The following is a 286,178-nucleotide window of genomic DNA, read 5'->3' on the forward strand; positions in this document are numbered from 1 at the left end:
CTCAGTCCTACATGCACTCATGGGGGATGCCAAAATCACTTCTCTTTAGAAGGACCTCCTGTGTGACAGGTTACAGCCAGTGCAGGATGAAGTAAAGGAGGCTAAAAACAGCCCAGGTGTTTGCTGAGGGTCAGGCACCAAACAATTACGTTCATATGAAGTTGCACTTGTCCTAATAAACCCTGATAGGACTTACACTGGCTCTGAGAAGTGACTTAGGATGCAACTTCACTCCTCTGGTGAAAGGCACAGGCTTCTCAGCTTTGCTGTTCATGTAGGCTCTGGTTCTTTTCCAGAGACTGAGAATAAGCAATGGAAGTAAGAGAACAAGACATTTCTCATTCTTCTAAAATAAAGAAATAAAGAATTTTATTCTAAAGTAAAATAAAAGCCTTCTAGCAGAGCAGAAGGCTTTGGAAAGCAGAAAACAAGTGTGCCCAGACGTAATTAATGGCTATCCCCATGTTCTAGTGTTTCATAAACAGTAAATAAAGGGAGAGACAAACTACAACAGGTCAGCAAGGGGACAAGTGGCAACTGTTAGAACATACTGGAAAAACTGAGAGCATGTAACAAGAGACTAAAATGACAAGATAGTACTTTTGATAGAGAAACAAAATCATGATTACAACATATGGAACTAGCAGTGAGCTGTCGTTCTCTAATAGAGAAAAATACATTACCCTGGAATCCCACTCTTGTCAGTTTTCCAAGAATTCAAAGCATTTGGGAAAATATTCTTGTGTTTGTGGATATCAAAGGCCTGCAGAATATAGAGGAGTTTAAATTCACGTGGAGAACAGGATTGAGAGTTACAGCTAAAGGGTCTTGGCAGTGGACTCCACATGGTAAAGTATTCAACTTTTCTAAAAATATCCCATAGGATAAATGGTCAGAGGAGCCAGACACAGAAAATGTGACTTTAAAAATTTCCAGAATCATGATTACAACATATGGAACTAGCAGCGAGCTGTCGTTCTGTAATAGAGAAAAGGTGTTTCAGATGAATACATACATTAGCCTGGAATCCCACTCTTGTCAGTTTTCCAGGAATTCAAAGCATTTGGGAAAATATTCTTGTGTTTGTGGATATCAAAGGCCTGCAGAATATAGAGGAGTTTAAATTCACGTGGAGAACAGGATTGAGAGTTACAGCTAAAGGGTCTTGGCAGTGGACTCCACATGGTAAAGTATTCAACTTTTCTAAAAATATCCCATAGGATAAATGGTCAGAGGAGCCAGACACAGAAAATGTGACTTTAAAAATTTCCAGAATGGGATTCCCAGATGGGAGTAAGAGCATTTGCCTCCTATTTCTGCTGCTAGGTCTAGAAGTGATGAATGATGTCTGGAGACAAAAAAGGTCTGGGCTACCTGCACCCACATGAAAGGAAGGAGACATCCAGGCAGGACAAAGGCATTCACTGTCCTATGGGCATGCTACAAAACCCACAAGGGATGTTGTGCACATACTCATGTTTACAGCACTGATGTGCCTGCTCTAGGCTCTGTGTCTGGCAGTTAAAACGTCTGCTACAAGAAATGCTGGTTATGTTGAGCCAAGGCACTCAACCTTGGTGGAGGTGCCCCTTGTAGACAGACCCTGGACTGGGGTTGCAGCACTCTTCTCCCAGGGATTTGTTGGAGTGGCTGTGTCCACACCACACTCCCATGTGCCTGGTGCTCTGCTTGGTCACTGCTGTTCAGGAGTGACCTGCTATTCCTCTGAAATGTTAGTGGTGCAGAGAACTCCTCAGAGTAAAGACTGTGCCAGCTCTTGTTAGGCAGCTGTCTGCCCTTTTGGTTTTAACCAAAGTGGAAAGTGAGTTACTGTAAAATAAGGGGCGTCACTGCAGTAGCAGTTACTTGTCTCCCTGGTGTTTTAGATTGGCAGGTCTTGGTTTTGTTTGGCAATTCCTAGGAGGTGTCAGTGCTGGTAGGCTGTAAAAAGCAAAGCACATGCACAGTTTGGGTGGGGTGGAGAGAGATGACATGAGTTTGGGATTAGACCCTCCACCCCCTGCCACTCCTTCAGTGAAGAACTGGGGAAAATGTTCTGCATGTGTGATAGCTTTACACTTCTAATCTAGTGGCATAAGACTATTACTTCTAACCTTTAAACATAAAAAAAGAAAGGCATTTTCTTTTGAATTCTAGGAGGAGCAACTTTGCCATAGAAGTTTATTATCTCTCCTTGAGAGTTTTTATTGGTGGAAACTGGGAAGAGCTGTAGTGTCCTGCCCTGAGAGGCTGGTTGCTCTTCTCAGTGCAGAAGGTAATTCTTCCCACATGTTTCAAACTACAGGAGAGATTTGTGGTCTGATTACCTTCTTTGTTAGCTTTTACTAACACACTTTGATTACACATGGCTGATTACGAAGGTTCCAGGAAACTGTAGATGGATATAAACCGTCTCTGTTCATAGTGAAAATCACAGTAAATTACACAAATAAAGGCCACAGGTTTTATTTATTTCAAATAATACAACTCAGGTGAGTTTTCTTGGTGCAAGGTATTGAGGAAGTAATTACAAATTAGCAATTGGCTAAAGGTTTCCATTCCCTTGAAGTTGCTTATCTGTAAACTGCCTAAATCTGGGGTGTTGTGAGGAAAGGATTTAAAGCAGAAGTAGATTCACTCCAGTGACACTGCACCTGGGAATACCAAGACCTGGAGAATATTAGTGTGGGAAACCATATAATTCTCTGTCTGTTCTGTGAAGTAGAATTTCTGTGTAGAGTGTTTCCTACAGGTGTTTACAGAGACTTGGAGGTGCTCTCACAGACATGCTTGAGCTTCTGCCGTTTTGAGTTCCTGCAGAGGAGCCCAGCTCAGGCAGATTGCGTGAGATCGTAGAAATCATCTGGTTTCTGAAGACGGGCCTGTCTTCTGCTGTCAGTCCCTAATAACCACCTTCTGTTCTGCCACTTAAACATCCAAATGGTGTACAGACTGGCTCCAAATCTCCCCTGGGTGCTGAGGAGCCCATCTCTGGTACACCACATGTGCCACACAAGGCAGAGCAGAAGAGCCCTTGTGAAAGGAGCTTCTGTGGCTTTGTTGCTGCCGTAACCTTCTTCCCTGTGTTCCTCTGGGAACACAGATTATCTCTTTCTCTGCAGATGAGCTGGTTTTCACCAGGGGTTGGGTTAAGGGGAAGGTGGGAGGAAGGTGTTAAAAATCAGTCTTTCATATTAATTTCTAATATAAAGAGTTAGAAACAGCACATGGCTGATCTCTTACAGCCGAATGCAGTCAGTGCTCATTTACATCTCATTTTGACTGTGTCTTTGCTAATACATTTCCCAGTTTTTAATAAAGCTGAAAAATTGTGATTTTAATCCTCCACGTTTGAATTTCTTATGTGCATTGACAGTCTAATCTCTCAAGGTGGAAGAAGCTGATGCTTCTCTCTAATGCCTTCTTCAGTCACGTCTGTCTTGCTTCCTTGGAAGTTGTCACATGGTTCTCATTGATTGCAGAGGAGAGGGAAAAGTATAATTATGCCCCAGGTGCATTTGGTTACATCACTTTTTTTTTTTTCCCCCCCCTGAAACAGACCTTGATTTACTGGTGAATTTAGCTATAAATGGTATTAAAACTAGTACATGCTAAATCTTACATAAACTGGTCTGTAGAATAAGGCACAACTGGTGTTTGTGGGAAGCAGTGGTGTGCAGCTTTGGAAAATGCCACAAACCATTGTTAGGTTTTTCAATAATTTGGCTTCAGAGAGTGTTTTAGAGTATTTAATTTCTCATCATTATATTTAACACTTAGGATATTTATTTCCTCTTTGCAGATATTTGTTTTAGCTGATGATGGTTTTAAAAATCTTGTTTGAAGTTTCCTTAAGCTTCTTTTTTTGTTGTTGTTAATTGCCAACAGTAAGAAAATGGGCAACATTAAAGCCTTGTGTTCACTATCCACTTAAAGTTGTGAATGTGTGAAAGTACAACAGGCTTATGCTAATTTCATATCCTTCCTAAACGCATGAAAGCTTAATTATTTTCTTTCAAAGGTGTTTTTGAAACAAAGACATCTTCTATTCTGACTTTATTGGATATACAGCTGGGAAGTAGCTTAGCAGCTAGCAAATGGAATTGTAAAAGGGAAGGAGCTTTTATTATTCTATCTGCAAAGCAGTGAAAATATACACACACACCCCACAAAGATGTGCTGCCAGAGCTGCTGCTGCCAGCTAAAGCAGTGCCAGAGGCTGTGCTGTCTTAGATGCTTAGGGAGGCTACATTGTTGGGGTTTGGGGGGGTTAAGAAAATTAAATTGGGAGCCAGCAAGCAGCAGGAAGGAAGGAAGGAAGTGGGGCAGATCCCAGTCCACCTCTGCACGCAGCTTCTACAGCCACTTTTAGGGAACTTCTTTGCCCTTTGTTCCAGTGAATAATTGCTGTGCTTTGCACAGGGGTGTTCTCTGACCCTGGACAGCCGTGCTTGCACCAGGACAAGGTTTCAGTTTTGAGGCTGTATGATTCCTTTTGGCTTAAAGATCAGCAAACCAGGTTCAGGACACAGGGCAGTGCGTAGGCAGAGTAGTTCATACTCCTGCCTCTGCCCAGTCCTCTCCTATATAGGTGAGAAGAGTTGCTCAGGTACAGTTAAAAACTGCAGCTGCTACTGATAACACCTCCCTTGTGTGTGAAAGGAAGTAAAAACTCCCTGAATATAATTTTATGGAAAACAAAGGAGGGGGGAAAAAAAAGCTAATTTAGGTATTTGAAATAGTGAATACCTTGTCATTTCTAGGCACAGTTATTTGATGTTGTAAATCTTTGTGCTAACAGGAAGCTTGATGAGATAGTGACTTGCTACAATAATCTTTTGGAGTCAAAATCCTGGCTTTAATTATAGCTTGGCTCACATAGGAAAGACTTCATTGCCTTCTAAACTCTGCCAGGCATCTGTCTGTGTCACCAGTCAGCCACTGGCTTTGGCACAACTGGCTGTGCTTGATCAAGAGGCAGGAGTGATATCAGAACATGAGCAAGACCACGTGGGCAGTCCCTGCTCTGCTTTACTGCCATAGTTTTGTTATCTCTTCATCATCTCTTCTTGTTCTAAATGGGGTGGGGGGAAGAGATCTGCCCCCTTGCCATGTCTGGCTTGGATTAGCACCTCTCTGGTGCCAATCAAATCAGTAGATAGCAGCAGTCCTGACACTGCTTCACTGAGCTGAAAGTTTTAGGGCCCCGTCTGTACAAAAAAAGCGGATATGTTTTGATTCACAAGAAAGAAGCTGGAAAAGGGGGAGGAAAAACCTCCTTATAATTTCACCTTGCCCAGATCTTTTGGGAGGGTAATAGTGAGAATGAAATACAGGGAGCAGGGACAGCCCACTCTAGTACCAGATCATATTTTCCTGCAGCAATCGCATTCCGTTCCTCAAGGAATTGGTAATGCTGTCTGGACATTCCCCTGGTTTGCAGCAGTGGAGCTTGGAAGGAACCAGATTTAAGTGTGGGCAGAAAAAGGTCACTTTTGATATAACCAGACTTGGCTTTTCACCTCAAATGTCACGAGTGTGTGTGAAAGCTGGAGGGAAACCTCACAGCCCTCAGGCCTCCCAGGAATCTTCAGCCTGCGCCTCCTTCCCACTCCTAAGGGAAGAAAACACCTCTCTAATCCTCTGGAGCAGCAGGGCACAGGGGCACCAGGTGCTTTGAGCTGTTCAGTTTTGTGGCCGTGCCCTCCTTCTGGAGGTGGTGCTGCCCTCCCTCAGAGAGGACTGTTATGCCCCTTTTAGACTTCTCAGGGCTATTTCAGTCTGTGCTCCTCTCTAGAGCTTAAATGGGTTTGTGGGACAAGATCTGGCCCTGAGTCTGCTTCTGCTGCCTGGGGTGGAGGGGTTGGTTGTGCCCTGTCAGTCCATCTGGCAGGTGCTGGCCTTACAGCAAGTTAAGGGTCCCTGGGTTTGTTTTCTTCAAAAGAAAAACCCCTCACACAGTGGTTTTCCTCTGGGCTGCACAGTGTGGGATAGGCTGTGAGAACTCCAGAGCAGGGTGAGGGGACAGATTCCTGTGCATATGGGGGTCCCAAACTCACCAAAACCTCTTGGTCTCTGAAGTTGCAGCACAGTTATAGTTCATGCAGTTTTATATGGATATTTCTAGGCTACTGGTTAATCTCCACGTGTATTCAAAAATAAAATTCTAGGGGTTTTTTCTTTTTCCTTTTTCTCTTCCCAAGCAAATATATTTAGGAATATAGGCCTAATCCTGCTATTTAAAGTCAGGGGAGAGCAGAATTAGAGGCTTGACAGTATGAGCACAGCTGATGAATCTGCATATCAATGCAGGTTTTTTTCATAGTGGTTTTTTTTTTTCAGTCTACTTTATGTTACTTAATGACAATAAATATCCCTTAAAGTCAAGGGCTCTTCCATTTCAATATTAAAAGGAACTTCTCCGCTGATACTTTTGTTTTTATGAAGAAGTTGTAAAGGGCCATTGTAAATTCCAGCTGGTACCTATGAATATTTATTTCTCTACCCATATGCATAACTGCCTCTGTGCAGTAAATATGCATCTACACAAAAGGACATTAATTTTTTAAGTTTTTCGTGGTGCAAGCTAAGCAGCTTCCAGGCTCAGTGACAATGACTGTAGATAGAACAGCTTGAGGCATTCATATAGCTTCACCACAGCCTTGCCAGTAACACTCAGTTCCTTTAATTGTTTTAAAATAGGTTTCAGTGGCAAAAACAATTATATAAAGACCACTTGTTATTGAGAAAACATCCACTATTTGTAGAATTCTTACATTAGGAATCAGAGTGGGTTAAAGTAGAATTTTTAAAGAGGCTTATTTTTAACAGTTGCTGTTCAGTCACCACTGGAGATCTGTTATGTGGACTCTGTGTAAAGTAAGGAATGGCAAAGGTCAGGTGCTCATCAGCTGGTGTTAGTGGCCATTTTAGCACTGGCCATTTCACAGCATTCCTGCTGCTCCCTTCAGACCCTTTACAGACCCTTAGAACCACTGTGATCTCTGTAAAGCAGAGACAAAAGTGACGTGACTGCGTGGGTTGTACTCGCTGTGAGAGGACATCTCACTGCCCTTCAGACACATCAAACTCCACACTTCCCTCCTCCAGGGAGGCTCCTAATTACCCTCCATCCTGAAAGCACACGGAGCGCTGAGCGCGGGATTTTAAGAACCCTATGAAAATGTGGTTTCCTACAGGTTCGATGAAGTTCCTCTTTAAGGGTGTGTGTGCAAGTGGCTGCATTGCTGGTACAGGCCGGACAGCAGGGGTTTGTGGCTTCCAGAGGGGCCGGGGTTGCTAAAGGCTGCTGTGTGTCGTTGCAGATGTGACGAGTACGTCACGCAGCTGGATGAAATGCAGCGGCAGCTCGCGGCGGCCGAGGATGAGAAGAAGACTCTGAACTCCTTGCTCCGGATGGCTATCCAGCAGAAACTGGCCTTGACCCAGCGCCTGGAACACTTGGAGCTGGACCACGAGCAGTCCAAAAGGGTGCGCACAAAATCCGCCTCCAAAGCCAAGGGCAGTAACCCCAGCGTAAGTCACGTTCGGTCCTGCGCAGACAGGCCTGAAGGGTCTGTCCTGAACAACCAGGTGTTCTATAGTGAGAAATATAAAATCTATTGTGACTAGGGCAGGTGTCTAGGGAAAAAAAAAATCGTATTCTGCATCTTATTTTATGCTGTAACTGTCAGCATAAATCCCCACTATCTAACGTCGCAGTGAGTTGACTTGTACTAGTATGTTGTGGAACCAGGTAATACTGATTGTATTATGGTGTTCTTAACTGTAACTAATGCATAAGTATGGGGATGCTATTAACAGGTTAATAGTGGAAAGGAACTAGCTTTTTCCACAATTAACATGTCTGGGTTTTGCTGTTTATGGTAAGTGTTAAGAGTACACCTGATAGAGTATATCTGGTGTTACTAATTGTAGTTTGTATAGCACAAATGTGATCCTTTCTCCAGGGTTGCAGCATACTTCAGTAAACGCTTTCAAGGCAGAAACAAACAGAAAACCTTCCTTGTTATTGTGGCTTATGAAGTGGTGAAAAGCAAACATCAAAATTAGAGAATATTTGGAAACTGGAATCAAACAATTTGCCTGTTGTGAGAGATGTTAAAAACTTGCTGTTGTATCACCACTGACCAAAGTCCTAAAGCTTTTATAGGCTATAAAAGCTAGAAAAACACTTGGTAGGGTACATTATTTATGCCCTGTTTCCCTCTCTTCAGAGGGATAACCAGAAGAAAATTGCACATTTATATTAAAAATATGCAATATTTTCCCCATCTGATATAAAACTTAAAAGGTTTAAGATTTGGGATCCTACCTGGTACACAGTTCCACTTGAAGAAATTATGTCTTGAAAGGACCTTTGTGGTTTCATGTTGCTCTTCACAAGCATAACACTTTGGAAAGAACCTGTTAGAGGTGTCACTGTAGCCACGCAACATGTATGTGTAGAATTGATGTGACTATGGTCTAGCGTTGTTGGTCACAGACAGCTTTCAGTATTAACCTAAATAGGTAACATTGCAGAGCTCTGATCATTTTTTTAAGGTACACAGAAGATATTGCATTCTGTATGCAAGCACGTGTTTCACAGGGCTCTACATTAGAGGCACGGGAAATTGAACCAGATCATCCTGCTAATAATGATTTATGAAGTAGCTTAGTATACATATTAATCTTTAAAAACAAATAAACCTTTGTCTGCTTTTGAACTGCTAAGGGGCCTTTTTAGCCACTTAATTACAATAAGTTGGATAGTCTAAAAGTGTACTTCGTAATTGGTGCCTACGTAAGAGAAAAAAAGATTGAAAACGTTGCTTCTAAAATTGTGGAAAAATTGTGGAGCGCCCTGCAAGGCACAGATCTTTGTTCAACCCAGAGTTTCAAAGTGCCTAGCCTCAGACTTTATTTTAATGTAAAGCCCTGTTCATTTTGTACTCTGTTTCAAAGACTTTTGTACGCCTGTAGTGTTACTAAAAAGCGGTCCCTGAAGCCATTCTAACCCTCTGCTGTGGTTCTGCTCCTCTCCCCCGGCCCTGTAGATGCTCAGCCCTTGCTCCCGCGCTGCCTCTGCCTAGTCAGGAGACATCCCAGTGCTAACAGAAGGTAATAAACAGCACAGCTGCTTTTCCCACTCGAGGGAAAACCACCTGAGATTTTGGCTTCCCAGATATTTCAGGGTACTGGGGGGAGGGGGGGAGAAGTCTTCTGGAAATTCATACAGTGAGACTTCAAACAAATGGAACTTTGCTACAAAGCTGGGAACCGTGGGAATGCCACCACCCAGAGCCAGAATTGTATTTATTGATACGGAGAGGAGGATAAAAACCCCAAGTGATGCAGTTCTGATATGTTGCTCAAACATCACTGCTTGGGAAGTTTAAACAAACTGCAATTCTGGGTTTAGAAACTGGGCCCTGTGTGTCTGTTATTACTTTTTTTAGAAAACACTGAATTCTCCTGAATTTGAGCTTTAATATTGCTAAATAGCAGGTTTGATATTTTAGAAGAGGCATCTTTTACAATTTTCAATCCTGCTTTTCTCTTCTTTGCTGCACAATCTTCCAAAAGGCCTTTATTCTTCTCATTCCTGCATTAAGTACATTTTAAAAATACTTGGTGAGAGCAGGTGTTTGAGTGCTAACCTTCTCTGCTTCTCTGCTTCAGTAGACACAGTTACAATTCTGCTTCCGCTATGGTAGGGAGCTTTAAAACAGTTTTCACTGCTTCCATGTCTCTAATGACAGTATTTTTGCAAAATAATGATGGCAAAAAGATAAACTGGAGAATGCATTGTTATGTTGCATAATTGAATGCATTGTTAGGGTGTTTTTTTTTTCCAAATTATCTGGAATTTTCTGTAAAGATTTCGGTGTTACCAGATAGGTGACTATTGCTGTCAGACTTGGCTCATTCTTTCAGTTCCAAGTATGAACAATTCTGCTATTAGCCCAGTAATCTTAGTGGTCCTTTCCACCTTCAGTCATTTCTGTGAGTCTTTTAAAACCCACAAAAGCCAGCCTGGCTGCTCTTCGAGCCTGTCACCGTTATGGTTCATCCTGTTAGGAAAAGAACTGAGGGACAGTGTAAAGTGACTCCATCCTGCTGTTTGTGTTTTTAGAGAATATTTAAGACTGAGTCTTTTAATTCTTGATTTATTTTTTTTTTTGAGACATTCATTTGCTGTGTAAGTCTTTCCTGTCAGTCTTAATGGGTTGGGATAAAGCATGGAAAATTCCTTAAGCCATCACCTACCTCTGCGAGCAGGCTCTTCTGGATGGTTCTCTGCATAGGCCTGCATGACACACTGACCTGCATGTTTCTGGAGAACCTAAAGCTTCACTGAAAACATTTCCTGTGCACCCATGGCTGTTAACTCGTGCTTGAACAGCAAAGCTTTATTCAGTACTTGTAAGAATCCTTCTTTCTGCAAAGCTGTTGCTTCCAGGCTGAGCCCCTTGTTCACCCAGCTGGGAAGGTGGCCTGGCTGCTGCTCCCCCAGCCAGCTAACAGACCCCCAACCAACTAACCTGCACATAGGTTTGTGTTTTCAGCTCTTTTAATTGAGAAATAAACACTGATATTTTTTTTTTCTAATGCTATTTTATTTTTCCATTTTTCAGCTGTAGAGTAGTCCCTGGAGAAGGCCTTTCCAACAGTGCAACAGCATTTCTTAGCCTTCCTCACTCTGGTTCAAAGTGGTGGCCCATTGCAGAGTGGAAACCACTGACCTGATCCTAACTTTTGAAAACACCTTTTCCTATATACTACCTGAAACCTTCCCTTTCTGCCTGAAGCTATGAAAAAACAAGCTTTACTTATAAGTGCTGCTGCAGTAAGAAACCTTACAAGTGCTGAAGAAACCTACTTCAAATGTAACCATGTTAGTGTGTGCTCTCCTAGAAATGTCGGATGGGGGAATTTATTTCATTGCAGATGCTCTTTTTTTTTTTACCTGATTGTTAAACCTGTGCACTTTTGATATTTTTCTTTAGCTTCTTTAATTCCTTATGTAGAAGAGTTTATATAAATGCAGTGGTTTGTGCTCATAGTCTCTCTCCAATTTGGAACTTGTGATTTATGAATTATATATCAGCATGTGGCAGAGATTTTGGGGGGGCTCTAGATTGTGATTAGAAAAGAGTTTCAACAAAAAAACAGGAGCTCTGCTAAACTATGTGCTGTGCTTCAGCATTTTTTTTATTATTATAAAATGTTAAGCTTTATATGTTTAAATTACTGATTTTCTTTTTAACTGCCATGTTCATTAAGAAATCCAGGGTATTCAAATTCTGGGGTTTTTTTCATATTGTATTATTATTCTTAGGAATAGTTCAATGTAACAAGAAGAAAACTTGACTTTGTTCTGGTTAAAACAGTAATAGGCACTTGAAAAATATTAAATAAGTAGTATTACCTATAAATTCCAGAATTCCTGGGTTTTAGGAAGTTGAAGTATTATTGATTAACAGAATTTTATACAACTATACCAGTGAAATTCCAAATTGGAATTGTTGTGTTACTTTTTCATTTTATTGTGCCAAATTGTGGTACATTTAGAAAGAAAAATTCTAAAGTGGTCAATGATAGGGTGTTATCTATCAGCGCCTTTCTGTCACTCGTTATTGCCAGTAGTGCCTTTGATCATTTGAAGGGAGACTCTTAGAGTAGCGTTGGGCCAAGTCCTGTCACTTAGGAGGAGTGGGATGGCTGGGTTTGGGAATTTATTGAAGACGTGGAGCAATAAGTGCAAAGTGAACTCCCCTTTCGCACATTTTTAACGGTAGTCTTACTTAGAGAGATTATATATTCGAGGGATTGTAAAAAATTCTGTTAGTCAATGATATTTCACCGTGCAAATTCAGGGGTAGAGAGGAACAAGCAAACAAAACAAACAAACGAAACCACAAAGCTAAAGGAGCCCGACTGCAGGTGGGGAACCAACTGGCCTCCCGTTGGATCCTCGCGGTCCCGGGCGCCGTGGGCGCGGCACATCCACATCTCCTCTTGCATGTTGTACCCAGGTGTGATTTCAGCAAACAGAAAGCGCATCAACCAGCCCCGCTGGGCTTGTTGAGGCTCCTGGGAATGATTAAATTGGTACTTGGGCTGGAGTGGGGAGGGAGTTCTCCCGCTCCTCAAAAACAAAAATAAAATAAAAAAGGACAAATCGAACCAATATCGATGGAAGAGATTTCTGTTTGCTGGAAAAAGCATTATTATTCCTAGATGTGGGGACTTATATTTCCATCTTCTGTTACAGTATTGATTCATAAGAAATATTGTTGCATTTAAAATTACTACATTTGTATGTGGGTATTTATTTGAAATGATGTCAAAGTACTGTATTATGTTCTATGTGCATTACCTTTTAGTGGTGGGTTGGTCTCCATTTAACGTCGTATGCATGTAATCTTGCCAAGTAACCTTTACACAGACCTGAGGGAAAAAAAAAAGAGAAAATGTGAGAACTTCTTCAAAGGATAACTGCGTGTTAATTGGATAACCTTAGGAGGGGGTAGAGGGCAAAAAACGTTGCTTCCAGATTAATCAAACAGTGTTTAATGTAGGAAGGCAATGTGCCTGCGTAAAGGTGGTCACATTGGCAGGAGCAATAAAAGAGAAAAGGAATTGTGTGTTCTGCCTCTTGGTTTTGTGGTTTAAGTCGTCTGCCAAAGTGATTTTCAGCGTGAGGCCAAATACACAGCGATTTTTGTCTGGGAGAAACTGGATACTTTGCATGAAGTGTGCTGCAGAGCTAGAAAATTAATTCTTTGTGCTCATATTCAGGGAGAACCATCCCTTATTGTTCCATGAGGATTATTTTTGGCCTGGATCAGGCTGTTTTAATGTGTGTCACTGAATAGCTTTGCAAACACTCGTACCTGGTACATGTTAAAGAAGGGTAGGACTTAATGCTTTGGTGGCAGCGGTGACAAGTCAGCCTGAAATTACATCTTCATTTCTCATCTGCTCTCCAAAATACTCGTGTACTCCAAGGGCTCCACCCAGCCTGGTCTGGAACACTTCCCTGGCAGTGTTCCAGGCCAGGCTGGACAGGGCCCTGAGCACCCTGGTCTAGTGAAAGATGTCTCTGCCCATGGCCCAGGGGTGGAATGAATGGTCTTTGAGGTCCCTTCCGACCAGTCAGGGATTCTATGAAAAAGCACTAAGTTGACGTTTGTCCAGTAGATTCAACAAAACAAACTCACAAAAAGCCCCTGAAGGAGAATGCCCCAAGTCTGAGGGCAAGGCTGAGGTTTGCCCCATCCATACAAAGATGTCCCCAGAATCATAGAATCAGCCAGGTTGGAAAGGACCTCTGAGATGACTTGATATTGGCCCCTAGAAATATTAAATCTGGTTTTATACTCTAGTTTAATGGCTCTTCTGTCCCCAGGTAGGGTTCCTACCTACCTGGTAGCAGTCCAGCTGCATGACACCAGCTCTTCAACACAATTTATACCTGGAGAGCAAGATGCCAGTTCTTCCTTGGACATTGAAAACACTTGTTCAGTGGTGTGCAGTGAACTAACAGAGCCCTGCTTGTAGAGTTCTGCATTTCTAAAACAGGAGCTTTACCTGCAGGATGATCTAGGGAAGAAACATGGTGTAAATCCATCTGCATTGAGACCAGGCCTGTTAAATAGTTGAACAGTGTGATTCAAGAATGCCTTAGTAAGAAAGAAAATGAGAGAACTAAAGGAGAATATTTAGATTAAAAGCCTGTCTAGTGAATGCCTATTAATTGAAACATCCATTTCTTTGACTCTTTTCTGTGTAGAAAATTCCCTTTCCATGCCTGGGGGGAGTGTTGCCTGTGCAGACATGGAGGGTGGGTCACCAGCTGCATTCCAGCTGCAGATGTGGCTGGAGTCAGTCTCCAGGAAAGGAATCTACCAGTGAATGTCACACTCCTGCTTGCAGTGGAGTCAGCAATCCAGCAGCAGCCCTTTGTTTCTTGCAAGTAAGGCTTGAAAAGAAGCTGCACTTCCCAGATTTCTGGATGTACTGAGATGCCTGAAGACAAGAGGAGACCTGGAAGTCCCCGTGGACCTGCTTTTGTGGGATGAAGGCAAGGAAAATTAAGAGATAGGTGCTTTTTTGGAGATCCCACTAGGTAAGATGGTAAAACTCAGCTACACAAATACTTACAGGAGTTATAGTTTCAAAAATGTATTCACATTCTTGTGATGAAGTACATTGCCCTGCAGGACCAAGAAAAGGTATTTTGCCACCCAAGAACTTAGAAAAGACAATTAAAAAATGTGAAGATCACCTCTGTGAGCTCAAACCCAAGCACAGTAGCTAGTTAATATCATTGATTATATTATTATTATTATTGAGTGTTATTTTGAGTGTTTATCTATAAAAGCTTCAAGCAAACATTCATTAGTGGTTGTTGGGAAAACCACTCATGTACAAACCACTCAAGAGATGACTTCATCCTAGTCCTTTCTTTTCTTCTACAAGCATTGCAGTCCTTTCCCAGGAAAGGAGGGGGGGATGCAAATGCAAATTTCCCCAAGAAATACCAGGGTAACCTGAGACCTGCTCTGCCCCTTACCTTGCCCAGCCCTGTGACTTCAGGACATGCTGCTCCTGAACTAAGCTGCCAGGTTTCATAATTATCAAGTGAGGGGGTTGTAAAATGTCTTAGGTCCAGTAATTGTGTTAAAAAAACCCTCCAAAAAACACAGCTTTGCCTCTGAAATACTCTTAACATCTGGAACATCTGGATACAGCTTCTTTGTTGGCTTCTAATACACCGAGTGGGAGCACTCTAATGAAAGCTGATTTTTGGGATTATGCTGGAAAAAACCTGAGAGGAAATTTAAAATTTACTTAAAACCCGGTCTATACTGAAGTTTAACTAGGACAATGTTTGTAGTGTGCTACTTGCTGATTAAGGCTACCTCCACGAGGCAGGAAAAAATTGCAAACTGATTATTTATTTATTATGGTTTTAAAGAGATCATAAGAGCCAAAAAAAAATATTAAAAGAACAGAACTTTTTAAAATAAACGCTAGCACTTGAATGATCCATTATTCTCAATAACAGTGTTTTCAGATCTTTATTGAAATAGATCATTTCTGTTTTCAAACAGTAATCTATTTGAGGAGCTACAATTCTTCATAATTAATTTTAAGGAGAGAAGAAAAAACAACAGTTCATTTAAGTATGCACTGTTTTGTATTGCTTGACACTAAAAAGATAGTTTCTCCTTTATCTTCTCCATGAAACCTTACTCATGGTTTTATACAGAAATTTTAGGGTAAACAGTCTCCCAGCATTCAGGTCTATGCGACCTCAAATTTAGGGAAAACACTCAATTTGGCATTTTCCTAATAACAAACATTTTTCCCTTAATTTCCATTGATGAGACTGTTCCTAACTAAGACAGTTTCTATCCTTATTCCTAATTATTTTGACTAAATATTCAGGCGGCTTCTACTGATCTCAAATGTTCCTTAGCTTATTTTCCTCTGTGCCTTCTACCCTGGAATTCAAAATAATGCAGCTCAAAGCTTTACCAAGGGATAAAGAGTGAAGTATTTGATCCAGCAGTGGAACATCAGCTTCCTGCTGTCACAGAATCCCAGAATGTGCTGGGTTGGAGGGAACCCACAAGGATCATCCAGTCCAACCCTGGCCCTGCACAGGCCCATCCCCAAGAGTCACCCCCTGTGCCCCAGAGGATCATCCCAACCCTCCTGGAGCTCTGGCAGCCTTGGGGCTGTGCCCACTGCCCTGGGGAGCCTGGGCAGTGCCCAACCAGCCTCTGGGGGAAGAACCTTTGCCTGAGATCCAACCTGAGCCTGCCCTGACACAGCTCCAGCCATTCCCTGGCTGCTGTCCCTGGTCCCCCAGAGCAGAGCTCAGTCCCTGCCCCTCCTCTGCCCCTGCCCAGGAATTGGAACTGCACTGAGGTCTCCCCTCAGTCTCCTCTGCTCCAGCTGAACACACCAAGTGCCCTCAGTGTCCTCCCACGGCTTCAAATCAAGGCCCTTCCCCATCTCTGTTGCCTCCTTTGGACACTCTCCAGTGGCTTCATATATTTCTTATATTGTGCCAGAGGTTTGCTGTGCTTCACAGCTGCTGGCAAAAAGCTTGAGGTTCACACTTTCCTGACTCCAGATGCTCTACCCTGAATAACAGGAGGGGTAATTGGGCAACCTGAGAACAGTGTGAACGAATCCGATTTTTGGCCACCGTGTAATTTGTTTTTGAGCTGCAGGAACAAAACCACCTTAGTGGGTGAGGCCTGCTGGCTGTGTGCTGGGGCAGGTCACGGTGGCTGGCACCTTCTGCCATGCTGCTGGCAGTCCATCAGTGATGGTGGCACCTTCTAGATGTCTCTGAGTTGCACCTTCCTATAGGCTGCCAGTGAAACTCCATGCCTGACACTGCATCACTGCTGGTGGCGTTTAGGGCTTGTGGTTTTCTTAAGTTCCTGCTTTTAGTTCTGATATTAAAAAGGGAGGGAAGAGGAAAAGTTTCCATCTGTGACTTTTTGTGCTATATGGATGAAAGCCCCGGGTGGTTTTTTTTTTTCTTTAAATAACATAAGAAAATATACATATATCTTTGCCGATTCAATGTTTGCCTTCTGCAAGAAAATACTTGCTAAAAGCTTGTTCAGCCTTTAATTGGAACACAGGAGCATGGAATAGCTGAGAACACTTCTAGGAGCCGTGGTGCAGAGGCTGCAGCCTCTTTCATTGCCTCAGTACAATATGCAGTTGGGCTCCCAGGGGTGTGCACAGTCCCTCTGAGTCACCAACAGTCCACAGCAGAACTGGAATTGCAGCCCAGGGAAGGGATGAGAGCTAAAGGGGGTGTTTGTGTTCTGCCTTTCTGATCTGGCTGCAGAAGCTGCTTGGGTAGTGGGAAGCAAGGTAAGAATCCAGGCCTTTCCTCCCCTGTGTTGCTTATCCCCCTTAGAGCCACTGTTATCATGAGCTTTTCTCATCCCTTCTCTGACTTGGGTTGACTCTTCATTGTCTTCTGGACAGCTCTTCCCAGAGGTGTAAAATGAGACTCTCTTTGCTGCTGTGTCATATCTGCAGAGCCACTTTGTTAAGAACCCTGACAGAACATCTGCTGGCAAGGGGGCACCACATAAATCCTCTTCCATTCCTGTGCCATTTGTAGGGAACAAAATTTTCATTGCTGCTTCTTCCACTCCTCTGAGGGACAGTTTCCACCAGTGTCCTGTTTCAGAAGGGATGTTACTTTCACAGAGGCAGAAGGAAAAAACTAAAAAAGCCCATCCCAAATACCTATTCATAGAAAAATGGATGTGTTCCTGGGGGGGTGAGGAGAAAGGGAAGTTGCAGAAGGGGAAACAAGAAAGTAGAGGGAAAGGGTGTGATCTGCACGAGGCAGTTAAAAAAAAAAGAGAGGAAGGTATGCAACAGTATGAAAGGGGCAGGAAGGAAAAAATGGCAGCAATGGATGAGGCTGGACTCTTGAGCAGCTTGAAGCAGCTGGATCTTCCATGGGCACGGATTGTTTGGCATAAAGCCTAGGAAAAACTCAATTCCAAAAAAGCAGCTGGCAATTTAGTGTAGTCTGGTGGTACAGACTGCATAGTGTGCATTTCCCCATGTTAAAGGGATCAGCCACCACGTTCATCAGCTGCCAGGGGGCGGGAGGAGGCCCAAGAACATGAGGCCACAGAAGGAAGGAGCAGTGTGAGAAAACGAGAACGTGTGAGGGAAAAATATGTTCTCTGACATATTTGAATGTGTTTGTGTGTGGCTTCAGAATGTCTCACACAAGTCTCCTGGGTTCCAGTAACACTTGTTTTTAAGCTTCAGTTCACAGGATGATTTCCTGTTGGAAGTATGAGCCCAGGTGTGCCCAGGTGGGCAGGAAGGCCAAGGGCACCTGGGCTGTACCAGCCATGGTGTGGCCTCAGCCTAGGGCAGGGACTGTCCCCGGTGCTGGGCACTGGTGGGGTCACACCTCAAATCCTGGGGGCAGTTTTGGGCCCCTCATGACAACAAAGACCTTGAGGAGCTTGAGTGTGTCCAGAGAAGGGAAGGGAGTTGGGGAAGGGTCTGGAGCACAGGTCTGATCAGGAGCAGCAGAGGGAGTTGGGGGGGCTCAGCCTGGAGAAAAGGAGGCTCAGGGGGGACCTTCTCACTCTCTGCAACTCCCTGACAGGAGGGGGGAGCTGGGGGGGGTCGAGCTCTGCTCCCAGGGAACAAGGGACAGGATGAGAGGAAACGGCCTCAAGTTGCACCAGGGGAGGTTTAGATTGGATATCAGGGAAAATTTCTTCACTGAGAGGGTGGTCAGGCACTGTCACAGCTGCCCAGGGCAATGGTGGAGTCACCATCCCTGGAGGGATTTAAAAGACATGTAGATGTGGCACCTGGGGACGTGATTTAGTGGTTGGCTTGGCAGTGCTGGGGAATGGTTGGACTTGATGATCTTTGAAGTCTTTTCCAACCTTAGCAATTCTGTGATTCTGTAATATTTCTTCTAATTAATGTCTGAGTCAATCTAAACACAGCTATGAATGTCCACACACCTGAATGTCCATATCAAGTGTAACCAAATACATCTGACCGGCCTCAGCTTAGGGTGCTTTTAAACATTTTTTAAACTAAATTAGTTTCTGTGTTGTTACATTAAGAGAACTAAGTTTGGTGCCTACAGAATGTTCACAAAAACAGGCTGCAGGGTTTGTGTAAATACAGACTCCTGGAGCTCCTGACACAAAATACAAACACTCTCCTGTCGAGCTGCTCATACTGGGCAATGTAAGACTGGCTGAAGAAGTGTGAAGAAAACTCATCCACACGGGCTTCAGGAGACAGGAGTGCCCACCAGATTTGTGAATGTCTGACATTACTGGCTGTGGTTTTTACACTTAGTGCCCAGGCAAATCAAGACATGAATTTTGGAGAGATGAGTTAGAATCTGTCCTAGCAGATTAGTTTATGCAGCGTGGCTGGAGAATCTGGCCAGCACAAAGGTGTCTATTAATCCTGTTCTTTACAAGTCTGGCCACCACTGAAGGCCAGAACTGCTTTTTGTTCTACACGACACTTGTGCTGAAAGCACCAAACTTCCAGCTTAAGATCCCTCGTGCTCTTTAATTACCCAACTGCTCAGTGTCCGGAGCAGCTCCCTTTGGAAGTCAGCTCTAGGAAAGAAGGATTGACTGTGGTCTACGAGAAGGGAGGAGGCTCCATAGCGGGGGATAAAAAACGCTAAGAAACGTAGAAGGGGTGTGTCCGTTCTGCCTGGACATGCAGGGCCATCGCCTGCAGTGATCGGGGAGCAGTTCTGGCAGGCGACACGAGGTGGCAGCGCCATCCACACATCCCGCACGTGGGACCCTCGGCTGCTGCGGGGAAAGCGGGAGCTGGGAGTAGAGCAAAGCTGGCCACGCTAAAAGATTTGACTTTTGTCTCAAGAATTCTTCCCTCCCACTCGCTCCTTTTCTCCTCTGTTCAGCTTCGCCGTGGTTCCCCGTGGCTTTGCACAGCTCACCTCGGATGTATTTCTTGCTCTTCCAACAAGTTGCTGGCTTGGCATCTCGCGGATATGAAGCTTTATGAATGGAATTTTATAGGAGCTGTCACACTTTGGCTCTCTTTCCTGTCATTCCCATCACTGTTTGGGATCTCACACTGTATTTAGGAGCCAGAGAACCAGGGATCTGCTCTTGCTTTGCAACTGAACGGGATGGGAGAGGTACACTGGGCTGAGCTACTTCCCACTGAGGAGCAATGGTGAATTCCTGTGTCTCTGTTCTGCTTCTGGGTCCTTCCTTGCTGTTTCTGTTTATCTCATTTCAACATACATTTTGGGAAAGGTGCACCTGTCAGCTCAGAGCACTGCCGTGTGTGGAACCATTTGGAGACAGGATAGCTTTGCTCGTGGAATGTTATGTGCTTTGCTGCCTTGGTTTTGGTTGTGTCCTACTCATTGTGCCTTCCCTGGCCATTTTCTTACTCACAAATCTCTTTTTAACCCCTTTTCAATGACTGCAGGAAAACCTAGTCTCTGTTCACAACATGATCAACCAGTCTTGAGAAGTTCTGAACAAACATGTGTCTGGCTGGTTGCTCTCTGTTGCACTGGACCTGAGCTCATGGGGTACCTTTCTGGTTACTTATTAGTCTTCACAAAAAGAAGTAATGCCATAGAGGCTTTTACCATCAGGTGAAAAACCTTCCCCAGTGCCAAACACCCTGGGCTCTGTGATAGGGCTGGATGAAAACCTCAGTGGGGAGCACTGAGGTATGAAAGGCAAGAAAAAGTGGATGGAACTTTGCTACTGAGCCCTGGTAAGCTGCAGATGTGGGTGAAAATTGGCCATGTTTTAAGGGAATTCCATAAGCACACAGAAAGGACCGACATGGTTCGCTTCTTTAATGATTCAGCCTTCACAGAGGTGGAGTCTTCCTCTCCTCTGCAGAAGGGATTTGCACACAAACGTGTTTTGTTCCTTTCTGGACGCTGCTGGAGAAAAGTCTGAGACAGGTTGTTCGATTATTAATAATAATAATGGGAAGGAAAACAAAGCTGAACAAATTAAATGGACCAAATTCTACGTACTAAAACGAAAAGCCTGGTTTCATTGGTTTAGGAAGTTTTGGGGCCTAGTGCTAATGTAGAACTACAGTAATTAATCCCAGCAGCATACCTGGTAAAACTGGAGTAATTTCTCCATAGGAGATGGACCTGCTACATTAGAAGTAGTAAATAATTCTATTATTTAATCAACAATTAGCGCTCCAGGAAGGACTTGGATTTCTCTCAGAGATTTAAACTCCACCAGAAACTCCACTCTTGGATCTGCAGTTCATCTCCAACTCTATTTTTTTCCTCATGAGGAAAGTCATGTGGTAGAACAGTTGCTGTATTTAAGCCTCACAAATGGATTCCTAGTTAAGGCCACACTACTTAAAGCCTGCCTTTGCTCATTACAGTGACAACTAAGAAAATACAGGTATGAAGACAAACAGATGGTCTAACAACTCCTGTCTGTTAAGTACATCCAAAATGCCTGCACAAGGTAAAATTTAAATCTATTATATAATTTGGTAGATAAATACCTAAAAATAACAGTGCTTCAGCTAAAAAGCCACTCACAGATTCTGACTTGGAGGAAGTTCAGGGTTTATATAAGTGTATGTATATATGTATATACACAGAAATATATATGTAGGGGCTGGAACTAGATGATCTTTAAGGTCCCTTCCAGCCCAAACCATTCTGTGATTCTATGATTCTGTTTTTAAAGGACATGTTTGTGTTCTGGGTGATTTAGTAACAGATTACAAAAATATTGTACTAACCATTTTGTTTTGTTTTTCAGAGTAAAGCAGTTCTACTAAATATTTTGGCTTCAACTGATTTGCAGAGTCATCCCTAAGTCACGGAATAATTACATAACTCATGGAATGCATGTAGAATAAAATTGACACAAAAAAAATAGATGAGAACTCCTTTATCAGAATTCAAAATGAGTCAGTGTCTGTTTCTGAACCCAGATTAACAGTGATAGGGTGATAAAAATCAAGTGCTGTAATTCCTTCTTGCTATTTAAAAGCTATGCCTTACGTCTGCCAGACCACTGCAGCATGTCTTAAAAGTCAGCATTTCTGGAGTAAATTTCTAATCTAATGGTGCCCAGAAAAAAACTGTATTTTCCTCTTCTGTTTGACAGAGATTTGGTTTTAATACCTCTGTGATCAAAGCAGCAATCTGACAGGATCTCAGTTTGGCTGATTTCAGGTTACTGCAAACCTTGGGTAAAATCTACAATGCCCTTTAGGTTATTTAATTTGTGAAAAGACTTAACTCTAATCCTGCTCAATGCTAAGGGCACTTTGGTACCTCTGTGCTTTTGCCTTTGAATAATGGGGTTTATGCTCCTGAAAGACATAGGCTGTGAAGCACGTAACCCTGGATGCATCTGTGCCATATCTGATGATCCAATTTATAAAGCACATCTTGTTTTTGAGGGTAGTGTGAAAGTCAGTGTTGCTTGGAAGTGTTTAATCGAATGGTGACAAGCTACAGCTCCTCATTTACTGTATAAAGTGATGCAGAATAAATGATGAACGAGGGAGTTGAAAGGACCTCCTGGGTCACTGAGTTCACCCCCGGTTCTGCAGATGAATGTGCACGTCTGACAAGCCTGCAGCCTTCAGTAACCTAAAAATATCAATGCAAAGCCACAGTAAACAGACCCCAATCTGTGCACAGAGGTTCCTGTAACACCGCTGTGCTCTGTCCTGAGTTCAGTCCTGGCATCCTGGCTGCAGCCAGCACACAGACAGACACTCACTGAGAGGTGAGGACCCTGCTGGCAGCCACACATGTTGGCTGTTAGTGGTCAGCAACACCTCCTCACCCTCATCATCCCCTCTGCTGAGTGTGGACAGTCACACATTAAGTGCAGCTTTTCTGGTGGACAAATTAGGAATCCCTGAATAATGCAGGGAACCATCCTCATTTCACCCCAGAGGCAGCAGACAGGGAACGGATCCACCGCTCCTGGAGCTTGCTGTTTGTCAGTCGATGGCAACAGGAGAACTGTTTGCCCCAGCCCAGCACTGAAAAGATGAAGAATGGCTCTGGTGCCCCCCTTGAGGACATTTTCAGTTGTGAAGATCAGATTCTGGAAACAGGTGACCCACTCTGATCACTCATGACCTGTTGCATGAATCTAATCCTGCTTTCAGAGAGTCCCAATAACAGTTCTGAGCTATATCACCTTAATAAGATCTGCATCAATTTAAATGAAAAGAACCTGTTAAACCAGTGTGTAAAGCTTACCAGTGAAATTAGAAAGTCCAGGATTGGAAATGCCTATTGTTGAAGAGAATTAACATTCAAGCCCCCATGAATATTTAAGTTCAACTCCTTTATGAAGTGGGGCTAAAATACAGACTATTCCACTCTGCTATAAAAATCACATGCCAGGGCATAAAAGCTGCCACAGGATGTGTATCCCAAATGGAGAACTGCTTTACTCCTATCTGCAGTTCCTTATTTCTATCTGTCTGTTGTTCTGTGCTTTTTTTCTGTTGGATTCCTGGCTGCTCTGGTAACTGGTGTTCATGAATATGCAGTAAATTTGCTTTTGCCTAAGGTATAATTAAAAAAGCCCTCATACCCTACCCCAGTAGGGTTTTGGCTTAAAAATATTTTTTTCTGACCTTTTTTTTTTTTTTTTTCAAATTTAAAGTGAAAGCAACAGAATCAGCTTCAGTGCTGCCATAAATTTAATTTTTTTTATTGCAATTGCTGGTTTAATCTCTTTGTAAATGAGAAAGAAAGCAGTGCTGCTTTCTCTGCAAGTGCAGAAGGCTCAGTTCCAAATTCATGGGAATGATATTGCATACTTCTCACGTGAGAAGTAGTGCCTTCAGGAAGGGAAAAAAAAAAAAAAGCTCTGATCAAAATTCCAAGAGTTATAAATAAGGACTCTGTACACAAAGGAACTTTGTGTTTGCAGTGGAGTGTCATATGATGGCAAAAGCACATGAGGGTCACCCTGAGAATTACATCATCCGGAAGGAAACACAACATGCATCTCCTACATGAAAAGCATGTCAGACAGACCCCATGTATTTGCAAAGCCTTGGCTCTTTGGTCTCCAATGTCTCATTAAACCCAGAAGAGGTTATTTTTACCCTCACTAGATTTATCTTTCCTGGACATGCAATGGTAATCCTCATTGAACTGCAAAGCCTACCACGAAGGAGAATCACTTTGTGTTGAGACAGCCATTCTTGTACGAGAATTTTAATGTGATATGACAGGCAACTTTTTTTTCTTTTTGGAGAGAAAGAGTATTTGTATGAACTTTGCTAACTGCTCACACTGCATTTACTGGCCCTTTTCTCCCTTGCACACATGTGCATCGCTGGTCAAAAGCAATGGCAATTTAAGCAACTTGCTTAAATTGTAAACTGTCTCCTGAATTACTTAAGTGATTCTGGTCAGAGATACAAATTCAATACTGCACATACCCAGACTGTAGATGATGAAAGCACCTACAATGAAAAATGCTCTAATTCTCTAGGAAAAAAAAAAACCCAACCCAAAACCCAAATCAAACCAAAATGCTGGCTAGGGTGGGGAAAGAATTGGGCAGGAAATAAATAGATAACTTTAAAGGACAGTGGTTATTTGGTGTTCTGGTGATATATTAAACACATTTAAATGCTTAAAATAAAGTCTACCTCCGCTTTGCAATTAATAGCGTGGACCTTGTTTTCATGAGAGCAAAGAAGGTGGGTAATTTTCAACAACTTGTAAGTTTGTTTCTGCTGAACTCCCATTATACCTGATAAGGTGCAGCAGTGGTTGGTGACTCGGATCTGCTCTGCTCAAAGTACCACAGAGAAAACCTGCCTCGTTGTGTTAAAGAACAGGACTAATCTCAGGTAGCCATTTCAGAGCATTAGTTGCATATTAACAGGTAGGATTTCCAGAGTAACAAGAAACTCAGACTGGTTCATTACTGAAAAATCTGCTTTCTTACGCTAGTTGAACGAGACCCTACCCACAGAGTTACCCTGGAATTATCCTGGAATAATTAGTCCAAGGAAATTAATTTTATGACTGCCATTATAAAACTATTTTTCTCTTACACCACGCTAGTGAAGTACTCAAATGTGTATTTCCATAGTGGTGCCTACATCAGTGCTGGATATTTCAGGGGGGAAGTAAGGAGCAATGACCAACTTCTGGGTAATAGAAAATAGACTAAAGCTCAACATACATAACTTCTCATTGTACTGTTTTGCATTTTTTTTCCTGGAGGTAAATGCCTTTGTGAAGACCATTTTACATGACTTTGTGCTTTCAGAGATGGACTGATAGGTGCTTTTAAGCTTAATATATTTAGTTGTTTGTTTTTTTTTTTCTCAGTATTATTTTTTTCTTGTGACGAGAAGCTGGAGATCTTAACTCTCACAAACGCTCTCCTTTAAAGATGTGCCTCACCTGAGGACGCAGGGCTTTACCTGGCTGCAGAAGGAGCACTTCACCGGCGCCGTGAAGGAGAGCATCCCCCTCCACCTCAGCTGCTCCTGTCCAGGCACACAGCAGCGAGTCGGGCGCCCCCGGTTTTCAAGAAGAAAAACCTTGTTTCAAAAAGAAAGACCTTGTTGCTTGGGATGGTTCTGGCGAGTGGGAAAGAGGCTAGTTGCCTGAGGGGGAGAGAACAACAGGGTTTGGTGTCCCCCCCCGACAAAATTCGTGTCTGAATCGCTCTCTGACACGAACACGGAGGGCAGGAGGTCGGGCAGGGCGGGCACCCGCAGCCCCGGGTCTCAGCCGGGCTCCCCCCGAGCCCCACCAGCCGCACTGCGGAGCTTTTGGCTCCCAGGGCAGCAGCTGGCGCGGAGCCTGCAGCCCTTCCGTTTCCCTTTCTGCCGCCCGTGACGTGATTTCGAGGTTCGCCCTCCTCTTTCTCGCCCGAGGGACCCCACGATCCCCGTCCCCGCGGCGCGGGAGCGGCCTCGCTGCCGCCCGGAGCTCGCTGTGGGGAGCGCGGTGTGGGGAGCGCGGCGGAGCCCCCGCCCGGCCCGGCCCCGCTCCGGCTCCTCGCAGCGCTGCTCCCCCAGGGCAGGGAGGGGTGTCCTCCCCCTCCTCTCGGCCCCCACCCCTCACGAGGGGCGGGCGAGGGCGACCCTTCGCCGCCGGCAGCAGCAGCAGCACCTGGTCCCGCGGCCTCCTGCGCCGGGCCGGGCCGGGCCGGGGGCTCCTCCCGCCTCCGCCGCCTTCGGGGGCGCCGCGTCCCGCTGGCGGCGCCTCATGGCGCGATGCAGCTGCAGTGGGAGGGAGAGGAAACCCACCCCCCTCGCCCGGCGGCCGCCTTTGTAAGCGCCCGGCCCAGCTCGGCGCGTAGCGGCTCGGGGAGCGCCGGAGCGCGGCGGCGGGACCAGATGGAGCCGGAGGGTAAGGGCGGCCGCGGTTCCGAGCGAGCCCCGCGTTCGCCCGCCCGCCAAGTTCTCGGCTGGGCGGAGGCGGTGGGGCCGCGGGGAGCCGGGCCGGGAGCGGGGCGGGGCGGGCGAGGGTCCCGGCGGAGTGCGGGGGCTCTGCGGGGCTCCCGGTGTGCGGGGCCCCCCCCGCCAGGGCCCCGCTCCGCCCGTGCCGTCCGCGGGGAGCCCCGCGGTGCGGGGGGAGCGGGGCAGCCGGCACCGACCCGCGGCACTGCGCTCAACTTTCTTTCTTCCTTCCTTCCTTCCTTTATTTTTTTTTTTAAATTTTTCAAAGATTTTTTTTCGTTCCATGCTCTCCCCCCCCCCCCCCCGAGCGTTCTGAGACAAACCCGTGTCCAGCGGGGCCGCCCCGCCCTCCCCGGGCTCGCCCCGCTCCGCTCCCGCACCCCCGGTGGGTGTCCCGCGTCCCTGCCCCTCACAATGCCCAGGGACTCCGCGTTTCACTAAAACACAGCACCGAGCTGCGTAAAAAATATGGTTTTAGTTATCTTAAAGCCACATAAAGCCATTTTCTCCTAAACGCTTCTTTTGGTAAGACTGGTTATTAACTGCATAGATTAAATTTATTTCCTTGCCAGTCCATATTTAGGGCGCTTATGAAATGCTGGTGGTTTTGTTTTTTTTTTTCTCCCCCACTCTTCTTTTTAAATACCTTTTGGAACTGTTAGTTTTCGTAATGTAAACCATTTCTAGCTGCAAATTGGAAACCTCTGGGCCATAATGGTCTGTTGCATTTAGCTGGCTGTCTCTGTAAGCCCTGCATTCTCCTGGGAAAAAAATAGAAAGAAGGGGGAAAAAAAAGGCCCTAAAAAACCTTATGAGATTCATGTTTAGAAAATTGGCCACATGCAACGTAGCTGTTTTTTAAACCTCAGTACCTAAGTCACATTTTCCATTCCAAATATTAAGGGTGGTTAAACTATGTTAAAGGGATATACTCTACCTTAGTTCCCTTGCAAGCTTTAGGGAATTTTAACACAAAGGAAAATGGCTCTGCAATATAAAAGAATCTTGCAGTGCCTGATACGCAGCAGCACCAAGGAGTAGAAGAGACTGTTGGCAATTGTTAATGACCAGAACTGGTTTTGTTGTCCAAGCAGAGAAGTGTGCAGAATGGAAATGGGTTACGTATGGTGGTCGGTACATTGATCATAGTATTCTTGTATTCTTTATAAAAAGTTTATTTTTCATGGAAAGCTAGTTTTCACAATGCTAGGAGGATGTTTTATAAACTCATCCCCTGTGTTTATAAAATCGTCCCCTGAAATAATCAAGCTGGGTTGTTCCTGATTTATCTCATTTGTGACCCAGTTCTTTGTATTGTACGTCTCCTTACCTTAATAAAGCTAGAAAAAAGGTAATAACAATGAGTTTGAGTTTGAAGGAACTCCTTCTTTTGAAGAATTAAGTTCTCGTGTTTAAAAAGTGGAAGTTCTCTGTCCTGTTTCTTGGTTAGTTAAAGTCTGGATCAACCCAGGAAGGGTTATGGTGAGCTGCTGAGGTTCCCCATCTCCCCTGGATCCAGGAGTATTCAGACAATCTGACTTCTGGCACTTCCCAAACTCCTTGGGTACCGACCTTCCATATGTTGAGTTTGGAGGCTGGTCCTCCTGCATGGATTGGAGCCTGCAGTAGCTGGAATGCCTGTGTTAGCAGCCTCCCTCCCTGTCAGTGAAGGAGCCAGGGTTCTCAGGTTAGTTGCTTGTGGATTGGTGCGATACATATCCCACTGCATGTGTGCCTTTGTGATTTTGTTGGCTGCGGTTGATGCTCTTCAGGGAGTGTTATTTCAGTTTTCAGAGTCAGGGCACCCAGAGTGAGGTGATCTAAGGAAAGCCTGTAGAGCTTGCTTGTTCTTGTGGCTTTGATCAGATGTGCTGGAATTGCTGTTGGCCAGTCCCCTTTGGTGCAGCTTCTTGCATTTAAATGTATGTCAGAGGCTCTTGCTGGAAGTGAAGCTAGGGCTTTCTCTTTCCAGAGGAGCGCTGCCTCTTTCCCAGTGTGCAGATGCAAGGCCTGTCAGGTATCTTCCACAGAGGCAGGGAAGCCTGGGGGGTTGATACTAGGTTCCTTAAGGAGGTCCAGTGTGGTGGTGTGATGCCACAGAAATACTGACCCCCAGAATTCTTGTGGGTGTCCCCCAAACTCCAGACTTTAGCTGAGGTGATAATGTGTGAGGAGGCCGGGACTTCAGAGCGTATTTGATCTTGGAATGTCTCAGAGATGCAAGAGAAGATGTTATATTCAAACTGGTAAAAAGGGTGGAATCATAGCAGTGATGATCCTCGTGGCTTTTTGTGTGGGATGAACTTCTGTAGCGTGATCCCGAACAAGGAAGACTATCTTAGGTCAGTAGTGGTGGAAGTGGGTTTTTGAAACCCTGGGACACTAGACTTGGGAATTAAGAATCCCAGGTGATGATTTTTCACTCATGCATTGTTTGCACTGCAGTGTTTTCAAGGCAGGCTTTGTGGCTGGGTTTTCCAAAGCATCCCAATGGTTTTATACTCCAAGCTCCCCGATCAGGTTCGATGTGTTTGGTTTTGGGAAGGCCTTGTTCTCAAACAAGCTGTGTGAGATGGAGTGCTGTGGGCATGTATTTCCTAGTGCTTTTCAATAAAAAACGGACAGCTAACTTCTGTAGGAGGTTCTGAGAACAGCTTTGTCTTCCCATGTGGCTGGAAGCTCAAAGAACACTTAATGTTCCTCACTGACACTTGTCCTTGCTGACCCAGCTCAATAATAATGCATGTATGGGGTTTTTTTTTTTCCAAATCATACCTTTTTTTTTTTTTTTTTTTAGAGATCTTGCTAAGATTGTTGGGGATCAGTAATATTGGTGCAAATGATCCTGCTTTGGTCAGTGAGTGTGACCCAGTGGTTTGTGTGAGAATTGAAAGGGCAGGGAGTGTAAATGCAGCAGTGATGTGATAAATGCTTTGATTCCTCTCTGAATGTACACCCGTTTCTAGTGAAGCTGTAAACTTGTGAAATGCTTTTGAGTAAGATTAATTTTCTTCTTTAAGGTGTTTTGAAAACTAATTTAAATTTTTATTTTGAAATTTAAATTTTTCGTTTACCGAAAGCTCAGTTTGAAACTTAAAAGAGGTGACCGGTAAAGCCTAAGTAATAAATACTTCTAGCTCCCAGGATACAGATACTGTGTTAGAGATTGGAGCTATTAATTATGTAGATGCTAACTTGTCTGAGTGGAGTGAACAGTGGCACATTAAAAGCAGTAATAACTACTGTGGTATCCGTTTGTGTCAGCATTATCAAATTTTAATGTGAAATGTAATGTTTAACTTGAGAGACCTCCCGTGACTTGCAATTCTTACATAATGATGGATATCGATACTGTTTTGAAAATACGTCTCTTGATCCAAATTCTGTGAACTGGTTGAAAGTTCCTCTTAAGTAAAAAAAATAACTTCATATATTTTTCAGATACAGGAACAGAGAATATGAGGAAAGCCTGAGCTAAGGTGGACTAAGGCACGAGTGAGAGAGAGGGAAAATAGGAGGGGAGTATTGTTGAAGTTCTTTCCATGATGTGGCAGCTCTCTGCTGTGTGCCCACCACCAGCTCTCAGGTCTCTCCTTTTCTTGTCCTCTGCCAAGCCCTTTGAAGTCCCCACTGAGCCTGGCTCCCCTGAGCACAGGACCCCGAACCTCCGCTGTGAAAATCCATGTGAAATTGGAAAGAGATGTCTGCAGCTCAGCGTTGTGCTCTCTGGAGTATTTGGGAGGCAGTCAGTCACAGCGTGGAACTCTGGCTGGTTTGGAGTTATGAGTGGTGAAATTTGAGAAGCCTTTGTTGGTGGAACAATAGTGGAGGTACACTGGAAAGTGCTTCCAGGGGAACTTTGTGCCCCTCCCTCTCCTCTCCCCGCTCCCGTTCCCAGCCAGCTCCTAAAAGCAACGTTTAGTATAACTAGATTTGCATTTTACACTTTAAATTTTATGGGTCTTTGCGTTTCATCTCACAGTTGGTGGCTGTTCACTGTGTCAGTGCTGGCTGTTGTTGGGAGTTGCTGGGTGTTTGTTTTGTTGCTGGGTGCCAGGCAGGTGCTGTGCCAGCCCACGGAGAGATGTGCTGGTGCCTGGTGTTCTCTCCCTGGTGCTGCATGGAGCCTGATGTTCATCTCCACTCCCTTGGTGGTCCACCTCTTGCTTTTTCTGGCAGTAGTCACTACGTGTGAGAAACACCCAGGTCTGCAGTCCTGGCCTGGCTTCTCAGGGTTAACTTTATTTAACTTTTATTTACTGTGCATAGCCTCTGTGGTCCCTGACCGCTACCTCTCGAAGTGCTGTCCTCCCAGCTTGTTCTGCTGGTTGTCACTGGTTTTCATTGCTATTTTTGTCTTTCTGTGAAGTGCAGTTGAATTTCAGAGTTTATTGGTATTACCTGCTTCCTTGTTTTCTGAGTTGCACTTTTCTTGTTAAGACCCTGGTGTCGGACAGAAAGCCATTTAACTGCTGTGGGAAGGTGAAGTGGAGAATTGAGGTGGAAGGCTGGGGAGAGGAGGTTGTTGACATAGCATAACCTCAGCCATCTCATGCAGGACTCCCTGCAGGGTCCTTAGGGGGCTCAGCAAAGTGATTTTATCAATTCCTCACCCAGAGTTGCTCCATTAACAGAGGGCCAAAATTCCTACCTTGGAGCCAGGCTGTTTGAATAACCCTTCAGATATGGGCAGGATACTTTTCTCCCTCAGTCATTCTTCTCTCCCTCTTAGCATGATTAGTGTTATGGTTATGAACTCTAAAACTCATGGCTCTTTGGCAGTCAACCATCAGCATAAAAAAGTTGCAGAATGATGTGATGTGTGTTGGTGGTGGGCAGCCCCGAGAGGCTGGTCAGAATGACCATTGTGGGTCCCACTCTGTACTCGTGTTGGGCACCAACAACCTGGTTTTGTGAAGAAATATGTGAAGTGCTACCAACTTTAGTGTCTTAAATGCTGGTGATTTTTGAGAGAGCTCAGTGTTACTAAAAGCAAGAATAACAATTTCTAAGTTTTTAAATTGCACAGGCCTCTACAGTATGTTTAAATGTGTTGGAAGTGTTGATTGCAGTTTTGAAGGTGCTCCTGAGGTTGGGTCAGAAGCAGTCACTGGGCAGTGAATAGAGTCATGGTCTTCAAATCTGTTGTTAGTCATAGTAAAAAGCATCTTTTGGGATGACAGAATCTTTTAGGTATTAGCAGAGAGAGACAGAGCAGACCAGTGAGCATTGCTGTGAGAGGTGAGGAGCTGTGAATCACTGTAGGTCCTCATGCATTTCACCATGGCCATGAGTAATTACATCCCTGAAATTGTATCTTAAAATGCTGAAGCATCCCCTTTTGAAAGATAGTTCTAGTTCTTTATTTCTTCAGAGGCTGATTTGATGCTGCTTCTTAGACATTCTTCTGTTTAATGGATATTCAAGGAGAGAGCATTTTTATGCCGGACTATCGAATGAATCAATTACGTGTTATATTTGTCATTTTTCTCTCTTCAGGCATTTTGAATAAGCTCTTGCTGGAGTGTACAGAGCCACTGCGCTAAGAATAGCTACCTTTACTCTTAATTTCTGATGTGCATCGAGCTGGTTAATTAATGTGAATGGCTAAAAAACTAACACAGGGTCCAAAGTTGACACTGGTTAGATGTCAGCCCAACCTTGATCCTTGGGACAGAGCATGTGGGTCCAGCATATGCATGTAGCTTACACATCTGTACATGGCATCCTGGCAATCTGGATGGAGATTTTTGGAGGATAACAACCTCCATATTAAAGAATCTAACTTCTAAAAGTCCAAACAACTCAGTAGTCCCAGTATTTTTTTGGAAGGCAGGGCACCGTCTAAATATCGCTTGGATGTCAGAGGTTTCTCCTGTTTATTTTAGACTTCTGAAAAGCAGGCAGGTGTCTGACTATAATGAAGGAATTTAACACTGGCCTCTAGTTTTCTTAAACTCTTGGCCTCTTTTTATTCTTTCTTTTTGAGCTTGCAGGCTCTGAGCAGAAATTCTCTCTTGGTAACTTAACCCTGAGCAAATATTTACATTCATGAGATTCTTGCTACTTCAGCAATCATTTTGGACCTTGAGGTTGGAACAGGGTAAAAGTTACTGAACCAAACATTGGGGATGGGCAAGGAGCTGGGAAAGGAAGACCGAAGAAGCCTCCAAATATGGGCTTACCATGTTTGGTAGGAATCACCTGTTCAGTGTGATTATCACCCCACAGCCACTGCTGTATTCCAGGATGAGATTTACAGAGGTACTGTGTTTCCTGCCACTGACCCTATGCATCTTGTGATTTGAATTTCACCTGCAGCTTCAAAATGCTGAATAAAAACGTTTGTGTAAAAACTGAAGTGAACAAAGTAGTAGAAGGGAAGACTAAAACAGAAAAGAAGGAAAAAGTAGTGAATACAATGCAAAAAACCTGACAGAGACATAGGAAGAGATTTTGAAGAAGGAGGTTTTTTTAAAAGTCAAAATTTGTAAGAAATTTGAAATTTGTAAAAGAGGAAACCTGTAGAAAACACTTGTGGGGATTAAACTGAGATTACAGAAGAAGTAAGGGAAAGGTTCTCCAGGGTAATGAGCAAGGATATAAGTAAGGTAAAGGAAGGAGTGATCTCCCTGCAAACCAATGGATGAAAATACCACCAGATCTCAACTCCCTGTGGGTTTGTTTTTTTCCCTAGGTTTTGCTGTTACAATCCAGCAGCATGCCCTGTGCTGGCTGCACTCTTTCTGGGAAAGACGGGATGACAGTGAACTCTTTTCCCACACCTTTTGGGGCAGAAATAGGCAGGTTTCTCACGGCAGCTCTCAGCAGAGGCCGTGGACACTGATGGAGCTTCCTCTCCCCAGCCCTCCTGTGCTGCATGTTTGGAGATATGTTTGGAGCCCCAGGGATTTGGTGGTGGTCTGGCCCTTGGGCTGACCACTGCAGCTCCACGGTGCTGCCGGTGAGCTGCCAGGAGCACTGGGAGGAGAGCTGAGCGCATAACCCAGTGCAAACTGGGCATTGTGCTCCCTCTTACATTTCACAGAAGAAGGGATTGTGCCCCCACAGGTAAAGTTGGGACGTTGGTTGACATGGTTGCACTGGAGCTGTGGCTGAACCTACAAAAAAGGTGATTAAGGTCCAGCCCCCAGGCCATAGCAATGCACGGCTGCGTGTTGGAGCTCTTAAGGGTTTGTGTTGGAGTATATGGTTTTTCTATTTAATTTTTTCTCCCCTTTTTTCTCCCTGTTCGTTGAATATCTGCAAAGCCCTGGTCTGGGGGTGGATGAAGTTTGTCCAGAGGAAAATCTCAGCCACTCCAATTTCCTGTTGGAGCCAGGTGTGCCACCTCTGTGCATCGCTCCCACTGGCTGCTGGAGTTATTCACGCAAAGTGAAGTTTCCCATGGAGGAACAAACAGTGCTGCCTGCTGAGCTTTTCTAGGTCTGCTTTATTAATTGCAATTGGAATTCTTACAGGCTGTTTCTTGGCTGTAAAAATCCAGAGCCAAATAGCAAAGTTGGGGGGAGCAGTCCCCCCATAGTTATTAGTATGCAGTTGAGAAATAAATTTCTTAAAACTTTTTTTCATCTTTAGCAAATACATGTCTTGCCCTGCCATTCTTAGTTTACTGATGGAGGTGCAGATGTTCACAGCTAGGGGAGAGCAAGATTTCCTCAAAATAGTAAAATTAAAAAAAAATCCTGTTTCATCCATAATGTCTGGAGTTTTTGGAATTGGGTCTGTGATTGGAGTTATGGCTGCTTGATTTTGATGGTTGTGCAGTCAAGAAAAGCATCTGTTCTGCATTCCAAGAAGCAACTTTTTTATTTACTTGAAAGGATACTCTGGGTTTTTTTGGTATTTCCCAGACCATACAAGTCCCAAAAGTTATTTTAAAAACTGCTAATCCTCTTCTTAGGACAAAGAAACTGCCGAAGCGAATTTTGAGGGTAGGGGGCTGTTGTGTTACTCATCCATCTAGTCCAGGGCTCTGGCCACAGATAGTGAAAACCTTTGCAGCAAATGGTTATGGAATAGCTGGCACCAAGAGGTGGGTTTATTATTTCTTTTCTTCCCCTGCACCCAATTGTTTAAAAATTGGATTGTGTCTTAAAGCAGGAGAGTTCATCAACCCACAGAACTCATGACCTCCATGGAAACAGAAGTTTTCTTATGGCTGGTAACAGGTTCAGGGTTGTTAGTACATGTTATTAAAAAAAAATAAATTTCTAGTTGTTCAGAAACTGTGTACAGAGTGGTGCCACTGTTTTACTTGTATGTTTGAAGTGATAAAACATATTATGATAATACACCTGGGGGGGATGTTCCACCCCACTGCTCTGTGCCCGGGCAAAGTGTTGCATTTTGGATTTAAGCTGATTCTCCCAGAGCTGTGAGGAATTTGCAGGTGAGTTTTGCTGCTCCCTTTGCTCTCCTCCCTCCTTGCTAGAATAGGTTTCAAGCAGAACCAGTGTTGAGAAGGGAGTGGAATCTCACTGAATGATTTTTGATCATTCAGAGCAGAGCCTCCAAAGGGTGGAGCTTTGTTCTCTGATTGATGGAGGGTCAGAAACCCAGGAGCAGGAGGTGGTGCCTGTAATTTGGGAGTTTGGTCAAACACTCTTAAAGATCTTAAACCTTGAGAGCACAGGTTTTGAACTTTTGTCATAGGTTTACTTGTTCTAAAAAAACCAAGGGGGAATAGTTCTTTTTTTTTTCTTTCACCTGGATTGTTTTAAAAGAAAGATGTTGAACGGGGGAGGGTGGTTTGCCTTGGGTGATTGACCCCCACAAAAGAACTAACCAGCAGATCTACATTCTAAGCTGATGGCCCTCCAAAGGCTGTGGGGAGGGCTGTTATTTATCCTTTCTTTCTCCACACTTCCTCGATTGGAGCCTCAGTTTCGGATTTACAGTTGCTTAGAGGGAGGGGTTTGGTCTTCCTCATAACTCATCCTCCTTAGCAAAACACTTCAGTCTCATTAAAATGAGACAACTTGGGTGTTTGATTTCTTCTGCATCTGCTTTTGCACCTCCCTTGCTTAGGTTTCCCAACCGAAAAGGTATCGGCTGCTGAGAGAGATTCCAAATTGGCCAAACACGTTAGATTATCCTGTCTCCTGTTTCCAGCTTCACTGGATGAACATCAAACTCCTTTTGAGTCCTGGTCACCTGTTTGTCCCACTGCAGGGTGACTGAGGAACCCTCATGTACTCTCTTTATGGCTCAGCATCAACCTACCACTTACTTCTCCCCTTTCTCACTGTCCTCGGTCTCTCCTGTCTGCTGACGTCTTCCAGTTTTGTGAAGCTTCCAGGATATTACTGATGACATCTCTTTCCAAGATGTGTTTCTGCTGTGATATCTGCTTGGCTGACAATCTGTAATAAAAGTTAATGAACCCCGGGTTACTGCAGCTCCAGCTGAACTTAGCCTTGATCTTGAGATCCTTCTGGGGACCAGATTGCAAAAATGCACATTTGTGCTTTCAGGCCTCTGAAACTTTTATGTTTCAAATTCAAACCCCTGAGATTTAGATAGGTGGTGTGTGTGGAGTTATGATAACTCTGTAATTGTGCTGCTGTTTCCCCGATTTTTTTAAATTTAATTTAATGTAATACCCCTGAAATTTATGTTCCTTTACCTTGCGATGGAAGAAGTGATCTTCTGTATTAAAACAGACTTTTGAGCCTGTAGGCTCTGGGTGTAGCTTGCAGAATTCTGTGTGTGTGGTGCTATGATAAATAACAAAATCCATCATCGTTGTCATTCCTTAGAACATCCCTGCATCCCACAGGTAGTCCCACTGGCACCTACTGAGGAGGCACTTGGCACTAAAAACTGAATTTTTTTTTATTTCACCATGTAGTGGGGAAAAAAAGATAAGGCTTCATTTAATATCCGTTTGATTAATAAATCAAATATATTGATCTGTTGAAATGCATTAAATGTGTACAAATGTCATGTGCCTTATTTTCTAAAACTACGTCAAAATCATCATTTGCACCGCAGGCCTTAAAATACTTTTTCTGTGGAATATAATTGTTTTTCCTTTTTAAAACGTTGGTTAGGGTTTTCAAATGGGACTCAGTTATAAAAGGGAAGCAGTTCAAATGTGGTTCTGTAACTTCTGTTTCGATTTGTTTATTTAAGACTTGAAAATCAAGTGGTGATTTTAAGGTTTTCTTAAGTTGATGCTGGTGACTGCAGTGGTGTGCCCTTGCTGAAAAGGCTTTAAAATCCAAATCCTTATTTTTCAGTCTGCTTTAGTGATGATGACTGCCATTTATTTCACTTAGAAGCAGAGTATGCAGAATGCTCTGGTTTTAGTTTTTCAAGAACTTTTCCCTGCACTCAGCTGGCCTGTTCAGAATGCTATGTAGAGTCTTCATTTCAGCTTTCTGGGATTGATTAAACTGTAGTGTCCAATTTTTTTTCTCCTCCTTTTGAAATACATCTCACAACTGCAAGATTTGAGCCAGTTTGTTTAAACAAAAAAAAAAAAGCCACAAAAACTGGAAGTCTGCACTTTTTCTACATTGTTATTTTTACGTTTATTTAATGCCAGTCGTGATAAAGGCTGATTTATGTAGGATTTGTAGCATAGCTCAGCTGTGCTACAGCAGCTTACAGATAGCTTTGAAGTGTTTATAGAAGTTAGATAATGGCAGCATTTGGTGCTGTTCCTCGGCTGAAATATGCAGCATATTCAGTAAAGATACTGACATCTCTGGTCTCTTATTTGGGGTTGATTTAGGTGGGCCAGCATTGCTGCTCTCTCATCAGGCCCACTTATTCCATCTCTTCTCTGTGTAGTGCAAATACAAGGGCTAAAATCGAGCTAAATGCCTTTTCAGGTTTTGTTGACCACCGATATTAAATCTAACATGGTTTTTGGTTTGGGTTTTGCCTTGTAGGTTTGGATTTTTTTTTTTAAATGAATTGCTTTTTGAGAGAAATCAGGAGTATGACTTCCTTCCTTCCAGCCTGTTTTTCAGTGCAACAGTTGTATTCTAAATATTTGCTCCAGACTGGCAGATCCACACTCCATCAGGCAGACTAACTATTCCAGAAGGTTAATGCAAGCACAGTTTCTTCCTTCCCTCAACTTCTGTCGCACTGACCATGTAAAAAAAACAACTATTGGTGTTTAAATAGTTTCCCTTTGCTACTCTCCAAATTAGGAGCACTCCTTGAGCTCTTTGCTGCTAAGCCAACTTGCAGGTAAGTCAGCACCTGTGTCTTTGGGACTGGCTTTGTAAACTAGGCTGAGGTCTGGCCAGGATGGCTGAGGGTCTGCTGCCTGGGAAGATACAAAAATCTTCGTTACAAGTACTGTTTTGGGGGTGGATGTTTTGCTTTTTTTTTCAGGTGTGTTTGGTTTTTAAGAAGACCTTCCAAAGTAACATATGCGTTGTATACATGCTGCAATGGCTTCATCCCAGTGGAGGCAAACAGCAGATCCTTGGCAGCATGAGCTCAGCTTCAGTTTGCAGTATATATTGGTGGATCCTTGGATGGGTTTTCCAATAGTTCAGTTGGGCTCACCCACTATTAAAAGTGGTCTTGCAATGTTTGTAAGCTTGGGTACACCATAGTTTCATGTCATGTAGCCAGGGTTACTGTAAAGTGACGTGTTTTCTGTTCTTTGTACACTCATGCTTAGTTTTGTGGTGTCGTGGGCTGGACAATTGCCCAATTTAAGGTGCCTGCTGAAACACTGCAGCACTAAGCAGACCCAGCATTGCAGAAGATAAAATACCTATCAGTGGCTTGTAAGGGAAAAAACACTCTTCTGAGTCCATTGGGGTTCAGTATAGATGCACTTAGATCCAGCTTTGTAAGAAAATAGATATTTATTTTATTTTCCTCAGATTTAGGTCATAAGTATGCTCAGAGATCTGAAACAAATGTAAAGTTTCTACAAATCATGTAATTAGTGTTCTCCAAATTCAAATGTCGGGTAATCCACAGATTATTTTTAAAAGTGTTTGAGGGTGCAGGTTGTAAAGTAATCTTAGTTTGAGATTTGGAGTGCCTAACAGTTAAGGACTGTCTTCAGTATGTCAATATTTTTAGGAAAAAGCCCAGACTGTAATAAATCAGTTTTCTATTGTTGTTTCCACACTCTAATTGCAGGCTTGATAGGAGATTTAATCTTTAGATAGCATGAAAGATTTTGATCCATAAGAGCAGGAAACGACAGGAAAAAATATTTATCGCCTATTACACCCGTCTGTTCCAAAGCAAAAATAAAAGTAGGAACAAAGCTTTTTAAATTTTTTTCCCTTCATTTTCTCCCTTGTTAGATGGGGATGTGTTCATTACAGTGGAAGTTGGCTGAAGAGGTTCCTTTAGTGGTTCAGCTTGTGAAGAATATGGGTCCATCTAGAAAGAGTAGGTTTCTTTCAGTTTGGGAGATGAGGAAAAATTGCAGCAGCCAAAGGTAACTGTCTTTCTTGTGGCAAATATAAGATGTTTTATGATCAGTGACTCGGGTGGTTACATGAGAAGGGCAGTGGGAAAAGTGGGATACTGGATGCTGAAAAGTGGGGGAATTTGGGTTCTGCCAAAGAAAGGGGCTTTGTAATGGTCCTGTTCTGTGGGGAATAGTCTAAACTGTTCTAAGCTGTTCTGGGGGTCCTGCAGGAAGTCACAGTGGTAACAGGGGTTGTCTTGGCATCTTATAATGGTTGATCAAGTCTGAGAGAAGAAAAGCATTCTCTGCAGTTTCTGCAGCTGCTCACCAGTACTCCACTGGTGTTGCAGGAAACTCCTAATTGTTAATATTGTCAGGAATGCTTCCCCTGCCCCCTTCCAGCATTGCAAGCCTGAGTTAATACTGTGCTGGCAGCCTGCAGTCTTGGCACCAACACTAAAGGCCAAACTAGAAAGATGTATGTTTAAGGAATCTGTAAGATGTATGTCAGGAGAAGATTCCTTCAGCTGGGAGCTGGTGCCGTGGTGGAGCTACAGCTTTTTGTACTGAATAAACTGGCATTTGACTGAGTCCTCAGAAGACCACGGATCTCCTCCACTGGAAAAAGTGGGTGTTGTAGGAAACTCTAGATACAGCCCTGCTAATTCTTGTAAATCTCTCAGCTTCTTTCCATGCCCCTAAACACAGGGTTTGCAATCCCTAATGGGGGGTGAGGACACCACATTGAAGTGGCTTTCCTTGGCACTGTGGGAAGACATTCCTTTGCCTTGAGCCATAACCCTGCAGTTCGTAGGGGAGGGCTCCTCTTATCATATATGCAGAGTTTGGAGCTTTTTATCCTTCTAGGACTAATAGCAAGACCATCTCTTTCTTCACTTTGGAGCACCAGGGGTAAATCCATGGGTGTTTATTTACTCATGGTGTACTGATGGTATGCCCAGTGGTACACTGGTTTTTATTTTTTTTTTTTGGCAACTGTTTTAACCTCTTTAGTTACTTAAATTATTTTTAGATTTCACCCAAAACAACTAGGCATGGAACTAGGAGGTTACTGGGAGGTAAGGTGCTGCTCTGTTGTTTTGGCTTTCTCTGCAGTTAAGCAGACCACCTTTTGCACTTTCAGGAGAATCAGAAACTTGTCCTGTTTCAAGTACTGACTTTCACTGTATAATTGAAGCAACCTTTAGATGTCAGTATCCAGTGCTTGCACTTTAATCTGACTGGGAATCAGCTACCTCTGAATTGAGCTTTGAGGTAATGCTTTTCTGGTCTTTGTCAGCTCCGTTGGACCTCTGATCTACTGAAACTTTCTGTATCTTCTATACCTCAAGTGGGGCAGTTGAGAACTTTATTTGGAGTCTGTAAAAAAGAGGATTAGCTTATCTGAACTAACTGGAAAACCCTGCTGGACTTGGGACGTTCAGCTTTAGGGCTGTGACTTGGGATGCAGAGGCGAGCACCCTTACACACCTTTTTTCCAGTGGGTACTACCTGCTGGAAATCCCTGCTGAGAAGCTTGTTCTTCCCTCCTGCTGGATAACCTGGACTTCGTGGTTGCCTTCTCTCTGGTGTCAGGTTTGAGGGGAGACTGGCTTTGGCTTGTAAGGGAGGAGTATAAGCAGTTCTCGGCGTAATTTTGTTTCTGATTCAGGAGTGGGAAGCAGTTCTAGTTGGTATTGTCCTGGTTAGGATGTATCCTTAGTTTTAATGCTTAGCAGTAGGTTTTGCTTAGCTAAAACATTTACTTGGAGGTTAAAAATACCAAAGAAAGGAAAAATAGCTTATGTTGGCTTTGTCTACATCAGCAATAGCTGCAGCCTATAGAAGTGGATCTATGGAAGGAAGGTGGTGCTGAGGACCACCATCTGCCCAGGGAGTGTGTCTGAAGGGCTTTTACATGAGGCCAGCTCTAGGAAGGCACTGCAGACCACATGCCTGTCAGCTGCTGTTGTGAGCTTGATGCACTCCCTCAATGCCTCTCCTCATTGCATTTCCTCTGAAGGGAGCACAGGTCATGCTTCAAGACTGTGCTGAGCCACAAACCAAAACCCAGTAGCTGAGGCGAGTTGGGACACAGCTTTATAAGAGCTCTCTGGTCAGAGCTGAAACGGGGATGGTGACACATCCACTGTCAGCCCCTGGAAAGCCTGCTCAGTGGGCTTTGATAGGGCCGTGCCCCAGGGCTCAAACTGAGTCTTGGCCACTCTTCTCTGTCCACACCTTTGATCTCACACAGGAAAGACAGCAAATTGATTCTGTATCTTTAAGGGGTACTTTGCTCATCAAGTTGCCTTTGGATTAATGATAGAGTTGATGGAGTCTGACTTCATAACCCAGAATGGCTCAGTCTGACTGACACACAGTGCAGCCACGGGGCCCCGGGGTGTGACCGCCTGCATGGGCTGAGCACCATCCTGCTTAGCCCTCAGGGCAGGATGGGGGGCACTCCTCTGAGAGCAGAGGCTGCAGTGGGAGGATCTGCACCGTCTACCCCAGCTGTGGCTGATGCCTCCTCACAGAGGGAGCTTTGAAGGGACAGGATGTGGTGTGGACCTCAGGCTACAGGCAGTGCCTGGACCCTCCTCCTCGGGCAGGGATGGGCAGCAGAGATGCCTGCAAAGAGTGTGTCCAGGTGGAGAACGACCTGCAGCAGGTGGCTTAGCTGCAGGAGGCTCTGAGGAGGTAGTGTAACACTAGGGAGGCCGAGGTTCAGCAGCTGGTTCCAAGTGCAGTTTTCAATGGACATGCAGCTCTCAGCCAAACAGCCAAAATCTGCCCCCCACAGAACGCACCAGGGCAATAATGCAGAAGGATGGCAGCTTCAACAGCAAGGACCTGCAGGAGGAAGAGCCTTCCCCCAGAGCCTGAGGGGCCCTTGCAGAACCACTTTACCACTCTGCAGACTGGAGAGGAAAGACCCATCCATCAGTAGAGATGCTGGAGCTGAGCGAGGCAGTCCTGTCTACTCCCCGTGTCACTGACTGTTAGTCTCTGCTGGCCTTCCATGTGGGCACCACTGACATAGCCAGGAGCAGTCTGAGGAGTATCAAGAAGGATTGCAGAGCCCTGGGAGTGGTGGTAGGGGACTCTGAAGCACAGGTAGCTTTTTCATCATTCCTCCCAGTCAAAGGCAAGAGGTTTGAAAGGACCATTTGAATCTGGCGATTCAACAGATGGTCATGAGACTGGTTCCCTTCCAGCCAGGGGTTCAGCTGCTTAGACCATGGACCTTGCTTTGGAAACCTGGTCTGCTGGGGGCAGGTGGGGTCCAGCTGTCAGGGAAGGGGAAGAGCATCTTTGCTCATAGTCTTGCCAAGCTGGTGAAGAGAGCTTTGAACTAAGGCAGGGGAACATCAATCCATCCCAGTTCTACTGGTTTGATGCCAGTACCAGCAAGAGAAGCCCAGAGCCTGCAGAGGGATCACAGCTCAGCGGGAGAGCACCTGAAGGACAGCACAAAGGAATTGCAGCCACTCCAACCAGTACATTGACTTCACTGGGAGCCAGTTTAAATTCCTCTATGCAAATGAACACAGCGTGGGGAATGAACAAGAGGAGTGAAGAGCGTGCACACACCTGCAGTTCTGTGACCTTACTGGCTGGGGCACCTCTGCTCTGGAGACAGGCTGAGACAGTTCAACCTAGAGAAGAGAAGATTCTGGGGAGACCTCAGAGCCCCTTCCAGGGCCTAAAGGGGCTCCAAGAGAGCTGGAGAGGGACTTTGGACAAGGGCCTGGAGGGACAGGACAAGGGGGAATGGCTTCCCACTGCCAGAGGGCAGGGTGAGATGGGATATTGGGAAGGAATTCTTGGCTGTGAAGGTGGTAAGGCCCTGGCACAGGTTGCTCAGAGAAGCTGTGGTTGCCCCATCCCTGCAAGTGTTCAAGGCCAGGCTGGACAAGGCTTGGAGCAACCTGGGCTAGTGGAAGGTCTCGCTGTCCCCGTTGGGAACATCTCACTGAAATGGGATGATCTGTGAGGTCCCTTCCAGCCAAAACCACTCTAGGACCTTAACAAACAGAGCCATGCTGTGGGGGCTGAGCTGCCTTCTCTGGCAATTGGCTTTTGCTGTGGTTTCAAACAGCTAAAACTCAGTGCCATCAGTGGCCATGACCCTTCACAATAAGGGATGAAATCACTTGACAGGCCAGGAAGATGCTGATGATTTTTCTACTTTGTAAGTTGATTAACACTCTTCTTCCTAAAAAACTGGAGTGTTTCCCAAAGGTATGTGCCCCATGGTTTACTTATTAAGATTGCTAATAATGTATTTCAAAATTAATGTCTTTAAAGGAATACATTTTTGGAGGGGGAGTAGTTACTTTTAGAATTGAAGCATTAAAACTGATAGAAATCAATCTTCTTCTTGTGATCCTGGCAAAGTCTTCTCTTTTATTTATTTAATTTTTATTTTCTCTGCAGCTTTGTTAGGAGTTTGTTGTAACCTCTCTTCTTGGCTCGGTCTCTTACTTCTCTTTAGTGATAAGAAAAGAGATGTGTGTTCTTTAAAATCATGATGTCAGAGCTGATTAATGTTGGTTGAGAGAGGAGCCTGGGATGTGTGTTGCAAACGCACAGTAAGAAATAGGAAGTTTGGTTTCTAGTTAAACATTTGCTCTTTTATTTAAAGCTTTGTTGTGTTTTTACTGGCCTTGATTAAGGCATCTGATTATTCTGTTATTTATCATTTTTTTCATCAGGGAAAACAGCTTGACATGTCACCCAGGATGATTGTTTTCCTTTAAAGCTTCAGTTCCAGATTCAGGAAGTTACTTATGGATCTCAGATTAAATTAACAGAAAAAAGATAAGAATTGACTGAGGGTTTTTGATGTCTTTGCTGGAGACATACAGCTTTTTAGTAGCTTTCATAATGCTTTCTTGTAGCTTTTGGACAGAAAGTCATAAAAAGCTTGTGTTTCCCAAATTTCAGTGAGGTAAGTCCATCAAATCCCTGGATGTGTTGTGAGATGAGAGTCTTACGGCTGATCCTCTTCTAAACACCTGCGTCTGAAAGAGGTTTGTGCTTCTATTGTTTGCATCTCCGAGGCTGTAGGTAAATATTGTCTCTACTTAGTTTGTTTATTTCTCCTTCCCTAGTGAAATTTGCTCTGAGAGGTTCTTCGGTGCAGTTCTCTGTCAATCCACCAGATGACACTTGATGCTTAAGGATAAAAAGATGAGTGGTCCTGCATGAAAAAAATCTCTATTCTGGTGTTGATTTAGAAAAAAATTCAGAACACCTTGTTTCCAAAATGTTTTCATATTGTACTTGTAAAACTGAGGGGGCGTGTATGGGAAATGTTTATATCCTCTACTCGGGCTTTTCACATGTCCCGTAAGCAAAAACTAAATGAGGGAAGACTTTTTTTCTAAAGGCTTTGAAGAAAACTGTGCAACAGGTTAAATCACAGTCGTTCTCACAACTCTGATGAATTGTTGTTAGAAATGATACTCCCCATCCCTGGAAGTGTCCAAGGCCAGGTTGGAGCAGTCTGGTCTAGTGGAAGGTGTCCCTGCCCGTGACAGAGGGTTGGAACAAGATGAGCTTCGAGGTCCTGTCCATGATTCTGTATTGCTATTGAATGAGAGGTTAGTGGTGAGAGCAGAGACCTCTCAGAAGGGTGTGTTCTTACCCTGTTAAATTCCCCAGAAGGGGCGTGGTTTTGTGATCCATTTGTGTGGTGGAGCCCCGGTGCCTTCGCAGGTTTTACCACAGTATTGACTGCAATTACAAATATGTCAATGGTTTGGACACAGATTTGTCAAAGCAAAATCCATGATGGAAAGCCAAATGAAGGTGATTCTGTTTTGTCTCAGTGTGGAGCTGAACTCGCTGTACAGCCGTGGTGTGATAAGGTAGAGGGTTAATATTCAGTGTTAGCACACATCTTCTGTGTGTGTTTTGGTGAGCAGAGGAGACAAAAAAAAAGAGCCAGAAATTTTTGCTGTAGCAGTATTTCTCAAGGCAGCAAAATAATATGTTGCAAAGGGTTCTGGGTGATATTTTTATTAACCTGGACTCAGGCCATCAGACACCAAACTTGGAGTGAGCACCAGGAGGCTCACAAGCGATGAGAGAAATGGGACTCAGATCGTGGAGGCACAGACCTCCTCAGGTCCGTGCCTGTACCTGGACCCACTTCAGCAATACCTTTGTGCACCTGCATGAGTTTTTTACTGCTATTGATCCTAAGAAGCAACTCCTAATTAGAGAGCAGGAACTAGAGATAGGTTGTGTTTAGCTGTTCTAGTTCAAACTGTGTGGTATTTAGGAGGTTTATAGATGTGTGAAAAGGGTTGGTGGCTGGTCTGTGAGTAAAAGGCATAATTTTATGTGAAATAATCCACCTCCTGATAAATAACTTAATTTGTTGCAGCTTTTGCTCTCTTCATGTCTTTTTCTTTACTCTCTGCTGAGCCTATAGCTAAAGTGCTGTGTTTTTTGAATGGTTGGGAAATACCAAAACGTGGCACCTGACATAATTCCCCAAAACTCAGCGTGCAAGGTGCAGGCAAGGGGGTGGTGGCAGCACCCATGGAGGTCTCTGCAGACCCACCAGGCACTCACTGCTGTGTCCTGCTCTTTGAAATGACCTTTTCTGATGAGCAGTAAAGTCTGAAGAAACTAGACTGTTATGGGAAAATTTTGAAATCTCAAATTCAATGCTAGTATTTTTGCTTGTTTTATTTTTAGTAGAAATTATTAAAAAAAACCCACAACCTGATAAATCTAGTTTACTGTGTCTGTGGTAATGCAATATAACCTACTACTCTGGGTGACAAGTAATACACAGAAAAATCTGCAGAACAGGAATAAAGGGGAGTGATATTTCTTGGCTGGGAATCATCTGCTTAGAGATGTGTGTGTGTATCTCACAGATCTATAATGATATAGAGTTCCCCTGATAAAACACTGACATGATCAGCCAGCGACATTGTAGTTTATTTGTTGGCAAGTCCACCTGTGTTTCAAATCTGTCTTAACATTGGGAAAATTGTGGATGGGTCAAGATGTGCTACAAGAGAGACTGTCAGGGTACCTTCCTTTAGATGAGAGGTGGACAGTCCTGAAGGCAGCATGGAAAGCTGTTAAAACATCTGGAGGAACATCAAACTTTGTGTTTGGAGGGCTAACAAACTGGAAATCAATAGCTGGTACCTTTAGAGTTTAAAATCTGAGCTTCCCTTTGTCTTTTATCTTGTGCCCAGACTAGAAACACATCCTCACCTCTCTTTGACTTAGCCCATGTCTCACACCTGGGTGATGCATTAAGAGAGGAATTCTACATCTGATGGCACAAAAGCCAAGCTGGGATGAAATAGTTTACAGGCCATGGTATGCATTTGTTATGTTCCTTGCTGCTCTCCATCTTTCCTTTCCATCTGTTCCTCAAATACTTTATTTTTCACTTTCACTCTTCCCCCTCCCCCTCCTTTTCTGATAATGTTCATGGCCAACTCCTTTGTTCCTCTTCAGTTTTGTCTCAAAACCCCATAAAAGAATTATACTGAAAACACAAAGCAGTAATTCTGAGACAAATGGAGCTTTTAAACTGTGCGTTCAAAAGAGGTTTGAAATTAAACGAGGGGAGTTTATGCATCCCTAATTAGAGGCAAAGCTAAGCGAGCATGACAAGATTTATTGATGATAAACCTCAGTCCTGTTTAAACATCTGTTGAAGCTCAACTTAATAAATGACAGGAGATTATTGCTGCCTCACATGCAGTTCCTGGGTGTCTGTGGGGCTCTGGAGGAGCTGCACTGTAGTGTTTTTGTGGGACCAGCCCCAGCAGTCCTGGGGCTCTGTCTGCTGTCTGAGGTTTGCTGCAGGAGTCCAGATAGTCCCTCGTTCTCCTTAAAATCAACTTGTTTCATTACCAAAAAAAAAAAAAAAAGATTCAAAATCTTCTCAAGGTGTACTACTGAAGGGGGCAAAAGTTGCATAAAACTTAATTGTTTTCTGTTGGATTCAAGAGGGTGCAAACAGGTCCTGAAGGCAGGCAGAAGGCTGCAGCATTCCAAGAGCAGCAAAGTGCTTCCCTGAACGTGAACTTGAAATTACTTGTGCAGAAAATCACGTTTTACAGGTTGAGGGAGAGAGGAGCAGGACACCAGTCACGAGGGGGTTCCGTGCAGTTCTGGTTTAGTGCTGTTGGCATTAACCCGAGGGCATGGGTGCTTTGTTTGACTCTACAGCACACTCACTGGGGGGAAACCTGGGGCTTCTGCCTTTTCTAGCTTCACTTGTGCCCTGCTTTTTTGCCCCTAGTCCAACAGGCCCAAGTTTTGCTTTGTTTTGTAACCAGTACTGTAGTTTTCCACCTTGTCCATACAGACATCCTCTTTTTTTTTTCATATTCATTTAATAATATGGAAAGATACTTCCTTGAGAAAATGTTGTGGTTTTTTTAAGCCAAGACTGCACTGCCAAATATTTGTCTAAAGGATGTCATTAGTATGGACAGAACAAACGATAACCAGCCCAAATCCAAACCTCTTGGCAGCAAACTACAACAAAGAGCTCTTTGGACTGTCTTGTGCTAAACATTTAAACCCGTGTGCTTAAAAGAACAACACTCAGAACAGAAGTCCTGGGTGCCATAAAACAGGCAAATTCGTGCAAGACAAGCGCCTTGTAACCTCGTTCCTCAAGCCAGGATGTAGTTTTGTGGCTATTTGAAAAATAAAAGAACAAAAAGAACAAAAGTAAATCCTTCTCCTGCAAGTTTTGAGCTTGTTCTGTGTCCAGAGCAGCTCAGGCCAGGCTCTAGTCACAGAGAATTGTTGTGCTCAGTGCCCAGAACAGCAGCTGGCAAAAATCAGAGAATTCAGTCTCTTGATTTGTATTTCTTTGTGTGGGTCCCTTCAGCAAAAACTTGCGAAATCTCAGCTGGAAGGAGTTTGAATTTCTGTAATTGATATATTATTTCATGTCAATGAAAATGTTACTTCATGAAATGCTTCGGGATTTTTTTGGCGTTTCTTTTTAAACACCTTTTGTATAATAAGATTATTATTAAGCCCGATTAATTATGATTGAACACATTACAGAATCCAGGATGAAGGCTTTAAAAACTACAGGCTTGACTTGATTTTAATTTTGCAGATCTTTGTACAGGTACTGATTTTTGATCAATGCAATATGGAAATTAATAGGATTTTGTTAATTATTTTTTTTTAATTTGTGTCTATGCAGTTTTAACATTTCTCTTGGTGTGGAGCAAGATTTGCCGTGCCAGGCAAGTGTGCTGCTGCTAGTTCCTGGCAAGGAAACTGGAGCATTTTTACCTCTTAATCCTGGTAGAGAAATGAGCAATTGAGTGAATTATAACCTTTCTCTTTACAGCAAAGGATAAATTGAAGGGGAAAAGTAAAAGAAAAGACTTCTGCTTTGTTTTTCAGGAGAGCATACATACGTATGCTCTTTTTTTGAAATTCAAATTTTGAATTTGAAAACAGAGCAAGAGAAAGCAGAAGACCACTGGGTCCACTTGGGTGTTTAAGTAGAGGAGAGCAGTGTAGTGTTCTGCCTGCCCCAGTGGGAGATGCTGAACTGAGCCCAGCCCCAGCCTCCTTTTGTCCCCCAGTGCTGGGCACTGGTGAGGCTGCACCTCAAATCCTGGGCTCAGTTTTGGGCCCCTTTACAACAAGAAAGACCTTGAGGTGCTGGCACATGTCCAGAGAAGGGAATGGAGCTGGGAAGGGTCTGGAGCACCAGGAGCAGCTGAGGGAGCTGGGGGGGCTCAGCCTGGGGAAAAGGAGGCTCAGGGGGACAGGAGTGTGGAGCCAGGGGGGGGGAGTCAAGCTCTACTCCCAGGGAACAAGGGACTGGAGCAGAGGAAACAGCCTCAAGTTGCCCCAGGGAAGGTTTAGATTGGATATCAGGGAAGTTTTCTTCACTGAAAGGGTGGTCAGGCGTTGGAAGGGGCTGCCCAGGGTAGTGGTGGAATCCCCACCCCTGGAAGTGTTCAAAAAATATTGATGTGGCACTTGAGGACATGGTTTAGAGGTGCTGGGTTGATGGTTTGGACTTGATCTTAGATGTCTTTTCCAACCTTAACAATTCTGTGATTCTATTGCAGGGTTCTGTCACCTTTAGTCATGAAGAATAGGCGTTAATTCAATGAAACCTTCCAATTTTTTTGGCTAAGACTGCTGTATTATGGGATTTGGATGGGAATTGGCCCTTTTTAAGGGTATCCCATATTTACACGTAGATCCTTATAAATGTATGGTTTCTGTTCTGGATAATATTACTTTGATAAAAATCTCTGTATGAGCCCACCTGCCTCTTTCTATGTGCCAGTGGATACCTTTAAAAGCAATTTTTAATGGAGTTGTGAAAGTGAGTCCAAGGCTCTTCTACTTGTGGAAGACAAGACCCTTCAGCTGTTAAACCTGGTGTAGCAGCAGTGGGATGACCCTGTTTCAGCATGGCACGAAGAGGAGCACGTTCTTTGAAAGACTTGAAGTTTTGCTTGGAAGCACCAATTTAAATCTGATTTCTTTGCAAGTACACTTACTGCTCAGTGCAGCTGAACCCAAAAGGGATAATACTGTGTTCTTTTTACTACTTCTTGCATGAAATGCTATTGTGGTAGTAACTTCTCTGCACGGCGTCTGTCTCTGTGTGCTCCTTCACTTTTGTTTTTTTTTCCTGCAGAATTGCATATTCTGTTTGTGTTGGGCTGTGACTAATGTAGCCAGTGATGTTCTGCCAGTGTTCTAGCAGGGGATTCCCACAAGAATTCCCCTGCCTCTCCTGTGTGCCAGCAAGGAGTTGTGTGCACCAAGAACACCTGCACTTCAGTTATGTATTTTATGGAGTGGGATAACAAAGGCTCATATTTGCTTCTTTTTGTCTGAAAGGATGCTGCCAGCTCACTAACTGGTGCTGGAAGGGGGTTAACCCTGTCCCAGGAGCTGGGAAGGACTGGACAGGAGTCCCTGCTACAGTTCTGTTCCCGCTGTGAAACCTTGGCAACACTGTCCTCCCCCCCCCTTCTTTCATTTTCAAGCATACTTTGTTTGAACTGTGAACAAAACCTGTTTTTAGTAAGTATTTGTACAGTGCCTATCTCTCTGAGCCCTGCTTTCCTTTGGGATCGTTGGGTGCTTTTGTAGGAATAATAAAATTAAAATTGGACACCACTCCAACAAGCTGCTATCAAAGTGCTCTCACCAAGAGCAGGCGCTGCTGTTCCACGTCCCAGAGCTTCCAAAACACATGTGAGATCCACAGAAATGTAGATGGCCAGTTAGCTACATCATAGGTATACAGATATCCAGCTAATAGCAGAGATTCCTTTTCCTCACTGATGATTTCAGAACGTTCCAGAGCCGAGGACAATGTGCTGCCCCTGTGCACTGTCTGCTGTGGCAGCAGTGACAGGAGTTTTGGGAAGAAAATTGTTCATTCATATGTTATTTGTGAGTACATTTTTATTCCTACTGCTCTGAAAGAGATGGTGCATAAAATTAACCGTGAACAATTACTATAACAGCAGCAAACTGCCTCTTTGTAAGTTTGAAGTTATTAAAGGGAGTGATTGTCAAGGTGTACATATATACATGCATGTATATGTGTAATGTATGGATCCATGTATATATGTATTAAAAAATTAAGGGTTACATATAAAAATTTAAAAAGAATTGGCCTGGCTCATGCTCTTGCTAAAGCTGTGCTGTGTTATGCACCATTCAGAGCACACAACTGTGGTTCCCCTCACACAAAGGCTATCTTTGTTTTTTGGGTGAAGTCATGGTCTATTTTAAAACTCTGTGTTTTAATAATGAAGTTCCCTGGAAACCGGAGGAAATGAGACCACGAGGTTTTGTCCTGATAAAAACCAAACTGGAAATCGCAAAGTCAACTGTGAATAAATGTGCGTGTCACAGTTTATGGTTTCAGCTTTCCAGTTTTATTCCTCTTTTCTAAATGTTTCAGAAGAAATTACAAAGCTCCCGTCCGTGACCTCACAGAAATACGTTCTGCTTGCTTTCAAAGCGTTTTCTGACAGTGGAGATAAAATGAGAGTGGGGAAAAGGCACTTCACACCTTTCATATTTGTGTCTGATAGATGTCACTGAATTGAACTTCCCGAGCTCCTCGTGCTCCCCTCTGTTCCTCACTGTGTGCCGGCTCTGTTCTGGATTTTCTCCTGCTGTGGTTCCAGAGCAGAGCACTCTGGGGACACTCAGCCTGAGGCTGAGAGCCTCTCACAAGTGTTTGTGCTTAAAGGATGGTCAGCACTGCCTGTCTGTTGTTGGGGATGGTAATAGTAATAATAACCTATTATTAGTACAGTAAAATTTATACACCTACTGGAAATGTGGGATGAAATGGCTGGATCAAAGATCTCTAAAGACCCATTCATCTGGCTTTATTGAGGAATATTTTATTTTGTTTTAGTAGAAAAACTACCCAACTAAACTAGATGAAGTTAGTTGGGTGTTTAATCTTCTTCTGACACCAGTGATTTAAACCTCTCTTTTTTTACTGCAGGATCTTAAGGGGGAGATTATCAAATAAGTTGCAGAAATTTGTATGACCAGGGCAAATTTTTCTGTTTAGTGTGTTTAAGCTTAAAAAAGCAAAGATGCTGAGCTCTGAAAGGAATGTATTTTGGCAGCAGAGGTGACTGACAGCAAAGTTATTTCCATTTTCTCAACAGTTACTTGGTTCTCATAAGTTTCTCTTGCAACTGAACAGTGATAAAACCCCCTTTGCTGGCTTAATGCCACCAAGGAAACACTATGTGGATTGAAAAGATCGTGTTTTAAAGGTGAAATGCCTCTGTAGTCATTAGAGATGCAGGAGGAAATAACAATTGAGAAATACTTTTTTAACTGCCATTCTAAAGCAGCAGTAGGGTAGCACCTTTAAGCCTTGTCAGTGTACATGAGGAATTCTCCTGCTGCTACAGGAGAAGGAAATGCTGGACATTGGCAGATATGGGGCTTAAAATGTTGAAAACTTAAGGAGAATTGCGAAAAGTCATCTTTTAAAAAACCACTCTGGTTTCCTTTTCAGGTGGCTTGGATTTAGGTTGAAATATGTGGAAAACCCGTGTGGCTCACAAAAGCACCCTGAGTTTTCTGTCTGTCCACACAGCCAGCTCTGCATGAGAGAAAATGGTAAAAATACACATTGCAAACCACAGAGTGTCCCCAGATGTACCAGGTTCCTCTATAAATCTCCATTTCCAAAGGCTAGTGTGCCATTCCACCTTTAGTGGTGTTATTTGGGGACCAGATAACATGGTGTGCTTGTGCAGTTTTCACACAGATTAGCAGTTGTAGGGGTTTTTTTTTTGGTTGGTTATTTAAAGTTATTACACAATTCAAAAAAACAAGGCTCTTTTGCTTGTGCCTTTATGGCTTGAGTGATTTATTGCATCTTCTGAGGGTTTGGGTTTGTTTTTTTTTTATTTTTGGTGCATGCAGCTACTGATAGTATGAAAATACAGCAGTGCAAGTGTCTGCATCAGATATCAGTGTTGCAGGTGGGCAAGCTGACTTCTTTCCTTTGTTTCATTGGCAGCTTAATGTAGTTGTCACAGCATTAAAGGGTAAACAAATAACAGGTTCCCTGTTTTCTGGGTACGTGATTTGAAGTGTTAGTTTATCCTTAACAGTGGCCTCTTTTTTTTTTTTTTTAAATTATATCTCTGTTCTTCCAATGAGAGGTTATCAGTCATCAAAAAGATACCAGCAAGCACGGGATTAACTCTTCATTTCTTTGCATGTGCACAATTCTGATAAAAAGCTTCAAGAAGAGATTACAGGAGGATCACACAGTAAGAAATAGCTAGTCACTTGTCAGTTTGTTCCATTTATTATTTTGCAATGAAAGACTAAAGTCTGTTTTTCCCCCTCAGCTCTGCACATGTGATACCTTGCCTTGTTACTAGGAGACGAGGTATGATGTGTATCGTGTGTATATTCCTCTCCTGGAGGAGTTTTAGCCACGTAATCACAGGAATGTTGGCTGGTCAGTCTATTGCTATTTAGCTTTTAGAAAGTCTAAAATCAGTGATGCTTTTTTGTTTGTCCAGGGAGGCTTTGAAGAAATCTCCTGGCTGCCCTTCCCAGCCATGCATGTATATGTGTGATTTTTGCATACATATAAAAATAAATGTATTTTTTGACTTTTGATAATCAATATATGTTCTCCCTGAAATTTCTTGGCCTTCTGCTCTGCCTCAGTGTTTACCTTTGTCTCTCCCTGGCAGCTGCCTTTTCAAGAAAAGAATAATCCATCTGAGCTGCTCCCATGTGAGTTCTCCTGGTCTCGTTGAGCTTCCTTGCTAGTTGATGGTGTGGCTTTTAATCTGGTTTCCTGAGGAAGTGGGGTTTATGCATTGTGCTCTGTCCCTCCTTGCTCCTCAGGGTCATTTCAGAACAGGTTGAGAAAAGGGATAAAGAGCTCCAGAATAATTTTCTTTTCTTCTTTTTCCTTCCTGTTTTCCCAAAAAAGCATCAGGATGGCAGCTGCCAGCTGGACAGTGGACACTGGTCAGTGCTTGCTGCTGCTGGGAGAGGGGGCACAGTGGAAAGCTGGCATGGTGTGAGGGGATATGGCCAGAAATATGTAAGACCAGGTCAGTTGAGCCCTGCAGAGCTGCTCCGTGGCTTTTGGCTGCAGCAGGATTGAGCTGCTCCAGTTTCTGGCTGTTGGGATTTTTAAGCCCTTTCAGCCCTTCCCCGGTGCTTGTTTGTAGCAGTTGCTGCTTTGTGGTGCTTTGCTGTCTTTGCACTGGAAGATTTAATTCTGCTCTTCCTTGAGATTGTGTAGGAATTGAGATTTTGCCGTGAGTGAAACTTTCTGTGGGTGGTTATAAAGACGTGATGGTGAGGGCACCTGGAGGAGCCTGGGAAAGCAAGGAGAATCCCTCTGTGTGATCTGGGTTCCTTGTGATCAGCAAAACCAATTTTTACTGTGGTATCATAAGATCAGACTTGTGTTTTATTTGTATTAGAGTTTTTGATTTGTGGGCTAGTAAAGAAATGTTGAAATTGTATTTGGCTGGGGAGGAAAACAGGTAGAAGGGTATGGGTTGGGCTGTTAGCTTTCTGCATTGCAGGGAGATGGACCTTCCCTCTGGGGTTTTTCCACTCATGGACCAGCAGTGTGTTTTCCATATGTGTAACTGCAATATTACTTCATCTTCCTGCTGTGAGATGATGATGTAAAAAACGCGTTTTCATAATTTTGTCAGCTCAGATTAGAGCAGAAGTTGCTGCAGTGAGAGAGAAGTGAGGAGGGGGACCTGGTTTAGGATATTTCTCCCACCAGTTCTCCCCTGGCCCCACATGGGTAGGAGATATCAGCCACTTCTGTCGGGGCACTGGGATTGGTTTAACAACAGGCTGATGCTCCTTATGAAGCCTTCCTGAAACTAGTCAGCCTTGCAACAGGTTCCACTTTGTCAACCAAGTTTTAATTGCAACTGAGCAGTAATTCCCATCTGTGCGAATCCCAGTATGTAAATAAAGTTTCTTCGGCTCCTCTTTGGAGGGCTCTTACACCGTGATTATTTCAAACAGCGTCCCCCCAACATCTGGGGGAAGTTTCACGCATTTCAACTCAGTGAAATTTGGTGAAAATGAAAGTAAGTGCAGGTGAAATTAGAGTAGTAATAGTAAAGCACATTTCGTTCTCCTGGAGCAGAGTCCCACGCAGCCTGGCTTTAGAGAATCTCCACCGAGCAGCAGCAGTTGCCATCAGAGAAGCCCCCTCCCCTTCCCACATTTATTTCCATGGTAACCCGGGAAAGGCATTCTGCAGCCTCAAAACTACTTTTGCTCTTTCATCATGCAAGCTGGCATTGTCAAGGGCTGAGCGTATTCCTACAGCTTTGAATGAATATGAAAAAAAAAAGGGGGGGGAGGCCGAAAAGCCTGGATTTCGCTGGGCACTTTTGATTTGGGAGGCCCCCGCAGCGGGACAGAACGGGCAATCTTCAAGTGACCTGGTGTCCGTACGTTGCTTAGTAAGGACAAAACAGCCTCGCCTCACGGATTGCTGCCGGGGGAGGCTGGGGGTGATGGGGATGCCGTGTCTGGGAGGCGGGCGGGGGGCAGATGGCGGGGCTGGCGAGGCGCCGGTCAGGAGCATGGTGTGCAGGCTGTGCTCGCTGTGCTCTGCTCCGGTGCCGCTCGCTCATGGAGCCCTTCATGCTTTTTTCAGGTATCCTTCAGAAAATGGTGTCTTATTACACAGCTGTGCTGTGTGTGCATCAGCCTTTCCCTGCCGTGCGAGCGGGGGATGTTCGGTGGTGGTGGGCAGTGCTCGCTCGGTGCCAGCGATTTAGTGGTGGCAGAGCGTTCGCTGCCTTTCCAGGCAGCTCCACAATGAGCTGTATTGATTTTACGCTTTTTAAAACCCGTATTTATGCGGCATTTGCGTGTCGATGTTGAGAGGATTTTATTCTGTTTGAGCTGGCTGGGGTCGTCTGCTCTCTGTGATAAACATGTGGAACTGGTAGTACTTGGTAAAAGAAAACCAATTGCTTTGCAAACAGTGTCTGCAAATGGGAAGGAATGAAATGATGTTGTAAGTAATTATTTTTAAATATTCTGAAGCTGGTCCAAGCGTGGTCAGAAACATTTCAGATAGCATCCTCGTCTTGTATGATAAATGGACTGGACAAATTAATAATTTGAATTTTCTGCCGATGCCTGTTTCCATGTTGTCTGAGTACCTGATTCACAGTGCAGGGAAGGTATTGATTAAAATATATCGGGGGTGCTGCCTGATCAAAGGACTAGGTTGCCGTTTGAGTGGCGTGGGACAAGCTGGCAGGATTTTTTTTCCTTCTTTGCATTATTTGGTTGGGGAGGGGTGAAAATGTAGCTTTTTTTCTAAATGTATCTGAAGTACGTAATGACTGGGGAGTCACCATGACAACATGGGGACCTGGATCAGGCTTTCCCTCCATGCCTTTTCTGTGGTGTTGTTTTTAAAATATTTGTTATTTAGGCATTCTCTGAGGTATGTTTGAGGGAGTATCTTACAGCTCCTGTTGCTGTGGGACTTTTAATGATACCCAGCTCTTAAAGTAAATGATGTTTGCAGGATTTTCTCTGATTCAGCCCAGTCCAAAGTATATAATTTGCTGTACAATTAAGGTGGGATCTAAGAAAGGACATAAGCACCTCCAGAATGAGTTAAGGGTCTGCCTTTCCCACAGTTTCAGCATTGCAAATCTGAAAACTTCTGCTGAGCTCTTCCATGGTCTTGGGGCTTCCTGTGTTCTTCTGGTGTTCCCATGTGGGACAGGGAGCCTGGAGACTTCTGAAAGGTAATATTTTGGGGTGATCCAGCTCAGGAATCTTGTAGATGACTATTTACTTTGGAGAGTAGCCATCTTACCTGGAGATCTCTCCCTTAGTGCTGTCTTCTGCCTCCTCTTGGCAGGGTTTCCGGGGTTGGAGAGCCAGTGCTTGTTTTATACTTGTAACAGCAGCTTGTGTAATCGATAGTGAATTTAGTGGAATTACAAGTAGTAGGAGATGTTCTGTGGAGGTGACATTTCAGTGTCAGCAGAGGAGGGTAATTATATACTTCTACATTATCATCATACTTCTTGATGGGGAAAAAACCTCCTCTGTAATTTGGGTCAATGGAAGTAAAAATCATAGCAGTTGTCACTTGTGCCTATGTAAACTTGGAAGGAAAGTATGGTTTCTGTGACATTTTCTGAGAACATTTGGATTACTTGCCCTTATGGCAGAGCTGTGAGATGTTTCAGTGTTGAGGCCATTGAAAAGTAAGTCCAGTGTGACAGTGACTTTGTCTTATTATGCTGTATCCTGACATGAGAACGTGAAGAACCACGTTTTCTTCTTCACACCCGTTAACCTAATGTTTTGTTTGCTGCTACATGAATAATGTGATGACTTCTTTCAATTTGGAAAAATGTTGAGTTCTGTCTAATGCTGGGGCTAAATTTTCAAGCCATGTTTAACAGAAATTATCTGCAGCTGGGCAGGATTGTCTCCTTTGAAGAACCGCATGCCTACGTGACATGGCCTATTTCCCCTTTTCCTCAGTGTTACCTGATGTTATCATTTCAAATATAGCAAATGTGCAGAAAATCCAGTCCTTTGGAAATTCAGCTCAAGTATCTTGAGAAAAGATTTCATTTGAGCCGGAAGCTCAAACAATGAGATAAATCTATGATGAGAAGAACAAGGTTAGGTTATACAGATTTTTGTGTTTACATACCTTGCTTTCAAGATTGTTACAGTTAGGAAACATAATGCTAGAGGCAAAAACTTGGAAGTCGTGAATTTAGGAGCAGTTAAAAAACAAAATAAACCTAAATTCACCCTTCCCCTACCCCCTCAAAAAACCCAATGACAAACAACAAAACAAACCCCCTCTTATTCCCAAGGTGGGAGTCGAGCTTGGTAAGGAAATCCAAACCTCTAATGTATGAAAATCCAAACCTCTAATGTATGAAAATCCAATGGGGATAGGGCAGATTGACACTGGTGATGCCATTACAGCATTCTTGGTACTTAAGGGCCCTGGTGGTGGAAATGAGGCTTTTTACTCCCCCCACTCTCAGCAGTAGCACTCCCAGAGCTCAGTGACAGTCACCTGAAATCAAGGCATTTGTGTTTTGGTTTTTCCTATTGCCAATTTCTAGGTGGGGAAAGGAAAGAAAAGAACGTGTGTTTCACTCCTAGAAAACAGGATTAAATTAATTTGTGGTATTTTATTAGGAACAGCCTGGTTTTGCCGTGTGTCAGAGACTGGCACTAACTTGCAGTGTAATCCTGCTTCTTGGCCCTTCCCAGTAGGTGGGGAGTGTTGGTGTACAGGCTGCCATGAAGGACTGCACCCAAGACTAAAAAACTCTTTCCAACTTACAGGGTCCCACTCATCACCCCTTAAAAAAAGTGAAGACTCCATCATACTGGATAAACTCACAATTCAATGTTAAAATTGAATTCTGTTTTTATAGAGCTGTTGTTCTTTGCCTCACTCCCCCTCAAAAGAAGTTTCTGCCTTTGCAAGTTCCAACAGGAAACCAAAACTGAACCTTTTCACTTAAGCCTGGGATCAGTTGAAGTTTAATTTCCCCTATAAATGCAGATGTGGCAATAAAAAACCCTTGCCACAAAAATGGTAGAGGTCTGGAAAAAACACTTCACTGAAAAAAGCTCAAGGTCTTGACCCCTTTGGTTATCAAAGACAAGCTGGTTTAACTTGGGTTGTATTTAGTGAATGAGTGGTAAGAATGGCACGGTTTCAGAAGGTGGGAAGATCAAACTAGTTATTTTCCTTGTCATTGCTGTTAAGAGGAACAAACAGTTTTTGAATATTTCTCTCAATACTGCTGATTCCCAGTGACAGTATTTTGGTGCAGAACAAGAGGGTTTGATATTTTTTTCCATGCCATGAGGCAATAATAATGGAGACAAAGTGTTTCTGCTTGCTGGCCAGTTGAGCTGCAGTAAACCATGTCATTCCCAGAGTTTGGCAGAGCGCAGGACCTGTCAGAAGAGCAGCCCTGCCTGTGGTGCCACCCACCCCAGGAGGTGTCTCCGAGCCCAGTTCCACACCCTGCTCCCTGTGGTCTCCCTGGCTCCCACCCCAAGTGCAGCTTTCCCACCCTGTGCGTGGGATCAGCTGAATCGACTTGGAGTTGGGTCAATTTATTGACCTGACAGAAACCTTCTGACTAAGAATAATTTAGTTTGTGTGATTGAGGGAGCAGGGAAGGACGACTCTTTCAGTGGCAGAATGTTAAAGTGGGGTATAAAACAGCACCATTAGTCCCACCACCTGTACCTTGCAGCTGTGCTGAACTCCGTCCTTTGGCACAGGATTTACCACTTCTTTCTGCTCTAGGGTGTTTAGTCTGGTTTGTTAAAATCTCCTTTTTTGGAAATACTCCTATGAGAATCAGAATGAGTGGCAATAGGTACAGCACAGAGAAGACTGATGGAGCTCCCGTGCTGGTCCTGCCAGGTGTTGAGTTTCCCTTCCAAAGGAGCTGCCCAGTGCTCTCGTGTTCCTTCTGAGCAGCCTGGATGGAAGAATATGAAGGGCTTCAGGACTGGGCCCTTAAAGAGTTAAATGCACAGAAGGACTAATCACTGAATATTTAGGTCATGGAGGACTGAGACAGGAGAAAGATGGAACATTATACTGACAGCCAGGGGGTTTATGTTGGTAATGAACTGGAGAATATCTTCTATCTAGTAGTAACACCAGCTTTTGACTTTGTAGTGGTACTTTTTGTTGTGTTTGTGTTCTTAGTTGCACCGCTGTTGCTTTGCAAGAGGTGAGGTGTGCAATGAGTCTCCAGATGGGCTTTCTAGAACCATTACTCGTGTCCTTCATCATGTCCTGCAGCACTAGCTGGAGGTGACTTCCTTATAATAGCAGATATTTTGAAGAGTAAATGTGGGTAATTTGTTGCCTTTTCTGAGGCAATGCTTACAAAATTCATCATCTTACTTTCTGCAGAGCTCTGACCCATAAACCACTTCTCAGCCATGTGAGTAGTCCCAGTTTGAAAACTGTGGGTCAGTGTTTATGTGGTAGCATAATATGTGTTGCAACTGCGAGCAGTGCCCCTGAAATCCATGGGATTACTCATGCTTCTGGCCATGTCCACAGTCAGGCTTGAAAAACTTTAATTTAGCACCCTGAGTAAGGTCTGCAAGAATCAGGTCTGGCCTGTTGTGTCCCAGAAGCTTGGTCTGACTGTGCTTGGCTGCAACTGTACCTGGTTGAAACAGTTCTTGTGAGGGAGACTTTCCCTTCACACAGAGCCAGGGTAATATGCCTGGAAAAGAAGAAGATTAGCACAGGATTTTAAAGTGTGTTGTGAGAAGGGCTGGGTGTCAGTGGTTTGGAGAAGAATCCACTGAGCAGAGCTTACTGAAAATGCTACATTAGTGGGACCTCTTTTGTTTTATGCTTAGTGTCTGTATTTACATGGGAAAAGCAGGGTGGGAGTGAGTAAGGGACACTGAAACAGTGCTGTAGCAAAAATGGGACTGTATATCCAAAGGGCAAACATTTAGGTTTGGAAATAGGTTTATTTCATGTTTTTGGTCGTGGTGTTAGAATCTGTAACTTGTCATTCAGTGAAAATAACTATCAGTAATACACTTTTCTTTCCCCCTTCTCACTGGGCTTGGCATTTCTGCTTGGTTTCTTGTCTGCCTCAGTAGAGAATTATCTGTATTTTGGAATGAATTGAGTCTTTTTCTTGGTAGTGTTGAGAATTGCACAGACTATACTATTACCATCAATGTTCAAAGGAAATGAAGAGCAATTTTAGTATAGGTATAAATGCTGAGTAGCTCCCACACCCCCTGAACTGATGATTAGAAAGGGAACTTAAAATGTCAAGGAAATACAGGCAATTCCATTAATTCACATTAATATGCTAATATTGCCATTAATATGGTAGTTTCTTTTAGTTTCTTATACTCCCAGGGAAGTGGAATTACATGCTTTTTTAAGCTTTAAGGTAAAACCAGATAACATACACTTTTCTGTGTGCAACAGGAACTTGCATGTCTTCTTACTTTCAGAATGTTTTTTTGCATGAGTTTTAGCATGGGTCTATCAAGGAAGAGGAATTGCTGGTTAGACTAAATGGTGGAATCTTTGCACTTGAGAGAGACAAATTGTTCTCAAAATTCAAATGCGGCTGTAGGCTGTTGAAGCAAAGAGCTTTGAGAGAACCTTGAGGAGACCTTTGAATCTGTAACCTTGATTTGAAAGATTGTTCTGTCTCTTCCATGAAAATAAGTAATTTCTACTGTATGTATGGATTTTCTTAGCAGCAGTCTCTTGTGCCTGTTCTGAGCAGGGTATTCTGATATTCTGAGGCAGTGTTTCATTCACTTTTTTTCTATTATTCTTTTTTAAAAAAAGAGAAATAGAATCTGACAATCTGGAGCCCTGAAATATTCAGTTGACAGCTAAATTAGCTAATGCATCCTACTTGGGGAAAGAAAAAAAAGGACCTGAGGGTGTTGGTTGATGAGAAGTTTGACATGAGCCAGCCATGGGCACTGGCAGCCCAGAACCCCCCCTGTCCTGGGCTGCATCCCCACAGCGTGGGAGCAGGTGAGGGGGGGAGATTCTGCCCCTCTGCCCTGCTCAGGTGAGACCCCAGCTTAGTGAGACTTCCCTGTGTCCAGCTCTGGGATTTCCAACAGCACGAGGACGTGGAGCTGCTGGAGCGAGTCCAGAGGATGCCATGGAGATGGGCCAAGGGCTGGAGCCCCTCTGCTCTGGAGCCAGGCTGGGAGAGCTGGGGGGGTTCACCTGGAGAAGGGGAGGCTCCAGGGAGAGCTGAGAGCCCCTTCCAGTGCCTAAAGGGGCTCCAGGAGAGCTGGAGAGGGACTTGGGACAAGGGAAGAGAGAAGACTATTTCAAAGTAGGGAAAATCCTGGGTTTTTTTTTCCTTCATCCTTATGTACTTGGAAACTCTCTCAAATAGTATGTGAATCTGTTTCTTAAATTAATGTGAAATGGGTTTTATTTCTAAGCCACTTAATTAAATCTAGGGGGACATTCAAGTCTTTCAGACTGTGTGTCTGCTGCCACTTCGAAATGTGCCCAGGGAGAAGGTCTGAACGCTGCAGGGCCAGGCAGCAGTGGGGTCTGCTGGGTGGGGTGGGGCAGATGAGTGGTGGGGGAAAAGGTGTCTTTACTTTAAAGAAAAAGTAGTGGTGGAAAAGTAAATGGTTTAAGAAAATGAAGCTGTGCATATTGGGAACTTCCTGCAGACACATTTTCTGCTTCAAGCAGTGGTGTCCAGCATTGGCTTACCTTTGACTCAGATACTAAATGGAGCAACCAGAGGAAAAAGGAAGGTGGGAGGAGGTGTCAAAGGGATCCTTACCATGGCAGGGGCTTGGGACTAGATGATTTTTAAGGTCCCTTCCAACCCAAACCATTCTGTGATGATTCTGTGATACATCACATTGTGTCTGTGGTGTTGCTCGTGGTTTTAAGAAATTCTTCAGAATAGCTGATCGAGAGCCTGCGTTTAAAATGGGTAGGGTTTCCATCCTTATGTAATTTGTGTTGTGTTTATGGGTCAAAAATCACAGTTCAGTGGATAAAAAGATAGCTATATTGTGCCAATTAGGAGTTGTCCTGCTGAAACACATGCCAGCTGCCCTCCTGGATTTTGTGCTCGTAAGGTGTGTTTGGAGGTCATCTCAGGAAAGCAAAGAAAAGGAAAGTGAGGACCAAGAACACAAGTTTAAGATGCCACCAACTTAACCAACATATTTTCAGCAGTAAGGGAGGCAGAAAGAAGACATTGCATCTACTGGTAGGTGAATAATTCCTCTGATGGGTACAGACAGGTCCCTTGCTACATGTGAAGTAGTTCCCTATAACACTGAAAATCATAATTAGGGGGGAAAATGGAAGCATATTGAACATGTGAAGTGCAGCAGGTGTGACCATCAATCCTCTTTAATGTAAAGGAAGTTTCCCTTCAACAAAAAGGAGTATCTTTAACAGGACCTGCAGTAGTTGAAGTGTTTTTCCAGCAGCAGGGCTAGCAAGAAGTTACTACAGGATAGTGGCTGCAAATGGCATGATTGAGTTAGCCCAAAACAGGTTTGTGCTGCCAGATCCACCCGAGTTTATGGATTAAAATTTTGATGAATGAAGTCAAAACATACGAAGAATTCCAATATATTGTTTGCAGAGATGAGGTAACGATACCTTTGCCATAAGTTTACTTTTAATAATGCTTTTCTTATGTGACAGGAAGGCAGTGCAAGGTGTGCTTGGTGAGCAGATCTCTTCTCCCTCAATGATTCCTGGATCTCTTTGTTGTTTTTGTCAAACCAGTCCTTGTTCTTCTTGAAGGAGAACCCTAAGGATTCTTCAGAGGACTGCTGGATGCTGTTTTTAATATGGTGCCAAAGTGCTTCAGGAGAGGGATCTATAGAATCTATGCAATGGTTTTCGAGCCTAGTTTGAAGATTTGCCTGGAATCTGTCTCTCACTGTGGCTGATTGGAGATTGTTAACTTGGAGTCTCCTCCTTGGGATACTGCCCCTTTTGGGTTTCAACTTAGGTTTAAAGTTAAGTTTACAGCGCACCAGCCGATGGTCTGTTTGGCATTCTGCACTGGGCATCACGCGGGTGTGGTGGACATCACAGACATCTCTCTGTCACACCAAGACATAATCAATGAGGTGCCAATGCTTAGATCTGGGGTGCATCCAGGTTGTCTTCAGACTGTTTTTCTGCTGAAAGATAGTATTAGTGATGGTGAACTGTTGCTCCACACAGAATTCTAGCAGAAGGCGACCATTATTGTTGCAGTTTCCAACACCATGCTTGCCTAATACTTCTTTCCAGGCTTCTAAGTTCTTTCCTACTCTGGCGTTGAAATCACCAAGGATAATGATCTTATCCTCTGCAGGAACCTTTTAGGTAAGGTGGCGCAGGTCAGTGTAAAATTTATCTTTTTCGGCAGGGTCAGCTTGGAGAGTTGGGGCATATATACTAAAGAGGACAACGTTTTGATTGTTGTGTAGTGGAAGGTGTAGGGAGATAATGCTGTAAGAGTGACCTGTCGGCAGATTTTCGAGTTTAGGGACAATGGAGTTTTTGATCATGAAGCCAACTCCTGAGAGATGCCTTTTGGTTCTGGGTTTACCTGACCAGACGAGTGTGTAACCGGCACCATGTTCTCTGAGGCTGCCTCATGGAGATGAACTTCACTGAGAGCAGCAATGTCGATGTTGAGACGTGACAGTTCATGGGCGATTAGGGCAGAGCGACGCTCAGGACGTCCACTATCCGCAGATATCGCACTGATGGAAGCCTTTTCAACCCAAGGTGACTGAAGGCCCACACCAAGACCTTAAACCATCTTGTCCAGGAGCTGCTTTATGCTGATGACACCGCCCTTGTTGCCCACACAGAAGCAGCTCTGCAGCGTTTAACATCCTGCTTTGCAGACACTGCTGAGCTCTTTGGGCTGGAAGTCAGTCTAAAGAAGACAGAAGTTCTCTATCAACCTGCACCTCAGGAAGTCTTCCTTCATCCCCATATCACCATTGGTCAATCAGAGCTCAAATCAGTCCAGCAGTTTAATTACCTGGGCAGCCTCATCTCCTCGGATGGTGAGATTGACGGGGAGACAGACAACAGGTTAGCAAAGGCATACAGTGCTTTCGGAAAACTCCATAAAAGAGTTTGGCAAAATAAACACTTGAAGAAAAGTACCAAGATCAGTGTTTACAGAGCCATTGTGCTGTCTACTCTCTTATGTAATGGGTCATCTACAGCCACCACCTGCGACTCCTGGAACGCTTCCATCAACGCTGCCTCCGAACAATCCTAAACATCCACTGGTCAGATGATGTGACCAATCCATCTGTTCTACAACAAGCAGCAATCACAAGTATTGAGGCCACGTTGCTGAGAACACAGCTGTGCTGGGCAGGGCACGTCTCCAGGATGAAGGACCAACCACCCCCTCCCTAAGATCTTGCTTTATGGGGAACTTGCCACTGGCTGCCGCAAGAGAGGAGCCCCGAAGAGAAGATACAAGGACTCCCTGAAACAACATCTCAGCCTTGGCCATATTGATCACCATAACTGGTCTACTCTGGCCTCCAGTCAGGAGGTCTGGAGACACACCATCTATAACGCAGCTGTCTCCTTTGAGAACACACGCAGGATCACCCTTGAGGAGAAAAGACAACACAGAAAGAATCATGCCCTGCAGAATTTACCACCTAAGGAGTCTTTCTGCTGTGCCTTTTGCAACCAGACGTGCCTGTCTTGAATTGGCCTCTTTAGCCACCAGCGTGTTTGTAACAAACGTGGGTAGAGCCCTCCCCAAATCTTCGTTCACGAAGCCCAGCCATGATGACTTGTAATAATAATAATAACGAAAATTAGACTGACCTGAGTGAGTGGACTAGTGATGCCACTTGAGGATACCAGAGTTCTCGTGGTTTTATTAAGCTCTGGATGACCCAGCTGCCTTCATGAGTTTTCCACTCAAGTACTTAACTGTTTCTCAACACAGCTAGGCAATTAGATCTTGCAAGAGTACTGTTTTTTCATGCAATGATAAAATACTGCTTTCTTGTTTATCCTTCACTGCTCATCCCACTATTAATACTTTCTTTGGGGGTGTACATTACATCCCTTCCAAGCTTGGTAATTACATTGTCTGCAATGTCTGCCCGGTGAGGGCTGTCTGCTGATGAATAGCTGCATTCTCTGGGACTCAAACTCACTTCAGTTCAGCTGTGAAAAATTGGATTTTGGATGTTAATTATCCAAACAAATCAGCAATTGGTTTAAAGCATTGTTAGGGACAAAGCAAAGAATAAATAGCTTCTGCAAAATATGGCATTGTGAATGGTACTGATCCTATCTGCTGTAATTTGCCTGTCTCCCTTTGAAAGCATTATGCAGGAAGAGGAGCTCAGCCTTTGGAGATAATTACCCATAGTGAATATGAGTACTAGCCTGTTTCTTCCTTGATATTAAAAGACAAAAGAAAAATTCATCATGTTGTTCTGTAAAAATAAACAAACAAAAACAAGCTAATTAAAACTCAGCCTGAGTCCTGCAGTCCTCAAGAGTTTTACCAATTTCAGTGTCTCTGTTCATCATTTTGTGCTGCACAAGTGTTGGCAAGGTGGGAAATCAGTGATGGGACTGTGCTGAAGTAAACTATGTGCTGGGACGAGTTTGGGAGTTGATTTATGTCAGACTGGGGCAATGTGTATGTATCAAATAAGTGTATAGATGCACATGCACACGCAGTATTTAAACCACACTAACAGCAGCAATGAACCCAGCACACAGATTTATTCTGGTGGTGACAAATGAGGTGAATGCTCATATAAAATGGGGTTTTGGTTTTATAACTAATGAGCATAGCCAGACATGTTTTCTGATATAAACAACTTCAGCAGTTTGTTCATCTAAGAAATGCATGTAAATGGTTGCGTGACAGGTGCAAAATCATTAAACCAATTTTACCATTACCCTTTATGGTTTAATAGCCAAAGATTAGGGCCTGAATTATTTATGAATACCTTTCTGCCAAGCCATCTTGTTTTGTTGTCTTGCCTAATCGGATCTGCTCCCTTATCCCTTGCCTGCAAAGTAAATCTGGTTTAGGAATAGTGAAGTGTTAATTCTTATTTGATTCTGGATGAGTGCTGCTTGTGGGAGTTTTATTTTTGCTTAATGAGACTTCGCTGTGTTAAGTCCTTTAAAAGAAATTTCCGTTTTTATTGGAAAGCTGAACATTTGAAAAATCTCTCAGAGTTATTTGCACCACCACCACCATCCCCCGCAATTTAAACCTCTGAGTCAAGTGAGAAAAGAGAATTAAATGCAGCTTCTGCAGTGCAAGATACAGAATCCATTTGTGCTCTTAGAGCCTGGACCTGTTCTCAGGTAGCCTGAAAATGTTAATTGACTTGGGAGTAGTGAAGGAACCAGTACTGGCCTTTGATATGTTTCTATTGAAGTTGTGGGGGGAATAGGGGTGTTTAATTTTTTTTTCTCTTTTTTTTTTTCATTTGTCCTAAATTAAGGGGTGCACTAAACCAAAATAAGAATTTTAACCTAGTAAGAATGCAGGAATGCAACTCTTTGCAGTCAAAATGTGCCAGAACAGTAAGTCACCGTAGCTCAGCTCAGATCCTCAGTCGTTAAAATGCGAGCGTTCAACCTGCCCCAGTTTTGAGATAAAATGTGTCAGTTTGAGGTTTCTTCTTGTCTCTGATCACAAAGGCAGTGCTGGTAGGTCTGAGGAGGAGGCAGTCATTTGCTCAGCTGCAGTAACAGGGGGTGCCCAGTTAAGCACAATTCTTGGTGCTGCCAGCCATCCCTCCTGCCTGCAGTTGGCATCAGAGGGAGAAGCAAGACTGTTTTTTTTCTTGGTGTTAAATGTTTACAGGCATTTCTTCCCATTGCTTGCTGACCTCTGGAACGCTTGTTGCTGATACCCATCTTATGGTGCAATGTCAGGTGGAATATGGATTCGTATCTAATGAAAATGCAATGAAAAAAATTATATTTAGTGCTCACTAGCTGGTGCCACCCTGGGGTGACTGCAGCTCTGAAAGGGTGCAAAGTGCCACCCATAGGCAAAATCAGGTACTAATTTCTGCAGCCATTTTGCAAGGGAAAATAAAGATCATCAAAGAAGGTTAAACAGGAGCAGAGTATTTCATGTTGTTGTTGGTTCTTACCTACTAATGCTCCTATGTGAGTCACAGCTTGGCCTTCCCTTTCCTCAGTTCAATATCCTGTTATAACTCACAGTTATTAACTTTTTGTACTGTTTCCAAGCATCATCTGCTTGTTCTAGAGAGTTCCCTACTTACTGGTCTCCTTCTTTCATTGAACAAGGAAAAATTAGACATAGGGAAAAAAATTCAAGCTGGAATAAATTTCTAGATCCCTCACTCCCTGCTTTTCCTGCCACACCCCAGGGAGGCCCAGCGCTATCCTTGTGGATCTGTGCTTCCCTCCCAGGACAGCCCAGGCTCTTTGTGTGGCAGAAATTAGTGTCCTGACTGTGTCCTCGGTGCTGGCTGCAGCCCCTTTGCCGAGGGGATGGGGTGCAGTGTGTTTGGGGTATGTTTGGGATCTCTCAGAAAGGCTGGTTCAAGTTCTGCTTGCGCGGCTTTGCTGTGTCCTCTTGGGCTGTGATTCCGGAGGGCAGGGCTTTCTAGTGTTTTATCTGTCTCTAAAATGTCATGGTGTGATCTAAGTGATAATGGGTTTGCAGCGTGGTGTCTGTCCCTGGGGAGAGCAGCAGCTCCTGCCCCACTGTGCCTGGTCCCTGATGCCCAGATGGTGGTGTCTCTTAATAGATTCGTTTGCATTCTCTTTGAACACCAAAACTGCTTGATTTCACAACCTTTGCCACTTCAGATGCAGTCATTATGAACCCTACAATCTGCTTTTCAGGTGATTTTTGTTTGGTTAGTTGTTTTTTCTTGTCGTTGTTTAAAAATTTATTTTTTTTCAAATGCCACAACCCAGCAATTTAATTTAACGTTATCATCTGTATTTCCAGCAGATCTCTGAGTGGGTTGGAATTTTATGTTGCTTTCCCATAACTTGGCAGGGAAAGAGTAAAACTTTCACAGGTGGCCAGGCCAAACACAGACCAAAAGTATCAGCATAATTAACCCCTGATACAGTTGTTAAATGTAATTACAGTTTAAATTCTACGTACACAAAAAGGCAATGTGCCATGTAGCAGGTTTATGTTGAGAAAGGCATAGAGCACAAGATGCCCAGCTAAAGACTACTACGTTCCATTAAGTAACTACTACTTCCATTAATCTTCCACAAGGAGTTGCATTTGATACAAAGAATGTGTGACTGGCTTAGGGTAACAAACATTGCATGTCAATCCTCGGCTCTTTTTGCATTGACAAGTTTAATTTGGTGACTACCCAGTACACGTTTTAGTAATCTTACAGTTCTGTACACGTCATTTAAAAACATCTGAGAATCCCAAACTGGCTGCTCTGTGAGGAGGAAGAGGGATCTCTTCAGGTAAAGAATGTTTTTTTGTAGATACTGGGTTGGGAAAATAGGGCTGTAGGAGTTGCACTCACATATCTGGGCAGGCAGAGAAGAGGAAATACTCTGTGAAGAAGAAATAATCTGTGACCAGAAACCTGGACAGATTAGCTTGAATTTTCCATTTGTTTCTAGTTTTAGTCTGGTAGTTTTGTCACAAGGCCAGGTTGGGGGGGGCTTGGGGCAGCCTGGTCTGGTGGAAGGTGACCCTGCCCATGGCAGGGGGTTGGAACGAGATAGTCTTCGTGGTCCCTTCCAACTCAAGCCATCCTGTGATTCTGTAACTGTGCATCTTGCAGTGAACAAACCACAAGATTCTTCCTGACCATTAGAACAAACGAGCTTTTCAGTTAAAAACCACCGCTGAACAATTATTTTGCTCGACAGGTGTGGTTTTTCCTCTGCCACCGTCCGTGATAAAACCCGACCAGAGCATGGCCATTCTGAGAGCCCAGCTTCAGCCAAGGGAAGCTGGAGATCAGGGCTGGTCCCTCTGAGTGTGTCTCTGTGGGTTGTGTGCAGGAAGGCCGAGGATTGAGGCGGGATGGTCCCACAGCTCGTGGTGGGAGGGACAGCTGGGCTGTGGGCACTGGGCCGTGTGCTTGGCTTAACCTAGAAATTACCAGCAGCTTCAGCCTCCCTGTTTGGGTTTTCTGAGGAGAACTATCACTCCTGAGCGGGGCAGGTGAGGAGACATTGCTGGGTGCAGGCTTTGCATATATTTATGAATGCCAGATTTGGATATGGGGGGATGACACCTCGGCTTTCAGCATCTCCTAAGTAGCCTTTGTTTGTCTATGAGCAGGATTAACGTGGTTTAAGGTACCTTTGGAGCTGTAACTTCGTGTGATGACAATTGCCATGTGTTTTGAGGGGTTGCTCATCATGTGCAGAAGGCAACCTCAGTGCCACAGGTGGGCATGGGTGGGGACTGTGTGGCCAGCTGGTGTCACAATGGATGGGCACCGATGAGTTGGTGTCCACTGGTCACTCACAGAGTGGAGCACGCTGGGCTGGAGCATCAAGGCATGATCAGACTTTACTGCAATTCAGGTGTGCACGCGCTTGGGGTTTTTTTGTTTGTTACTTTTCTTTTTTGAGAGGGCTCGTGGTATCTGCTGACACTGAGCAGTGTGCTGCCAAGGAAGCACCGAGTATCCCAGGGAATCTGGAGATGTACTAGTGTTCCTATTTTATTGTTTATTGATTGATGCTAACTCAGGTTCTCACTTTACCTGTAAAAGGCTCTGAAAAGGTGTCTTGTTCATCTCCTTGTGACCTGACCTTGGCAGCAGTTAAAGCTCACTGAAGCCAATATATCGTAATATATCTGAAAAAACTCAAACCAAACAAAAATTATTTATCCACAACCCGTGATTGATTGGATTGCAATGATATAACTAAAATATGCTTTCATTGCATATGGTGATTTTGATACTCTTATGATTGTAAGAGCTCAGAATTCTAAATTCATTACAAGAGTCATTTATTATCTGAAATAATCTTGTAATGATATTTTCTTTTAGTTTTTTTTTCTACAGTGAAAATTCTTTGCATTTTTCTTAATAGCGTGTAAATTTCTGTAGTGGCTTTTTTTATATAATCCCTCCAGTCATCCTTTCTCAATAATACAGCTTTACCAGCAAGCATGCATTGTATGCACCGAGATTTCTCCATCAATAAAAGAATAATATGGACTAATGATTCAGAAATTTCATGGAAACCAGTAATTATTGAGACAGTGGCTATCATATGTGCTGTTTTATGCAATAACATTTTAAACACAAATATTCAGACATCTCCTGTGCAAGTAACATGGTTTATAATTATTCCTCCTAGCTATACATTTATATTTGAAAGTGCTAGTTGCCAGTTGCATTTCATGTAATGATAGACCCAATTCTCTCTTAGTTTGCTTCAGAATTGAAAGCTGTCACCTAAGGGAGGGAAAATGTTTATTTTCACAGCATCAATCTGAATGCATATTTGAGGTTAATGGTCTGATTCTGAAAAGGTTACCTGTTTTATGTTCAGCTTGAGCTTCCAATTCCTTAAAAATTTCTTTAAAATCATTGCTGGCAGAGCAATGCAATTATGAAGTGTGATATGTTTTCTCTTCAGAATGAAGATTGAGCAGTCAGTCACAAGGATTGTGTTGTGATTTATAACTGTTGTCCCAAATAATAACCTGAGTGCTTGCAAAACGTCCTTGTTTTCACATCTAGTGATGATGGATTGGATGAAAGTACAATTACAGATAACAGGAGAGATGAAACGGCTGCTACAGATACAAGGAATTAACTGAAGGTTTGTTGGAAAACTAATATTAGTTCCTTTTACTGCAGCTTTCCTTTGTACTCTATTTGCAGGCATTTGAGCTGGTGTTACTTTCTTTGGAGCTTGCCAGACTGAAATAAATATAAAGGATGCTTTATCCTATTCTTTGTCAGCTCTGGGGTCTGAAATAGTGGAGCCAGTTCAGTGCTTTTCTGTCTCTTCCACTTCATTTATCTGCGTGTCGTTCTCATGGACACCTTTAACCTTTTCCAGGTTCTTTTTCTTGCTCTCACTTTGGACCTTGGAGGCTGTGGATCCTAGAGTGAGGAAGCATTGATTTAGGCTAAGGAGATGGTCGTGCAGGGGAAATCATGCTTTGCTCTCAGCTGCTCCATCTGCAAAGCACAGACTGTGCTTATGTGTCCCCTCAGAGTTGGAGGTGACGTGGAGTTTGACCTCAGGAGCAGCTGTGGGATAACCTGGGTGTGTGGGTCTCTGGTGGAGCAGGTGCAGAGACTGGGGCTGCAGACATGGGGTAAAGACTGTGTTCTATAGTCAGCTGAGAAGCCACTACAGTGGCCTGTGGACCTTTGGTCCTCATCATACGTTGCTTAAAGTCTCCAAAAAGTATCCACTCGCCATGGCTGGACCTCTCCACAGCTTCCCTTGCACTGACTTTGCAGTCACTCTGTGGGATTGCTTTGTTGGGTATTTCCAACATGAGGAGGGCATCAGGAAATGGCACAGGACTAGGGATGCTTTTGCTTTCAGCCTCTCAGTGCTGTCCAGGCTTTTAAAGGCTTCTCCAAACTGTGACTGCTGCCGTGGCCCCACGTGGCACCCGATCATCCAGTCTATGCAGCCGAGGGACCACAGCAACCTGTCTGCTCCTCTGCAGTTCCTGCCCGTGTTCGGCCTCGTCAGTCAGAAATAAAGTGTTTTTTCTGCTTCCTTTGCTCAAAAAAAGGGGGTTCTTACTGCTGAGAACCTTATTTATTGAGAATTTACATTGTTCTTTTGTTACATTTGTATTAAATGGGGGGGGGATTATTATAAATGTCATATAGTAATATCTTTGTCCATGCTTGGAGCTGGTCAAACCAGGTTCTGAGCAGCCTGATCTGCTCTGCTTTGAACAGAGGGATTGGACTGGGTGATCTTCCCAAGCCCCTTCCCACCTCAAAGACTCTGTGGCTTGGTCCTTTTCTGTAAAAGCCTTAAACTTCAAGTAGGGAGTTACTCAGCCACACTACAGAGCTGAAGTATGTTTTCTTTTAGTGATTATTGTGAAATTGCTCTGGATTTTTAAATGTGCAGCTCTGCTGTCAAAATAGTATAAAAATACCCACTGTGCTTTTCAATAATGAAGTTGAATTTTCTTGACTTCTGCAGTGTGGAGTGACAGCACGTTGTGGTCACACAGAAAAGATAGTCCTGCCCTGCAGAGTTCACTTCTGTAGCAAAGAACCTGAGCTAGGTTTACATACTTTTATTTAGTACCTAAGTAAAGGCTTTTAAATGAGTAGAGGGTAATTATTGGTTTACTAAAACTAATAAAACAATTGAAGATTATAAGAGAAAGCCAGTTGTTGGGACACTGTTGGATATGCATTATATTGCCATTAAATCTTAAGTGGAGGATAATTTTTACTCTCCTTGCTGGTTAAATGAGATTTTTCACATTGCAGTGTGTGCCATTAAGAAGATGCACAAGCACATCAACTGAGCAGTGAGAGATCCTTGCATGCTGCTTTTGTCATTAGCAAAAACAATTTAATAAGCTTCTAGTAAAAGGAGAAGTGAAGCTCGTGAAGCATTTTTTTATGACATGGTTTTGAATGAAGGATGGAATCTCACTCATAGGACTAGATTGGACTGTTTCTCACCTTTGTGGCTGTTAAATCACTGGAAGGAGGGCAGTATAATTCTTTTCCCTCTTTTTCTTCCCTCTCCCTTCCCAATTCTGTGAATTGGAGATCTGCCATCTTTCTCTTTGTTCTTGGGAGAGAATCCCAAGAGTAAATCATCAAGCTGCAGGTAACCTGAAAGGAACAAATTGAAATGGCCTTGGCTGTGATTATTTGTTTGTGATATAAATCTCTTTGAGTTTTTACAGTAATGGATTGTTCTGTGTTGCAATTTCTGTGTTAAAGCAGTACAGATGTGAAGTCCCAGCTGTGTTATTAGCCTGAAATATGTTCTTTGCTTTGCATAATCAGTGTCAATTAGGATTCTTTCATCATAATGGAAAACCTGTTACTTGTCAAGGGAAAAGGAAAAAAGCAGGCTCTCTGCATCATCAGAGGAAATTCTCAGGAATGCTGAATAAGGATTCTGCCTGCATCCCTTCATGGGGGTCCAGCGTGTGCATCTTAGAGGAGAGGCCGTGTTGCAGACGTCTGGCATCACTGAGGGCTCTGGGGTTGTCAGATAGACAAAATAATAGCTTGAACTTAGGAAACCCACGGTGAGAATGCATTTACAGTTGCAGCTACCCACTGCACCTCATGCTCAGTGGCCTTTTGGCTGATCCCTGGGGACACTGCATAGGAATCAGACCGTTTTGTACGGGGTGTTCCCTTCTGGGACACCAGGCTTACCCTGGCTGAGCATCCCCGTGTCGTGCAGGAGGCAGCCAGGCTAAACCTGGAGACTGGAGCTAAACTGAGTTAATAACCAGAAAAAATGAGATGAGAAGCCAGTTTGGATGGGGAGGAGGCAGAGGGAGGGAAAGGTAAGTTGAAATGCTGGTGCTGTGCTCAAGGACCCCACAGTGGTGGTGTGCAGGGCTCAGCCTGTGAGTCAGAGAAATGCCCCTGCTTGTGATCACCTGGCTAGAACAAGAAGTGTTACAAGAGAGTAAAATTACGATGAGAAATGCTTGGCTGTAAAAGAGATTTCCCCAGACAGTGTTCTAGTCTGTGTCATGTGCTTACCTTAATGTTTTGTCTGGGCACGTTATCTGGCCAATACTCAATCCTGAAATCAGGAATAAATTAGGGAGAAGGGGCCATTATCTTCCATCTTCAGTTAAAATTTTTGCAAAAGAGAAACGCAAAGCAAAACAAGGTCTTACGAATTAATGAATTCTGGGTTTCATGTTAATTGTAATGAAATATGGGAATGAAAATCCAGTTCTCCTTCCCTCTTCTAAATTAGGCACCTGCAACAACTTGAGCTGGACTTTGACATCTGGACCTTGACTGCTTCAGAAACTAAGTCTTGAAATCTGGCGCTGAAGTTAAACAAGTTCCTTTGCATTTCAGAACACAAAAGTAGGGCAAGACTTGTCTGCACTAAAGAGATGAGTCTGGCTGCTCATCTCTTCTTGCCTTCCTTTCTCTTGCAGAGGAACAGTGTGTGACAACCCTGTCTGATGTGCACTGTGAGCAGCATTCTGGCAGGGCTTTTGTCACCTGCAGTGTCAGACTGGCTGACATCTGCCCCAGGCTCCTTCTCCTTTACTTTGTGACTCTTTATGCCTCAATCTTTATATGTCATTTAACCTGCTTTCCTTATGAGATGGAAGAATCTCAGGGGGGTTTTCTATTCTACCTTTGATCTTGGTGTCACAGAAAGTTACTGTGCTGATTGTTTTAGCCTGGAGTAATTAAATTATGCCATTTGTGGTGGGGGGAGAGTCAGCTAAATGCTTCCTCCCAAAGAATGAGCTTTTCAAAGCCTGTCCATTATACTTTGTTAAATCACAGAAGTTTGTAACTGCCTTCCAGGTACGGGGAGTTGCTGTTCAGTATCCCCCAACTCTCTGTGCCTTTATGAAGAGCGTGCTGAGTGTAAATATTGAGAAAACTATAGCTAAATTCAGGAATTTACTTATCACTAAACAATCTACAACACTGGGCTGAGAGAGAATGTTTTTTTCAGATTGGAAGTCTATTTCCTGTGTGCCTTGCATGAATGTCACTAGAGACTTGAAATTGTATTGCCAGAGTTTGCGACCAGATCTATGAGTTATGTCCAGATTCTGAGATGTGACAGAAATGCTGTTGCAAAGGTTACTGCTGGGCATCTGTGTCCAACTCAGCTGAGAGAGGAAACCTAGGGCCAGACTGATACAAATACAAGCAAAATAAAAAGAATAACTTTGGTACAAGTTTGTCAGAGAGCAAGCATGAAAGAGCTTGAGAGTTGCCACTTAGGTGGGTGTCAGTCTCTTCTCCCAGGTAGCAGGTGACAGGATGAGAGGAAACAGCTTCACTTAGTGCCAGGGGAGGTTTAGTTTGGGTATGAGGGAAAATTTCTTCATTGAAAGGGTGGTTGTGGAAGTTTGGACTTGGCTCCTTGCCAAGTGCTCAAGACCACAGCAAAAGGCTTCCCCCCCCTTATTATGAACACTGGAGAAGGAAAGGGAGGGGAAAAAAAACCTACCAAAAACCCCAAAATAACAGAACCAAAGCAGTATATATATTCACACTTATATACAGTTACAAAAACTATATACATATAAGAAAGAGAATCCCAACACCCCCCCCCCAAAAAAACCCTAGAAAAAACCAGATATACGCGGCCAGTAAAGAACTAGCAAAACAAAATCTTAATACTCTCCTTAAGAAAGTAGAGTCCACACCACCGGATCTCTCCCCTCAAATCGGGAAGAAGCAACAGCCTCTCAAAAAACTCACAGGCCTGCACCTCCCACACAAGAAACCTGTCTGCAGAGAGGTTGCTTTGCTTTCTCCAACTCCACTGGAAGAGATCTACCTTCCGACTTCCTCCCCCCTTCTATTTATATTTCTGCTTACGTAAAGAATAGAATGGAATTTTGGGATATGGGTACTTCCTTAGTTTCGATGTGGTTGCCAGGAAGAGACCTAAACCAAACCACTGCAGTGGTCAAGCCGTGGCACAGGCTGCCCAGGGCAGTGGTGGAATCACCATCCCTGGAAGTGTTCAAAAAAAAAGGTGACACTTTGGGACATTGTTTAGTGGTGAACGTGGGGGGGTGGGGGCGTTGACAGTTCAACTTGTTGATCTTAGAGGTCTTTTCCACAACCATTCTGTGATAACTTGGAGAAGCACACAATTTAACCTTGTATTGGTCAGGTCGTTGTGTAGGTCGTCACACTCAGATAGTAGCACTGCAGATACAGAGCTAGAAATTGTTGTATTTGTGTTAAACCCCATGAGAGAACATATATGACTTCTTAAAAAAATAGCCCAACCCCCAAAAATCCATCAGTCCTCATCTGTGCTCCAGCAGAGTTTAAATTATAATCACTTAGAAATTTATTAACCAAGAGGTTAAGTGGAGTTTTCCACTCTCAGGACTTGCATCCATCCAGTGCTGGATAACAGTGGGGTACAGCAAGGAGCTGCTTCCCCAGCGAGGAGCTAGTCCCTCCTTCTCTGCAGGAGATGGTGAGGTTGGACATGTCCCTGGTGCCAGCCTGGATGAGCTGAGTGCCTTCCTACAGAGAGGTTTGGGTACAACCCTGTCATTTGGGGCTGACTCCTGTGACCAGGCTGGGGCTGTGCAGGGCTGCCATGTCCTCAGGGTCCCTCTGGATGTTAACAGAGGGCTCAGTTTGGGTTAAAAACGTAAGAGCTTTTTTTTTTAACTGTTACCAATAACCTCAGGAGCCAAAGGTAAGTGCTTGCTAACTGCAGTACCACATTCTGTTTCGTACAAGAAAAGAAAATATTTTTGTTTCGGGGCTATATTGTGCCCATTTTTAGTCCTGGGGGAGAGTGTATTCTGTGGTGCTTTACTTTGGTTTGTTTCTCATTTGCCTTTTAAGTGACTTTTTATTCTGTTCTCAGTGTGGTTTTTCTGGTCGTTGCTTCCAAGGCTCCTTGGAGTCACCAGGGTTGGGAGCTGGTCATTTCTCCATTCAGCTGCTGTGTTTTTCCCCTTGCCTCATTTATGGCAAGAATTGGTTGGCAGCCTGCTACAAAATAACAATAAAATAATAAATATCACTTTACTTTTTTACTAGGGAAAGATGACCTTCCATACAGTTAATGATAGATTCTGCCTTTTTGTCCTGGAAGGGTGTTTAGATTTTCAAGCTGAGTTGATCCTGTGTTACATCCCAGCAGGTGTTATCACTGCCACTCTAGTGGGAATGTGGGATATTTGAGTGGCCTGGTAAGGGTCCTTGCTTTGTACTTCCTGTGGGTGATGTGGTGGCCAGTTGTATTCAGAGCAACATAAAAAACCTAAAACTAGGTGAACACACTAGAAGTGACTGCCTGCTTGGGGTTTTGTTTGCTTTTTTTTATCTTGACCCAGTGTGGGGTTGCGTGTAATGACTTTCTAGCAGCAGGATTCCTGAGACATGCTTGTGGTTTTGCGTTTTCTTTACCTTGTTGTGGTATAAGTATGAAGATCTCGGCAGAATTTGTTTTACACACCTATGTTGAGTAGTGCTGTAATACAGAATTAGATGTTGAAGCTCCTCATTTTGGTCACTCAGAAATCTTTTCCTGACTCTGAGGAAAGGGCTGGTGTAGGTCTGGTGAAAAGCTAATTCTTTAAATGAAAGTATATGAGACTAAAAGAGTCATTAAAATTCTGTAATGGTTTCTCTAAAGCAGTTGTGGAGCAATCCCTGGCTGTGGGATCAAGTGTGAAATGTCCCAGAGGCAGAGGAGTGTTGGAGTGGCATTGCACCTGGATTAGGTGCTGTTCTGGACGGGGCAATAAAAACTAGGTTGTAATGACAGACAGACTGCACTGAAATGAGTGTGCAAAGCAGTTTTTTACTGATTGTATGAAAAAACCTATTCAAGAAGAACAGAAGTCAGAGCTTGAAACTCCTTTGCCTGTTGTGACTCAAATGATGAGAGATGTAAGGTGTGTGCCAGTGGTGGTGAAGCACAGCCTGGATTTGGATTAGCTTGCAGGAATATGCTTTTGGAGAATCTGATGAGGATAAAGGTGGGAAATCTTGATGCAGGTTTATGGAAGATACTATGACAGTGATGTTCTGTAGTGACCCCTGAGATGTTATAGAAACATCTGTTAAAGGAAGGATCCTCACCTAAGGCATTTAAAATTAGTCAGAACAGGATAAAAGTACACCAAATCCCAAATCCCAGCATTGTGTTTTTCCCATAATAACCCGAAGCAGCAGCCCCTTTGTGGCTCCTGGGAATGCAGCCTGCCCTGAAATGCAGCATTCATTCAAAGTTTTACGTTTTGCTTCTTCCTTCATCATTTCCCGTGCAGGATTCTGATGGGAGAGCAGGAGAGGGGAAGAAGGAGCATCAAATACTTTCAAGACTTTTGATGGAAATCTTTTAACCACTCCATCCCATGATGGCTGAATTATATTTGTTGTCACTTTTGAGGCCCCTCATTTCCCAGGGGGACTGTGAAGCAGTCTGAGAGTTTGAGTGCCGAGAACTGGGGTTTTTTTTTGTTGCTATGACATGTCACTGCTGTCACTGACTGTTCGTGCATTAACATCAAGCTGTATCTAAGCAAAAAAACCCTTTAAAGAGATGAAGGAGGCCTACAAGAGAGCTGGAGAGGGATTTTTTTAGAAGGGTATGTAATGACAGAACAAAGGGGAATGGCTTCAAACTAGAAGAGGGTAGGTCTTGATTGGATGGTAGGAAGAAAGTCTTGCCTGTGAGGGTAGTGAGGCCCTTGCCCAGGTTGCCCAGAGAAGCTGTGAATTCCCTATCCCTGGAAGTGTTCAAGGCCAGATCAGATGGGGTTTGGAGCAACCTGGGCTAGTAGAAGGTGTCCCTGCCCACAGCAGCGGAGTTGGAGCAAGATGGTATGTAAGGTCCTTTCCAGTCTGAACCATGCTGGGAATCTATGATTCCATGATCTAGCTTTCTCTTTTCTACTTCAGAAAGAGTCAGGGTCCTAAACCATCCACATCCTCCGTATTGCCTTTCAGATGGTTTGAAACTCAGACCCAGCAGCAGTCTCCTGTGACTTGTGCTGAGTGCAGCTCCTCCACGGGCGTTTGCCACATTTACATGCTTTGAGTCACCAACCGCAGCGGTGGTCGGAAGTGAGCTGGGGGAGGGAGGTCAGTTCCTGTGAGCATGGCATTTAACCCACAAAATGAGAGCTGCAACAGGAACTCTTCTCCCTGCTTTTTGGTTGTCTCACAGCTTGAGTGAGTAAGAAAAGAGCGTGGGGGTCTCTGGTCAAGCAGAAGTAAGTGATACGCCTCTGTTCTGGGGGGGAGTTGCGGTCCATGCCGGATTCTTGCTTGCTTTTGAATGTAGTGTTTGCTTTGATTGCATCTGTTTCTGAAAGCTCGTGGTGATAACTTTGCCGTCGCTCTTTTTGCTGAATTTGATGTCTTGGAATGCCAGAAAAACGTGAACTCATTGTGGTCAGTGTCATCGAGCTGGGTTTTATAGCAGGGAATGTGTGCAGCACTCACATCCCTGACAGGGGCTCTGCTGGGCCGTGGGCAGGAAGAAGAGGGGGGTTCAAGGAAAATGCTGGAGTTAATGAAGCAGCATAAGAGGAAGGAGAAGGGTGTACCTGGTGGCAGAGTGGGAAAGGCTTTGCTCCTTGCTGAGCAGCAGGAGAGGGTTGGGAGCTAGTCCAGCGTAGGGCAAGGTGTGAAACAGCCAAAGAACTAATTGTAGGCTTGCTTTGTTTCAGTGGAATGCTGCAAAATCTCTTCTTCTAAAAGAAGGCTGGAGAAATCCCATGGATCAGCAAATATAGGGTGTGCCAAACCAGGAGATTGTCACAACATTTCAGGGTCTTGCTGCTATCGCAGACCTTCAAGATATTTTATTTTAAACAGGGATTATTTTTGAATAGAGCTGCATGGGGACTGGGTGCCAAGTCCAAGATCTGAAACTGGCTTTTGTGGTGGGAGGAAAGCCTGGGAACTGGAGTTCATTTGGGTTCAACTGGTCTCTTTATTACTTCACTCAGTGGAGCACCCAAAATCCTTGTGTTTTATCTTAGTCTAATAGAAAATTATATCGTAGCCTTCAAGTTTGTGACAGCCTCTAAGAGCAATTTTTTGAAAATACAGGCTTTCCTCTGGGTGCAAACAGTGAGGATAACAGGAGACACTTGAGAAAGTTCTCAGTGCCATGAAATTCCTGGTGGCTTTGAATTCTGTCAGAAAGATTGATGTTATTAGTGAAAATACAAATTGTACCTCAACTGAGGCATTTCAGAAGTTTTATTTAGGTTTTACTTTAGTAGGAGCCTTAAATACCTATTATTTTATTAATATAATGCAAAAATTTACCTCTGGAAAGCATCATCTGTGTCCTTTCTTGCTTGGATTGGTTTTGAACAGAGGAATTGTGAGCAGGCAGCATCGTTCATGTGAGCAGAATCACAAGCCAACCATGAAGTACTTGAGGTTAGAAGCACAAGGACCGTGCAGATCAAAGCTGAGTCTTACTGCAGGATTTTATGAGTTTGGAAGTGCATGCTCAGGTTTTTGGAGTGGTGCCTGTTGTGGGTGCCTGGGAGGTGCCTCCAGACAGGTATGATTCTGCCTTGAGCTGTCACAGGTCATCAGGGATAAGATGTGAAGTCAGTGTCAGCCAGGCTCTCTGGGAAAAACCTTTCATAAGGTTTGGATACAAATGACCATTTTTTCATCAGTTTGCACATACCACTACACTTCCCAAATGCTTCTGTGGCACTTACAGCTAATCTGGTTGTCATGGCTTAAGCGTGGTATTCCCCAATTCAGTGTTCCCACTGAAACACTCCAAACACACTCACTCCCCCTCCCCTGTGGTGGGCTGGAGAGAGAACTGGAGACAAAAAGGTGAAGATCAGGGGTTGAGATAAGAACAACTTACTGGAAACAGCAATGAGGTTTGGAAACAAACAGTAACAGCAACTATATTAATGACAGGGGGTACAAGAATGGAGAATGATTCACATACCGGCAAAACCTGGACCCCCTCACACCCCACCCAGACTGGGAGGGACCATCCTCCCCACCCCCAGCTGTGACATGAGGTAGTCTAGAATAACCTCAGGGTCCAGGCCATGCCCCTCCTGGCTACTGCAAAAATTAACCCTATCCTGGCTGGAACAAGGACATTATCCACCCGCTATTCCATACCGTCTTCGTCATGTCATTTCCACAGTCAATGGCTGCCCTTCCAGAATACCTGTTGAGTTCATTTAGTCCATGGCTGTGGGTTCTACCCATCCTAGCTGTCTTCCAGGGCAGGAGGGCTGGTGTGCTGTCTGTCAGGTGGTGGCAGGCTGCATGAGGAGCTCAGGTGTATCTGGAGGAGTCCATCCTCATTGTCCATGGCAGTTATGGCACACAGTGGCAGTGTGATTCAGCAACATTACAGACTGTTGTCACCCAAAATCACATCCCCTTGAGGTGCACATCGTGTTTCCCTCTCCCTCTGCATTACCCACCAAGTGCACCCAGGTCCTTGAGCAAAAAACAATACCATGGACTGGAAGGGACCCCTTCCCCCTGGTATGGCCTGAGGGTTATAGAAAAACCTCCAGGTCCTGGCCATGCCCCTCCTGGCTACTGCAAAAATTAACCCTGTCCTGGTCAGAACCAGGACACCGGTCTAGGAAGAGTTTGCCCCATCCAAGGCTGGACCAGAGGTCAAAGAGGAGGCAGTTCTGGTTTGGATCCTGCGGGTTTGATGGGTGCAAGAGAGCAGGCGATGGGGGCCCATCACCTGCTCTCACTTCTGGAAGCACCTGGCAGAACCACAGACATCTTGGGAGTGGTTACCTGGGCTGTGCCTGGGTCCTTATTTATGTTGTCCCTCTTGTTTCCCATTTCCAGGAGCACCCTGGAGTGTGCTTGGTAGACAGTAGGTTTTACTTTCAGAAAATTCCATGTGAAATAATCCAGTGAATCTTGTTTTCACAAATAATTTTATAACACTTGAAAAAATATGTAAGGAAAGTGGATTTTTGACTTGTGTGCAGAAAGCAGCCCTTAGGGTCCACATCAGAGACAAAGAGGGAGAACCAGTTGGCTTAAATTAAATAAAAAAGAATGAAAGCCACTTCTCTGGCTTCACCCCTGCATATTTTTCTTGATTTAGGGCCAGCACTACATTTAGGTTTTAAGGCACTTGTGGCTTTCTAGGTTCCTCTTCTGCTACTAATCAGCTTTATTTTCTGCTGTGTGCCCACTGCTTTTTGGATGCTCTTGTTTAATGGGAGGTAACATAAGGCTTCACAAAGTATTTACTCTGCAAATGCCTCTGAGCATGAGTCCTAGAGCTTTCAGAGCCAAATTTTGAGCAAGATGGATGTGTTTGTTGAGTAATTACCAGTGGAAGATCTTGTGCCATGGTTGCTTGATAGGATCTTGCAGTAGCAGAGAAAAACTTGTCTATGAATTTATAAAAAAAGGATCAAAGCACTCTACTTTGCAGTACCATGAGTAGGTCTTAAGAGCTTTTAGCCCAGACCTAAGAGGTGTATGATGGTGCCACACACTTGAAGGCAAGTGAGTAGCCACTGGCTCTTGTTTACAGTGAAAAGTAAGGTGGTCAGACCTGCTTTCACGGCAGTGAATCTCAGTAGAAAAGAAAAAGGAACTGGATTTTAATTCCTTTTGAAACTTGACAAAATCATACCAACGGGACAGTCCTTTTTTGTGGCAGTGGTTGAAGAAGAATGAGGAATGCTTAGGGCGACTGGTACCTTATCCTAAGTCAGCATGGAGTAGCTTGGCTTGGCCTAGGATGTTCAGTTGTGCACTATTTTAATTTCTGGCTGTGCTGAGCAACTGTTAATAAGGAAGAAGTCCTAGTCCTTCCCCTAAAAAGCTAGCCTGTGGTGACACTGCTGCTGTCACAGGGAACTTTCGGTCCCCAGAGCTGAGGCATCTGTGTAAACTCTTTCTGTGATGATGTGTTTGCAATAATCTGTTGATCTGCTCTAATAATCTACTGTACTTTCGCTGAATTTTCCTGATAAGTGAAATTATATGTGAATAGAACCTAGTACTTATAATTTCCTGTTTTCAGCTGGAAGGATGTTTTAATAGCTGGTCTCAAATCTGCTGAAAAGCAGGTTTTGTGGTAGAAGTGCTAATGAAGCTTCAACAGCAACAACTGGCAGCCATACACGGGGAATTCAGGGGTTGTATATTTGGGTGGTAGAGATCAGTAAGTAGGTTTGTGTCATCTGAATCTATTTTTTACAACAAAATTTGCTTTAATATTTTATGCCCTTTTTTAAAAAAAATACGTATGTGGAAGTTTCTGCATTTTGAGGGCAGCTCTCAGCTAATCTTCCCAAGAGTCTGCACAGCTCAGATTCCAGTGGATTTACTCAAAAAGTCACATCCTGTTTAATACCGTTAGTGCAAGCCCAGAATAATTTAGTTGATGTGGATGGAGGGGCTTTTCGTTTCAGGTGTTTGATCTTAATAGGAATCTGGCCAAGAGTAGGTTGCATTTTTGAAGCTAAATCCATGTTCTTGAAGACATCACAGGAAGGCAAACACTGTTTTTTCACTTTTATATGAATCCTTTCTACCTGATGCAGGTCACCTCGCACTCCAGCAAGATGCTGGTAAATTCAGCAAGCCCACTTTAAACGAGGGTATGGAAAGAATGTTTGCCATGTTTTCCTTGCCCTTTTTTAGTGCATTCACTTTCAAATTTCTAAATTTGATACATTTTCCGCTTCTCAGCATTGCCGGAAGCATAGATATTCATGTGTTTGTATTCAGCAATTTTAAACCACAGTCCTTTTTAAAACTCTTTTTTAACCTTCTGGTGGCACACCGGTAAAGCTGACACGGGGGTTTTGTGTAGCTGTAGGCTTGCCACAAGTCCAAAAAAACCCAGATCAAAAGCTGCAGTCTCCACTCCATGAAAGCCGATATCTGGGTTTGCTTCCCCAGTCCCCACAGAAGCGAATCAAGAATGATAAATTAAAGACAAACAATCACATTAATCATTTCTTTCTCTGCGTTCCCACTGAATCATATCTTAACAGCATCTTCTAGACCAGAGCCTTTGGAAGGAATGTTAATATTTTATGTACAGAGGAGTAATAAATAGGGGTTAAATGCAGCTTGAGTGATTAAATCTGAAGGAATGGCACTTGTACCATTCCCACTATGCGGAACACATTTCTGAATCACCCTAATTTAGGTTTATCTTACCAAGTGAAACAATGTTCTGTGCTGCAGCACTTGTATTTCTGTTTGGAGAAATCCTTTTGAAATGTTTTTTATCTTTTGTATTTGCTCTTTTATTTCGGGTGTCCGTAATAAAGAAGTAAATCATTAATTAAAGACAACATGACCGAAATTCCACCTGTCTTACCAGTCAGTCAGTTTGACAGGATTATTAAGGCTGGATATATTGGTTGTAATAACTTGTGAGTGAATGGCTCACCCCTCTCCTACTCCCCTCCCCTTCCTCAAGAACTTGGGTGAGTGATATGCTTCTAGAAGTAGCACAAATTTTCTTCAGGATTAACAGAACAAAATAAATATTGACTTTTCTCCCTCCTCTCTTCCCCCCAGGTTGCCCTTGTTCTCCTTTTCAAATCAAATGTCACATTGACTCCAGTCCTGTGTTGGAAGCATGCGGGGAACTGCAGCACGTCAGCTCGGCACAATGTCTCCATCAGGCTGGAAGGAAGCCCAAAACCAAAAGTCCACTGGCCAAAATGCATCCTCTGCAGAAACCCCAAGGCAAGTGGCTTTGGCCTTCTAGAAGCTGTACAAGCTCCTATGGCATGGAAAGTGTAATATTTTAAAATTATTGTTTTAATTTGAGTCCCGGCGAAATAGTTACTTTTATGTTCTAATCTATAGCTTGATAGGGTTTTATTATGTTCATTTTTTCCCAGTGTTAGATAACCACTTAGGGAGGCCCTCAAGAAGAAATTGATTCAGCAATAACCAATTACTTAACTTGTCATTTTATATTTTGTGTACTGTTGTTATGCAGCTGTGAAGTGCAAGCTGAATTTAGCAATATGGTTTACATTTTGAATAAATTTTTTTGAAAAGTGTTTTAGGTAATAATAGCTAATTGTCTAAAGCTAGTCTGGTTTCCATTTATTGCATGGCAGCGGGAAATGCCTAAATGAAACGAATGTATTTTAAAAATGAGAAATAGAAGCTAAACCAGTCACATGTGGGCTGTGGCACTTCCACAGGCCTGCCAGCTCATACTCAAATAGGTGGCAATCCCAAAGTAGGGTGGAAGAGGAGCCAGGAAGAAGTGTGATCCAGCTGGTCTCCAGCTGCTCTTCTAGTCTCCTCAGGCTTCTGGGGAAAAAAAAAACCAAAAGAAGACTTCAGTACATTTCTTGAAAGAGGATGAATTGTTTCCATGTTTCTCCATTAGTGAAATGACATGGGGTCTGTCTTTATGATGTCAGTTTGCCAAGTGTCCTGCTATCACACTTCCTGCTTTGTAGAATTAATTACTCTTACGTATGTAATGGGTGCTTGCCTCAAAGGAATTGGGGATGCAAATACCATAGGGGTGTTAGGAGCAAAGGAAGGTGAGCCTGAAGAAGATACTAAGCTCATAAACCAGAACTTTTTTAAGATATGTATCCATGTGATAGATGGTCATTGTCATGTGAAAAAAATGACCTTTTGGTGTTGTACACACTGAGCTGCTGCACCATCACCCCCTCCCAATTCAAATGTCTGTACAAAAGCAGTTCAGCCTTGAACAACAACAAAGAAAGGACTGTATTTTCTGCTTCTGGAAGTAGATCTTAAACAATAAATTAATATACTGGTTCACACTTTAAATATCCCACAAGGTCTGTGCCTTTATGAAGCTTTCACCCAGAGATCTTGGTTGTTCAGGTTTAATTAGTGGGTGTTCCATGAATGTTGTTAATGCTGACAATAAAAAGGCATAAGTGTCTGTTCAGTAAGAGCTAGAATGAAGTCAGCTGGTGCAGATACTTTGCTGTTGTACTCGTGGCACTGATTTCCAGTCACTGAGGAAGAAATGAGTTTTTTATATGTGAGAATTTCAGAAAAGTTGGAGGGAGCCTACTTGGCTTGATTCAATTTATGCTTAAAACTTACCTAAGTAGATGAATATGATTTATTTCCATCACCAAGACAGGTACCACTGCTTCTCTCTGCTGCTCACACACCCCCAAGCTCTCTCTGCCATTACAGCCTTAAGCTCAGAACAGAAGTCAGTGTATCTACTGTCTCATAAGGGTGGAAAAGGATGGAAATTGTTAAAGAGGTGAAATAAACACCCAAAGGTAAAATGCTTTCTTGACTGGTTACTCTTGCTGTTACTTTTTTTGACAGAACTCATTTTTCTGGGCTTCTTGATGTCACTGTAAAAATAGTCCAGGGAAGGAGTCCCTGTGAAAATTCCCCTGAGACTGTTGTGTAGCATCCAACACTTAAAAACCAGGATGAGCCAGCTTAGCCAAAGCTACAAATCCAGGTGACAAGTCCTGATTATGGATGTGCCAGCCATCCTCCTGAAAGACACTTCTTTGCCTTGAATTTTAAATAATGATTTTGTTATTTCTTATTATTTTATATATTTCATTATTATTCCTTTATAATAAAACTGCTTTTTAAAAGTATCTTCAATTAGCTTATGTGTGACAGGAGAGAACAATACATAGGATACGTTGCAAGGGAAGATAGTACAGGGTTTTTTTGTCTTCACTTTTATTTGCTTTGTAAATTTGAAATGGCTTTTCTCCCTTGTCATTGATCTTCTGTTACTCTATGGGTTTGATACACAGAAAAGAAAGGAGAATACTAACTATACAATACTTCATATATAAGTAATAGTTCAATACTTCCTCTCCAGGAAAATGAAAACATCAACATTTATTAAAAAAAAACCCAAAAGTTTCTTTGAAATTACTCTCTTGAAGTTGATGTTTTTAATGTATGACATCCTTTCTTTTTCTTGGTGGCCATATCCACAGAAAGCAGTTGTGACAGTGTGGTGCAGACAATAAATCTTTAGTTTTCTGTAGGTATTTTTATGCAAGATCCTTTCTTCCCATGGCTTTCTCCCTAGAGCCACGTGGCTGCCTCACTAAGGCCTGTTTCTTGTTGATTTGTCGGGTGTGATGTGCTGGCATCACCACCTGAGGCTCCAGAAGCAGCTCTCTACCTCCACCCAAGCCTGTGCTTTTGGGCCATTTATTCTTCCTTTGAGTGTATTTGCTCCCCAGGGGTTAACCCTCCATAATCTCCTTCAGCATCTGTATATTTTTAGATCTCTTCTTGTCCAGGACCTTAACTAAAGTAAGTAAATCTTCCAGTGTGACTCACACCACTAGATTTTTTCTTTATTAGGTCCTCCCAGCTTTCTCAGCAAGTCAGGACAGCCCCCCAGACAGCCCCCAGGCTGGGATGGTGGCTGGGAATGTCTCCATCCAGTCACTAATAAGTGCGTGTTGAGTGTTTGCTTTACTGTAGAGAAGGTGCTTGTGAGAGAGGAACTCATGGCCAGGGGAGATGAAATAATGCGAAGGCTGAGATGCTCATTTTTCAGTGAGGGAAGGGCCCCGTATTCCCAGCTGGTTTACAGACCCAGGGCCAAGCCTGGGCTATACCTTCTCCCACTTATTTAAACCTTGCCTTTGAGTTTTCTGATTCTGTCCTGCTGCTCCTCGTTATTTCACTTGTTCCTTCTGCAACCAAGATTTTGTGGGTTGGGTTCTGCCTCCTCCAAAGAGCCGGGTTGCTGTTCAGGAGAAGGAGGAGTGGGGAAATAGCATTCCAGCATGTGGCTTCAGCCTTCAGGGAGCACCTGAAAATGCTTTGTAATGCTGGTATCTCTTCCATGCAGCAAACTTCTAGCTTTAATTAGAATCAGAGACTCACAGAATGGGAATGGAAAAGGGCCTTAGAGCTCATCTCGCTCCCCTGCCATGGGCAGGGACACCTCCCACTAGCCCAGGTTGCTCCAAGCATCGTTCAACCTGGTCTTGAACATTTCCAGGGATAGGGAAACCACAGCTTCTCTGGGCAACCTGTGCCAGGGCCTCACCACCCTCACAGCCAAGAATTAATTCTTAGTATCCCACCTAACCCTGTTCTCTGGCAGTGGGAAGCCATTGCCCCTTGTCCTTTCACTCCATGCCCTTGATCCTTCTCCAGCTCTCTTGGAGCCCCTTTAGACACTGGAAGGAGTTCTAAGGTCTCCCCAGAGCCTTCTGTTCTCCAGGTGAACACCCCCAGCTCTTCCCAGCCTGTCTCCAGAGCAGAGTGGCTCCAGCTCTTGGAGCATCTTTATGGCTTCCCTTGGACTTGTTGCAACAGGTCAGTGTCTTCTTTGTGCTGGGGACCCCAGAGCTGGAGGCAGCTCTGCAGGTGGGGTCTCACCAGAATGGAGCAGAGGGGGAGATTCCCCCTGCCCCTCACCTCTGCCCACGCTGTGGGATGAGCCAGGACACAGGGCTTTCTGAGTGCCAGCACACACGGCCTGGGCATGTTGAGCATCTTGACAAACAGCACCTCATTGCTTCTCCCCAGGGCTGGTCTCGAAATGTTCTCCACTCAGTCTGTATTTGGGATTGCCCCAACCCAGGTGCACTTGGTCTTGAACCATGTCTGCTTTGGTTGAAACTTGCCTTGGTAAGTAGTCCTTGGTAGGGTCAGTGGCTTTGCCTCCATCCTTATGTCTCCATTTCTCAACATTACTTCAGGAGGTAAAAATTCAGAATTAACAAAAGTGTTTTCCTCCTTCCTTTTGATTCAGTGCAGAGTGTGTTGTCTCAGGTGATTCAGGTGGATCCACTAACAGGAAAGGCATCAAGTGGTTTACATGGACAGCAGTGACACCCAGTGTAAAGGCTTTGGTATTAGTGTAGAACCTTTGGGTGCTGTGGACCAGGGCCAGCTCTGAAGGACCTGATGCAGTATGTGGGGGAGGTTCTGACCTGTCTGCCTGCTACACTGTGCACCTTCTGCAAGGAGCCCAGAGCTTTCCTTTTCTGGCTTCATGGGCATGGATACTTGTTTTTGGGTTGTCTTTTGTTTTTACAAGGAGAAACATGGCCAGACACTCACTGGTCACATGGTATGCACACGAAAACCTGGTGAGCAAAACCTAGAGCTCAACCATCCTGTTTATATGCAAGAGGATTTTCTTTTCCTTCTTCCCTGTTATTCCTGTGTAAGATAGGGTTTGTGGAGGTCTCTTCAGAATTGGACTATGACATCTTTATTTGAAGATAAGAATTTTAGATATTTTTGGAGACTGATCAAATCAGTCCTCTTATAGGAAGTGTCCCCTTAAAGCTCAAATTCTTCCATTCGATTTTTTTCTTTCGTGCTGAAATAAACTCAGTAACGTAGGGAGTTTATAATCTGACCTACACTCATAGCTCCATAATGCTTTAACATCCCTTCATCACTGACCTCAGATGACTGTTTATGGACTGCTATGGCAGCTCCCCATCCACTGGAGCAGGGTGGCCATCTGGGCTGATGTGGAGCTTAGAACAGATGCAGAGCCTTCTGGAAGGTAAGGACAACAAGAATTAGCTTTTCAGGTGCATATGCCTCCATTTAGTCTCCTAAAGCAAGTAACCTTGAAATTACATTCAGAACAGTTGCTGCCTCAAACTTCATTACAGTGCTGATCCCATGTGCTGCATGGACCATTTAAAAGTTGGAAATGCCTGGAAGAAATTGTTCTCAAAAATGTTTTTTAATAAAACACATAGGTAGAGTTTCCTCATTTAATGTATCGACTCTGGATACTCAAGACTGGAGGGGACACTTGGCAGTGCTACTCCAAGCAGGGTGTGCTTTGGGAGCAATCCCACGGCCAGTTTTCCTGCCTTTGAGTGTCAGCTCTGCCTATGGGAGTTGCTTTCCCTGTATGAAACTGTGACAGCATGGGAACCTGTTGCCATGGGTTACTGCTTGTGTATGATAAACCATTTACTCTGCAATCAACGGAAGGTCTGGATAAATTTTTTAAATTGACATTACATTTTAATGCCATTTTTTTGAAATTTTGTGTTAAACTTTGTACCTTGGCTTCCCTGTGAGTCCTGAGGCAGAACGTGTGTATTCTTACAACGCGTGTTTTATTTATATCATATGCAACTCAACGTAGAGTCAAAAGAGGAAGGAAATTTGTGAAGACGCTACACCACAGAAGAGAGGGGGAAGGCAGAAGGGGAGGAAGAAAAGCCATTGTGTTCTGCCTGTGCGGTTTTTGACCAAGCAAACACAAGGCACTGAAATCCACGGTGGGATTGGGTTTTGGTTGTTTGTTTTGAGTTGTCATTCCCCCCAAAGCCCCCATTTGCTTTCACAATATAAGAGATTTAACAGAGTGCCTGAATTTTGAGAAGTCATGGGAGGGGAAGCTCATTGGTGTGACTGAGATGGTGAGCAGACTTGTGAACACGAAACGTAAGCTGTGCATCCTGTTTGGTAACGAGGAAGCTGTGCAGCTCTGCGAGCGCCTTGGTTTATTTGCACGCTGTAGAAACACAAGGTAGAAGCCCACCAGCTTTACTTAGCAGCTTGCTTTGGTGTAAGCAATACTTCAGGACTGCACCCTTGCAGTTTATGGAGAATGATGGAAGAATGCATTCCCCTCGGTCTGGATTTTGTTCCCAGTTTAGGATAAAGAAGATGGAGATTTATCCTCCTGTTTTTTCCCTTCTCTTTTATTAGTACCTCCTAAGCCTGTCCATCTCAAACCTGGGCAAGAAAGAATTCCTCCTGCACCATCTCGGCCTTTGCCAGCTGATCCCAAGTCATCAAAGAGCTTAGCACCCGGAGAGGACGAAATACCAATATCAGCAGGAGTCAACACGCTCATTGAGAAATTTGAAAGCATTAGGTAAATACGGCTTTGCGAGATCTGCTCTCATCTCCCTTTTCTGCATTTTTAACTTAGTGTATAACAGTAGAAAACATTAACTGTAGCGGTCACACAGAAAGTCCTCTTGGGATGTTTTCTACTGGAAGTGCAAAACTTCACTGAGGATGGAGTGTCTTTTTGATAAAAGCTGTATTTCAGCGAGTTTTAGTTTGTAACGTACAGTTGTGCTTAAGGAGCTTGAGACCTGCTGAATTTGGGAAGGTTGTACCAGAGACAAGTGGCCCAGAGTCTGCTTTCTGTAAGTTGGCTTGATGTGGGGATTGTATCATAGGGACTTGATTATTGCAATATAAAATAATCGAATTTTCTGTCTGAGATTCAATATACATCAGATCTTGCTTCTTGGAGGCTGAATTGCAGTGTACTGTGAAACAATGTCATGTAGAACAGTATTTCCTCTGAAACACTGTATATGAGTGACACTAAATTGGGTAAAATATACGTATTTGGCTGTAAAACCAGCTCAGTTTACAAACATGTGAAAACTTTCTTTTAAGACCAAACCTGCCTGATGGAACTAAGTAATTTTGTTTTTCGTTTTCATAAAGAGAGAGATAGAAACAGGGGCACCATACTGTGCCTTGGAGCGTGTGAGTGAACCTGGTGTCTTTCAAAGAGAAAAAGTAGTGCCTTCTCGAGCTTCAGTACATCCTCTCTGGCAGAAAATACCTTGCCCCAAAGATTTGGTTCTGCTAAAGAATGAGAGTTCCTGTTTAAACGAGCCCACAACCAAATGCTTCTTTTAAAGGATGATTCCTCCCTCCCCAAACCCTCAAACCAGGCTGTTCTTCAAGGCTACATGGAGAGCACTAAAGGCCCGGGATTCTGGTGGAGCCATTTCAGTAGAACTTAGGGCTGGGGCGGTGTGTTTTTGTTAGATGATGTTGGGTGATGGTTATTATTGCCATGTGCACGCACTTGCCCTGCTGGGGTTGTCACTGGGATGCAAGAAATACAACCTGAATCAAAGCACAGTCAGACCCTCTCTCTCTTTCAGGGCACTGATGAAACCTCTGAGTGTTAACATGAATGACTGTGATGCTTTCTCTTCACCCACAGGCAACCTGTACATATTCTTCAAAGAAACCAGCTAAATTTAGCTCTTAAGATGGAACCTGGCCTGGACTCATCCAAGCAGACAGGCTCGTGTGACTGTGACACAGTGGCTTCCAGCGGCTCTTCCGCGACTGACAAAGCCGAGCCGGACGAGGCTGAGCCCGACGTCCCGTGCGGCACGGATCTAACCAACACAGACATAATGAAAATTAAAGAGCTAAGCATAGGTGATAACAAAAGCCATGAAGACTGTACTGCTGTGAGTGGGAGCAAAGAGCCCTCTGGAGAGCTTGGCAGTAAAGACTCAACTGCGGAACTGAATGGGAACAGTAAAATTCCCAACAGAGACAGTGGCATTGACAGTCCTTCTTGTAGCGTGGCTGGAGAAACATTCCCCAGCGAAGAAGGGGCAGAGCAGAAGAAACCCAGCATGGCTGGGAACCCAGGGGAGATGGAACCTGACAAAAAGGGCACCAAACCTTCCTCTGCAGAGCAGAAGAGAGACTCCACACAGGATGAGGACAGTGACATTGATGAAGGAAGCAGCGAGGAGCAAGAGACAGCAGAAGTGCCAAAGTTAGAGTATTTGGATGTAAACAAGGTAAGGGAGTTTGTTCATTGCTAGTTAAGTGCTCTGAAACCTGACTCTGGTGAGAGATCCCTTGGATCACTTTCATACATGGTTTGGGTTATTTGTTTGGTTGGTTTTACATCAAAGGATCGTGACAGACAGTATTATTTCCTGCTTCATGCAGATCCTAGCTTGTTCCTGACTTAGATAGTATCTTCTAGAAAGGTTCCCAGTCTTGCTTTAAAAGGTTTCATTTAGGAGAATCCCTCACAGCCAGAGGTAAGCTGTTAAAATTTAAATACTTTTGTAGGTCAGGACTCACACCTTGTGTTTGTTGTCTGGATTTGTCTGGGTTCAGCTTGTTAGAGCCTGTTGTTTTCAGTGGGGTTTTGTGATGTTTGGGGGGCTAATTGGATCGCCCATCTTGCAGGGTCAGGACCTTGCATCTGAGTAGGACAGGCATGATTGAAATCTCGTCTCACACAGAATCTATAATATTTTTTTATACAACCCTGTGCTTTTATTGGTGTGACTACTTCTTGAGGGCGAAGAAGTTGTTTTGATGGTAGTTACCTCAAATGACTCTTCGGGAAACTGTAGCTAGAAGAGATTTTCTTTGATTCCAGAATAATGTAGCCCAGGCTGTTGGGTATTTACTGCAGCTGTATAAGATTAATGACAGATTCCTTTGATTATCTTTTTATCAAGTCAGTTATTTTTAGAAATAGTGCTGATAGAATGGATTCAGTTTCTCCAGAAAAAGAAAACAGAATCATGCAAAATCTCTGCAAGATGTTCACTTTTTGTGGTGAGGTTTTCTGTTTGTATTTGGAGGTGTTTGAGTTTGGGGTTTTTTTTTTTTGTCCCTCAGCCATCATGACACTAAAGTTAATATACTGGATTTTTGCTGTTTTAAAGAATACAATGAGCACCTGCAAGTAGTGAAGTATAGCTGGTGAAGTGTAGCATCCACACCTCAGCTTGTGCAGATCAGGTGGTTCTGCTGAAATCACCAACTATATCAGGATTTGTGTCTGTTGAGAGCTTGTCCCTTGGGAAATGTGGCCGTTTCTGGGTCGGATCAGCCAGTGACTGTAGAAGTGTGATGAAAATGGCACGTGGGTCTGTGGTGTGCAAGAAGTTCTGTCTCTCAGAGCTCAACAAGTTTATATACACACACACACACACAGAGTGACATACTTTAATTATTTTATATTCATAATCTGTGCAACTGAAATATTATTTTAAAGATTGGTTATTAGTTGCAACAGGCCAGTTCCTGAGTTGGAAGGAACCCATAAGGATCATCAAGGTCCAACTCCTGGAAAATAAAATGCATTAAATTAAAAGATCTTTAATCTGGTAATTAAATTTACCGTTTGCAATGCTGTATCAAACCAACTGTGGCAACCCCAAGCTGAACACTTTACTGAATGATTAAGAAGTGCTTTGCTGACAAATCCCAACGTTTTGTAGGACATCAAAGCTTCGATGGCTGTTTTTAAGTCTTGTTCCTTTGGTTAAATGTCCCTGTAGTATGAAGTAATGCTGATAAAACATAGAGTTCTGAGGTTGTAATTCTCTGGAGCAGGCCTGGTGAGTTTATGAGAGAGGTATCTCTAGAGGAAGACTGGTTTGTTTTGGTGTTTTGTATTGCTCTTCTTCCTGAGGTGCATTTATGTGATGCACTGCAGATTTTCCCTTGCATTTTGAGTTGATTTCCCCTTCCAAAGGGCAGTTTTGGGGCTGAGCAAGCTACACCAAGTCACCTTGTTTTTGCAGCCACGTGGAGGGGGAAGGCTGAGAGAGCCTTCAGTGTAAGGATTGTGCCCTCTTCTGGGGATGCAGCGTGTGGAGCCAATTCCTGTGTTAAGTGTGGAATGAATTCCCGTGTAAAGTATCTACATAAAATCACAGCATCATTAAGGTTGGAGGAGACTTCCAAGATCATTAAGTCCAACCATTACCCTAACATTGCCAGGCCCACCACTGAACCCTGTCCCTAAGCACCACATCTACGTGTTTTTTGAACACTTGCAGGATGGTGACTCCACCAGTTCACTGGGCAGCCTGTGCCAGTGCCTGACCACCCTTTCAGTGAAGAAATTTTTTTCTGATATCCAATCCAAACCTTCCCTGGCACAGCTTGAGGTCGTTTCCTGCTCTCCTCTTCAATTCTGTTGCAGATTTGGGGCACTCAGGATTCAGGACTGGGGTGAGGGGCCATAGCTTCCAGCGAGGAGAGCTGGTGTGATTGCAAGTTGTCTTGTTCCGTGGTTATCCTTAGGCTGGAGTTTCACATCACCCTTGACAAACGTGGTGATTTCCCAGAAAACCTGCCCTGCTTGAAGGAGGAGAGGAGAGTTCATTTGGCAGCAGCTGCTGGCTTGAGAGCTGGGGAGACCTCAGCTCCTCCAGAAAGCTTTATGTTGGGAACCAGTGCTTTTTTCTGCATATCCCTTCCTGCTCCTGGTACCAGGGTTTGCAGCTGCACCACGGAGGTAACCAGCACTGCCATTAAATATGCAAGTTGCTATAGCTGGAGGAGGATGCATAAGAAGTACAGCTGCAGAGTGATTTAATGATGGCTCAGTAACTCCTAGGATATCAGGGTAAGTGAAGCTCATGAATAAACATGATTTTCTACTTCAGATATCTCCCCATCCTCCACCTGAGCTTTCTCACAGCCCACGGCTGAGGAAGTAACCTTGCCTGATACATGGCCGGTATTGTTTTATTTAGTCAGTGTAGCTCTGCAGTGTGATGTGGCTTCCTCTGGGAGTCTGCACCAGTCTTACATGGCTCACTATTAGCACAAAATTACTGGAATATGTTTTAAAATCTCAGGAGGGACTTACAGGGATTTCCAGTTATCTTTTATCAAAATGAAAATGAACAAGGGAAGCTTATTGGTTTTGATAATGTCTCTGAAAATGTCAGGAGCTCCAGGAACTGATGCACATTAACCTTGATGATTACAAAGAAAAGAAGTGACATGAAAGTGAGACTGAGGGCCTGTCGTGCTCCAAAGTCATATACCCAAAGCTTCTCCTGACTGCCTCGGAGCACTGAGTAACGCTTCTGGGAGGGGTAGCAGTGCTTCATAGCTTTTTATTTAGGTATTTTTCACTAAAAGTAACACGTGCTCGTTCATAATCACCAAAAAATGGCTGTCTCCATCTGTCCTGCTTCCTGCTGTGTAAATAGTAACAATGGAGTCCCATGTGGGCCTCATGCATTCACTGACACAAGCTTCCATTCTGCCTGTACGTGGCTGGAGTTTCACTTCTGATTTCATTGTCTGGTGTGTGTTGTAATATTTGGCCTGCAGTGCTGCAAGTCAGACTTTTGGATGAGATTATCTCCGTGTATATTCTGCAAAAAATGTGTATAGGTCAATGTTTTAGTCATAATGCTGGTTGAGAAAATTCAGATATATTATCATCATCATCTGATTTTAAGTATCTTAAGGAAAATGAGATCTCAGTGTAACAAAGACAACCAAGCATAGGATAACTTTTCCGTATTGTTTTCAGCATTTTTGGGTAGGAGGGAGTCTATAAACTGGGTTTTTAAAGCATAACCATGTATGATTTTAACCCAGGCTCTATCCCAGCAAGATTTGCTGAGAGCCCCTTGTGACAAAAGTGCCGACCGAATATGGTTACGCACACCAGTTTGTATGAAAAATGGTTGCTGCAGGACACTGCCCAAGTTTTCTCATGTTAAACTTTGTATGTACTTTAAATTTTCCCAGTTTGCTTTTTGTAACAGCCAGGCCAGTCTTTGCCTCTGTGGATCCCTGGCCCAGCCATAGGCGTGGGCACTCAGCTGGGTGGGCGAGGGGGTCGGCAGGAAGCAGTGATGCACCCGTGTCCACTTAACTGCACACATCAGACCAGTTCCTCTGCCAGTCTGTGCCTGTGACTGGGGTGTTTGAGGTGCAGATGCAGCCCCAGGTGTGCATCTGACATTCATGAGAATCTGGTTCTGTTTGTTTTCAGGCTGGTGTTTTCTTTTACTTTAAAATGTTTTGTTGGACAGTTACAGCTGGGAATGAATTTTCTAATCTTCCACAAGAAGTGAAAGAGCATCATGCTGCTTCAGGTGTAGAGTCGGCACCTCCCTCCTCCTTTTAATGATCTTTCTTGTCACCCCTGCAGCCAGTCTGTTCCATCCAGCCTCTTCAGTAGGTGTAGGGTTCTGGCCCAAGCGTGCTGTGGCTGTGCCACAAGAGCACGGGGCAGAGCATAATACAGTCCACATCTGGGTTTGCAAACTTGTTTTACTTCTCCTTGAGAAACATGGACCATGAAATATCTTGTTCCTAGTGAACTTGAATGATGGCTCAGGCTTTATTAAAGCTATCCTGCCACGGCACAAGATGAGGTTAGAAGAATGGGACTGCCTCACATTTAATTAATCTACAGTTTCATTTAAAATGTTATGTCCATTGAAAGGCAAATATGTTGCAAATCAGTCTGAAAAATGTGCCTATCTGCCTCTAGCAGAGATAGCAACTGAAGATAGAGTCACACTGTAAAACTGAGCTCAAGCTGAGGATCTGTTCAGCCCTTGTTTGGTATTTAAGCAGATGTCAGCAAGTTTTTTTGAAATATAAACTGAATTGCAGATGGTGAAGGTCAGGAGGTTAAAAAGCGCCTGTGCTATGTAAAGATTTACTTCTGAGTACAAACTTATTTTGTTGGAAATAAACATTCTTCGAGTTCTGAACTCAGACAAGGCGAAGGATGCTCTTGGTGGCTGGCGTGCCACCTCTCATCTGCGTGCTCCTCTGTGCCCAGCAAAACTGGCAGAAAAATTCTTTCTCGGTGGGAGATCCTCATAGTTACTGGTTTTGACTGGCCAGCAGTGCACTTCTGTGTAAGCTGTAATAAAATGTACTTGCTTGTAACAAGTTCAGAACTTCACTGTGCTGTGATTTTTTTTCTTCTCCCCTAAACATTAACACATATCACGTGAACGAACAGAGCAGGATGTTGTGTACCATGTTAAAATAGCTTAAAAGAGTATTTGAGTCGACTTGAAATATTTCAGTAGCGTGGCAGACAGAGCCTGTGTGGAAACTTCACTCATGGCATGGTTGCCTATCTCCAGATTCATGCCTGGAAGGAGAGGAATTGCTTCAAAAGGAGCCTGATGCTGCTTCAAATGCAGAAAAGCTATTCACTTTCCTTCGAATAATACTTATATTGTGGAGCTGTGGGTGCTTCGTGCTGCTTCATCCTCCCCGTGGGATAGCTATGGGTCTGGTTTGTTTGAGTTCATGGCTTGCTTTGGAAAGCCTTTGAGGTCTTTTGCTTGTACTGCAGTTTGCCTAAATGTGTGTTTGGGGTGGGTATTTAAAATTTTCTTGTCAGCTTTGTTTGGAAACAAAATACGGTGATGTTGAAGAAGCTTAAAGAGGGTATTTATTTAATATTTTCTAACGATCTGATGGTGATATGTCTAGAAATCCCTGCCCCAAATGCAAGCAGCAGAGACAGGCATTTGGGATGGAGCACTGCTGCTGGTGAGGGGCCCAGGTGCCTCCTGAACAGGAAACAGCCCCGTGTGTTTAATAGACTGCAGCTGGATTTTTCCGCCGTGGATTTGTCCGTTCCTTTTGTGAACCTGTGTGAAGGTGACCCCCAGCAGCGTTGTGTCGCTTGGGGAAGCAGCTCCTGAAGCAGCACCTCGATGATTTTATTTGATGCCCTCCAGTTTTCCCGTGGAAACAGTGATTAATTGCACCCAGTTGGTGCTCTCTGTTCCCTGAATCGTTTATACACCTCCTACCTTCATCTCAGTTCTCTTCTTTTTTTCCGGATCCAGCCCAGTACAATTTCCCTACATTTGATCGTCATCGCTGCCTGTTTTCCATGTTTGTATTCCTGAACACAAACCAGCCAACCCTCCGTTCTGGACTGGTTTGGTTATATGTAAGCATGGCATTTAAACCCTTAAAAAGAGTGTTGGACAGCTAACGCCTGCATTCTAATAATTCAAATATTTTTAAGCACTTAGAGAGCAAAGGGTCTGTGTAGCTTTTGGCTAAAGTCAGTGCTTTGTAACTGTATTTAGGGTTTTTAAGTAGTCCTTTCTCATTTTATATTTTTAAATGAGCTTAATGAAAGACTTCACTGAGCGATTTGGGTTACAGTGCCGAAAATTCTTTCCAGGGAATTGGCCTGTGTTTAAAGCTGCACAAAAATCTTAGAAATATGCCATAGAGAGTAATGCTGTGCTGGCCAGAGGAGAAATCTGGCCAAACAGTCTGGTTTCTAGTTGTTTTCTTTTCAGCTAAAGGACCTGAGTCCAAAAAGGAGAACAGTTGATTTACAGTCCAGTGCCTTATTTTCCAAATAGGCTAGACTTATTTCCAGGTTTTTAGAGGATGTTTCTGGTTCTTTTTATAAAACCGTAATGAACTCAAGTGATGTCCTGACCAGCCACTGACTGCATTACTAATTGCTCTTTCAGAAAATAGCTTTAAAAATATCTCTGGAGCAAAGTGATCCTTTGATGAGGGACACAGAGCAGATTCTGAAGTGTGTTAACCTCCTTCACTCCAGGCCCCTCTGCTGGCAAGGATTTTGGCCACTGACAAAATGGAAAAGAGAACAGTTGATGAAACTTAGGGGTGTAGGTGCAGATGGATTGTAACGTGTAACTTGATTGTAATTTGTGATTTGTTTTTCAGTGTACAGAGCCCCAAAAACTGTTCAACATTGCCAGTGAGCTGCTGCACACGGAAGAAGCGTACGTGAAAAGACTCCATCTCTTGGACCAGGTAATTCCCTTTTGAATTAGCTCGCCTTTCTTTTCAGTGAGCAGCAGTGATGTTTGCTGTCAAACCAGAGGATTAGGATGGCAGAAAGGGGAATGGGAAAGCAGCAGCAGTTTAAGATACAGACACCATCAGCATTTGGTTCCTCCCTGGGCTTATGGGGAGACGAAATCACAGGGACGCTGGAGACACTGAGAAACGATGAAATCTGTGATTGCTCTTTGATGTGCAAGAGGTTGGAGTCTTACTAAAATCAGACCACAGGGGTCAGCCCCTTGCTTAGAGTGAACTGTGTTTTTACTGCTGTGTTTTGTAATTGTTGTCCATCATGTTTACACGTGGGGATGAAGTAAAACTGGTGTGACGAGTCCGAAGTTTCTTCCCAATAAATACTGAGTTGACTCTACACAGCTCAGGTATTTCTATAATTATCTCAAAGAAAAAAAAAAAACATGAATGTGCAGGAATGAAATAAAAATGAGGATGAGACACATTGCTAACAAAGGGCTTTTTAAAAAGGAATGGGGAAAAAAGAGGAAAAATAAAGTTGTCACCTGGCTAGAAATGCTGGTAGAAGCTGTAACTTCAAGAGCCCTCTACCCTCTGACTCTAGGGAGCTCTAGGGAAGACTTACAGTGTTTGTTTTACATGAGCAGAGACTGTTTCTAGACCGTAGAAATCTGGGGGGTGTCTTTCCCTTTAGTTCAGTATTGTGTAGTCTTTCCTGCTGAGAAACAAAACAATCACGTGGTTTATTTTGATTTATGTAAATAGCAGCAAGTGCTCTTCAGGGACTGGATGTTCTTTGCAGCTTGCACTCCCAAATAGGAGATGTCTGATCATATCAGTTGTTTCAGTCCTTTTTGAATTGCAGCTCATATTTTCCTAATTTTATTGATAAGTCTAACTCTGAGTGACAGTGGGCTTATGTTTTGTGAACCTCCTGAAAGACCCCAAGGACTGACTGCCACAAATCAAAATCCGTAGCTCTGTTCTAAGCAGTCAGTTTTGCAAAACAACAATCCAAAGTCAGCATGTCTGGGATTGTTTTTGGTAAATAAATGTTGGTGCTGTCTCGTCTTCTGCAGGTTTTTTGCACTAAGTTGTCTGAAGCAGGGATTTCATCCGAAGTGATAACGGGCATCTTCTCAAACATTTCTTCCATCTATTGTTTCCATGGGCAGTTTCTTCTCCCTGAGCTCAAAACGAGAATTACACAAGAATGGTGGGTAACTGTCATTACAATTACTTTAAGAATACATTTTCAAGAAACTATAGCAACCATAAGGCCTAGTCTAAGTCCAAATTTTTAATGGTTTAATGCAGTAGTTAACACATTAGTTATTTAATGTATTAGTATGGAGTCTCTCAAACATTTTTGACTTCAGGAATAGGTCTGAGCACTCAAAATTTCCAGAATACGTTCTTTCAGTCCAAAGTATTGCCAGAGCTGTTTTCCTTACTGCATTCCCAGCTCTCCTATTACTGCAATATTATGAAATTGCAGTACTTGAAAGGAATGAAATTGCTTGTTTTGGCCTCATAGATGAAATAAATATTTTCAAATACCAATTAAAATTTGGCTACTGTAATAAGTTGAAGGTTGGACTTGATGATCTTGAAGGTCTTTTCCAACCTTAATAGTTCTGTGATTCTGTAAGATGTAGTTAAGGCAGAAGTGCAGTGATGGGTAGAGAGTTAATTGTAAGTCAGATCTAGGAAACTTGAGATGGCACATTGGTGGCAGGTGCAGATAGTGCTGACCTTTCCAGGTGCCCTACACGACCAAGACAAGACCAGAGCTTGCATCTCTCTTGGCTGAGTCCAGTCTTCACACAGTTCATGACTGACCAGAAGGAATAAATGAGTCTCAGCACCTTTGTGCTTGAGCTTGCAGGGGCAGCTGTAATAAAGGGGAGGAAAACTGGAGAGTCTGGGAGTCAGAAGAGGGTAGAAGCTTGTTCACTGGCTAAAGAGGGTCTTGTGTGGTCAGACTGGGGGAAGAATGTCTGGCTCTCTGTCTGGCCATGAGTTTGGAGGAGAGAGAGATGTGTGGCTACTGCTGCTCCAGCCTGGGATGGAGGGGTGGGTGTCTCCAGGCAAATATGTGCCCAGCCCCCAGGGACTACTCAGCTGAACTGAACCATCTCTTTGCATTAAAACCTCTTCAGATGTTTGGCTGTGGTGGAAAAGATTATTTTTAAAATGTAAATGTTTCCCACGAGATTTTGTGCTGGGCATAAGAGATATACAGATGTTCCTTTAACAATGCATGGTCAGTTTGAATCTGCCCTTCACTTAAGAGAGTGACAGTGGGGGCAGAAATACCATCCCTTGTACATCAGGATTAATATTTGAGGTTTCATCTGGGGTACTGTATAAATTACTTTAAACTAAACTTAGCCTGACTGTCTTGATTGCACATGTGTTTAAGTGCTTGTGCATGTGGGAGACAGCTGTGGAAGTCTTACAGCTGTGTTTTCTCTCTGAAGACGCTTCTGATTTCCAGAGATTTCCATACTTACCTGTCTCTTTCTCACAGGAGTGTCAACCCACGGCTGGGAGATATCCTACAGAAACTTGCTCCTTTTCTGAAGATGTATGGAGAATATGTGAAGAACTTTGACAGGGCGATGGACATAGTGAACACATGTATGCAGAGGTCCTCTCCCTTCAAAGACGTTGTTCAGAACATACAGGTATGTTGTTAATTGGCATAATAAGGCTCAGAGATCGTTGGGGAATGATGCTCCCCAATTTAGTGTCCCCACCAAGACTCCAAAACTACACCTCGCTTCTCCCCCTACAAGAGAGAGAATCCCTTTCCCCCCACCCTGGCAATGACAAGGTGGTATGGAATGGTATGGAAAGGTATCAAATAACCTCTGGGTCCTGGCCATGCCCCCTCCCAGCTGCTGGAAAAAATTAACTGTGTCCTGGCAGGAACCAGGACCGAGAGGTCCTCATTTATTTGTGTGAGTTTATTTGTTTCCCAGTGTTCAGCTACAAGACAATACCACGCTAATACTAAAAATACACAGTTTTAGTGGCAGTCCTTTCTCTCTTTTGCTGTGACACATACTCTTCACATAGGTAGCTTTTCTCCACTCAAGATTTTATTTAATTTTTTTGTATGGCTTTAAAGTAACAGAGGGCAGGGTTAGATTGGGTATTGGAAACAAATTCTTCCCTGTGAGGGTGGTGAGGCCCAGGCACAGGTTGCTCAGAGTTGCTGTGGCTGCCCCATCCCTGGAAGTGGTCAAGGCCAGGTTGGAGCAACTTGGTCTAGCAGAAAGGGGTTGGACTGGATGGTCTTTAAGGTCCCTTCCAACCCAAACCATCCCATGATTCTGTGATTGAAGATGTCAGAAGTCAGAGAACGAAACTTCACCACTGGCCCAGCAATTCTGACTCTTTTTGCTTTGTTTTCTTCATTACTAATTTAAATTGGCTTTTAATAAGTACATTTTCATTCTGAGGCGGATGTGTTTGAATTTGGACATATATCACTGACAGCATCTGCTCTTGGACTGGTTTTCCTGAGGCTCCTGAAGAGGCTGCAATGCAACCTCTCTCAGGATCACAGTTCCACAGGAGGATGCTTAGCAGGGATTTTCATGTGTTTTCTCATCATTATACAAAAAGCTGCTTGGGGAGAGGGGAAGGGCTCTGCTTATGCTGGTGTGTTTGTAAAACTGCTCTATTCCCCTCAGGCCCTGGGCCAGCTGAAGGGATGCAGGAGGCTCCAGCAGCTCGAGAGCATCCCTGTGCCAGTCCTGGGAAAGCAGATACAGTCCTTTGGAAGGGAAGGGCTGGCAAGGAGGGGGTTAAGCTGAGCAGGGAGCACAGCTGCCTGCCCTAAATGGGAGGATTGTGGCTGGGCCAGCTGTCAGGAATCAAGTAATCCCCCAGCAACCTGGGAGATGAGAGGCCCTGTGTGGAGGCTCAGGGCTGCAGCCATGACTCAGACAGAAGCTTGGCGAAGCAGAGGCTGGGGGAGGTCCTCTCCTACCATGCTGCTGCTCCACAGGGCTTTATCTTACCCTTCTTCTGCCTGCACCCAGCCTGCATGCGTGGCAGGGCAGTGTTCTTCTGTCTTCAGCCTGTGCCAAGCCATGTACATGGCTTTCTGTGGAGTAAATCCGTTTGGGGCTGCTTTCCCTACAGCACAGCCATCTGCCCTCCACGAGATTCATCTGTCTCTTCCCACCACCAAGCTTCCAGCACAAATGATGTGTGATACCTGTCAGTCTGTGCCTGTCCCAGCCTAGGAGAAGTTGTGCTGTTGCTTGAGCAGAACCCTTGGCAGGCAGTGTGGGCACTGGCAGTGCAGGCAGGAGGTGAAGCTCTGGAGCCTGCTGATGACAGGATTGTGCTGTAGGGCATTTACTGGCAGCTTCACAGCAATGGCTGTGGCTGCAGGAGGCAGAGATTTGGCCCAGAATGCTTAGTCCACTCATCTGACCTATCTCTGGGCTAACAAAAGCCACCATTAGTTTCCAGCATACCAGCTGAAGAGTGTTGTGATCCTGCAGGAATGCATGGTCTACCTAAGCTGCTAATGGAATAGTATATATATAATATACAGCTTAAGGCATTCACAGTTACTAATTATGTTAAACTAGAGAAAACAGAAAGCAAAAATCAAATTACTAATAAGTGGATGACTGTGACTTAACAAGTTGATTTTAGCTGACCTTGAAGATAAACATACTTTCTGTTCAGTTCACATCTACCTGCTGGGGCCAAAACTTAAAAGCTGGTGAGTTTATTATGACTTTTGGTTTGTCAACATTCTCCTGCCATCACATAAATACTTTTAAATATATACAACATATAATGAATAATGTTTATATATTATATGTATGTGCTTTGTATTCTCACATGAGTTAAACACAGAATAAACATTTATCTTTCCCCTAGTAAAGTCATTAGAATTCCAATGTAAACTCTGTAAACTTTTAAAATTGCATAGCATGAACCTTTTCCTATTTGGAACAGTTTATTTTGTCAGTGCTGCCTTTTCAGAAAGGGGCACTGGTGTGTGAATACAACTGACTGAGCCTTGGAGTGACCTCCTCCTCTGCTTCCCTATTGCTGTTCTATGTTAAGGTTCATCCTATTGTAGAAATAAAAAGACCATGGAGAAAGTTATAGTAAGTGGATTTGGAAATATAATCCAAGTGGTAATGGTATGCAGTTTTGTGCCCTGGAATCTCTGATTCTTTCCATCCCACTTGTATTTTTCTGGGAAATATGGTGCTGTAAAACTCTTGAGAGATGATAAATTCACTTCAGCTCCCCTAAACAGAAATACTGCTCACCTTGCTACACTGTGACAAGATACTTTTTGAAAGTAAATTTACACCTTTGGATTTCTGGAAGGAAAGCCAGTATTTTCCTCTCAGGCATTCATCCCATTATCTCCAGGCTTTGCTATGAGAACAGAGCGAGTCAGCAGAGTGGTGTGGGCTGGAATATTTATGAGGAAATTGCAGATACTTGAAACAAGCGCCTTTCTCTGAGAAATTAATGTGGTTGTGGAGAGGCTGTTTACACTAGAAACACTCACGTTAGTGAGCTGATGTAAAAATAATGCTGTGGAGAGGAGCATGTGTGTGTATGTGGTTAACATGCTGCTGTGGAGTCAGATTACATCGCTAGCAGGAACTTCCTGTGTGCTTTAAAGCAAGTTACTGCTTCTTTCTGAGATTCTCATCTCTCCTTCTCTTTGAAATAGAAACATCCCTTGGCTTTTTTTTTTTTTTAAATAGGGATCCTGTGAAAACAGGTACACTCCAACACTGAGTGCTGTTGCAAGCAGAGCACATCGGTGCCTTATCGGCTGATATTTAATGTAATCTGTCTCAACCCCCCCCATGCTTCTTGGTCAAGTGAAAAATAAGTAGAATTTGAGGCAGCTCTTCCTTTCATGGGTGTGAGCAGTGTGTGCTGCTCCTGCAGTGAGCTCTAGCAAGCAGTATATCTCCAGGGGCATTCTGGTTTTGTGTAGTCTGTGGGGAACAATGCTACACAGGGCCGTGGGGGTGACAAGACCTTTTCTGAGCCTGTGAGGAAACACAGAATCTGCAAGAACATTGTTGCATATCTGCAGAAAATGCCACACGTGGGACAAAGGTTCACATGAAACCTGTCAGCTCTTGTGTCTGGAGGGCAGGAAGGCTCCTCAGAGGGATCTGGAGAGGCTGGATCGATGGGCTGAGGCCAGCTGTATGAAGTTCAAGAAGGCCAAGTGCCAGGTCCTGCCCTTGGGTCACAACAGCCCCCTGCAGCACTACTCGGGGGCAGAGAGGCTGGAAGGTGTCCCACTGGAAAAGGATCTGGGGGTGCTGGTGTGGCTGAACAGGAGCCCAGGTGGGCAGGAAGGCCAAGGGCACCTGGGCTGTACCAGCCATGGTGTGGCCTCAGCCTAGGGCAGGGACTGTGCCCCTGTGCTGGGCACTGGTGGGGTCACACCTCAAATCCTGGGGGCAGTTTTGGGCCCCTCACGACAAGAAAGACCTTGAGGAGCTGGAGCGTGTCCAGAGAAGGGAAGGGAGCTGGGGAAGGAGCACAAGTCTGATGAGGAGCAGCTGAGGGAGTTGGGGGGCTCAGCCTGGAGAAAAGGAGGCTCAGAGGGGACCTTCTCACTCTCCAGAACTCCCTGACAGGAGGGGGGAGCTGGGAGTATGGCAGATTCTGCTCCCAGGGAACAAGGAACAGGACAAGAGGAAACAGCCTGAGGTTGTAGTAGGGGTGGTTTAGGTTGGCTGTTGGGAAAATTTCTTCACCAAAAGGGTTGTCCAGCCCTGGCACAGCTGCCCAGGGCAGTGGTGGAGTCACCATCCCTGAAGGGATTTTAAAGAGGTGTAGAGATGTGGCACTTGAGGACTTGGGTTTAGTGGTGGCCTCGGCAGTGTTAGGTTTATGTTTGGACTTGATCATCTCGATGGTGTTTTCCAGCCTGATGAGTCTGTCATTCCATGATGGTTGAGGAGTTCCTCTATATTCCTCTGGTTTATGTAAATGGACGTTTTTCATTGCTGTTTAACACCAGAGGCAGGAACAAAACCAAACCCTCCTGTGCTTGTTTTCTCTCTGTTACAGAAACAGGAGGTGTGTGGAAACCTGACTTTACAGCATCACATGCTTGAACCAGTGCAAAGGATTCCTCGTTACGAGCTTCTCCTGAAGGACTATTTAAAGAAACTTCCAGAAGAATCTCCAGACAGGAAAGATGCTGAAAGTACCTATAAACTCCTCTCTGTCTAATGAGCACAATTAAATCTTGGGCACTTTTTTCTTCATATGTTCAGATACTTACCCCCAGGACTGTAGGAGAAATGGAGATTTTAATTAATCAAATTATTGCCAAACAAAGGGGTTTTGAATGCTTTTGGAGTAGAGAAGAAAAGGGTTGGGGTGCCAGCTCTAGGAAAAATAGGCAGAGACCATATATTGAAGTTTGTCCTGGTAGAACATCTGGCATTTTTGTTTAATCTGTTGTATGGCCAGGGACAAAGATGGACGGACATCCTTGCAATAGCCAGAGGAAGAAAGTAAGAATGGTTTTAAATGTGTATTGTATTTCAATGTATATTTCTTGCCAGGAAAATCAGTTAGACTCTGTTCACACGGAGAAACAGGAGAAATGGACTTCTCTTTGTTTTGAGGAATTTTTGATCTCAGCCAAAACAGGGTCCACATTACTGTAAGCAGGCAAGGCCTGTTCTAGAAAAGCAGTCTTAAAAACATGCTTGTAAAGACCTAAGTGAGACTTAACTTTTAGCAGGTGATTCCTAGAAGATGGACTTTTTTGTCACTGTGAGCTTTGGCTCATCTGGACTTTTAGGAAAGAAAGGTGAGACATTAAACACACACGGATCAGCTGAACGTGCAGAAGTGATTGTGTCTATGACAGCAATTTTGACAAAAAAATAATAATCAGGGAGGTGAAAAAAAACCCCAAGGTGCTATTAACAGATGTAATGTGGAGAATGCATAACTGTTGGTGCCTTTCTTGCAGAGTCCCTGGAGCTGATATCGACGGCAGCGAACCATTCCAATGCAGCCATCCGGAAGATGGTGAGTAGCAATTCCAGAATGAATTGGGATCTTGGCTGAACTGATAGTTTCTCATTGCAACAGGCTCAGTACAGTAGACTGGGGAGGTATTTCAAGTACTGTCAGTCAGGCTTTAAACATCCGTTGGCTCTCTGAGTTCTCTGTATTGTAAATGCAGTTTCTGTGTGTTGTTGGGCTTAAATTTCATTTTCCTTGTTTTTAAGGACCCAATGGGTTGAAAAAGGAGGTCTTCACAAATCTCATTATTTGCTTTTCCTTGAAAAGCATTGAAAGCATTCCAATTAGGTCCATTCATAAGGTGTCCTTGCAGGTTTTCACGCTGGTTTTGTAGTCCTATAGGCCTTCAGCAGACTGAAGGTTGCTTTGATTTGATTTTGGCTCGTCTTAAATGCACCGAGTGTGCATTTAGCATGTGTCAGTAGCTTTGGAAAGCTGCACTTCAGAAGCTGGGCAGTCAGACCACAGGTATTTTGAACATTGGCAACTGTTTTACCTATAGAAGAGCTCTAGTGCATTACCATAAAAGTAAATGGACTTTATAGTTGCACCCAGGTGCACCCAGGTGTCTCAGGACCTTTTGTATTTAATAGATCTGAAATGCTGTGTGTCCAGCTTAATACCCACTGGCCATTTGTGGGTGCAAGGTTTATGTCCCCTTCCCTCTCAGACTCTTACTTCCTCCCCAGCCGGTGGGGACACCACGAGACCACGTTTCCTGTGGCTGCTCTGGGGCAGTAACCAGCTGATGTCTGTGTATTTTCAGTATGTCTGAAAACACAGTGAGGAAACCATCTGTTTCTGTTTGAGTCTGGTGTGTTCTCTTGATAAGGATATATTTTGGTGGAAATTTTTCTGGTTTGAGGCCTCTAAAAACTCTTTTCCTGGGGGCTGTGTGCAGTATCTCTGCAGACAGCAGGAATATGAAGCTACTGGCTCGTGGCTTTCTGTGTTAGATGCTTTTTCTGTTAGTACACAAAAACCTATTGGAAAAGGCTGCTGTAATAATTTTGCTGCATGAGGTCCAAGCCAGACCAAAAGGAAAGAGAGTGCTGTAGCAAAATCTCCAAAAGTTAGTGGAGGTTTGAACTGAGTGTTGGCTTCTTCCTCCTGTTGTGGTGCAGTAGAAGAAATAAATCATGCTTCCAAAGCTGATTTATCCTAGAAGTGCAGATGTTCCTCAGGTTTTGGATCTATTCTTAGCGTTCTAGTTTCCCCTTTAAAAAAAAAAACTGTTTGAGAAGTTAACTATTGGTTGTTTGCTTGTTTGTTTCTTTGTAAATTAGCAGGATCTCTTGCTTGTCTTCCCATTTGGTGGAAAAAAAATCTGCCTTTTGATGCTTGGGTGATTTGTGTATTTGTCATTAGTCCACATCCCCCACCTTCCATTTTGTTTGCAGTATTTATTTTAATGGTTAGAGTTTGTGTTTCTTTTTTTGGTGGCTTTTTTTTTTCACTGTTTGTTTCTTTACTCATTGGTCAGAAGAACTGATTAGGACAGGAATTGGCGTGATACATATTTATGGTGAAAATTCTTGAGTCAAATGGAAATAAATAAAGTGTGTGAAGACCTGAAATTTCAGCTTAATCTCTGGGTAGGTAGAGGTATGATTTAGAGGTGTGTTTGGGCATATATTTGGGTATGGATACTGACCATGACCATCAGTCTTGGTCCTCACTTCCTGACCATTTGCTGACAGTGCCATTTGGACCACATCTGTCCAGCTTGAGGTTGAAAGCTAAACCTTTCCAAAGGCTGTAATTCGGGAGCAGGGGTTACACACCTTTCTTATTTTAACTTGTTACAGCTTCTGTACTGCTTAATAAAGTGGATGAAGGTGTTACCTTTATCCATTTTAATACTGTATAGAGGGACTTTAATATTTGGATGACTTAATGTAAAGTAGAAACACTGTTTTGCTGGACAGGAAGTAGTAATCCCTTCATAAAAATTTTTACCAAGATATAGGGATTCCTGTAGTGCATGAAAATTATATTTTAAGAATTTTGGCCTGGCCTATTTCAGAGGTACTTTTGGCCATGGAGGCTCCTGTGTAGGACTGCAGAATTCCTCAGACAGCTGAGGTTTTAGGCTTAGCTTAGAGCTGCAGAATGTGACCGTGCTTCCTGATGGAGACCTCCCTCCAGTTGTATCAGCAGCAGACACAAGAGGTGACACTTCTCAGAAGCTGAGAAATGAACACACTGTGGAAGGAATCTTAGTCTGAGATGTAGAGTGGAAGCTGGGTTAATAAATTAAAACTTGGAAATTATTTGGTAATGTATTGGTCTCCAACTTGGCCATTGATTTTACTGGACCCAGTGTCATTGCTTCCGAAGATAATGGTTCCAAAGGGTTTGGACTTGAAGATCTTGGAGATCTATTCCAACCTTTATGATTCTGTGATACGTACTTATTGTTGAACAGTAGTGACTAAAAATATCAAATAGATTCACCTCAAAATATCATTAAAATGGTACAATCCTGGGTGACTAATCCAGAGTGGGGAGGAGAACTGAAGAGTATGCAACAGGTATTCATGAAAATCCAAAGCTATAGCAGAAGCAAAACACTTATTTTCTTTCCAACTTATTTACACTTACCACAGAAATGACACAATGGGCAATTGACCAAGTGGAATAAATTTTTAAATTTAAATTGCTGGATTTTTGTACTTGCAGGAAAAGATGCACAAGCTTTTGGAAGTCTATGAGCGCCTGGGTGGTGAAGAGGATATTGTTAACCCAGCCAATGAGCTCATTAAAGAAGGACATATTCAGAAACTTTCAGCAAAGAATGGCACAGCACAGGATAGGTATTTATTCCTGGTGAGTGCTTTATGTTGCTCTTTTCTTTTCAGAGTTGTGCTCAGGTTGGATGGGCCTTGGAGCAACCTGGGAAGGTGTCCCTGCCCATGGGAGGGGGTTGGTGTGAGATGACCTTTAAGGTCACTTGCAACCCAAACCACTCTATGATTCTGTGGTACATTCCCATCTTTCTAAGCTCAAATACAAAAAGCCTTCACTAGCTGAGCCCAGCTACTCCTTCTCAGCAGCAGTTTTCCCTTGAAGCTTTTGCTCGAGGATTTCCTTCCTTCTTCCATGCTGTGATTTTAGTGATGCCTTATCAGATCCAAAGGGGTCTTTCCCATCTCCCTCCCCAGAGGCTGAGTTTTTGTGGAGTGCCAGAGGAGGCTGTTTCCAGCCACACCACGTTGCTGCAGGTGGTGGCCAGCTCTTGCTGGCACTGAGGGAAGAGCTCTTGTGCTCTCAAGACAGTCAAATGCAGAGGGAGGGGCAGAAGTGGGAAGTGACTGGCTGACATGTTTCTGTCTGCCCATTGCTTTCAGTAATGATCCCTGAGCCCAGCTTTCACCTTAAACCTCTTCTTAAGAATAAAACACACCAGAGGCCTAAACTGTCCCAATGCAGGGCGTGTCCAGCATTGTAACCCCTAAGTTAAACTCCTGTGTTGTTGCAGTTTAACAGCATGGTGCTATACTGTGTGCCAAAACTGAGGCTGATCGGCCAGAAGTTCAGTGTCCGAGAGAAGATGGACATTGCAGGACTGCAGGTTTGCATCTCTTTTTTTTCCCTGTTTTAATGCTTCTCCACTTGATAGCCTCAGATCCCTGCTGAATCCAAAAAACATAACACTGTATGCATATAAAAACATAATAAAATTCTAAAATCCAGCTTCGGATCACTTCCGATCAATCCAGCTTTTCCGCTACAAGAAAGACCTTAAGGTGGCAGAGTGTGTCCAGAGAAGGAAAATGGAACTGGGGAGGGCTCTGGAGCACAAGTCTGATGAGGGAGCTGGGGGGATTCAGACTGGAGTAAAGGAGGCTCAGGGGGGACCTTCTCGCTCTCTACAACTCCATGGAAGGTGGGTGTAGCCAGGTGAGGGTTGGTCTCTTCTCCCAGGTGACAGGATGAGAGGAAACGGCCTCAAGTTGCACAAGGGAAGGTTTAGATTGTATTTTAGGGAAAATTTCTTCACTGAAAGGGCTGTCCAGCCCTGGCACAGGCTGCCTTGGTCAGTGGTGGAACCACCATCCCTGCAAGTGTTCAAAAAACCGTGTGGATGTGGCACTTGAGAACGTGGTTCAGTGGTGAACATGGTGATGCTGGGTTGACCCTTGGACTTGGTGATCTTAGAGGTCTTTTCCAACCTTAATGATTCTGTGATTGTATCTCTTTTCGGGGTTGTTTTTTGAGTTGTTATAAGGTAACCATTCGGAGGGAAGTAGAATAATGGTCACTGTGTACATGCTTTGACTGAAAGCCTTCCCTGGTCCCCTGGCTGACACAGGAGCCACCTTCTCCCCTGCTGCTCTAGGGGACTGGTTGATGATACAGATCCACAAGTTTTGTAGCAAGACAAGTAACTGTGAAAACAATCCCTTGCTTTTTCTACCTCTGTACCATATTCAGAATGATCCTTTCGACTGAGCATTTCAAAGAATATTTGTAAGTCATTAAAAATGATGGAAAGACAAGATGGATGAGTAGGAAGCTGACTTGTTCTTTTTGCAGGTCCAAGAAATTGCCAAGCAAAACGTGACTCATACGTTTTCCATAACAGGAAAAAAGAGATCGCTGGAACTACAAGCCAGGTGTAGTACTTGTTCAGTCTTGGGAGTTTTGTTAATAAATGTGGAGAAATTGATGATCTAGGGGCTGTGCAAGTGTGACAAAGCTTTAAACCATGAGGGAAGCAGCAGAGATGTGTAACTTAGATATGCAAGAGAATGTTGGTCCTAAGCCAAAGTGTGTTACAGTGCTGTGTTGATTGCCTTTATTGAATGTTTTCAGCGTTTATAGTAGTGCTTGTAAGTTCTACTGTATCAGTAATTAAAATATTTTTGACATTTTCTAATAACTAGGGTCAAATATTTTTAATAATGTTTATAAAATAGTGGATAGTAAAGCTAAAATCTTGATGGATATAAAGCTGTGAATTGAATTTACTGAAAATATTGGAAGTAAAATGAGGATGTTTCCTCTGTTTTTCTTTTGTTTTAACAGGACAGAAGAGGAGAAGAGGGAATGGATTCAGGTTAGTACAAAACACTAATGATAAGGGGAAGCAATCACCATGCTGGCAGCATTTAAAATTCACTGTCTGGGGTTCTGGATGAATGTGGCTGTGCAAGGAAGCTGGGTGGGCCAGTCTGGTGGAGATACTCCTGGAGAGATGTGGAGGCCAGTCAGGGTCCAGTGCTGACCCACTGGCTCCACAAAGTGTCTGGCGGCTCCAATGGGCTCCCCTTTCCTGCAGTCCTCAAGCTCAGTGAGAGAGGAGACTGAGGCATCAGGCCTTGTATGTTCTTGCAGTTTGACCTGTAGAGACCCTGTCTGATGGCAGTTCTAGTTTTTAACCTAAACACTAGTGAGTTAACACCACCGCTCAAGATTTTTTAAGTTTCCCTTTCATTTATACAAGTCTAAGGGTTTTTTATCAAATCATAATCCTACCCATCTTCCTATGAAAGTGTTTTTTTTTTTTATGATGCTTCTCATCTCTGCTGGAATTTTGTCTCAGGTCATTCAAGCCACAATTGAAAAGCACAAACAGAACAGTGAGACGTTCAGAGCTTTCAATAGCTCTTTTTCACAAGAGGAGGAGCATCTTCCTGATTCCTCAGTAAGTACCAGTGCTTCATTCTCCTTTGCCAGAGCAGTTTTATTAACAGTTAAAACCTACACATCTACAGTTACTCAGCCCTGCAGGGCTTAAAAAGACTTAAAATTGATGCATTTTAAACGGATCTTAAAATTCTTTCTTATAGATAATAAATATATTTCAGAAAAAGTAGTCTTCAACTAAATATGCCAGATAATCTTGAAAGTTGATTCTGTTTCTCTACAGCCATAATGTGTCACTCTGTGCTGTATTTGCTAGGAGTTTTGTTTTGGAAGTATTCACATGAGGACAACAACAGTATCTCTCCATTCAACTAGAAAATGATGGTGATAACCTTAGCCACAGGCATTTGCTACGAGCTCGAGAGGAGAGGGCCTGGGAGAGCAAAATAATTAGGAATTTCATGCAGTGCTGCCTGGGACTTGATGATTTCAGACAGAGTAGATCTTGGAGCAGAGGAAGAGAAGGTCCATCTGCAGAGATTGAACTTTGGGAGCTTTTTATCTTCCCCCTCCCCTGCCCTCCTAAACTGTTCGGGTTTTTTCTGTTTGGGTACCTAACAATTTTTGACGTCTCTCCTTTCCCAGGACTGCTTCAGTGACTCAATAATCTGGATTTTTATCTGACTGATTTCCCAGGAGCCTCAGGAGAGATGTTGGATATGCCTTTTCATCCCAGTATTATCAGACTGACAGTGGAGATCTTCCCAAACCTCCACAGGGTCTAGAATCCCATTGCTGGTAGCAGTCAGCAATGAGCTGTTTTCAGAATCTGGCATGGCTTACTGCTCCTGAACTATTCAGCAGCTAAAAATACTCAGAAAAAAAAAAAGAAAATAATCAGTCCTTGCCTGTCTTTTTCATTTAACTCATGGCTGCCTTCAGAGCCAGGATGCTCTGATGGAGAAAAATCTTTTGCTAATAAGCAAACTAATAAACACACTTTTTTGTGTAATTAAGACACAGCATCTGTTCAACTTCATAATAATTATCTTGCTTTGTAAATTCTGTTTGATTTTGCTTCTGTGTTCGTGGCGTAGCCACATGTTTGTGCTCTGGTCTTCATAGAAGTCAAGCAGAGCAGGAGTCTGGTTTATCCCTGAGTATGATATTAATACAGTCTGCACCATAATTTCCTTAATGCCAGAATGCTAACCTGCATTTTTAGGAGATTAGCTTCTCTAGATAATCAGCTTTGAAAACTGATGTCACAGCTAAATGTGGCAGAAATTGCTGTCAGTTAAAAGGAGCTGAAAGTATTTCTGTAAGGAAAACTGGACAAATACTGAGAGCATTCTTAGTTGCAATACCCTGTGGTAGGCAGCATCCACCGTGCATATCTCATCATCTATGGAATATTGGGCAGCTACTTTAGAGGGGAAAATGACAATAATCATCTTTTTTGCTCTCATGAGTCAAGAAATAGATATGCACTCATGGATCCCAGGCTGGATCTGTAACAACTACTACAAGTTGGTCTCTGGTTCTAATAAGCCCGTAGAAAAAGGGTCAAATTGCTTTTCTTCCATCCTTGGCCATGCATTTACTGTGTTACAGTGCTTAGGGCTGGTTGCAGTTCATGATCAGTGCATGCCTTTACATGCACCTCTGGCCGTGCCCCTGTCTCCCTGCTGACTTACATAAGCTCATCCCAGCATTAGGGGTTGATTTCAGCCTGAAATCTGCCTACAGAAGACTTGTGGGTTTTGGGAGGTGCAGAGATCCAAAATTTGACCTGACTCTTCACATTATGCCTGTGCAATAACCTTCAGCAATCAATGAACTCTCAGGAGGGGAATATTCAGTGTCGTGTCCAGTCAGTCCCAGGCAGGATAAGGGGAGCAGCAGTCTTTTAAAGAAAAGTCTTCTGAGGAAGCTTAGTGATTCCTTTGTGGCTTAGTTCTCCATTTTCACCTGCAGCATTTCCAGGCTATGTGAAGGGTGTTTTTAAAGCCATCTAAAAATGTTCCCAAGAAGAAGGACCTCTTCTACCACTGCTTGATCTAAGAAGAGTTAGAGGCTCATGGTGTGTGGGGAAGGAGCCAGTTTGTGCAGTATTGGAGGCTGGCAAGGAAAAGTGCTGCAGAGAGCTGAGCTCTGTGGAAGTGGCATCCCAGAGCTTTAAGACTGAGAATACTTCTGTTAGTTAAACTATGATTTTTGGATGCTGAACCATCACTATTTCCCTTCGTAGTTTCTGTCTCTCCCCATAGTTCTGGGTAGTTTTGACAAAAATCTCAATAACTGTGTTCATACCAGATCTTACACACTGTGAGTGGCAATGATAGCATAACAAGGAGAAGCCCTTTTGAAATATTTTCCAGTTAAGAGTACAGGGTATTTGATTTTTAACCCATTATTCCAAGTAAACATTAAATGGACATGAGGACCTGAACAGGCAACTGGAGAAGTTTACTCTTCCCTAAACTCACTGGGAGTTTTTTCAATCTCTTCTTCAGATCCCTTTTTTTTTTTTACTTTTCTCCACATTTTCCCTTTCCCAAGTGCCCTGTCACAGCACAAAGATGTCCTTTTACTAGGCAGAATAAATCCCTGAATTGGTTTAGGATCCCAGTGAAAAGAACCCCTTTCCACAGGACTGAGGAGCAGGTGATGTGAAGACCTTAGGGTTGCTGGGTTTTGTGGAGGCAGAAATAGCTGGCTAGAGCTGAGGAGTGATGCTTCCCTTTAATGCAGTCTCATTCCCTGAGGAAGTGCTCTGAGGTGGCATAAGCCTGGCCCCAGGGGATGCATTTGCTCCTTTCTTTGTTCTAAAGAGCCGATTGATTGTATTAGAATAGAAATAGATACAGTGAGGTATCAAGATTAATAGCTCTTCAGTTTGGCTGCTTACTCAGGGTACAGGTCATGTTGTTTCTAATAACAGAGGTTAAACCTTTTTGCTTTCAAATGGAATGAAGCCAGAGTGCCAGAATGCACTGGCTTTTTGGATAACCTCGAAATAAGAGATGTTGTCTGACTGACAAAGGAAGAATGATCTGTGGGAGTAACAGGGGAATTTATCATAAAGGGTCTCATAGTTTAAGAACCCCCTGTAAACTAGCAGACTCCCTGTAAATTAATGGCAGAGGAGATGGTTTTCCTTTCTTTTTAAGATGCAGCCTGTGATTTTGGTGCTAAATGTAAACGAGCTTGTTATTTGCCATCTGCATCTATTGAATACATATAGATGCATGAATATTGTCTATGAATTCTATATGAATATATGTGTAGAGGTGCCATTTTGCATTTATGAAGAAATTGAGATGTATTGAAATGAAGAAAAAGTTAACTGAGTGGTGTTTGAATGGAGTACATTTTGTTCCTGTCTGAATGCAGTGCCTGCACAGAGCCCTTGCTGGTTTGGCTGGCAGGCTCTGGTGGTGTCCTTCAAACCATGGCATTGGCTTTCTGCAGCACGTGGGGGGCAGGCACAGGTTGCACTCTAAGGCAGGTGGCAGTTGGGTGCCATCTGTGAAGTCATCCACGTCAGAGCCAACCCCATATTTGTGGGTGGCTGAGCATATGTGCAACATGTGCACCCAGTCTAGTGGAAGGTGTCCCTGCCTGTGGTAGGGGGTTGGAACAAGATGGTCTTTAGGGTCCCTTCCAGCCCAAACCATCCTGTGTTTCTGTGATATGATTCTATGAATTAAAGTGTATTCAGAAGAGAAGAGATGAGGGGCTGAAAGCAAACTTTTGTTTTTGCTTTCTCTTCTTCTAAATTCTTTTACCCGTTTTTCTTTGTTTTGTTTTCTTTTTGATGTTTAATATATTTTAGGAAGAATGTCCGTGTTGAAACTGTTCTGTGTCGTTGTTTCCCTCAGATAGCCAGCACCAGCTCGGTGGAATCAATGCCAGGAGCAGATGGTGGTGGTGCATTTGGAGGGGTGAGTAATTTGAAACTAATACTTGAGGCAGAGCAGGGATGGGGAGGGTGGATTGTGTTTCTTTTGTAGCAGAGGGGAAAAAAAATCATACTTCAATATCTGGGTTTATATCCTGCTGTCTGTGGCTGCAGCTGTGCTGTCCTTAACTTCTTGGCTAAGTCACACAGCTACTTTTGCAGCATCAGGGAATTTGAATCCTGCTCAGATTCTTGTGTGTCTGAGCCTGGTTCGGAGGAACCTCGATTGAGAGACGGTGGTTCTTAAAATTGGTAGCACTGGCTTTTGGAGGGGGGTGTTGGTTTTGGGTGGGTTTATTACAAGGGGCTTGTGGGGGTTTTGTTTGGATTTTTTTTTTTAGGTTTTGTTTTGTTGGGGTTTTTTTGTTTGGTTTTGTGTGTGTGTGTTCAAATTGTGATAGGGAGCTGCACTGAATGCTTGGAGGGAGGAGGGCAAAAAGAGACCAGGAAACCTGTCTGGTTAGTACTGTTGCATTGTGTGACTCAGGATTTCATCTCCAGGACCAAATTTTGATTAACAGTTCTTCCATAGTGGCTGCCACAAAAGCAAAATAGACTTTCAAAGGTATGTTTCATTTTGCTCAGTACAGTCTGGGACTGCTGCTGAGTCAAACCCGAGGGTTTGAGTCCCTAATAAGGTCTATTTTTTAGCATTTTTACCTCTGCCTTCTAGAATAAAAGATTTTCAGGAAATGCCTCAGGGTCAGCTGAGTTTACTGAAGAAGCCCCAACAAGAACAAACAACAACAATCAAAAAACCCTTATCTGCTGAGACAGGCTACAGGGTGTTGAGTATTTAGCATGACCTTTTTAATAACAAAGAAGCCATTCAGCAGCTACTCCAGACTTCTGGCCAAGCTTGGAACCTTCTGGTAGAGTGTACAGAGTGTCAATGCAAAGCTGTTAAACAAGCCAGTTGTTAAACTCAACCTATATAAAAACCAGGTTATTAAAAATAAGTGTTTGTGATTAGTGTGCTCCTTGCTGGTTATTTTTTGTTCACACTTCATATTTTCCCTAAGCAATTTTTTCTTTATTTGTAGTAATTTTGCAATTTGTGCCCCTGTGCCTTGAGTTGCAGATGCTGTAGTGAGCAAGCTACTTAACAAAAAAGATGTTTGAAACTATTAAAAAAAAAAAAAACACAAAAATTTCTGGTAGTCTTTAAGTTTCTTAGAGAAATGTAAATTTTATCTGTAATTAAATTAAAAAGTTGTATCTTTTACTTGATTATTAATAGTAATATTTGGTTTGCCTAGCATATCTTGACACATTAAGTAATTTACCTTAAGTCATGTATTTAAAGAAAAAATTAATTCCTGAGATAGGAATAAAAATGGAACTGGTAAAAAAGACAAAGCTAAAACCACCAAAATTGCATAGTATTGATTCTGGGCTCTAATTCTGCTGCAAATTGATAATATCAGCGTGAGCAATGAATAAAGATGTTAGTTGCAGCTTCAGAAAATAAGAATTTTTAATGCCAACACCCCTTTACTAACAGCTCAGTGAGAGCACAAGCACCGTGTGCCCAGCAGCTTCACACACAAACCACTTGGTGGTAGTGGTGGTCAGGAAAACTGGGAGCTCCTTCCTGTGCTTCCCAGAGCCTGCTGAGGAGGCTGCTGGCATCTCCTCCAGCGTTCACGTTGGCATAACCAGGCAGCGCAGTCCCAGTGCAGGAAGGATCATCTGCCCATGTACAGCATTAAAAAATTACCAAGTGCAAAATGTACCATATAATTTAAAATAATTTCTTTATTCAGCATTTCCAGAAGCACCTGCTGATGTTCTGCTCCATTATGGGTGGCCCTAAATATGTAACTTGTAAATGGAAAATACGCCTGTAAGAGCATAATGAGAAGGAAAATGATGGAAACCCCTTTGTTGCTCATGTGTCTGCCCATGTAGGAGTCTCACCAGACTGTGCTTCGTGTTGCATGTACAGCATTGAGGCTGAATTTCTACCTGCTGGCCCAGACAGAGTGAAATACCTGGCCCAGAGGAGCTGTGGCTGCCCCATTCCTGGAAGTGTCCAAGGCCAGGTTGGATGGGGCTTGGAGCAACCTGGGATAGTGGAAGGTGTCCCTGCCCATGGCAGATGGTCTTTAAGGAACCCAAACCATTCTGGGATTGCCTGATTCTGATTTATTAGCAAGTAATAAATAATGGAACAGCAGTCTCCCGGGTGCACTGGTTTTCTTGCTGTTCCTACCAGCTTTTTGGTGATTCTTCCCTGCTTTTCAGAAGCAAATGGAGGCTCCTGTGGTTCACTAATGAGAAGATGTCTGCTTTCCTAAGAAGGCCAGCCATGGACCTTCACCTTGCAGTCACATGAGCTGTACCTGTTGCTGGGATATATACTGTTTTTCCACCAAAGTTATAAGGGTGGAGGAAAGTGTCGAGATTTAGAGAGTTAAATGCAGCTGTACAGTAAAAGCAAAGTGGTCAAAAGAGCCTGGTCTGAAAGATCCTGGCTCTGAACAGATTTTATGTCAGTTTTTTTTCCTATCAGACTCGTCAGCTTCAAAACAGAGCTGGGTATAGGGTGAAAGATGAGAAATAGGACAATTATTTAAGTGCATTAGTTTCAAGATACTTCAGCTGCAGCTCGGGCAGCTCTGTCTTAGCGTCTCTTTTAACAAGCATCAGCAGTACATAAAGTAGCTTGTGTAATAAAGGACACAGTTGCAAAGTGACTGTGATGAACAATGTGAATTATGATGCGTGTCCTTGTTTGCTGCAAAAACCTCTGTTCAGATGATGTGTTTAGAGTATGTGGTCAGGTCAGCTGAGCCATCACAGGGTGGGATGAGGGCAGTGCCTGTGCAGCAAGGCATGGAAAGCAAAGTGCTTTTTAATTCTTTCTCCGTGTGAGCAGTTAAATATCACATCATTGAAAAAGTCTTTTTTCTGTATTTGTTCACTGGAGTTTGCCAAGTCATAAAGACTCTTTCATTTTTGTTATATTTTCTACAGCTGCAACAGCAATGTTTCAAACTCTTGTGTTCTCGCTGTGTTCTCACAATATTGGGAAATATTATGAAATATTGCTACTGTTCATCAAACACTTAATACTTCACTAATCCAAAAAGACCCTGTATAAAGAGGTCTTCAAGTGTTTGTTGTATGCTACAATGCAAGTTAAAATATAATGGTGTAAAATAGAAGCTCGTGCAGAACTGTCCTAACAAATCTTGCCCAATATAATACATTTTCTCCTTTCTTTCTTTCTTTGTCAAATATATGGGTCAAGTATTTCTGGAAGCGGACACTGTCCAGGCTGTTCCACACTGAGGAGGGTGTCAAATAGAAGATCCATTAGAGGAAATATTCAGCTTGAGTGTTATCTGTGTAATAGAGCGTGCATGTGGGAGATGATGGATATTCCTGTAGAAGTACAAGCCAAATTAACCAATTTCCACATGAAGCAGCCCATTCAATTCGTGGTAGAGGAACTCCAGCATTTTTCTTATGTAGGCATGTGTAGGTATCAACTGAAAGCCAAAAACTGGTTTTGTTTAGCATTTGTTGCAATTATCTTCCAGTCAGAGCTCACGGGGGTAAATGGTGCCTTCATTTATGCTCTTGCCACTGGTGTAATTGTGGTTAATATAAGAATCAAAAGTCTGGTTATGCTGCATGCAAATTTGAGCTATTAAGACAAGAAAAAATAAGGCTGACCCGTGAGGAAATGCTCTGATCTGACAATTTAAGGACAATCCCTCCCTCCCTAGTGGAAGAATAATCAGGTTTCTAAATAACCTTAACATCAAAATCAGAGTGAGAAATGGCTGACTTTGGCCAGTATGTGTGATACAAATAAAAAAGTTACTCTGGGAAGCGTTTGGAATCGCCTTAATTATCTGCTTCTCTCAGAGGGGTCTGATAGAGCCTGAAAGGAAAGGCTTGCTAATGACTCATCCTAGGCATTGTTCTGTTGGTGTGATTCAGTGTCCTACTGGTTGTAGCTGGTTCTTTACAAGGAAAGTGAAATACTGCTCTCTGCTCTAAGTGTGGGAGCACTTGGGTTTGCCAGAGTTGTGTTTTGCTGAGCAATTAATACGTGTTTATGGGGTTATAGTGATTTTCCTGAATGAACCAATCCGTGACTGCGCTTCACCGAGCTGAATTGCCAGACATCCTATGTGCTTGTGTACGAGTTTGAAACATTGCTATTGCAGCCATGGAAAAGATAATAAGAATGAAAAAGATTCAATCCAATTAGAGGTAATTAGTTGTGGGTTTGTTGTGTAATGGCATTATAAGGCGGGGTGGTTCCAGTGGCTCTGCTGAAATACAACATGCTCTCCTCTGCAAACAGGGAATGCAGGGCAGACTTGAGGAGGCTGACACCACTGGGAGAGTGCTGTCAGCTTAAAAAATCGATTTTTTTTTTTTCCTCTACTTGGCCTGAAAATCTCTATTAGTGACTTCTGTATGTTAGTTCTAACGACTGAGGTGAGACCTGAGGGTGATTAGCAGGATTTTCCTGACACTGGTGACACCTGCCTGGTGATCCCTGGGCAGGCACTGCTAATTGAGATGCATTTGCTGTTGTCTCTGCTAATTGAGATGCTTTCCTCCCACCCCCACGGGGCTGCATCTTTGTGCTAAAGAAAAGCATTGAAGAAGGGGAAGTTTGTTGAGCCAATTGTTCTCTCTCAAGTGGACCTGAGTCGTGACTTGGTGTGCAGGCATGGCTTAAAGGGAAGGAGGATTGTCAAGGAGCCCAGAATCTGTCTGTCCTACAACGGACCTGGTCTTCACCTGATTCATTTTCAGAAAACATGTAAAATACCTCTACCCTTTTGTTTTAGAGGAAATGTTTCTTCTCCCAGTAGTTTGTTAAATGACTGAGTCAAGCAAGCAAAGATGAAGAGAGCTATCAAACCTCTCTCATGAAAGAGCTGTGCTGGAGGAATGTGGTGCAGCCAATCCTTTGGGTCTCTGTGTGGATGCTGCCTGGCTGAGGGTGCCCCAGTCTTGCCCACAGGGAGCTACTACTGCTTGCACATAGCCAGCTTGACTAGGGAGGATAAATGTATTTATTTTAAAACAGAAAACAGGGATCTGTTCTGTATCTAGTCAAAGCTCCATGTGAAGTTGTATTTTTGTGATCTGCAGGTTGGCATGGTAGTCATAGAATCATGGAATGGTTTGGGCTGGAAGTGACCCTAAATATCGTCTTGTTCCAACCTCCTGCCATGAGCAGGGACACCTTCCACCAGGTTGCTCAGAGCCCTGTTCCAGCCTGGCCTCAGACAAACACCTTCAGGTATCCAGTTTATGCTGGATCCACTAGTGCTCTTCAGTTTATCAGAAAATTGTGTAATTGAGTTTAATTATACCCAGTGACTTTAGGTACCAATTTAGATGCTCGGATTTAGAGGCTTAACTCACCTGACCACCTAAACATCTGCCTAGAGGAGTTGATAGCAGGTCCCTAGTGTGGGTGTCTGTCCCTGCCTTGCTGAGGAGCTTTATGCTTTGTTGTGGGCTGAGAGGGAGCCTAAGGAAACTCCTAAATTAAGCATTTGGAGTTTGGGTGGTGCAAAATCCACTGCCAACACCGTTCATTCACTTCTTCACTGAAGCCATTTTTCCCCAAACCTGCACATCTGCTCCCCTCCAAGGGAGGGGAGTTTACAACTCACTCATAAAGTCAACATGTGCCTTAGGCAAGGAAGAGGTGAGCACTGGAAGGGAAGCTCTTCTTGAGATGCCCATGTTGGCCATTCCTCTTCCTCACTGACAGACAGGGAGAGGAAGTCCCTCTGGCAGTAAAAGCACAAGTGGGCAGAAAGGGGCTGAAAGCCCCGGGGCTGAACCAGCCATCCAGTTGAGACAAGCAGCAGAACCATGCAAATTCTTTCCTAGAACGGTGTGAATCCCAAAGAGGATCTCTGTCAGTAAGAACCCTGCAAACAATTTTTGCAATTTTTTTAATTATTGTATTTTTAATCACGTACTTGCACTTTTAATTTCAGAGTGATTCCTGTAGAAAATCTTCCAAATCCAAGCGGGACAAGGAGAAACAGGCTTGCAAGAGCTGCAGTGAGAGCTTCAACTCCATCACAAAGAGGCGGCACCACTGTAAGCAGTGTGGGGCAGTAAGTATCCCAGTGAGCTCAGCTCCTGAATTCCTTCTGCAGAAATCATTGCAGACAATTTTTTAATTTTTTTCAGTGCAGGAACTAAAAGACATTCCGGTTCATGGCAAGTGGTTGACAGGTTTCCTTGCTTGCTTTACTCCCTGGGAATCGGGAGGAAGAAGAGCTAAACTGGTGCAAAGTCCCAGGCTGTGCTGCTTAAAAGGCAAATCCAGTGCATCTGTGGGTAAAAGGAAAGGTGGTGGGGATGTGCCTGTATCTGGAGAGGGGGTCGTCCCCTATATTTTGTTTGCAGGAGCAGTGGCCTTGGGGCAGCCTCACTTCACACAATGACAACTCTTCTAAGATGAACAGCTGAACATATGATATTAAAGATGGATGGGTTGTTCTTTCCCTAAAGAAAGGTTGTGTGAAAGTGGTTTCCTCCTGCTTGAAAAACCAAAATAATCCATCCTAGGGAGGCAAAACCAGGTTATTGAAGGCCCTCAGCCACCTTCCCTAGTGCCATTTACTGAGAGCTGAGCTCTCAGGTATTTTTCTGTAAATCATAACCATGGCCAAGATGAGATGGATTTCTGCAATATGACTTGAAACCTGCATTCTGTGCCTTGAGTTTCACGCTTCATGTTCCTAATGTAACTAATACTGAGTAATGTTATTTAAATAACATTAGTCATTTGAAGTGGAGATTAATTTCAGCTGGATAGAGCCCTAAATGTATAGTTAAGATGTTTAAAGAAACCTCAGTCTCAGCAGTTGAACTAAAATTGCTGTGAAGGAGGCATTTTTGCCCTAGAGTTGGGATTTTCAAACCTTCTGGGTTTGTTTTTATTACTAATTGCTTAAATAATGAAACACATTTCTGGATTCTAGTTTAAAATGTCCCATTGCAAAGCTGAGTGTTACTAAAGAAATGAAGTAATGGCTTTCCCCCAGGGACAGAGAGATAACAAGAATTATATCATTAATAATTTATTGTTAAACAGTTGTTTGTTGTGCAATGCCTTGTGGTGTGGAAATAGCATTCAAATTAAAGAAGTTAATTTGTCTTAAGGAAAGACTATCACGTTGTGAAAAATGCTGCCTTGCTTTTGTTTGGATAACTTGGTGCTTCCTAGATTAAGGCAGTTCTCTTCATAGAGCAGTTACTGTCCTGCAGTGAAGCATATATACATATGCCTGAGGGTTTGTGGTGTATTATTGTACAGAAATTCAGAATGGATGTCCAGTTGGGCTGACACCCTGGGAACAGTTTCTCTCCCTGGAGTGGGTGTGCTGGAGACAGATTTTTAGCCTGAAAACGAGTTCTGGAGCTGCAGATCCAGCGCTTTTCCCAAGCACTGCTTCCACAGGCCCAATGTTCCTGGCAGCTGAGACGGACAAATAGTTTTCAATGGATCATATATTGGACTAGGTTCTTAAAACAGTCAGTGCTTTCTGGGTTCCTCAGTTCTCCCAGGCTGACCTCCCTGACAGATGAGGAACCTTCACTCTGAAAATCAGTCCTTCCCAGATCATTAAAAAGCACTAATTGCTTTGTCAACTTAACCCTCTTTTTGCCTCCTAAAGACTTCTAAGAAAAGAGAAGCAAACTCGCATGATTTTAATCTTACAGTATTTCCCAAAAGGCATGTTTTCTTTGTTTTGGTCTATTGATACACACCATGGGATCACAAACACATTGATCATTAATGCAGGTGACTAAAGTGAAACCATCATCTTTCTGATACAGGTGATCTGTGCAAAATGCTCTGAGTTCAAGCCACTTGCAGATACCAGCCGTCACAACCGAGTGTGTAAGGAGTGTTTTCTGCAGCTGCCAGCGAGCCCCTGCAGCCCTGGGGTGGAAGCAGTTGGAGAACAGAAGAAAAGACTGGCTGCAGAGGTACGATCTTTGGCTAAGAAACTTTGTGAGGCTCTCTTTTTTTTTTTTTTTTGAGTTTATTTATTAAAAACAAATCAAACTGGTTATCTTTTCTCCCCCACTGTGCTGTTTGTAGATGGTGAGCGTCTGTCGTAGGGTACTGATCACACAGGGATGCACACAGGTTTGGCAGTTAAGCTCCAGCTCCTAAAGTTACAAAAGAAGAGGGAAGAACCTCTGGCTCCTTCTTATTATGGTGCATTTCCAATCTTGAGCTGTGCACAATAACTATTCACAAAATAAGATTTTGGTTTTTCACTTTTAATTCCACATAGTGGATACTTCTGCACTCCTTATTTCACATCCTGTCAAAATACTGTTGAAACCATTTTTTTCTTAGTTGATTGTGCAAAAGAATGGCATCTTTCTGGAAGACCACAGGGATTCACCAGAATTTTCTCAACCCTGCTGTAATGCAGGCTCTTCCCTCCAAAATGTGACTTCCACAAGCTGTCCTGTGTAAACTACCTGCTTTGCCATTGCCACGGGAGTCACCAGGTTTTACAGCTTGAGAGCAGCACATCCTACCCTTATTTTTTACAAGAACAAGGAACATGTTGGCAAACTGAACCTTCTTTTAACTAATGCTTTTTTTAGACCATAGGCAGAGCTGGGAGTACCATTACATGTCACACTTTTCATGAGCCACCTTGGAGAAAAGGGGTTTATTTACTTCACCTGTGAAACACAGCCAGAAGTCACTGTGTGAAAGAGGATCTTCATCTCAATTAGAAGTGGACCCACAGGGACATCAGGTTCTTGAAAGAGCCACTGACACACTGAGAACTTCATTGCAAGTTGTCCTTCCCCCATAGTCTGACCTTCACCATCCTGCTCTGAGTACCTCATGGAAAACCTGCCAGGTCTGCAGACCATGGAGAAAGCCAGAACTTTTTTGATACCATTGAGATATGGTGCCCCTGCCCATGGCAGGGGATTGGAATGAGATGGTCTTTATGGTCCCTTCTGGTGCAAACCATTCTGGGGTTCTGTGATGTACACTGCAGCTGTGCCTGCAGGTGCTGAGCTCTTCGTGGCCATCAACGCAGCCTCTGGTGTCTCATGACAAACTTTCCAGCACTGTTTCAGCAGAGGTGTTTGTGAAAACCTGCACCTACTCAGGAGAGAGAGAGCACAGTTAATCTGAAAAGCCAAAGGCAAAGCAGTGAAATGTGACCTATGGCTTTACTTCAGAAAGCAGATTAGAATAGAAAGCTGTAAAAACCCAAGGAAAAGTGTCATTACTCCCTTCAGTGCTCAGGCTTCTGTTTTTCTGTTAAACCTTCAAAGGATCAGGTAAAATGCAAGAAAGCTAGTGTATAGAAAGGAAAGATCAGAGTCAGACTTTTTCTTTTCCTCCTGTTTGCATGAAACTTTGTTAACAAGCTTAGTAGCAGCTGAGGACATTGCTGCTAAATGTTATTAGCAGCTGTCAGAAATCTCCTGGAGACTTCTGTGCAAACCCTAATGTGACCAGGAATTTTGGGGGTTTTTGACTTGTATCAGAACACAACAATTTCTTCCAATCTTTTTTTGCCCTCTGATTTGGCTCCCATCTTTCTGCATCCATGCACAAGAGGATCTGTTAATACACCCTTTGCATTAATTTGAAATAATCTCCCAGCCTACTTTGCTAAGCAAGAAATGAGCTGCATCATCTTAATTACAATTCTCAATCTACTGTGTGGAGGGGGAATTTAACTTCATGTCTGCTGAGAATGGTGGTTCAGCCTCTGCCTCTGTTACATGGAATTGTCTATTTATCGATGATATATAATAATGATTTTTATTCAGTTATGGGCTCTCCAGCATTTGCCCTCCAGTGTTCTTTGACTATGCACAACTTAAATGCTTTATACTTAATTCTAAATATTTTGTCCAGTTAAACATCAGTGGAAACAGCTCTTTTTTTTTTTTCTTCATCCAGAAGCAAAGCATCCTTGCAGCTGAAAACAGCCTCTTCAGCAGCTACCTCCAGTTCCTTGAAAAAGGGAAGACTTGGTACAAAATGTGGGTGGCCATCCCCAAGACTGAACCTCTTGTTTTATATCTGCAAGGAAGCAGCCAGGTGAGATGGGATTCGTGAGGGTTAACACACAAGAAAAAGAAAAGTGTAAGTTTAAATATATCAAGCTGAGAAATGGGTCAAAGGATTTGGCTTGGTTTCAACAATAAAACTGAACTTGGTGTTCTCAATATAGCACAAAGCCTCAGAGATTTCAGATTACCTTGTTGCCTGTCCTTACTGCTGATACTGTTGTGAGCAAATGTTTAAGCTCATCGCTTTTCTTTTCAGATTTTTAAGAAAAAAAAGGGAAAAACAGGGATAATTAGGTTATGTTTTGGCTTTTCTTAGAGGTTTCAGATAGGTATATTCAAAAGTTTTATTATTCTGTCATTAAGGAAACCACTTTCTTGTTAAAAGTATAGAGCTGTGAAGCAGGCTGAATGTTGCAATTGCTGGTATAAGCCTTTTTTTTTTTTTTTAAACCTAGTTCTGGGTTGAGAGGGTGGAGGAATTTGTGAAAATGCCGTTGTTCTTCAGCCTGAGAAATGGTAAAGCTCCTTGTCATAGCATCATGGGATTTTATCTTTACTTGAAATAGTTGCATGAATAAGAATTTTTTGTTTCTAAATGTGCTGTTGGAGCTAACTAGTATTTGTGTGTGATGAAAGTCAAGTGATAGAAACATTTATATCCAAGATAGAATATCCAGAATAGAAATATCAGTCATGCTTCCTTAGCGGTGAGGATAAAGAATGACAATGCTGAAATGAGATTCCCCATATAGATAAAGAATGACAATGCTGAAATGAGATTCCCCATATCCAGTTTTGTATCTGGCATTTGACACATTTATACACAGCTTTGTTTATCTCCTGGGTGGGATAGAAGAAGGAATGGGTCTGAATTCAGCCTCCTATTGTCCTGCTGTAGCTGTAGTGATAAGAAGGTTTGCTTTTTATTGGCATCAGTTTGTGGCTGGAAACAGTCTGGGAACTCAGTTTTCCCCCTGATTTTATAGAGCCTTTCTGAGTAAAGCTCACCCTGTAGCTGATGTTGTCCTTAGAACTCTGTGCATTTTGCTGCTTGTCAGCAAGAGCACCTCTGGCTTCAAACAAGTGTGTGTAATGGTTTAAACATAGTGCTTAAAGAGGCTGAAAGCTTGAATTTGGAGCTTCAGACACAGCCCCCTTGACTTCATCTTTGATTCCAACCCCACCCCACACTGGGTAAGCCTCCAATTCATCCCGTGGGGCAGCCTGGCTTCTCTCCGAGTCAACAGGAAATGCGTGGCTGAAATTACACATTGGAAAAGCAAACAGCCTCATACAAGGCACTAAAACAAGGCAACAAACTCAGTCTTTGGGTCTCTCTGGAGTCAGGGTCTGGGGAAAAGAATAAAGCTTTAAAAAGCTAAGCAGAGAAAATGGCTTTGCTGTGCAGCTTTTCAGCCGATGTGCCTGATTGTATCACATTTGGGCAAGGGGAGTGGGAATAGAAGGAGAGAGGTCTAAATTCTTTGGCCTTCCTCACCCAAGAGCAATATTTGACATCTAAGAGATGTGTCATCTAAGAGATGATCAGAGTGAGAAGCTGAGAGGAAACGACGCCTCTTACTCAGAAATGTAGAATTTCTCCTTCTACCCAACTGGCTGTTGCAGGACAGCACAAATAATAACCCGTGGACATAAATCACCTGCGTTCAGTGCACACAGAATGATGCTCAATTCTGCAGGCCCCACCTGACAGTTGTGCAAAGCCAAGGATGGAAGCTGGAGGAGCTTCTCTGCTTCAGTTGCTGCCTACTTTGTCCACGTCCTGCCAAATTTGATCTGGAGTCTCTGTTAATATTATTGGCAAGATCTTATTTTTTAAGGGAAAAGGTTGCCTTTGACACCAGTTGTCAATTTTATGACAGTTAAATTTAGTGGTTATTGTCCTCAGCTATTTCAGGTGTGAGATGAATCTCCCAGTAAAGTGGCAAGAAAGCAACAAGACAAGGTTGATCTATCTTAACATTCCAGAACTGGGATTTGCTGTCAGGAATCACCAGTTGCAGGCTGAGACTATAAACAACTGTCTAAGTTTTACTTGACTTCCCGCCAAGTCCCAGACCCAGCACCAAACTCCCTCCAGCTCAGTGCTAAGGAAAAACTATGAAACATCCAAACTAGCCAAACTTATATGAAAATAAATGTATTTATGACATATATAGCTATGTACAGTTGAAATACCATGCACAACTCCAAGGGAAAAGGGAAGGGGGAAGGAAAAAAAGGAACAAAACCAAAATAAAATATACACGATCAATAGCCCAAGATCTAGCAACTAAAAGAATTAGCAAAAGAATATCTTACTACTCTCCCTGGGACAGCAGAAAGTCGCACTGGAGCGACCGCTGGCAACCTCCGTCTCCCAAGGTCAACTAGGCCTTACCAGGCCTCATTAGGTCTCACCGGGCCTCACTAGGCCTCACCAGGCCTCACCAGGCCTCACTAGGCCTCACCAGGCCTCACCAGGCCTCACCAGGCCTCACTAGGCCTCACCAGGCCTCACTAGGCCTCACCAGGCCTCGCTCCCCGACACGACAGACTCAACAGCAGGGAAACCTGCACCTCCAAAGCCGCTGGAAGGAAAGAGAGCAAAGGCCTCTCCTCCTTTCTTCTTATACTCCTGGCTTACGTAAAAATAGTAGGGAATACTGGGTAATACGGGCACTTCCTTGGTTACAAACTGGTCACCAAGGAAGGCCGAGACTAAACTACTACAACGACAAAAATTAATCCCTTCTTCAAGGGCCTGCCATTCCCATTTGTATACCTCAATTTGCATCCAACTGCAGGAAAAAAAAATTAGGCAGCAAATCCTATTCCTTGATATTAACCCAACATTCTTGTCAGTTCTGGTTTTCATAGGCTTCTGAGGAAAATCTCTTCCAGAGCTTCTTTACTGGTGTCTGAGTGTCTGAAATCCGTTGGGAACCACTCATGTGCTTGAATGTTATTTTCCCAGGCATAGTTGTGTTTTGTACAACCACCTTGGTGGATCTCACAGACATCTTTAGACCTGCAAAGAAGTATTTCAGTGCCTAAAAGAGGTGCCTTTTGGGAATAATATTGCCAATGATAGTATTAAAGGTCTTGAAACACAGAGTAAAGCATGGCCATAGGAGTTTGAAAGTTAGGGGATTATTGTTAAGAAGAAAGAGTAGCTGCCTCTTGGGAAGAAGGAGCAAACCAAGCTGCATCTGGAGTTTTGGATACAGTGAAAGCCCTGACAGCTTCTTCCTCTACACCCCTGGCCCTCGCAGCAAAGAAGGGATGCCAGTGCAGATGGAAACACAACTCACAGACTTTAAAATAGGAGGAAAACTGCTCTTTGCTTTAGATCCTTGTTCCAGGAGAATGAATTAATCCCCTGATTGTTCTTAGTTTAAGTCTTGCATAAGGCTTTATGCATGAAGATAAATTCCCAGCTTGTTTAGGTTTGGGAATCATACCAATTTGATCTGTTCTCAGAGACAGAATTTGTGTAGCCATCTGTCATATTTATCTCAGTGGAGTTACAAGCAAAGGCCACTTCAAGAGTAAGGAGCAGTGGATTTAGAGAAATAAGTCTGTCTTTCCAAGGGCTCCACCTGGAGCTTCTGCCCCTGTTGGCCTTGTAAAATGCACAGCTGCCTCCACAGCTCTGACATGAACTTATCTGAGTAATAAGTGCACAGTTAAGGCATGCAGGCTGGGTAGAAAAGTAGTGGATTTTGGAGAAGTATGAAGGGTGAATCTAATATAGTGAGAGCTAGTGTATATATGGATATATATGTATGTATTTTGGATTGGGTTTGATCCAAGAGAAAATTTTGCTTTATAAAGAAGAAAAATCTTCTGTTCGTTGTGTAAATGTGGTTAACTTATAGAAAATAAGGGAGTAGCTGAGTTTGAAGTTGAACTCAGGGTTTTAGAGAAGTATTTTTTTGGCTTGCCTGTTGATCCTGTTTAGGAGAAGCTTTACCTGGCTCCACACAAAACTCTGCCTGCCTTTTTTGTGGTGATTGTGATTGGGCAGTGGGTGGAATTTGGGTGGAAAAAAACGGGGGTTTTCTAAGCCCACTTAAAAGTAGGAGGGGGGAATGACCGTGGTGCCATTGGTGGGTCACTGTTGAGTAAGAGAGTTTATACAGTGCAAAGAGCTGTGCAGTGCAGGAGGGATGTCTGTGTGCAGGGTGCCTGGAATAGAACTGCCTGTGTGGTGGAACTGAGCTGTCCATTCCCAAATCTTAAACCCTGGGTGTTGTAATTGCTGTAATACAGCAACAAATTCATGCTGCTGTAATGACCTAGATAATAACCCATTTGTGTTATGCTGCAGAGAGTCAGGATGGGTGCACGGTGCTTGTGATTGCTGATGGTATTACACAGCCACTAGATTTTTATCTATCACTCACTATTTGAGGAACATGATTGCAATCAACCCTAAAGCAAAGCCCTTCTCAGCACTGGGTATTTTGGTTGATGAAATATCAATATCATGCAGCCCTACTGCGCTGCATACAGAAATATTAAGGAAAAAAAACAAACCCAAAGCAGTCCAACCAAGCAAATCTGGTAGGCTCTTGAAACTGGAATACGAATTTTGTCTCTCTGTAAGGTCTGTAAATCCTACTTTTATGCTCAGGGTAGGGCTGGAATTCCTCATGGGTGCAGAACAGCCTCTGGATTTGCTGGGCTCCAGGTCGGAGGGAAGGGCTCAGTGTCAGAGGGCATCCAGAGATGCTGCTAGTCCCTCAGTGAGGTCGGGATTTGGGGTGGGGTTTGCCTTGGGGCCAAGTGCTTCGCCTTTACCTGTCAGTAGTGCAGCTTTTCAGAGATAATGTAAATCCCTTCCTTTTGAATTAGGCAGGTACAGACAAAGTGCCAAAGGCAGCATATTAAGAAAAGGGAGGATGCAAGAACCAAAGGCAGGCTGGTTAATTTGCCTGTGTCTGCACATGCTGGGTAGGTGCAACACTGTACAACTCAAACATCAATTTGCTCTTCTGGTGCACTGCTACAAACGACATCATTCGTCATTGTCATGGGCAGCCTCCAGTTCTCCATGTGACAAGTCTGAATGTCTGTTTTTCCAAACCAAGACCAGCAAAACAGGCATGGTTGAGCTTGCATGTGCTCTTGTGCATTTGTGTGCATCGATCCCATGTTTGCTTGCTTGAGCAGTGCCACATGTGCAGGGCTGGAGCCGCTCTGTACATGCCAGTTCTTCTTCTGCATGGGCAAGATCTCCCCATTTATAGGGATGTGGCTGTGGTGTCAGGGTATAGAAGCTGTGCTGCATTTGAGACAACTATTTACACTCAAATGGGAACTGAATTCTTTAGTGTTTGCCCTAAAGCTGCCTTAAATCTCACTGAATAGTGCTTGATCTACAAGCAGTTGGGCTCTGGCATTTTTGCATGTAGTAGATGAATAAATCAGGAAGCCTGTATTGATTTAACAAACTGTGTAGACACATTTTTGACTGTATATTTCTTGCTCCTTTAGTATGTGTTTGAATTGGATGTGAGCAGTTTTGAAACTTAAATTACTTTAGTCAAGGTGTTAGAAAAGTAGGGAATTTTTTTGTCCATTGTTCTTAGAGCTTTGATCCTCTTCCAGATTTACCAAGTCATCTGCATTTGGTGTGGGCTGGCAGAAGAATGACTTTGCCACTTCTCTGGCATGTTGGTTAGCTTTGGTAGAGGCTGCTACACAAGGAGCTGCTACAGGAGGTGACAGCTTCGTACAGACACTTGGTGCCTTTGTCCATACTTGAGTTTGGGGACTCATCTTTGGAAATGCATTGCTGGGAGCAGTTAAAGAGAGTTGCTTGGCCATGGTACACCCTGCCTTGCTAAAATATCTTAGAAGAGTTGGTTGATGCTCAGGATGTGACTGTTAGAAGAGCTTAGAAGAGGAGTTGGTTGATGCTTAGGATGTGACTGTTAGAGAACTGTATTGCTTCTTAGATCTGTGAATCAGTCTGGCCTTTAAAGGATGCTCAAGAACCTGAGCACTGACTTCTTGATAGTTCTGAGAGGCATCATAAATAACCCAAGACCTTCTGTGAAGATTCACTGTTAGACTGAAAATCCAAAAGTCTCTTTTATTTCAGTGTCTTTTCCCTGTTGGTTGTCTCTCAGGGTCCAGCTCTGCTTACTTGTTTCCTTTTAACCAATCCTCAAAAATGTCCCATGAAGTTCAAAAGGGAACTCAGACTCTTCTCAGCTGGATCCCATTGCCTGTACCTAATGCAAAGGAATTTCTGTAAAAGACACATGCATAAGTTACATGAAATGATATGAAAATCCCTGGCCATGTTTAGTTTACAGTGAAAGGAAATGTGTGCAATAAGAAGAATAAAGCACCATTGCTTTCCATTGGGTGAGGTTGAGCAGTCGATATTGCCTCTTCCCTGCTTTCTGCGCCGCAGTGCTGAATGAGGAGCCAAATGCACGTGTACCTGGGACTGCATCCGTGTGCTTCCTGCAGTGTGTGCACTATGCCCCCTTCCTCCCACTTCAGTGGCATTCACTCCTGAATTTTGACATTCCTTCTCTCTCCTTTAGGACGGGCGGAGCCCACGTCCCATCCCTCTGCCTGGCTACGAAGTCAGTTTACCAGGTTCTGGTGAGAAGTTTGAAGTGAAGCACGTCTTTAAGCTTTGCCAGTCCCACCAAACTCTCTATTTCAGTGCAGAAGATGAGGAGCTGCAGATGAAATGGATGGAAATTCTCACCAAAGCCGCCAAAGGGGAGACTGAGGATACAGCTGAAGGGCTCAGCAACCCATAGAGCAAGTTCCATTTAGTTTCTTTCCTACATGCTATAAATGATCACTTGAATTTGGTATTCATGGCACTTTGGAATCTGTATGGCTTTATATTTTCATGTGTCTGCATAGAAAATTCAGTGGTTTCTTGCCTTTTATTGTACATTTTCCACGTCCAGTAGTTACCTGCCATATATTATGTTAAAGGAAAAAGTAGCTGTAGTTGTTGGTGGTGTCGATGCTGGTTTTAAAACAAAAGACAAGGAGCAAAGCATTAATTTTAACAAAGGTAATGGAAAACCATCGGTCTTTTGTTTTCCTAAATGTATATTTTCCAGTCCTTTTTATTGCTGTTGAGTGCAGGATGTGTATAGTCTGTGATTAGTTCTATAAATGCTGCCTTTTAAGTTAAATGTTGTAAAGGCTTGTGCTGGCCACTGACATTCCATTCTCTGCCTTTCCCTCCTGGTAAAAGGTCCTTGTGAAGTGTGAGCAATGTACTGAGTATTTTCCCTTTGCTAAAACTATGTCTCTGCTATTTTGAGATGACCTGTTCACAAGACAAATACTGTAGAAGGGACTTGTTAAAATGACTGCAAATGGTGCAGAATAGAACATTAAGAAGCCTCAGTGATTTTAAGCATTTATATTATTGATTGTTTTCGTTTGGAACCAATACCTTCCTTTCTTCTATTGGAACCCATTTTGATGTAAGTGAACAAACATTTTATACTGCCAACTGGGTAATGATCAATAAACAAGAACATTTTTAGTACACACCATACAAAAAGGTGACTTTTTTGTTGTATTGGTTAATTTAAGTGGGCTAGGTTTTATTTATATAATTTGTAAATAATGTTACATAAGTATTTTAAGAATTTTTAAAAGACTTCAGCTGAATAACAGGATTTAGTGCATAGTATAAGAGATATTTGTATGAATTGAATTTGTAATTTACTTTTCCTGTTCGCCTGTGTTTATCTTATTTTCAAACTCAAATGCTTATCTATTTAAATAAAATTTCCTGCAGTTAACTCCTGAGCCAGATTTCCAAGGCACAGCAAGGTTTAGGTCAACATTTAATATAGGTTTAAAAGAAAAAAAAATCTAAAAAAATCTAAAACAAAAAAAAAAGGCATGTCTGTTCCTGGTGGTAGTAAGCATGTAGTATCGATCAAAGTGAAATAAAATATGTCACAGTGCTGTATTTTTAAATGGTTTGGTTTAACTTTTGTTTTCTCTTCAGCCTTCTACATTTTCTGATATTGGTAGAGAGGAAGAGCTGCTCCATACAGCCAGAGCTTGTTAGGATTGTTGAAAATTAGTGATCTGCATGAGTGAGTATATTTCAGACCTACAGAAAGGGACTTATCCTTGTTTGGGGTTTGGTTTATTTTTTACGTTGATGTAATAAATCATGTATCTGAAGTCCATGATGATAAAAAATTAGAATCCATGTATTTGATTTATCTGCTGGGAAAATTTCATCAGACTTGCATTTTCCCTCTCCTCCCTACCCATCACTTCCCATCAGTCAACACGGAAAAGATTTCTTGAAGAGTAATTTGTAGCATGAGAAGGAATTGTTTTCAGTGTGTGTTATTTCTTCTCCCAAACTTCCTTGAAAATATAATGGGATAGAGTGTTTGCCTTGAAAATTTACTCATTTAATAACATTTCTTTTTTGGAGGTGGGGATTTTCTTCTTTCTTTCTTTCTTTCTTTGGGGAGTTTCTTTGTTCCAGTTTATTTTGGTTTAAAATTTTTCCTTTTTTATTCTGCTTGCTTGGTTCTTTTTCTTTGATACCAAGAGAGGAATGGGAAGGGAGAATGGTAAACCAAAACAAAATTGACACATCTCAGTCCATCCTCCGGTTTCTGTTTTTATTAACCAAGAAAAGAAACCACTTTGGCACACTCTTTTTTTTTTCCCCAATTTTTCTCCATTTTGTTATTTTTTTTTGTAACCAAGTGTGTCAAAATACACATCTTTAAAAACAATTAAAAAATAATTATAGAGACTATCTGTAGTGTAGCTGCAGTGTTGACACACAGTGGCACCCGGGGACATTTGTGTCCAGGTTCTCATGCAGCAGCTTTGTTCCTGGAGTGTCTGTCCACTCTCAGGAGACACATCAAGGAACCTGCCTGGGGAATATCTGCTCTATCACTAGGCCCTGAATCATCATCATCAGGAGCTTTTGTAGTTTAAAGCCAGCAGTGTAAACCCTGTCTGCAAAACAAATGCAAGCCCATCTTTTAATAATACAGAGAATAATCAGACTTCCTTGAATCCCAGTTAATTCGTGTATCAAACATCAGTAGGTGTTTCCTCTCAAGAATTGCTCTTCCCTAGGGTTTGATTACTGTCAGTCAGGGTACAGGTTACAGGAAGCAGTGGGCAGTCTCATTTTTATGTTCTGTTGATGGAACTGGAATTTTTAATTAAATGACCCCATTGAGTGGAGAGTTGTAACTGAGAAAACTCATGATGTTGGTAAGTGGAGTGAGGGGGATGGTGAGCAGTCCTTAGTAATTGAGTAGCTCAGAGGAGGGTGATGAAAATGTCAGGATTTCTTTTCGATGGTTGAGGAAAGGAGGAGGAGATCTCCTGATTCTTATAGAGGACACTAGATTTCCAGAATTTTGGCTGTTATTCAAAAAGAACTCATATTGAATTAAGTATTATTCTCAAAGAATCATATTATATTGTTTTTGAAGCAATTCTGAAATAATCGAGTATCTTTATTAATTTATTTGGTTATTCGAAAAAAGTCATCAGTTTAACAGGCATTTATCGAGGCACAAAGTGAGCTCTGAAACATGAATATTACCTTTTATTCATATGAAAGGCAGCAATGCTTTTTTCACGTTCTTTGGGATGAGGTAACAAATGTGTCACAGGTAAGTGGTGCGTGGGAAGATACGAGGTAACACGGTTGACGGAGGACAAGGTCAGGGTGGATAATGGTTTCTTCTGGGGGGTTGGGGATATCAGCTGGGCTAGGGCCTTAAGAGGTGCTCGAGCCCCGGGTGGGTACAGGGGCTGGAACAGTTTTGGTCGTTTGTTTGTTTTTGGCTCACCTGCAGCTACTGCCCAGGCTCAGTATGTTCTGGATGTATTTGTTACATCCTGCAAGGGTGGTCAGGACAAAGAGTTTTTCCTGGGTATTTCCTTGGGATTGAATATAGATAGGTGCAGAATGCCAAACAGACCATCGGCTGGTGTGCTGTAAACTTAACTTTAAACTTAAGTTCAAACCCAAAAGGGGCAATATCCCAAGGAGAAGACTCCAAGTTAACAATCTCCAATCAGCCACAGTGAGAGACAGATTCCAGGCAAATCTTCAAACTAGGCTGGAAAATCATTCTATAGATTCTATAGATCCCTCTCCTGAAGCACTTTGGCACCATATTAAAAACAGCATCCGGCAGTCCTCTGAAGAATCCTTAGGGTTCTCCTTCAAGAACAAGGACTGGTTTGATGAAAACAATCAAGAGATCCAGGAATTGTTGAGGAAGAAGAGAACTGCTCATCAAGCACACCTTGCACTGCCTTCCTGTCACATAAGAAAAGCAGCCTTTTGTCTTGCATGCAGCAAGCTCCAGCAGAAACTCCATGACATCCAGAACAAGTGGTGGATCGATCTAGCTGAAAAAACTCAATTATGCGCAGACACAGGTGATCACAAAGGATTCTATGAGGCCCTGAAAACAGCATATGGACCCACATACCAGGTCCAAAGCCCTGTACTCAGCACAGATGTTCAAACGTTTCCGACAGATAAAACCTCCATTCTGAATCGATGGTCGGGACACTTTCAGACTCTCTTCAGTACCAACCGTGTAGTCCAAGACTCAGCTATTCAGTCCATCACACAACAACCAGTGAAGAATGAATTGGATATTGCCCCCACTTTGGGAGAAACTCTTAAGGCCATACAGCAGGTGAAAATCAGCAAGGCAGCTGGGGTTGATGGAATTCCACCTGAAATCTGGAAACATGGGGGCCAAGCACTCCATGCTAAATTTCACAAGTTTGTGGTGAACTTGTGAACTACCATCAGACCTTCATGATGCAGTCATCATCACTTTGTATAAGAAGAAAGGAATTAAATCAGATTGCTCAAATTACTGTGGTATTACTCTGCTCTCCATTGCTGGCAAAATCCTGGCAAGAATACTCTTGAACAGACTAATACCCACTATAGCAGAAGGAATTCTGCCTGAAAGCCAATGTGGTTTCAGAGCCAACAGGAGCACCACAGGCATGGTGTTTGTTCTCAGACAACTGCAAGAGAAGTGTAGGGAACAGAACAAAGGTCTCTGTAACCTTTGTTGATCTCACCAAGGCTTTCGATACTGTGAGCAGAAAAGGTCTATGGCAGATTTTGGAACGTTTAGGTTGTCCCCCCAAGTTCCTTAAAATGATCATCTCACTCCATGAGGATCAGCACGGCCAAGTCAAATATGGCAATGCACTTTCTGAGCCCTTTCTAATAACTAATGGTGTGAAACAAGGCTGTGTTCTTGCACCAACCCTATTCACAGTCTTTTCCAGCAGGATGCTCCAAAGGGCCACGGCAGACCTTGAGGATCAGGACAGGATCTACATTCAATACCGTACTGATGGAAGCCTTTTCAACCTAAGGCAACTGAAGGCCCACACCAAGACCTTAAACCATCTTGTCCAGGAGCTGCTTTATGCTGATGACGCCGCCCTTGTTGCCCACACAGAAGCAGCTCTGCAGCGTTTAACATCCTGCTTTGCAGACACTGCTGAGCTCTTTGGGCTGGAAGTCAGTCTAAAGAAGACAGAAGTTCTCCATCAACCCGCACCTCAGGAAGTCTTCCTTCATCCCCACATCACCATTGGCCAATCAGAGCTCAAATCAGTCCAGCAGTTTAATTACCCAGGCAGCCTCATCTCCTTGGATGGTGAGATTGATGGAGAGATGGACAACAGGTTAGCAAAGGCATAGAGTGCCTTCGGAAAACTCCATAAAAGAGTTTGGTGAAATAAACACTTGAAGAAAAGTACCAAGATCAGTGTTTACAGAGCCATAGTGCTGTCTGCTCTTTTATATGGATCTGAATCATGGGTCATCTACAGCCACCACCTGCGACTCCTGGAACGCTTCCATCAGCGCTGCCTCCGTACAATCCTAAACATCCCCTGGTCAGATGATGTGACCAATCCATCTGTTCTAGAACAGGCAGCAGTCACAAGCATTGAGGCCACGTTGCTGAGAACACAGCTGTGCTGGGCAGGGCACGTCTCCAGGATGAAGGACCAACCACCCCCTCCCTAAGATCTTGCTTTATGGTGAACTTGCCACCAGCTGCCGCAAGAGAGGAGCCCCGAAGAGAAAATACAAGGACTCCCTGAAACAACATCTCAGCCTTGGCCATATTGATCACCATAACTGGTCTACTCTGGCCTCCAGTTGGGAGGTCTGGAGACACACCATCTATAACACTGCTGCTGCCTTTGAGAACGCAGCAGGATCACCCTTGAGGAGAAAAGACAACACAGAATCGTGCCCTGCAGAATTTACCACCTAAGGAGTCTTTCTGCTGTGCCTTTTGCAACCAGACATGTCTGTCTCGTATTGGCCTCTTTAGCCACCAGCGTGTTTGTAACAAATGTGGGTAGAGCCCTCCCCAAATCTTCGTTCACGAAGCCCAGCCATGATACATCCTAGGAGAGTTTCCCAGAACCAGCTGCCCACCCATACTGAAACTGGAGATGAAAGCTGGTGATTCAGCCTCTCCGGCAGCCGTGTTACGTCCCTCGTGGCCTTTCACCAGCACCATGGAACGTTTCCCTGCTAAATATAAATGACTGTGTCCCCTGAAAACAAGCACCTTCCCTTTTTACATACCTACCATTTCCCTTTTTCTGTTCTTCAGCCCATGTGGGGCATGGCGAGGGTTTTCACTGGGCTTGGACTCTGCTCTAGGTGCTGCAGGAGTCGTGGTGGAGGTTGGTGGAGGGATTTCATGCTCCTGTAAAATGAAATCTTGCTCAGACAAGCTTTTCACAGAGCCAGTTGCTGGCTGTGCTTGCAGATCATGTGTGATCTGAAGAATTCTGTTTGGTGTCTCTGAAACAAGAGTTTTGGGGAGCTGTAACTAGCTTTGGGGATGACTTGCTCAAATGCAGCAAAACAAACCTTGGCCGCCTTAGAATTACTGCATTTGAGCATCAACAGTGTGCAGGAGTGTTACTGAGACAAATCTTGCCAAAGTGGTTCTAAATTCAGACAACAAGTCCTCCAACCTGGAATAATCTGTATTAGCTTCACCAATGCACTTAAAGGAACTTAGGAAAAATCTGATTTGAGAGCAGCATATACATGGAGTGTGCACTGATCAATGGGAGTCATGTGCAGCTTGATAAGGAAACAAATGGAAATCCCAACAATTTACAGAGACACTGTGCTCCCGTGTGTAGACTGCACGCACTCTGTGTTAGAAAACCAACTCCCAAGTCCCCAAATTTGTCACGTGGACCTGCTATGTCTGCAAATGTTGAGTAACTTCCCTATGTTTCAGGAACATGCTCTGCAGACATGGGGCTTTCTTAGTTCCCCAGTCGGATCTAAGAGGTTACATCTGGTCTGTAATAATGTCTTTAAGTCTGAAAAGGAGCAGGCAGTTATCCCACCATCTCAGACTGGGCAGGAATCTGTCAATACTTCTACCTTGTGTTACAAGAATTAGCCATTTGCCCTATAACTGTGACTTGCAAGAAGAGGTTAAACTGGAAAATACGATGTTGTCCCAGTTCTAGTGCTGAAGGAGATGCTTTCAGATTCCAAGCTGAAGCTGGCAATGTTTGCTGTGAAACTGGTGACAGCTGACTTCCAAGTTGGGTAAGAATAACTAAACACCATGTCTTGGCCCTGTGAATGCATTATTGATTTCACTCTCCACGTAGGGCAGCACATTTTTGCTTTGATAAAAGACCCAGTATTGACTCTGATTATACTGAAGCTGTAAAGGGATCTCTGGGAGTTTTAATTTTTCAACACTTTGAAGTTGCCTGTGGTGTTAAGTTATAGTAGTCTAGGTGCTTTGGGCAAATCTGGAAGCATTGGGACATTTCCACAGGCAGCCATGGGTAGGAATTTGTCTTAGAAGTCCAGTGCCATAGTGCTGTTCAAAGGATGGGCAGTCCACTTAATTTTTTGGCAAGGAAAATTGTATTTTGGAATTTTGTATTTTAGAATTCTTTTTTTCATTACAATAAATACTGATGAGACCACACCACGGAGAAAGGGAGTAACACAGTGATAGAATTAAAATAGGGAGACCTTTCTACTGGAAACAATGTGAAAGGGAAATACACTGAGTCTGTATACAACTCTTAGAGTAAGGTGGAACTTCAGGGGTTGTGGTTCAGCAGGTGGGGAGAGGAAGCAACAACAGACTAGTTTTGGTAGCAAAATTGGTTGTTACAGAAGAGAGAAAATCTGATGCCTGTTCCTTAGGCTGTGCCAGAGACACCCATTACTAAATTAATCACTGGTCCTGTGCACGTTCAGTTCAGCTGGGCAGAGCTAGACCTATTTACAGAACTTGAGTGCCCAGAGAAGAGTGTATGGACCACGTGCTCGTCAGTTCATGTGAGGAACTCCCTTTTGATAATCAAGCTCCAAGTCCCTCTGTTAAACCAGTGCCAAGAAGCATCAAATTCTTGGAGCTGGGTGGCAAAAGGTCTCCTTGAAGTCGTGTTCAGTGACAGGGTGAGATTGGATTGATTTAATCAGCCACTGCAGGCTTGTCTGCCTGAGTTTGTCAGTAGTGTGTGACACAGGGCTGTGTCCACGTGCTGCTGCGTATCAGTAGGAAGGGGACTTGCCATACTGCTTGTGTTCATAAGAGCAAAGCTTAAAGGTAAGTGGATGGCAAAGGGAGCTGGGGCACACCTGTAATCATCTCACAGTCGTTGCACAAAATGAGGCAGTGGAGAGTAACTTCCTCAGTTGTGTGGATCTGAATCTTCCTTGGAGCAGCTCATCCTGGGCACTTGAATGCATCTCACAATACCTGTAGAGAGGGAGATAAACATCTACAGACAGGGGACATTCTGAACATGGCCCAGTTCTGAAGTCTTTTGTTTTGCAGTGCAATGTTTCTCCAGTAATTTCAGGACAGGGGGACAGGGTTGAATGGTTTCTGCTTAGAAAAATACTGTCTTGCTCCCATTTTCATTATCCAAGGAGTTGCAACAGCAAAGATTTCTGCTGTAAGCCAACAAATGGTATCATTATAGGATGTTATCAAATAAATTGCTGGTAGGGATTTGAGACAGGGGAACACTGCCAGTGGTTTTGCTGAATTAATGGTCGTGTACTTATGTGTGACTGGAACTGAGGAGTGATTGGGCCTAGTAACGCACAGCCTGTGGAGGAATTCCCAAAATCATGCTGGTTCATGACTTTTTAAATAAACCAGAAGGGAAGAACCCTCATGGAGCCCCTGTGTCCATAGTTAGGGCTTAAGGCAGTCAGATGAGGGAATGTGCTACAGCTGGGGAAAAGGGGTGACCAGAGTTCCTAGATACATGTTTTAGTATAGCATTAGGGAGTGTATTGCCAGGTGAGAAACCAACGGGGCTGTGTTGTTTCCTACAGCCTGCTGATCATCCACAAGGATCATCAGATCCTGCTGGAGCCAGTCCAGAGGAGGCCACGAAGATGCTCCAAGGGCTGGAGCCCCTCTGCTCTGGAGCCAGGCTGGGAGAGCTGGGGGTGTTCACCTGGAGAAGAGAAGGCTTCAGGGAGACCTGAGAGCCCCTTCCAGGGCCTAAAGGGGCTCCAGGAGAGCTGGAGAGGGACTTGGGACAAGGACCTGGAAGGACAGGACAAGGGGGAATGGCTTCCCATTGCCAGAGGGCAGGGTCAGATTGGATATTGGGAAGAGATTCTTCCCTGTGTGGGTTTTGAGGCCCTGGCACAGGTTGCCCAGAGAAGCTGTGGCTGCCCCATCCCTGGGAATGTCCAAGGCCAGGTTGGATGGGGCTTGGAGCAACCTGGCAGGGGGTTGGAATGAGGTGGTCTTTAAGGTCCCTCCAAACCCAAGCCATACCGGGATTCTGTGATTCTAATTAAAACTAGAAATTTGTGTGATTTTTAAAGCCGCAACTCCCCGGGGATGTGAAAAAAAGGTCAATAAATATACACAGAGAGAGAAATGGCAAGGGAAGAACTGAATGAAGTTAGAGGGGAGAAAAAAGAGATCCTGAGGACAGATGCTCACTGGTGAAAACAAAAGAGTGTGTGTGCCCCGAGAAGTTTTTCCCCTTTGCTTCAACCGTTGCAAAGAGACACTTCACCCCAACCCAGTTGTAGATCCCAGAGAGATCTCTTAAGAAGGTGTTTTACTGGCTGTTATAGATGATCTTGAAGGTCTCTTCCAACTGTGGTGATTCTGTAATGGAATGAGCTACTGGATTTCATTAGTGTTAATTCAGCGTGGTATCGGTCACTCACTGAGGATCTGTTGTAAATAAGGCATCTCTCTGCCTTGGGGAAGGAAGGATCTCTCAACCTCAGGTAAGGAATCTCCAACCTCCCAGCTCAAGGGGGGGGGTCACCACCATGCAGCCACACTGCTGGGCAGGGAGAGCTCAGGGAAGGCTCACTTGGGCTGACGTATTTATGGGGTAAAGTGGCCGGCTCGAAGGCAAATTGCATGTGGTGGGAAGGATATGCATGAGACTCCTCATTCCCACAGCTGCCTTTGTTCCTTGATAAACCAGCATTGGGAAAACCACCCACTGCTGATGTGTTAACCGCGTGATCCGAGCTCACGTGCACTGCTGTTCAGGGGGTCACTCTGCCCCTTTGTGGGTTTCCTGGGGGAGTTCATGGCCTGGCTGCAGCTCAGGCCTTTTCCTCCTTCCGAGCCTGTACCAAACCATTTCTGGTTTGGTTAAGGGGGTCGGCTGCATCCACCACACTGACCTTTAAAAACCTTTCTAAATATAAAAAGAAGACAAAAGGGGGACATGGCGCCTTGCTGAGCCGAGAGCTGGAGCCCTCTCAGAAGGGAAAGATTTGCTGTGAAGGGACTGATAAAACTGTGGCGCTACCCTTGCAAAGCCTTGTTCCTTTAACAATCAGCCAATCACAGCAAGCTGAACAAATATAAAAAATGTAAATTTGCTGATGAGACAAATCTGGAAACAAAGATGATGACAGGGGTCTCTAAAACATGCCACATTCTTGCTGCACTGCCAAGTAGGGAAGAAAAATAGCATTCTAGCAACAAAACAGTGAAGAAGATGCAATAAACATTTTCAGGATAAGCAGGAGCGCACAGAAACAGAAGAATGCTTCCATCCTCTTTGGGCCACACACTTTCCACTGCTTTTATTGTCCCTGTACTTTGACTTAGTTCTTTTTCTCATCACTGCAAGCAGGTTACTCCTCAAATCTCCTTTCTTGTCCTTTCCCTGAGTTGCACATGTCCCATTCCTGCTGCCACAGGTGTGTCCCACAGATCTTTCAAAGGTCCCTCCCACTGGGTACTGCTTCTCAGACTCACTGATTTAAACAGTTAAGTGCTGTGTGGTGCTGGTTTAGTGTCTTTCATAAGATACTTTAATAAGCCCCTGTTCATTAAATACACTCTGTGGTTGCTAATGAGGTCTCAAATTAACATCTTGGTAACAAATACCTGATGCTGCTCCTTGCTGTGTGCAAGTGCATAACTGTGTTGTGAAATGGGAATTCTTCCTGCTGAAAAAAATAGCTTTTGTCTCTTTTAACCTGGGGTACTTTATGCCTGATGCTGCCACTTAGTCGTCTTCTATTTACTCCTCCTCTCCCAGCAACACAAAGTAGGAAAGAGGAATGTATGGCTGAGCTCTGCAAGGTGTTAGCATTTTATGGACCACAGTTAGCTGAGCTTTCCCCCATCACAGTGCAATGTCTTGGAGTTTTACTTTCCAGCACAGAACTGTTAACCACCGTGCAGCCACAGACATGTGAAAGCCAGATGAGAGTTCAGATAAAACCTGTGCCCATCCTGCTCCATCTGAGCACTGCTCTTTGTGGGTGCTGGCTGAAATGAGGGCAGATTGGTTTAGGATTTCTGTTTTGGGGCTTTTCCCTTACCACCCTGAGTAGCCTGTGCAGATGGGAACCTTCTTCCACTGTGATGGGCAGTAGCAGTAACTTCATCTGCTGTAACCATGCCCTGTGAGGTTGTTGATGCCCCATCCCTGGAAGTGTCCAAGGCCAGATAGGACAGGGCTTGGAGCAACCTGGGATAGCATATCAGGGGGTTGGAACTGGGTAATCTTTAAGGGGCCTTCCAATCCAAACCTTTCCATGACTCTGTGAGTCTTTCCTCCTGAGGTCTAGGTCTCCAGAGGCACAAATTCAGTGCCGCTTCCCTTCCCAACTCTTTTGTGTCTACACCCATGAAACAATTGCTTGCAAATTAATAAGATCTGGTTAATGAGCTGGCCCAGGAGGGCTGAGCTGCTCGCAGTGCCTGGCTGAAGGAAGACCCTCAACAGTGTACTTGAGTGCCTGTGGCCAAAAGCCAGATGTGCTCAGGAAGCTGGCAGCTTCTGGCTGGTGCTAACTGGTATTCCCCATCTCAGTACTGTCATACTCGCTCCCAAAACTGCGTTAACTCTGAAAAATGTCTCCTGGATGCCTGTAAGTCCTTTATTATTCAGCAGCATCATACTTGAAAGTGAGTAGTTGCTGGATATTTGCACTTGTGTTTTGACAGTGGATTTATTTTTTCAAATTTATGGATATATCCCACTTTTATCTAGTGAGAACCGACAGCATGTTGTTTGGATATTAATCACAGCCATCCCACCATGACAGGCTGTTTAAGCTTAATCTCTTTTATTTTTATGTTTCTATCACCGATGTCTATAAAAATCTGTCCTGGGCATGCCAGTTCTGCGTAGGAGAGCTGAAATAACTGGCTGCAGTTCAGCTGGGTACTAAAGGCTGAAGGGATCGTGAATGAAGAGAAAATAAGAAGCCCTGGCTGCACTGGGGGTGCTGTGGGAGACTGTGGGATGTGCTGGGATGAGGGTGTGCACTTCTGCACCCCATCAGTGGCACTGTCCCAACACCATTTACTCACACCTACTCGCCTTTCAGGTGAGTATATTTCTTTCCTCTCCCCGACCCCGCCCCAAATATATGAATTTTGACATGGAATATGTATGGAAATTGAATAAATAAAAAAAATTAAAAATAAATTAAAAGGAAGTTATCACGAGCGCTGCTGACAGAGATCCGGCCAGACGGGGAGGCTGAGCTCCCGTCCTTGCCTTGTCCCTCAGCCACCACCTCCATCCTGCTCACCATTTGCCCATGGAGCAGCTCTGTGCCCTCGGGGAGGGGTTCCAATGCTCACCTTCACCCTCGCTCTAGGGAGAGGAGAGTCATCCCAAAAGTGAATAACACATGAAAAAGGGTAAGATTTCCAGCCTATTACTCATTTATGAGCCTTAAAGTTGTTCCAGGTGCTGGTATTGTCCTCTTCTGCGCCGGAATGTAGCTGCCTTAGTGCTCACCAATGATGGTATCTCAGTACCGGAATTGCCAATAATCTAAACGGTGATTTCTAGTAACTGTCAACAATCAGGTTTAATTACCACCATTAGCACTTTCTGTAACGGCAGGCTTCTTAGAGAGTTTTGCACAAGCTTCAGATAAATGGAAAAGATAGAAGGAGCTGGCAGTGGAAGGAAAATAATCGTTAATTAAAAAGTGTGGAGCTTTGTTTTATGGCCGCTTGCTGAAAGAGTTTCCTGTAAACACGGTACCTGATGAAACACGAAGTTAGAACGTGCTTTAGGTCTAATTTATTTTAGGTGGACTAGAAGAAATAAATATCTTTTCACGATCAGTGAGTGGTTCATGCTCTGGTTCAGCCTCACCAGTTCTGAAACCGTTTTACATTTACAGAAGGAACAGCCTCATCTTGTCCACAGTACGACCTTGAATTCAGCACTTCAGCGTCAGTTCAAGTTTCCTTTTGTGCTCAAGGAGCTTTTTGGTTTGGGTGATTAGTTCACAGCTACAGTAGAGCTCGAATAGGATCTGTGAAGGCTGCTTGAATCACAATCAGTCTGCATCCTTCTGGAGAGCACTGCAAATGGTATGTTTAATAGCATTTTTAATAGATCCAATTGCCTGTTACTCAGAAATTCATCAATCTAATGCTCCTTTTGGTTAATGCAGAATGCAGGAGTCGTGCAATCTGCCCACACTGATAACAGACCAGACTAGGAGAGGAAACTGTATTTTGAGTCCTGTGGTTCAGCTTAAATTAATGGCTTTGTTTGCTGAAATGGGGGAAATGGAGGTATTTCCCTTACTTGTAGTTTCACAGTTGGAAACCTTATCCTGGCTGCTTCGAAATCCTGCGATAAAATTCCTTTTGACCTCTCTTCAGACGTATTTTTCCTTTGTGAAATACAACATTGCATGTCATTGCATGTTCGAAGTTCCCCAGCCCAGCAAAGTGGGGGCTTAACTCTAGGGATAAATGTTCTCAATCAATAGAATTCCCAGCCTATGGTCAGAGCCAGGTGGAGGAGTGAAGTGTGGCTTAAATAAATCCTGAAAACTCCCAAGTAGTTCTTACTCTTCTTAATTTCCAAAGTTCTGATGAGGTAAGCCTTGAGCACTTCCTTTTTCCTTATTTTTTTTCTTTTAAAAAGATACAGAAACCCCTCACTTTCCTCATTGACGTGTTGTAGTGAGTCTTCCCCTACTTTGGAGTTGCTCAGTAAGAAAGTAAGTCCCATTTTGCTCTGGGGAATATGAGTTTATTTTAGTGAACAAGCCCAAGGGGGAGCATAACACCAAGAGGGGAAAAAAATGCTGATGGGTAAAGGGATAACATAATTCATTGTTTCTGATGCTTCAGTGCAACTCCGGACTTAAACGTCTGTGAAATGACCAGTAAGAGCTCACCTCCCTATCTTTCTGTAAGCATGTGAGTTTCATGGATTTTAGGTTTTATTTCTTATTCTCTGCAGCACTAACATGGAAATTTTGTCACCTCCTTCCCAGCACTCACAGCAGACACTTGCTGGCCCCGGTTGGTTCAAAATAACTGGCTACCCAGGGCAGTGATGGAGTCACCACCTCTAGGGGTTTACAGGCATGTAGATGTGGCACTTGGGGATATGGTTTGGTGGTGGGCTTGGCAGTGTTGGGTTTACTGCTGGACTCTATGATCTTTTTCAATCTAATCAATTCTATGATTCTGTCATGTCAGGGTTTTTTTTTGGAAAGTGGGTCAGTGTCCTTGTTTTGGCTGGTACAGAGTTAAATTCAAAACAGAGCTGGCACAGTGCTGTGTTTTGAATTTAGTATAAGAATGATGCTGATAACACAGTGATGTTTTAGTTGATGCTAAGTCGTACTTACCCTAAGCCAAGGACTTTTTTGTTTTCCATGCACTGCCAGTGAGCTGGCAGATAAGAAGCTGGGGTGGAGCATGGCCAGGACAGCTGCCCTGAACTGACCAAAGGGATGTTCCATATAACAGAACGTTATACTCAGTGTATAAAGTGAGGGGAAGAGGGAGGAAGGAGGGGACGTTCAGAGCGATAACATTTGTCTTGCCAAGTCACCTGATGGAACCCTGCTGTCCTGGGCATGGCTGAACACCTGCCTGCCCATGGGAAGTGGGAATGAATTCCTTGTATTGCTTTGCTCATGTGCACAGCTTTTGCCTTCCCTGTTAAACTGTGTTTACCTCTGTGAGTTGTCTCAGTTTTACCCCTCCAGTTCACTCCCCCATCCTGCTGGGGGTTGAGTGAGAGGCCATGTGGGGCTGAGTTGCCGGCTGGGGTTAAACCACAACAATCACCCAGAACTATTAAAACACAAAGGAATAAACTCTGCCTCTCAGTGTTGTCCAGGACAGCCTTGTGTCAGCATCCCTCCCTTGCCTGGCTGTGCAGTGTCATCCCAGTGTGGAGGTGCAGAACCTGCCGTGAATTGCCCACCAAAGGCTGCCCCTGCTTTTGGCTTGAACCCCACGGACCTGGTTCTTCAGGCAGTTCTGGAGGGGTTTGTGAGGTTCCTCTCACCTTCTCAGGTGGTGAGTTACAGAGCACCACTCTACAATCTCTGCCTGCCCTTTCTGGTACAAGCAAACAATAGGGATGGGGCTTCCTCATCCAGCAGATGTGGCAAACCAGACTTGATGATGGAAGTTATTAACTCGTCACCCATCTCAGACCTTCAGCAGTGGAGCAGATGTTGTAGTGGAGGGCGCAATGAAAGTTGAGTTCTTTTTTGTATCGTTTTTCTTTCCTTGACAGTGCAGCTGTGCTCTGAAAAATGAATGTGGCAGGGGGAGAAATTGCCCCCTCTTTCTCAGTAGGTCTGCTCCCCATGCGGGAACCCAGATTTCAGGCTTTAGCAACTCAGATATGATTTTTTGCATTTAATCCTCATTCCCTCTCCTCAGCAGAGCCAGTGCTGCAGGAGGGGCTGTGGCAGAGCTCTGGGGAGTCTGGTGCTCCCCACCTGGGTAACGTGCTTCTCTTTCTTTGTATTGATTTTTGCTTTAACAACACTGCAGAAGGAAGAAGATCTGATCTTTCTCTGTCCTCTAATCAAGCAAAGACCAGTTCCTGCCAACAGCATCTGCTATATTTATACATGCAAGAAAACTCAGTTTCATCTTTTGTACTACGTGCCAGTGTGGAAGAGCGGGAAGGGATTACTGCAGGACAGATATGGCAGGAACAATATTCCTGTAGTTTTCTTCACATAAACCAAATATCTATACTAGAGACTTCTTACCTGTGGTTTTTATTTGTATTTTTAATGACTTTTATTTTTATAGCTGGCTCTGAGCAGACATCTTAGGGGTAAACTTGAACTGGAGCAATGCATTCATATTTAAAATAGTTACTGAATATTCAGAACCTTGTGGCAAACTGTTAGACAAGAGATTTGGTTTCCCTCATGTTATCATCATCACCACTGTTAATAATGCCTCTTTTTATCTCTAAGCCACGCTACTGAAATCAGTCTGTATCACCAAATATATCTCACGTCAGTATGAGTTAGGCTAGGAAGCACAGGCACTGCCTGTTTCATTAGGCTTTCCTACAATCTACTGCATTGTTAGATGCTTTTTTGGGGGTAAGGGTAGTTGGTATTCTTCAGAAAAGTACTCCAAAGAAAGCAGAGTTTCACTGGTTTTCACAGGACCAAGATAAAGGTCTGTGCTGATACAGATACCCCATTTGTCTTATAATTACAAACTAGAAGAAACACCTTTTTTGACATGCAGATTTTTTGCTTATTCCAGGTATTCAAAGCATTTTGGAGAAGGAAGTGCTAGATTATGAGTTAACTTTGTTTTAGGCAAATTCTCTGGAAATAAATAATTCTGGTAACAGCACAAAGGCTCCAGGCAGGTCTAAGCAGGTTTTGCTCAAGTTGACATGGAGAGTTGACATGGAGTACGTTTGAGGCTAAAGAATGCCAATGTGTCTACCCATTTCCAGCCTGTTTGGTGACTTGTGACACCTCTTCTAATCTTTCCTTGCTCTTCCTCCTTTTGCCTCTCTGTTTTTGAACGTGGACCCTCTGCTTTGCCTGTGTGTCTGGGCTGTCTGCCCTTATGTGCCTCAGCAGCCTAGGACACTGGTTGAAGTCTTTTGGTGCTATTGAGTATGAATTCAAATCTATCCTCAAATGCAAGTTAGGTCAATAAATGAGGGGATGTGTAATACACCCCATTTCCTGTTCAGAGTGCTGATGTCCATTTGAAGGTGGGATACGAGCTTTGTTTTATGTTTGCAGAAAGATGACTGAGAACTGCCTGCTTATCTCATTGAGGAACTGTGGAAACCACATCACTTCCCTCTGAAAATATCCAATTGACAAACCGTACTTTCCAGAAACCTTTTATGTCTTCCTTTGTTGTTTTTTTTTTCTTTTAATCTTAGGAATCATAGAATCATGGAATGGCTTGGATTGAAAGGGACTTAAAATGCATCTCGTTCCAACCCACTACCATAGGCAGGGGCACCTTCCACTAGACCAGGTTGCTCAGAGCCCCATCCAGCCCAGCCTTGAACACTTCCAGGGATAATGAACCACTCCAGTCACCTGCTAGCAGGCAAACCCTATTTCTTATGAGGCTTCCTTGCTTTGCATTGCTGTTCTAGCAACCAAATGCACCAAGAAATGCAGGAGGAGACCTGTATCTCATTTGCTGTGACTTCATTAATACAAATCCTTGGGGGAGGTGCCCGTCCTGCATGACTTTCTTGTCTCTAAAGTGGAGGGACATGGGTTGGATGGATGGAACACTCAGTGGACAGGGAACTGGGTGGAGAAGTGGCTGAGAACAGCCCTGTGGAGAAGGACTTGGGGGTGATGGGTGATGGTAAACTCACCACAAGCCAGCAGTGAGCACTCACAGCCCAGAAACCAACAGAATCCTGTGCTGCATCCAAAGGAGCTGGGGCAGCAGGTTGAGGGAGGGATTCTCCCCCTCTACTCTGCTCTTGTGAGACCCCACCTGGAGTCCTGCATACATTTCTGATGCCCCCAGCATAAAGAAGACATGGAACTGTTGGAGCAAGTCCAGAGGAGGCCACAAAGTCGATAAGAGGACTGGAGAACCTCCCCTACATAGACAGGCTGGAGGGTCAGGACCTTTGTTTCATTGTCTTTCCTCATCTTCTCTCATTTGGAAGGAAGTTGGAACTCCCAAAGCTGAAGAAATAGGAGTCACTGACAGTATTTGTCATAAAAGTTATAAGCTTTGTCCTGAAATCTGTTCTTCTGAGCTCAGCTTACTTCTGTGCAGAGGGCTAGCACAGGGATTAAGCATCCCATTAGTCCTACTTATGCCTTCGTATTAGTGCATAAATAAGATTTAAGCCACTAATAGCTCCTTTCTAGCTCTGCATAGAGCTGAATTTTATATGCTGGCCATTATAAGACCAGATAAAAAAAATACAGTTGTGGCAGCAGCGGTGAATTTTAATCAGGGGACTGAATTGTAATGAAGTGGGGATTAAAAGTGCAGTAGCTATAGGTGGGATGTCCTGACATCAGCATGTTTCAGAAGTGGTGCCAAACCCATGCAATAAACCAAGAACCTTCTTTGTGCATGAGGGATGTGGCCTGTGGAGCTGCACCAACAAACCATCTCCACTTTGCTGGTTGCAATTGTGAAGTAAAACACACCAAGGCACCAGACCCTGCCTGCCTCACAGCCAAATCATACCTGCTCTCAGCGTGGCTGGTGCAGAATTCAACCAAGCTGTGGTGCTCTGAGCTCTCAGGCACTGCAGGATCCCAAAATACTGCTGTGCCTGGGAGCTAAACCTCCGGAGTCTGGGAGAGCTTGCTCGGTCCTTCCACTCAGCCGTTGGGTGAGGCTTTCCTTTGGCCAGCTGCTTATCCAGGAGCTGCTGTCTATCTCCAACATGCCTATCATCCCTTTTCTGCAATTAGTTAAAGTGATGTCTGCCATTTTTTATCTTTTTCTTCTTTTTTTTTTTTTTAAATTGAGAATCACAGATTAAGGGTTCAAACAACCCCGGCTTTCTTTCAGGACGCTTTCATTAACAAATCAATTAGCTGTACTTATTCCCATTCCCACACAATTCTGTCTCGGTGCTTTTCTATTAATTTTCCTGTTCTGCTAAAATGTGCTGATTACACCGGTAGAAAGACGACCTGGCAAAGGCAAAAACACAAACAAGGAGCAAGGGTAAAAGGCAGTGCCAGGGCAGGCAGATGGGGCCAAGCTCCAGTTATTTTTTCCCTTCCCTAGACGTGGGATGCAGGTGGCTAATTCTGCACATGATGAGCAGTGATCAGGGTGAGGAGTAACACAATTACAGCTCAAGAGAGTCATAGCATTCCAGAAATGAGCTGGATCCAGTTGGAATCTCTCTTCTCCACCTACATTTGAGCCTTTGGTACTGAAGAAGCCTTTGGTACTGTGCAAGCGATATCTGAGCTCTCCATAGCCCACTGTGATCTTTGGAGCTTGGACAAGACCCAGATTGGACAATTTCCTGCACTGAGACTGCAGGAAATGAAACCAATCACTGTCAGTGCAGAAGTTGTGTTTTTGCTAAATGATGTGTGACCTTTTAGTACCTGTGGCCCCAGATTGCTCACGGGTATCTAAAGGATCAGGTATGTTGTGCACAGGGTCCATCAGGGCTTGGGCAGGGACAAATCTGCTGAGAAACAGGAAAACAGTGAGATGGATGGTCCTTACCTGCTGTGCCTGCTGGGAACCATCAGCACCAGGGAATCTGGGCCAGGTTTTGATAAAGGCAAATGGGACTGATTTCACCTTAATCTTTTATAAAATGTCTAGATTTCAGTGGACTTGATTGGTTTATTCCTTCTCCAGCCTCTGTGTTGGCTATGAGGGGGTGCACAGGGTTCATTTGACTGTTTTTCAAAAAGAGAATGAGGTTTTAGGAGAATTAGTGCCACCATTTCAATGCTTTGTTGTGAGCAAGTGAGGGCTTTTGCTAAATCATTGAATCACAGAATTTTTTGGGTTGGAAGAAACTTTATGATCATCTCATTGCAATCCCCTGCCATGGGCAGGGACACCTTCCACTAGCCCAGATTGCTCCTGGCCTTGGACACTTCCAGGGCTGGGGCAGCCACAGCTTCTCTGGGCAATCTGTGCCAGGGCCTCCCCACCCTCACAGGGAAGGATTTTTTCTTAAATCTGAGCCCCACGAGGTGAGCACAATCACATACCTGTGTGTAAAACTGCTTCTAAAGGTGATGTGAAGCAGAGGGAATGTTAATCCCAGATCTTTTTTTCCTGTGCTCATGGAATGCCTGGTCACTGACAGTCATGGCTGCTTCAGAGAAGAAGATGGCAAAGCTGTGAGTTTTTTGTTTGATGCTGGAGCTGCTTAGCGAGATGAAATAAGGCAGGGCAGTGAAAATGAGGAACACATCTTTATGTCCATTATAAACATCTTTAAAGATGGAACAAAGTAATCCCTGTGCTGGAGCACACTGGGGCTGTGTTTGTGCCAGTCTCCCTTCTCCAACAGTGATGTGGAGCTGAGGGAGGCAGATCTTGGAGGTGAGCTCCTGTACCTGCCCAGAGCACACAGCAGAGCCAGGTGAGGAACCTGCTTCCAGGCATGGCCAAGAGCAGGTGAGAAGGATCTATGGATGTGCACTACATTAGTGTGACTGCCTGATGCTCACAGATATCCCAGCCTGGAAGTGGCACCCTGCCTTTAATAAACCTAGAGGACTTTTGTCCTAGAACTTAGCTGATGGGTTTTTTCACTGCATAATTTTATCTTTTTTTATTATCCAGAGTGTCCTGTGTCAAAGAATTCTGTAGCTGAACTCCACCTTGGCTAGAAAATTTCTTTTTATTTTCAGGCTGTTGTGCTGGAACCTTCTATGTCCAGCAGTGAGCAGCACTCCCATAACCTTCCTTGGGACCTTGAGGCTGTACAGAACTCTCCTAGAGGTGTCTCTCTGTGGTTAAGGAGTCCAGACTGCTTCCTTGTCCCTTGCTGGGTAACTCTGATCACATTTGCTTCCCCTCCTTGAAGCTCCTTTCTTTGACCACACAGGGCGTGAGGTGGGTCAAGGGCAGGGGCTGGGGCAGGGAATTTCTATTTTTGTGTTTCTGTCCCAGACAGCTCGTGTCTGGGGCAAAGAGTATTTGAGTATTTCCCCTCTTCATCATCTTGTGCCATTTTGACTGTCTTGAACAACAGTGATGTGTCAGCACTTTGCTTGTGGGCAATATTTCCCTTTTTCAGTCCCTTAAAGCAACTGAAGAAGAAATATTAACCAATATGGGTTCAGGCTGTTTTGAAGTCAATGCTAGACATGTACTTGCATATCCTTCAGGCACTGCCCTTTGCTAAGTGAGCATATTGACAATGTTGCAGAGCATCTGTGCAATTATATTTGAATGCACCACTTAGAGACTGTGACAAATCCATTACGTGACATGAAAAGGGCAAAAGGTTAAAATAAAAATGGCTTAATAAAATGATTCATTGTGACAATCCATTTAAAACTGCACAGGGAAATGCAGGACTATGAAAAGCACTGAGCATCCACCATGAAAAAAAAAATCTGTATTTGTTAGAATGGACAGTGGGCAGCTCCTTGGCTGGTACAAACAGATGGATTTAGTTACAGCTCTGTTAAATTAGCTGGGGATCTGACCATATAGCTTTGGTTGATCTTTAAGCATGAGATCATACTCTGCTTCTATGCAGATACCAAGACTGAAGCTACTGAAGACTTTGAGGAAAGATGTAGTTAAAAAACAAATGATGCTTTGTTTGCCAGGGCATTGGGTACTAGGAAAGGCTGGAGAGAGCTGCCTTGCTGTGTCCAGGTGTGAGTGGGAAACTGCTCACAGCATGTGCAGGACAGGAAGGTGGCACAAGATGTTGGCAAGAAGAGAAGTCTTTTAGTTCAAGTTGGCACCTGAGCCAGGCAAAGTCATTACTTCCCTTCAGTTAAGTTTGAGAACTCCCAGAATGAGAAACTGAGGTAGCTTCAGGGTCTGTCACCAATTTCAAATAAAAGTGTGATGGGTATATGGTTGCCCACAGGAGGATGAAATTCAGTGGCTGTCAGAGGCCTTGGAAGTGAGCTTTGGGGACCAAACTGAGCTGAAGTCAAGCTGAGCTTAAAGACAGCCACAATGTACTTGTAGGGCTGAGAGAATTTCGTTGTTGCATCAATTAAAAAACCCAGCCTTGGTATCAAACTGCTCTTCATCTTCTCAGAGAGAGACGTGGTTTTAAACTGGGAATAGCAATTGTAGTGAAAATGTGTTTGTGTCCCACGGGTTTTCCATCAGGAGGAGATGGAGGGGTCACTGAAGTTGTGTCTTAGTCTCCAAGCAGGGAGCAGGGCACAGGAGCTGGATTTGGGGGTGCCCTGCCAGGCAGGAGCAGGGAGTGACTTCCAGCAGCTGCAGCTGCCCCTGGGGATGCCCACTCCCCCAGAGTCGTTTGGAGACCAAGGCTCAGCAGGTTTCCATTGCTCTTGGCTTGCAAATAGCTCTGTAGTTAATTTTCTCCATTTTCAGTGATTTTCCCCCCATTTCTATTAGCCCAGGGACAGCCTGACACTACAGTTCTATTGTAGTAGCCACTCTTTTTTTTTTTTTTTTTTTTTGCCTGAGAGATCAATTTTGTGTCAAATTTGTGGCATGCTAGCACTTCTTCCCTGATTTCTGAAGTAAGCACCAGGCTTAGGATAATAATGAATTCCTGTAAGTCTGTAATGGAGCCATCACTCAGGCACAGCACACTAATGCTTTGCTGTATTCCTTAGAGATTGCTCCCTGTTGCTGTTTTGAAGGGATAAAAGCAAATCCAATATGCATCTCATGCAAGAAGTGTCTAAAGCAGTCGTTGGTATCACATGGGCTCAATCCTCTTCTGAGTTACGCAGATCGAAATCCCTGGGACTTGTTTGACCCCGTGGGCTTGGCATGTGTGCCAACTTCACCACACAGACCTTGCCCTAGCACTGTGGGTTTGGACAGGCCTGGCCAGAGATGGGTCAGGTTCCACCAAGGGGTGTTTCTCTGGAATCAGGGTGACTTACTTGGTGTTCGTGGAGTGACAGGACAAGTGGGAATGGCCGTAGGCTGGGAGTGGGCAGTGTCACACTGGGTATTAGGAAGAAATACTTCCCTGTGAGGGTGGGGAGGCCCTGGCACAGGTTGCCCAGAGAAGCTGTGGCTGCCCCATCCCTGGAAGTGTCCAAGGCCAGGCTGGATGGGACTTGGAGCACCCTGGGCTAGTGGAAAGTGTCCCTGCCCATGGCAGGGGGTGGAATGAGATGGTCTCTGAGATTCCTTCCAACACAAACCGGTCTGTGATTTTATGAAGCTGCTCATGTGCCACCTTTGGCTCCCCAAAACAGAATAAAATCTGTAAAAAAATAGGATGAAAATAAAAAAATAAATCTGCTCTCTGTATCCTAACATTGGAACTAAAATTTGGTTAAGAATTTCTAAGAAAATTACGACAAATTTTCATCTGGAGGAGAAGCTTCAGCCAGACATTACAGTTGGACAATTTTAGGTAGATAAAACCAGAATCTAATAACAGCATGTGTCAGGGACAGCAGTCTTTGCCCGTGAGAGCCAGAGCAGTGGCTCAGGTGGGAAATGCTATGGCTTGGGGGGCTCTTCCGAACTGAGATGCTCTGAAGCTTTTTCCAGACAATCTGCCCATTTATTATTTGTGGAAACTCACTCTGGATCAAAATTTTAAGTATATTGGTCCAAGAGACCAGAGAGACAATCTGTTCTAAAAATATACAAATAACAGTAAAGAAATGACATTTCCTGTCAGCCCATGTCAGAGTGGATTATAAAGTGATGGACCATGGCTCTTGAGATGACAAGGTGACAGCTTTCCTATATATTACCATTATAAAAGCTCTCTGCACCTGAATTTTTGTGGGAGACTGAGGTGACTTGAGGTTTTGTGCATTTGCTTTAGAAATTAAGCTCTGTTTTAAAATATGCCTATGTGACTGTGAAGAACTGCAGTTATGGAGAACATCCTCACCTTACTCAAGGCAACACAAAAAATTATTTTCACTTTTTGTAGCAAACATGTGTGAAAACAGACATTAATGCTTTATAAACTGGTACTCAAATCCAGAGAAATTGGAATCTGGGAAAGTAAACAACAAATAATGAGGTTCAGCAAGGTGCAGGTGATCTGTGTCACGGAGCTGCAGGACCACAGCAGCAGGCAACTGTGGATATCCCAGTTAGGGCAGGGCAGGGGCAATATTCCCAATAAAATCCAGAGCAAGAGATGATTCTTATTTTAGCAGTAAAACTGTAACACCTGGGTGACCCTTTGTGTACGATTTAAAACTGTCAAGCTCCAGCTCTTCAGCACCAACACTATCATTGCAATGTCATTGGTATGGAGTGGTTTAACCAGGGAAACATGGAATTGTGGTCTGGCAGGTTTGTAAGGTGGAAGGAAGTATTATCACCACTGCTTATGCAGGCACGGACAAGGCTAGACTTCCCTTAGCTAATTTCCTTTAGGAAAGCATTCCCTCCTCCTCATGGGGCTGCAGATTGACAGCCAGAATTGGCTGATCCTCACTGGTGGTCCCCACATGGGTGCAGGTTTTGTCTCACCCCTTTGCGTGGGCTCTGCTGGGCCAGCTCTGATGTAGCTCATCAGAGCAAAGAGCCAGATAATGTTTTGTCCCTGTCCTTTGTTATTTATAACCATCCACGAGGTAACCCCCTCACTCTCCCCTCCAGCAAATCTATGACATTTTATTTTTCTCTGGTGATTCTGCCGCACTTCCCCGAGTCCTTCCCAAACCAGTGTTCTGCCTCTCGTCTTGAGCACCAGCTACCCTTTATGCCATTAGAAAACTCTAACCATGATGATTTTGTATTTTGTCATCAGTAAAAATATTAAATGGTTCTGAGCCCACTCCAGCAGGGATGCACTGGGAGCAATGATGTGCCACTGGTGAGCCCCCAGTTGCAGGGGATGCACTGGGAATAGTTACAGTGCCACTAATGAATCCCAAGTTGAGCTGCCTTTGAGCGCTGTCAGTCTGCCAGTTTTTAATCCATGTTAATCCTCCTGAAAGTAGGATTGGGATTCAGGAGTACAGCTTACCCTGAGAGAGGGGTCACATGGGAATTCAGCGTGCTGTAACTCCTGAATGCTGACTTCATTCCTTTAATGAAAGGACCATCTTCGTTTCCCAAGTGTCCCTGTGGCACACTCCAAGTAGATTCCTCCATAAAATATGCTGTTTATGGGGTGGCTGGGATACATTGGGGCCAAGTGATGCTAAACCTGGAGGGGGTGGAGGAAGCTGACCAGGAGAATGGTGTTTGGATAAACTTTTGCTTTTGCCTTTGTTTCTGTTTAACTAGCAAAGCACTGCATTAACTCTACAGGATTACTCTTCCAGGAAAATCAAGCTCATAAAAAATTAACCAGAAGTATGATTCCCTTGTTTCACAGATGGAGGGGTGCAAAGCTATCTCGGATTTGTGAAGGTATTTACATATGTAGCTCCTGTGTGATAAATGGTAGATACTTAAATAGGAATAAGGCATCCAAATGGCTTTGTAGAGCTAAGCCAAAATTCTTGCCCTCGACTAGAGAAGGAAGGCTTTGGAATGATAAAAAACCAAACCTGTCTGTCCTCGTATTCAGAGCTGTCGTCCCCATCATTTCATCTGTGCTATGAGTGCTTCAGGGTCAGACTGTTACAGGAATGAGACACTGACTGACAACAACAGCCCAAAAAACTTGAAACTAAAAACTTTGAAAAAAAAGGGAAAAAATATAAATCTATAATCAATAAATCTTTCTGACATTCAAATGTGAACCCTAGAACTGCATCCTGCAGCAAATATTTAGACCTCATAACAACCCTCGAGTGCTTCTGTGGAAGCCACTGGATACATCTCAAACACTGTCCTGAAAGATCTCTGCCTTAGTGAAATATTTAATACATTTTATTGATGTTGTCCACTGCCCACTCATTTGCCCACATTAACTGAAATGATTATTTCATTGTGCACCGAAAGTATTGTATTAGTGGGAAAAAAATGCATGTATAAATATATATAATATATATAAATATATATAATATATATAAATATATATATTATATTATATATATATATACTATGTGTCTGGTGCCCTGTGTGTTTGTGCATGCATATTATATAGAATATATACAATATGTATACAGCGTGTGTATATTATGTATATAGATAGACATATGGATACATAAATAAATGTAAATACATTGACAAACGCACAGACCACCAGACAGAGCTGATGAACTGAGGTGCTTTTGAAAGATTATCAAGTTCCTGAGCAGGGTGCTCTAATGCCTGATATAAATCACCACCATGCCCAGCAGAAGAAGCCATCCAGAAAAAAAAAGGAAGTTAAATTGTAATTGTCTGTTGGGAGAGAAGGCAACCTGAAAGGTTCCCTTTCTTATCTGAACTCCCTGATGTCCTCCAACCCCAAGGAGGCGGGGGATTTGTAAAATGCAAAATGGGTTAAAAATGCATCACGAGGTGGTTTTGCTCTTTTATTAGTTCCCGGGTCCCAAGGGGGTGTGTTGTATAATGCAAATATAACAGGGAAACATCCCTAGGCGTGAGTGAGGGTCCCACTGTGTTACACACTGTGTGGGAACGAGGTGCCTGTGCCTGGGAGGGTTTGTGTTCTACACAGACAAGATAGCAAATGAGAAGCCAAATGGGGACAAATGGTGTCACAATAGTCTTTGTCTCTGCCATTTCCCTGATATTGTCATGGTGTTTGTACCAGCACTGCTGTGGCAGCAGGACCAGGGCAGGGACTGTCCCCTGTGCTGGGCACTGGTGGGGTCACACCTCGAATGCTGGGGTCAGTTTTGGGACCCTCCATGACAAGAAAGACCTTGAGGAGCTGGAGTGTGTCCAGAGAAGGGAATGGAGCTGGGGAAGGGTCTGATGAGGAGCAGCTGAGGGAGCTGGGGGGGCTCAACCTGAAAAAAAAGGAGGCTCAGGGGGGACCTTCTCACTCTGCACAACTCCCTGACAGGAGGGGGGAGCTGGGGGTGGTCGGGCTCTGCTCCCAGGGAACAAGGGACAGGATGAGAGGGAACAGCCTCAAGCTGTGCCAGGGGAGGTTTAGATTGGATATCAGGGAGAATTCCTTCCCTGAGAGAGTTGCCCACAACAGGCTGCCCAGGGCAGTGGTGGAATCACCGTCCCTGGAAGTGTTCTAAAAGCAGGTGGATGTGACACTGGAGGGCATGGTTTAGTGGTGACCATGGTGGTGCTGGGTTGATGGTTGGACTTGGTGATCTTAGAGGTCTTTTCCAACCTCAGTGATTCTGTGACTGATTTAAGGACTGGACTCCTGGGAGTAGTTGGAGCATCTGTAGCTCTTTGACTGGTGCTCTGCCAAGTGATCCTGCTTTCTGTGGCTCTGAGGGTAACTCGCTGCTTTGGGTTAGAGGGACTTCTGCCTGAGGCAGAGGGGGCTTCTGCTACACCAGGTAAAAACCTGGGGTTTGAGGCAAGTAAAAACGTAAATCACAAGAGCACATTCATACACACTATATTATATAAACACTGGCTTTTTTTTTTTTTAAGGAAAAAACTATCCTTTTTTAAGAAAAAAGTCTACTTTTTTTTAAGAAAATTTTTTTTTTTTTCATTTTTAAAAGAACCTCCCACCCAAATGAAACCCCAGTTGAGGTGCAGTGCAGGCTGAACGACCTCTTTGCTCTGCTTTTGCCTTGTCACTCGTGTTTGGCTCAGGCTGCACCCCTGTCTGAGAGCATCACACGCTCTGTTATGTGCTCTGTTGGAGCAGATAAGATAAACCTCACCCGAGCACTTCTCTGATGTTCAATCTATTAATGGAAAAGTGAACTTTGTAATTCCTGTTATTGCCATCTGGAAGCCAGGGATGGTGCCCAGTTTCCAGCCTCCGTCACAAGGACTTGGAAGCCTGTCTGCCATGGGGGGGTACCCAGGGGGGAACCTGCCACCTGAATGTCCCCAGTGTGAGGCCCTGGGGAAGGTCCCCTGAGTTCCAGGTCTGCATGGGGGATGCAGGAAAGCCAGAGCCCTCCCTAAGGAGAACAGAGTGGGTGGATAGAGGAGATGATGACAGTGCTGTTTAAGATGATCTCAGTGCTGTTTAACTACAGCACTGAGAAGGAGCTGTTTGGTGTGTGAAAAGGGGGTGAAGTTGCACTCCCCCTCCCCAGCCCCTCTGGGCAGAGCAGCTGTAGCTCAGGTTTGGTTTCTGCAGAGCTTACCTGTCACCCAGCTGCTCCCCACTGCCTCAGGAGACGGTTCCTACAGTTCCCCCAAAGCAAACACAAGGCCAAGTCCCATGCCTTGCTTCAACACTGCAATTTGCTCCTTCAGCCTGCTTCTTGTGCCACGTATTTTTTGTAATTCTCATCCTCACCCTGCCTGCCAATCGTGTTTTATCGCAGTGATTTGGAAAAGGACTCCTTAATCTTCCATATTGTTAAGAGAATGATGCTAACTTCACTTCCCACTTCACAGCAAGCAAGAGGTGAATGATTACTACTCTAAAACGTGATGCTTGCTAAACTGGGACCAGATCAAACCCCTGCCAGCAAGCAGTTCTCCACTTGAGCTGATGGGACTGGGGAGACCGAGGCTTTCTCAGCTACTTCGTTTCTTTCTGACAAAGTTGCTAATATCTAAAATTATCACTGCTAAAATGTTCAGATTATAAACCACAGACTATGATTGCTATTCATAAGGTGACCCAGTATTCAAGAACAACCAGTACTTTGCTGGGCATAAAGCAAGCCTGTATCTGCCAGTGGACTCTGCAGAGCTCCTGAAGAAAAGTGACATGAAATTTAAATAATTGGATCCACTGTAATTCAGGTCTATCAGTTGCTGGAGTGATGACATGTCCTGTTTTGAGGAAAGATAGTGATTTTTGTAAGATACAAGAAAAATGCTCTCATTAACTACTTCTCTCCACCTGCAACTTAATCTAGTACCAACTGAGATTCCTGACCTGGAACAATGGATTAGTTTCTAGATAACTGCCCCTGGTAGTGGGGGAATAGAGATGAATCTTAAGTAACTAATAACCTCCTAACACATTTAGGATGAAGTTTTGTCATTGGTGTCTTCATCCCCTGTAGCTGGAAGTAGCTGAGTGCATCTCAGCACTTGTGATGCCACTGTCTTTGGGAGGCAGTCAGATGCCTGCTTCTTCATCAGTAATTTCTTCTGTGGTTTTCTCAGGGATCTGCTGGAGCACAGAAGCACCTCCATAGCAGACTCATTAGCAGAATGAACGGGGCTGCATTTTCAGGCAGAGGTGAGATGCATGGCTGTGTAACACCAGGAAAGAGCAGGACCATTTGCACCAGTTGTGAGCGCTCTGGCTGTGGGATATATTGGTTAAATGATACTTGAGTTCAGTAGCTGTAGTACATGATATTTAAGGTTTGGATTGGTTCCATTTTTCCTGGCTTCTGTATGTTCTTGCAGTTTTAGTTTTCTGTAGCACTTCACCCAGCTTTGGATGACTGTTGTACAAGGGAGATGCTGATGAACTGGAGCAAGGCCATTGAAGGATGAATGAGATGGGGAGAAAACTAGAAGAAGCAGCCAAGTGAACTGGACTTGCTTAGAGGGGACTTGATATCCAGCTTCTGGCACAAGTGAAGGAGAGTCAGGCTCTTTACTGAGATGCACAGCAGAAGAATAACAGATAGTGCATATAAACTGAGGCAAAGAACCAGAAATAAAGAAAAATGTTTTTCATTTAGAGGATAATTAATCAGAAGAACAGAAGCCCACAGCACACCAAAGACATCACTGGACTTGGAGGTCTTCAGCTCCTGTCTGGGTACTGCATTGAGGTCTGAAATCAGGTCTGATCTGAAAGCAGGAGTTTGGAAATCTCTCAAGGCTCCTTGCAAGTTCAAAGAGTTGATGAATCTGCAATAGTTTCTGTTTAAGCTTGGCTCTGTTCAGCATCACTCAGGTTTCTCTAGGACTGGGGTCAGAGTTAGACCAGAAAGGACAGCAGAGTAACAAGTGCTGCCTATTGCTGGACCTCCCAGGGCTTGAACTGTTAGGGACAGGATGGTTTTGATGGTGCTATTACATGTCTGCCAAAATAAGACAACATCTTAGGCCACGTTGTTTTAAAAATCTTGTATGGGAGATTGTCTGAGGGTCACAGATCAGAACCTTGTCTTCATTTTACTAATGGATGACTGAAATGGCAGGATGGAAATGCCAGTACCCACTGTTCAAGCAAAGTTGTCTTGAACTATATATAAAGATATATATACATATAAAGATAGATATATATATAAAGAACTATATATAAAACATTTAAAACCTGTATATAAAATTCAGAATCAAGGTAACACACTGTGGGAGGAGCAGGGTCAGTCCAGTGAGTCACCTCAGTAGAATTTATGTGAAGCTCTCAATGGGAGTGAAGAAGCTGGCAAAGTTTGCCTGCAGCAGTTTGGACAGAAGACCTAGTCCTGACCTTCCAACTGTTTTGTGAGGAGGATTAGCTTATCCCTGGAGACCCACACTGCCAGCACCAGGCAGTGTGACATACAGAAAGCAGCTATCATTTGGGATTTAATCTTTTATTGTCTATCATCTCCACGGGTGAGAGTCTCTTTCCCACAAACTCAGGGGAACAGACTTGCAAGAGTCATCTTACAAGAACAAACCTGCTAGAAAATAAGTTTCCCTTCCTGTTGATTTAAATGAGGAATGAGAAGCAGAAGGTCCTGTGTGTAGCCAGAGCTCACATCTCTTCTCCAGCACGCTGTGTTATGTGCTTCATTCATATTACCATGATGAAAGTTTGATTCTAAAATATCATATCTAGAGGAGAGTCTGTGACCATGAGAGCTGGAGGTGACCATAGTCCACAGAAAAACTTACAGTTATGGTACGTAAATACTGCTGGAAAATTCTTAGATATGGCAGTGAATGTTTCCTGTATATGTGTGGAATACAGGGCTCAGGGATATTGCCCTGAGCGAATTCTCTGCAAAACCACTCTAGAGCATTAGTGTATGGAATCTCCTTTAAATTCCATTTCTTTCAATTTTTCAAGTAAATACAGCAAGCAAGTGCTGTGGAGCTGCATTGGTGTGTGCAGAGGGCCTGCAGTGCTCATCCCTCCTGTCAGCAAGAACATTTATTCTAAATATCCTGTTTTGTTCTTGCATCTTCCAGATGTGCTCTCCTGCCACTCCCAGGCTCTGGAGAAACTCTGCCAGATACAAAAGGCTCCCACAGAACTTTACCCTCTGTTTTATTGTAGTGGATTAGTTAAAACTCAGAGAGCTCTTCTGGAAGAAATACTCATTTTATGTTTGACTTGGTTTTAAAAGAAAATATGAAATAGTCTCTTAGTTTGTTGTTTCTTACAGCTACAGAACAGCATCGTACAGAACACTCGTGGCAGTGTAAGAGGGAATTTGCTTTTGTGCTGTTTAAAAACCCACCAGGCACAAACTGCCACCACACTTACACACTTAATCCAGATGTGAGGTTTGTTTGTCTGTGATGATGCTGTGTGAGTATGCATTTGTATCCAGGTGTGTGGATCTGTCTCCAGAGAAAATTAATACTTGTCCATTTATCATTTGAGTATTTCAAGCGCGTAGGAGTGAGACCGATAAAAAGCTGAAATGACAAAAATAATATACCTGCTCAGATTTGGGTCATAGATTGAGCCTCCCTGTCTAGAGAGACTTTGCTGATAGACTCTGATTTTGCTGTTATGGAAGCAATATGTCTAGAGCAGGCTGAGGCGAGTTCTGTTTCTGTCTGTAAGGAGAACACTAAGGTTTGCAATTTGGACATTTTGCTGCACTAAATTTGATGCCAAATATTGAATACAGAGGTTAAACCTACTGCCAAAACTCCTAGGGACAGCAGTATTGTCAGGGACACAGACAGGCTGGCGGCAGCCTGGTTCTGTCAAGATGCTTGCAAAGTCAATCTCCTCCTCTCTCAGTGCTCACGTGCTCAGTGCAGGTGGTGGTGAACACTTATCATCCTGGAGGTTCGATGCTTCACCTGCCAATGAAACATCAATATTGCCAGAGTTCATTTACACTGATTGATGGCTTGTGTAATCATCTCAGACATTAAGATCCTCAAGTGGCTGCAATGGGTAATAAATGCACATGTGCAGTATAAGAAAATTGATATATTCTGGTGTTTTCTTGAGAATACTGTCAGTCCCTTGTATACCTTGCTTTGCACTGGTCAGGGCTCTGTTTTTCTCAGTTGTGTGTGGGTGTTGTGCTCCCCAGTGTGGCCAGCTCTGACCTGCCAGTGTTGAGGAGCCAAGGGCTTTGTGGTGGCTCTGCACAAACCACGGTGGGTCAGGCTATACACATGGAAGTACGTGGGTGAATTTTCTCTCTGAAAGTTTCCTACAGATGGTGGAGGTCTTTCAGATAAAGCAATGACAACGAAAAGGAAGTACTTGCCCCAGGGACAAATGCATAATGGTTTCTTCCATCACTTTTTCAATACAAGGAGGAGAGGGGCTCTGGAAATCCTCTGTGGACCTTCTCATTTGGCAAAATGTTCCCTTCCCTGAATTTTTTGTCTCATCATATGTACCCTTTGTGTTTCTTTAAGTTATGTTTTACTTTCATTACTCTGCAGATTACCATCTTCTCTCTTCCCAAATTGGAAGGCTAATTTAAAAGAATGAGACATCATTAAACTCCATTGGGTCTAGAATTCTGGTCAACTAATTTTGGATTTGTAGGAAATTATGTTTTCAACTTTAACTTTCCAAGTTCAATGGCAGCAATGAGTCAAATACTTCTCACAATTCTTTCAGATTACGTTTGTTGCCTTTCATGTAGTTCTTTTAAAGATAAGCTGGTTTAGGATATAGGGATCTCATCCTGTGATCATAACCCAGCCCAAGATGAAGGCACTGTGCCAGCCAGCAGTTCTTTCCCTTCCAGTTTCTGTGGGGCCATCACCTGAGGAGATCACACATGGGAGCACTAAGGACCACCTATTCTGCTGGCTAAGGAGTACGTGGGGATTTTTCCTATGTCCAGCAGCTAGAACAGAATTTTCCTTCCAGCTGTGTTGGTTGTGTACTAGTCCATTGTGGTTCTCATGCTGATGGTGTTATGATGGGACATAACTCCTACACAGATCAGTGCTCATGGGGGAAATTTTTAGCAGAGCACAACCCATGGTACAATACAACTGAGTAAACAGATGCAGAAACAAGGAAGGGGGATTTGGAGTCTCAAAGCTTTGTGATCCTGGCATTAGCAATTTTAGACAGTGTATTTTGGATGTGAGTTCTCATTTTCTGCTTATTTTGGGATCAGGTTTCTGAATTCTGGCAAGCTTGATTATTTGTAATTTTTGCTTGTGAGATTCCTGATTGAGGAGAATCATGATTTGTGGTTCACCTCTGTGAACCCAGATGATTAATTTGCAGAGAAGTCTGAACCTATGCAGTGTTTCTGCATCCTCCGTGGCTGAAATGGCTCAGTCTATAGGTAACAAGTACTTGATGACAAGAAACTGTGGCTGTGATGGGAATTGTGCCATTACCTTTGCTGAGTGCAGGATCTCAGCACATAAAACTTCAGCTTTGTCGATCATGTGTCTGCAGAATGAAGGAAAGATGGATGTGCTACTTCAGCTGTACATGGCTTTTAGATGGAAAGTTTATCATTTTGACTGGCTAGCCTGAAATGTGTCCAGCTCATGGTATTTCTGGGAAATACTCACCACTCAGCTGAATGGCAAGAGCAGCTTTATTTCTTAACCCTTTTAGAGCCCTGAGAGATGCCCAGCAGGAACTGGTCATTCCTTCAGGCTAACTGGTTTAACAGGGTGGCCTGGCTGCCTTGGTGGGGAAAAAAAATTCAGCAAATGAGTTCAGTTTTCATTTTATTATTTGATTTTCTTAGCTTACTTTTTCTGTACTTGTTCCTTACTTTTATATTCCTTACTTCATGTGTTTCTGTTCCCTCTTTTTCTCTCTCATGTGCTGCTGTCCTTCCAGTGTTTAGGTTGGAAGCATCTGAGATCCTGTGGGTGTCTGGCAGTCAGGAAGAACACAGTGGATAAAGGTGAGTCTTCTGACACTGCTTTCCTTGGAACTCAAGAGCAATCTCCTGGAAGCTATGGACAAGTTTTTACAGAGACCTTTTTTGCCTTTTTAAGCTCTAATATTCCATTCATGCCTGCAATGTCACTTGCAGATCCATTCTTCATATTGCTCTGGTATTAGCACTTTCCCAGATGATTTTTGGGGTAGCTGGGATTGGTTTGTAGTGCTGCTAACATGTGAATAACTGGAGTTTTCTCCTAACAAACAGGTTAGATCTCCTGGCACTGCCTCCCCGCATTTATTTGAGAGTGGAGCTGTTGGAGGGCTGTAGACAAAGCTCAGCAATTCTCAATAAACTCAAGTAACCTGTGATATCACTCGCAGAGTGAAATCTTTTCTGTAAACTGCACACCTGGCTGACCTGGCTCAGAAAGACTGCTGTTCTTCTTGTCTGTTTTATTAGAGGAAGTTATTTCTTGCTGGAATCAGGCGAACTTAAGAGCATCTCACTTAACAGCCCTTGTTAATAGTGCAATGTACAGGTAATTCTAACAACAGCACACATCAGGTTTTCGCTTCAGGCCAAATGTTTAGGCTATAGTTCTTCTGTGCATGCTGTTACATGGCAGGCTCTAATAAATGGTTATTACAGAAAACTGCCTGCATAAAGCTGCTGCATAGAGTTCTGCTGTATTTTATACAGAGCAATAAGCAGAACAAGTAGATCCACTCGACCTCCTCGAGTCACCAGCAAATGTAGGGCTTGCACTTTCACAAGGTGCTGATGTCTTTCTTCATAACTCCTGTCAGGAATATAATTTTCTTCATCACTGTACCCATTAAAAATGAGCACCTGAGGTTTCAGGGAGGCTCAAGGTTCAAAGACTGAGGGGATGCAATGAAGTAAAAGGTACTAATTACAGAGGGAAGTCAGCGGGGGTTGGAGTGCTGCCAGATCACACAGTATGTTTTGAATGACTGTGACTCCAGGGGTTAGTTTGTGGTGGGAAAATAAAATGAACATAAATATTCTAATAATTACTTTCCTTGTCTGTGAAATCAGATTGACAAGTCCTGTGGGGGGAAGTAACTCCTTTAACGAGCCTTTCTGAGGGTGATGGCTGCTGTGCTTGTTCTGACTGGTATAAATTTGAACTTTGGGGAGTACATTGTGTCTGTCCTGGATACTTTTTATTTTCAAGATAGAAAACAGGACATAGAAGTCGTGCATTTATTTTCAGTTTAAACAAAATAAGTACATTCAGGAGTACATTTCATGCCTTTGCTCAGAATCCATCTTAGTGGAACACACCATGCACGGGTAAGATGTGCAGGCTCCAACTCAACAGCAGTTGGAACCTGAGAAAAAAAGGGAAGGGAAAGGAAGGGGAGGGGAGGGGAGGGGAGGAGAGGAGCTCTATTACAAATCCTATGGGAATGCAAACAGCTTTCTGCTTTGAAATGTTGGTCTTCCAGGGGATGGGGGTGAGGGAATCCCTGCAGTGGGATCAAGAGGCACTAAAGGTAAAGATCACAGGTTGAGATAAGAACAGTTTACTGGGAATGGCAATGAGGTAAGAAAACAAGCAGTAACAGCAACAATATTAATAACAGAAGTGTAGAGAGAGGGTGATTAAAAATTAACCCTGTCCTGGCCAGGACCAGGACATCAGCAAACCCGAGGCAGCTTTGCAGCATGCTCTCACACATTTGTAGAAGGGCCTAGGGCTGTCAAACCCACGGTGTGATGCAGCTTGTATGTTTGTAATGTAGGGATTTGCATGGTTTTGCCGTTCATTTTGTTTTGTGATTCCTATAATCAGCACAAACAATTTACATGGGGAAACAGAATTATCATTATTTGCTTTCTATTACAATGCTAAGAAATGGAGCTGGAGAAGAAAGTGTGACATATGCCAGATTACCACAGGCACCAAATCCCAAACCAAACATGAATTTGCAAGGCCATGTCTCCTTAACTGGAACTGTGCTGATTAGCCCCAAACAATGCTGGAGGAGATAGCTTGTGAGTGTTCACAGCAATGTTTTATCTTGGATTGAAGACACAAATGGTTGTTCTCAGAATGTTTGGTTTTCCAAGCTACTGGCAAAATGCTATGTGTATTGTTGCCACTTGGCCTGTCACACTGAACAAAAACGTTCCCTCTTCAAATTAGCTTAACGTTTTCAGGCTCTGATGGGATAAATGGAGCTGTGTTTCTCTATGGTGTGGCACTGCACTGCACTGCACCTAATAGTAGTACAAGAAAATAGTTCCTGAGCTGTGGCTCCAAGCTGAATCCACCACCTCCCCAACTAGACAAAAGGAAAACACACTGGGGGTTTGCAGCAGGCAGCGGGTCACTTGTTATCACTGCATGAGCACCACAGAGCTCTGCACCACTGATACCCCAAGGGGTAGCCAAAATGGAGTTGGGCACGGGCAGACAGTGTGTCCTTGGCAGAAATGACTCTCCAGGTCCCTGTGTGCAGTATTCCTCGCCCCAGGACCAGGTTGGTTTGCCCTGCACTGAGGAGTTCCCAGCATCGCCCCTCCCTGAGAGAAACAATCCTTTATTCCCACCTGTCTCACAGAATCACAGACTGGTTTGGGTTGGAAGTGACCTTAAAGACCATCTCATTCCAAACCCTGCCATGGGCAGGGACACCTTCCACTAGCCCAGGTTGCTCCAAGCCCCGTCCAACCTGGCCTTGGACACTTCCAGGGATGGGGCAGTCACAGCTTCTCTGGGTAACCTGTGCCAGGGCCTCCCCACCCTCACAGGGAAGGATTTCTTCCTAATATCCAAGCTAAATCTACTCTCCTTCAGCTTAAGGCCATTCCCCCTTGTCCTGTCCTTGTAGGCCCTTATCCAAAGTCCCTCTCCAGCTCTCTTGGAACCCCTTTAGGCACTGGAAGGGGCTCTAAGGTCCCCCAGAAACCTCCTCTTCTCCAGGCTGAACAACCCCATCTCTCTTAACCTGTTTTATTTGTGCAAGGTCCTTTCCTGTTATGCCATAGCTGTTCAAGGTCATTTGAGAAGAGATTGTGTTGAAATCCCTTTTATGAAAACCCATGTAGAAAATATCAACTAGATTTCCCCTATCTTCTGGCCTGCTGACGCCTCTAAACATCTCCAGAAGATTTTTGAGATATAATTTACTTCCCTTCAGAAAACCCATGTTGACTTTTCCATGATATATTGAATGTACTAATGTGTTCTCTGATCTTATTTGCTAAAACATTTTCTGTAATCCTAGCTGGTACAGGCTGATTTCAGGCCTACCAGTGTGAGGTTTTTGGTGTCTAATCTGAAAGGAATGTTTCAAAAAACCTAGTGTCCCATTTCTTCTATTTCAGACCTTGTGTAATCAAGTAGATTCAACATGAGAGGTTACGTACCACTGTTTAAAATTAATTTGGTTGTTTCATCTTGAGTCTCTTCTGCACTCTTGCTGAATGCCTCCTGCTCTAGTCCTTTGTCTGCATGTTCCACAGCATCCTCTACCACCACAGGGACTATCCTGTGCATCCCCTCAGAGACACTCTGGCTTAATTTACCCTTTTTGCCATGACCTTACCTTCTTTAAATGTTTCTTTCAGACCCTGACCAAGTACCCTGCCAGTTCTCTGACAGACAGACTTCCTGCCTTTGGGTCATCCAGAGGCAAATTTATGATCTGTTTTGCAAATAGTTCTTCCACTTTTTGGCCTTTGCTTCTTGTGCCTTTCGCGTTTCATCTGCCAGATCTTCTACTTTCTAGATCTTTCTACTTTACTAGATGATCTTTAAGGACCCTTCCAACCCAAGCCTTTCTATGATTCTATGATTCTTTCCTCATTTGGGCACATCTTCAGATTTCCAGAAGGATAGCTACTTTCTATCACAACTTTTTCTCTCTGCTGCCTGATTTTCCAGCTTTTTCTTTATAACCCTTCTCAAGTCCTTGCTGATCAGCAGGTGTGTCCTGTACCTCCAGCCTGGTGGCCATCAACAGCTTCTGATCTCTCCCTAAGGATTTGACTCTCTTGGCTCTTCCTCAGGGACTGTTTTCTAACAAGGCCCTGTTGACCAGTTCCCTTTCTGAGGTCAGTGCCGTGGTGGTGAACTGTCTGGCTCATTTCTCTTGCAAAGAGGTTGGATCTAGAGTATACCACAGGCAGCAGACTCAGGCAGACGGTGTGCTTTGGGTCCCTTCTCCTCTGGAATGTTCCTCCAACAGCTGTCCCATGCAGCAGTCTCCTTGAGTGCCCCTGAGAGTGCAGGCAGGCCCTAAGCCATGCATGGGGTGAGGCCATCAGTAACTGCTGCAGTTCAAAGGAAAGGGGAAAACTTCAGGTTGGAGTTCCACAAAGCCTGGATTGTGATAACAGCCCCCTGCCAAAAGGAGAGGGGCCACTTTCCCCCTCTGGATTTGCTGGGAAGCAGGTGTCAGTGCACACCTTGCTGTCAGAGCCAGCAGAAAGTCAGAGGTGAAACCTCTGGCTGGGAGGAGGAGGAAGAGGAGAAGCTAGGGGGCAGAGTGAAGCCACCTCCCTGGGGCAGCAGCACACCCCTGATCCAGCACCCTGTGGGATGGGAACAGCTCTGACAACCCAACAGATCATTTCCCAGTCACTTCTAAGGGTCAGGTTTTTCTTTAAGGAATTGCTGAGCTTTTAGCTATCACATCTATGCATGTGTGATCTGATTAAACAGGAACTGAGGCTGAGAGCTACTGTTCTCCTTTTCAAGAGGCACAAAAAAAGCAGCAGGATCTGCCCGGGGCTCTGAGCAGAGTAGGCAAACCCGAGCATCACTGCCTGGGGCTGAGGGGCTGGTGCTCAGCTGGAGCCAGGCAGCTCCTGTGGCTCAGGGAAGAAGGGGGTAGAAGCAGGCCTGGCTGGGAGAAGAGAAAGGGGATCAGCTTGCTGCTGCTGGAGGGCTGGAAAGCTGGGCTGGGAGTCAGGGAGCACGTCCCTGCCTGCAGCCAGGAAAGCCCTGCAGTCACCCGGGCAGCTCCACCGGGAACTGTTGCTTCAGCAGTCTTGTGCCCTTGGCATGCCTGGAGCCAGCCCTAATAACTGGGATTAAGGAAAGGCAGTGCCTTAGGGCAGCTTAGTGAAATCCAACAGTTAAACAATCCCTAAGCAAAGGCAGCAAGTGTCTGGTTGGGGCTTTTCCTGACTCTGAAGGTGAAACCAGGGGCCTTAAAGATTATGAGCAGCTCTATGCTGCAGCCCAGTGAAAAGTTTTTAAGATGTTCTCCCTGTTCTCTTCCTTCCCCTCTCACCTTTTTTCTTTGTGTTTGTTCTCACTATACCAGTGAGATACTTTTTACTAAATTCAAAGCCTATTTCCATGGGAGAGGTGGCTTTAAAAGGCAAAATCGTGTCACTGCCATTGATGATGGCAGATGACAGCATCTGATTTGGACAAAACCCCATTTTATGACAGCTGGATTTTAAGTAGGGGTTGTAGGCTTTGAGACAATGGAATTGGCCACCTTCTCCATTAAAATCATCAGGAAGGCTTCCGCTGATGGCAAGCACTGAATCCCCACAGCTTTCCCAAGAAAGCACTCAGCTGCAGCCAGGGAGGTGAGTGACCTCCTGGAGGGTCACAGACAGAGCCAGGGCTGCCAGTGGTGCTCCAGGACATGCAGAGAAAACTACTGCTGCTGGGTTACACTTTCCATTACAAAGCAAAACTGAATGCTGCCATGAGGTGAGTGGGATCCAGATGCTGCTGCTGAACTTGCTTCTGTGAGCGCCTGTAAGGAAAGATTTAACTTGTAACTCAGTTGTGTTCAACGTGAATTGCATAATAGCAGCTGCAGGGGTAGTGGCTTACAGAAAAAAATTAATTCTCTGTCTTTGGTATTCCTCTGGCTTCACAGACATGAGGGACTTGACTGTGGGAGTCTTGTTGGCTTTAATTAGATTGATGAGTATTTGGCATTACTGGAAATACAAACCTAAGCTGTTGCATTTTCAAAAATGCTGGGGTTTTGCTATAATGTGACCAAGCTTTACTTCTAAAATGTGGTTTAGTTGTAGAGATGGAAATAGCAGTCCTTTATATCTACAATATTTCTGTGGGCTCCCTGCCAGATAAGCTCACAGGGAAGAATGCTATGGCCAGGAGCACAGTGAGCTGTGTCACCATTACCCATGGGCACAATCCTGTTCCATTTGATGTTGCCAGAAGAGTCTTAAGAGATTTTTCAGTCTATTTGGGTTTGGTGCATCTTGGAATTTCATCTCTGCAGTCTGCTTCTGTGGACTATTTTTTCCTTCTAATTCCATGTGAAAAAAATAATGAGAGGGTAAAACAAGTGGAGAGTGTGTTAATAGCAGCAGTGCTTGGTGTGGGCCCCAGACCATATGCTCGGCACCAACACACAGAGCTCCTTCAAGCAGAGCAGGTTGTTCCTCCTCTTGCTTTTCCTGAACACATGGTGCAGACCACTGAAGGCCTTTTCTGGACCCACTGTTAGTGTCAGCAAATCAGGGATCTCACCGCACACTGCTGAGCCCCAGCCTCATTGCAGTAACACTGCCAGGGCAGCGAGTGACAGGGGGTGACACGGCCGGGATGTGACAAGCACAAAATGACACATGCAGTGCATGCAAAGCGCTCAGGTTTCACTTAGTAGCCTATGCTGCCCAGCTCCGGGCAGGAAGATGATGGATCTGGGAAATACCCAGTGGGTTTCACTGCAGATCCCAGTGAAAACAAACACAACTTTGCAGACCGTGAGCTGGATGCATGCCAGAGATGCAGCTCCGGGAATATAACAGCATAGAGAGCAGTAGACAGCGTGTTTGAGAGATCAGGTCCATGAGACCAGACCAGAGGACCTGAGGCTCTGGTGCTGTGAGCACCAGCCCGGGGACTGAGGGCAGGCAGGACAGGAGGGCAGACAGGGCAGGCAGCAGGCAGGGGCAGGCAGCAGGCAGGGGCAGGCAGGGGCAGGCAGGGGCAGGCAGCCCCTGCCCGGTGCCACAGGCAGTGCCGCATCCCCGCCAGGCCGCTCGGGGAGAGCGGGCCGGGCCGAGCCCCGGGAGTGTCACGGCCGGCCCTGCCCGGTGCTCCGGCCCCTCCTCCCGGCCCTGCCCTCCTCCCCGCCCCGCGGGGGCCGCGGAGGGGCCGGGGGAGGGCGCCCGGCGGGGCTGACGAGGCCGCGGCTCCCGCGGGACGGGCCCCCCTGCCCCGGCCCGGCCCCGGCGGAGGGCGGGCGGAGGCGGCGCGGGTGCACCTGCCGGGCGGGCTGGGCTGGGCTGGGCTGGGCTCGGCTCGGCTCGGCTCGGCTCGGCTCGGCGGGGCCATGCCGGCAGCCACGGCGCCCGCGCTGGACGCGCCGCGGACCCCCGCGCTGGGGCGGGACAGCCCCCGCGGACACACAGGTACGAGCGCGGTCCCGCGTCGCTCCTCGCACAAGTTCACTCCCGCGTCGCAGCGGAGGGGAAGGGGGACGCCGGCGGGGGTAGCGCCGGAGCCTGGGCAGGGTGCGGGATCCCCCCGGCGCAGGGATGCGGGCTGGCCGGGGCAGGATGCGGTGCCCCCGGACAGAGGTGTGTATACCCGGGAAGGGGTGCGGGAGACAGCGGAGCTGCGGTACCCCCCGCTCAGACCCAGACCCCCTCCCGTCCCACTCTCTGCCGGCTCCGGGCCGGTCCCCGCAGTCGCGGAGGGCCGGGGGGACTCTCGCCCGCACCTTGGAGCTCTCAGGGACGCAGCGGCTCGGGGCGGGTGTCCCGGAGCCGCCCCGGTCGCGGGGGGTCCCGGCGGGTCCCGGCGACCCTGGGACGGCTCTGCCGGGGCGGCGCTCGGGGCCGAGCGGGCCGGGCACCCCCAGGGCCGGGGGTCGGAGCGGGGCTGGGCAGCAGGCCGAGCCCCGGGGGAGCATTGCTGTCAGAGGGGGAGCGCTGCGGTTCACTGCTGGCACTTCGGGGTTCGTTCGCTGAGGTGGCTGCGGGCACTGGGTCCGGGTGCGTGGGTACGGAGGGAAATGTCCAGGGATGGGAGCTGCTGGTCCTCAGAGAAATCGTCCCTGGGCACATGTCGCTTGTCTGAGTAGGAAATGAAGATATCCGTGTTCTAATGGGATATGATAATGTACTGAGGGGTGGAATGAGGAACCGATCGAAGCGTTTTGCTTCCTTTTCTTTCTCTTCCCTTGAGTTTTGGTACTCAGTTCGATTGCACAGACCATAACATCCTTTCAGAACTTCTTTGGCTTGAGTGGGTCCAATAATTTGGGGATAGTGGGAGATGACAGAGGGTCTGCCCCTAAACTGGTGGGACATGCCTACTGCACTGGCCGTGGCCTTGGTAGATGTCTGTGCCCGGAGGGAGCAGAGCCATGACCTGGACCCGCTGGCCCGGGCAGTGCTTGGTCCCAGCCACAGCCGGCTCTGGAGCCTGGGAGCAGGGTGGGATGGAGGAATGCTGGAGCTTGGTGCAGCTGCGGGGAGCTCCCGGCCGCTGGAGTTTCTTCCTCCATACTGCAGATCGCAGGGCTTTCCCCTGGCTTCAGTGCAAGCATGGCTGTGCACTCCTGAAATCCAGGGTCCTCCTTCTCATGTGCAGCCTGTCCCCTCGTATCCCTGTGCTTGAATCTGCTCGTGAGGTTCTAACAGACTTTAAGGCCTGATTCTGTTGTGCCCACAGAAGTGAGCTACCCGTGTAGTGATGCTTTAAATTGCATCCTCTGAATGTGCTTAACTGTGCATTTAATTTGAATTTAATAGAGCAGTTCATTTGAAAATGCAGAACAAGTTATGGGAAACCTACTTAGAGAATTAACTCAAACCCAAGTGTAGACTCTGTTGCTCTAGTTTGATAATGTTGCTAATTATTGATTTTTTTTTTTTTTGAAAGCATGTATACTTGGCTGCTTTTATCTGTTGTGTCAATGTCTTGTGGGAACGGGTTTGCCCACACTAAGATGAGTTTTGGAAGCAGCATGTGCTGTGTTACACTCAGTCTTACTGATTCTTTATAGGTTAATCTGTGGCAAAACTGCCACAAGTGTGGGATCCAAAAAAAATATTTGGCGTTCAGATTAGAAATCCACCCCCAGTTAATCCCTCAGGTATCTATAGACTCTCATTCAGGATGCTTCATTTAAATGCGACCGTGTCATTTATGCATCAGTGTTTGCTGCCAACTGTATTTATACAATATCTTCTGTTGCATTATTGTGTAATTATTGGTGATCCTTTTTCATGCTGAGTGCCCCCTTCCACTATTACAGGCTGTGAGCAATAGGGTGATAATAAAGATTTGCGTGGATAAACTCCCTCACGTGTTCCTTTTGAGAGGATGAAAAAAAAAATACGGCAGAATTTCCATTTGAATTAATGTGTGAATGAGAGAGAAATTAAAGGAAGTTCCTTGGCACACCCTTGGTGCCTTGTAGCACTTAGAGGGTCTTTCAGCTTCCTGAGACACAGCTGTGAGATTCAAACACCCTCTGCTTTTCCTCTGACAAGGAGCAGGGAGAACGATCCCACCCTGTGTTTGGGGAGAGTTATCAGGGCACCTCCCAGAGGAGCTGTCAGCAAATGTGCAGGGTGGGAGCATAGGGCAGGGGAAGATCACAGCAAATGTCTGGAAGCTGAGAAGGAGCATTCTGCAGTTCAGCCTCTTACATTTTGAAGCCACACAGATGCTGTTGTGTGTTCCTACTGTACTGTGGTGGTTTTGCTGTCACAGCAGCGTTCCAGTGTTATTGCCTTGCTGCAGCAGTGCACTATGGACACTCATTGACCAGAGCTTGCCAGGCTCCTTAAATTCTCCAAAAAAGCCTCTGGCATTCTGAACTGCTTGTGTGAGTGGTGCCCCAGCACTCTCCTGCCCGGTGGGAATCCCGTGGAGCAGGGTGCTGTCGTCAGCCCACCCTCTGCCTTGCCACTGGGATACTGGTGTCTCTGAAGCTGCCCAGGTTATACTGGGGGCACTTTGGGTGAAATAGGAAGGAGTAACGAAGGTGTATCATTATTTTTAGTCTCCATGTTGCTGAAGCTGAAGGCTCTGGCCCTCTGGTTTGCCAGGGTGGTACCTTGTTTTTGCTGTGATTCCTCCCTTGTTCCTTATGCCATCCTGTAGCTCTTTCAGACCAGGCAACACATACTTCTGTAAACATAGAGAGGCATCTGCAACTACAGCCACAGACAAAGGGAAAAGAAATGCAGGACATGGCAGAAAAACTCATTTTGACAGGTTATAAATGAGTAGGTCTCTCTGCTGGGCTCTTGTTTGTAGCTGTGTTTCTTTCTCATCCCTCTGCTTCCCAAACCAGGGAGGGGGAGAGGTTTCTCAAGGTGGGACATGCTGCAGGACACTGTGAATTCTCCCTCCAGGCCGAGTTGTGGAAGGAATTACCTAGCACACACTGCTGAAGGGAAGAGGCTGAAGGGTCTCTGGCTTAGGACAGACACAAACTGCAGTTTGCTGGAGGATGGAGGAGGGATCACCACATATTGGCTAAGTTGTCCCCTGGATGGCTGTTGGTGGCTGTCATAGTGGGGTGCAGGTATCGGGATGGATGTGTCTGTGGTGTGACTTGAGGTGTCTGTCCTGTTCTTACGAGAACTTTATTTTTCTGAAGTGAGTTTCCTTGCCAGTGCAGAAACTGAAATTGTGTTGCTAAGAACTTACAGTTTCTCTTCCAGGAAAGCAAAGGCAAAGTTGTTCTTCAAAGCCAGGAGCACTGTTGTTCTGCAGAAAGGCTGCACAGGGAGTTTCTCACCTTGTCCCTGCCATCCTGACATTTGACTCAGATTTTAGGCTTCGGAAGAAAATGTTGATCCCGAATTTCTACTTCCACAGGGCAGAATGTGACACAACTTGGAATATATGGGCTTGTAATTGCTTCAGGGTTGTTTCTCCTTTCTTGTTGTCCCATGAAATCGAAGCCAAACCTTGTATTAAGTAAAGTAAAAGAAGTGACAGTTGCACAATGCCAGCTAATTGGTTTTATCTCCTGTACATGCGAGATCTTAATCTGGGTAGTTAGACACTTGCACCAGGCATTGATACTTGAGGGTAGGAAGGGGAAGGATTTCTGTGCTTGTCACTAAGACTCCAGAACAGTCCAAAATAGAGAAGGAAAAGAGTCGTTGGGTTTTCTGAGACCTCCACAGTGCAAGATTGTTCCCTATGGTGCTCTCCAATGCTTTGTCCTAGCTACTCTGAAATTACCTGGGTTAGAGAGACAGATTATGATTAGGCTTCTGAATTTCAGCTAGGGAATGAGGTGAGCTGAATGCTTTAGACCCAAAACATTGATATCTAAAGAAATCACAAGTCAGTTCTTAAAACACAGAAACAGAACACTCCAATGCCAGCAGTTAACCAGGACTTTCTGGGTTAGCTGTGACCACAGATGTGGTCTATTCTAAAGGGCCAAACTGCTGATGGTTTTTCTGTTCCCACCGTGGCAGAGCCAGGAGATCCTTGGACCTTTCCCATGAAAAAGCAGAGCCTCCCCATGCACCTCTGTAACTGCATAGCAAAGAGATTTGTAACTGTGCTGGAATTAGCATGATTTAGCTTATTAATCATGGTTGCCACTGGCTTTTTATGTGCACTGCAGAGTCTTGCCTTCAATATTGTGATGGGGACAAGCCAACGTGTAGGACAATTGCTAGTTCTCATTTAGGCATTTTATTGACACGCTGTCTTTGAAATGCGGCCGTAGATGAGCAAGCGTGTTATTCTGAGGAACAGTTTTGACTAGCTCAGTGGATCAGGACTGGCAGAGACATGATTTTGCAGTCTGCATGGAAGTCTGCCTCTCTCGCATTTTGGTTGTCAGATGTCAGAGAGAAATGCAGAAGTTGCAGAATGAGCAACCGCTCCCCAGAATAAATCAATTCCTGTGTCTGCTGAGGGTCTCAGGGATGGGGTTGAGCCGGTGCCTGGGTTGTGTACGATCCTTTGCCAGCAGAGCAGAGCCCCCCGTGGCTCAGCAGCATCTTTGGGGGGTCTGTAGCTGCTAAGGGAGGCAGTGCTCACAGCTGCCTCAGCCCCAGTTGGAGCAGCAGCTGCTGGGGAAGGAATGGGTTAACTGCTTGCCTTTCCTCCAGCAGACCTGGGAGCGAGGACTCCATTATCATTTCTGGGATGAAAATAAAGCCAGATACAATGCTGCTCATGTGTGCCAGACTCCTAAGTAGAGGCGCTTTGATTCGGAATGGTTTTGAGCAGAGGTGAAAATGGGGGCAGAAGTCAAGTAGGGTGAAAGGAAGAGATGATGTACAAAATGCCCTGAGTGCATGCGTGGGCTGGGAACAGTGTGTGGAAGGGTGATTTGGGCCACGGTGGCTCAGAGGAGTGCAAAGAGCACGTTTTGGTTTTTGATTCCTCGTGTTCAGAAGAGCAGAAGATTGTGCCTTCATGTACAAGAGCAGAATTACACCCAGGAGGGTTTCTACCCAGAGCTGCAGTTATTTCCAAGACCATTGGTAGCTGATTGGGTCAAAAGAGGCATCTGGACTGGGCACACAGGTTCTGCTTTGCTCTAAAAGTGATACCCCATGAAGCCAGGGCAGTTTTGCATGGGCAAGGGAGCTCTGGTGTTTGGCCCATTGTTATTAATACATGCAGAAATTTAGATTAGGACTAAGTTTTTCGTTCATTTTAATCTGGCTGCCCAAAAGCTGCCAGTGCTTTAGCTGAATTTTCAGGTGCAGGTCTGAGTTCCCTATCCATGTACAAAGGAAGGGGAGGGCATGGGGCTGCTGTCTTCTGCTCTACTCTCTCGAGCTACTTGTCATTCTGCATATAACTCACCTGCAATCATTGACTTTTTTAATGGGAAAAAGTAAACACAATGGACTTGTTCCCTGTCCTTATACTGGCATTCCTGTCAATCTTCATGCCATCTTTCACCAATTCCTGTGGCTGGGGAGGCTGAAAGCAGATGTGCTTATTAACTCATGCTGTTAATCATTGCTGGTCCTGGCAGGAGGTTGCATGGCTTTCACACCATGCAGTTTGCAGGTTGCTTTGGTGTCCATGGCCAGGCACTGGCTGCACCCCCCTCTGGCTGAAGCCCAGGAATGACAGAGCCAAACCCCATCAGGACCAACCAGGAGAGAAGAAAAATGAAAAGTGATAAAACTGCAGAGGAGGGTTTTAAATCTGGCTGTTAGTTTCTCAGCCCATGAATGATTTCTGTCACCATAATGGAAGGCGTGCTATTGCTAATTTTTTTCAGACTGGTGTCTAAAAAAAATCAATTATTCACAGAAATCCTTGCTGACAGTTTGTGGGTGCCAGGTCACAGCTTTGTTGTTTTTGCATTTCACAGCTTAGCGCAGCAAACCAAGGGCAGGAGCAGCTTGAGGTTGCTGTTGGGAAGGAAGAAGGACTTGGAGAAGCCAAAGTGGGCCAGCCAGAGGGAGTGAATGCAGGCAAGCTCTGTAGCATTCAGGCTGGTTTTGCTTAACAGTGTGGTTGGAAATTGTCCATGAAAACTAACAAATCTGTATTCCATAGTCCGTTTTAAAACAGGAAAGCTTCAAAGAGAAAAGTTGAAAAGTTTCTATGTTCTTTACAAATGCATGTTCTGCCCAAATGCAATTCCTATGTTTTGGGGCTTTTTGGCAAAAAATGAGTATATCACCATCAAATAGGATGCAGTTCTGATCCACCTAAAACTTCAGGTTTGGGGTGGATCTTAATGCCCAAAGTGTTTTTTGTCCAGCTCTGGACCTTTCCCACTTGAGAATTTTTTGACCAAGGCAAGTCAGTGCAACATCCCCCAACCAACAGGGCTTTCTACCCTCCACAGAGGTTGTGCCCAGGGTGGCAAACATCACGCAGGAGCGAGAGGCCAGTGGCTGCATCTCTGGGGCACATCTGCTCTTATCGGTGCCGTTCGCTGCACGTCGCAGTGCACGACCCAGACCCAACAGTTGCTGCAGGCAGATAACCTGGGGCCAGGCAGGGCAAATGCACAGCCAGGCTGAGCTCTGTGTCCTGCAGTGCCCAGGGTAGCTGGAGGAGAGTGTTGGGGTGGAGAAGAGTGGAGAAGTGTTGGGGTGCAGGTGGTGGACGCACAGGGATGCTGCCCTCCCCACGGCTGCTGCAGGGCACAACCAGCAGCCTCTGCCCTGCCCGTTGGCTGGTGGGGCATCCTTCGTCCTTTCTCTATCCGTAGGTCCTAACAGACGTGCATTTTCCCTGTGGATATAGGTGTGGGGGTTTCTTTTGTCTTCTCTGGTGGCTGGCTTTCCAACGGAGTGCTGGATTTCAGCCCTGCCTGTTGAAAATTAAATAGAACATTGAAAACCATGTTAAAAGCAGGAGATGTCTGATCACATTCAGACTCAGGTTTGCATCAGGTGTGTTCAGATAATAATTTTCTGTCCTTTACCTTTGTGTCCTTACCAGCCACAGCTTCTCTGGACAACCTGTGCCAGGGCCTCACCACCCTCGCAGTAAATTGCTGGGGGTACAATATTGAGTTGGCTGCTGAAATCTGTATTTTCCAAAGTCACTGGCTTTCTTTAGCGTATTTGTTTAACTTTTATTAACATTTGCAGTGATTGTTTTCTTGTAGAACCTGAGGTTCTTAGCACTGCTCATCTGTGCAGCCCACTGAGGGTCACCAGAGGCACCAGTGGTTTATATATTGAACCTGAAGATCCAGAGCTTAATGGACAACATTGCTGCTGGTTTCTCTCTATTTTAGTTTCCCCATCTGCAAGAAACAGTAAAATCCTGTTCAGTTTATCAAAAATCTCTTAAAATGTTTAATTTTGGCCACAAAACTTCAATAATTATCACGGGAGGCCAGAAAATGGTGGATTCGTTATTAGTTGGCTTTTGGGTTAAATATAAATTGATCCACTTAGGTGTTACAGAAGATGAGAAAAAGCCAAAGGGTTTTGCAGAGATCCTTAGAGGTGCCAAGCCATTCAGTAAGTGGAAATCCGCAGAGCTAAAGCTTTCTTGACAGTGAGCCCTTTTCTAGGCCCGTTGATAGGATGGGTGCTGGTGAGATGTTTGTATTAGAACTGGCCAGACAGGGTGGGCTTGACATTTTTCTTCTTTCTGTGTTTTAAAGGGAACAAAAGCAAGAGGGTGGATTGTGTCAGACCATCCCCTTTCAGACAAAAGGGTCAGGTTTTCCAATTGGGTTTCCTACAAGCAAGCACCTGCAGCCTTCCCTAGACCCTGCCTGCCCAACGTCATCTTCCTGTGAAGGGAGAGTGCTGAAATCAGTTTGTTCTTGTAAGCTGTTGTTCATTCTCTCTCATATTGAGCTCCTGTTACAAGCATGGAGAAGGGCTTGCCCCAGGCAAACACTTGCCTGCTTTCCTCTTGATACCTGATCCATGTTAGCAAGGTGCTAAATCAAAGAATCACAGGATGGTTTGGGTGGGAAGGGACCTTAAAGACCATCATTCCAACCTCCTGCCATGGACAGGGACACCTTCCACTAGCCCAGGTTGCTCCAAACCCCATCCAACCTGGCCTGGAACACTCCCAGGGATGGGGCAGCCACAGCTTCTCTGGACAACCTGTGCCAGGGCCTCACCACCCTCACAGTAAATTGCTGGGGGGACTATATTGAGTTGGCTGCTGAAATCTGTATTTTCCAAAGTCACTGGCTTTCTTTAGCATATTTAACTTTTATTAATCTTTGCAGTGATTGTTTTCTTGCAGTTATTGTGATGATGAAAAATGCTTTGAGCATTGGCCCAAGATCATGTTTGTCTCGACTGTGGAAAAGGGAAAATTGTGACCATCATACTTTCCATTAGAAAATATACGAGGTGTGGATCATGGAGCCCATGGATCACTTTGCACCATCTGCAGTTGGCTGCACGAGGTTTTTAACAAATGAGAGGTTATTCATGAGCACTGGGCAAAAATAATGGTGAAAGTTGAAACTATAAACTACAGACTTCACCAGCCCAAGGAAGGACACTTCCACCAGCAACGACATGTCTCTCAAAACCTGGCTGAGGACAGAGGAACCCGGAGGCAGAGAGAAGGTGCAGGGATGCTCCTACTCTTTGTTATTCCCCGGAGAGAAGGAAAATTACATAGAAACATTCCTGACCTGCAAATTCCAAATTCAGAGTTGAGCTGATGGATTCGTTTGCCTTGCTTTGTGCTTCTCATGTCCCTGATTCTGCTTGGCTTTCCCTAAAGATGGGGTGGCAGATCCTGGGGTAACACTTGCACGTTGCTTTGAATTTGAACCTCTCGGAGGCTGCGGGTGTAGAGATGCATGGGGGAGGCTGAGGACCATCTGTAGAAGACTGTGGTATTGTGTAACCAGTTACTTCTGTTCTCCTTCTTGTGAATACCAATGCTCATTATGCAAGAAGCAGTGCTAGTAGGCGTTGGTGGCAACAGGAGCCAGGGCTGATCCCTGGCTACCTGCTGGGCATGCTGGCTGGGACTGGGCTCTGGGAACCTTGGCCTTTGGTGGCATCCTGCTGAGATCACCTGTGGGACACTTGGTACACTCAGGGTCTCAGCTGAAGTGCAAATAAAAAGCTCATTTCAAGTTATTCCTCTTAATTGTATTCTCTTTAGGATCTTGATTTTAGAAACCAAGCCACAAACTCTGCTTTGTACAAATATGTAATTTACTTATTATCTGTTTTAGAATGCCAAAGAGGGGAACCATCAGCACTAATAGCTCCATTCACTAAACTATCACAAAAGAACTGTTGGCATTACTTCCATGGGCCATTTTTAGTTGGGAACAGCTTGAATTAAGCATCATTCTGGTGTGCTCCATAGTGGAGAGATATATAGATAATATATAGATAATAGATAGATAGATAGATAGATTTAGATAAAAAATTACCTCATTTTTCATTAGTTCTTATTTGTCATTCAGTTGGTGCCATAAGAAGAGAAATACTCAGTGTTGCCCTCATTTCTAGATCCAGAAGTAAAATCTACAGATGAGAAAAACCTGACTTTGATGTAAATTGGCAAGATAAATCAATCATGGTGAGGACAGTATGGTGACTGGAACAAATCCTGTCCTAACAGAGTAACATAAAACACATTGGTAAGAATCACTTTACACCAATCCTACCCATTATTTATGTTTGAAATCGGAGTGGGTGGCACATATTGCCATCAAGCCCTAATCTAGCACTTGGGTGATAGGTATCTTGGATTTTACAGGGATTAAAGTTTCTTGCAGCCCCTACTATTCCAGAGTAGAGTTGGGAAGTGTTTAGTGCTGGCTCCTAAATCTTGGTCCATCAGTATTGTAAACGAGACAAACTGAATTTGTCTGCTTTGGGCGTGGATGTAAGATTTTGCAGCAGGGTTTCTTTGGGAGATGGAAACCAAGGATTTGCTGCTATCTGATAATTGTTGCTGCCTTAGCAGGCATGGAAAGGTCTCAAAGGAGGCTTCTCCATCCTTCATCCATCAAAGCCCAGGTGAGATGGGATACTGGGAAGAAATCCTTCCCTGTGAGGGTGGGGAGGCCCTGGCACAGGTTGCCCAGAGAAGCTGTGGCTGCCCCATCCCTGGAAGTGTCCAAGGCCAGGTTGGACAGGGTTTGGAGCAACCTGGGCTAGTGGAAGGTGTCCCTGCCCATGGCAGGGGGTGGGATGAGGTGGTCTTTAAGAGTCACTCTAACCCAAACCATGCTGTGATTCCGTGAAAGCAATGCTGCCCAAAATGGACAGATGAGACTCAGTCTGACATGGGAGTCTCAGCACCCCTTCATGCTGCAGAACCTTTGCATCTTGTTAATTGCATGTGCTGAAAAATCAGTTTTACCCACAAAACAGACCACAGAATAAAATGAGGGCAATGGGTAGGAGTGAGCCTGAGGTGTCTGCTGTAACAGAGGTGTGAGCAGAGAGCTTATTTGAGCATGGATGTGTAAACACAGAAAGAAACTAATTTCAAATATCTTTTTGCTCTCCTTCCCTCTTTCTCTCTTATTTGCACGGAAATTCCTCATTAATGGGAGAATAAGCTTTTTTTGAAAAAGCATTTTCAAAATGGTCTGTGAGAATTATCAGAAATTGGGTCCCCTCTCTCACAATTTAAAAGTTAATTATATGAATAGAAACCTGGAATGTTTTATTGGGAGTATTTTCATTTGGAAGTGCTTACATCAGGAGGGTACCACCCCTGGACCTCCAAAACCTTCCCTAGGGAGTAACTTCGTAGGGCTGTCCCTGTGTGTTGGAAGGCAAACAGGTCTGTAAGAGCCTTCCAACATCTCCACAGCAACTTTCCAGTGGCTGCAGCACAGCTGGGGACCTTGTTCAATCTCTGCAGCTTCGAGAGCCTCAGTCTCCCCTGCTCTGGTGTCATGTTTAACACTAATTTCTTAAAAAGCCATGCCAGCATCTGGATTTTCTTGTGGGAGGATCATCTCCTGGGTAGCCTTTTGTTGCTTTAAAAGCCCATCCCTGGCAGGACTCGTGGCCAGCTCTGCAAGGGAGCAAAGGCATGGCCAGGGCCAGACGGTTTCACTCTACAAAGATGCTTTGCTGCATCTGCTTTATTTCACATTTCACTTCTAGCTGCTTTTCTTTTGCTTTTTGACATGGCAAGCTCTTCCTAGAGCTCTTCTGTGAGGCTGCTGTGCATGCTCAACATCACGGCTGTGATTTCAGGGACACTGATTTCTGAGGTGTGTTTCTGTAGGAAAAGGGACTCGCAGAAATAATATTGGTGTGTTTATTTTCTGCAGGGTTGATAGAACCTAATGTCTCTTCCTGGCATCTGGTTATTCTAGCACGTTTTAGTGACATTAAGTAGCCAACAATAAGCAATGCAAAGGGGTGAGCTATGTGTGTTTGGGAATAATGAGGCAAAGGCATGGATCACTCCCTTTCTGCAGAGACAGCGAGTGGCAGCCTTGCTGACGTGCTTCCAGACAATTACTCCCGTAGTTTAGATAATTCTGGTAGATACTTATGCGATGTATTTGATTTTCAGTCTCTGTTTCACATGGAAGGAGCACAGGAAATGTTTACGGGGCAGGTGTGCCTGGGTTGCTCTCTCATTTCTTTTTTCTTATCAGCAAAACAGAGCCGTAAACCCACAGCTTGCTGACAGTGAAACCATATGGTTCCTCTTTTTGACAAATTGATTTTGCAATACAGATAATCCTGGCTGTGCACGAGAAGAGATATTTTGGATTATTTTGTTTTTAGTTCTTGCATTACTCTCTATTTTTCACTGCCTGGAAATTATGTGTGTGGCTGTATCTAAACCCAGAGGTTGGGGTGAATTAAGAATTTATGGAGGATGCTGTGCCTCAGTGTCTTTGCTTTGAGGACAGTTATTTGTCATATGCAATAATCTGTTTGCTGTAGCCAGTGCTGTTGTGTGCTGGCAAACAGCAGCATCAGATTCAGGGACTTTGTGAACACTGGATGTCCTCTCGGCGTGAGGCCAAGCTGGGAAATGGGTTTGCGTAAAACAGCTCGTACTTTACAAGAAGCTGCAGAAGTAGTTGCAGGAACTTGAATCATAGAACCTCAGAATCACAGCAGGGTTTGGGTTGGAAGGGACCATAAAGCTCATCCAGTTCCACCCCCTGCCATGGGCAGGGACACCTTCCACTAGCCCAGGTTGCTCCAAGCCCCGTCCAACCTGGCCTTGGACACTTCCAGGGATGGGGCAGCCACAGCTTCTCTGGGCAACCTGAGCCAGGGCCTCCCCACCCTCACAGGGAGGAATTCCTTCCCAATATCCCATCTATCCCTGCCCTCTGGCAATGGGAAGCTGTTCCCTCTTGTCCTGTCCCTGTAGGCCCTTGTCCAAAGTCCCTCTCCAGCTCTCCTGGAGCCCCTTTAGGCCCTGCAAGGGGCTCTCAGGTCTCCCTGGAGCCTTCTCTTCTGAAGGCTGAGAAACCCCAGCACTCCCAGGCTGTCAGAGGGGCTCCAGCCCTCTAATTAAAGGGTTTATTCAATTTTACAGTTTTTAATTTTTACATTTCTGGGTGCTAACAGTTACTGCAAACCAAGATCTGAACATAACATTTCCTAAATACTTATAAAAGAAATGCAAATCAAAATGTAAATCTGGTCAGCACAAATGTTGGTGTTTTGCTTGAGGCAGCAATGCAGCCTCAGACACCTGTCTCAGCTGAAATAAAAAATATAAATATATTAATAAAAACAATAATAATATTCTTGATTGTGGTAGATTTAGTCAGATAAACATGCCTGAAGAGTATTCAAAGGAGAAGACTATGTGGAACATCTGCTTACATAATTATGAGGATGGAGGCTTACTTAAACATGATTTTCTGGAGATGGAAAGGTAAAATTAACCCAGCAGAAAAATGTTTGCAGTGGTTGAGCACAAAAATATTACAGATAGTTAATAGTGAAGGATGCTAGAGCTAACAGGAAGGGTTTTCCAAATGAGTTTTCAGAAGGCAACTGCTGATGAAAATTAGGGCAAATTTTATCCAGAGATGCTAAATCTCAACTTGGATGAAATTCACAAAATCATCCTGGCAAAACTCCATCTGGGCACTTCAGTAAAGGCATTTGTAAAGAGCAAAAAGCAGCAGCACATTTAATGCTTTGACTTTAGTGGGAAGAAATGGTGTTGAGGAGCTCTTAGAAGAAGAAATGGTGTTTCTCCTCTGCTCAAATGCAGGTACATTGTGGATGAACTTTCAGCTCAGGTATAGAAGCTTTTGGGCATGTAGCTTTCTGTTAAGCTTATTGTTAAGATGACCCTCTGGGGTTCTGGCCCCAGTTACATTCATATAGGAATGATCCTCTGGGAATTATTCATGATCTGGTTGCAGCCCAGGCCAGAGCAAGGAGACACCCACGGTTTCATGGGACATTGGCTGTTAGAAATCTTTGTAGTGGTCAACTGGAGAAAAATATTTTAAAGGCCACGGCTGAGGAATGATGCTGACAAGGTCACTGACATCCAGAGGTTTTACCACTGGCATAAACTGTCATGGGCAAGGATAGGGCAGGGAAGGGTCAACCAGCCTCAACCAGCCACAGCTGCACATGTTACTCAGGATGGTCAGTGCTGGATTAAATGAAACATGTCTTGAAAGAAAGGATCCAGGGACAAATAGTCTGTTCTTTGGAGAGCAGAGGGTGAGTAACAAGCCCAGGTAAACTGGCAAGTCTGCTAAATGCCTCTCCTGAGGCTGCTGTGGTGGCCCAGTGGGTGTGCTTTGAGTCAAATTCGGCCCTGAATTACTTTCTGCATCTCATGAACTCTAAGAATGTGATCTCTAAAATCAGCCTTGAAATTGTAAAATGCAAAAAAAAACAAACCACCCCAAAACCCAAACCTATATCTATATGTAAAATCTTCATTTTCCAATTTAGGACAGTGTATTTTTGTGGTAAGTCACCGAGTGATTAAAATAAAAAGCCCAAACTCTTAACACTCATCTGGAGTGAGAAGGAAAGTTGTCCAATGCATCCCATGCGTTCCAGGAATGAGATGTGGGCGGGAAGGACAAGAGATGAAGAGAAACCACCCCCTAGAAAATGTTTGCTGTCATTGCAGCAAATTGCTGCCATAGTAAGCTACTGAAGGAAGTGGCAAAACAAACAGAAATAATCTACGTGGAATTAAAGAGGTATGGTTTAAAAAACTAGTGCTTGGTACATATATACTCATATATATTCAGTAGGTTAGCACAGTAATTGCCTCTGTGGCTTTTGTTTGGTCTTTTGCTGAGATTCCTTTGGGTTTGCTTGCCAGGGGCAGGGGTTTTAAGAGCATGAATTGGAGACAGTGAGGTGGGCAGCCTGCCTGCTGTAGTGTCATCCTGGGAGCTTAACAAGGGTTGATGACACAGGGGAGTTTTAGTATTAAAAATAAAATAGACTTGCTAACAACATGTGGTTCTGTCAAGATGTTCTCAAGGAGGCTATCATTTGGGAAGTGTGTTTTCCCCCATTTAATATTTTTGTGTGTGTCATCACAGTGCTTGCAGCCTGGCCTTGCAACTGCAGTTGCAGTTGCCTCTAAATCCCCTCAAGTCCTTTGGAAATCCAGTCAAAAATAGGGAGCTTGGGCTCTGATGCATAGGCAGTGCTGGCATTTAGTAAATGTTAAAAAACCACGAAGATTATATAAAACAGTTTCCAAATTCTGTCAATGCACATGTGCAGAACCAGCAAATATATTTACTGTTGTTACCTTTGAAGTTATCTGGATGTTTTGTGTTGTCTTAATGACACGTCATTAAAGTTTGTGTTTAAAATGAGCGTGAACAAGGAATGTTGTGACAGTAAAACTCAGTGTATAAAGCTAGTGGCTGACATTAGGTGGCCAAGGGGAGAACAGCTCCATGGCTCAAAGGACAGCTGTATGAACAACAAAGAAATAGAAAGAAAAAAGCTGAATGAATAAAAATATACTTAAATTTAATGACCTACTGCAAAGCAGAGTTTCTCACTTGAAAAGGAAGATAAGTTGTATGAGTATGTCTCTCTCTGTGGTTTTGACCCCCTTGACACCTTTCAGCCAAGCCAAACAGAGGTACAGTGCTCTTAAAGATAGGAATTTTCTGTAGGATCATGCCAAGATGCTACCAAGTAGTCTGAAGTATGTGATCAATCCATTAGGTCTTGGAAATTCGCACGGGGGAAGATGTGTAATGAATACTCCCAGCATGAAAGATGCCAGCCTGAGTGCTGAATTAGAGAGAGTCCAACAAGACTGGGATCTGTAGGAGACCACACCACTCAGATATTACTGGTTTTTTAGCATTTTAGTGTTCAATATGTACCAATGTGAGCAGATAATGTCACAATGTGAGTTGCTTTGCACTGGGCGTCGGGGCAGAGGAGCTGTTGAATGGCACTGGTGGGGATTGACTGTGGGCTGGTGCTTGGCAGAGCAGCCAGCATCGCCCACCCCGAGGTCTGGCATTTGTTCTGGCCATGAACTGGCACTGATTTACAGTCTGGCATCAACAAAACCTCAGTGGACCTTCACTCTTGGCTGTGTGTTTGCGTCTGCAGGGCAGTGCCGCCACCTCCTCCCGCCCCAGCTGGGCACACTCCAGGTTGTCCACGGCAATGGCACAGACGTGGGGACTGTGGTCATGTTCCAGTGCTCCTCTGAGCACCAGCTGGAGGGACCAGGCATCATCACCTGCGTTTGGAAAGGGAACAGCACCCAGTGGACAGCCGGAGTGCCCTCCTGCAAGCGTAAGGTTCTTCCCAAACCATTCCCTGTTTTGCCCTGCCTGTCTCCTGCAACATTAGGATTCATTCTAAATATCTGTGCAAGGAAAAAGACAAATTCAGTTTTCTTCAGAGTTGCCCCCCTGATGGTAATCACACTCCATACGTGTTCTGACATCAGTCATTATGGTGACAGATTGGATTCATCCCTGACCTCACGTCATTACCCCCAGAATGACTGTGACTCCAGCTGAAAGCTGTAGCCTTCCTTAGAAAATATATGGGTATGACCAACTAATGTGTAAGCATATGTGCAAACCTCTAATCTCCTGACAGTCTTTTCTGACAATGTTTTTGCTGTAAAAGAAACACAGTGATATTTTTTGAACAATTCCGGGTTGTTGCCTTTGGGCAGACACGGGGGAAAGTTACCACAAATCATGTTTGAATGGCAACAACATTAACTACCTTTCATGCTGTGTTCCTGTTTATTTGTTACAAGGTTGTTACTAATTTGACTAGAAGTAGACCCAAGCAAAACTTGGTACCTCTGAGCTTTGAGCACCTCAGTTTACATCTCAGACCTCGTGTCACTTCAAATCCCCAGTGGATAGATTGCTCTTACAGACACCTAATGTTCTCTCACACACTCAGTAATTCTTACCTCTTGTTTGAGACATCCCATAAAAGAAAAATGAGAGAAATCCTTCCCTCAGAGGAAGGATTCCCTGCAGAATGCAATGCTTTGCGTGGAGCTCAGCTGAACCCTTTGTGGTGCTGGGCATTGTGACACTGGGAGAACTAGATGAGTTTTGAAGCAAGACATGCTTACTGCTCCAAGCGAGTTGGCAGAGATCTGCATTAGCTGTGCCACACCACATTCCCACTCCTTTTGTCTGGATAACTCACTTCCAGCATCAGATCCCTGTGAACACTCAGCCCTGCAGGTCGTTTCTTCCATCCCGCATCCTTCCCCAAACAGAGAAACACCTGTTTTTTGCTGCCTGCCAGATAGGATGTGATTTACATGGAAGTGGCCTTGCTCTAAAGGGCTTCTTTAAACCCATTTACCCCATCAGTATTTGTTTTTGCAGCTCCAGTTCTTGTTAATGAGAGTCTGCAGCTCGTCTGCATTTGATCTGCCAACAGAGTTGTGCTTTTTAGCTACTGCAGCACTAAAGGCACTGTGTTTAATTAATTGCAGTGGTGAAACGCTTGTGAACAATTCATTAGTAACTTATAAACAGGAGATTTTTCAATAATCCAGCTTGAAGCTTGCATAGCTCCAAGCTGAAGCCAAGATACTCTGGTGTCTTGACACATACTAAAGGGAAAGTCCTCACTGAGGAGAAATGTGAAGCAGGTAGGTTTCAGCATGGTTTAATGAAAATGTGAATGATAAATTTTGTGGACTGATCTTAGAAACATGGTTCTGTGTTTGCTTTGCTGCAGCTATACCAAAATACGAGACTTTTGGCTTTAAGGTCGCAGTAGTTGCCTCCATTGTGAGCTGTGCTGTCATTCTGCTGATGTCCATGGCTTTCTTAACGTGTTGTCTGATCAAGTGTGTGAAGAAAAGTGAGAGGAGGAGGACTCAAAGGTACGTCAAGAAGAGGTTTTTCAAAGCGGTGTAAGAGTGTTCATCATACAGAGCCCATTGCTGTGATAGCAGACAGCTTCAAAGGATTTGCTGATTGCAGCACTGCAATGATGTTAATTACTTAAAATCCTTAATTAGCAGGTCAGGCTTTAGGCATAGAAAGACTTGGAATTCCAGAGTATTTAAGCACCTGATGTCTGTTAATATCAGATAACCTCAGCGGGCCTGGGCAGATCTGGATTTACCCAAGATTATGCAGAAGCTGAACACACAAGTATTGTTTTCTGGCCCAGACTTTCTCTCCTCAAGTTATTGAAGATTGGCAGTGCTTCCCCTTCTTCTCTCTTTCTTTCTTTTTTTTCCTTTGCTTTCCTTGAACACTGCTGGGAAAATTAATCTCTCTGTGTCACAGCCATCCCTATCTGCAGAGCATCCTTAGAACTATCACAGCACGGTGCTGGAAGGATGGAGGATTTTGTCTTCTGGCACAGAGTGAAAGTCAGTGGGCAGGATTATAAACAGGAATGGGAAGAAGTCAAATCTTCAATCAGTCCATTGTAAAAACTCAGTGTGGAGAGTGGCAGCAGGAGAACATCAGGCTGGAGGCTGGAGCCAAGCCACTGTTGCTCACAAGAGCATCCACTCACAGTCACTGCTGCAGAGAATTTTGCATGGTCTCTGTTGCCTTCTCACTTTTCCTGCTCGTTATTCCCACTGGTCTGTCTGATGGAGTGGAGGGAGAGTGGGGAAGACACTAGTAAAGGTCTCTGCTCCAAGCTGTGCTTTATCTGCAGCTGTGTGGGAACCAGCTGAGGGGGGGAAATTCTGTCATTTGAAATCCGAGTGTATCCAAAATACGGATTTTCTGTTTCCTTGGAAAGGATTTTGTGAGTCAAAAAATGAAAGTCCTTGGTGTGATTCATAATATTGGGGTTTTACATGATAGCATGAAATAAGTTTTGAAATGAAAGGGTGGATTGACACTTTTGGAATCACCACTTTTCTTTTTGGTAAGACTATTCATATCAAAAGCCTTGTTTTTCATTTATTTTAAATGAAGTTTTGTCAAAATTAGCCATTCACGTGACTGTGATGACTTGATATTTTTCTCTTACAAGAGAAAAGCCCTTCACACTGGATATTATGACCTGATTCTGTCATCAGGCTGTAAAATTATTCCCTTTGCTGGGAGCTTCCCAGTTCTCTACTGCCCTCTGTGCTCCCTCCCCAGGCTCCTGAAGGAGCTGCTTCATCACATCGACAACTGAGCCCTGCTCCAGGGGGAAACCTGGGGGCACTGCAGACATTGTGTGGCTTATCCCCTCTGTCAGAGAGAACTGAAGTGATGTACAAACTGTCCATGCCATGGGAGAAAGGGTAACACAGCCCTGTGTGAAACTCGCCGGACCCTGCAGGAGTGCCAGGTGCAGGGGCTGCATCTCTGTTGTTGATGGAGGTGGAAAAGTGGATTGACTTCTGGATGCACAAAGCATTAATCTGACTAAAAGCTGCAGGCTTCATAACTTAATACAAAGTGAGAACTCCTGGGGGTGGAAATAGTGAAAAAAGTATCTCTTAGACCATCTCTGAAAGACAAGGTACCTTGGAGTAGGGAGGATATCCTCACTTTGCCAACTAAAAGAGCCAAAAAAAGCAGACAGGCAGACTTCAGAGCTCAAGGCAGAGATCACCTCTGCCTACAAACCTGTCTTGCGAGGTGTCTAATGATCTTTGAAGTGCCATCTTGTGTTTTATAGAATTATAGAATCATTAAGGTTGGAAAAATCCCTTAGGATCATCAAGTCGAACTGTCAACAGAGCACCATCACCATGTCCACAACTAAACCATGTCCTCATGTCCACATCCACATGTTTTTTGGAGAGAAAAAGGACAAAGGCTGCTGAAAGTCCTCCATCTGTTCAGCCTCCTCACAGATCTTGTCCCACTGAGTGAGCAACACTGCCGTTTTCTTTGGAAGGAGCAGGATTGCAACCCAAGAGGACAGAAATGGCACCAAAATCAGTGTCATCAGCTCTCACAATTTAATCTTGACCCATCAGCTAGTGAAAATGTCTGTAAATCTTGGACTTCTTTTAAAAAACAGGAAAAGAAATTGTGATTTCTTTTTTTCTTGCCCCACAGTTGTAGAGACCAGCATGAAAAGCACCCTGAGTATTTCCAAAAGGGAATCCTGAAGGCAAGGGAATATGCCCTGTGCCTAACAAAGGCAACATTACCTGTCTCCTCCATTTTTAAGTCAATTCATCTTTTCAACCTGCCTGGTGATTCTGGAACCCTTAGGAATGGCAGTGCTGCAAAAATTCACAGAAAATCCTTTTTTTTCCCTGAAATAGTTTATTCCATAAAATGGAGATGGTCCATAGTCTTTTCACACACAAGATGTGGCCTGACTTGTATCGCTGATGAAGGTCCATGAGAACGTTGGCACATCCCACTTTCTGGGACTTTTTTTTATTACCTGTAGTCTCAAAAACCACTGTATCAAATTGATTTAATTATTGGGGGTTTGTTCCTTTGAACTGTCCACAGATGCTTATAAGAAAATTGCCCTTTTTTTTCATTTGTTTGCTGGGTTTTGAGGAGTGCTGGACAATCCTTGAAATAGCACTATTTTACAGAATAATATTTATGCTATTTAAGAACTCCCCACTGTAAGGTATTATTTAAGTCTCTAGAAGTTTGACTTACACGTGAAGTTCACCATGTGTTCAAGTGCTGTGTTCAGTAAACCTGGAATTAGATTTAAACTCTAGAAGTCAGGGCTATGGTCAGAGAAGAGCTCAGCTGTACAGCCATATATCACCATTCTCTATTCTACCCCTTGCTGTATTCACAGAGATATGCAGCTGTGGTACCAGCTGAGAACTGAAGAGCTAGAGCACATGCAAGCTGCTTACTTCGGTTTTAAGGGAAGAAACAATAACAACAACAATAAGAAACTCCGGAATAAGCCTGTGTTTGAGGACGTGGCTCACATGGCGTACGATAACCAAGGCTTCTACAGGCAAGGCTGGTAAAATGGGGCGGGTTTGGATGGGTTTGTGGAACAGATCTTACAAGGAGGATTCCTTGAAAATGCATTTTAAAAGGAGGCCCCTGAAAGGACGTGATGCCAGTGGGTTGTCAGGGCTTGTCCTTGAACTTGCCCATCATGTGGAGAATTAATGCTGTGAAAAAGTGAGACAGCAGAGGATTGAGCGTGACCTCCCCTCTCACAGCTGCTTCCTTCCCCAGCAGTGTCTGGCTGAGCCTGGTCTGCAGGGGAGGTTGCATCAGATTAGCTGGAGAGAGGTTTTTAATTGGCTTTGTTAAATTGATGCTAAACTGCAGCAGGGAAGTCTCTGCTCTGTGGTGGTCAGTGGGATCAAAGAGCCGTAGGAGCAGAGGCAGCCGGGGACACCGGGGGCTGTGGGGCAGCCCAAGGTGAGCCCCGAGCACTGCTGTTCACCCTGCAGTGAGCAGGAAAGCTCCCTGGAGAACTGGTTGTCAGGGCCTGCAGAGCAAGCACAACAGGATCCTCATCCCCAAGGCAGCGAGAATTCCAGTGTGGGAACCCTGACCCTGGGATAGCCCCAAGACCTGCCCTCACTGGAAGAAAGTACATCACGTGCTGTGGGGGTGTGGATGGTGAGCACAGGTGTTCTTTGTGCTGGTTCAGAATCAGCTCTGTGTGTTACACTGGCTGTGGTGGTGCCAACAGAAGGAAAACAGAGAAATGAGTATGTGTTAAAATCTAATTACTGTTTTACTAATACTGTTCAATAACACACCTCCTTGTGTCTTTTACATCCTCTGGGCTCTGCTTTGTCATTGTGTATGATAATATACAGCACAGTCCTTGTTTGCCTGTAATTCACTGCTCAACTGTACAGCCTTTCTGTGCAGCAGTATCAGTGACTTCTAGTGCTTACCTGCAGAGAACAGTCTTATGCAGATTATAAACCTAGTTCTGTGTCACAGTGCAGCTGGAAACCATGTTCAAATGGAGTTCAAATCATGCACAAAAGTCTGATGGCTGCTTAATTGACTTCTGGCTTTGTGTGATTTCAGAAAGATGTATAAAGGCAATTAAGTGCTGCTTATAACCTAAACGATTTTCAGAAGACTCAAGATGCAGTTTTTAATTTTGGGTAACTTCAATCTGCTGTGATGTTAATGTTTTGTGTGAGTGTTATCTGCTTTTAAAATAGCATGGATAAACTTCTAAAGGGCTGTAAGCAGAGGTGAGAGCTGTCATGGAGCTCCTTCTGGGTCCTTACCTTCATGGAGCAGAGGCTTGTGTGTACTGAATTCTGCACACCTTTTCTTGTCTGAGGGTAGCAGGGAATATGCCACTGATCTGGATGAGCAGCTTCTCTGGGCCAGAAATCAACAAGTTTATTATTTCTTTAGACAACTGGAAGATGTATAAACTTCAGTGGGGAATGGCAGAGGCAGGAGGAGGAAAGCCTGGGAGTTGTGGTTTTCCTAGGTAGAGCAATGCACATGCTGTGTGAAATCCTAGTGCTCATACCTGGCTCTTAGTGCAGGAGGTCAACTAGTAATCAAGGTCTGCTTTATCTCCAGCGTGCAGAGGTGATGGGATCCTGGCTAATCACCAGCCAGAGCTAAAACCAGCTAGGAGAGGAGGTGTATTAGTCTGTGCACCCTCAGCCACAAGTCTGGCTGTTTTGCACGTGGAGAGCAGGCGCCACTTCTGATCAGAGATGGAAATGGCATTGGAAGTGATTCTGAATAAAACTGTCCTAGAATTGCTCTTGGAACAGATGTGACCCTTCCTTATTTTTACCTTGTTCCCTTTCTCCATTCAAATAAGAGCTGTTTAATCAACATTAGTAAAAGATGCTGATTTCTACTCCCTAATTTAGTTAAATGGCTATATGTGCATGATGAGATGTGGGAATTCTGCTAACGGGTCTCTTGAAGACAACAAATGACCTGTCAGCTTTGTGTTTCACTTGCAAGTCTTATTTTTTGTGTGTAGCAAATTAGGCTAAGTTTCCTCATCCTGTGCTTATCCAGCTTACTGGGAACAGCAGGACAGTGTAGGCAAATCCCTGGGGAGGGGCAAACATGTGCTGGGAAGACCAGCATGAAAGGACATGTTCCCTGCCTGGGTGATTCTTGAGGTACCTTTCTCCATCTAATGTGAGGTGGACATGTTGGAGGAGATCTCTAACCCTGTAGGTGTTGCTGTAGTGGTGGGGCTGTTACGGTGTTGATTGTCCAAGGAAATAAATACAGGCACATGGCATGGTTAGAAAAAAGCAGCAAGACTGAGGGCAGGCAATCCCAAAGGACACATTCCGTATATTGCTGCATGTCCACGGTCAGGAACAAACCAAAAGAGAATTTAACCAAGGCCCCTCAAGGAGGGTTCAGTCTTGACATGAGGAAGCCTTTGTGTATCGAGAGGGTGGCCAGACCCCAGAACAGGCTTCTTGGAGAGGTGGCTGGTGCCCCCAGTGTTCAAGGGACATGTGTACAATGCCCTTAATAACGTGCTTTGATTTTTGATTATCCCCAAAGGGGTCCAGCAGTTGAACTGGATGATCCTTGTGGGTCCCATCCAACTGATTTTAGTCTAATCCAGTCTAGTTTGGCCTAGTGTGGTCTGCACTGCTCTGTCCTACCCTACTCTGTCCTTCCCTATCCTATTCTTTTGTTGATGTTTCAGACACTGGGAGGAATTGTGAAGTAAATCACTAGACCTCTGAGCAAATCAGCAATCCTACTTGGTTTTTCTAGTCAGGAACTGTCCTAGGCAGCACAGGAGGTAAATTGTTTTGTCCTTGCCTTCTGCAGTACGTGCTGTTCTCTGCCATCCAGCCATGGGAAGTGGCTCTGCAACCCACTTAGAAGGGGAGGCCGAGATGAGGGGTTCCCATGTCTGAGAAAGGAGTGGGTGGAGGCCTGACAGTTTCAGTCATTTTTACGACAGTGTTTCCTTTTCTTAAAGAAAACTACTCTGCTGCTTCTTGCAGCATATGAAGTATCTGGAAGAGTAAAAACTCCTCCACGCTTGAAGAAGACCCTCTTGAGTATATCTTAGCTTATTTTTGACTAGAAAAGAATGTAGGTCATGCTGCTTTTCAGATTTAATTGAAATAGATTTAGAGATTAACCTTTTGATTCACCACTTTAAGGATCAAAATACTTTAAGTAGAGATAAAATAAAAAGCCAGCTCTTTCAGGCAGGTAAGGTGTTTGCTATGGTTTATGGAGAAATTTAGGATTAAGAAACATCAGTTAAGGCAATGCCTTAGTATGCTGATGAGATGATTTTGGCTGCTATGAGGTGACATGATGTGGATGCACAATGCTGATGTATAGAAGTTATAAATAATGGAGAAGCCCAGCTGTTTGACAGTAGAGGCTCCAGTGTGCTGTTCTGGACCTGTCTGCCACAAAACAAGATCTTTTTGCCCTCATGTTTGAAGCATAGAACAAACATGCTGAATATGTAATTTTGCAGGGAAACATTGAATTTTAGTTGCAACTACACTAATTATAATGAGCCTCATTCTGACTTCCTGGCTGCTTGAACAAATTGCTTTAAAGTGCTGAGAAATATGTGTACAAATACCTGGGATCATTAACTACAGAGTGCAGTCACTGCTGATGCCTCCTCTTTCATTTGGATGTAAGGAATCACAATGAGGAATTTTTAGCAGAAAGCCTTATGTGCAGGTGCTGTAAGTATTTACAGCATATTTGCTCTTTTATAGTATTTAAAGAGCTAAATAATGTTGAGCAGGGAAAAACAAGTTACAGATTATGGGGCTGCTGGGAGGGAGGTGTCTCCCCAACGTTGCTTCTCAGAAGTTCAGAGCAGCCAGCAGAGATAGCAGGTTGCTCTGTGGTGCAGAGGTTTGAGCCAGATTAGCTGAAAAAAGGGTCTGTGTCTATGGGAGGGAGATTAGCTGCAGCTCAGGGCCACGTAGTTAGAGGAGAACAATGTCCATGAACCTCCAAAGCAGCCCCCAGGAGGATTGCTGGGCAGAGGGCTTGTCAGAGTGTTGGGAATAGCTCTCACAGCCTGCAGGATGTACCAGGATATGTTGGGTTTGAGTCAGTTAATTTCTGATGAAGAATAATACCTGATCCTGCAGTAATTCTTCTCTGGAATAATTGCTTGGGGTACCCACCACCTGAGATGAACAGACCTCTTCCATCCCAGCAAGCAGCCTCATGGGAGAGCTTGGATCAGGCAGCTGCCTGAGCAGGCAGGTTGTCCTCTGTCCTCTGCCCCGTGACAGGCACAGGGTAAAATATCAGTAAAGAGAAACTTAAAGGTGGCTGTCCTTTAAGTTGTATGTACCTCAATTAAATTTCAAGCATCCATGCAGGGATGGGTCTATCTTGAGCTTGTTTCTGTAGTTGTAGCATTTTCACTTGTTCTTTAAGTGCAAGCCATCAGTCCCCTAAAATACACAAGGAAATGCAAGTGTTCTGTAGCAGAAAGGGGAACCTGAATCCAACTGGAACCACTGGAAGGTAAAATATGCACAATCTAGTGTTAACATAGTGAGAGCAAACAGTAAACCCTTCTGGCATGAAGGGACATTAAAGAACCAGGTGCTCCACTGTTGGAACCTATTTATATATGAACCTGTGTAGAAGATAGCTCTCCCAGGAGAAACACAAATAGCCAGTAGAAAAAATGCTGAGGAAACTCGTTTCAGTGTGCATCAACTTCCTAGTGATGGTAAGAAATAGCCACACCTTGGCTCTGTTGCTTTGCTCTTTCAGCATAACAGTGCTGTAACCTGTCCTGGAATAGATACTCCCTTGACTCAGAGATGTGCTGATTTTTTGTAAGGGAGATTTGATGGTCCAGCATTTTCCACACTCGGGGAGAACTGAGTCTAGCTGTAGATTAACTCCTCTTCATCCCCTGTCAGCTAAGATAACAACCAGAAAGAAATTAGACCAGCTCAAAAATACACCTAAAAAGTGTCAAAGAAATTTGGTGTGGGGGTTTTTTGTCTGGTGTGGAAGCATTTGGAAGAAGTTGTGCATTCTAAGTTTGGACTTTTCAGAGGTGAATTATTTTACACGACTCTAGACCAAGTTATAAAACATTCTATATGAAGTGGTTGATCTGACTGCAGGAGCGAGTCAAATGGAAAAGCCCATGTCTCAGTAGGTTTAAAGTCCTCCTTTCAGCTATCCACACAGCTGGGGCATATTACCAAGAAGAAAAAATCTCTTCTGCAGAGAAGCAGGCTACTGTGTTCTCCCACAGAAGACATTTTTAGTAGCTGAAATGTTCGTACCAGAGCTCTTTCTGACTACAAGATGCTTTACCAGTGTACCTGGCAAAAAGCAAATAAGGACAATCCAACAACAAAGAATTCCAAGTGAAAAGGTTTTGCAGAAAAACCCAAAGCTCTGACCTCTGCATTAAAATTAAATAAGTTTTCTTTTTTCCTTTGATTTAGTGGCTATAATGGTGGAAATTTCCCGCTACTTTGTGTAAGGAGTTGTGAGGAAGGCACAAATCAGAAATACATGTTGCTCTGAAAAATGTTGCTGAGCTCAGCTGTGAGCCAAGGGACCTTCTAGAATTGGGAACAGGATGGGATGGGACACCTGGCTACATTCCTGCCTTGCCCTCTGTCCCCTTGAGGGCACTTTCACATCTCCTTGTCCTCTGAACACCTAAGTAAAGGATCTGATGCCCTTCCATTAGCAGGGTAGTGTGGTGTGGATTTACCGCAGTGAAAGGGGACAACACTTGGAGAAATACCCATTTTGTGAGATAAACTACTGCAAAGCTTGATGGAAAATGTCAGTAGAACAAGAAAAATGCATCAGGACACCTGGAATGACTGCAGGACCCCTCATCACTGCAGGGTTTAATACTGCACCACATGAAGCATCCAGTGAAAGGGCTGCAAAGGGCAAATGACCTGTTTGATACAACTGCATGGAATTAATACGGTTCCCTACAGGAGATGTTTGATTGTGTGGCACCAAGGACTGGAGGGGAGGAGATCCAGCATAGGAGAGGGGCAGATTTCCTTTCCCTGTGACTTGTCCAACCTTGAGCTTCTCTATTCATGAAGTTGTTCTTTTTTTCTCTTGTTTTTCCTGTGCTCTGTGTTCCCCACTGCCATCTTTCAGAGACTAAAATCTTCCTTGTACCTTTTGACGTGCAGGTTTCAAAGAAAGCTGAGACAGGGGAAGTGAGCTGTGGTTTCACCTTGGGGCCCTGTCAGAAGGGGTAGGATAGCTGGTTTCTAAATTACTCCCATTTCTGAATTTCAATCTTAATTGTCATCTCAAGAGCATGAAGGGGGCGTGTACAGCAACATGTGCTTTCAATAGAGCTGCTGTTATTGTTTTCAAAATACTTTCATGATCACCCCAGGGTCTTGTACAAAGCCACCAGATATACAGGAACAAAAAAAAAAAATCCCTTCCCGTCCTCCAGTATAAAATCTGTTTTCAGAGGCAGTGCCAGCACCAGGCACCCTGTGGCAGCCCTGCTGCTCTGCATTCTCACACGTCTCGGGTGTCCCGTTAACAGCATTTTCCCTCCAGCAAGGAATAGCTCTCAAGTCACACAAAACAAAATTCTTGTGAATCCTCTAAACCCCATTGATAAATGCTGTGATGGCCGTTCTTCTCCCCAGATGGGAACTCTGAATTTATCTGCCAGATGAAGGCTGTCCTTCTCAAATGTACCGTGCACCCAGCCTGGCTGTGCAGCACCCAGCGTCCTGGGGTGGCTTTGCATTGCCAGATAAAGGTCCAGGGAGGGCTTCTAATCCTCTTACCAGGATGTTTTGGAGTAGCCCAGCTGGGAACTGGAGTTAAGGGAAGTTGAAGTGCTTGAAGAAACAGTCACACTTATTCAGGACAAAGAACAGAGCTCCCAAGGCTGAGAGAGCAAACTGAAGGCTGTGTCTGGCTGAAGACATGCACAGAGAGCAGAGCCCACTGCGGGCACAGTTACCTGTCCCTTGGTGACACTGTGACCCCCTTAATAGCTCTTCTTGTCCTCTGCTGAGTGGAACCCCAGCTTGGTGAGCTGGCTTCGCTGTCCCTCTGATGGGGAGGGGTCAGTGTATTGCAGGCAAGGGAGGGTGCCCACTGTTTCCTCCTCCTATGCTTATAGAATCACAGAATCATAGAATGGTTTGGGTGGGAAGGGACCTTAAAGACCAGCTAGTTCCAACCCCCTGCCATGGGCAGGGACACCTTCTACTAGATCAGGTTACTCCAAGCCTTGTCCAACCCTGAACACTCCCAGGGATGGGGCAGCCACAGCTTCTCTGGGCAACCTGTGCTGGTGGAAGCCAATGGAAGTTTAATAGTTCCTGAAATGGGAGGAAGGGATTGCTAAGCCAGGAGTACAGTTGTCCTCCAAGTATAGTTTTAGCCAGTTTGGCTTCCTGAGTTGGTGGTGGACTGTGGGTAATTGCAGTGTTTCACAATGTGAAGCTTTAGAGGGGAAACGTCAGAGCAGGATGATTTCTGCCCAGGTGAGCTGTATTTATTGCACCATAACCAGAGTACCTAGATTTGAGCTATAATCCTGGCAGGGCAATTTGAAAAGGCTTTTTTTTTTTGCAAAGGCAATTTTGCTGGCCCATGCAAAACTTTATCCCAGTTCTTCTCAGTGTTATGCTGCTTTGATTTGATTTTTATTTTCACCATTGATCACCACCTCAAAAAGATGGAACTGAGTTCCTCATACCATAAAAAAATAATGAAATGCACAGCAGCAAGTATCTCAAAAGATTTCTTTTGGCAGCTAGGTGTGCAGCGTTACTCCAGGTAGTTTCTGTTCCCTGACAGTGGCTCACAGGGGTGCTCAGACAGGTGTTCTGGTGCCCAACACAAAGATACTTGAAGCCTTGTTGAGGCCCCAAAATTAAAAGGCACAGTTAAAATAGCGAGGTCAATACAAGATAGGTGATGTTGCCAGATTGGTATTTTGAGAAATACATGTTTGTTGTTGTCCGAATTATAGGTGAGTGAATTCTGCTCCTCTGAGGACCTCCTTGATGAGTATGTGCAGCCTACGCTGATCCAGTGTCCTCTCACATCCAGTACAGCAGTGTTCTGAGATGCCTATACACTATCTGACTGTAGCTCATGCCCCAACGAGTTTTGTAACACAGCTTTCCAGGGAAGAGCGAGATTTAGTTTCCTTTACAGGAGAGATGCATCTGCAGCAGACCTACTCTGTACCAGGACAACAAGACTGCAGTTGTTTAGGTTTATGTTCTGTTATTTCCCTGCGGTTCCTCTGTGTTTGCACGTTTTGTGCATGAGCATTTCTGCTGGTTTCTGCAGCTGATAACTGCAGAATGCAACTTCTGTTTCCTGACCAGCTTTTCAGGTCTGAAAGAGTAAGACCGTGGACGTGGGTGTGCAGGCTGCTGCCTGCAGAGCCCACACCCAGGGTTCAGAGGAGGCTGGAGGAGTTGGCTCACCTGCAGTGAATGTGGGGCAGAAACCCTCAGCCTTCCCCCTGCCTGCACGAGCTGCTGATGTTTTACAGAAGCCCCCGCATTCAGGCTGCAGTAGTTTGGCGTGGCCCCAAAGGGTCTTACCTGCCTTACCTGCACAGACTGTGTGTGTACAGCCCACTGCATCTGTCAGCAGAGTTCAGGAACCAGCTGATCCCATCCCCACCACGCTCCTGAACGAAGGGGGTGTGGTTTACTGAGCATCTTTTCAGCAACTCTGCCATCTCCATCTGCCACTGCTCCTGCTCTGCACCATCCACTGCTGGGGTGTTGCTGTCTGGGGCAGTGGCCCGTGCTGGCTTCCCCCACAACTGGGCAAACCCTTCCTTCCTGGTGGGGAGTGGGATGGATCAGTGACTGCCAGTGCTGCAAACACAGCCTGAAGTCCCTTCAGTACCAGGGCAGGCAGCCAAGAGCTACCATGAGCCCTAATGCAACCACTGGCAGCTCTGCAAATAACACCTCAGATCCCACTGAGCACAGCTGGCTCCTGTGCTCCCAGCAGTGCTCCACTCCAAGCAAGGATGTTCCTTCTGCACCAGGCTCAGCATTCAAGTGCTCTCAGTCGCATTCTGCCAATAGCATGGCACTACATCGAAGCTGGGGACTCATTTGATGGCAAACAAACAAAAAACATCTGCCCCAATGACAAAAAAAAACAACCTCACAAGTCTTTTCAAGGTCTGCATCAGCTTTTACAAAGACATGATTATTTGCCCCAGTGCTGCCAAGTAGTTTTGATGCTGGGAGAAGCAATTCCTTATGGTACAGCACAAGTGGTTTGTGAAATGCCTGATGTGCAAATAAAACGGACTAGGAAGTTCTGTTTCCTCACCAGAATTAATGGAACAGAAATAACTTTTTCCTCTGTTGCTTACAGGTTCCAGGAGGAGTGGACTCGGGATGTGGTGGCTCCTGGGCATTGTAAAGGCAATGATCAGGTGCTGAAGCAGAGCAGGGGTGCCCCTGGGCCACGGGCTATGCCCAGACACAGCACCACGGTGCAGACAGTGAATTCCACACACGTCGTTGAAGTCTATGGCCATAAAGATAGTTACAACAAACCAAGCTGCCAGATCCCTGGATAACTGGTGTCTGAAACACAACTGCTCCTCTGGACCAAAACAAAATTTGGATAGAAATATGTGCCTTAAAGACAACACAGGGAGTTCATTATTCGTTTGAGTTTGAAAGTTTTCTATATTCCAAGATGGTTGTTTAACAGAAGTGCTTCAAGGTCTGAGACAAATAAAAACACGAATGTTGGGGCTGGCAGTTTGTAGCTGTTCTCTACAGTTTGCTGTGCAGTGGGACCATGGCAAAAGCACAGTGTCCTTCTGTACAGCTGGAGAGGTGGTACCAGGTTTGTATATTTACCTCTTACAAAGTCGCTGATGATAATTATGCACCCGTCTGATGCCAGCCTTCTCCGGACCCTTGGGTTTTGTAAAGCATTCCAGAATGAAAAGTCCCCTGTATTTTTACACAGTAACGTGCTAGAACTACAATAAAATTTTGTTTTTAACGGAGCGCCGTGTTTTGTGTCAGGAAGGTCTTTTTCTTTAATTCATCTGCTCTGCTTTTGGAGACCGTGTGAGACTGGCCCATCTCCAGGTCTGCCAGCCTGTGGGAGAGGGGATGGCACACAGAGAGATGTGCAGCCCTGCTGTGTCCCACACCACTGACCCTCTGTAGCTGCTGCAGGTGTGGGAGCAGTGCAGCCTTCCTAGAGCTCGGGGGATCACTGCAGCATCCCTGTGAGAGCACTCAAAATAAGGGGCTGAGGGAGCTGTTGGAAACCTGCCTCTTTTCCTATTACTGATCTATTCCTAGTGTGAGAAAAAAAGGTGGTGTGTTTTCTTGTTTTGTCCATTCTGAATAGTTAAGTAACTGATATGGATGGCTCTTATTCTGCTGTTTATATGCACATAGATGTATATCCTGTAGTTATAGTATAGTTATTTTTGTTCAAGTTGAAGCCTTATTTATTCTGTCATCAGCTGTCTAATGGGTATTGTCACATCCCTCTCATGATGGAAATAGGACCTTATAGCAAGCTCCAGTAATTGTTTTATGGCATATCCCCTTGTTATGAATCAGGTATCCTCTTAAGACCCTCAGTTTTGAAGCTTCAGTTTTGAAATTCAAATTACTGTAGCTTGCTGGCAGGCCTAGGAATGCCCTCTTCTATCCTGGCCATACTCTGCAGAGATCAAAAACACATGCTTGCAATTCAGTAACATGGAAGTTGCAGCAAAAGACCATTTTTACTGTTGCTAATGAGCTCAGTTCTTCTGTACAGTACACCATGGTGCACCCTGCAACACACTTCTTGGGATGAGCTGCAAAAAGGAGAATGGATGTCCTTCTCATCACTCCACCCAATTAAGTTGTCAATTAATTCATTTAATGCTAGCCATAGTTGTGCTGTGAACCATTTTGCCTGCAGTTTTTGGTCCCCTGCCAGACCCAGCCAGCTCCTGTACCCAGCAGGGTGGGCAGCAGGTCAAGGGAGGGGATTCTCTCCCTCTGCTCCACTCTGGTGGGACTCCACCTGTGTGTCCAACTCTGGGGACCCGAGTCCAGAGGAGGCCACGGAGATGCTCCCAGGGCTGGAGCCCCTCTGCTCTGGAGCCAGGCTGGGAGAGCTGGGAGGGTTCACCTGGACAAGAGAAGGCTCCAGGGAGATATCAGAGCCCCTTCCAGTGCCTAAAGGGGCTCCAGGAGAGCTGGAGAGGGACTTGAGACAAGGGATGGAGGGACAGGACAAGGGGGAATGGCTTCCCACTGCCAGAGAGCAGGGTCAGATTGGATAGTGGGAAGGAATTCTTCCCTGTGAGGGTGGGGAGGCCCTGGCACAGGTTGCCCAGAGAAGCTGTGGCTGCCCCATCCCTGGAAGTGTCCAAGGCCAGGTTGGATGGGGCTTGGAGCAACCTGGGCTGGTGGAAGGTGTCCCTGCCCATGGAGGGGGTGGAACAAGAAGATTTGTAAGCTTCCTCCCAGCCCAAGCTGTGCTGTGATTCTATGATTCTATGCACTCTTGCATCCCATGTGTGGCTTTTGCTTCTGTCTGTGCCTGGCACTGGCACTGTCCCGTCAGCTCCTGCTGTGCCAGGCAGCTCAGCCAGTGGCTGCCGATGTTTGGGAGGGGCCAGAAAGTTTTTAAGAAGGTGGATTATAAAGTTTCAGCATAAGGCAGCCCCTGAGGGGCCAGCTCAGGGTGCCCTTGAGTGGAAAATGGGGTGCAGGGATGTGAAACCTCTGCACAAAGCTGTGCAGTCCAGCCTTCCTGGCTGCAGCAATCCCTCACTGCTGGCAGGGGTCTCTGTGGCTGGACAGCTGGGAATGGCTGGGCTCCATCTGCCAGAAGAAGCATTCCTGGGTCCTGTTTGGGAGCAAAGAATCAATAGCATCTATGGTGAAAGTCCACAGGGGGATGACAATAAAAACCAAAAAGTGTGAAAGGACTAAAGGGATGAACAAAGGCTGGGAAAACCAACCAGACATCTGAGATGCTCCTACACATGTGGCCGGAACATTAGAATTAAATGCAAAGATGTCAAAGAAACCCCATAATGAAACTTCTTAAGAATGACTAGTGCTTGTGGGACAAATGCTAGGATTGGGGTCTTGGCATAGTAAACAAGGGTTTGTTCCAGGTAGGACACATGAGAAGAAAGGCCTGTGCATTCTCTGAAGTGCAGCAGGAGGTGAAATGCTCATTGATTAGTGTCTGTGGTGGGAGGATGAAGGGTGAAAGAACGTGGCACATGGGCAGTGGGGCATCCAGCACTGACTCTGCAGTTACAGAAGAAGCTGGTGGAAGTTCACCAGGGAAAATAGCAGAAGCATCTTTAAAACTGGGTGATTTTGTCTGATTCTCTGCTGGAGAAGTGTACAACCATCAGGAATCCGGACAACTCTACTGGCAACAGCTTAATTCCTGAAGGTGGTGTGAAGTGGGGGGGCAGTTGCTTCTGACTGTAGCAGGGAAAAACTTGTTAAAAACCAAAAGGGACATTTGGGTGAATGTGAAAATATATGACATCACATTTTTAAGAAAAAGGAGAGCAGCAGGAAAAGGAAAATGGACTCCAAAAAAACAAATATTGACATTCTCAAATAAAAAGTACAAAGATCTTGTGGAGAAACAAGCTGTCACTAGCAGGGACTGATTAAAGGCCTGATGCAGGGGACAGCAAAAACCTAATACAACTGCCTCAGGGACTCTGAGAACATGAAAATCAGAGTGGAAAAACTCAAAAAATGGAAATGTGGCAGACAACTGAGGTGCAGCACAAAGGGAAGTGAGTGAAGCTGTTCCGAAAAGTAAGAGGGAAATGTGAGTCATGGCCAAGCAAGGGAAATGAAAGAGAAAATACAGTGGAAGAAACAGGTAAAACTCCAGGCAAGGTTGGGAAAACTCCAGGTTGCTTGGGAAAAGCCAAAACAGACCCAGAGATGACAACCACTTAATGTCTACTTTGGATCAGGCCTCACTGGAAAGTTCACTGGTTATTGCAAAGAATTTTAATGCAGGACTAGGATTGCAGCCTCAAATAAAGCAAAAAAAGGATCACAAATACTAAGATAAATTTGATTCCATGATGAATTTTATCCCAAAGCACTAAGAATTAGCTAAGCAATACTTGAACCACGTTGATCACAGAATCATTTAGTTTGGAAAAGACCTCAGAGATCATCGAGTCCAACCTGTGACCGAACACCACGATGTCAACTAGACCAGAGCACTGAGTGCCACGTCCAGTCTTTCCTTAAACACCTCCAGGGACAGTCACTCCACCAGCTCCCTGGGCAGCCCATTCCAATATCTAATCACCCCTTCTGTGAAGAATTTCTTCCTAGTGTCCAACCTAAACCTCTCCTAGTGCAGCTTAAGATCATGTCCTCCTGTCCTATCACTGGTTCCCTGGGAGCCTGACCTCCACCTGGCTCCATCCTCCTGTCAGGGAGTTGTGGAGGGTGAGAAGGTCCCCCCTGAGCCTCCTTTTCTCCAGGTTGAGCCCCCTAGAGCTCCCTCAGCTGCTCCTCATCAGACTTGTGCTCCTTCCCCAGCTCCATTCCCTCCTCTGGACGCGCTCCAGCCCCTCAATGTCCTTTCTGAAATGAGAGGCCCAGAACTGGACACAGGACTCAAGATGTGAGTACTGATACAGCTTCAGAAAGCTGTGAAGGGACAAGGGAAGTATTAGAAAATGGGAAAGGGCAAATCTAATAAGGGGAGAAAAGAGAACCTCAGGAAGTACCAGAATGAAGGCACTTCTCTGATCCCCAGAAAGTGTGGGACGAATGATTTAACAATCCCTTTGCAAAGAAAGCACATCTCAACCTAGGATTTAAACAGAGTGGTATGCATGGGGGGGAGTTGTTCTGTCCTACTGGCAATATCATGCCTGAGGCACATGTGTGAAGGGTGGCTCAGATATCTTGATCCTGCCTCTCTGCATCTCCTTTGAATTTCCTTTCTCTTCCCCTTCTCTACGATTATGTTAACTGGATTTCATAATTTAGCTCCCTGGTGTTTTAATTTTATAATGTGGCTTTAAAATGCAATAATATGGCTGCAAGTGAAATAAATTCCCTTGTTGGGATGTCTGGGTCAGCACAGCACATGAGCAGGGAGCCTGTTCTACACATGAGGCCAAGCTGAGATGTTGGATGGGAGAAAGTACACCCTTGAGATGGCAGGGATGCTGGCAGCCATGGGAAGCACCAGAGAAAGCAGGTCAATTCATTGTGCCTTGTGCCAGAGCACTGGCTCACTATCATTTACTTGGGCACAAGAAGCAGCAAAGTTACACCAAGATAAGGAAGCAACACCCAAACTGTTTGTATAAGATTTCTGGCTCAGCTCCCTCTGGGACTGTGCTTAGTTCTGATGGCTGCACCCCCTGGAGTCAGCCTTATTGCTCATGCAAACATGATTTATTGTCAGAAGGGAAATAAGTGCTGTGCAGGAAGGAGATGAAAGCAGCTGAGAATATAAAATAGACTTTTAAAACCTCGTATTTATTACATTAACCCTTAAATGTTTCCCAGCCAGTGGTTCCAGTTGGATTCTGCTACAGGACACTTGCATTTCCTTGTATATTTTAGGGGACTGGTGGCTTGCACTTAAAGAACAAGTAGAAATGCTACAAACTACAGAAACAAGCCCAAGACAGAGCCCTCCCCGCATGGATGCTTAAAATTTAATTGAGGTACATTCCAGCAGGACGGGATAATTCTTCATGGATTTTAAAACTGATGACAGTATTTATCAGCCCAATTGCTTCTTTGCATTTTTCTCACCTTGTACTTTTAAACTGTTTTCCTGCAGCAGCAGCTCTGCTGAGGCTGTTGCACTGCTTTGCTGTGAAGCTTTGCCTGCTTGCAGAAAACTAGAAGGCAGTTTTTAAGATCTGTAAATTTTGGGGAGGTTTAGGGTGGATATTAGGAAAAAAACTCTTCATTGAAAGGGTTGAGAAGCCCTGAAACAGGCTGTTTGAACACACCATCCCTGGGAGTGTTCAAAAAATGTGTGGATGTGGCACTTGAGGACATGGTTTAGTGGTGAACATAGTGGTGGTGCTGGGATAATGGTTGGACAGTGATCTTACCTGCCCTTTCCAACTTTAATGATTATATGGTTCTACAATCTTATGTGAAATACCAAACAGGGAATGGTTTCTAAGGCAGCTGACACGCTACAGAGGGTGTCTGATCGTACTTTCTCTGAAATGAAAATTCATTCTTTGAGACAAGGGGAAGAATGCATTTGCCACACTGGAAACTTGGAGTGCCTCAGCCTGCAAAGTGCCCAGTGCTTTGCATGGGAACCCCCTGCAGCAGTAAATCTCTGAGATCTGTGGGATATCAGAGTACAGTGTTGCCAGAACCTGTGATTTTTGTCACAAGTCTCATGATATTTCTCATTTTCTTAATCCACAAATGGTAGATTTGGATGATTATGTGAAAATCACAGCTTCTATTTCAAAATCAGCGTCTCATGCTTGTATTTGAATGGAGGAGTCTCAGTCATGAAGTGTCAAACAACAGAAAAAACACATCTCTAAAGTTTCTTTGATGGCAATGACATGGTTTAGGGGAAGCCTAACTCATGATTCACAAATAATTGAAGCTGTCAAATGTATGTATGACCTCTCTTCTGTGGTTGAAAGAAAGAGAAATACTACGTTTTGATCTGGATGGAACAGTGAAGCTTGGAAGGAACACCAGAGTATCTACCACAGAGTTAAGACTGCTTTCATGGAGCCTTCCACATGGATTTTTGGCCATGCAGGCTTTCTCCTGGACTCCTGCCCCTTGAGTATCAGCCTGGAGGTCTCTAAAGATGCTGTTTCCTCAGCACACTCTGCTGCTGTCAATCTAACTTTGGGTTATGGCATAGTATTGGTAAAAGTTTCTGAGAAGCCCAAGACCCAGAAAAGAGGCAGAGGTGTAAAATTCATGGAACGTGACAACCTGCAGGATGTGGCCAATACCACCGGGCTGAAACAAGAGGGCACAGGAAAGCAGGAGCCCTCTGGTTACACCAGACATCAGCTGAACAAGATCTAAGTGACTGATGGGTGGAGAGGATGCAGGCACCTCTAACAAGTTTGTTTCCAAAACATCTCAGTCATTAGTGATGTCTTAGAAGGAGAGGAACTAAATGAATCTGTTATCACTCATTGTCAGATGTAAAAGGCTTTTGCGACTAGTTTTTTTAAAAAATGTCACATGACTCAGCTTTTTAATAGCTTTAATTAAATGTGACATTTTAATAAACTCCTGCTGTGGGGTGGAGCAGTGCCTTTCCAGTTTAGGGTGCTGTTTGCAGTTACACCTCATAATACAGGACTATGCGAAATCTCAAATCCTGTCCACCCCAAACTGGGGTGGAACCTCTCTTGTTTCTTCCCTCAGCAATATGAGCAGGTGATCTTTTCTACTTACTTTTAAGAACTATTTTGAAGAGAGAGATGATTGACAGAGCCAGTGTTGAAAGGCTCTTGTATAATTATTCCTCAAGCAATAGCCATTTCTGCTGTCACTGCAGCCCAAGCATATCAGCTGGTGGGAACACTGGATAGTTCCCCAGCACATCGAGGTGTTTCAAGAGCCAGTCTCCATTCCTGGTAGCCAGTGTTCCTGCAATGATGGAATGGTGCTCTGGCACAGCAGCAAGCGAGGCAGGGAAAGTTCTTCTGGTGCAAAGCAGAGCAGCAGAAGCTTGCTCCCCAGATTTCTGGTGTTCAATATGTTTCAAGGCCAAGGTGATATTGAAAATGCTTACAGCAGTGTTTCCCACAGGATGCATCTTGTATGTGTGAGCTGGAGTCTGTAGTGACTTCTAACCCATGCCCAGTGCTGACCTTTCCTTCACACAGCCTGAGGGTTGCATGCTGGCTGCACATCATCCTCTCCATCCTCCCTGGCCTGTGGGGCTCAGGTGAGGCCAGGAGCTGGCACAGGGATGACTCTACATGTGAGGACATGTAGACAAAATGTCTTTGTTCCCTCCCCAGAGCTCTGTGGCATGTCAGTTTGCCAAATCTGTCAGCTGTTTATTTACACACCTATTTTAAGGGGAGGATGCTCAAACAGATTTATTTACTTCCTGCCTTCAAAGAGTTCAATTGTTTGGGGATTTTTAAATAATTAGTTGAGTGGTTTTTTCTCCTGTGTAAAAGTATTTTTTTCTCCTGTGATTTGCACTTTACAAGGGATCAGATAAGGAGCCAAGTGTGGTACTGAACATGTTTGTGGAGCTGGCTCTTCATTATCCTGTGGACAACCTAACAGCCAACACAGTAACTTTTACAATATTTATCAGGATGATTTATGATCAGTATAGATGGTCTTATTCTATATTCTATGTTCTTATTCTATTATTATTCCTTTTGCCAGGAACAAGAGGTACTCAATTTTTCCATTATCTACATTTTGTTTTACTAATGCTGCTAAAATGTCCAAGGATAGGGTGTCATACAGCAGAACTGGGGGGATGGGGATGGGTGTAATTCTCCAGGTAAATATGCATGAAGTTAAAACTGAGAAGGGATTTCCAGACCTGTGGGTGCTCCAGGCTATCACAGAACCACAGAATCTCCTGAGTTGGAAGGGACCCACAAGGATCCTCAAGTCCAACTCCTGGCCCAGCACAGACACCCCAACAATCCCACCCTTTTCCTGAGAGCATTGTCCAAACACTCCTTGAGCTCTGGCAGCCTTGGGCCCTGGGAAGCCTGTTCAGTGCCCGACTATCCTCTGGGGGAAGATGATTTCATCCAAGTCAGTTCTATTGCCATTTAACTGTTTGGCTTAACTGGCTGGAAATAAAGCGCTGGGAACTTGCAGCACAGCTTCTGCCTTTGTTTAGAGTCAGAGAATTTTTTTTTTCATCTCCTTCTAACCAACAAAGGAATAAAAGGAATTATACCAATAATAATACTATGACTACATAAATAAGACTGGAAAGTAATCCATTCTATATTGATGCCTTAATCCTCTAATGTTTTTTTATTTTTCTAATATTTGTAAGACTCGTAAGTTTTATAAGTAGTGGAAGTAGATTTTAAAAGCAGCAACCCCCCCCTCCTTTGTCCCTTGTCCCTTTCCCTTTCTCTAGCACCCTTGTTTACACATTCCTTAACCCTCTTACCCCATTCTATGCTCCCTATATCAATCCTACCCCTGAATATAGCAGAAATGTTTAGTCTTTTGTCAAGGCAAGACCTAGATTGTTGGCAGAACAGCATATCAGGGCCTAAACCACAGAATACAGTCAAGAATTAGGTAACTATGTACCCTTTGTGCTCTGATGAAGAGGAAGGTGGGATGAACGGGGGGGTCCCAAAACCCCCAGACCCATTTCTCCGGGGGTGGACCCCGGGGTGGACCAGAGTAAAGGCCACAGGGTGGACACATCTGGGATTGGATGGATGGTATTATAAAATGTGACATCTCAGGCACGGCCGGCGCGTCTTGTAACATCTTAGCCTTGGCAAAATAAACCCTTTCTTATCTCACCCCTAATCAACTGCTCTGGAGATTTTTTTCAGCATCAAAATTCCACGGCAACAATATGCAAAGCAACCGTAGAAATTACGAGTACACACACACACAAAAAAAAAAAACCCTTTTGAGAAAGCAGACATGGTTTTCAGAGCTCAAATCATCAGCAAATTGCCGCTGGCTCGCAGGAGCAGCGGATGCCGCCGGTGGCCGGGAGCTGTGCCGGATCTCTGGCCGTACTCGCTCCCTCCCCGTTTACTTTCGCTTCCCCAAGCAGCCCGTGACCTCTGCTCATCCAGGCGAGGAGGAGGAGGAGGAGGAGGAGGATCGCCCCGCGCGGGACGTGTGCCGGGCACGGCACAAGCCCCGAAACCGATGGATGATGCTCTACAGAAGATGTAAGTGCGTGTTTGTAACGGGGAATCTGGGCAAAACAACGGCCTGGAAAGCCCGAATCTGCGGGAAGAGAAGTGCGGAGCCGGAGGGGCAGCGGCTCTGACGGGAGTGGCCAGCCCGACACTGCCTTCCCAGTTTTTTTGCTTCTTAGAGCTTGTTTTTATAAATTATTGACGAAAGTGTGCTGAAGGGAGCTTAGTGTGTAATCTGAGCTTTCAAGAAGTATTTTATTGTATTTTCTTAAACACAAAGAAAGACTTTATTACAGGAACCCCCTGCACTATCTGGATTTAATTTGTTGCTAAAGAGATTCAGCCCTCTTGGGCTGTGGGAAAATAACTAATTGTATTGTGATTCAACAGTTAACAGATAAAACAAAGCACTACATAGCGATGCTGCCAGGACAAGGGTGAGATTTAGTAAGTCAAGTAATTCACTCAAATAAACAAATCAGTCCGTTTAGCGAGGGGAAACAGCACTGGCTTTTGAGATTAGCTAACCAGGAAATGGATCTGCTGGGAAATAAAACATTGTTGGGCAGCTCACTTCGCTTGGCCACTAAATTAGGAGGCAGAACTCTGAAGTGGATCAGAGTTTTGGAAAGGCGTTGGGCTCTGTCAGGAGGTGGGGGCTTCTCACGGAGCTCCTTGCCCTGGGAGCAGTTTGAAAGCCCCCGTTCCTGTGCTGCAGGAGCGTGAGGCTCCGTGGGGCTGCTCGTGCCCAGCCCATGGCTGTGACCGGCCCGAGGTGTGGCTTCCATGCCCGCTGTGCTCTCTGAATGTCACGGATCACACCACGGGAGGGGTTCGGTGCCCAGCTCCAGCCAAGTCCGTGCCTCCCGGGGAGGGTGTCCATGGCTGCTGCCTCTGCCGCGGCTGTGGCTCCCCCAGGATGCCTTTCCAAGGCAAACCTCACAGCAGTCCTGCCGCAGAGGTCTTGCGTGCCACAGGCATGAGGAGGAGATATGTTTAACCTCTGCTTCTTGTATCATTATCCGAGTCTGCAGGACAAAAATATCTCCAGGCAGTGTGGCACTGTGCATCGCAGCACTCCTGAGGGGTTGATTTTCACTCCCATTTCACTCGCCGTGTGCTGAAAAACATTTTAGATTTATGTTAGAGATTTCAGTCTATGTCACATTAAGATGACCGGCTCTTCAGTTTGGTGGTTTAGATTCTGGTAGTTCGAAAAGTTCTAAAAGCTTCTAAATTAGGAATTTCTAAAATTTCTAAAAGTTTCCAGAGAAACTTTATAGCAGAGCACAAAATGCAATGAATTCACAAAGTTATAAAATGGTCATAAAAACAAATCCTCAGCATACCATTCTGCCATTGCTTCTTAGTACTAGGCAATGCCTCTTGCTGTAATATTTTAATATATATATATATATGAAATAAAATAATAGAATCACAGAATGGTTTGGTTTGGAAAGGACCTTAAAGATCATCTTGTACCATGGGCAGGGATACCTTCCACTACACCAGGTAGCTCAGGGCCCCAACCAAAATAATATTAAAAATATACAATGAAAGGATTTATAAAGTGACAATTTCCTTTCCTGTTTCTTTACTAAAATACATTGCCAAAATCACTCTGGTAAAGGCATGAGCAAGGCCTCCATGTGCAATAATAATAGTAATTTAAAAATCTATTTTCATGCTGTTAGAAAGATCTGGATTCCTGAGGGTAAATGGAATAAACTTGGGATGTTTATTGATCTTCTCAAGGACATGCACCATGAATGTCACAGCATTTGGCAACACTAAAAATACTTCAGTGAGGTGTTTTCCCCATGTTCTTACACTTTCTAGGGATGAAGCTTCTTTCATTTCTTGTACAGAGGTAGACATCAACATGTCAGAGGGTAAATGTGGGGCTGCAGGTGTTTAGTATCTTAATGGAGGTGCCTCAAATTGTGATATGGCACAGGGTGGGACACTACCTTCTTGGGAGAGCTGTGCCACACTAGGAACTGCTCCCTGGCAGGGAAGGGCAGACTCTGAAAGCAGAGGTGAGAGTATCAGAGAGAGAAATGATGCTGAAGAAAGCGTCAGGATGGTGTGGGTAACCCTGCCAGCCGAAATGCTGCCCCAGGACCTGCCCAGGTACGGCCCAGGCCTCATCTCTGCGGCTGTGCTGGGTGTAACACTCACCCTGTGACACCACGGAGTGGCAGCACTTGCAAACTGCAAGCAAATTCTTTGTTTTCTTTTTCTTTTTTTCTTTTACTAACTGCCATGCTAGCTGCAGCTGTCTCTCATGAGAGGGTGTACGGCATGTCCTGTGCAGAGCCAGGAGCTGGACTCGGTGGTCCTCGTGGGCCTCTTCCAACGCGGGACAAGCTATGATTCCTGATCCAAGCACAAAGTCATGTCCTCACTAAATCGTTCTGGCAACTCGTGCCCACCCCATAGGGCTTCAGACCCCCCGGCCTGTCCGTCAGGACATGTTGACTGACTTCCAGCTTCAGTGCTACACTGAAGTGCTCCCAAGACACTACACCACTCCAAGCATGGAGCCATATTATTATTATTATTGTTATTATTATTATTATTATTATTATTATTATTATTATTATTATTATTATTATTATTATTATTATCAGATTTATGATCTGTTTAGCCAGCCCTGGTGTATTGCCACAGCTTTTCCACACACCGGTTACGATGGGTTCAAACCGAACGAGTGAAAATTTAGGTTAGATATAAGGAAGAAATTCTTCCCTGGCACAGGTTGCCCAGAGAAGCTGTGGCTGCCCTATCCCTGGAAGTGTCCAAGGCCAGGTTGGACGGGGCTTGGAGCAACCTGGGCTAGTGGAAGGTGTCCCTGCCCATGGCAGGGGGTGGAACGAGATGAGCTTTAAGGTTTCTTCCCACCCAAACCATTCTGTGATTCCATTATTAAATGGCACAGAGGCAAATGAGGGCAAACCTCTCAGGGTCACATGGACTAGTATCATGCATGCAATGGGTGTTTCCTGGTTTAGCATATATGTTGCTGCTTGAGGACTTGTTACTTAAGCAAATTTTAAATAAGAAGTGTCTGTGTAAGGGCAGTTGTGTGGTTGAAGTGTTTTATGTACCAATCTAGAGGAAGCTTTGCCTACTGTGATTTTAATCCCTCTGGAGGATTTCTGTCCCTCTAAAACATTTTCTTCATGGTTTTGACACAGTCATAATTAGAAATAACCCTGTGTCTTTGCCATAGTAGAAATCCACCTTTTCTATACAATAAAAAAAAATACCAGATTTTACAGTCAACCCCCCCCCGCAATAATAAATAACATATCCCTTTCTTCACAATTTTCAAAACTGAGATTCGCTTTCAACCCTCTGCAGCATTTATACCCAGGAAGGCATATTGTCCTCCATACCTTGCTGGGTAATTAAAAGGTCAAATTTAGTGCTGGTGAAATTTAATGCAAATCGGATTTTTTAAAATCCACACATTTGCTTGTACTTCTTCCCTCATTAACTTAATATATCCCAATTAATTAGACGCTTCCCTGCAACCTTTTCTATGAGACGGGTTGCCCCTGCCCCTGGACTTGAGTAACTAGGGGGCCAAATGTGCACTGCTGTGGCACAGGGAAAACATGAACTGTACGTGGGTATTGTGGCGATGTAGACGCGGTATTTTGGACAGTGAAATCAGCAGTGGGAAAGGAAACTGTGGCATTACTAATGGTGCATTAATTGCTCGGGCCAAATGTGCCTTACCCGCTGCAGGCGCGCCAGGGCTGCTGCGGCACAAGGAGAACACGGACATTGCGCAGGTGTAGACGTGGGTATGTCGGACAGCGAAATTACGAGTGGGAAAAGAGAATCGCGGCGTTACTAACTGTGCAATGAACAGTTTCGAACCCCGGTGGCTGTGCGGGTGTACATTCACGGTTTCGCGCCCCGAGGCTTTCAGGGCGCGGGGGAAACCCGCCGTGGGCTCGGAGGGTGCCGACCCTGGGACCCCGGTCCCCCCGGTCCCCCCGGTCCCCCCGGTCCCCCCGGTCCTCCCGGTCCCCCCGGTCCCCCCGGTCCCTCGGCCCCGCAGCCCATCCCAGCTCCCTGTCCCGCCTCCCGGAGGCACCGCCCTGGCCCCGCCGCCCCGCCCCGGCCCGGCACAGCCCGCAGGCCGCCCAGGGCCGAAGGCCGCAGCCCGCGGGCCGGGCGGGGCCGGGGCCGCCATGGCCGGTGAGTGCGGGCCGGGCCGTGAGGGACGGAGCCCCCGGGACCGGGGGGGGGTTCGGTGCCTTCCCGCGGGGTTTGGCTGCGCGGCCGCGGGTCGGGGCCGTCGGTCCCTGGGGCTGGGGCGGGGACAGGCGCGCAGGGCAGAGTGCGGGGCCCCAGCCCGGGGTGTCCCGCTCTGCTCCCCCCCGTCCTCCGGCCGGGCGCGGCGCCTGCCGAGCGCACGGGCTGCCGCGGGCTTGGGGGCCCTGGGGGCTGTGTGTAAGCTGGTGTTACACTCGGGGGTTAAGGGCGTATTTTGCTCGCTGTTATTACTTTTCCTCTTCTGTTTTTAAAAGATGTTTCAGGTAGAAATGAGTTGCTGAAGTCTGCAACTTCCTGACAGGGGGCTGTAGCCAGGTGGGGGTCGGGCTCTTCTCCCAAGCAACAAGTGACAGAATGAGAGGAAACGGCCTCAAGTTGCACCACGGGAGATTTAGGTTGGATATTGGGAAAATTTCTTCCCTGAAAGGGTTGTCAAGGCCTGGCACAGGCTGCCCAGGGCAGTGGTCGAATCACCATCCCTGGAAGTGTTCAAAAAATGTGTGTGTGTAGCACTCGAGGACATGGTTTAGTGATGACCATGGTGGGGCTGGGTTGATGGTTGGACTCAATGGTCTTAAGCTTATTTTCCATCCTAAATGATTCTGTGATTCTCTGACTTGCTGTCAGACACTCTTGACTTCTGGTGACTTGCCAGTAGCACGTGGCAGTGGGTGAGCGTGGCTGAGGAGGGTGGCATCTTGTCTTTCACCTCTGTATCGCCCTTCCAGCCCAGAGGAGCAGAGCAGTTGCTTGTTGTCGGGGGTGCATTGAGTAGCTGGTGCCATCTGATCATCTCAGACCATTTCTCTGCAGCCAAAGATTCCTTCTTAAATCTTCAGCATCCCTTTCTTGGGCTCTTGAAAGGGAAAAGCCAGAACTAAATTAGTGTTAAGCTAACAGTTTGTTTAGAAAGGCTTTTTCGTCTCTTTTCTGAAATGCTTCAGCAAGGAGTTTGCATGGACACGTACAAATGGTTTGATCATCAGATCCAAACTTTTGAGGTCTTGGTTGCCACCTTTCCTGTACAAAGTTTATGAAAATCATCCAGGAGTTTTACAGGAAGTGGCAGCTTGTGTTTGCACTGCAGACACCACTGAGGTTTCTGGAACGGATGTTTCCAAGTTCTGTGTGTTGTTATGGCGAGTGTCTTGTGTTGCGTTTTGTGTCTCAGTGTTTAAATTTCTCTGCCTGATGATCCTGTCTGTTTGGTAAACTGAAGGAGGCTTTTAAGGGGAAAGCAAACCAAAGATGGAACCATACTAAAGATACAGTGGTGTCAGAGGCAGTCTCAACAGTCCTTATGTAAATGTTGGTGGAGTTGCTAATTGGGTGTGTGCACCTGCCTGACAAGGCAGTTGGCAGCATTTATGCTCCCAGGCCTGGATGACAGGAGTTATGTGTTGCAGTGTGGCAAGGAGGGGCTGATCTCAGCCTCTGAATTTGAATGCAGCTGGATTTATTCATTTACTGTGATAAATACAAGTGGCAGTGCAGACCCAGCCTAAAGTGGCAAGTCCATAGGGCCTTGTGGCTTTATCCAGAAGGGCAGTGGAAGTAGATGGTGGAGGAGCATGTGCTCCTGCAAGAGACAAAATCCCATTTATCTTCCTGGTACAGAAAGCAACATGGGGTCTTTTATGGTATGAATAGTTAGGCAGAACCAAATTTACAAAAGGGTTTTTGACAACCAAGATAACCTGAAAGTCCTGCTTCGTGTTGTGCCAGTGGCTAGCTTTCAGGGACCAGACACTTCAGCACAGGCTGAGCAGGAGCAAAGGCTTGTCCAACATCCTGGCTGCTGCCCATGCCTAGGCTAGGAATTGTCTCTGACAAACTCCCTGTGAACACTGCTGTTAAATCAGGAAGAACTTCAGCAGATGTGTCCCTGTCACTTGTGCCATTTTTCCTGCAGGTGCTGTAGCAGACAGCCTGGCACATTGTGGTCACATCTGGTCAGGGTTTTTATGAGCTTTGTTACTTCCAAGAGCAGAATATGTTTCAGCAGCCTTACAATACCAGCAGTTTGTGTAGTGGCTATTGTCAGAAACCTAGTTGCCCATTTGGAGGGAAGGATCAAGAGATGCCATTTTATGAAGGGTTTCAGTGGGGGTGACTTGTACTTGCAGGTGGAAAATGGTGAGTGTGCTGCTTTGCTACTGTCATATGTTGCTTGTGAATTTATCATCACTAAATCAGTGATGATGTTTTATAATCTATTTGGTAAATTATAAATTTGATATATGTTATAATTATTTTATAATCTATTTTATCCTCTGTTTGAGGAGCTGCTGGCTGCTTTCCTCTGGTATCTTCTAGTTTTATGTGTCCTTCCTTTCCTTCCTCAGGTGCAAGGTATGTGTGCTGGTGTGGGTGCCTGTGTTGTGTGTGCCAGAGGCTGCTTGGACTTCGGGTAACAGAAAAAAGTGGTTGTGTGTGGTGTGTCACGGGCTTTTAGTAATTATAAATCAATAACATTAGTCGTGTTTTCTTCCCAACTATCAGAGACAGTTCCTGAGTTTCCTGTTTGCCTCTTTGGCAAGTTTACATTTCCTGTGAGTAAGGAAAATACCAACTTTTTTAAAGCAGGTCAGGTTCAGTGTTATGGTATCCAATCTGAGCTGTATTTGCTCTTCAGCAGGGCTGAGCTCAGTGCCAACCCTCCACTTCCTCCCCAGCACTTGCACACTTGAGCAAACCTGCTCTTGGCTCCAAAGACTGTGGGACAGGATTAAGCCCAGTTAGCTTAATGTTCTGGCAGAGGGAAAGGTGAAACTGTAGTATGTTCCATTTCAAATTTGAAGTTATAGTCAATCCTTGTGCAGTCTGAGGACATTAAAATGCCTGGCAATGACACACCTGTGCACTAAACTGTGGTAAACTCCCCTGGTCTCCCAGTTTTGCTGCCCTGAAATTTCTAGGCAAGTACTGACTAACAGCATTACTGTCCCTTTAATGCTGGGGTGAGTCCTGCTTAAAAACAGTCTCCTTAGCATAAAGATTTTAAATTGTTCTTGCAATAGCTGTTGTCTCTTTGAGGCAGTGAGATAAAAGCTGGATATGCAAAACATCCCAAACACTCCCTCTCTAAATTCTTAATTCACATCAGTAGCTTTGCTGCAGTTGTGAAGTCACCTGTTTTGGGGTTCCTGTTACTTAAAAATGTTCATAATAGGTATGTTCTATTAAAAAACTGCTGCTTGTGAGCAGTGATCATAAAACCTTGTAGCACAGCCATACCTGGGCCATGACTGGCAGTGCACAGGAACAGTGACAAAGCTGCCAGAGCTCCTGGGGCAAACTGGGCCCAGGAACCTTCAAATGCACACATGTGCTGTCCAGATATCCTTATCACTCCAAAGCAGGGTGCCATATTCCAGCTGCTAGGATTGGTGGGGCTTTTTTTGTTCGTTTTTTAAATTTAGTAGCTGGGGCTACAATTCTGCACTGGTGAGTGGTGTCAGTGTGGGAAGTTTCCCTTCTCTGGTCTGAAAGCAGTTCCTTGTGCGGTTTGGACAGAGATTTCTCAGAACTAGAGAAAAGACAGAAGATTTTGGAAGAGAGAGGTGAGATACTGGAAGGATGAGATACATTTGCTCTGCTTTCATTGAGCTGGTGTTGAGCTTGGTAAGTGCTCTTCAGGAAATATTAAGCCTTGCTCCTCATCCTAAATACTGAGCTCACATGCTTTGGAGGAGGTGCAGGTGCACGCAGGGGAAGTGTCTGTAGGAGATGTTTCACGGGGGCTTCTTAAACACGGAGCATCCCATAGGATGGGTGAAGCATCTTGCAGGTGCATAAGCCAGGCATTAAACATGTCCTTGGCAGGCAGTTTAGCAGTAGCCAGAGAGGCCAAGAGCGTGGTCCCATTCTCTGCTCCTGCCTTTTGGCTCAGATGGTAAGGAAATATAGCCCCTGAAATCTTGGAGAGGCCTCTGCCCTGTAATTTGTTGCCCCGGGTGGGGGGTTTCAGGTGGCAGCAGAAGGCCTTGGTAAGACCTCGTAAACTGTCACTTAAGGTGATGGTTTGCTGAGTGTGTGTAAATGGAAACTACCAGGAGGACAGGGAGCACTTGGGACTGCTCAGAAAGTGCTCTTGGCTTAAGTGGAATCTTCAGCTGGTCCCAGTTCCCTTCGCTGGTGTAACTGCTGTGTCTGGACACTGTAATGACGGGGCAGCAACAGAGAGGAGATGACACTCTGAGCCTGCTTTTATTTCACTTTGGATACTCATTCTTTTGGACTTTTAGCCCTGGCTGTGGTTGGTTGGTTGTCACAGTGTTGTCTGAAGTTTAATTGCTCGGCTGTAAGACCCTGGTTTAATGCATGTTCTGTCCAAGTGCAGGTACAGAGTTGTTGGTGACACTGAGAATCACTACAAATCATGTCACTGAGGCAGAGGAGGGGGAGGATGCTTCGGGGAGCTCCATTACCCAGAAAGCATTTGCACGAACAGGCACAACTTTACGGTCTTCCTGGTCCTTGCCTCAGCCCTTTGTGCATGCCAATGTGTTGATTTGAAGAGAAGTTTGATCTCAGCTCTGAATCCAGGAGAACCTGGAACCTCTCGCAGCAGAAGGGAAGTATTTCAGCACAGGGAGTGTTTCACGGCAGTGTGTTTGTGACAGTGCACTACAGCTGCCTTGGAGCAAGCTGTGGAAAAGTGAGGCATTAGAAAGACGTGGAAGTAAAATGGTGTTTGCATAAAAAGTAAGAATGTAGCTGGAATCCTGTTGTGCCCATAGAATCACAGCTCTCTGTGCCCCATCAGTAGCGGTGTGTTCTTGTTTGAATAGGAGTGGCACTGGCACTGCAGAAGTAGGTGATGGTCACATTGGGAGGTTTTCCTGAACCCTTTCCTGTAAATGCTGTCAGTGCTACACAGATACAGAAAAAGGACAATGTAGTACCCAAACCAGTGACACTACAGGAAGGGCAAGGGCTGTGTGTAGGTGCAGTGCATCAGGGCAAAGTTTTTTGGCTCTTTTCTTTCACTCCTTTGTTTGTCTTCTGTAAATTGCAGGGCACAAGGGGCTGATGGTTTTGTATTTTCTGGTAGCCAGAATACCATAAAACCCACACCTTTGCTTTAAACGGAGGAAGTGCTGGGGGTGTGGGGGTGTTTTGTGTTTGTTTTCTGTGCTGCTCAGTTGTAAAGCATTGTACTGGCATTTTAACACTCATTCCAGACACGGTCATGGATGTTCTCTTTTTAAATCTGATAAGGGCACAGTAACCTGTGGAACCAGTCTGTGCTTGTATCTTAATCTAGGGATTACAGACAAGCAGCTATAGGGAAAGCTATGCTCCTGCAAAATCCATTGCTGACAAATTGGGTATGATGCCTAAACCAACAGCAAATCTGGATTTGTGTATTTGCAGAGGCTTGGGTTAGTAGAAAAAGATGTGGTTTATTTGTGTGTGTGTATTGAGTGTACTTACCTGTAAAAATGTACTACTTTTTGAATGCCCTTTCTTCCCTTCCTGTGTGAAATCCTTTCCTAAAAACCTTAATGGCCCCTTGGCAGAGATGCTGTTATAAAACACATCAGTTTTAAATGTCATAATCTGGCTTCCTATATGATAGAAAATTTATTTTCAGTGATTTATTAACTTTAGGGCTGTATTTGATTAAATACCCATCAGTGCTTGACTTCTAAATGATTTAGAACCATCTCCCTTTGGAAAGAGAGAGGTAGCAGGACTGACCAGCCAGGAGATTGGATGTGTGTCATTTCAAGTGGATGGGTCTTTGGAAGCCAATGGCTGTGTTGTGTTTCCCTAACAGATAGTTCAGTTTTCTAAAATTAGGTGGTGATGGTAATTTTAATGGTAGGAAAATGGAATTTACAGAATTTAAAAATGGCTTGTTAATTAACTGCTGTGGTTTGTTCTGTATGTTGTTTTTTCTCTAGATCAGTCGTATTGTCATCGGCTGCAGCACGACATGTATTTCCTTACAAGCACCAGCCGACTGAATGAGCAAGTGGTTGATAAAATTATTCTTCAACTTAACAGAGTCTATCCCCAAATTCTTACCAATGAAGAAGCAGAAAAGGTAATTTGATGAGTTCTGCTGTGTCTCTGACTGTTGTTTTTGCGGGTCACTAGCCTAGCTCTTCCCCACAGACAGCCAGTCTTCCTCACCTCCTCCTTGCTGGCCAGCTGTATCTGGGATCTCATGTGAGAGGAGCAGTCACAGGGCTGGCACATTCCCTGTGCCAAGTGGTTATGAGAGAGGACACTCTCCCAGTGCCAGGGTCCCTGCCCTGACCAGGAGCACGCACCCTCACAGCCACTCCATGGGCAGGAGTTCACCATCCTGTGACCAAGTGCCCCACGTGCCTCCTCCTCACATGGGGCGGTGTGGGGGTGTCACGTCAGGTGATCTGTGCTGCATCCAGCTCTGTCCACAAAATCATCTCTTTTAGCTTAGTCAGTTTTAGTAACTAATTAATAACTCCGAGTATTGGTAGAGAAGGAGGGGGTGTTAGTCCCACCAGTAAGTGCAGGAGCCACAGGAAGTGGATGGAGTTAGTAACACCTTGCAGTGGTGCTGCCAGGTGTGCAGAAAGGCCATCCTCCCTGGCATGAATCTTTCAAAAATGGGAGGTGTTTTTAGAGAGAAAGAGCTTCTAAGTTTGTGTGGAGACAAAGTTAAAGAGCTTCCCTGATCCTACTTGTAACAGTTTGTACTTGCCCTGTGCTGGCTTCCTGTCTGCACAAGGCTCAGGAATATCTGCACTGATATTTTGGCATGTCAGTGTTTTAACCTCAGGAAAAATGGGTCTAATTCTGCCATAATCAAACCCCGTGGGGACAATTAGTGTTTTGTGGTGTAGAGCAGAGCTAGATCATCAGCTGAGCCAGTCTTGCCACTCAGTTATGATAACCAGTGTGACATGTGCCAGACAAGATCATCTCATTCCCTCAAGAGCTTCAACAGAAATACATAAAGAAACTGTGAAATGTGATTTGTGAGTTCTGCACTTAGACAGCAGTGAGCTGCTTTTGCATGGGTCCAGGCAAGTTTGTGTCAACTCTGTTGAGTGTTTAGGAAGCTTGTAATCTCAGCTGTATCTGGTAGACCCTGTGGGAATTTAATCAGAATAAGGAGTGTTGTGTAAGGTCTGTGGCATTCTTGCCCCCCTTGAGCAGGAATTGTTCCTAACTCAGTATGCTCCAAAGGTTATCCACTGTGCTGCAATGAAATATGATGCTTTGCTGAGAATGGCTTTGGACATTTTCCAAATAAGCTGAAATCAGTTTGATGTGTAAGCCTAGGGATGCATTTCCCTTCTCTTTGTAAGGTCTCCTAATACTTATCACATTCAGCACTACAGAAAAGAGGTAATTTTCCTCTGCAGCTGCTTATCATGTCACCTGAGTAATGGGAATTTGTGCCTGTTGAACTGGGCACTCAGCAGTTAATTGTGCTGGAATCAAAGAAAAACAATGAAATATGTAATCTTGGGATGATGAGCACTCCAATACTGGGACTAGGATAAGGAGTATAAAGTGCCTTTTTGGGCACTTTATTACTAGACAACTAAGAGCAAATTTGAAAACATCAAGCTTTATTATAAGATTTGACGATGTTTTCTATCAACAGTCAGAATAGAATTGTAGAATAGCAATACCATGTTAGCTTGGATCCAGGGAAGACATCAAATGCAGTGGCTTTCCCTTGATCAGGATGGAAAAAAGCATGAGGGGAAGCAGAGGCAATATCCTCTCCATCAGGCAGTGCTGACCATGGGGAGCTCAGTGCTCTGCAGTGCATGTATGTCCTTTATAGGTTCTGCTTATTTTTTTTGGCCTTTGAAATATCAAAGAAGCTCCAAATCTTTGCTCCCTGGCATACTGGAAGGTGATGTAAAATTGATCTCTAGCTGTTGTAATCTGTCTTCTGATGAGTGCTTTTCTCTTACAGTTCAGGAATCCAAAGGCATCACTCCATACCAGACTCTCAGATCTGTTAAAGCACCTTCAAAAGAAAGGAGACAGACACTGTCAGGAGTTTTACAGGGCTCTGCAGATCAATGCTGAACAGCTGTTTAATGACCTGCCAAGTAGGAAAATCTTGAGTAAGTTGATTTGTAAGTTGACTGAGTTGTGAATTTCCTCATCAGTGAATTTCCTCCTTTTAGATGAGGTTTAGGTTATTTAGACAACCTAAATGGGTTATAAATAATATAAATAAACAGATTATTTAAAAAAATGTTTGGATATACCTTAATGCCTTCTCACTGGAGTTTTCCAAAAGCCGTACAGGGATTTGACTTCTTGTTATTTGCTGATTAGAGCGGGCAAAACTCTTTGATTCTTTTGAAATACGAAATATGTCTTTAAAACAGTTTAAGTGCAACATGTCAGCAGTATAACTCCTATGAATTACAGCTTCTCTTTCATAGCCATTGCTTCATAATGGCTTGTTTATTTCCTCTGTGCTTATTCTGACTTGCAGCACAGGGGAACATCACAAACCTCCAGTTTGTTAAGCTCAAATGTCTGCTGGCCCAGGAGCTTGGCTTTCCCTCAGTCCATAAATCTCCTCTTGTGTCTAGTTTAACACGAAGCACACATTCATAGGCCCTTGCACTGATGGACTGTGATATTAAAATCACTTAGGACTTGTTTTGTGCAGCTGACAGGCCTGACTGATGTCCATAAAGCTGCCCCCCAAATACACTTGTATGCACTTTGTAAGAGCTGAGGCTCAAACAGATTTGATTCTGTACTGCAAAGGAGTTCATTTCTTTAAGGAAAATTTCAAGCCTGACTTGCCAGCATGTGATAATGCTGTCTACTGTGTGTTGGTCTTTCTTTTTTTCCCTACTTAAGAAATGCAGGAAAGAACACTGTTGCAAGTGGATGGGAAATCGGTTCAGGCATCCTGCACGCTGAAATGACTTGAGGAGCTTGAGGGAAAACTCCCCCATTTATGTTAAGGAAACTGCAAAAGGACTGCAGTTTAAGAAATCCTTATAAAGTATCCCAGCAGTAATGCTTCACCAGTCACTTGGTTTCTTCTTGTAAGAAACTCCACAGTGAGGTGCCAGGGCAAATTACAGGCGTGAGACAAACTCCAGTGGGATTCAAACCATTACTGCAAAAGTCTGTAGGTTGACCTCTTTTATTTCTGCAGTGAAAATGTTGTGTAAAAATGTAATTAGCTTAATTTCAACTTTCATTTTGAAGGAAGGGGTTTGTATCTACCCAGCACAAACACTGTGAGGCTGCAGTTACCCTGCATCCATACCTGAACCCTTTTGAACTGGGGACTTCAGGGCCCATCCCTGCCTCAGGATCTCAGCTGAGCACCAATCCCAACTGATTGAGCCTCGCAGCAGCTTTAAGACAGTGTTATGATCTGATACTCACCTCGTAGAAGTCATACCCTTTGGGAAACAGGCTCTTAGTTTTGGATCTATGGTTTTTAGTTGGGTAGAACTCAAGAGCAACAGGTTTTTCTGCCAGGCTGACTAGAAGTCAGCAGACAGCCTGTGTAAATTAAGAGCAGTTTAAAAAGCCTTAGTGTAGTCACTAAGAATAAAATTTCAAGACTGTTTTGATGTTTAAGAGTTCAAGCTTGTTAATGTTCAGTAGCACCTTCTACAAGCTGTTTCTGATAATATGTCTTCACAAGGAGACTTGGGTAAGGTCTGTGGGGTGTTTTCACTTTTAGCTAGAGCAGAAGTGTGCTCATCCTTGCACTTGATTTATGTGGTGACTCAGAGCTTTCCTCAGGTGGCAAGATAGGCAGGGTTAGAGCTTCTCATGTGCAGACTGTGCATAGCAAGTACCTGTGCTAGAAGTGCTTCCTGTTAAACATACAGCTGCTTGTGGTGCCCCAGAACTGTTTTGCTGCTGCAGCATTATACAAAGGGACTTCAGTAACCATCAAAAGTTGTTAAATTCTCTGTATCTTGGCACACTCTCTTATGTTAACCATCTTCAGAAGGATGAGAATAGTTTAAATATCTGGGTTAAAACACTACTATTTGCCGAGATTCTGCAGTTTCCTTCTGTTGACCTGAGAAGGAAATACTGAGATGACTGTGTTAATATGCTTGCTGCTTCTTATGAGTTCTGTAATTAAAACAAATGTCTGCAGTCTGGATTGAATGGTCAAGAAATGGTCAAGTGGAAGGTGTCCCTGCCCGTGCCAGGGGGGTGGAACTGGATGGTCCTTAAGGTCCCTTCCAACCCAAACCTTTCCATGATTCTATAATACTCTTAGAAGTACTTGTTAAATTTGTCAAATTTAGCACAGAGCATTTACCGAATTGCCACTAGAATTTGTAAATGTGAAGAAAAAGGAGAATCCCTAACATGGGGAGTTTGTTCTAAGTGTAGATTGAGCTGAAACAAACAGCATTACAAACACCTGGAGAAGTTATTGATAAGGACATGGATGAACCATGGCCAGGACGGAGTTCTGTAATATCTTACATACTGTACATATGACAAATGTTTTCTACAGAGGAAATCCTTTCAAATGTATCTTTTTCATTTTTAAAACAGCTTTAAAAATTGTGCTAGAACAAAAGTTCTTTGCCTGAAGTGTAAATTGCCAGCGCAATGTCTGGTAATGTCGGAGCATTCCCACTAGAGGGGGGGTAAGGCACACGATTGGGGCAGCCTCAGAGCTATTGGAGGCAAACAGGAGCTTCCAAGTGACTCAGAAAATGTTTTTATTTCCCTCAGTGCTGACATAGACTAGAAGGATAAAGGCTCAGACCAGCCCCAGGCAGCAAAATCCTGAGAGAAGTGCAGAGGTCTGGTTGTGCTCTCCTGTGCAGAGTGAGGATTTCCAGCTGGAGTTCCTAGGGAGGACATCAGCCCCTCAAAGGGGCCGGCTGGGTGAGGCTGCTGGTGACACGGAGTGCTCCATGGAGGCTTTGCAGCAATCCTTCCTGCTTCAGGGACTCTCAGGCCTCACAAAGCAAAGTGCTGCAGGGGTTTCTGTCCTGCACCAGTGCCGTGTGCTGCCCCCACACCGAGGGGGACGTCTTTAGCAGGGGAGGTGGCTGCTCCCCTGACAGCAGGTCCTGTTGCTGCCTGGGTGTGCAGGGCAGTTTTCCAAGGCACCTCACCGAGCTCCAGATGTCATGTAGGAGAAGGAGATCAGTTGAAACCAGTCAGTCTCAAATTATTTCCTATTGACAGCCATATTTGGAGCTCTCACTTTTTCTCCTTTCCTTTTTTTAACCCTTTTAACCCTTTGGCTGTTGGGCTTGGTGATCTTAGAGGTCGTTTCCAACCTTTGTGATTCTGTGATTTTTATGACCACAAAGAGATTTGGCTGAAAAAATTGTTATGGAGATTGGTGATGTGTTGAGGAAAGTCACTCCTCTGCCATGTCTGGTGACTGCTGTGTGCACACCCATTCTGCAGTGTTGTCTCCACATCTGTGTGGCAAAGGCAGCTCTAAAAGGGTCTTTCTGCCCAGAGTGGAAACTACTGAACACCGTGTCTTAAGGCCAACCTCCTTTTCTACTTGAATTTGCAGAAAGATAGAGGCAAAAATTATTTATGCCAAAGGTTAGCACGTAGAACCTACAGATTTTCAAAGAAGCTGAGCGTGTCTTTAGCCAAGACCTGAATTTAGGTAAATGATCTGCACCAAGAGGCTTTTTCCAAGTGCTTTATCCATTAAATACATCAATACCCAGAGAGATTTGCTCAAGAACAGAGAATGGCGATACATCAAATTATAAAGGTGTTTTCAGATTAGTGCATCTATTAACAAATAGTTTATATTTATTACCATGAAAATTACTGGCATTATGGAAGAATTAGCTCCTGCTTTCCTCACTTGGGAAACAAGTGTAATGTTATTTATGTGCTCAGTTTGCTTAAGCAGATCAGAGGTGGGGCTGCAGCTGTTTGTGGTTGCATTCAGGTGACTGTGTGCCTGTCTTTTGATCAGCATATCCCCACCTTTGACTCTAGTGATGATCTACCTTTGGAGGAGTTAAAACTTTATGTCAATATTGGGTATTTTTTTTGAAATGTGTTGTTTTGCACCATTTTGCATGTGCTGATTATGTTTGTTTGTTTGCTTGAGCTGAGTACTAACTTCTCATGTGTTGCTTTTATTTCTAGAAACCCCAGATCCCACAGAGATAGACACTGACAAGGAGCAATATATGCTAAATGACAGGGGTAAATAAACCATACAGTGTCACCGGATGGAATGGCTTTGCAGATTACGATGCAATTTATTTTATCATGTAATTTGCATTTCATGTAACAACTAGTTTGGTTTATGATGTCTTTACTGTCACAAGTTAAGTAGAATTAATGTAGTAAAATGTATTGAGCTGCTGTTGGGGAAACCAGTGCCAGGAAATTGAAGAGACTGTAGAGTTTAATCAATATTTACAATGGTATTTTCACTTATACTGTTACAGCTAAACTCTTCATTTCCTGTGATTTCTTCAGTGCTTGAACAGTAAGGGCTATTCAGATGCTGCTATCACTTTGCATAAGGCCATCAGTTTTTTTTTTTAATATGACTTTCAATTTTTTTCATTTTTTTGAGCTCTCAATTTAAGTACAAATCATTTGAAAGCAAAAGCAGAAAGGAAAGATGTACTTAAATGTATTTTCCTTAGGAAAACATGTTAATTATTTTCACCTTCCTCTGTTCAATGCCAGATTACACAGACAAATATTTTATTCACTGGAGGATATTTTGGAAAGGAAGAGCTGAAAGAAAGATGAAGAATTTTCTGAATTTATAATGAGCTGTTTTATCATTTAATTAATATTTTATTTAGAATTTTGGATACAATTATGAGATATTCAAGACACTTTCTGTAAATTATGCCTTTTTGCCAGTTTTCTGGGAGAAGACTGAAACACGGGGCAGAAACACAGTGTAGTGCAATGTATACTTTTGCCTGTGGTGGTGTTTCTTTGAATATGGAACCAAATTGCTCTTTAGATTTTTCACATTGCTGTTGCTGTCTGCATCCTAAAAGTACAGGAGGAGCAGAGAAAGTGCTTGGAAATAAGAAAATGAAATATTATTTTACTTTATTTTTACTTTTTAAAAGTTTTTTTTCCTGAGCTGTCCTCAGGCTGGAGATTGTCTGGCCTCTAGCCACCCTCATTGGGAGGTTACATCCCAAGGAGCAACCAAATCCTTGCTCCTTTGCTGTTTCTCCAGTGTCAGCTCCAGGAATTTGTTAGTCTGCAGCACACTTGTCCTTAAATTGACAGATGTAGTTTAATTGTAGCTCTATTCCTAGTGAAGTGGTAAATACAAATAGAATATTGGGCAATAAAGAAGCAGATATAAATCTTCACGAGGTTTTGTCAGTAGCTAAGTATGAATTAGAAAGGTTTTATTGAACATCAATACCAACCATCAGCATTAAATGTGTAATTCCAGGCAGGCAGTTTCCAGGGGGAGATTTGTTTTAGGCCCACGTGTGGCTCTTCATCTCAGCCCTCAGGAGAGCTGTAAACAGGAGCAAGGATATCTGCTCTTGTCATGAGAGTGGAGTTTGTGGAACATCTGTGGGGGATAGAAAAACCCCCTAAAAATGTGGCTCTGAGGGGCTGTGGTCTCTTACCCTCAGGCAGGGGCTGTGAATGGAAGTGCCACGCTGTGTGGTGAGAGCCCTGCAGGCTGGTTAGTGTTTCTTCTGGTGTTTAAAGGGGGGTTGCATGAAGTTTGAGAGTGATGAAACATCCAAGGAAGCTTTCCCTTAAATTCTACAGGCTGTAGCTAGATGAGCAGAGGGGAGCAGAGGGGGGTGGCAAAGCAACTGTAGTAAAAATTAATTGCTGTCCATTAAACGTGCCTCATAGAACATTAGCCACAGAACAAACAGAATTGTGAATGTGTTAGCTTCATTTGAATATGCTTAATTATGCATATTAATAGCAATTGATGATTCATGAACCAAGCTAAACTTCTGCTGCCCCTAATGTGTTCCCTTTTGCGTTTTCTCCAGGCCCAGTGTTTTTCCTGGCCTGTTTCAGCGTGGCTGCAGGACTTGCCCTGGTTTGGTATTGCTGTAACTCAGGTGAGCTGCTCTGTGGGGTTTCTCTTGGAAAGGGAAAGGAAACACCTTGGAAGGCTCTGCCTTCCCTGAGCACGGGACAGAGAGGGCTCCTGATCTGACACGTCTCAACGGGGAGGGTCAAGGTGTCATCATTCATCGATGAGCTCAGGATACAAACTGCACTGCAGACGTGCTGTGGTATAAATAATGGATAGTTTGCCTGAGAGGATGCCACAAATAGGGACTCTTTTTAAAGGCAGTGGTCACATGAGCTCCTGTTGCTATAGCAATGGGTCATGATTCCCAGCAGTCATGAGACAGACCCAAGGCCCCTGGTTCCCACAGCCCCTGGGGGCCGGTGTAAGCTTGGCCAGTGCCAGGGCTGGACCACGCTGGCTCGACTGGCTGAGCCCGAGCAGCTACAGCCATTGCCCCTGCTGCTGGCTCTGGGTGTTGGCTCTACCTGTCACTTTTGGGTTAGTGCCTTCTGCTCCTTGTGCCCCGGACACAGCAGTTACAGTTACATTGTTCTCTGCTGGTTTCCTTCACAGAGTTGTAGGTGTCAAGTAGCACCAGTCAATGGACTTTTCAGGTGATGTGGAAGTCTGGGCTCTGTGCTTCATTCCCAGATCAGAATCCCTCAGCTGGACTGTCCATGGTGTCACAGTTTAAGGCTGAGGGAACCCTTAGACCCTCAAGCCAAACCCATGTATTTCCTTAGATGCCATTGCTTCCCCTCATCAGGTTCAGTCATCCACTGAAATAATAAAAGCATTTTCAGAAAACTCTTCAGGGACTGATACCAAAAAACAGAGAATTCATCACTTCCCCTGATCCCAATTAGTCCATAGCATTATAAGTGTGTATCTTACTCTCAATTTGAACTGGCTTCAGGTCCAGCCTAACATTTTTGTTCAGCCTTTCTCTACCAGACTGCAGAGCCCCTTGCCCCTTGTTTCTGTGCCAGCTGACTTTGCATATTTTCTCCCTGTAGAGCTCCTTGTGCCTCAAGTCATCTCTATGTCTTCAGTCAGTAATTTCAGCAAAAATAATCTCAACAAGTGTTTTGTTGCAAGGCTGCTTTTTCCAGTTTGTGAGGCTGTTTCCTGACTCTCTGTAGTACCTCAGTGCCCCGTGTGTAACAGGGCCAGCAGCCCTGGATGGGGTGGTCCAGCCTTGCACCACCCAGTGCCATGCTCAGGTGTAAAGCTGCCCCTTCCCTAACTCACCAGTCTCCTCTTCCTGTCTGAACTTGCAGCAATGAATCCCAACAGATTCCTTGTTCTCCTCTCTTGGCAGTTGATTTCTACAACATTGAAGGAAATTTTTCCTCCAGTTATTTTCAATTGATTTTTAATTTTTTGCAGGTGCTGCTTCCCCGCTAAGAATGAAACTTAACTGTGTTCACTTTCTCTTTTTCCTCCCGTCTTCATTCTCTTTTAGATACAAAAGTCATAGGAAGAGCCAGGAGAATCTTGGGCTTTTCTCCTATTATCATAAGAAGACATGTTAGAAATATTTGTATGTTGTATTTGGAAGACATATCAAGAGAATAAGGAAGAGCTGCCTCTTCGCCTGTCTGTGCAGTAACCTGCCAAGGGAAGCCAACGGTGCATAAATATTAATCTCCTGTACTCATACCAAAGATTTTATTAACTAACTTCATCAATAATTGCCTTGCCTCCAGATGTATTCAGAATTTCAGCTATAAATGTCCTTCCCTCTGGGAACGGACCATTTATTTTTGTAAATGCTTATTTTAAAATATTTATCGTTTGGATAAAAAAGGTATTTTTTAATACAAGCTTTAAAACGATCTCCTAAGTGAGGGTCTGAAGCCATGTTTGCATATGTGTTTTATACTGGAACGAAGGATCACAACTGTTTGAAGAATGCTAGCCTGTCTTTTGTGGTAATTAATTTAAGAAAAGTACTTCAAACAAACACATGCACTCAAAGCCTTATTAAGAAATGGATCTCCATTTCAGAACTGTTTTGTCTAGATCCTTTTTACTCCCTGCCCTGAGCTCAAGTGTGAAAAGTTTATGGGTGCCAGTTCTTTTTGTGTCTGCCTTGTACTCAGTGTGTCTTTGGATTCCCCGCTGGTGCCTCATCCCGGCCTGTTCCTGGTCAAACCCTGCTGGCCCTGGTTTGAATGCCCTGGAGCTGGTGCTGACTGGTTCCAGGCCCACACAGGGTCCCAGGGACTGGAATGTCTGACCTGAAGCACTTCAGACTACCAAGATCTTTAAGGTTTATTTAGTTCTCCCTTTCCCAGTGAAGTGCTTTGCACTCTGTGGCTAAGAAACGGAACTAATCCAAGATACTTTGCAGTGACTTAAGTGTCATGACATGGGGCTTTTTTATGGCCAGAAGTACTTGAAGAGTCTGGGATTGTTCATATGTCATGTGATGATGTCCTGTTTTTCTTTTCTGTGAGTTGAAACCTGAGAAACTTGCAGAAACCATTGTAAGATAAAATTCCTGAGGGAGAGGCAGGGAGTTGGGCTGCAAGTGAAGCAGCTGGGGGTTTCTCAGCTTGCTCCTGCCTCAGTCAGTGCCAAGGGCTGTGGAGAGTTCTTCAGTTACTGCTCAAGAGCATCAGGAGCTTGGGGAGACCATGATCCTGTACCTGGTGAGAAAGACACTTTTGTGGCTCTTCGTTCAGTCAGGAAATTTCCAGATCAAATCAAATGTCATCTGAATAAACAGATACAGCACAAGTTACCAAGCACTGGAGGATCTCATGTGAAATTTTCAGTCATTTCAAGTGTTTTTTTTCAAAACAGACTGAAAATTGTCTTTCAGCTTTAAACCTTATTCATGCTATTAAAATGTCATCATCAGGGACTTTTTATATAGGTAGGACAAAGGGAAATGGTTTTAAACAGGCAGAAGGCAGGGTTAGATATTGGGAAGAAATTCTTGGCTGTGAGGGTGGGGAGGCCCTGGCACAGGTTGCCCAGAGAAGCTGTGGCTGCCCCAGCCCTGGAAGTGTTCCAGGCCAGGTTGGACTGGGCTTGGAGCAGCCTGGTCTGGTGGAAGGTGATCTGTGATCTCCCCCAAAGGAAATCTTCTTGTAATGACTGTGTTTCATTCCAGTACAGCACTCTCTTGATAGAGCAGCAAGGATATAGTCCAGGGGAGGAGTTGGGTGGCCAAATCTCCCAGCTCCCCGATGTCCCTGTGGCAGCAGAGTGTTCTGTGTCCACAGGCAGACATGCCCCAGGATCAGCAGTGGGCCAAGGGATGCTGTAAACATATAAAATCCTGGTTGCTGCAAACATGGAACGAGGCAAATGCCATGGAACAAAATAACACCCAGCAAAGAAGGTTTTTTGACTCCTTTCCCCTGCCCCCACCCCACCAGCTCATGTGTCTCTTGATCCCATCCCAAGGAGGACTCTTATTAAGGAGAAAACATCCTATTTCCTACAGAATTGGGCAGCCACGAGGCTCTGCTGCCCCCGTTACACAACGGCTGCTGCTGTGCTGCCTCCCAGCTTGGGGAGGGCTTTAATCATGGTCTCTTGTTTTCTCCCTGCCTTGCCTTGTCTTTAAGGTGAAAACAGGTTGTATTTTTCTCCAGCAAAGCAGATCTAGTTTATAACATTTAAAATCATCCCTCTCACCAATGCTGCTTACCTCGTCTAGCTGCCCCTTCTTGAGGGACTAGAACTACCTCTGAAAGGTGAAGGGGTTTTAAATCTTTGCTTTGAAGCAAAATTTGAAACCTCCTTAGAGGAGCAGTATACTGTTGTACACACAAAAATCATTATTCCAAATAATACAGTCACACCTTATTTTGAAGCAGAAGCAGAGGCCTTACTGCTCCCAGGCAGATTCTTTCTTTTAAGCTTACCCCCCATGGAATAACAGGTTACAAATTGTTGTGAGCTGCTGCTGAGACTTGCAGAAGTTATCAGTGCCTTTCTGAATCTGAAGATGAGAATTTGCTGGACTGCCCTCTTGGGTCCATCTAACCCTGTGCAGCAGGACATGGTCCTCCTAGTGCCTTAAACAGTGTCTTCTTGGCATGGAAACCATATGGAATCAGAGAGTCATAGACTGGGCTCAGTTGGAAGGGACCTTAAGGACCATCTTGTTCCAACCCTGTAGGCAGGGACACCTTCCACTAGCCCAGGTTGCTCCAAGCCCCATCCAACCTGGCCTTGGACACTTCCAGGGATGGGGCAGCCACAGCTTCTCTGGGCAACCTGTGCCAGGGCCTCACCTGGCTCCCAGGGAAAAATTTCTTCCCAGTATGGTACAGGGAAGTTTACTACAGGCTAGAACTGTGTTTCCTCCCTTCCTGAGGTTGCTTGAGATGAGGATGCCTCTCGGGGGGGGGAAAAAAGTGATCTGGAATGAGCTGTACCAAGATTTAGAGCTGGGAGGAGAGAGGAAAGATGAGTCTTGGTTCATCCCAGTGTTAAAGGACCTGACAACAAAGAGTAGAAAATAATCTGTTCCTTTATGAGGACCAGTTACTAATTCCAAAAGTGAAGGTGAGGCTGCCTATAAGACTGGCATGTGCATAGGTTGAGAGACATTCTTGGAAGATTTTTCTTTCAGAAGCTTCTCTGCAAGCACATGCAGATAGTGATAGTTCTATCTTCAGCTCCTGGAGGAAACCTGTGTGTACCTGCGTGGGAGTCAGGTCCTTTTTGGCAACCAGTGTTATGGACTTGGGAATAAACCAAGCAGGGTCTTGGATGAGGCTGCTTAGCTGCAGAATTCCAGTTTCCCTGGCAAGTCTAGAATATCTTGGCCTTTGCTGCTGAAACTGTGCTGGTATTTGTTTATAACTATGCTTCACTCTGCATGCAGGGACGTTGTCCTGGCTAGGTTGTAGGTGGGTACATGTGCAGAGGGTGGGGGGCTTCCTTGTGAGTGCTGTGGTTCTTGTGCTGCAGGCAGGAATTTCACAGGAGCTAAGGAAAAGCAGACGTGTTTCCAGCGTACCCTCTCTCACCTTGTGCTGCTCCCTGAAGAAGTTTTTGCATATCCCTGCAGCATTGTGCCTTTAGTGGCATTCCAGGCTAAGGAGCCAGATGGTTGCTGGACAGGGATGCTCTCCTGGAGGGCTGGATGTGGCCGTCAGGAAGGAGATCCTGCTCTGCAGCAGCTGCTCCCATCAGGGACTGCCCCCCTTTGCTGCCAGGAGACTTGGGCACAAATCCCGAGGGCACGAGGGTAGGGAATGGGGGATGAGCTCTGGGTTATTCAGCCCCAGGACCTCCTGATACCTAGCAAAGAAATCATCATCTTCCCTGTTTTTCTTCCTATGAATGGGCATTTTAATTTAAGGTAAAGCTGAACTGCCTCTGATTGTCCTGGTGGTGGTGTTAGGGCTGTCTCTATCCCAGGACAAGAGCTATCCCGTGCGGTAACCCCCAGGCTGACGTGCAGGTGCTGGCCTGAGCCATGGAAATGGTTAAGGCAGAGTGATGGGCCCACGTGTGCAGAGAGCTGGGAAGTGAAGTGACAGATCCTACAATGAATTTGCACAATTCCATTTAGAGCCAGAGTGCTATTTAAAGGACTTGGTGAAGGATGGTGTGCCTGCGATCCGGAGTGGGCATGAAGTGATGATTCATTCTGGGATGCACTGGGCTGTTCCAGAGCTGCTGGCTGGAGTTCACAAAGCTCCTGAGGCAAACTTAACTCCTTTTGCTTCTTTCATTTGTTGTTATTGTTCTCATACTGTAATAAATTGGAAACATGTTTGGTCCAAATGTGCAGTTGTGGGTGCTTTTCCCTGCTGTTCTGTGTGCACAGATGTAAATCCATGTTATGCCATGTCATGCCATGTTATGCCATGTTATGCCATGTTATGCCATGTTATGCCATGCCTCAGCTGTGCCCCAGCATTGCTACCAAGGAGCAGTTTGCTGCACTGTGCAGATCCTGTGCCTTGTAATAATGTCTCTGAACGTACGGCTCTCTGAATCCTGTAGAAATTCATGAATTTCTTTTTTTAACGGGGTAAAGCTGGCAATTAAATTGAAATAAAATCTGTTCTGAGAAAAGAATGCTGCTGGGTTTTTTTGCAGTTAACATGATGTGCTTCCTTCCAGAGGGGCCCCTCGGTTGTTGCCCTCTTGTCGGCCCCTCCTGGGCTCTGCCCCCTCATGGTTAAAATTTTTCTGGGTATTTGTGGCAAGATTTTTAATGTTTTCATCAGCTTTCAAAATTCTTTGCAGTTTTTCTGCTTAACATGTTTAATGATCTAGAGTTAAACAGGACTCATTGATGCAAAGGCTGGGTGTCTTTGGGTTAAACCTTGACTTCGTGTCATTTTGGGAGTCACTGCCCACAAAGGCTTGTGTGGAGCCCCTCCTGTGCTTGTTGCAAAGGGACTTTGACACGGGGTTGATTTTAAGGGCTACTTTGACCACCCAGAAAGGGCCTTCAGGTAAGAAAAAGATGCAGACAGATTTGTTACTGGCCTGTTCTTTTGGATAAATTTTGAAGGGGGATCTGCTGGCCCAGGTGCCTCTATGGGCTGTCTTAAGGATCCCACCAAAGGAGCTTGTTGCTGTAGTAGGAGAATCATAGGATCATGGAATTGTTAAGGTTGGAAAAGACATCTGAGATCATTAAGTTCAGCCATCAACCCAGCACCACCACCACGTTCACCGCTCAGGTGCCACATCCACACATTCTGTGAACACTTCCAGGGATGGTGACTTCATGACTGGGCTTTCCAGGGCTGGACAACCACGAAGAAATCTTTCCTAATATCTAATCTAAACCTCCCGTGACAAACCTGAAGCCTCAGGAGGAGCCGCTGGCCCACAGCCAGGATTGTATCCCCTGTTGCAACACTCTTTGAGGGGCAAGAGGAGCCCCAGAGCCTTGGCACTGGATGCTGTTTAACAGGCCCTGGGTGGTGTCGGTGGAGGAGGATCTCCAGCTGAGATAACTGGATCAGCAGGAGAGATCCTCATCATCCCGTGCCTTTCCTTGGACTCTCTCCCTGATGAGTGGGAACCAGAGCCTCTCCCCTGCTTTGCCACTGGTTTGTGGCCCTTCAGGAGGAGGAGCAGCTGAGGAGCCTGTGCTTGTGCCTGTACTGAGCAGTGTGCCCCGACCCTCTGCCACTGCAGGAGTGGCCTCGTGCCAGGTGCCAGAAGGGACCAGTGCAGAACTTCATGGGCATCTCCAGGGGTTGGATGTGATTGAAAAAACAGCTTGATGATGCTACGACACTGTAGGATTTGGTGCAGGGGTAATTTTGTTCATATCTTCAACTCACCCACTTCATTGGGATGTTACTAATGCCAAATGCAAAGAAAGCAGAGGCAGGAGATGAGGCAGGTGTGCAGCAATGCTGCTCTGGTTAATTCAGTGCCACTGCTTTGGCATAAAAGAGCATTTTGGGTGAATCCTGAGCTGCCCTTTCTATTTTGGAGCACAGGCCACTATGCACTGTGGTCACAAGGAAAAGCTTTCTGCCATGGTGCTGTGGATAAATCTTTAATAACATTGTGTCTAGTAAAGCAAAACCCTTTCGGTCTGTGCTTCATGAACTGGTGACAGGGGAAGTCAGGTGCCAGCAGCTGGAGTGTCACGGCTCCTGGAGCCTGAGTAAATCACTGGCAAGACACGTCCTCACAGCACAATTTACATCAAATCCTCTCTTTTCAGCAGCAAAATATTTCATCACACTTGGATGGTTTGGTTTTTTCCTTCTAAGCCCTGGTTTTAGCTCTCCTGGGTGTGTCAGTGCCCTTCCCCTCAGTCCCTTTCCAGAAGATGCTCTGTACCATCCAGCAGTGCCTCACAGCCGTGGCTCCAGCACTGGCCTGGAATGGCAGCACTGCTGGGTCTCTGTAGCTGCTCCTGCTGAACACTCTGCAGCAGCAGAAAGGGGGACATCTGAGGGCATTTTTCCTCCGTGGGCTCTGAGCTAATTCATTTTAAAAGCTCCTAGCAGAGGTTGAAAAGAGGAAGCCTGTGCCCCTTAAATATTCCCAATCCATAATGGTTGTGGAAAGGTGGCTTTTGCTCCTCATCTCCCTCTGGAAGAAAAATCTTGCCCGCAGAGACTGAGATTTCCAAATCCCCCCAGGGCTGGGAAGCACACTGGAAATCTTTGGAAGAGGTGTGTTCCCTGCTCCCATGGCTGCCTTACTGAACTCAGCTCTCTCTCCCTCTCCCACCCTTCCTGTGTCCTCGATGACCTTTCCACTTGCCTGGGTGTTTTCACTTTTAAAGATTTCTTAAGAACATTCCCAAGTTCAAAGCAGATTCTGTGTATTTTCAGGGAGGGAGAAGAGGCAAAAAATCTGCCATCTCCATCCTACCAACTCTAGCTGGGGACTTATCCTTGCTTGGAAGGACAACACATCTTAAAACTTGGAGATGTCAAAACCAAAGGATTGCTGCTGGTGTTTCCTGCCCCTTTCTCCGTGAGCCAAACTGGCAGGAGGGCACAGATTCCTGGCCCCACTCCAAGGTGACCCACACCATGGCTGATGCTGGGGATGCTGGCACAGAGGAAACACGGGCTGGCACAAGGGAGACAGTGCCATGCTACAATAGCCAGGAATGAACAGAGAGCACGTTTAGGTTGGATGTCGGGAAGAAATTCTTTACTATAGGGGTGGTGAGGCCCTGGCACAGATTCCAGAGGGTTGTGGACTACCCATCCCTGGAAGTGTCCAAGGCCAGGTTGGATGGGGCTTGGAGCAACCTGGGCTAGTGGAAGGTGTCCCTGCCCATGGCAGGGGGTTGGAATGAGATGAGGTTTAAGGTCCCTTCCCACCCCAGCCATTCTGTGATTCTATCATTCTGTGATAGCTCCAACTGCAGTGCTTTCCCCTGCACACCCAAGAGAGGGGAAATTCATCACTATTTTCAAAAACAGGCTTATTCCCAATGCCCCCCATTTAGTGCACTTCATGCATCCGGCTTTGTTAAGTCACATTCACAGAATCTGAATCTCCACAAGGGATGGAGAGGCCTGGGGAGAATGCAGTAATTTCTTTCCTGAGTGAGTGATGCTCTCCCTGGCATGACTGGTGATTCATGGTTTCTGACACAGAAAAAAATAAATCCTATTTCAGGGTAAAGACACGTAGCTGTCTCCCTCCATAGCTTCCACAAATCCAAACCAAATCTGAAACATAAGGCCTTCCCAACAGTTTAAATTTCATCCTCGATGCCAGAAATCTGGGGTAATGTTGGGTGGTGATGAAACCGATTCATTCTTGAATGTTTTTGGCACTGATGAAAACAGCTGGCAATGTTTCAGGAGTCCTGGTGTGGTGCTTCATACCATGGCACAAGATTTGCCACTCACCTCCCAACTAATCAAAACTTGTACCATTATAAAGGTGGTTGGGGCGGCCTCTGGGCTGGAAGATTGGAAAAAAGAAGAGGAGGAGTGGAAAGTGTCATGAAGGATCATGGAAAAATCATCATGGGAGAAAAAGGAACCTGAGTTTTTGCCATCTCCATTAGACAAAGCCCAGCTTGTCTGATGAGGAGTTGCTGGGTAATCTCTTTTCCCAGCTGGGAGCCATGGCTCTGGGAGCTCCCTCTCCTTGGGAAGGTAGCCAGGTCAGTAGACAGCTCTTGTTATGAGAACCCAAGGCGGGAAAACAAACCATGAAAACAGATCTTCAGCAAACTGTGGAGGAAGAGGACAGTGAGTGCAAAATAACCCATAGCACCCAATAGCAGGGTGGGTAATTTTTTGTCACCACCCTATTAGGAAGTTGGATAATTACTGGTTGGATATTATTCTTGAAAAGATTGTATTCTGTGTCTTCCACCATCTATCACAGCCTGTCCTGCAATGACGTGTTGGTGACACAACCCAATGACCCAACCATGGCACGTTGGGGGTGAGGCTGAGCATGGGCATTCACAGCCCAGGGGGGCAGAGGGGCTGGACAGTGGTGCTGGTGTGGCTGAACAGGAGCCCAGGTGGGCAGGAAGGCCAAGGGCACCTGGGCTGTACCAGCCATGGTGTGGCCACAGGCCCAGGGCAGGGACTGTCCCCCGGTGCTGGGCACTGGTGGGGTCACATCTCAAATCCTGGGGGCAGTTTTGGGCCCTTCATGACAAAAAAGGCCTTGAGGAGCTGGAGTGTGAAGGGAAGGGAGCTGGGGAAGGGTCTGGAGCACCAGGAGCAGCTGAGGGAGCTGGGGGGCTCAGCCTGGAGAAAAGGAGGCTCAGAGGGGACCTTCTCACTCTCTCCAGCTCCCTGACAGGAGGGGGGAGCCGGAGGGGGTCGGGCTCTGCCCCCAGGGAACAAGGGACAAGATGAGAGGAAATGGCCTCAAGCTGTGCCAGGGAAGGTTCAGGAGGAATTTCTTCATGGAAAGGGTTGTGAGGCATTGAAAGGGGCTGCCCAGGACGTGGTGGATTTACCAGTCCTGGAGGTGTTCAAGAAATGACTGGATGTGGCACTGGGCGTGTTCTGGTCTAGTTGACAAGGTGGTGATTGGTCAAAGGTTGGACTCAATGATCTCAAAGATCCCTTCCAACCTAAGTGATTCTGTGCCAGCAGAGCCTTTATACACCACATTTTTTCCTGTCAGTGCTTTGGCTGTGGAGGTACCTCTGACAGTGTGTTCTGCCCTCTGACATGCCCGAGAGCCATCTGCCATCACTCAGCAGGAGCAGTTCTGTCAGCTCTTGCCATGCTTCTGCCCTCCCTGCCCCCCTCCACTGCTGGGTGTGTTCAAGGGTCAGGATGGGAATAATTGGTGGTGGGAGAAGGATGAAACTCTGGGTACAGCTGACACATTGTCCTGCAGCATCTGGATGTAACCCAGCCTCTGATGGAAACTCTGCTGGGGCCATGCTGATATTTAACTCTTCCTCAAGTGCCTTTTCTCATTTATTTTAATTTATTTCTTGCTCTAGTAATGTCTCAGCTTCTGGCTCTGGTTCAGTCTTATTGATCACCTGTGAATATTAATGAGCTGTGGCAAGACCCCTACACAACACCGGGGGGGGTGGAGTCCTCCCTCTAAGGAGATGAGATTTGGCAGCTCCTCTCCTGCTCCTTATGTATTTCAGCTATAAGGCAGAGACCTCTCCCTTTCCCATGGGAAAAAGGCATCTGCTCTTCAGCCATGCTGCTTTCCAAGATAAAGGGGTGGGAATTTGGGACACAGCAAACTCTCTTCCCTTCTGAATGCTTCCAAGAGGGCAGTTAGCTCAAGCTTAGCAGTCATCCTGAGTCAGAGATTCCCTGCTTTCCAAGACTTGGTGCCCTGTGGTGTTGTGTGTGAAAGCTGCCAGAACCAAACTGAAGTGCTGAATTTTGTTCCATAGAGAACATTTCCCATTGCTGTGGGAGGTTTTTTCCAAGATACATCCTGTCCTCTGTTCCTTGGGGCAAAATCTGCATCTGAATATACTGGGTGGGGTGGTCTTTACAATGAGGGAACTTCACTTTGAGGTCATTAAATTTGTGTATATTTAAGTGAACTTAAAGAGCTGTGCTGCTTTCTACTAGGAAAATAAAATAAAGAATTTACAAATAGCCACCATCTGGTGCTATCTGGGGCACCAGTTGTTTCCAGACTATTCTAAGGGAAATGTTGTATCTCCACCATCCCTCTGCAGTATCCTTTCCTGGGTATGGGTTGAATAGTGGTAAAACCAAATGGGTTGTCTGTAAGACCGGAACAGGACTATGCCTGCTCTGCTAGGTCATCTCCTTCCACACAGCCTAGAAAACTGCTGGGAGAAGCTCCTGGTTTTATTATTTTTTAATTTCTTAATGCCCTCCGCTGCCTCTACCTTTATGGGAGATTTGTTGAATTATTTTCAAGGAGTGGTGGATTTGAATGTGCAGGTTATCAAAGATGTGAGTCATATGTATGAAAACATATCATCAGTTTTCTTTTAAGCGTCCCCACTGCCCTGCAGTAACCAAATACTCTTTCAGCAGAACCTGTTCTCACGTGGTTTGACAAAATCATATTGTAGAACAAGGACCAGCTTTTGATCATTTTTTAGGTGCTTTTTAGAAATAAATTGTTAAATGGTGCATCATCCATCATCATGGCTGGGCTTCGTGAACGAAGATTTGGGGAGGGCTCTACCCACATTTGTTACAAACACGCTGGTGGCTAAAGAGGCCAATATGAGACAGACATGTCTGGTTGCAAAAGGCACAGCAGAAAGACTCCTTAGGTGGTAAATTCTGCAGGACACGATTCTTTCTGCATTGTCTTTTCTCCTCAAGGGTGATCCTGCTGCGTTCTCAAAGGCAGCAGCAGCGTTAGAGATGGTGTGTCTGCAGACCTCCTGACTGGAGGCCGGAGTAGACCAGTTATGGTGATCAATGTGGCCAAGGCTGAGATGTTGTTTCAGGCAGTCCTTGTATCTCCTCTTTGGGGCTCCTCTCTTGCAGCAGCCGGTGGCAAGTTCACCATAAAGCAAGATCTTAGGGAGGGGGGGGTTGGTCCTTCATCCTGGAGACGTGCCCTGCCCAGCACAGCTGTGTTCTCAGCAACATGGCCTCAATACTTGTGACTGCTGCCTGTTCTAGAACAGATGGATTGGTCACATCATCTGACCAGTGGATGTTTAGGATTGTACGGAGGCAGCGTTGATGGAAGCGTTCCAGGAGTCGCAGGTGGTGGCTGTAGATGACCCATGATTCGGATCCATATAAGAGAGTAGACAGCACAATGGCTCTGTAAACACTGATCTTGGTACTTTTCTTCAAGTGTTTATTTTGCCAAACTCTTTTATGGAGTTTTCCAAAAGCTCTCTATGCCTTTGCTAACCTGTTGTCCATCTCTCCGTCAATCTCACCATCCGAGGAGATGAGGCTGCCCTAGGTAATTAAACTGCTGGACTGATTTGAGCTCTGATTGGCCAATGGTGATGTGGGGATGATGGAAGACTTCCTGAGGTGCAGGTTGATAGAGAACTTCTGTCTTCTTTAAGCTGACTTCCAGCCCAAAGAGCTCAGCAGCATCTGCAAAGCAGGATGTTAAACGCTGCAGAGCTGCTTCTGTGTGGGCGACAAGGGCGGCGTCGTCAGCATAAAGCAGCTCCCGGACAAGATGGTTTAAGGTCTTGGTGTGGGCCTTCAGACGCCTTAGGTTGAATAGACTTCCATCAGTATGGTATCGAATGTAGATACCGTCCTGATCCTCGAGGTCTGCCGTGGCCCTTTGGAGCATCCTGCTGGAAAAGACTGTGAATAGGGTAGGAGCAAGAACGCAGCCTTGTTTCACACCATTAGTTATTAGAAAGGGCTCAGAAAGTGCGTTGCCATATCTGACTTGGCCGTGCTGATCCTCATGGAGTGAGATGATCATTTTAAGGAACTTGGGGGGACAACCTAAACATTCCAAAATCTGCCACAGACCTTTTCTGCTCACAGTGTCAAAAGCCTTGGTGAGGTCGACAAAGGTTACATAGAGACCTTTGTTCTGTTCCCTACACTTCTCTTGCAGTTGTCTGAGGACAAACACCATGTCTGTGGTGCTCCTGTTGGCTCTGAAACCACACTGACTTTCAGGGAGAATTCCTTCTGCTATAGTGGGTATTAGTCTGTTCAAGAGTATTCTTGCCAGGATTTTGCCAGCAATGGAGAGCAGAGTAATACCACAGTAATTTGAACAGTCTGATTTAACTCCTTTCTTCTTATACAAAGTGATGATGACTGCATCACGAAGGTCTGATGGTAGTTGGCCTAGTTCCCAGCAGTGCACCACAAACTCATGAAATTTAGCATGGAGTGCTTGGCCCCCATGTTTCCAGATTTCAGGTGGAATTCCATCAACCCCAGCTGCCTTGCCAATTTTCACCTGCTGGATGGCCTTGAGGGTTTCTCCTAAAGTGGGGGCAGTATCCAATTCATTCTTTACCAGTTGTTGTGTGATGGACTGAATAGCTGAGTCTTGGACTACACGGTTGGTACTGAAGACAGTCTGAAAGTGTTCAGACCATTGGTTCAGAATGGAGGTTTTATCTGTCAGAAGTGTTTGACCATCTGGGCTGAGTATGTTCTTCACATCCTGTCCTGTCCTGACTGGCCCAAGGGCTAGTCATGGCTACTGCATGGGCAATCTCCTGCTTAATCTGTTCGAAGGCTTGTTGTTGTTCAGGTCCCCACTGGAAAATGGTGCATTAATTGGTACCAAATACAGCTTTTCCTGAATCAGATAAAACTTACAGTGGCAACCCCTCTGGTAAGTTAGAAAATCAGCTAAGCTTAATGTTTGGATTCTGTCACTCATTTGTGAGAACTCTTTTGTAAATACTTGAATGATCAAGATTATCATGTTGCATTTTCTTCAAGCAATAAAAGAGCACCCAAGCTTTTCGGGTGACATGTAGTGACAAGCCTGTGCCCTGGACCAAGGGGATGAGTGCAGTGCACTGGTACTTTTGGTACAGGGCAGGGAGCCCCAGTCAAGCAGCACCTACACCAAAGTGTGGCTGGCAGGGCCCAGTGTGACTTGCAGGAAGACACGGAATTACAGAATCATTAAGGCTGGAAAAGACCTCCAAGATCAAGTCCCATCTTTGACCGATCACCACGTTGTCAACTAAAGCACAGCATTAAGTACCATTTCCAGTCATTTCTTTAGGGATGGAGACTTCACCACGTCCCTGGATGGTTCTTTCCAATGCCTGACCACCCTTTCCATGAAGAAATTCCTCCTGATGTCCAACCTGACCCTCCCCTGGCACAATTTGAGGACGTTTCCTCTCATCCTGTCCCTTGTTCCCTGGGAGCAGAGCCCGACCCCTCCCCGGCTCCCCACTCCTGTCAGGGAGTTCCAGAGAGTGAGAAGGTCCCCCCTGAGCCTCCTTTTCTCCAGGCTGAGCCCCCCCAGCTCCCTCAGCTGCTCCTGATGCTCCAGACCCTTCCCCAGCTCCATTCCCTTCTCTGGACACACTCCAGCTCCTCTATGTCCTTCCTGTAGAGAGGGTCCCAAAACTGCCCCCGGGATTTGAGGTGTGGCCTCACTAGTGCCCAGCACAGGGGCACAGTCACTGCCCTGGTCCTGCTGCCACACCAATGCTGGCATAGCCCAGGTGCCCTTGGCCTTCTTGCACACCTGGGCACACCTGGGCTCACATTCAGCCGCTGTCACCAGCACCCCCAGGGCCTTTTCCAGCCTTTCCAGCTGCTTTTCCCCATGCCTGGAGCTGCAGGGGGCTGTTGTGACCCAAGTGCAGGATGTAGTACTTGGCCCTGTTGACCCTCATACAATTGGCCTCAGCCCATGGATCCAGCCTCTCCTGATCCCTCTGCAGAGCCTTCCTGCCCTCCAGCAGATCAACACTCCCACCCAACTTAGTGTTGTCTGCCAACTTACTGAGGGTAAAGCAGTCATTAGAAGAAATTAAAACACCTTCTGAATGGCAGTTGAGCTGAAAACAGCTCAGCCAGGATGATGCTTTCTGCTTCAGCCCATTTTATGTAAGACTCAGCAGCAGAACAAGCTCCAGCAGTGACCTGGTTTAAAAGACAAACACTTAAAAAGTCAGTTCCAGTAAATACAGTTGTTGTCACCTGCTTCAGTAAGTACAGCTACGCTGAAAATCTCAGCCCAGGCAGTTGTGGATGCTGAAGAGACTAATGAGAAGCACCATGTGCAATGCTCACCCTGCCCAGCAGCTTATGAAACAGGAGCAAACGGCTGACCTGGCACGAACCGCTCCCCACACAGCCTGGAAAATTCATCTCGCTTCATTATTGATGACCTCTTTTTAAGGGAAGTATTTGCCTCCAACCAAGAACTCTGGAGAAGCACAGCAAACCAAAGAACGAGTCAAACCCATGGATTTGTTTGCCTCCCCTCAGAGATTCTCGCCAGGATTTTGAAGCAGCACCTGACTTAAAAGAATAATGATCTCATGATTAAATTATTTATATTTGAAACCAACTTGCAGATGCTTTTGTTTGCTGAAAAATACATGAGCTCTGAAGGCTTCAGAGACTTAAAATACAGATTGCGTGCCTGAAGGCGTTCTGCAAATCTTAATCACAATAAAAGACATGGGAATAAACCAGCAGCCTTTTTATTTAAAAAGGACATCCAGTGGCAAGTTGAATGCTGCTGGTGCCCACACAGCCTCAGAGGCCGATGGATGGCTCTCAGATCAGGTTTCTGTATGTTTAGAAACAGAAGAAGAGACCAGGCTCTCTCTGTTGTGATGCTTCAGTCCCACTTGCAGGAGGTCAGGAAGCACAAGGATTCCTGACAGGTTTTTGTTGTGGTTCTGAGCCCGGCTCTGGCAGACTCCAAGTGAACAGGCACCCATCCCCTCACTGCACAGCTCCAAATCCAGCTCTTGGCATCCCACAATGTGTTCAAGCTTCAAGTATTTTTTTCTTTCATTCTAACAATTCCAGAACCTCTGTCTTGCCAAGTCCACTGGAATCTGCAGCTGAGAAGTTGCAGCTGAGAACTGCCTGGTGAGTGTTCCCTGCCCTACTGCTCTGGATTCTGTTAACTCCACAGGCTGCCAGGTGATGGGATACACAAGCCTTGGTAGTTTGTGCTGGACAACAGCTCAGCAGGGCAGATGCTCTAAGAACAACTATTACATTTTTCAGGAGAAACCCACTGAAACCTTCTTTGCCTGAGTGACCTGAATAATTATGGTCCAATAAAGAGGAGAATAAAAGGGAAAAAGTCCAGGTATGTCTGTACTGTACCCCTGCACTGCTTTCAAGTGTTTCACTGTAAGACAAACATGATCCTGCTCATAAGAGGTGATTCTCCCCCTCTACTCTGCCTTCATGAGACTCCACCTGGAGCCTCATGAGTCCAGGTCTGGGGGCCTCAGCAAAAGAAAGATGTGGAACTGTTGGAGTAAGTCCAGAGGAGGCCACGAAGGTGCTCTGAGGGCTGGAGCCCCTCTGCTCTGGAGCCAGGCTGGGAGAGCTGGGGGGGGTCCCCTGGAGAAGAGAAGGCTCCAGGGAGACCTGAGAGCCCCTTCCAGGGCCTAAAGGGGCTCCGGGAGAGCTGGAGAGGGACTGGGGACAAGGGATGGGGGGACAGGACAAGGGGGAATGGCTTCCCACTGCCAGAGGGCAGGGATAGATGGGATATTGGGAAGGAATTCTTCCCTGTGAGGGTGGGGAGGCCCTGGCACAGGTTGCCCAGAGAAGCTGCCCCATCCCTGGAAGTGTCCAAGGCCAGGTTGGACGGGGCTTGGAGCAACCTGGGCTAGTGGAAGGTGTCCCTGCCCATGGCAGGGGGTGAATGAGATGAGCTTTAAGGTCCCTTCCAACCCAAACCATGCTGTGATTCCATGACAGGACAGGGCTGTGGCAGCAAGAAGCACGATCAAAAGTGGGCCAAATCCCCCAGAGTATGGAGCCAGCAAACATCAGCAGAGCCTGGGTGTCTGTCTGCACCTGCCCTTGGGGTGGCAAGGACAACTCAATAAATGAGAGGGTGAACTAAGTGCCAGAAAGACTTTTCTTCCTGCTTTTATGTCTTGGTTAAAAAACTAGAAGGATGAAAATCTGGCAATGAAAAGTATCTAATAATGATACTTAAGAGTGACTTTTGGACAGGTTATGTATTTAGGACAGCACAAAGCAACAAGACACCTGGCTTAGGTACAAAGTTCCTTGTACAGAACAGAGGCAGCTGCCCCCAGAAAGCCTCTCCAGCCAAATCAGATGTGCAGACAGGCAAAATATTCCAGGGAGAAGAATGCTGAAAGTAGAAAAGGTGATACAGCCAAGAATCTTATCAACATTACTGCCCAGTGTTGAGCTACAGATAAATTTCATACTGGAAGGGCTCTGCCTACAGTCACTTATTTCCTTCAAAAGAAAGGCTTTCAGACTTTCAGCACTGCTCTGTGGGCAGTGAATACTCTGCACTGCAGCATCAACAGTGTGACAGCACAGGGAGGGATAAACAGTCCTTCAACAGTTGGCTGGTTTGTAAAAACATTAATACAGGAAATTGTTCTAAATGCCTCATTCAGAACTTGTTCTGAGCTATGTTTAAACTGGTACAGCACACACAATTAAACCATTGACTGCCAGATGCTGGTTAAATACATGTCACAATGGAAATGAAGCAACAAAAGAGAAATTAAAAAATCAAAAATAATTCCATTACTCATCACACAAGTTTCTGATTTGTTTTCTGTTAGCAATTCTTACAGAACATGTACATGAAGATCTTGTACATCAATGAGCCTTGAGACATAACCAAAGAGAAATGTGAGCAATAAAAACTGTAAATGAAATGAACACATGGAAGTCAAACTTCTATTCCTATGTGCAAGGGAGCATTTGAAAATTAATGGTAAGGAAATGGATTAGTACAAATCTGCATCTATACATAAACACAACCTGGAAAAGTTGGATTTTTCTGATTGCAGATGAAATAAAATGACTGAAATGTTTTTGTTGTAACTCACACCATTACTAGCAATAGTGTATTTAGAAAAAGTATCAGTCCCTGAGCCAGCAGGTAAGAACTAGAAGATATTTCTCTCTCTATATATATACTTAAAAATAAAAATTTAAAAATTACTTATGCTTTCAGCCATAAATTCATAAGAGTAACAAAATTGCAGCAATCAATGATGGGAAGAGGGAAAATTCAGCCATAGAGAGACAAACTTCTTTCATTTTGCCACTTGAATTGCTGACAGGCACTTGGGACCAGTTTACAGGTACAGTTCACTCTCAATCCTCCAGTTTTCCAGTTGAGCCTAGAAAAGGTGCTGCTTCTAACAGGGTTTCCAGAAGTTTGATATAAGAAAGAAGTTTTTTACAATGAGGGTGGTGAGGCCCTTGCCCAGGTTGCCCAGAGAAGCTGTGGCTGCCCCATCCCTGGGAGTGTCCAAGGCCAGGTTGGAGGGGGCTTGGAGCAACCTGGGCTAGTGGAAGGTGTCCCTGCCCATGGCAGGGGGTGGAACAACATAATCTTCAAGGTCCCACCCACCCCAAACCATTCTGTGATTCCATGAAATACATACAATGCACAGAATACAGGGAATAGCAGTTCATAGTAAGAAACTATTAACAATTAGGTTATTTGTGTGTCTGTGCACGAAGGACAGGAAACTTTAAGTGTGTCCAGAGATGAAGAAACAAGACAAATGAGTACCTGTGAGCAAAACTGGACAAAAGAGAGCTGACTGTTTCTGTTTGTCTCGTCTTTTTTTTAGCTAGAGTAGAATAAAAAAGGAAAATGAGGCACAGTTACCTTTGCACTCTGCAAAGAAAGAGCTGGGCTACAGAGTACATGGGCTTGGTGCCAAGCTGTGAAATAAAGGACAATGTGGCCATGCCAGAATCCAAGGCCTGACTTTTCTTACCATGGTGGAAATGACAAATTGCCACAAAAACCAAAGGCACATAAAAAGAAAAGTCCTGTGAAGTGCTACCAGATGATATTTCCTTGCTCGATGAGCTTATGTCACTTCTCTGAAAAAGAACTGAGTTCCTACGGAGATTGAAATGCCAATATTGCAGAAAAGCACTGTCCTTGGGGCAAAATCAACCTTTTCCTAGATTCCAAACAGTTTAAATATTAACAGAAGGGAAAATTTTAGGTACACAAATGTATTGGTTGTTGGAAACTTGAGAAGGCTGCTCAGTGTGTCCAGCTCCTTCAGATAATTCTGTCTTCCCCACTGTGTCCAGGTGTAACTGGCTCAAGTGCAAATGGCATCTGGAATGAATGCTCCAGGTCTCTGTAATGCAAAGATACTGAGATATTAGTGGTACAGGAATTATAACAAACGACACATTTACTTTAAAGGGGGAATTGAGTTTCTGTGGAAAAGAGTGCATAACAGCAAAGGTGAGGCCAGAAAATGGTGGCCACCCACCTCTCTCAGGGTTTTGAGAAGACTGTGGCACCAGACTGAAAACCACCCATTTTTTCAAGTTACATTCTGGTGACCAGGTTTTTTTAGCAAGGGCAATGTGTACAGATGAGCAAACAACAGCTGTAATGTTCCAAAGCAATACAGAACTTTTACATTTAACAAGTCTGAAGCAAAAAGGTCCGCAGGTCCTGGACACCACATTTGGCTGTTTTATTAGGGACCTGCATGTTTGAGAGCATGAAGGCAGGAGCCCACAGCTGGTGGTTTGGTACATAGGAAAACTCGCTTTACACATCCTCTGGTCTTGCCTCTACCTGAGTTTACATAAACCAGCTACTGTTTCTTCTTTACTGAGACACTGAACTGTGTTTCATGCTCTCATGACAATCTCAGAGAAGTTGCAGCAATGTTTCTCATTTAACCTGGCTTTCTAGCTAGGCACTTCACAATCCCAGTCATGATGAAGCCACAAAACCCTTTGGGTTGACAGTTTGTGGAGAGCAGAAGGAACAGTGGAGGAGAAGCTCCAACACAAATGCTGCCAAGAGCACCTCCTTGCCAGCCAGTGCCAGCTAAGCAGCCAGGCATGGCACAAAACCACTGCTATTTCCTTATGCCTCTTTCAGATTCTCGTCTATGCCTCTGTTCCTGGCCATTCTGTGTGTTTTGCCCTGTGAAGGCAGCTAAAATTCCAATAATTCTTCATTCAGCTCCCTTGGCTTGGCCAGTGCAATTTTGGGGTTAGTGCTTCAGCTGATGGTGAAGGCAGAGCAACAGTCTTGTTCTAAATGGCCATGTGTAAAGTGATAGGGCTCATTTTTGGGGGCTGAGTCTCCCTCAAAGCAGAGCCCAGCCCTTGGGAGGACAGAACAGCCACAGTATGTGCAGAGGAACTGAGGGTTCCAGGACATGCAGTGTCACATGTCAGACTTAATAGCCCTGGTTACTTGGAAACAGATTCTAAGTCTTCAGTGCTCGGGACAGACTGGATTCAAACCTTCCTTAAAGAAAGGAGAGGAATTTGGAGAAAGCCAAACAACACTTTTTCCCTTATTGTCTTAGTCAGCAGTGAGGAAAAGGAGTGCCTGAGGCAGGGCAATCCTCACACTTCCTATCCTGGCACATGCAAGGGGCCCCCGACAGGGTGAGGTTGCCATCAGCTTTTGAACTCCACATTTACAAACACTCTCATAATTTACCAGTTCCCAGCTGCTTCTGCATTAATCTGAAGTGAACTCAGTTACCTGCAGGGACTAGAACTGTGTAGATAAGGCCTAAAGCCATGCCCCAGTGTGCCCTGCATTCCTGGATGCCATGCCCTGCTACCTCATGGTGCAGGGAGACCACACTCACCTGGTACTTATTGTTTTGGTGCTGAATCAGCAATTGGTTTCTGCACTCCAAAGGCAGTGATAAAAATATTCACAACTACTATAATGAATACTAGTCCAGTTGCAAGGTTGTTGAGGAAATCCAGCTTTCCATGTTTTGCAGGGTTGTTAAGGTCATATTTTACTTCAAAGAGAGAGGAGAAAAAAAAAATTTAGTGAGATGAATATTTCAAAATCCAGAATAAAAGTCTTCATACTGATGTAGTTCAAGGATTTCTCTTATGCTGAGCTATTTGCATCAGTCATATTTAAAAGGGAAGTCAGATATTCTGCAGTGTCAGTAAAAATGCTAAGGGGAAGGTCTGTAACCACAAGGAGCCTATTAACTTCCAGTAATTAGCATCTAATCTCTGTGGAGGCACATAGGAAGTAATGGATGCACTAACGTTACTAGGAATCTTCTGAACTCCTGATCTTTTGAAGCCTAGCTTTGTTGCAGACTTTAAGCATTTAAAAATTATTTCAGCCTTGAATACATGAAGTTTTGAAGCCCTGACAGGATGAAGCTAAATTTCCCACCATTAAAATGCTACAAATCTCTTTACCACTGCTGGATTTTTTTTCTGTGCTGGTGCCCTTCCCCAGCTTGTACTCCCTTGTACTCCCTGCTTTTGCCCTGGCTCTGTTTTTAGAAAGCAAGGGCTCTCTACCTGTTAAACAGAGGGAGATGTTGGAGCAGTGTAGCTGCAGCCCTTCCTACAGAGAGCATCAGCTGTGTAAACATTTTCCTTTGTTTCTTGCAGTTGCTTTTTGCTTGAACTTCTAATGGGAGCGAGGGAGGATCACACAAGGGAGATAGCATTAATTTAGTGTAAATTTTGATTCCAGGCCTTGTGAAAACATACAAATTAGTTACACTGGGCTGATAATAGGCTTGGTACAGGACAGTGAGAAGTCTGAGGTGCTTGCCTGATGTCTTAGAATCATTAAGGCTGGAAAAGACCTCCAAGACCATCAAGTCCAAACTTTGCCCAAACAGCAAACAGCCACTAAAACATCATGTGAATACCCAAGATCTTCCACTGTTCCCTCACAGTAAGGGCTCTGCAGCTCAGACCCTCAGCTACATTTCTTTGATGCTGGTAGAATGAGTGAAGAGGAATCCTGGAACAAGTTTTGAGAATGGTTTTTGCATAGGTCACTGGAGCTTGTGTCTGCAAGAGAAAGTTTATACCTGACAAGTTTTTGCAGCAACATGAATAAAACTTAGAGCTCCTTCTGGCAGGCACATACACAGATGTGCAGCTTATATGACTCTACTGCAGGAGATCAACTTTGTTATTTGTGTGACTCAATGACCCTGCCAACACTGCAGAGCTGAACCACAGACTCCCTTGCTTGTGGCAGCAGTTGAGTGGTGGCAAACACACTCATGATGCTGAAATACTAAAAGCCAGGTTCATCTGGTGTCCCTAATTTGGAAGTCTAATGCTTGTTCTGGTTTCAAGGAATTCTGGGGGCACCTGTTCACGTCCTGTTTGCTAAAGCAGTGTAGTCAAACATCACAGGCCAGGCAAAGCAGTGAAGAACAGTGTGGGGGAACTGTCTGAGAAGCTCCTGCACACCTGTGTAGGCATGAAATAATTTAGCCTCAGTAGTACCTCAACCTTAAAGTGAGTTTACAGGTCTGTAAAGCATCTGGAGGTACATGGATGTTTGCATCCCACCAGGACCTTGAAGGACTCTAGTAACTGCCGTGTGAATGAAGCAGAATAAATGAAATGGAAAAATTAATTCTGAAATGTGGAAAAAAAGGCATTTCAGATGGTTGGTTTAAAAAGGAGAGGTAATAATGGCCTAAACTGTCATGCAAGTTAAAAGAAATCATGCTGAAAGGCAAGCTGACACTTTCAGAGCTGTCCCTTTGTCCAAAGGAGGGTCAGAGAAGACAAGTAATGCTTGTTAGTTTAGGAAGAGCTCTAAATTTTGAAGCAGAATTGCAGTAATCCTATCTTCGTAATTACAGTGCTTAAGATGAGGGTGTTTGTGAAAATGTTCTTAAGAACAGTTATTCTTTAAGTATTTTATTATAGTGGGATTAGATTACTATGATTTCATGCTACTGAAACTATTTCAAGACATTCTTTGCTTTTCTTCCAAAAAGTTAAGATCACCAAATCACTTTCAAGGACAAGTTTGCTGAACATTTCTCACATTGTTTTTGTAAAAGGCTCTTTTGAAGGAGGAAAAGCTTTTAACCCCCTGTAGAAACTGTGAGAACTAGTAGCTCCCAGGATAAAACCTGTCTCAAGGAAAGAAACTGGATGGTGGCACAGACTTTTGTTTGGAGATTGTAGAGGCAGAATTTCGTGGCTGGGCAGAAAGGCAAACTGTTCCTGTAGGCCAAATATACATTGGGAAAAGCAAGTTCTCACTCTGATGCCTGTATCTTTGTACCTTCATGTCCTATTTCCTCTCTTCCTATCTTCTTCCCATCCTTTGACCTCAGCAGGACAGCACTGTTCCAAGAGGGTGTCACCACAAGCCGAGGGCTTTGCCAATCTCAATGTGACAAAGATAAAACCGACAGCACTCAAGCCATTTTGGCAATGTCTTACAGAAACCAGCACTAAAAAGCAATAGCTCAGCACATACTGAGAAATTGTTGCCCAACAAAAAGAGAGGGAACTTGTTTACAGCCTCAAAGCCTGCTGAAACAACCACCAGGGAGATGCCTTGAGGAACATCCACGTATTTTGCTAATTTTTCCATGACTCTCTTCCCACCTCTCCCAGTATCAACAGGTTGTTTTTTTTCCAGTCTCTTTCTGGAATCTCCTCTGAGCCAAGACCTGGATTTTGCTCTTGCACCAACCCTACCAAATGCAGAGACAGCTGTATTCTGTCTCTTTTGTAAGAAAGAAAAAAGCTACATCAGCTACTTATCAATATTACAAGACGCGTATCCTGGATCCCCAGGAACTTCCTCCTTGAACAGAACCTTGTTTTTTCAGCTGTGATTAAAAAAGCAGAACACTGAAGGACTGACAGGGATGCCAAAGGTGGCACCCATGTGTGATCTCTGGCTTTTCATTTACACTGGGCTTATTGCACTCGTTAAGGTAAAGAGCAAGATTTGAAAAAGGTTATGAGAAGAAATGATCACATAAGACCAGCAGAAGGGATCCACAGCTGTTTCCTTCCAGTGGAGATGTCATTTATTTCAGTGAACAGTGTGGTTCAACATTTCCTCTGATTTCCACAGGAATCTTTGCCTGACTCTCCAAAGGGATAGTCTGGGGCTTTGGGTGCTGCTCATTCACGTCACAGGTTTTCAGCAACTCTGCAAAGTGCCACTGGATTCTTTTTGCATTTGGCATCACAAGAGCATGGGGGAAAATACCACAGTAGGTTAAGACAGCAAGGAAAGGTACTGAAGGCTTGTTTAAGGTCAAAACAGAAAACCCAGTTTTCCAGAATAGTGCTGTGTCTCCACTCTTGGTGGAGTTTCAGTTGGGTTTTTTTGGGTAATTCATGATCACTCAGCAATGACATTGTTTTTTGAAATAAGTCTGTTTCTACAGCTACTTAGATCAATATTCTGCCTCACAGAATAAGGCAGAAGGTACAGGACATAAGTGTGCTACTAATTTGGCAATACTAACTTAAAATATCTAATTTTTAGTGATAAATACTGTGTCTTGTGCCTCACAGTGTTGAACCTGTTAATATCGAATGTCTGTTTTTGAGAACAGCAAAACCACTGCATTGAACTTCTAGGAATGTGAAGGTCTGTAATTCAACAAGACAGAAAGGGGAGAAGGGGAAGGCAGGGAGCAGGGAACTAATTCTACAGCTGCCTCATTCAACGTGCCCAAAGCACACATTTAACACAACTCCTATCTGAACTCATCCTCTTGAATGAGTGATTTCCAGCATATGCTAATGGTATCACATCACATTTCCTAGGCAGAAAGTAAAAAGGGTTTCCCAAGCAAGTTCCAGGATTATACTCACACTGTATTTTGATGTCATGTGTCATTTCAAATTTTGGACTGAAGTCACTATGACTTCCTGTGGATAACAGATGAGATATGCTCTTCGGGTGAAACGCTGCTCCAAGTAATCTGTTTTTCTTTTTAATTTTAATTTCAGTTCAACATGGATTTGAAAATTAACAATAACGAGTATATTTCTACCAGTCCCCACTTAGAGATTTGGGATCTCTAGCTGGGGAATGGTAGATGCAGTTTGGTTGCAGAAACACAGCCAAGCTGAAGGCAACGTGCCACACCAACACGAAAATGGGCATTTTGACTTTCACTTCTCTTTCAGAGTTCCATATTCACAGTAATTTTTTTCTATATGACTGATATGGAAGAAACATATTTCAGTCGTAAGATTAAGTAACAGGTCTTGCTGGAAACAGTATTATGAAACTGGGCAGGCTGCATGATCCTATCTGGCCTACTGATGTTTCTTTTATGATATTTCATCATTTTCCTTCCTCCTCAGGCTTTCTGCTGAGAAAAACAGTCATACTCTGGGAAATAAGAACATTGCTAAAAATAGAAGATTCCACATAAATCTGCCCTTCCTGCCTTTGTTGCACTATTTCTAGGGTTTCAAGAGAAAATCAATATTTTTGGATATTTAAGAAAATTTTTTCACTTGAAAGAGTTGTCAAGCATTTGAACAGGCTGCTCAGGGAAGTGGTTGAGTCACCATCCCCGGAGATAACTAAAAGATGTGCAGTGGTGGTGTTCAGGTACATGGATTAAGGGTGAACATGGCAGGGCAGAGTTAACTTCTGGACTCAATGTTCTTAGGGGCCTTTCCCAACCTAAATGATTCTATGATTCTAACTTTGAGCAGTTCTGAGGTAAAGACTTCCAAACACAACAGCTGTAAGAAAAACACATCAACGGCTCTTGCCGTGGCCACCTACCAAGGAATATCAGGAGCACTCCCACCATAATTTGCAGTGTGAGTGACAGGCTGATGAGAACGATGAGGGGGATGTAGAAGTTGAAAGAGGGTCCTTGCTCCATCACAGCTTTCAGCTGGGACGCGTTGGCCATGAGCAGGGCGATGTCCAACATGCTCTCAGCCGCGCTCTTCTTGTTGGCGTAGTGGTTGATGTTGAGGGGCCCGTTCCTTTGAAAGAACTGCAACCTTCTGTGCTGGAATTGGGAGAGAAGAATGATTATTCACCTCTCTCTTAACTGGTGGTGAGTGAGAGATCCCTCGGCCCATCCACTAATTTCTGTGATCATGTGGACAGCTGTTACCGCCGTCCTCCCAGCTGAGAGGAGAGCAGAAAACAGGGCCTGCCTGTACTGCCCTTTGGCAGGTACACGTTTTCCAGCTTGCCTATAGGATCAGTCTAAACAGTGGGAAAAGGAAAGATCGGGAAAGCTGAAAAGTTTGCCCTGACAAAAAGTTGGGAGGGAAAAAACACTGTAATACGATCCAGCAAACAACAGATTGTTGGGACTAATTTACTCCTGAAGGCACACTTAAAAATACAGATTTATTAAATTCACTTTCTCTCATCACACATCTAAAAAGTTCCTTCATTACTCACAAGTCTTATTTTGAGGATTGATGTGGAAGTTGGCCACTGTGTGAGCTTTGCTTGCCCTCTTTTTCCTGCTGCTTCTTCCTCCTCCATGCCACCGTCCAGGGCCATCCACATACAGATGTTTTTCCACTTTACTGTAATCATATGAGCCGTGGTTGCCAAGAACTGCCCAGCTACAAGGGAATCTTTTTCTTTTTCCATTTTCACATCAGATGGTTTTGGTATTTTTGGGGTTTTTTTTTGTTTGTTTGTTTTGTTGTTGTTTGTTTGTTTTGGGGGTCTGTTTGTTCTAAGCTGCTCTGCAAGCAAATAGGAAAATAAAAACCAACTGCAGGGCAAACCCAGGGCTAGTTAACCAGCGGGATAAATAAATGTTTCCTGATGACGGCTCATGGGACTCAACTTGAAATTTGACAGCTTGTCTCCCAGAGGTGCCTATTTCTCCATGGATTAGATGCATCTTAGGGTGACTAGGATAGACTTAGCTGCCTGACTCCACGGGGAAGGAAGAGGAGCTGATTCTTGATCCTGTAATCTCTGAATAGGGCAGGAACTTCATTCTCTCTGCTCTTACTTTGAGATTTTATTTTCAAAAATAATAGACTAATATATGAAGAGTAAGCTCATTCTAGCTGACTTCTTCAAACCTGCTTCCTAGAGACCTTTCTACTGGCCAGATGTGTTCCCGCTTGCCAGAAAATGCTGTGAGGGAAGTCTGGCTTTGAAGGTTAGTTCAAATGTAGAAGACGCCCTCTAATTACTCTTCCCAGCAGCACTAAAAACAATCACATTTCCAACTCCAAAGCCAGGCTTGCCACAGTCCAGACCTAAAAGCCTCCTTTTAAATAGGGCAAATATTGATGCACATATTGCCAGTTTTTCCAGGGCATTTAAACACCAAACTTGACCTGTTTTCACCAGACATGCTGTAATTCACCATAAGCCTAAATATTTGACTGAGTGTAAATCGACATGGGGCAGCAGCAAATGTTTTTCTGTGAAGGGAAGCAGTCGTGTAATCGCAGCTCCACGCAGAGGCTTCTTCACTGAGACCAAGCTCCTGGGAAGAAAATGGCTCTGAGACAGATACCAGCTTCAGCCAGGAAGAACTCGATAATCATTTGGTTTTGTCTAAATCCCACAATCCAAAAATGCAATTGGGCTAGGGAATCTGTCCCACATTTGCCACCCTTTTTTCTCCTCCAGAAGAGCCTCCTATTTACACCCCCCTGCTCCATTATACCACCACAGCATTTGGATGCTTCAGAAAAAATACCGTAATTCCTGCATATCATCCACCAGAAGCACTAAACCAGGTGCAGACATTCAAGTTTCCCTTAGGGAAAGAAAGCAGCATTGAATATATGCTGGCAGGGTTCAACAGAAAAATCCAGACCAACATTTTTCACTGTTCATCGTGCAGGAAAAAGCCAAACACACACATTTAGCTCTTAGCTACCTGATGCAGCAGAGTAAGAGGGGATGAGGAATTATGTGTGTAACATCAGAATTCCAGTTCTGGGCAGGGATTATAAAAGACTGTTCCCAGTACACCACAGAATTAATTTCTATTTTGTCACAAGTTCATAATAGAGGAGAATTTTCCTGCGTCTAGGAGCTAATTAACTCCTTCTTGCCAAAAATACTGACTTTGAAATCTCTATTGGGTCTGCAAGGCTGCAGTGTGTCACAGGCACAAACTACCAGGGAATATGTGAATCAGCTCTTAATCCCGATGGAAGGGGACTGCAGTGAAAACACGACGACTGGTTTCTTTGTTTTCCCCCCATGTAGGAATGTGAACATGTTTGACATGTTTTATCCCTACAAGAGAGTAAATAGTCTGGGTGACATCTCCCTTTCAGTCACATCTGTGACTCCATGATGTAAGGCAGTTTCTACATAAACAACAGAACACAGTATTTTCTTTCCCCTGAGGAAATGTACTGCTGCACTTTCAGGACCTTGCTGTTTGCTAATTTTCCATATGGTGGAAACAGCAGGCTCTGGTGTTTGAACTGCAAAGGTCTGAGCCCCTTCTGGGCTCCAATAAATGGAGACTTTTCAAGGTAGGGAGCTTCTAAGGCAAACTAAGGAAAAAATCTTCTTATTCCTGGAATGACAACTCAGCTATTAACTGTGTTTAGAATCTGAAAGCTGGCATTTTACTCAGTTAAGAGGCTTTCAGCTACCATTCCTGAAAGCTGACCAGTTCAACATCAGAACCAGGCATATGCAGAAGTGAAATGTCAGAGCTTTTTCTCGGCCTGTCATCTGGCCTTCACCAGGAAAAAGGACCAGTAATCAGGAAAGCCCCAGAAACAGCCACTTCCCTTCCCCTGACCGAGGAATGGGACCTCCTGACTCATGCTGGAAAACCATAAAACAAAACAAACAAAAAAGCAAGTTAGCCTGGCCTTCTGGGAGCAAGCTGAAGGCCACTGCCAAAGGTATTGAAAGTGATGCAGCCAGTACCACAGAGGCAGTTTTTAAGATCAGACTACGTGTTCCACAGCAATATATAGACAGGCAATGAAAGAAGAGCCGTTGCCTTAACCTCAGGATAATGACAGCTGTGCACAACAGAAATTACATGGGAACTTTGTGATGTGGCTTTATGGTCTCAGTGAGATTCCAAGCATGTAGCAGCACGTGCAGCCCTCAGCACCAAACAACACCTCCTGATCACCTGCAGGGGAAGTGGAATGTCTGGAGATTTTCTAGGATGCAGGTAAAGCGAGGCTTTTCCTGCAGGTGCCACTTGGCAAAAGAGCAGAATGTACTCCACGTGACCTGCTTCAGTCTCAGTGTAATCAAAACACCTCATTACACACATTCAGTATTCAAATTACCCGGTGCAGACAAGCTGAGCCCTTCAGTTGCTGTCTCCAAAGGAATCTGAGCGAAAACAGAGCCGGAGTGCAGCCGAGCCACGTGTAGCTGGAACTGCCTTCCCTGCAGTCCCAGCCTGCCCTCAGGTCCCCTGTGCCACCCAGCTTCACCTCTGAGCACAACCACCCCACCAGTGTTGGTCTGTGCACGGTTCCACAAAGGAGAGCAGTGAAAAGCTTCCCTCTCCTGCTCTATCTGTGACTGGAAGAATCCTATGGAAGAGCTTATTTTCCCAGTGACACAGTGCTGTCCCCACAGACAGTACCTCTCTGGGTCTGTTTGCTTGTCCAGAGCACTGCAAGGATAAAGCTACAATGCCACATCAGAAACTGGCACTTTTTTGGCTCTGTAGGACCAAATCTTCTCCTCCAAGACTGCATGGCACTGGGTTTACAGTCTCACTGTGTTGGCACAGACTCTGCCACTGCTTTGCTTCACTCCCCATTTCAATGGTCCACCCAGAAGAACTGAGTCCCTTCAAAATACAGAAAGGATTTAACTGTTACATTTTTAAAAAAAATAAATAAAAGTGGCTCTGAGGCAAATGTCCTCAGGTGCTGAGTTTCATGAATCAGGGCTATGACCCACCTGGTGACTCAACAGGAAGGAAACAGCACTGAAAATGGAAACATTTGAAAACAAATAATAAAGTATCTTTGCTAAATACAGTAACTGTTATAGTAAGGATTACAGCTTTAAATCCTTGCTTGTGACAAAATTTATGCAGTCGTTTGTTCAACAGTCTCTATCAAACACTAGTGACTGTTGAAGGGGTCAAACCCACATGGTGAAAGTCTGACCAAAAAAAAAAAAAAAAAGAAAGGAAAGCCCAAAAGTTATTTGTTTTTCTTGTCCAGCTTCCCAAAATGTGCCTCTCAATCTGTCCAGAGAAGACAAGGTGGGGTTTTGGATCTGCCAGTCTTCTGTAATCCACAGAGAAAAAAAAAAAAAACTGGAGAAAATGACATTTATTTTGCATTTGTATTTATAACTTATGTTTGTTTCTGTCTCTCTGCCCTATGAATGCAGAAGGAAAGAAAGCATTTGGATTTTGCATACAAGGTTTTAGGATTCACTCCTTCTCTTCTGGTATATTCCTAGGTACTTCAGTCAGCTTCTCCCACCACATATGAGATCCCTTAAAGAGACTGTTTTAAGAAAAATCTAAAAAAACCCAACCCCAAACCAAAAATTAAAGCCTCACAAAAACTGTAAAAGGCAAGTATTGCTTGAACCAATAGGACCTTGAAATCACCAATTCAAGAGTCAGATCTGTTATGGACACTGAATGTCCTGGTCTTGTTTGGAAGTCAACACACATTTGCAGCAGCACAAGACTTGTTCCTGTTTTCTTCTTAAATCCCACCAGCAAAGCAGTATTTTGCAGTTAGCAAGGTGAAGAATGAATACTCAGAACCAAAACCTGCAAAGCACAAGCCAGAAATACAACCTGGGTTGCTTTAATTTTAATTTGCAATTTGTAATTGCAGCTACTTAAGATCAGCTGCGGCTGCAGGACCCAGAGCTCAACAGGTTTTGCATGTCAGGCCCAGAGTCTCATGTCTGGGTTCTGAAAACACACAAATACTTTTTTTAATATTGCTTCGGTATTAGCACTCAGCACTTCCATGCTATTCTAACTTTCAACCATTATGCAGTAGAATGTCTTTATTAAATACAGGAGAGCCACAGTTTTGTATGGGATAATTGGAGAAATATTGCTGATTATTAACTTTATATTCCAAACAAGGTCTCCAATAACTTTGCTTCTAATTAATAACACCTTCCTGAAGCTGTCAGAAAGTTCTCTGCCTTCAGTTACATTTAGTCTTGAATACAGTTTATATTTACTCTGGAACAGTCTTCATTGTCTTTGGCCTGCTCTAACCCTTCCTGCCCTCTGATCCTTCCTCTTTTGGGTTAGTGATTACTGCAATTTTATGGGAAAACAGCCTCCATTCGAACTGAGGCTGGACCAGCACGACCTCTGGGTTTGCAATGCCATGGAGCAAGCTTCCTGAAAACCTTATGTTCAGGGACAAATCGGAATTTTAAAACAATGGAAACTTGCTATGTAATCGTGAGCTGTGCAGAGCTAAAGCAGAGCCATTCTGATGTGTTTTGCAATAGCCTTCCCAATCAGAACTGTTGAAAAGATGCTAAATTTTTCCTTTGTTTGTTTAAAAAGCAATTTGCTAAGGTTTTGAATATTCATCTTTAAGAGAAATACCACATGGCAAACTTTTCCAGATCTCTGAGGTGAAATTTCACGTTCAGAAAAAATTCCAGTTAAATCAAAAAAGAGAAGGATCAGACATAAAAGGAATAATGCAGGACTAAAACAGAGCACAATTTCAGAACTTTTATTTTTTCCAAGATCAACCCTAAAGTTACAAAACTGCACTAGTAACTTTATACTAATATTTAATAATCCTCATAGACGTGGAATTTCTGTCCACATCTCCATCACCTACACACTGAAATTGCAAAGGGCCATATGTGGCCATGCTGAAGTCAGACTTCCCCTCCATCTCAGAGATCTTGCTGATCTATGAAAAACAGGGAAGATATTCTAAAAAGAAAAAAAATATTCTCCCACCAAAAATAATTTAAGCCATATCAGTCAAGTAATGGATGATTAGGTCCTTTGAACACCTCCTCAGAAGATATTTCATGGTTTTTTCCCCTCAGTAAAACATTAGATCACTTGTTCAGCTTAGCACTGACTCAGAGAGAAAAAAACCTACCTCTGGCTCTGGACTGAATCATCAGTTCCATTCCCTATGCAAATTCCACCTTAAGGAAAGGGGGAAGATGTCTATCCAAGATGTCAATTCAAGTTTAACACTAATTCATGAGATTTCTGCAATCACATCTTGGGACGGTGTGGGTGCAGGCAAATAAAAGAAAAAAGGAGAAAACTCAACCTGTGCTCATATATCATAGACATCATGATTTTCTAACAGCTTCAAAACCCTGTGCTTAAGAAAAATCACTTCTTAAGCAAACAGAAAATGCAAATATGACTACAGGAAATAAAAAAAAAGTGGCAATCATGCTGACTCCTGAGAGCTAAAAAAGTTAATATTTAAAAAAAGAAAAGTACAGTCTGCTGATGTTTTCCTAAAGCTGTACTGGTTCCAGGATCCAGTTAGAATATTTCTCATTAATACTCATTAAATGACTTAAATATAACCAGCACACCTCATGACTAACTTTGTGAAATGAAGGTAGTAACTTAAACTTGTTCCCACAGCTATTTTAAAGAAGTCTGTTCCTGTAGATTTTTTTCTGCCTTGCATTATTACTGCTCATTCCAGTCATTTGGTCTTACAGTACTATTTCTCACAGCTGGGCTGTGGGCTGCCTATTTTGTGTGGTTAAAACACTATCTGTTTACTCTGGCTACTTAAAAAACAGGCAAACAAAAACTTATCACCAACAGCATCAATATTTGCAGTATATCAAATACTCCAAATTCAGTTTGATATGACTAATGTTCTAGAACATAATTTCAAGTTCCTACAGGTTGGTTACTTGCAGTATGATGCCAAGAAACTGCCACGTACCAAATTACTTCTGAATTACTATACAGACTTGAATATGTTTTTAGGAATTACATGATTAAAGCTTTTTATTTCTACTATCCAATTCTTGTTCACCTCTTGCATAGCTCTTCTTTAACTCCTACATCAAGAATGTCCTGTTATCTTGGAAACACTAAACTGGATTTTACGGCACGGTGGATTGGAGTGTTTCAATATGGACCGTGAACAAGGAGAGCAACTAGATGAAGATGAAAAAACAGTTACAATCTGTATTTGTGTGAACAGATCCTTTGCAGAAGAGGTAGACAGTTCTGCCACATTAGTCAGTGAGGTGTGCCAGGCCAGCCCAGCCTCAGAAACAAGGAATTTCTTGCTTCTAAAAGCTTGACAGCTGCTAAAACAGTCATCCAAGTTAATGATGGAGTTAAAATCAACCACATCAAACCACTGTGTGACCACTCATTCAGAACTACAGAGGGCCCAACTGGTCTTTTTCCAATAATTTGAGTGCTTTCATTGCTTTGCAGGCAAGACAACTACACCTGCATTTTGTGTCAGCTCTTCTGCAGGAGGAGGCAGTGGTTTGTGGTGAAGATGTACAGGAGAGTCTGTTTTGAGGAGAGGACAAGTGGTGGGGTGGGCAAGGAGCAAACCAGGGTGGCCCATATTGTGGTGTTTGTGACCATTCCTAAAAGAAGATACACACTTTTGATTCCAAGATTTAGGCACCTACAGATGGTCTCTCCAGGTTTACTTGGCTGCTGAGCTGGGGTGTTCTTTTGTTTGTGTGAATTGTGAACTTTGGCAGATTTTTTTAAGGTAGCTCCTATTCATAGATTGGTTTTTGAGAAATCTATCCCCATCTGTTTTACCTTGCATGTATTGTGCGTGTGTGAGAAAATGAAAAAAGTTTCTATAAAGTTCTCTGAAGTGCCACTGTATACATTTAAAACAATATAATACCATGTCTCACTGCTTATTCTTTATATGGCACTCACAGAGAACTTGAGTTTTGATGGGAAAGACATAACAAAATGATGGTTGCTTGAAACCCAAGATGAAGTAAAACAGGAAAGTTTCAGAAAAATTCTTGGAGCAGACCATACCAAAAAAAAAACCCCTATCACGAGTACTTGTGATGTAATCACAAACTGTGTCACAAAAATGAGAGGATTGCTGAGAAGTCAGAGGCTTACAGGAAACCACTCCAGGCCAGCAGTTTGACCTGTATATCCCAGCCCTCATTCACTTCAGGTAGGATTTCCAGGATTTATTAAAACCAGATTATTAGTTTTCTTGGTATGATATTCATGACTCCAAGGGGTTGTCAGGGACGGAGGGAGGAAGGGAGGAAGGACAGATATGCTACACAATGAGCCCAGTCTGTTTGTAACCACAAAGTTTTACCAGTGACACGGAAGGTTGTTTAGTACAACGGTTTCTATGTGGCAGAGCCTTAGGTTGGAATAAGAGCTGCCTGTAGAGTTTAGTCCTTTCCAAAACAAGATAAAAGATGCTCTTTTACTAGTCTGGTTTTCCAGATAAGTAGCATGCTCAGCAAACATCCTTCACACATAAACAGAATATGGGATGAATGCTTTCCAGCGAGGATCTCCAGTCATGTTTTGACTACATGGAGTACTAAAGAGTCGGGTACTTCACTTCTTGTTTTTACTTGAATTACTGTATGGAAAATTAAATTAAATAAATACAGGCCCAACCCCTTCAACAACTCCTCCTACTTTTGTAATTGCTTATTGCTGTGTGGATATCCCGGAGTAACTTTCACCATCCTCTCCCAAGTCACCTGGGGGGGGGAAACCCCTCCAGGTGCGGCCAGATCCGGGCAGATTCCAGGATGTCCAGGGAGGACACCTGGGACCTTGGGGGTTACAGACACCCGGGGGGGAACAGACACTCGGGAGCCTGGGGGGGAACAGACACTCGGGAGCCTGGGGGTGACAGACACCCCGGAGCCTGGGGGGACAGACACCCGAGACCTTGGGGGGACAGACACCCGAGACCTTGGGGGGACAGACACCCGAGACCTTGGGGGGACAGACACCCGAGAGCCTGGGGGGACAGACACCCGAGAGCCTGGGGGGACAGACACCCGGGACCCTGGGGAGACAGACACCCGGGACCTTGGGGTGACAGACACCCGGGACCCTGGGGGGACAGACACCCGGGACCTCGGGCTGGCAGGTGCCGGAGCAGTGGCTCTGCCTGCCAGGGCCGGCGGGGACGTTCCGCTCAGCCCTGCCTTGGCAGGTGGGCCCCGAGCAGCGGCCTCCCCACACAAACAGCGCCGAATCCACGGCAGACATGGCAAAACACAGTAACAACCGCGAAGCACCGATGGATCGCCGGGGCTGCCCTCCCGCCCGGACTCCCGCAGCCCCGGGGCGGGCACGGCCGCGGGTCCCCCCGTTCCCGACCCCGTTCCCGGCCCCGTTCCCGGCCCTCACCCTCTCGGCAGCCGCCGGCTCCGCGCCCTCCGCCTGCCCGTTCAGCTCGTGGGTCTCGCTGCCCGAGTCCATGGCGGGTCCCTCCTGCCCGGGCGGGCCCGGCCGCGGGGAGAAAGTTTCCAGGGAGGCGGCGGCTCCCGGGGCCGGGCTGGTCTCCCCGCACACCGCCCGGGGAGGATCCCGCTGGAGGGGCCGCCTCCTCTCCCTCAATCCCTCCCCTCCCTTCCTCTCTTCTCCCTCCCTCTCTCGCCGCCGGCGGGGTTTCCGAGCAGGAGGAGCCGGGCCAGCGCCCAGGAGCCCCGTGGGTGAAGATTCTGCATCCGCGCCTTGAAGGTTCTGCATCCCCGGCCCCCGCACGGTGAGAAGGGCTGAAGGTTCTGCATCCCCAGGCCCCGCACGGTGAGCAGGGCTGAAGGTTCTGCATCCCCGGGCCCCGCACGGTGAACAGGGGTGAAGGTTCTACATCCCAGGGCCCCTCATGGTGAACAGGGGTGAAGGTTCTGCATCCCCGGGCCCCGCATGGTCCATGAAGCCCAGCCGGGCCGGGGTTGAGCCCCAGTTTCCAGTGCTGGCCGTGTGTGGTGTTGTGGTCTGTTGGTGATCGGTAATGGATGCAAGTGGCTCATTTCAGTGACCTCTGTCCTGATGAATTGGAAGGCTGGGGTTTGATTTTAAGAGAACTTCCATCAGTGTTTTAGGGTTTCAGTTTCACTACTTTATTTTTTTCTTCTCATTGTCCTATATATTTTTTCTCCCTAGGCTTATTTTCCCACCGGAGTGCGGCAAAAGATGCACATAAAAACAATTAACATACAGGTTTGATGGTGATGGGACATCAGAGGAACACTTGCATGCATAGAAACAACTGGCAATGAGAGCAGTAAGTGTGAAGTATGAAACAGCACAAAATAATTCAAATTACAGTTTAAAATGTTACTGTTATGCACAAGCCCTCCACCACTTAAACTTTACAGTGTTCAGAGTAGAAAATAAACGTAAAAAAAAATAATTTGGTTTATATGGCCATAGGTGACTTCTTTTAAAGCCTGAACTGCTCATCTGCCCTGAAAATGTTCCTCAGTAGCTGTTCAAACAGGCCACTTCCTATGTGTGGTGTCCAAAGTGTATTCCTTCAAAATCCACTGTTAGGAATCACTTTTCTCACTCTCTAAAGAGAACTAAAGGATATTCTCTTTACAGAATGCAAACAAACACATAGAATATAAATAAACGTGCAGAATGTAAATATATCTAAATATAATTTGAATTTTTTAAGTCGATATTAAAAAAATGAAAATTCAGACTGAGGCTTGAGGACTGTGACACATCAAATAAATATCTCTCCTGTATACCATATCCCTGCAGCTTTTCCCTTGCAGCAGCAGAACTCACCTCTCTGACATCCAGTAACTACTTAGCAGGTAGGAGAGTGGAATTGTGACAACCACCTTAAAATTTTATGTGTCTCTGTTTAGTCCTTTGGAGTTTCTCCAGTGGGGTTTAATGGAAATTTATATTCACCTTGACATTAAGCTACACTGACTTCTCGTAGCCGATTTCTGTTTAGGAGTTCACAGTGGTTTTTTGCTAAAGCAGACTTAATTGGTGACTGAATCCATTTTTGGATTTGCAGAAGCATATAGACAACCAGATGTGGCAAAGTACAAATTAAGCACACGTTGGGCTTCTGTTTTTCACGCTGAAGGTTGCTGAAGATTTCATTTCTCTGTTCTCACCACTGTGCTGAACTGATCATTAACGTTCATCACACAAAGCCCCTTGACACAGTGTACACTCACAACTTACTGCCTCCATAAACGGCACAGCAAACATTTATTTAATTAGACTCTACAGGAAATCCTCATCTATCTTGACTCCTTGGCTGCCTCTTCAGTGCAGTGAGTTAGGAAACACTAACTTAGAGAGAAATAAAGATTGTTATTATTATCAATCATAGAAAATGGAAGAAACCACGTATTACGAGAGCAAAGATACACGTGTATGTGTATAAACCATGCTGTTGTCAGTTCTTACCAAGCCCAAGGCTTGAAAAAGCGCATTGCTTCCCTTAATTTTTGGGTTTGTGGTAGCTGAACTTCAGTAATGCACTCAGCAAGGCCAGCTGCTATCAGGCACATTATCTGTTCTGTTAGCAGTCATTAAATATGCTTGGGCCATAATTGCTACTGTGTTTGGATCCCAAGACAACCTGGTCAGAGCCCTCTCTGGTTGCAAGCACCCAGGGATATTTTCAGAGATGCTGCCGTATTTTTCTGGCCCCTTTTTCATATTCTGTACTTCCTTCAAAGTGCATTTTGTGAAACTCACTTGGCAGTTGTAAAGGTTTGATGTGCTCTAGTGAAATTATTTTGCCTTAGTCTTACGTGACACTTGCTGAGTTATTCCTTCTCTGCACTAACTCACTTTGTGCTGCACAGTCACATGCCAAAAAGACCTGAGAAAGTAAGACCTGATGTTAATCCTATGGGATTTCAGTGGAACTGGGAAACAGCTTAGTCCAAGCTTGTGGCCTGTGAGCCAGGATTCACAAATGCTCCGAAAGTCAGTTCTCTGCTGCAACATTGTATGGTTGCATTTATCAGTGCAGTATCAATTTCTTTAACAATGAATTTTCCTGTTATCCAGCCTTTGAGTTAGTTTTGTTGTATGAATCTGAAAAAGAAAATAAATCTTTTGTTTATTATGAGAAAGGCCCGGCCCTCCCTGCAGGAAAGCAGCCCCAGACTCAAACTGTCTAAGAGAGATACAGCCTGGTGATGTTATCACTCTGCAGCCAAGAAGTGAAGCAACAAGACAACACTACGTGGTCATTCTTGTTTGCATGTGAATTATAGAAAGAGAACTCTGCAAGAATTGTCACAGGAGTCTGAGTCAGGGGCTTTGGTGAGTGCTTTGCAGAGCAGATATTGGAGGCTTCAGAGAGGGCCCCTGGGATCACTGTCAGAACAGCCCTTGAAATCCGGGTGGGAATATTAGGTCAACACCCCCCCCCCCCCCCCCCAAAACTGCTCTGCATCTTTGCTTCTTAGCCATGAAAGGAATTTCCAGTCTCTAACAGACTCTCAAGCTGTTAATTGTTATTAACTCTCTTGTGGTTTTTTCCCTCAAAATCACTGTGATGATTATGGGACAGGTACCAAATGATCCTAAAACACTCCTGACATCTAACTAGAAAGGATAGCACTTTGCATTCACAAAAATTTCAAGAGTTTTTTGGTTTGACTTGCATTTGGGGAGGGATTTGCCTTTTATTTTACTAGGAATTAAATTTCTCTGCCTGAATACTGTTTATGTGGCCGAAGAGACAATCTGAAGAAACCCAAAATGAAAAAATACATGGTACTCCCTGGCATTTGTGGTCACTATAAAAACAAGCTGTGATGCAAACTGGTGCTTCTGAACTAGAGCAAAAGTTCAAGCAAACAAATTGGCATTTTGTATAATTTCCCTGTGGGAAAAATGGATCAGTCATTCAATGATGCAGGAGAGAGGGAACTAAGGAGGAGGGTGCTGGTGATGAAAAATGAGGCTACTTGAGGTGTTTAACATGGACATAGAGGTTGAAATTCCCAGACTGGTACTTTGCATCAGGTACAACTGCATCACCTTTTATAATCACCTCCTATCTCCCTCAGCACATCCTACTTTTTTTTTTTTTTTTCTGGCATCTTACTTTACATGTATGAAAATTTAGTTCCTCGCCCTGGCATGTACTCTCAAAAAAAACCCCAAGTCCCTTTTTTTTCTTACTCTAAGATATGTGTAGTTTGATTGTTTCTTTGTTCTGGAAGAGGTGAAAGTGCATCATATCTTTGAAACTACTCAGAGCAAAACCACATCATTTTGTGCTTTCTTCCTTTTTCGGGTTCCTGTTACTCCTGCAAGCCTGGCATTATACCCTGCAGAAAATCATGGTGTTTGAAAAATAATGTTCAAGGTAAATACTTAATCTAGGCAGTCTTGTTCCGAATGCCTGACTGATTTTAATGAAAATAACATTAATAAAATTAACTAGCTGTTAGTATCTGATATCTTCTTAGTTCATGACTTCTTGGGTGTGAGCTTCAGGAAAGAAAACGACTTTTGTCTTTACATTCTCACCTGAGCTATGCATTTAGTTGTTTTCTTGTGATGTCTGTCATAATTTCCTGTCTGATGCTTGCTCTTTGTGCTTACATGAAGTGCTTGGGATTTGGGAGGAGATACAAAAAACAGCAGTTCCATGATGCAGTAGAGAGATATTCACCTAAGGACAAGAGACCTATCCCACTTTCCCTTTTTAAAAAAAAATTGGGTGAGTAAAAAAATGAAAGCATCAATTTGGAGAAAAATCAGAGGATTTGCCTGACAAACACACCCTGCCAGTGGAACTGCAGAATTCCCAACATCTTCCATTCGTCACTCCAAAATCAGCCTTTGCTTCATGTGCTTCTGTCTGCTTGTTCCCAGCAAGGCTACCTGTTTAAAATAGCTTGATAGTTGGTGTGAAAATGGTGCTTTTCTCTATAATGAATGGTGGCCAGTATGGAATTACTTCTCTGGGTTGGACACACCCAGCCAGGTAACCGACACCGCAAGCTTATCTCCTGCAGTTCATTTTGTGTCCAGGACTCGTGATACATAATTTAGATCTGACCTGTTGCATACCCTGGATCTTCAGTAAAACTATATTTAAGTGACACTATTAATTCCATAGAGCCATAACGTTTATGTTACAAAATTACTGACTTACCTTAGAAGGTAAGGCTGCAAGTCTGGTCTGACTGTGGCTATCAAGCATGTACCCAAAAAAAGTTTAAACTGTCTATCTGGACAAGGCTATGTGTTGGAAAGAAAGAGGAAGAAAGACGTAAAACTATTTTGGGTTATGGCTACAGCAGTCACTAATATTAGAGAGGGTTGTGAGAGGAGGAGTTGGTTGAGCACGCACACTGAACGATGCTTAGATAAGCTGAAACTTGTCAAAGTGAAGTTTTAGGTGGGGAATTAGTTGTAGCAGTACATCTGTATTAACCTGAGAAAAAGGAGGCTCAGGGGAGACCTTATTGCTCCCTACAATCACCTGAAAGGAGGTTGTAGTGAGGTGGGTGTCAGCCTCTTCCCCCAGGTAACAAGTGACAGGATAAGAAATGGCCTCAAGTTGCACCAGGAGAGGTTTAGGTTGAATTAGGGAAAATTTCTTCGCTGAAAGGGCTGTTCAGCCCTGGCACAGGCTTCCCAGGGCAGTGGTGGAGTCACCATCCCTGGAAGTGTTCAAGAAGACCTGTAGATATGGCACTTGGGGACATGGTGTATTGGTGAACATGGTGGTAGTGCTGGGTTAGTGGTTGGACTCGGTGACCTTAAAGGTCTTTTCCAATCTCTTCTATGATTCAGTGATCTACTACAGGCACACAATCAGAGCAGCAGATCAGTAGGATATTTTTAGGTGCTGTAACGTGTCTGGGGAAGAGGGGGTTACATTTGTGGGTGTACAATATCAGTGTAACAAGCAGTTTTTCTCTACTGCAGGCAGAGAACTAATTCTCTGCTACTTCAGAACCCATTTTGGGAATGATTACCGTTGCATAACCCAGGGTAAGGAGGGTTTTTGAATCCACTATGTAATAGCCTACTGGCTGGAATTGCTCCAGAATACCTTAAATTGTAGGGCTGCCTGGCAGCCCCAGGAATGAAGATACACAGATGGTTATGACAATATCAAAGTTCTGAAGTGACCTGAGTGTTTTGATTTACTGTGAGCTTTCATGAAAGGCAAATGATCAAGGCAAGGGACGGTGCCCTTCCCTCCTAAGTAGGTACTGGAAGGATGTTTTGGAATGTTTTCCAGGCATTCTGGAAAGACATAGGGGAAGGTTCCCTGTCCATGGCAGGGGGAGTGGGATAAGGTGATCTTTAAGGCCCCTCCTAACCCAAAACATGCCATAATTCTGTGATTCTGTGATTTTGCCTGCTCACATGGAACTGGTTGTAGCCTTAATGCATGAAGCACATAGGGAAATCTCTGGCCTCTGTTACTGGGAAGATCAGATTCAGCAATCCCATTTGTCCATTTTGGATTTAAAATCTGTGAAACTAGTGATTAAATATGTTCTTTTGCTTAAGATGTGCTGCCTTGCTTGGCACATGCACGCTTGGAACAGACTTTGTGAGAAAGAGAAGGTTTCAAGCAGTGCTGGACTCATGCCAGAAGGAAATGAGTAAGCTCCTACCTAGAAATAAGCAGAAACATCTACACAAGTGGTTTAGCATTAAAATAGGGACATCTGGAGTTTGTGAAAATGATCTGACCCAGGATATACGATTTAGCAGCACTCTTTTGGATTAATGTTTCATGCATTTAGAAGTGTAAGGCAGTTAATTTTCTCAGTAAAGAGCATGTCCTGCCCGTTACATAAAGGGCTCCTCCGTGCTGTAGTGCTCACTTCCCCTGGGCTCGCTGCCCTTCACACACTCACACATTGCTGGGCAGTGCCCTGTGTTCACAGCACACAGCAAATTAGCTGTGCACTCAAATCAGCCTCTTAGCTGCTCTATTCTGCCTTGTGCAAACAGATGTTCCCATAGTCTGGAATGCTTGGGGTTGTTTGGTGAGCAGCCAGCTTGCCTGCAGTGCAGATGTCAGCGAGGCTGTGCCCAGCGGGGTTATTTCAGGGAGAAGAGGTGGCCTTGGGCTCCTGTGGAAGGGAGGTGACTGGGAGTGCTCATGGGCATCTCATCTTAATGTGGAGTCTAAATTTGCAGCATGGCCACACAACCCCTGGAAAACAGAGAATTCTGCCTGGGATTGGCATGGCATGGCACCTGCTGACCACAAACCACGTGTACAGAGAGAGAGGTGTGGTCCCCCAGCCTGGCCCTTACACAAGTTACTGGCATTCCTCCCTGAACAGTTTGATGATCCGTTTTTTACACATGTTTTTACATGATGACGACAGCCAGCGAGGTTGTCAGGTGGTTCTGATATTCTTTAATTCTGGAGCACGCTTTCTGAGGAGATCTGGCACTCTTGGCTTAAGTTTTCTATTAACACCATCCTGGAATGCCTTCATCCTCCTTCAGTGTGTGCTTCCACTGCTGCACCTGCCTTTCCTGCAAGGGCTCAGGATTCATGCTTCAGAAAGTGTTACTACACAGGATATCTGAGAAACTAGGTACAGCCTTTTGCTTAAAATAGGAAATAAAGGCTTTGGATAGAAGAGACTCAATAGGAGGAAATAAAGCTCCTATTTTTATACCCTGTCTCAGAGACTTCGTAACTTTTACATTTTCTGGCTGAAATTGCTTAGCTAAGACTATTTCTGTCTCCTTTAACTAGTCCTAGTAGAATCACAGCACCTTTTTTAACTACAACATGTATTTGTGTGTGTATTTACACACTTGTACAACTAGAGGATGTGCGATTTTTACGCAAAAGTTGAGAAAATTGTAGAGCTGAAATGAGATGGCATATAAAGTTGCAAATTGGCATTGTGAGGCTGGTCTAAAAGTTCTGCTGAGCTTAATCATTGTCTTTTATAAAGCTGTGAAGTGTCTTAATGATTTCTCTCAGATGATAAAGTGCCTTGCTAAGAAAATCAGATATGCCTGTGACTGGAGCTGCTTAACTGTGTTGCAAAATATACAAACAACACAGAGGTTTAAGAGGTGGTGGTGTGTTTTTAGAGGATGTACTGGTTATTCACTTCAGAGGTGCTGGATCTACATCTAGGTAATGAATATGAGATCAGAAATCTATTGCATTTAAATTTCCAAACTGTGTTGTTATCGTTTTATTCTGGCCAACAGAACTTTCTTGCTATCATTAAGTTCTTTTTATAGATTTTATTATATCAAATAGATGGAGAATTATTTAAATACCTCTCTGTGCAAACTCTGGCCTTTAATGTTTATTTTTGAAAGGTGAATTTTAACATTTTTCATCAAATGTATGGTCAGTGATAGGTCAGAGATGACACAGTATCAGTAATAAATTCCAGAACAAGAAAGTAAAAAAAAAAATTGAGCCTAATGTACTTTTTAGATGTGTGCAGAGGTGGAGCAGTGCTCCAGAAGAGGGAGTGGCAGGAGGTTATCTCTAAACCAGAGTAAAAAATGCACCTGTTTAAAATGCCAGGTCTCAGTACAGGTGTGAATCTGAATTGTACATCCCTACACAGCTTGTCAACAACCAGGTAAATAAGAGAAGAATCAGGCCCTAGAGCTACTATTGGCAAAGGGTGATTCAATGAAAGGACTGATCCAGTTAAATGAAAAGGCCTTTGTATATGGAATTACTCCCAAACATAATTCACAGAACAATGCATGCTATTCAAGTGTTGAGTTTTTTTTAAAAAAAAAGAGAAAAGAAAAAAAGGAAATAAATGAGCTGTTCAAAGGATTCTTTTGTATCCCAGACTCATACTTTTCAGAGTAGTTCCCAGCTCACAAGATGTATGGGGAGAGGAGAGAGGGAGGGAGGAAGAAGAACAGAACATTTCCCCAGAGGTAGAGCAGCAGCTCCACAGGTGATGGCAGTGGTGAGGGCCCCGAGGCCCCGAGCACCCACCCTGCCCTGGGCCAGAGGGAGGGAATGAAGAAAGCAAAGCAGACTTCATTGCCAAGGTGCAGCCCATCCCTGTTCGTTATGTCCTTTATCGATTTTACTATGCCTTAAAAAAGAAAAAGGAAAAAAAAAGGTGATCCTTGCCAGCTGTCCCAGTTTTGCAGCATCAGTCAAAGCTTCAGAGCTCTGGTGTAGCAGCAGGGTTGTGTCTGTGCAAGGCTGCAGCAGCTGGAGGGCCAGACCCCCTTTGGTCTCATCTGGGCTCTCCCAAGGCCCGAGTTCATGTTCCACTGTTGAGGTGGGGCAAGTTTGTGTGCATTACATGTGCCCTTAAATACTGCAGAACAAGCTCATTAGTGTGACTAATGTGTGAAACGAGGCAGTCCACATGCCTTGGGTGTGCAAGCAGTGGGGCTGGTTTTGTTGCCTAGAAAGAGTCCCTAGCTGAGGTTGTTTTTTCCAGAATTTCTGGAAGTTGTTCCTAGATTCTCTGGATAATTCAGGCTGAAAGAGACATCGGGAGGTCAGCTAGCCTAACATTTTGATTGAAGTAGGATCAGCTGTGAGGTCAGGCCAGGTGGCTCAGGGCTTTACCTCAGCCTGGCTTTGCAAACCTCCAAAGCTGGTAGTTTCTTTGTCATGATAATGTTTCAGAATATATATTTACAAGTATCATTTTATATCCCTTTCATGTTTTCTCCTTGCCAGGTTCGGAAGCAAAAGTTTTTTGAAAAGCCAGAAATTTGACAGTATAATTTTTCAGTTTGTCTGTTTTTTTAAGGAAACCACATGAAATCTTTAGGTCTGGATCACTTAAAATGATATCTACTTCAAATCCCGTTGTGATAAACCAGCTTGGTACCAAACACAATTTAAAATAGCAAGAGGAAATTCCATCTCAGACAAAACTTCAAGGCCAGAAATCACTATTGTGATCATTTTGCTTGAACTTTGTGCAGCACCACTCACAGTTTGCCCAGTAGCTTGTGGTCGAGCCAGAGCATGTATTTTAGAAGGACAGTTGGCTTTGTTGAAGTCCTTGGCATCGCTTTTAAAACTGACACTGAAGGAACTTGACAGCTTTGGGATGTGGTAAACAATCAGCCTATACACTAGACCAGACTGAAACCATTAAATATGATACATAAGGAAGTTTTTTAATCAATTTAGACCTGGAAGTGCAGAGTGGCCTCAGCAGAACTTGTAGACATGTTCATTCTGCCTATGATCTGCATTCCCCTCTGCAGTTGCACTGAAGGCTGTCGGTAAAAATACGGATTTCCTGGTGTTTTACTGGGAGACTATCAGAAATACATTATAAATGTTTCTTTCTTTTGGTTTCTACCTTCAAAAACACGTATATACACATGAGATTTTTCTTGAGAGACCTGTTGCCTAATGAAAGCAGCGCCATCTGGCTTTGTCTTTATCCCGTTCACCAAATATTTGGTGCAATGTGTTAAAAAAAAATCCTATACAGCCAGTTTATTAGCACTGTGTTGCCATGTTTTCACTTCACTAGGTGCTTATACTTGCAAGTATTTCCCGTTGCTGGCTTTTCTTCTTTTATTTTCTTGAGTGACTCTTGTGTTCTCATTAAATCTTGATGGTTGTACTATTTGTGAGTAATTTTCTTTGACTTAGAATTTAATAATCACGGACATAGGACATAAAATAGGACATAAAATAAATACAAAAGCTATCAAGAATATCATAATGTCAGTTATATAGACCATGGATTTAAAAACACCTTTGTATTTACAGGGTATTTGTTGTAATTCATTCCTACCAGTTTTCATCGAAACTTTGTAGGAACTTACATGAAATGTAAGTTTAGGGTAACTGCCCTATTAAGATGCATATTGTAGTTTTTAAGCTTTGCTATGGCAGTTTCTGCTGTTGCCAAGCTGTGCTGCCAACATCTCTGTTTAATGCTCCCATTTCTCATGGGAAGGAGCTGAACGTCGGTCCAGTGTTACGGAAATACTGGAGTGTGGAGGAAATTACCCAGAGATAAATGGGGTTTAGATCCACAGACACGATTTTTAAAATCCCTGTCTAGTTGGAGATTAAAATCAATAGTTGTGCTTCTACCTAAAGAACTTCTCACATTGAGCATCTTAATGCTGAAGCTGCCTGAAAGCTAAACACTGTTAATTCACCTCCCCAGGGGGCTGAGGATGGAGCTGCTCCCCCTCCACCCCAGGGAATGGCCAGTTTGTATTGAGGACCGAGGTCCCTCTGGTCTGCAGGGGGAAAGATGCAACTTAACTTTAAAACATGGGCCTTAGAGGAGGCAAGCTGATAGTTCCAGAAAAAAATTTGGGGTTATGCCCAGAAGTGGGAGGTCCAAGGTCTCAGCCCAGCGTGGAGCTGCTCGGTGGGTGCTTTGTGGAGCACAGGGAAAGCCAGTCCAAAATTACTTTTTTTTCCAGGACTGGTGACATGACCTTGGCGTGAGAGGTGCTGAGCACAGTGACAAAGCCATGGTTACGGTATTTGGGGCACAGGGCTGAACCACTCCTGTTGGGAAAGGAATTAGCTGAGTACTCTGGCAGCTGGACTGCTGCAATTTATTGAGGGAAAAACAGTTGCTGCTTCGTTTTAGAGTAAAGTATTTCACCTGTCTCTGCGGGGGGGAAAAAAGTCATTCTAGGCTGTGGAACTTCAGTGACACTGAGTGACTCATGCTGAGGATAGAAGGAGAAGAAGTTGCTGCCTCAAAATGTTGGCAAGCCAGGCATGCTAATGAGAGTGAGCCCCAAAGGAGATCTAGAACGCTGACTGTGTCAAAGCCCGTGGTGACAGACCAGCCAGGTACCAACACAGAATGCCCTGATTTGTTTTGGGATCGGCTGTTGCAGGATGAAGCACTGCTGAATGCAAGTTCTGTGCTGGATCTGGTTCCTAAGGGAGCTTCCAGTGACTAAGCACAGGCCACATCCATGCTTGGAGCAGGATCCAGGTGTCCCCATCTGCACAGCTGTGCTCTTGTTCACTGCCAGCCTCCAAGGTCCCAGGGAAGGCTGGGCTGAAGGCACGGATGCAGGCAGAATTTAATCCTTTGGGCTGGAGCTGTCTCTGCTGTGGGACTGATGTGGATCACTCTGCAGTGCCGCTGGCTGCCAGGAGGGCGAACTGCGAGGCCCTAAATCAGTGTGATGGGTTGTAAAAGGGTTATGATTCGAGGGGAAGTCATTAGTCCCTTCTGAGAATTTCCTTCTGGAGCACCACCAACCCATTTTTCTGACTTCCTAAGTAGGCAGGAGGATTGAGATATGAATTTATCTTTCTCCCTGCCATTGCTTTTCTGCAGGATTATTATACAAACCAGGGATAATCAATGACTGAGAGACAGGAAACATCCTAATGCTGGGGCCAGGGCAGCTGTGGTTTGGATGTTGTTGTGTGCTGCATCTCTAGGCATTTGGGTTTTATTTCAGAAGAGAAACTTTAATGGTAGTGTTAAGAGTAATGGATGTTTGTACCACCACACTGGGCAGTCTCAGAACCCTCGTAAATGCGTTGCTACTACAGACTCACAATACAGAACAGCAATTCTGAAAAGGTTAAAAAAAAAAAAGTTTGACCAAGACAGAAATTGCCACTTTCACCTTTTTAAGGAAGAAAACCACAAAATCTCAGCCTAGCCTAAAAATGCTGCATTTTTCATATTGGTGGCCTAAAAAGATGAACAAGGAAGATGAGAAAGAAATCCGTATGTGGATTCCTTAGCCTGGCTGCATCATGTTCCCCGTCACTGTGTTCTAAAGCCCTGGTTCATGGGTGGTGTAAGTATTGAAATTATTGTCAGCAATTGTGGTTAATCTCTTTCTTGGTAAGTAACATTGCAGATTTCTGAGGCAGATCCTTCTGCAGTGGTGCTGGCTGGATGGGAAGTGAGACGTCGATAGCTTGAACACAGACCTTCCTAAAGAACTGCTGTCAGGAGAAATGCAAAGTGTGGGAAATAAAACTGCTCTGATGTGCTTAATTGCTACTGGTCGGTCACTTACCTCCTAAAAACACATTTCTCTCAAGCCTAGCACACCTGGTATGAGGGGGGAAAGCTTGAAACCGGGGCTGTTTTCCAAACCACTTGACTGAAAATATTGTAGGAAAACTAAGGTTTCCAGCTGTCCCAATTTGAGAGATGCCAGTTTCTGATTATATATATATGTTCCAAATAAATTTTGTCTTAATGTATGAAAAAAAGATCAGAATTCAAACTCAAGAGTGCTTCAGCTCTGAGGCTTTTATGTCAGATCCATTGGCAGTATTAAAGCCCACACGATTCAGACACCAAGGTGGACTTTAACATCCTGGTTCCAAAATGCACTGATTTTTTAGAATATTCTAAACTGGTTTTCAGACTAGACATAGTCAATACATTTTTATTCATTATGGTGGAGGTTTAAAAGCAGCTATATAATAGGATAAAATAAGAGGTCTGTGTATGAGCTAGCATGTGACAAGATCCACCATGTCCTCATCTTCCAGAACTACAAGGTCATTAGGAAAAGAAATGAGATATTTATTCCATTTTCACTGAGAGGTGGGACCAATGCAGCTTTCCAGGAATGAAACATTTTTTTGGTAACCTTAGGGCAAATTCTGAAGGTAAATTCACAATATAAATCCTCCCAACACTCCCAAAACCCTGCCACCAGGTGGTATTTATCCAAGTTGTAGAGGAAAACAATGCAAAATGGAGGCTGCACTATTATATGGGATGAATTATGGGAAACCAACATCTAAGATTCTACTATTGTTATTAAAACAGCTCCAGTTTATTAAAGGAAATTTAATCCAGTGAGTATATACAAAGCTTGCCTGTCCATTTATCTGACTATCTCCCCCACAATATGTTTTCTCCTCTTTTTTTTTTTTTTTTTAATAAATCTGTCAAAAGCAGAAGAAAAGGATATCTTTGGTCAGTGGTCTGAGTCAGTTTGTTCTGATGCTGCTCAGAGCACAAAATACAAGCTTATGTTACCGTGTAGTAGTAATGATCCCAAGAAAGTATTTGCTTTGCCTTTAAGCAGTGTGCCTCACTGTAGACAGCACTACTGTCCATTCAGGAAATTAATTGGAATTATAATTAAGGACTGTTACAAAAGGCTTGAAAAAAACCCCAGCCCCATAGAGCCAAACCAGCACAAATTAACCAACCAAGAGCATGTTACAGTTCCTTAACCTGCTTTGGTTCTTTGAGAGGATTTGAAAATGGCTGGTGTGTTTAACTTAGGTTTTTCTCAAAGCTTTTAACAAAGGTATCTTGAATAGTTGGAGGAAGGGGCCCTGTCACATCATGAGCTAAACCCTGGCTGAGCAGCTGCAAGCAAAGAAACTCATGAAACTGTTTCTGTAGGTAATACTGAGTCAGGGCTGGGGTCCAGGATTTCTGGCCTTTTGGGAAGGCTGGGGGGGAAGGTGCTGCCTCTCTGCCATGGGAGAGTTTTGCACAGCCCTGGGCCTGGCAGCAGGTGTTGGTGCTGAGCTCAGGGGTGAGCTGTGCCGTGGTGTACAAGGCTTTCCCCCAGCAGGACCTTTCATGCCATCACCTCGGATGGGCTGTGGAGAGCCAGGACAATCAGCTGCCTGTGTGCAGAGGCCATTGGATACCCTGGTATTTCTGCCCTCTGAGGAGCCCGGCTCTGCACTGAAACAAGAAAGCTGATCTCAGTGCTTCCAGCTCAACTTAGAAGCCAAAAAATCAAGAGTATGGTGAAACATGCCTTCAGAAATTACTCAAAGGACACAAAAGGCTTCTTAATAAAGGTAAACCAGACCTGTAGACAGTACATTTGAGGATACTTTGGGTTAGTCTTTCAAAGTATAATTCTAGCATACAGTCGTAGCCTTTTGAACAGGCTTTCCTGTTATGCAACTGAATTCAAAAAAGGAGAGTAAGATTAAAAAAGTATTCTATCTCTCCATGTATATGCTCAGGATTAGCTTTTCTAGGTCTCACTTTCAGTTTATACAGAATCTGTAGCTGTGAGTTTCTCTTCTTAGCTGGTTGTCTTTTGTAGGAATAACATACACCGGCAGGAGGGAGAAGCAGAATAAAAATGTACTGCCTGTATCAAACATCCCATTGGCCTTCAGAGCCCGAGTGAGAAAAAGCTTACCTGAAGTCTGTATTGCTATGGGGTTTTGTTGGGATGGTTTTGGTTGGGATTATTTTGGTTGGTTTGTTTTTTTTAAGGTGATGGTACTTCAGTGGAGTATCCATCTTGCTTTCTCCATCTTCTTCCTTTTCACTCACTATTTTGCCTGCTCCATCCTCCCATGGTATCTTCCCTCTTCCCAATGTTTTAACATCTCGTTGATCCTCTGGAGCATATCCAACATGTGCAGAGAGAACAATTCCTCTTTGTAGGGTCTGTGCAAGTGTTTCTGTCATTGCTCTTTGAGCACACGTGCTAGCTTACCATGCAGGGCAGAATTCCTTACTCCTTACAAAAAACTTGCTGTTTCAAGATCAGGGAGCTGTAGATTGAGGCGGAAGCAGCAGGTCTGTGCTTATATGGTACATGGACTGTGCTGCAGCCCTGCATGAAGACTTGGCTGTGTTCAGCCCATCTGCCTTGCACAGTAAGGATTTTATCACTTTGTGGCAAGCAGCATAGCCTTTATCATAGCACCACCAGTGACGACTTTCCTTGTATCACCATCCTTGTGGAAAGATCCCTTGTATTAAAATAGGGTATGACAGTGCTTACTGCTGCCAGCATGTGTGTCACATTCTCTCTGCAGTTGGTAAATACAGTCATTTTAGTATTCAAATGAAAAATGGGAGTGCATAAGCACACCCTGAAGCAGTATTATAGCTCTCTGCATTCCTCTCTGTTTATTCATATATATCCTGAGATAGGAATGCACCATGGAAGGCACAGGTACAGCGGGTGGTGGGCAGCAGTGAACACTCCCATCTTTGATTCTGAAACACTGATTGTAGTTGATGTCTGGATCTGTGTTGAGGTGGCTGCATCCCCCTTTGGATAGGCACCAGAATGCATTACAGGATGATAATGGCCAATTCTGCTAACTCTGCTGCTTGTCTAAGAGAATGTGACTAGGATGGTCCACAGGGACAGTACTTCAATATGGAAAGTTCTAAGTGTCCTTGTAAAGGTGACAAGGGCAACTCAGAGAGAGGGGGTCTCTGTGTAGGATGTAAATGCAGTTAAGTGAACACCTGCACAGCCAAACACCTTTGTGTGTTCTCTCCTCTGCCAGTGCTTTCCTTTCATCTTTGCTGGGGGAGACTCCACAGGTTCCAACCCCAGCTGCAAAGGTGACCTTTGGTTTCAGGGAAGGTCTTTTTCTGCTGAGGTGTAGGCTGCAAGAGTAAAGGTCTCCTCCTTGCAGAGCTTTTCTAATCTCACCACTGACAGACAAGGTCAGAGGCAACTAGTCAAGGGGTTTCTGTGCTCAGACTGGAACTGTAGGAGGCATTAGTGCAGGTGCATTGTGGATTGCTGGGAGCCCTCCTGTGGGGAACGACTACCACCCTCAGGAATTCTAATCTGTCACATAAAATTGAGAAGCCTTAGATTCTGACAAAGGTTAGGTGTGTTACTCATCATTCTACATCTGAGATTTGAAATAAGCTTGGTAAAACCCCGGTGCTCCTGTGAGCACTTTTCAGCTCTGGATAAATGCAAGCTAGGTCCAGGGAACAACACACTGCAAGTCTTTGGAAGAGATGAGGAAATAACTCTTGGGCAGATTCAGGTTGTCAATTAAAATTTAATTATAGCCTTTGGCAATATGAGAGCAAAGGTTAGGTCTGAAGCCTTTGTGCAGTCCTATAAATAAATTAAAGCCATTAGGTGCACTGGTCATCATTTACAAGACAGTTTTTGCCAGTAAACACAATCACATCATGTATGAGACTGTGGAATTGTGAGTACAACTGTGCAATGACAGAAAAGGAAAAATTGGCTTCCACTACAAGTTTAATATAGTAAATATGTGTAGTGAGTGAATAAAGATGAGAGAGAGGGTTGATTGTAATTTGAAGTAGCAGATTACTTACCTGCACTGGTTATTGCTCTGCACAAGGATGGGGGTGGTGGAGGTGAGAGAGTCAGTGCAGGGTTCTCTCAGGGCCTTGATAAGAAAGGTCTGACAACAAATGGCTTAATAAGATAACTGCTCCAATAACAAGAGGAGCACGAATAGCAAGTAAATCTTACCTCCCTTTAGGTGCTGGGTACCCCACATTCATGCATCGTTGGACAGAGCCTGGACTGACCTTCCCGAGTGCGCCGTGCTGGGCAGAACCGATGCTGTCTGCAGAGAGAAGCCCTCCCTTTTGGTCAATCCAGCTAAAATGTAATTTACCAAAGGGAAAAATGTCTGTTCCTAAAGGATGGTCTCATGAGAATGTTTTGCTGGGCTTTCAGACCATGCAAGGCAGGCGAGTGGCACGGTGGTGGCCCTGAGCAGGAGCTGCCCACTTGCTCCCCTGTTACACCACACTGGCTGGGATTGTCCTGCAGCTCTGGGGTCTGAGTGTGTGACATGGAGCCAGGAGCCACGAGGCATGTGGAGCTCAGCACAACCCTGGGCCTCCCCGCCTTCAACTGTCCTGGGGAGTGTCAGCTCCCAGACATGTCAGGATCAGCATTCCACACTTGATCCATATACAATTTGCCTTTCTCAAAGGTGTTGTAAGTTCAGATGACATAAACAACATACAGACTTCTTCAGCCAGTGCTGTGAGGTCCAGCAGAGCAGAGGTGGTGGCACAGAATCAGGGACCCCTCAAACACCATGTCCTCTGCAAGGCTCCCAGCACAGTCACAGTGTCCCAGCCCCAGCTCAGAATACAGCCCATCACCTTCTGCTTAACATCAGAGCTCTGAAGCCCACCCACCTTACCCAACCTTTCAGGCAGGACAGGTGTGGAGAAAACCTGAAATAGGACTGAATTCCCCCAAAACCCAGCAGAAGATGTAAAGAGGTGGTAGGTGTGAGTAATAGGAGTGTTCCTCCTGAGAGCATCCAACCCCAGGCAGCTTGTTGCCAGGCAGAGGCACAAGGGATGTGTAATAACGCTCCAAAGAGGAGTCTGTGTGTTTGATTTTTAGAAAGCAGCTGAATTTCAGTTGAGACATTTACATATTTAGTTTGTCTAGCTAGTGTTTGATATTAATTTTAAAAGCAATCTGTAATTTGCCTTGCTGACTGTTGTGCTTCAGCTGCGGCACGATTCTAACGCCTCCCGTTAAACTTTTTCACCTCTGCAGTTAACTTCTGTAAAATCAGGTTTCCAGGTGGTTTTTTTTTTTCAAATTTTATGAAGAAAATTGCCTTGAGTACGATTACTGTGCCTTGGCTTTTCATTCATCCCCTTACACAGTTAAACACGTGGTATTAAAATGCAGTAGCAGTAACATCATGGAGCTGCAATTACATTATGGAATCATTATCTTCACAGAATGATGGGACTTGGGGGGACACACCAGAGTACAGGTTTCCATTAAAGCATCTAGAGGTTATGATGATGCCTCTCTAGCCATGCCTTGAGACTTCTGCAATGCTCTTAGACTGAATGCATAATGATAATAAAACCTGAAAAGTAGCTTTTCCTTAAACTTTTAAGCAATTCGACTTTTTGGGAGTTGTTAATAGCTGGAAGGTTTAAACTGTTGAGAGAGTTAATCAATACCTATATCTTTGTGTGTACTCTGTATTTACACACATGTACAGACAACATCTCTGTGTATGTGGGTGCCCATGTAAATCCAGCTGGAATACAGACCTGTTCAGCGCTTGGATATCAAGGGATTTCTTTGTCTTTCACTTTTTTCAGCAAAAGAGAGACATGATAAAACCTTAAAGCTGCCATTCCTTTCCTGTTGGCCTTGCTGGAGGTAGAATTTTAAACCTGGAATTTTAACCCTCAGGCCAAGGGAAATAAAAAAAGAATTCAGAAGTTTAAAGTTCAAATAGGAGAACATTTTTTAAAATCCTGATTGGTGTGTGTGTGTATGTGTTTGTTCCAAGCCCACCCTGTACAACAGGGTAGTAAAAAGAGGGTAAAACTTCAGCATCCTTTGTGGCAAATTTTTGTCCTCTTTATAGGAGATCTGAATGCAGCTGATGATGTAGAACATTCAGCACATGCTAAATGTGCCTTATTTCCTTGATAACAAGTGGTTTGTTACTTGCTGTAGGACACCTGAATATCCCATGTAAATGGGCAGAAAGAGACATTGCATTTGGGTAGAAAATTAACAGCAATAATTATGAAATCAATGTACAAACTTGTTTACATTTAAAAAAAA

General features: G+C 44.4%; 4 protein-coding genes and 2 long non-coding RNA genes across 15 annotated transcripts; 5 read left to right on the plus strand and 1 right to left on the minus strand.

The window, feature by feature from the left end:
• The first annotated feature begins 7,301 nt into the window (after window positions 1-7,301).
• Window positions 7,302-13,765, plus strand: LOC120324143. The gene is made up of 2 exons (XR_005565181.1): window positions 7,302-7,536; window positions 9,060-13,765. It is a non-coding gene; the product is annotated as an uncharacterized LOC120324143 (long non-coding RNA).
• An 11,813-nt stretch (window positions 13,766-25,578) lies between these two features.
• Window positions 25,579-134,249, plus strand: FGD3 (FYVE, RhoGEF and PH domain containing 3). Of its 9 annotated transcripts, none has more exons than XM_039385768.1 (21): window positions 25,579-25,963; window positions 83,789-83,959; window positions 89,924-90,092; window positions 91,194-91,791; window positions 98,465-98,554; window positions 99,640-99,776; window positions 101,094-101,250; window positions 105,659-105,797; window positions 106,578-106,636; window positions 109,316-109,462; window positions 110,115-110,207; window positions 111,173-111,252; window positions 111,665-111,695; window positions 112,182-112,283; window positions 116,110-116,172; window positions 122,180-122,302; window positions 124,035-124,187; window positions 126,154-126,294; window positions 126,722-126,782; window positions 131,127-131,225; window positions 132,833-132,981. In XM_039385768.1, the coding sequence occupies exons 1-21, from the start codon at window positions 25,828-25,830 to the stop codon at window positions 132,895-132,897; spliced, it is 2,814 nt and encodes a 937-aa protein (XP_039241702.1). In that variant the 5' UTR covers window positions 25,579-25,827; the 3' UTR covers window positions 132,898-132,981. The 9 variants fall into 9 exon arrangements, 8 of the variants coding, with proteins under 8 accessions (XP_039241702.1, XP_027588382.2, XP_027588381.2 ...); XM_039385769.1 differs by lacking the exon at window positions 25,579-25,963 and adding an exon at window positions 54,299-54,456; XM_039385770.1 differs by lacking the exon at window positions 25,579-25,963 and adding an exon at window positions 54,299-54,444.
• A 17,121-nt stretch (window positions 134,250-151,370) lies between these two features.
• On the plus strand, window positions 151,371-167,084 carry LOC120324144. Its single transcript, XR_005565183.1, has 5 exons — window positions 151,371-151,448; window positions 158,082-158,116; window positions 161,879-161,954; window positions 166,680-166,746; window positions 166,996-167,084. It is a non-coding gene; the product is annotated as an uncharacterized LOC120324144 (long non-coding RNA).
• Window positions 167,085-173,978: 6,894 nt separating this feature from the next.
• On the plus strand, window positions 173,979-204,498 carry SUSD3 (sushi domain containing 3). Its single transcript, XM_027732596.2, has 5 exons — window positions 173,979-174,117; window positions 189,697-189,885; window positions 191,314-191,461; window positions 194,320-194,487; window positions 203,850-204,498. The coding sequence occupies exons 1-5, from the start codon at window positions 174,039-174,041 to the stop codon at window positions 204,055-204,057; spliced, it is 792 nt and encodes a 263-aa protein (XP_027588397.1). The 5' UTR covers window positions 173,979-174,038; the 3' UTR covers window positions 204,058-204,498.
• An 8,662-nt stretch (window positions 204,499-213,160) lies between these two features.
• Window positions 213,161-234,398, plus strand: CARD19 (caspase recruitment domain family member 19). Of its 2 annotated transcripts, none has more exons than XM_027732568.2 (6): window positions 213,161-213,387; window positions 223,563-223,705; window positions 225,581-225,734; window positions 229,759-229,818; window positions 231,621-231,692; window positions 233,115-234,398. In XM_027732568.2, the coding sequence occupies exons 1-6, from the start codon at window positions 213,369-213,371 to the stop codon at window positions 233,225-233,227; spliced, it is 561 nt and encodes a 186-aa protein (XP_027588369.1). In that variant the 5' UTR covers window positions 213,161-213,368; the 3' UTR covers window positions 233,228-234,398. The 2 variants fall into 2 exon arrangements, with proteins under 2 accessions (XP_027588369.1, XP_027588370.1); XM_027732569.2 differs by lacking the exon at window positions 213,161-213,387 and adding an exon at window positions 217,528-217,572.
• A 16,118-nt stretch (window positions 234,399-250,516) lies between these two features.
• On the minus strand, window positions 250,517-267,463 carry NINJ1 (ninjurin 1). The gene is made up of 4 exons (XM_027732599.2): window positions 267,309-267,463; window positions 257,765-257,999; window positions 252,840-253,001; window positions 250,517-251,348 (listed from the first exon to the last, which is right to left on the minus strand). Exons 1-3 carry the CDS (start codon window positions 267,378-267,380, stop codon window positions 252,847-252,849), a joined length of 462 nt encoding a protein of 153 aa, XP_027588400.1. The 5' UTR covers window positions 267,381-267,463; the 3' UTR covers window positions 250,517-251,348; window positions 252,840-252,846.
• Between the last annotated feature and the right edge of the window lie 18,715 nt (window positions 267,464-286,178).

The sequence above is a fragment of the Pipra filicauda genome, unplaced genomic scaffold (assembly GCF_003945595.2).
Source record: "Pipra filicauda isolate LSUMZ 115617 unplaced genomic scaffold, ASM394559v2 scaffold433_size896684_pilon, whole genome shotgun sequence".
Lineage (NCBI taxonomy): Eukaryota > Metazoa > Chordata > Aves > Passeriformes > Pipridae > Pipra > Pipra filicauda.

Excerpts from the sequence above, each read along its gene's own strand:
- FGD3 (XM_039385768.1), top strand. The coding sequence starts at position 25,828 with ATGCAGCTGCAGTGGGAGGGAGAGGAAACCCACCCCCCTCGCCCGGCG. Across the intron at positions 98,555-99,639 it reads GACTCCATCTCTTGGACCAG|GTTTTTTGCACTAAGTTGTC; the intron begins GTAATTCCCTTT and ends CGTCTTCTGCAG. Across the intron at positions 126,295-126,721 it reads ATCTGCAAGGAAGCAGCCAG|TTCTGGGTTGAGAGGGTGGA; the intron begins GTGAGATGGGAT and ends TTTTAAACCTAG.
- SUSD3 (XM_027732596.2), top strand. The coding sequence starts at position 174,039 with ATGCCGGCAGCCACGGCGCCCGCGCTGGACGCGCCGCGGACCCCCGCG. Across the intron at positions 189,886-191,313 it reads CGGAGTGCCCTCCTGCAAGC|CTATACCAAAATACGAGACT; the intron begins GTAAGGTTCTTC and ends GCTTTGCTGCAG. Across the intron at positions 194,488-203,849 it reads GATAACCAAGGCTTCTACAG|GTTCCAGGAGGAGTGGACTC; the intron begins GCAAGGCTGGTA and ends TGTTGCTTACAG.
- CARD19 (XM_027732568.2), top strand. Across the intron at positions 225,735-229,758 it reads GCCAAGTAGGAAAATCTTGA|AAACCCCAGATCCCACAGAG; the intron begins GTAAGTTGATTT and ends TTTTATTTCTAG. Across the intron at positions 229,819-231,620 it reads ATATATGCTAAATGACAGGG|GCCCAGTGTTTTTCCTGGCC; the intron begins GTAAATAAACCA and ends CGTTTTCTCCAG.
- NINJ1 (XM_027732599.2), bottom strand. The coding sequence starts at position 267,380 with ATGGACTCGGGCAGCGAGACCCACGAGCTGAACGGGCAGGCGGAGGGC. Across the intron at positions 258,000-267,308 it reads AGCCGGCGGCTGCCGAGAGG|CACAGAAGGTTGCAGTTCTT; the intron begins GTGAGGGCCGGG and ends TCCCAATTCCAG. Across the intron at positions 253,002-257,764 it reads AGTGCTCCTGATATTCCTTG|TAAAATATGACCTTAACAAC; the intron begins GTAGGTGGCCAC and ends CTCTCTTTGAAG.